The sequence below is a fragment of the Anas acuta genome, chromosome Z (genome assembly GCF_963932015.1).
Source record: "Anas acuta chromosome Z, bAnaAcu1.1, whole genome shotgun sequence".
Lineage (NCBI taxonomy): Eukaryota > Metazoa > Chordata > Aves > Anseriformes > Anatidae > Anas > Anas acuta.
Window position 1 is genome coordinate 62,350,934 of NC_089017.1, and position 286,362 is coordinate 62,637,295.

The following is a 286,362-nucleotide window of genomic DNA, read 5'->3' on the forward strand; positions in this document are numbered from 1 at the left end:
AGGGGAGCGTAGGGGAGGAGAGTGTAGGGGAGTGTAGGAAAGGAGAGTGTAGTGGAGTGTAGGGAAGGGGAGTGTAGGGGAACTGAGTGAAGGGGAGGGCAGGGGAGCAGAGTGTAGGGGAACTGAGTGAAGGGGAAGGTAGGGGAGGTGTGTGTAGGGGACTGTAGGGGAGCATAGTGTAGGGGAGTGTAGGGTAGCGTGTGGTAGCGTAGGGTAGTGTAGGGGAGGGGATTGTAGGTGAGGAGAGTGTAGGGGAGCGTTTGGTGTCCGAGCCACAGCAAGAATCACAGATTCACAGAATTTCTAGGTTGGGAGAGACCTCAAGATCATCGAGTCCAACCTCTGACCTAACACTAACAGTCCCCACTAAACCATATCCCTAAGCTCTACATCTAAACGTCTTTTGAAGACTTCCAGGGATGGTGACTCCACCACCTCCCTGGGCAGCCCGTTCCAGTGCCTAACAACCCTTTCAGTAAAGAAATTCTTCCTAACATCTAACCTGTAACTCCCCTGGCGTAACTTTAGCCCATTCCCCCTCGTCCTGTCACCAGGGACATGGGAGAACAGGCCAACCCCCACCTCGCTACAGCCTCCTTTAATGTACTTATACAGAGCAATAAGGTCACCCCTGAGCCTCCTCTTCTCTAGGCTGAACAAGCCCAGCTCCTTCAGCCGCTCCTCATAGGACTTGCTCTCCAGGCCCCTCACCAGCTTCGTCGCCCTTCTTTGGACCCGCTCAAGCACCTCGATGTCCTTCTTGTAGTGAGGGGCCCAAAACTGAACACAGTACTCGAGGTGCGGCCTCACCAGAGCCGAGTACAGGGGGACGATCACCTCCCTAGCCCTGCTGGTCACACTGTTTCTGATACAAGCCAGGATGCCGTTGGCCTTCTTGGCCACCTGAGCACACTGCTGGCTCATATTCAGCCTACTGTCCACCATTACTCCCAGGTCCTTCTCTGCCTGGCAGCTCTCCAACCATTCCTCTCCCAGCCTGTAGTTCTGCTTGGGGTTATTGTGTCCCAGGTGCAGGACCCGGCACTTGGCCTTGTTGAACTTCATACAGTTGACCTCAGCCCATCAGTGCAGCCTATCCAGATCCTCCTGCAGAGCCTTCCTACCCTCGAGCAGATCGACACACGCACCTAGCTTGGTATCATCTGCAAACTTACTGAGGGTGCACTCAATGCCCTCGTCCAGATCATTGATGAAGATGTTAAAGAGGACCGGCCCCAGCACCGAGCCCTGGGGGACGCCACTAGTGACTGGCCTCCAACTGGACTTGACTCCATTTACCACAACTCTTTGGGCCCGGCTATCCAGCCAGTTTCTAACCCAACGAAGCGTGCGCCAGTCCAAGCCAAGAGCAGCCAGTTTCTTGAGGAGAATGCTGTGGGAGACGGTGTCAAAAGCCTTGCTGAAGTCAAGGTAGACCACATCCACAGCCTTTCCCTCATCCACCCAGCGCGTCACTTTGTCGTAGAAGGAGATCAGGTTCGTCAAGCAGGACCTGCCTTCCATAAACCCATGCTGGCTGGGCCTGATCGCCTGCTTGCCCTTCAAGTGTCGCATGATGACTCCCAAGAGGATCTGCTCCATGAGTTTCCCTGGTACTGAGGTCAAACTGACCGGCCTGTAGTTCCCTGGGTCTGCCCTCCGGCCCTTCTTGTAGATGGGCGTCACATTTGCTAGTCGCCAGTCAGCTGGGACCTCCCCCGATAGCCAGGACTGCTGATAAATGATGGATAGGGGCTTGGCCAGCTCCTCTGCCAGTTCTCTCAGTACCCTTGGGTGGATCCCATCCGGCCCCATCGATTTGTGGACATCCAAGTGCCGTAGCAGGTCACCAACCAGTTCTTCGTGGATGGTGAGGGCCACATCCTGCTCCCCGTCCCCTTCCACCAGTTCTGGGTACTGGGTATCCAGAGAGCAACCGGTTTTGCCGCTAAAGACTGAGGCAAAGAAGGCATTGAGCACCTCTGCCTTTTCCTCATCTCTTGTAACTAAGTTTCCCCCTGCATCCAGTAAAGGATGGAGATTCTCCCTAGTCCTCCTTTTTGTGTTGATGTATTTATAAAAGCGTTTTTTGTTATCTTTAACAGCAGTAGCCAGATTGAGCTCCAGATGAGCTTTGGCCTTCCTAATCTTGTCCCTGCACAGCCTCGCTACATCCTTATAGTCCTCCTTGGTGGCCTGCCCAATTTTCCAAAGATTATAAACCCTCTTTTTTCTCCTAAGCTCAAGCCACAATTCTCTGTTGAGCCAGGCTGGTCTTCTTCCCCGCCGGCTCATCTTTAGGCGCATGGGAATAGACCGCTCCTGCGCCATTAGGATTTGCCTCTTAAAGAGCGCCCAGCCTTTCTGGACCCCTCTGCCCTTCAGAACCGCCTCCCATGGGACTCCACCAACTAGTGTCCTGAGCAGCCCAAAGTCAGCCCTCCGAAAGTCCAATACAGTGGTTTTACTGGTTCCCTTCCTGGCCCCGCCAAGAATAGTGAACTCCACCATTTCGTGGTCACTCTGCCCAAGACTGTTCCCGACAATCACATCCTCCACCAGTCCTTCTCTGTTTGTGAAGAGAAGGTCTAGCAGGGCACCACCCCTGGTAGGTTCACTAATCAGCTGCGTCAGGAAGCTATCTTCCACGCTCTCCAGAAACCTCCTAGACTGCTTCCTCTGGGCTGTGTTGTGCTTCCAGGATATGTCAGGGAAGTTGAAGTCCCCCACGAGTACAAGCGCAGACGATTTTGCAGCTTCTGTCAGCTGCCTGTAGAACTCCTCATCCGTCTCCTCATCCTGGTTCGGCGGTCTATAGCAGACCCCAACCAGGACACTAGCCTTGTTGTCCCTGCCGATCCTAACCCAAAGGGACTCGATCTTGTCATTCCTAGCCTCGAGTTCTACAACATCGAAAGACTCTCTAATATAGAGAGCCACACCGCCACCCCTTCTGTGCTGCCTGTCCCTTCTGAAGAGCCTATAGCCAGGCATCGCAGCACTCCAGTCATGAGACTGGTCCCACCACGTTTCCGTGATGGCAACCAAGTCGTAGCCTGCCCGCTGCACGATGGCTTCCAGCTCCTCCTGCTTGTTACCCATGCTGCGTGCATTGGTGTAGATGCACTTCAGCTGGGCCTTTACCTTATCCTCCGGCCTTGCCATTGCTCCCCCTGGCACAGCCCCAACAGTCCTTGCTTCAGCCCCATCCCCCTTCTCACCTAGTTTAAAGCCCTATCAATGAGCCCCGCCAGCTCCTGGCCCAGGATCCTTTTTCCCCTAAAGGATAGGGACCCGTCTACGGCCATCAGACCAGGTGCTGAGTAAACTGCCCCATGGTCGAAAAACCCAAGATTTCTGCGTAGGCACCAGCCCCGGAGCCACGTGTATAACAGGTGGGCTTTCCTTGTCCTCTCTGTACCCCTCCCTGTCAACGTAGGGATGGACGAAAATACTACCTGCACTCCTGCTCCATCCACTAACCGTCCCAGCCCCCTAAAGTCTCTTTTGATAGCCTTCAGGCTTCTGTCATCAATGTCATCACTACCTGCCTGGACTATCACAAGAGGGTAATAGTCTGAGGGGCGTACCAGGTTGGGGAGCTTCCTGGCAACGTCCCTGACCCTGGCCCCAGGAAGGCAGCAGACTTCCCTATGGGTAGGGTCAGGCCGACAAATAGGGCCCTCTGTCCCCCTAAGGATAGAGTCTCCCACGACAATCACCCTTCTTTCTTTCTTGGTGGAGGCAGTCTTGATGCGTGGAGTCAACCTCCTCGCCCTAGGCATCCTCCTGGGAACACTTTCTATCTCTTCCTCAGTTGCTGGTCTCTCAATCTCCAGGGCCTCAAACCTGTTTTGTAAGGGCACCTGGGAAGGTGGGGCTGGAAGGGGAGGGCATCGCCTGCCATGTTGCGCAGGGACCTGTCTCCACTCCTCCTCAACTCCCAAATCCCCTCCCTCTGTCTGACGGCGACAGAAGAAGTCCGTGATTGCCACTTGGAGACTGCTGCTCACCTAGTAGCACAGCAGCTGGAACGCTTCTGGATCCTGCTGATGGATTGCCACGAATCAGGCAGTGACACAAGCTATGAGAACAAAGGAAGTGACTGGAAGTGATGCTTCTCCCTGTTCTCCATTGCAATTTGTGAAAGAAAGGAGAAGAGAGGAGAAGAAGAAAGGAGAAGACGGGAGGGACGGGGAGGGAACAAAGAGAATGGGAGGGAGGGGAGGGAAGGGTAAAAACGAGAAGGGGAGGGGAGGGAAGGGCAGGGAAGGGCACGGGAGGGCAGGGGAGCAGAGTGTAGTGGAGTGTAGGGTAGTGTATGGTAGTGTAGGGTAGTGTACGGGAGGGGATTGTAGGTGAGGAGAGTGTAGGGGAGCGTAGGGGAGGAGAGTGTAGGGGAGTGTAGGGAAGGGGAGTGTAGGGGAACTGAGTGAAGGGGAGGGCAGGGGAGCAGAGTGTAGGGGAACTGAGTGAAGGGGAAGGTAGGGGAGGTGTGTGTAGGGGACTGTAGGGGAGCATAGTGTAGGGGAGTGTAGGGTAGCGTGTGGTAGCGTAGGGTAGTGTAGGGGAGGGGATTGTAGGTGAGGAGAGTGTAGGGGAGCGTAGGGGAGGAGAGTATAGGGGAGTGTAGGAGAGGAGAGTGGAGTGGAGTGTAGGGAAAGGGAGTGTAGGGGAACTGAGTGAAGGGGAGGGTAGAGGAGCAGAGCGTAGGGGAGTGTAGGGGAGCAGAGTGTAGGGGAGGTGTGTGTAGGGGAGTGTAGGTGAGGAGAGTGTAGGGGAGCGTAGCAGGGGGAGTGTAGGGGAGTATAGGGGAGGAGAGAGCCAGGGAAGGAAGTGGAGGGGAGGAGAGGGAAGGGGAAGGAGGGAATATTGCCTTCTTTGTTACCTTTTTACTGTCTTCGTGTAGAGCCGTGACAGGCAAAATAAACTATGTTGGTGAAAAGGACGTCTTTGTCTAGTGTGATTCCCGCTCCCCCAGTTTAAATTAATCAAGAATAATCTGCTCCTGGTTGAGGTCTTCCCTTACTAGTGCAGTGCTAGGACCTACATGCTCAATGTGCTGAGGATGTGCAAGAGTCTTAGAAAACAGTCATCTTTTCCTCCCTCCTTGCTTCTTTATGAAATAAACATGATATCATCCAGCACCGGGCTGTTTTTCATGACGGAAATTCACTTCTACCCTGCACAACAAAGCTTATGATATATCCAGACCAGAGCTAAGCCGTCAGCTTGGGCAGCCACTGTCAGGCAATCGCTTCTGTGCAGTCACCCCTTGGGGAAGCCACTTGCACTGGTTGCTTTCCTCACAAGTTTACCAAGTTTGGGTAAAGCTCCAAAGCTCAGGCCTATGCAGACACAGCCCTGCTGCTCCTTTAACACACAAGAGGGGGCTATTGTTCACAACAGCTTTGCCAGGGCTTCTCTCCGTTTTTTGTTGGAAATCCATTCCTTGCTTTCAGATTGGCTTTTTCAATTCAGTGATTAGTGGGTACTGGAAGGTTCAAAAACAACACCTGACAATCTTGTCCATACGTAGGTAAGGAGAAATCTAAGGAAGGAACAGGTTGCAATACCTAAGGCTTATGCATGGCTCAAGCTTCCAGTTGAGCTGTGAAATCCACGCCTCAGGTCACTTGAGGTACCAGGAGTCCCTGTAGAACATACAGGGGTCTCCAGCAGTGAGGTTCCCTGAGCAGAGGGCTTCAAGAGCTCCACAGGGAATGAAAAGAAGACTTGTGATATCCATGAGGAATGTGGCTTGCTCTCGGCAATAGAGACAAATTCCTTTCTGATTAATGTTCCAGCCTGCTCCACTCCAGGGACAGACGCCTATGGCAACCTGGTCCCAGTACGTAGTACTAGGATGAGGTGGCAGGGACTGTCCCCATTCATTTTCTTTCTTCAGGGTGGCCATGCCTCCTCTCTGGCTGAAGGTGGGCTTCATGGCCCGTGTGAAGGGGAGAGGTCTGGGGAAGGACTGAAAAACTTGAGAAATACTCCGAGGATAAATCAAAAGTTGGTTGCACTGAAGTAGATAGGAAGTGCAAATGATAGCCTGGGTAGATTTGCTGCAAAGAATCTGAAGAATCTGGGTCTGCTTGCCAGAGCACTCATCCCAGTGGCTCATGATTTCTTTTGCACAGTTTTGGTTTGTTGTTCCCCAAGTCAGGACGGAATTTTGGGAATGCTCTTACACTTACCTCATGAAAGAAAGACATGTTCTTTGCTAGGTATGATTTTACCTGCTTCGATTGAGGGTGCTTAGGCTATGCTATACAACTCTTCTTCACAAGAATAGTCTTCTCTATACAACTCTGTGTAGTTGGTCTAATGAAATGAAAGGAACAGTGTCAATTTACAGGAACAGTGTCAATTCCAGCATTTGAAGCAGTGCTGTGGCTTCATAATTAATAGACAGCTTTTAGAAGAGCAGACAAAAATGATTCTATCTATCTTTATTTCCTGTGTAGACTTACTTATGTGGTTCTTTCCCATTCCTACTAATCCAGCTATTCACATACAGACCGGAGTTATGCACTAAAAAATGATGTCAGTCTGTCACTTTCTGTCATGATGTAATTATTGCTTACAAGCAGCAGTCAATTGAACAAAGCCTTTCACATGACTGGCTGTCTAACAACTATGCTGCTGTTGTATTTCCCAGGTGAACCACTTCAGAATTTCATAGAAGTGAAGAAGGATACCTATATGGTATGCTATCTGGCTACCCAGGTGTAGTCTGTTGGTTCCAAAACTGCCTGTCTTCACCTTGGGCAAAAGAACACAAGGTACTCAATATTGAAAAGATACCAGATAAGCATTAGTACCTTGAGTGTCGTAAGTACTCCAAGCCAGAAGGGAATTGCCACATTTCCTCTTGGCCAGCACAGCAGTGGTGTTTTTAATATCTTGGAAAACAAAACGATCAGGTATGCTGTGAATCAGCTGGCAATTTGCTTTGTGGCTTTTCTCATGAATTCTGCATGCTTCCTTTCTTTGGAGATACTTGACTTGTACATCCAGGTCTTTCTTCTTCAAGAAAGTAGAAGCATCTCAAAAAGCAAAAAGTTACCAAGGTGTTTGAAAACAGGAGTCCAAATCTAACAGATGTAGGGATTTATAACAGAGGAAGTGGAGACAAAGATCAGCCATGAAATAGATGTGAGAAAAACACAGGTAGCAGTGTCCCGTGCGGATAAAGGAAAAGAGATAACCAAATGTCTTTCTTGAAGTGGAATAAGAATGGGGAAAACAAGACTCATGGGAAAAGCAAGCATCTTAGCTGGGATTGACACTAAGTAAAAAGCTACTACGCAAAAGTCTGTAGCTGTTGTAAAGTTGCCATGCCATTTTGCAGAGCAGAACGCAAACACATCACCGTGCATTCTGGGCTTAGAGGAAGAAGCTCGTGAATTCTTGGTAGTTCTCATTCTGAAGTGAAGGGTCTGTAATGTGCATATTGAAGCAAAAGTCACACTTGTACAATCTGTATAGAATTCCCTGGAGCATTTAACAAAAACGCCTGACTGGTCAGGTAGGACTGGTTAGAAATGCTCGCAAGTTGGGTGACAGCTGATGACTAGGTTACAGTGCAGAGTAACCTTGGATTTCAGATGACAACATTGCGGTTGTGCCAGAAGATAAGCTGTAGATCACCTTACACGAGCATGACATTTATTTCACCCATTCTTGTAGAAAAAGGGAAGGATTAATTCATTAGGAGGAAAGAGGCACAAGAATACAGTATGCCTCTTTGATTTGTTCCGTACCTAGTTGACATCAAGAAATACAGACCTAGAAACCCCATGACAATCTTCTCTACATCTATGTCCAAAACCTAATTTGATGGAAATCTCAGAGCATGTGCTACTACAAGACTAACAATGAAGATCCTCTGCCCAGAAGAGTCTTTCAGAAAATGCTTCTCTCTACTCCAAATTGTCTCAGAGCAGAAGCCCCTGAAAGAAAAAAGAGCCTTGCTGCAGAAACACATAGCTTTCCCAGTGAAGATTGCTCAAGACTTAGTGCTGGAAGCCTGTTGTCGGAACTGAGCAACTGACTGCTTGAACAAGAATTGGTTTCCAGCAGCCTCTGCTCCACAGTGGCAACATCTGGCCAGAGGAAGACAGCAAGCCAAGAGGAGACTTGCCTTTGGATCTGTGCCAGCCTCAGTCAATCCTTCTGCACACAATTCAGCTGTCACCCCCATGGAAGACAAACACCTGCGAGGAAGTACAGAAACTGCTGGTATTGGAGGTGGTGGTATTGCAACCAGCTTTGGCTGCATTCTTCGACAAGTCCGGCTGTTCTACTGCATGGAAATGGGAGTGCCAATTCTGGCATGACAACTAACACACTGGGATGAAAGAGGACATCCAACAGGAGACTGCAAGACAAACTTTCTTTCAAAGGAGAAAAGAACAAGGACAACATCATATTTTTACAGAGTTGTTGTTGCATTGCTTCACTCTCTCCAGCACAGTAAAATGGTGACACTGATGGACAGTAAAAACAGTTCATTTTCTTCCTATGAAAGTTACTCTTCGGGTCTTCTTCCCAGACTCCACTCTTTTCCAGTGGGCTTGAAAGCAAGACCAAGGACATAAAGACAAGATTCACTTCAACAATCAGGTTTGCTTATGGACAGAAGAAGTAAGGTTAAGACACGGCTGAAGATGAGTGAGAAATTATCATAGAATCATAGAATATCCTGAGTTGGAAGGGACCCTTAAGGATCATCAAGTCCAACTCTTGACACCGCACAGGTCTACCCAAAAGTTCAGACCATGTGACTAAGCGCACAGTCCAATCTCTTCTTAAATTCAGTCAGGCTCGGTGCAGTGACCACTTCCCTGGGGAGCCTGTTCCAGTGTGCAACCACTCTCTCTGTGAAGAACTTCCTCCTGATGTCAAGCCTAAACTTCCCCTGCTTCAGCTTAACCCCGTTCCCGCGGGTCCTGTCGCTAGTGTTAATGGAGAAAAGGTCTCCTGCCTCTCGACACCCCCTTACGAGGAAGTTGTAGACTGCGATGAGGTCTCCCCTCAGCCTCCTCTTCTCCAGGCTGAACAGGCCCAGTGCCCTCAGCCGTTCTTCGTACGTCTTCCCCTCCAGGCTTTTCACCATCTTCGTAGCCCTCCTCTGGACACTCTCCAACAGTTTCATGTCCTTTTTATACTGTGGTGCCCAGAACTGCACACAGTACTCAAGGTGAGGCCGCACCAGCGCAGAGTAGAGCGGGACAATCACCTCCCTCGACCTACTAGCGATGCCGTGCTTGATGCACCCCAGGACACGGTTGGCCCTCCTGGCTGCCAGGGCACACTGCTGGCTCATATTGAACTTGCTGTCTACCACGACCCCCAGATCCCTCTCTTCTAGGCTGCTCTCCAGCATCTCATCGCCCAGTCTGTACGTGCAGCCAGGGTTTCCCCGTCCCAGGTGCAGGACCCGGCACTTGCTCTTATTGAACTTCATGCGGTTGGCGATCGCCCAGCTCTCCAACCTATCCAGATCCCTCTGCAAGGCCTTTCCACCCTCAACAGAGTCCACAACTCCTCCAAGTTTGGTGTCATCGGCAAACTTGCTCAAAATACCTTCTATTCCTACATCCAGATCGTTTATAAAAATATTGAAAAGTACCGGCCCTAAAATGGAGCCTTGAGGGACCCCACTAGTGACCGCCCGCCAGCCTGACGCAGCGCCATTCACCATAACCCTTTGGGCCCTGCCCGTTAGCCAATTGCTCACCCATCGTATGATGTTTTTATTTAGCTGTATGGTGGACATTTTGTCCAGTAGGATCCTATGGGAAACCGTGTCAAAAGCCTTGCTGAAGTCCAAAAAAATCACATCAGCTGGTTACCCTTGGTCCACCATACGGGTGATCTTATCATAAAAGGAAATCAGGTTAGTTAGGCAGGACCTGCCCTTCACAAACCCATGCTGGCTGGGACCAATGACTGCTTTGTCCCCCAGGTGCGCCTCAATACTTTCGAGAACCATCTTCTCCATGATTTTACCAGGCACTGACGTGAGACTGACAGGCCTGTAATTGCTAGGGTCTTCTTTTTGACCCTTCTTGAAAATCGGCACAACATTTGCCAGCTTCCAGTCTACCAGGACCTCTCCAGACTCCCAGGATCGTTGAAAAATAATTGAGAGAGGTTCCGCGATGATGTCCGCCAGCTCTTTCAGCACCCGGGGATGAATCCCATCCGGACCCATGGACTTGTAGGGATCCAGGTGGAGTAGCAAATCCCGCACCCGTTCAGGGTCGGTTGGGAGTTTGTCATCCCCACCGTCCCGGTCCTCCAGCTCAGGGCACCCTGGGTCCCAAAGCCCATCATCAGCATTGAAGACAGAGGCAAAGAAGGCGTTAAGCGTCTCTGCTTTGCCTATGTCATCGTCTGTGAGAAGACCTTCCCTATCAAGGAGCGGCCCTATGTATTCTTTAGTTCTTCTTTTTCCATTCACATATCTAAAAAAACCCTTTTTATTTTCTCTCACAGACACAGCCAGCTTCAACTCTAGGTGTGCTTTAGCCACACGAATTTTCTTCCTACAAACACGAACAGCATCCCTGTATTCTTTCCATGACACCCGGCCCTCCTTCCAGTCGCGAAACACTCTCTGTTTCCGCCTAATCTCCATAAGAATGTTCCTGGTCAGCCACGCCGGCCTCCTGCCGCGCCTGCCTGACTTGCGGTATTTAGGAATTGCCTGATCTTGTGCTTCTAGGAGGCATCGCTTAAAGAGTGACCAGCACTGGTGGACATCAAGGCCTTCAAGAGCAGCTTCCCAGGGGACCTTGCTGACTAGTTCCCCGAGCAGCCTGAAGTCCGCCTTCCCCATATCTAGGGATGAGGTTTTGGTGGCACTTTTCCTTCTGTCACCGTAAATTTTGAACTCAACCACTTCATGGTCGCTATGACCGAGGCGGCCACCAATCACCACATCTCCCACCAGACCCTCTCTGTTTTCCAGCAACAGGTCAAGGAGGGCGCCTTTCCTAGTTGGCTCCGTTAGCACCTGCACCAAGAAGTTATCATCTAGGTGCTTCATGAACCTCCTGGACTTGCTCGAGTCAGCCATGTGGCACTCCCAGTTAACGTCTGGCAAGTTGAAGTCCCCCATAAGGACAAGGGGAGTTAATCTCGAGGCCTCTCTTAGTTCTGTAAAGAATAATTTATCGGCGCTATCGTCCTGGCCAGGCGGTCTGTAATAGACTCCCACAACGAGATCCCTTTTCTTCGTTCGTCCCTTGATCCTTACCCAGAGGCTCTCAACTTTGCCATCGCCGACCTAGAGTTCCACACAGTCCAGCCCCTGCTTCACATACATCGCCACCCCACCACCTCGCCTACCCTGCCTGTCCCTCCTGAAGAGCCTGTAACCATCTATCGCAACACCCCAGTCACAGGACTCATCCCACCAGGTTTCGCTTATGCCGATGATGTCGTAGTTGCGGGACTGGGCCAGGACTTCTAGCTCATCCATTTTATTCCTCATACTGCGTGCATTCGTGTAGAAGCATTTCAGGTGCGTCTCCTTACACTCAGCACCTTGTGGATCTAACCGAAGGACCTCACTGGCACACAGCCCCTCTGATTCTAGCGTACTTAGGTCTTCACCGGCGTGCCTGGTTTTAGCCCCTTCCCCCTTCGACTCTAGTTTAAAGCCCTATCTATCAGCCCTGCCAACTCCTGACCAAAGATCCTTACCCCTCTCTGAGAGAGGCCCATCCCATTCGGTGCCATCAGGCCCGGTGTAGCATAGACCTTCCCGTGGTCAAAGAACCCAAAGTTCTGCTGGTCACACCAGTCTCGAAGCCACGAGTTTATGCGAACAGCACACCTTTCAGCTTCGATCCCCCCTATCGGAAGGACAGAGGCAAACACAACCTGCGCGCCTGAACCTCTAAGTTGTCGCCCCAAATCCCTGAAATCTCTTTTGATCGCCTCCGGACTTCTCTTTGCTACTTCATCGCTACCAGCCTGAAAGACCAGTAGCGGGTAGTAGTCAGTGGGCCGTACCAGGCGCTTGACTTTCTTGGCAACGTCCCTGACCCTGGCCCCAGGGAGGCAGCAGACTTCCCTACGGGTAGGGTCAGGCCGACAAATAGGGCCCTCTGTTCCCCTAAGGACAGAGTCCCCACAACAATCACCCTCCTGTCTTTCTTGGTGGAGGCAGTCCTGATGCGTGGAGTCGACCTCCTCGCCCTAGGCATCCTCCTGGGTACACTTTCTATCTCTTCCTCAGTTGCTGGTCTCTCAGTCTCCAGGGCCTCAAACCTGTTTTGTAAGGGCACCTGGGAAGGTGGGGCCGGAAGGGGAGGGCATCGCCTGCGATGTCGAGCAGGGACCAGTTTCCATTCCTCCTCAACTTCCAGATCCCCTCCCTCTGCCCGACGGCAACAGGGCAGGGGCTCCACCCCCATTTGGGGTATCTCACCCCGGTACCTCTCCTTGAGGCCCTGTAGGGAGTTGCTCCACCAGTCTATCTCCTGCTCACACTCCCTGATGGCCCTCAACCTCTCTACCTCCTCCTTGAGCTCCGCCACCATGCAGATCAGGTCATCCACCTGCTCACACCTCACACACGCAGCGTCTCTGCCTCCCGCCGATGGTAGGAACAGGCTCTGACACTCCATGCATCCGGTGACCTGAACCGCTGCATTCTTTAACGGGTACTCGGTCTGGGTGTGTAACGACCTCCTGCAGAGCCCTCCGTGCCTGGTGGAGACCATTATCACCTAGCTAACGGCTGTCGTTAACAGGTGTTCGTGTGGGCGGGGGTTGCTCTCCGCCCTGCCTGCTTGCACTGCCGCGCTAACTGACGCGCCACTCCCTTCTGACGCGCCACGCCCTGTTTGCCCGCCCTGTTCGCCGCGCTCCTGGTCGCTCGCGCTCCCTAGGGGCTGCTTTTGAACGGCCGGGGAGGGGGCGCTGCTGGCTCCGCCTTCGCCTCGTCAGCCTCCCTCACGAGGGCTGCCGGGTCCTGGCGGCTCCCTGAAGTCGGCTCGATGCCGGAAAGTTAGCCCTGCCCGGCCCGATCCCCCGCTCCGCTGCAGAACGCGTCTGCCCCGGAGCCGATCGCCTCGGCAAAATTACCAGAGAGGTGGGCTCATCAGAGAAAGGCTGTAGCAAAAACCAGTCTGTTGGGTTAGCTCTTACTCTACATTTTTAAGCACTTGTAACTCATCTTGGTGCCAGGAACTGCAGTTTACTTGTCAACTTCTTTTTTATAATTTGTGATAGTTACACATTTTCAGTCCAAAAATAAGATAAATTGAAAGCTGACTAGAGGGTAAAAATACATAAAAAACAGAGCTGTGTATAGAAATTAAAATAAAATAAAATAAAATAAAATAAAATAAAATAAAATAAAATAAAATAAAAAAGGATTCTGACCTACTTATTATGTATTTTTAATTTCCTTCCTAACTTACCAAGGAACAGACTGGATTTGAATAAGAGCTTTCTTTCTCCACCTCTCAGCCTTTCATGTCTTTGACAGACTTCCGCAGTCAGCCAGTTCTTGCTGTTTCCGTGATCTCTGCATAGAGTCTTGTACTCCCTTATCTTCGGGTGGGTAACCTACAATGGTGCTCGCTCAGACCTAGGAATCACCAGCCTTCATCTTGTTCCCTGTCTCACTACAGAGCTCACCCTGACATCCCTGTTGGAAGGAGAAGGCTTTCTTAGCGGAGAGGACTACTGTGCATGGCTGCCCTGTGTCTCCGTTGATCAGACTCACAGCAAAGTAAACCACATGAGGATGAAACGGATTTCCCTCTGGACGGATCAGAGTATGGATTGAAATAGGACCTGGAAGAACAAAGGGCGTTCTCAAGAGAGTCCTTTCCCATTCATTTGCTTAGTCACTGGGAAACTCTTCCAGAAAATTCAGGCAAACAATTTCCCTGCATAGAAACCTCATTTTGTCTGTCGAGCTAAGCATTTATCCCAGGATATTCAGGTTTTTTGACATGGTGTAAGCCTTCCTGCTCTAACTTCCCTCGGATTTTCTTTTCTTCTAAAGTTCATTTCTCTGGCAAAGCAATGCAATCCTTGAATTCAGACACCTGTGGAAAACTTCAGAAACTTCCTGGTCAAGAACTTTCTTCAGACAGCATCAATGATATCACAACAACGCAGACTTCTTTAACTCTTTCTTTAAAATACCCACCACAGACTCTGTATCATTTTCATGCAGACCAACCCCCATCTTGATCATCTACATTGAATTTGTTGCATATTAAACGTATTTCTTTTTTGTTGTTATTATTACAGCAGATGAAAAAAACGCTCACTCTAAATCTTGCTGGCTTTCCATCAGATCAGATTGACCGAGGCATGGAAAGACAAAGATTGATTCCTTGTCTTTATTTGTTTTCTGCAGAATTTTTCTGTCTCTTTTGCTTCAAGTTCAACTGGTTAGTACACTTGGCTGGTATTCATTTTTGTTGCTTAAGATAACTGTTTGTATATTTTTCAATAGAATGTTGCCATGATCTATGTTGTGAAGTCTAGACAACAGACCCCCACCCCGCCAAAGAAAAGAAAAAAAAAAAAAGAAAGAAAAAAAAAGAAAAGTAAAGATGCTTAGTCCTTTAAAAAAAATACTTATTCATTTGGCGGGATGGAGGAAGTTAAACATGGTTTCTATTCTATCCATGTAGACTATGCTCAGTAGAAGTTTCTGTAAAATTCTGCTGACAAATGGCAGAATCCATCTGGACTGCTCTAGGAAGTGGAACAGACCCACAGTGGACAGGAAAATGTACTATCAGAACAATTAGGAAATCAAATCTATTGTGATCTAAGTTACTGACAAGTGTCAAATGAATTCCCTCCGTTCCTATTTGGCATGGAAGAAATGGGCACAGAAATGACTCATTTACCCTAAGTATGTCTCTGTCACCTTCTCATCTCCAACATGATTCTCCTTTTCAGCTTGACCTCAGTGTAAACTGTGAGTCTCTGTTAAGCGTCATGCACCAAGTGTCAGAGGCGACTGTGCTCTGACCAAGACTCCCTGTGCTAGACAAGCTATGGAGAGCAGAAATCTTTTTGTAGTGGTCCTAGGAGAAGGCAGTTTATTTGGCTGCAGCTCTTCTTAGAACACTAAGGAAAATCTATTCCTCAAAGGCTGCATCTCTAGTAGATGCTGGGATGGAGCAAGAATGTAGTTTTGCAATAAATCTCCAGTCATCACATTTACTCCATGCAGCTGTAGTTTCAGAGAGGATTAGTGGTACTTGAATGAATGCTCTCTCTAAAGAAGCAGAAGTGAAAGATCTGTTTCAGGTGCAAAATCAATGTATTGCAACCCCGAAACGGGAGATCAAAAGCCAAACTAATCACCTGTTCTACAAAGAGATCTGAATGCAATTTTGCAGGCATTTTCTTCCAATGGTGCCAAATGAATCTAGTCCAATGCTCAGATACGCTGGAACCACGTGACGAATACGTAAGGCCTTTAGCCTTAGCTGCTTTGGTCTCCTGATCATCTCCAATTGGACTGTCTTGCTCGTTACTGTACCTCCAAGGGAACAGAACAGAGTTTGGATAAATTCACAATCTAGAAAGAGCTCCGGCAGAAACATAGGCATTCCTTGCTACCATCATCACAGAAGGTGCAGCAGCCACAGGGCCGCTTCATTCATTCACTCACTCACAGAGCACCAAGAACAAATCCTCATTTGTTACAACAAATACTCATTTGTTGCAAAAATAGATTATTGCTCCATCCCCACATCTGAGTAGATGCAGCCTTTGATGAAGAGACGTTCTTTAGTGTTCTAATAAGTCATTGCTTATTAACTGCTTTTCAAAAGAATACTAGGATGAGGTCTACAATTTACAGCACAGTGGTTGACCCAGACATCCTCAAGGGTCTGTCCCAAAAAGGATAATTTGTTGCATAATTCTCGAAAACCCCAGGAGGTGTCATCTTGAATTACCTTACGTAATCACCTTAGACTAATCACTTTATTACCTTAGTCTTTCCCCAAATGTTTTCGTGCTCAGTCTCAATTCCTCCTGCCTCATTTACACACATACAGCAACTAAGATTGATTCAAGTGCATCCTTCCCCTTGGGAGGCAAATAAAAGGTCTAGTGCCTAAAACATTCTTCTTGATTTGTTCTAGTTGCTTGCACAAAACTGTAAGATGTTGTTGCAAATACTGGTTTCCTAAATGGGTTAGATCTTCTCCTTTGTCCGGCATTTGGTAAGGCCTGCCATCCAATATCTCCAAAGGGGCTTAGTTTTACCAAGTTTACATAAATTATGTTACTTTGGTGAAAAGTGCGTGTTTTCACCACAATGATATCACAACAACTCAGACTTTGGTGAAAAGAAGTTGCGATTTCTTTATGCGTCTCTCACGTACATGGGAAACCAGTCTTCATGACAAAAGTTTTGGAATCGCTGCCCTGGAATCCATTATTATTGTTATTGTTATTGTTGTTATTATTGTAATTATTAAATAATTATTAAATGATGATTATTTATTAATTATATTAATATAATTATTAATTATTAAATATTATTATTAATAATAACAACAACAAAAACATCATCATCATTATAAAACATGTGGATGTGGCCTGGAGGAAGCTGCGGCCCATGGAGAGCCCCCACAGGAGCAGGCCCCGGGCCGAAGCTGCAGCCCATAGAGAGGAGCCCACGCAAGAGTACTGCATGGTAGTACTGCTGCACAAACCTGTGCACCCTCTAGGCACCAGCAGCATGGAGATGGGGACACCCTGCCCCAGGGTCTGACCGCAGCAGCTGCACACGCAGCCCACAGACACCCATGCACGCAGAACAGAACAGAAGAGACAGCCCTCATCTATGAAATAGTTCTGAACAATTTTATTCAGAAGCCCCGTCCTCGGGACCGAAGCTGCCATCTGTGGGGAGCTCCCTGGTACTGTCAGCCTCACGTTGCTCTAGGTCTTCTGTGATGCAGCTGAAGTAGAAACTCCTGCGGAGAGCCCGAAGTGCTCTCCTGAAGAGGCGGGGCAATCGCGAGCGAGCCACAGCGTGCGGGAGGGCAGCGGTGCCTGTGGGGGTCAGAGAGCTGTACGTGAGGGGCTGGGATGGAACTGGGCATGGTCCTGCCTGCCCCCGCCACCAAGGCTTTCCCTTGGGGAGGGGACAGTTGGACACGGAGGGACCCTGTGCGTGGAGTGCTGCCAGCCTCCGTGCCGTGGGCTGGGATGGCTCCATACTTTAGGACATACCTGGCCCTTCCTCTGGCACCGATTGGAAGTGTGAGGAACGCTGTGCACTGCTTCTATGCTCGGAGGAAACCTGCATGGGGAGAGAAAACCACAGCCCTGTGGGCCACTGTTTGGCCATGTTCCGGGCCCCGATGCCCCCGATGCCAGATGGATAAGTGATGAGGGGCCTCGAGGCCCACCGACAGGGGTCTGTGGCTTCCATGACTGTGGGACGAGGAAGGTGTACCTTGCTTACCTCTTGCAGAAGGCCCCCAGCCAGGGGAGAAGGTGCTGCTTCTTCTTCCTCACATGCTGATGGGGTGAGAGGTGCTGTCCTGGCCTCCAACACAGGGTCCGCAGCCAGGGGAGAGGCTGAAGCTTTTCCATCTTTGGGCATGCAGGCAGGGGGGAGCTCCTCGGGCCCAGGAACTGCGGCCATAGGAGCAGCTGAAGGCCTGGCATCTGCCTCACCAGATGGGGCAGGAGACGTGCTGGGCAGGACGTCGTCTGCTTCTGCCACAGCTTCTCTCCTGGGGCTCTCTTCCCACTCTTCCTGAATGTCCTGCAGAGTGGTCTTACGCGTTGTGGAGCAAAAGTAGGGAAGGCGCTGGCCCGCAGTTCTCACTGCCACCTCCTGCCTGCCCGATGCACTGGGTGCAGTGCTGTCAGCTGTGTCACCGTCGTCTGCTGCCCAGATCCTTCGCAACCTCGGAACCTTCACGCTGCTCGGCCAGGACTCGTTCCACCGGGACAACTGGCGGCCTTCCCTCTCCCCGCTCGGAATGATCTGCATTGCTGGCCGAAAGGAGGAGCACCCATAGATATCCCAGTTGATCTTGACCCAGTCTTTCAATGTCGACGGTCTTTTCTGGCTGCTTGTGGAAGGGCCGGGCATAGCAGCAGCCAGGGGAGAGGCTGAAGCTTTTCCATCTTTGGGCATGCAGGCAGGGGGGAGCTCCTCGGGCCCAGGAACTGCGGCCATAGGAGCAGCTGAAGGCCTGGCATCTGCCTCACCAGATGGGGCAGGAGACGTGCTGGGCAGGACGTCGTCTGCTTCTGCCACAGCTTCTCTCCTGGGGCTCTCTTCCCACTCTTCCTGAATGTCCTGCAAAGTGGTCTTACTCGTTGTGGAGCAAAAGTAGGGAAGGCGCTGGCCCGCAGTCCTCACTGCCACCTCCTGCCTGCCCGATGCACTGGGTGCAGTGCTGTCAGCTGTGTCACCATCGTCTGCTGCCCAGATCCTTCGCAACCTCGGAACCTTCACGCTGAAGCACGTTTCACTGCTTCTGGAGATAAGATAGTTCATTTAGGTTTCTTCGGCCAGGACTCGTTCCACTGGGACAACTGGCGGCCTTCCCTCTCCCCGCTCGGAATGATCTGCATTGCTGGCCGAAAGGAGGAGCACCCATAGATATCCCAGTTGATCTTGACCCGGTCTTTCAATGTCGACGGTCTTTTCTGGCTGCTTGTGGAAGGGCCGGGCATAGCAGCAGCCAGGGGAGAGGCTGAAGCTTTTCCATCTTTGGGCATGCAGGCAGGGGGGAGCTCCTCGGGCCCAGGAACTGCGGCCATAGGAGCAGCTGAAGGCCTGGCATCTGCCTCACCAGATGGGGCAGGAGACGTGCTGGGCAGGACGTCGTCTGCTTCTGCCACAGCTTCTCTCCTGGGGCTCTCTTCCCACTCTTCCTGAATGTCCTGCAGAGTGGTCTTACGCGTTGTGGAGCAAAAGTAGGGAAGGCGCTGGCCCGCAGTTCTCACTGCCACCTCCTGCCTGCCCGATGCACTGGGTGCAGTGCTGTCAGCTGTGTCACCGTCGTCTGCTGCCCAGATCCTTCGCAACCTCGGAACCTTCACGCTGCTCGGCCAGTACACACCAAGCCAGTAGGTGATGCTGGTAGGGCCTGTGGGAGATCAGAGTCAAGAGAGTCCCCACAGGAGCACGTCCCAGGCCGAAGCTGCAGCCCATGGAGAGGATCCCATGCAGGAGCAGGGGATCTGGGGAGAGCTGCCGCCCGTGGGAAGAGCTGCTGCTTATGTCAGATGGACCCCATGGTACCGAGCCACGTGGGAGCAGTTCTTGAAGAGCTGCTGCCTGTGAGAAGCCCGCTCAGGATCAGTTTGGGAAGGACAGCATCCTGTGGGAAGGACACCACATTGGAGCAGGGGAAGAGAGTGAATATGGAGTGGCAGATGACAAAGTGTTACAGACTGACCACAATTCTTATTCTGCATTCTCCTGAGCTACCTGAGGTGAGGAGAAGGTGGATGATATGGGAAGGTGTCTTTAGTTTGCTTTTAGTTTCTTACTGCTCTAGTCTGTTAGTAACAGACAATAAATTATATTAATCTTCCTACCCTGAGTCTGTTTTGCCTGTGATGGTGATTGGTGAGTGATCTCCCTGTCCTTATCTCAACTCTTGAACCCTTTTCCTTCATACTTTCTCCCCCTTTTTCTTAGTGAGCGATCTCTGTGGTAGAGTTTAGCTACACAAAGTATTGGAAAGATTCCTAGGGTTTTACAGATTGTGGACAAGTTATTTTAAAATACATTATCAGCAGCCATGAAACTTGATGAGAAGTAACTTCAGGTCTGTTATATTGGTAGATTCGGACTGATTGATTCTGGAAAATATTGCAAACATTTTCTGCTACTTACTTATTCTTTGACTGTCAATGACTCTATCAGAAATCAAAGAAAGTATCCGTTGGAACTGGTATTTGACTGAGATATTTTTCATACTATGAAATCTTATTAGAACCACTATATGTACATTTGACCATGGGAAAAAAAAAGTTTTTGTGCACATGCACTCACATGTATGTGAGTGTGTGTGTGTGTACAATTTCTGTTCTTTATATATGCATACAATTTCAATGTTTCAGGTATGTAGAAAGTCTGTATTTCACAAATCATTTAGACAGAAAGGAATCTCTGGAGGTTTGTGTCCCATCTTAGGCAGGGTCTGCTAGAGCAGGCTTTCCAGGATTGTGTTCCGTCCTGTTTTGAATATCTCCACAGCTGGAGAATCAACAATCTGTCTGGGCAACCCACTCCAGTGTTTAACTACCCTTACAGTAAAGAAGTGTTTTTTGGTGATAATTTCATGTGTTTTACTCATTGCCCACTGCCTCTTATCCTGTCAGTGGGCACTGTGGAGAGAGAAGAGTCTTGCTCAATCTTCTTTACAAAGGCAATATTCCACAACATATCAGCCAGCTCCCTCAGAGCTCATGGGTGCAATCTGTCAGACACTTTCTATATAAGTACATTTAATTTTTTTAAGTGCTTCTTAACGTGGTACCCCTCCACCTTGGGTAAGTCTTCCTTGTTCTAAAGTTTTACATGGCCTCAGGAGCCAAGGATATGTACAAATGGATTTAAAAATGCATGCATTAAAGAATTAACTGCTCTAGAACAGTTTTTTACTTTGTTACACCCACAGAAAGCTCTCTCATTTCACCATATTTGTAAAGGATGCCAATCAAGAATGAGAAGTTTGAACAACTTCAGTGTCTTTTTAACCTGAAGAAGAGAAGGCTCAGCATTCATTCAGTCATTATCAGACTTTTCAAGATCCCCTAGATTGCACCAGCTTTGCATATTTTCCTTTTTTTTTTTTTTTTTTTTTTCACTAGTACTTTAAGAAAGATTTCACAAACCTAAAATAGCCCGGGTACACAGAATATAAGCAAGGAAAACACATAATAAGGCATATTTCCCAAAATAAACCAAGGTAAAATAAACTGGTTATAAAATATATTTCAATTTATTTAATGCATTTAAAACTAAGTTGTGTTTCAACTTCTAATCACTGGAGCTTCAAAATTTTGGATTTCTTAATGTCATATGAAAAGAGGCCAAGTCTGTAAGGTAAACCCTGTCTCACATTAATATTAATGTGTTTGAAGGAAAATGAAGATTAATGCCAGTCTCATAAAAATAACCGATTCCTAACAATTAAACATACCTTTTGCATTTTTTTTTCTTTTTTCTCTTTCTGTTAATGCAGATCAATACTAAAATATTATTATTTTTTCTGCTTTTGATACAGTGATATAGAAGAAAGCAGAACAGAGAATCTGACAAGTACCAATTAGATTTACAGGTTTGAGTTGAGATAGGCCTGTCTACTCAAAATGAAATGTACAGATTGCATTTCAATGTTTCACTGCTTCTGGAGATAAGATAGTTCATTTAGGTTTCTTCTGTCCCATGCTAATATCCATTTTTCAGTTTCACTAGAGGCCAGTCCAGCCATAATACAGCATTTTGAAAATAGACTGTGTGGATTATTTTGAGTTGCTACTATCTGAAATGAGGTAAATCCAGAGATCTGAAGTATTAATATCAGTCCTTGAAGAAAGCCTTCTACAGCTTGTGGAAAAAAACAGAGTTGTTTAATGACTTGGAGATAGGTATTTCTTCCATTCGTTTCCACATCTCTTTCATTTAATTTTAATTTTGTCTCCTTTTAATTTTCATCAAGTGTTTTAGCTTCCATTTAGAGTAAATCACAGTTTAGAATATTAACACAATGATAGATTGGAAAGAGCTATATGTAGCTTTTTTTTTTTTTTTTGTCTTTATTTGGAGAAAGGGAAAAAGAAATTGAATAGAAATCACAGTGTCATATTGTTTATTTTCAAATTGCAGAAGAACTTTATATTGTAAAGTAGGAGGAAAAATTGAAAGCAGTACACATACATGTATTGTTCAACAGCCACACACAGACCTTATCTGAAAACTAAGATGAACTGAGGTGCGGAGTGTTTAATAAAGTTAATATTTCCTAAGTTTCAGTGCTAGTATAGCTATGCAAAACACTTTAAGCAATTTAAATTAAAATAATAATAATAGACAATCTCCCAGCAATATGATCAAAAGCTTTTTCATAAATTGTCCTTAAACTGTCCATGAATTCTATTCTTCATGTGAAACCACATGTTACTTGAATAGCTACTGTTGCACTCATAGGAGGTGGGGCTTTAGGGCTGTCTAGATACAATGAGTCCCTACAGTTCTTAAACCAAAACCCCTTGGGAAGAAAGATGTAACAGACTCTCTGAACTACAACAAAAAAAGTAAAGAGATAGCGTGTCGTTATGAAGCAAATAAACCACCACCATCACCACCAACACAACCAAACAGGGGCCACAAGAAAATTAGAAAGAGCTTGTTTCTTTTCCCTTGTTCCATGACTCAGGTAAGAAAGCAGTCAACTACGAAAACAAGATCATCGTAATGGCATATGCTATATGCTGTTGAACTTAATAATTTAAATATCTTTACCTTTACTCAGTTAAGAAGGTTCATTCCTAAAACTTTTTATTTAATAAAATTCCTACTTTGACAGTCATCTTGATATTTGGTCCACTGACCTAAAATTTGTTTCTGAACAGTTAGTTATTTTGCCAACTTGACCTTTTCTATTATGAAACATTTTGGATATTATTTCATTTATAGTAGTGGCTATAGCATAACGTGATGTTTCAATTGAATATGACAGATTTACTATGTCTCCTTCTGTCTAGGATACGTTTTATGGACACAATGCAAAAGTTAATTTAAAATGTATAATAAAAACAAAACTGAGCAACTTTGTCACTGAGATGTATTAAATTGCTTCAGACAGTTACTATTAAATACAAATAGAATGTTACGAACTCCCATATTATGTATTTTTTCCTGATAAATTTTAATGAGTTGAACAATCAAATTATTCAGAATAAGTATGCTGTTGAAATGGAGTGAGGAAGCTAGGGAATACTTGACATCTGTTCAACAGCTGTGTGCTCATGGGGGTCTCAGGATATGTTTTCCTGTGTCTATGTAGCTTTCATTGACAGAAGAAAGATTGACAAAGAGTAAAAAGTAGATATAATATGACTGGAATTATGGAAACATATTTACATATAGAATTCATTTCTTGAGCAGTACTTTTAATGGTGTCTCCAAAAAACTTAATTTACAAGACCAGGTTAAAATCAACAAGGTAATGTCCTATAACGGGAATCAGGTATTGGACTAAACTGAAATCTCAAATGGCTATAGTTTTAACATAAGTATGAGATGACATATAAATTGAGCAAGGCCTGCTCAAATGAAAAATGCAAGAAAATTAGTGGAAATTAGGGTAATATATTTTTTTAATGTTCAGAAGTGTATTTATCATAACTGCTGTCTTTTAAATTTCCATTGAATTTATTCAGAACAAAAAATTATTTATGCATCAAGATGCATATGTCCTAGTTTCAGTAAACTGAAGAATTTTGCAGTTTTGTATTCAAAATAACATCCTGATATTTTGACAATATGCTGTGACTTTTGAAAGGCACAATAAGATTTCAACATGGAGAAAAAGCTCCTGAAAATATTACTTCTCCCTAAGAAATATTTGTGAAGTGAAACACAGTCATATTTGTAAAGTTGTAACGACAAATCCTAGCCATTGGCTATATTTATGCTACATTATTCATTTGCAGGCTATAACAAGGGATACAGGTTGTCATTAGCAAGATCTCTTGCCTGCAGGACTTACATTAAAGTTTTGTATGGCAAGAAATTTCAATCAAGTCAATACAGAAAAGGTAACACCTGTGCAATGGATCTTGCATAGTATTTCATCATAACTTCACTTTTAACCTCAATTGCATTGCATGCAATTCAGGTTGAAATCTAAACTGAGTATCTGTTGACTTTAACACTTTTCTAAGTATTTGAAATCAGATCAGCAATAACAGAATAATTCATGAATACTAGTCCATTTTAATGTAGTAAAAAATTAAAAAACAAAAACAAACAAACAAAGAAAAAAACTTTAACCCAGAATACAATTCAGCTTCATTAAGCGTTAAACAAAAGAACTCTTGTAAGAGAATAACTGGAAAATACTATTTATATTACCAATAATAGAACAAGTTAAATTTTAGGAAGGTGGGAGTCAAAGGAAAGAAATGTGATAATGGGAAAACAGATAAAGAAATGAAGGGAGGCATGGGATGTGTCATTATACTTATGAGAGTATCTGTGATGATTCTCAGGGTTTTTGTCTTATTGTCAGCTTCTAGTTTTTCCTCCATCTAGAGCATTTCATTCATTTCTATGGACTACTTGCTTTATTTTGATTATGAAGTTTTTGCATTACTATATTGTTAATCCCTTATATTAAAATAATAGAAAAGAAAAAAAAAAAAAAATAAGAGGAGACTGGGAGATTGATTTTATCTATGCATCTCTGCCTGATATCAAATCTTGCTGATAACATGATAGATGACAACCTGAGCTCTTTTCACACTCAGTCAAATACAGTGGAAGAACTCATTTTAACAGGGACACAACCAAATCTGTTCTTGGTTCACAGGACTTCAGACTTCATCTCTATTGAAAATCATTTGAAGACACGTTAACAGAATCTAGAGTTTATAGAACTAGGGTTCTATAAAAGGCAAGAAAATGCAGTGAAATATACCAAGTCACTCACTGAAATCATGAGTATGAATACATGACTACATGAATCATGAATACATACCGAACAAAATGTACCCATTTAACAGTAGTCCTGTGATAATGCCTTTTCACTCCTCTGCCAGTTCAGAGTGGCAGTTCTGGAGTTCAGAGGCATTTCTAATCCTGTATCATAATAATGAAGTTAATCAGCACCTGTGGAATCCCTAAAGAAGCCCTGGACTTCTGATGTCTACATTTATATCAAATACATGCAGACTGATTAAAATGAAAACCAATAGATACTAGTAGAAAATAAGACTCGTATTACTTGAATGCATGACTTCATAATTCAACCATGTTTTCAATATATATACATATATTTCAATAACAAAAAGGACAAAACCATCAGGGTTCTTAGAAGTGCAGCTTTTAAATGTTTGACAGGTCAAACTCTTTTATTTTCCAGTAAGACATGTTAACAATACTTGCACGAAGGAAAAAATGAAATGAGGACAGAATTGCAATTCTAGCACACACACGCACACACAAAAACACAAAGAATTCATACAATATTGATGTCAATACTGAGAAAAGCCTTACTGTTCGTACTCCAGCTATATTGTTTTGTATGTTGAACTCTCATGAAATAATTACCTTAGCATAGCATAAAGATGGAGTAATAACTCTCCTGAGAGAAAATGATTTTCATTACCTACTGTTGGCAACCAAGGCATAATCTGAAAGTTTTTTAACATCACAGAACCCAGTATGTCTTCTGTTGATAGAGTTTTATACTTTGGAAGATGACCTAAAGTGATATTTTGCATCATTTTTTTTTTTTTAATTTTAGTTACACAGACATGAATAACATGTAATTCACAAATCCAGCAAAGCATTGTTTTTCCAAAACAATGAATATTTTAACAACTGTATTAAGGGATAAGTTATTCACACGAGTATTAATAAAGTATAGCTGAAACACCTAGACTGGTGCAAATAATTCAATTCAATAAAAAATGAGGCTACAACTGTAAAGTAACATGTTGTAAAATGCTAACACATTTACTAATGCTGTGTTAATCAAATGTTCTATTTTTATAGCTCTGACAGTGAATAATCACCACTAATGTTTTAATCATCTAAAATACTTGAAGTCTTTAAGCTGCTCTTCGTAATAGAAGTTCATTACCTTGTGCAGGAAAAATCTTTCACTACACTCGCTAAAGTGTACTGCCATTAAAAATGTGTTTAATACATTGATTTCAATTGCATGGTAGTTTTATATAAGATGCAGTATAGTTACATAGTGAAAGAGTTATTTTTTGTAAGTAACTCCAGTTCACAGAATTGGAAAGATGTTTATATGACAGATGCCTTTATTATTTTCCATTTGATGTTTTTTGTTTGTTTGTTTGTTTGTTTTTAATAACTATTACAATTCAGGTTTTATTCCCAAGATTATAATTATGGTGGTGTTTTGTTTTTTTTTTAATTTAAATTTTATTTATTTATTTATTTTCCAGTAATTTAATTTCTTTCTGGTCAAAAAGTATAATTGCAGCATAACTGTTCCGAAATTTCTGCTTGCACATTACAGAGCTGAATTGAATGTTTTGATCGCTTACAAAATTATTTATGGTAATGATAAGAAGCAAAAAATGAAAGAAAATCTAAAACTTTTTAAATGTAAGAAATTATATTCATACATCTATTCTCAAATAATAGAGGAGTAAGAACAACTACACTAAACAGCAGTGACTATCTTCAAACTGAATTGAAAAATATTTAACAGAACAATTAGATTGCTGTTCATCCATTGCTTCTGTTTTTAGATTGACAGAAAAGTTATACTGAATTAAGAAACTATCAACAAATGGAGGCTTCCTTTGATATTTAAAAGATCATCTTATCTAGACAGTCCATTGGCTAAAAAGTTTTATCAGAAGTGGCTCATCATAGAATTAAGATGCCAAAATCAGAGCCGCTTTATTTGTGTGGAAGACCAAATTGAGCTGAAGTTACCATTTATAACAGGGTCAAACAAAAGAAGTTGTAGTAGAAATCCAAAGCCAACTATAATATCCTTTGTCTGGAAAATTTATCAAGATGTTCCTGGAACTGCAGAGTGTTATATTATAGAAAAATAAATGTATTCTGCATCTTATCCAAAAGGCATCAAGATTTGATGCACTTTTATGTTGCACTTTTTAATTAGCAGAGAAAAGAGAGCATTTCATTTTACTCAAAACAAAACAAAATAAAACATTGTATTTGTTGGATTTTATTTTTATTTTTCTGCTGTACAAATACCTTCTGACAGAATGAAAGCTAACACTGGAATCTACATCCCTCTTTGCATTGTATTGAGTGATACAATATTTATTGGGAATAAAAAAGTCTTCAAAAAGTGTCACATCTGTTCAGCTGTCTAACTAATCTTTCACTGGCAGGTTGACTATCATCTGCTCTTGTAAGTATCAGCTCATGAGCCAGATGTTTCCACAGGATAAGTTTCAAAGTGAAATCATATTAATTATTTTTCCTGCTTATATTCATTTAAATTGTGCATCAGGTCACCATAGGTTTTCCAAAATTCCATTGAAGCAAGACCAACTCAACATAGAAGTATAGAAACATATCACATACACAGAAACAACTGATAAATGTGGAAATGGACCTAAGCTGACAGGTGAGAGAGAGTACGTGTTTTAGCATTTAGTGGGAGAAGAGAGGATTCAGAAGGAATAAGAAGGGAGAAACAAGCAGCATATTAAAGCAAACTTGAAGTGATTTTTACATTATTTCCTAGTATGTTTTCTTGAAGAGAATGTAATATAAGAAGATATTTAAATAAAAGTTGTCTTTCTTGACTGTTTTTTAAATTTCAGTTATTCATTACTACTACTATTTTTTCTTGACATACTATAAATCACTTTGTCTGTCCACTAATAGAACATACTATATAGACCTGTGTGAGAGCTAGTTTTAGCTAAATGGACACTGCTGCTGGAAACCTTTGCATTTGTGTTTAATGGCTTATCATTATTATTTATTTTATTTTTTTTAAAGATTTTACAAACACTCATTTCACCTGAAAACAGAAGCTTTTGAATCCTATAACATTTTTATACCGCATCATCTTTGATTTTTTTTTATTTTCATGGATACTTGACTCTTACTACAAACAAACTACTGTCTTTTAGAATCTTAAAAGACACTATTTGTATCTGTAGGTACCTAAATATCTTTGAAAAGCTTCTATCTAGAAAACTTAATTATAAGATTTCCCTTTAAATCTTTAATGGAAAATGTGTCCTCTTAACAATGTGTACAACTTTGCTTGTCTTGTTGGAGCTCTCCTCTTAGCTGCAGATCATAAATCATTGCAAAATTACTGACAGTTTTTATCATTAGCATACTGTACCATATTCAGGGATTTAATTATATCCAATGGCAATTCTGTAAAAAGATTTTGTCAGCATTTTCAGTAAATATTCATTTATTAAAGGTAGATGAAGACTTAATACGTCAGTAATTTCAATATTGTACCTGCTTGAACAGACACGAAAGATGAAAAATAGGATTTTATTTTACTTGTCCAGGATATATTTCCATTTTGCTTATTTATTTCCAGTAGGAATTCAGAACAATACAGCAAATTGTCTGCATTTTTTAAAGTTCCTATAAAAACAAAACAGAAAAAAAAAAAAAAAAAGCACAAAACATCACCACTGGCAGCAAAATAAAATAAAATAAAATCAGTATTGTTTGCTTATTTAACAACTAATTATAGCTATGATAAATGACTGTTGAATAATGAAGTGTTAAATATATTCAGTGCACATAAAGAAGTGCTCCAGGGTGGGAAGGAACGTTATCAAAAATAATTACCTGCTAGTGGTGTCTCCTGGGAGCAAGTGAAATGACATCATGAATTTTAGATTTTTTTTTGCCTTTAAGAGTGTTGTGAAAAATACAGAAGTCTTTACAGTAACAGGCATAATACATACCATATTTCTTGCATGTTTGTACATCAAGATTTTATTCGTTTTGGATTTCTCCCTGGTATTTATTAATAGTTGTTGTTGTAGTCATTCTGATGATTTTATATTGATATATACTGTAGGTGTTTCTAGTTTGGGAAATCATTATTTTAATTTAAACTGATTAACACTTTAGATATTTCTGTTGGTTCAATTTCTCTGATTGAGGCACGAGTTAGAAAAAAGTAAAAAATAAAAAGGGAATAAATGAGGTAGCAGAGATTTCTTTACTATTAAAATGTTGAATGAATCAAGACTCACAATTTGACTGGTGGAAACAGTACTGATGGTGGTGACTACTAATTATTAGGTGTTGATAGGTCAGGTAAAATGTTACTTTCAGCATTAGTTGTAATAAAACCAATCATATCTTGGACATTCTCCCTCTTCATTCTGCAGCACCAAAGTCAATGATAAGCATTCATACAGCTGGCTGTTGGCTCAATATAATATCCATTGGGGGCACTCTGACTGACATTGTTTTATACATAGATATCCTCCAAATTCAACTTAACAAGAAAGATATCTCAGCATATTTGGTAGAACCACCTTTTCTACCTTCCTCAATCAATTTTTCTTATGAAAAAGAACACAACTTGCCTCACAGTTATGTGGAGAACTTTTTTTTCTTTCTTCTGAGTATAGGAAAGCTTCTTTCTCTAAACCCTAATTAAATTCATGCAAAATACCAAGAGTCTTTGGCAAGGAAATTATGAGTCAGTATCTTTCGTAACTAATTTTTCGTAACTAATTTACCTTTAATATTCAGAAGAATTCATAGATTTCTCTTCTTGGCTTTTTTTTTTTCTTTTTTTTTTTTCCTCTCTGTCAGCCCAGCTTCCTCTAAGGAGTTCCCTAAGGATGTTTCCTATGCAAAACAAGCAAAGAAACAAACAAACAAACAAAAATTATATTGCCTTATTTGGAACTTACTCATATTCTGAAGATGCAGCCTCCAATACCAGAATTCTGACCCATCTCATTGTATTTTCAGTGCTGTGTTTTATTCTGAATTTATGTTGCAGCTTTCAAAAGCAGAATTCAGCAAAATTCACAACTTTTTATTATAAATGCTGAAATCTTTCATTTTCACCTATATTGGTCTTACAAGTGTTATTTTTCATTTCTTTTGCTCTTACATTCACTTGTGAGTCAAAACATTAATTGGCAACACTACTGTATTATTCAGCCACAGTGTTTCATATGCTAGTATAAGGAAAGCTAACACAACTTTTCAAAAAGAATGAATCCTTGATAAAGATTTTACAACTAGAGTTTTAAAGCCAGGTTTCCTACAGCTTTTTTTTTTTTTTTTTTTTTTTATGGTAGTAATCAGCCTCATAAGGAAGTCTATAAAACTTAGGCAACAAAATGAGAGCACAGATGAATCCAAACCATGATAAATCAACAGGGATCAAATTGCAATGCTTATTTTAGATGAACCAAACATGTCTGAGCTACTGAAAAATCAAATCAAGTGCTTGTGCATCTCAGGGGAAAAACTAACCACCAACCAACCAACCAAACAAACAAAAAAAACAACAGCACATCAAATGAAGCCCATAAAAGGTAACTAGACAGAGCAGCATCATGTTCTTCCGTCAGAATACCTTTTTGGCTTCATCAAAGAACACGCATTTCTTTCTTTCACAGAAAAGTATCATCTTAGAGGAGGATGACATGCTATATGAAGAAAAAATCAGTTAATAATAGGACTTCATGTTACACAAATTTGGCACAAGAAGTACACAAGAGTCTTCCTGACATGAGTTTGCCTCATAGGAAGAAATACACCAACAGACACTCTGACTTCAGTTCCTAATTCTGGCATCCTGTTTCAGATATACTCCTGTTTCAGCTTAATCAATTTCCTAAAGTAAGGTGCAAGGACTTGAGATCTTGTTTTGCTCAGAATGAGAGCACTATGTGAAAATAAGACTAAAGTATAATCATAGAACCATAAAATGACTTGGGTTGCAGTGACCTTATAGATCATCTAGTTCCAATCCCCTTGCCACGGTCATGGATGCCAGCAACTAGTTCAGGGCATCCACAACTTCTCTGGGAAACCTGCTTCAGAGCCTCACCACCCTCTGACTAAAGAATTTCCTTCTGATATTGTGGTGTAATTGCCTGAAGTAACTAGGAAAATAAAACTAACATTCACATTTTTAAGGAAACGGCACAGCATTGAAGAGGCTTTCAGGGTAGGGCATAACTGCATTACCTGAGCATTCCCTAGGCTCCCAACCTTAGATGCTATCGCGCTGGGGAAACTTGGTGTGCTAGCCCTAGGGAACACCACGGAGCGTAGAGTGGAGTGGAGACACCACAGCTAGGCTCTGTAATCAGGTGGGGCCTCGATTGTTCTTGTGCACAAAGCTGCACTTTTTGCCACCCTGAGCCAAAGACCTGTCATATTTTGACAAATGCTGTACCCTAGTGTACTTTTTGCTCATTATAATATCATTATAATACCAAAACACACCTCCATCCCAAAAGCTACCCGCCTCCAAGGTGCGACCACCCCTCACTGAGCATGCGCCCTGAATTTCTCGGAGCCTATTACTTTAAACGGAGACGGGAAAACTTTACACCAATCATAACTAAGATATGCTTGACTAGAGCCACTCAAGCTCCACCTAAAAGATAGAAAATAATATAAACTGGCCCGAGAGAGAGGAGATGTTAGGGAAGATACCACCGTCAGGGGAGATACCATCCCGAGGACATACAACATCCTTAGGACCTCCTGACTCCTGGGATCAGTCGACAGGCTGAGCCTCTCTTCCCCCCCATTGGGACGCCTTTGGGTGAGATCTGAATATTTGCTTATAAATCTCTATAGAGTCTTTGATCCTTTTGACGCGTTTATTTCTAGGCTGTGCACCTGTAACACCTGTAACACCTGTAACACCTGTAACATCTATAACATCTGTAACATCTATAACACCTGTAACATCCGTAACACCTACAACACCTATAACACCGGTAACATCTGTAACACCTATAACACCTGTGTATTTCATGCATACTAGCTTGCTTTTGCAGATAGTCACTATCACTGGCAATCCAAAAGAACCTGATTATCTGTTGCTCTAATAAACCATACTTGATTGCATTGTGATAGCTCTCATTAAGTGCAACTAGGGTGAGGGTGGTTATCCGTGATAGTTCAGTGTTCTGAATCCAACCAGACCCCCAGACGGTTAATGTGTTTTTGGTGAATGTCCGACTGGTTCAGTACTCTGAATCTGACCGGGCCCATAACGGTTAATCAGCTACACCCCTTTAACGCGACAGATATCTAATCTAAATCTCAATTTATATATATATAACTATTTCCCTATGTATTATCACTATTTGAGTGTGTAAAAAGTCACTCTCCATCTTTCTTTATGTGGGCCTACTTCTCAAACTTACCCTGGTGCCTTTGAATGGCTGTTTTCCTTCTGTTGTATCATCTGCACCACTCAGCTTGGTGCCATCTGAAAATGTGTTGAGGGTGCACTCCATCTCATTGTCTATGTCATTGATAAAGGTATTGAAAAGCACTGGTCCCAAGACAGACCCCTGAGGGACACTACTAGTCACCAGCCTCTACCTGGGCATTGAGCTTTTGACTGCAACACTCTGTGTGGCCATCCAGCCAATTCCGTATGCACCGAGTGGTCCACCCATCATATCCATATCTCTCCACTTTGGAGATAAGGATGTCATGTGCAACCATGTCAAAGGCCTAACAGAAGGCCAGGTAGATGACATTGGTTGGTCCTCTTTTGTCAACTGATGCCGTCACTCCATCACAGAAAACCAATAGAGAGTTTTGGCATGATTTGCCCTTGCTGTCTGTCTCAGATCACCTTCTTGGTTTGCCTGTGCCTTGATACTGTTTTCAAAAGGATCTGTTCCATGTTCTTTTCAGGCATAGAGGTGAGGCTCACTGGTCATCCTTTCTACCTTTTTTAAAAATGGAAATGGACACCCCTTTTTCAAGTCACCATAGATGTCACCTGACTGCCATGACATTTCAAATATGATGGAAAGAAGATTTGCAACTCCACCACCCAGTTCCGTCAGGACACTGGATTGCATGGCATTGGACCTCCTGGAATTGTACCTCTTCTCCATGTCTGTTGTTACCAGTTATCATTTCTCATCCATCAAAGGGTACACTCTCCTTGGTCTTCCTTTTCTGACCAATGTACCTATACAATCCCCTTCATGTTAGTCTTTTCATCTCTTGCCAAGTTCAGTTTAAGTTGAATCAAATTATATTTTCTACATTTCTTTCTAATTCCTCTATATTTACAAGTACTAATCTCAGCAGTGCTGTGTTGACAATAACAGCCAAAGATTATCCATGTGGCATTTATAGAAAATCAGTATTTCAAAAAGCAATATTTGTGCCCACAGCACAAGAAGGCTGTAGGACTGTTGGAGCCAGAGGGTCCAGAGGAGGGCCATGAAGATGATCAAGGGACTGGAGCACCTCTCCTATGAAGACAGGCTGAGGAAGTTAGGATTGTTCAGCCCGGAGAAAAGAAGGCTCTGGTGAGACCTTATTGTGGCTTCCAGTACCTAAAGGGACCTACAGAAAAGCTGAAGGACTCTTTTTCAGGGAGTGTAGTGACAGGACAAGGAGTAATGGCTTGTTCTACTCTAAGACAGGATAGATTTAGAATAGGTATTTGGAAGCAATTATTTACTCAGAGGGTGGTGAGGCAGTTGCACACCATAAACTGCAGGTTTCTGTGCTTTTCAATTCAATGTAGATGATCGTAGACCGTCGACATTGAAAGACCGGGTCAAGATCAACTGGGATATCTATGGGTGCTCCTCCTTTCGGCCAGCAATGCAGATCATTCCGAGCGGGGAGAGGGAAGGCCGCCAGTTGTCCCGGTGGAACGAGTCCTGGCCGAGCAGCGTGAAGGTTCCGAGGTTGCGAAGGATCTGGGCAGCAGACGACGGTGACACAGCTGACAGCACTGCACCCAGTGCATCGGGCAGGCAGGAGGTGGCAGTGAGAACTGCGGGCCAGCGCCTTCCCTACTTTTGCTCCACAACGAGTAAGAGCACTCTGCAGGACATTCAGGAAGAGTGGGAAGAGAGCCCCAGGAGAGAAGCTGTGGCAGAAGCAGACGACGTCCTGCCCAGCACGTCTCCTGCCCCATCTGGTGAGGCAGATGCCAGGCCTTCAGCTGCTCCTATGGCCGCAGTTCCTGGGCCCGAGGAGCTCCCCCCTGCCTGCATGCCCAAAGATAGAAAAGCTTCAGCCTCTCCCCTGGCTGCGGACCCTGTGTTGGAGGCCAGGACAGCACCTCTCACCCCATCAGCATGTGAGGAGGAAGAAGCAGCACCTTCTCCGCTGGCTGGGGGCCTTCTGCAAGAGGTAAGCAAGGTACACCTTCCTCGTCCCACAGTCATGGAAGCCACAGACCCCTGTCGGTGGGCCTCGAGGCCCCTCATCACTTATCCATCTGGCATCGGGGGCATCGGGGCCCGGAACATGGCCAAACAGTGGCCCACAGGGCTGTGGTTTTCTCTCCCCATGCAGGTTTCCTCCGAGCATAGAAGCAGTGCACAGCGTTCCTCACACTTCCAATCGGTGCCAGAGGAAGGGCCAGGTATGTCCTAAAGTATGGAGCCATCCCAGCCCACAGCACGGAGGCTGGCAGCACTCCACGCACAGGGTCCCTCCGTGTCCAACTGTCCCCTCCCCAAGGGAAAGCCTTGGTGGCGGGGGCAGGCAGGACCATGCCCAGTTCCATCCCAGCCCCTCACGTACAGCTCTCTGACCCCCACAGGCACCGCTGCCCTCCCGCACGCTGTGGCTCACTCGCGATTGCCCCGCCTCTTCAGGAGAGCACTTCGGGCTCTCCGCAGGAGTTTCTACTTCAGCTGCATCACAGAAGACCTAGAGCAACGTGAGGCTGACAGTACCAGGGAGCTCCCCGCAGATGGCAGCTTCGGTCCCGAGGACGGGGCTTCTGAATAAAATTGTTCAGAACTATTTCATAGATGAGGGCTGTCTCTTCTGTTCTGTTCTGCGTGCATGGGTGTCTGTGGGCTGCGTGTGCAGCTGCTGCGGTCAGACCCTGGGGCAGGGTGTCCCCATCTCCATGCTGCTGGTGCCTAGAGGGTGCACAGGTTTGTGCAGCAGTACTACCATGCAGTACTCTTGCGTGGGCTCCTCTCTATGGGCTGCAGCTTCGGCCCGGGGCCTGCTCCTGTGGGGGCTCTCCATGGGCCGCAGCTTCCTCCAGGCCACATCCACATGTTTTATAATGATGATGATGTTTTTGTTGTTGTTATTATTAATAATAATATTTAATAATTAATAATTATATTAATATAATTAATAAATAATCATCATTTAATAATTATTTAATAATTACAATAATAACAACAATAACAATAATAATGGATTCCAGGGCAGCGATTCCAAAACTTTTGTCATGAAGACTGGTTTCCCATGTACGTGAGAGACGCATAAAGAAATCGCAACTTCTTTTCACCAAAGTCTGAGTTGTTGTGATATCATTGTGGTGAAAACACGCACTTTTCACCAAAGTAACATAATTTATGTAAACTTGGTAAAACTAAGCCCCTTTGGAGATATTGGATGGCAGGCCTTACCAAATGCCGGACAAAGGAGATCTAACCCATTTAGGAAACCAGTATTTGCAACAACATCTTACAGTTTTGTGCAAGCAACTAGAACAAATCAAGAAGAATGTTTTAGGCACTAGACCTTTTATTTGCCTCCCAAGGGGAAGGATGCACTTGAATCAATCTTAGTTGCTGTATGTGTGTAAATGAGGCAGGAGGAATTGAGACTGAGCACGAAAACATTTGGGGAAAGACTAAGGTAATAAAGTGATTAGTCTAAGGTGATTACGTAAGGTAATTCAAGATGACACCTCCTGGGGTTTTCGAGAATTATGCAACAAATTATCCTTTTTGGGACAGACCCTTGAGGATGTCTGGGTCAACCACTGTGCTGTAAATTGTAGACCTCATCCTAGTATTCTTTTGAAAAGCAGTTAATAAGCAATGACTTATTAGAACACTAAAGAACGTCTCTTCATCAAAGGCTGCATCTACTCAGATGTGGGGATGGAGCAATAATCTATTTTTGCAACAAATGAGTATTTGTTGTAACAAATGAGGATTTGTTCTTGGTGCTCTGTGAGTGAGTGAATGAATGAAGTGGCCCTGTGGCTGCTGCACCTTCTGTGATGATGGTAGCAAGGAATGCCTATGTTTCTGCCGGAGCTCTTTCTAGATTGTGAATTTATCCAAACTCTGTTCTGTTCCCTTGGAGGTACAGTAACGAGCAAGACAGTCCAATTGGAGATGATCAGGAGACCAAAGCAGCTAAGGCTAAAGGCCTTACGTATTCGTCACGTGGTTCCAGCGTATCTGAGCATTGGACTAGATTCATTTGGCACCATTGGAAGAAAATGCCTGCAAAATTGCATTCAGATCTCTTTGTAGAACAGGTGATTAGTTTGGCTTTTGATCTCCCGTTTCGGGGTTGCAATACATTGATTTTGCACCTGAAACAGATCTTTCACTTCTGCTTCTTTAGAGAGAGCATTCATTCAAGTACCACTAATCCTCTCTGAAACTACAGCTGCATGGAGTAAATGTGATGACTGGAGATTTATTGCAAAACTACATTCTTGCTCCATCCCAGCATCTACTAGAGATGCAGCCTTTGAGGAATAGATTTTCCTTAGTGTTCTAAGAAGAGCTGCAGCCAAATAAACTGCCTTCTCCTAGGACCACTACAAAAAGATTTCTGCTCTCCATAGCTTGTCTAGCACAGGGAGTCTTGGTCAGAGCACAGTCGCCTCTGACACTTGGTGCATGACGCTTAACAGAGACTCACAGTTTACACTGAGGTCAAGCTGAAAAGGAGAATCATGTTGGAGATGAGAAGGTGACAGAGACATACTTAGGGTAAATGAGTCATTTCTGTGCCCATTTCTTCCATGCCAAATAGGAACGGAGGGAATTCATTTGACACTTGTCAGTAACTTAGATCACAATAGATTTGATTTCCTAATTGTTCTGATAGTACATTTTCCTGTCCACTGTGGGTCTGTTCCACTTCCTAGAGCAGTCCAGATGGATTCTGCCATTTGTCAGCAGAATTTTACAGAAACTTCTACTGAGCATAGTCTACATGGATAGAATAGAAACCATGTTTAACTTCCTCCATCCCGCCAAATGAATAAGTATTTTTTTTAAAGGACTAAGCATCTTTACTTTTCTTTTTTTTTCTTTCTTTTTTTTTTTTTCTTTTCTTTGGCGGGGTGGGGGTCTGTTGTCTAGACTTCACAACATAGATCATGGCAACATTCTATTGAAAAATATACAAACAGTTATCTTAAGCAACAAAAATGAATACCAGCCAAGTGTACTAACCAGTTGAACTTGAAGCAAAAGAGACAGAAAAATTCTGCAGAAAACAAATAAAGACAAGGAATCAATCTTTGTCTTTCCATGCCTCGGTCAATCTGATCTGATGGAAAGCCAGCAAGATTTAGAGTGAGCGTTTTTTTCATCTGCTGTAATAATAACAACAAAAAAGAAATACGTTTAATATGCAACAAATTCAATGTAGATGATCAAGATGGGGGTTGGTCTGCATGAAAATGATACAGAGTCTGTGGTGGGTATTTTAAAGAAAGAGTTAAAGAAGTCTGCGTTGTTGTGATATCATTGATGCTGTCTGAAGAAAGTTCTTGACCAGGAAGTTTCTGAAGTTTTCCACAGGTGTCTGAATTCAAGGATTGCATTGCTTTGCCAGAGAAATGATCTTTAGAAGAAAAGAAAATCCGAGGGAAGTTAGAGCAGGAAGGCTTACACCATGTCAAAAAACCTGAATATCCTGGGATAAATGCTTAGCTCGACAGACAAAATGAGGTTTCTATGCAGGGAAATTGTTTGCCTGAATTTTCTGGAAGAGTTTCCCAGTGACTAAGCAAATGAATGGGAAAGGACTCTCTTGAGAACGCCCTTTGTTCTTCCAGGTCCTATTTCAATCCATACTCTGATCCGTCCAGAGGGAAATCCGTTTCATCCTCATGTGGTTTACTTTGCTGTGAGTCTGATCAACGGAGACACAGGGCAGCCATGCACAGTAGCCCTCTCCGGTAAGAAAGCCTTCTCCTTCCAACAGGGATGTCAGGGTGAGCTCTGTAGTGAGACAGGGAACAAGATGAAGGCTGGTGATTCCTAGGTCTGAGCGAGCACCATTGCAGGTTACCCACCCGAAGATAAGGGAGTACAAGACTCTATGCAGAGATCACGGAAACAGCAAGAACTAGCTGACTGCGGAAGTCTGTCAAAGACAGGAAAGGCTGAGAGAGAGGATTAGCAGCGAGGAGGACTTCTGCCCTTCAACAGAGGACCACCAGAGTGTGCCGGACGACCACCCAGGGACTCCAGCACGCGTACGAACAGAGACGGGAACCTAAGCGACTGATCCTTAGGAGCCCTGATAACTATGCAGGAGACTTACGGGGTCAATTAAATGAGGATGGCTTCGTCCCCCTAACAGAAGCACAGCGCCAGCAGCCGCAGGTGGGCGAGTTATGCGGAGCTATAGCCCCGTGCGCCCGGCGTCTGTGCGCAGCGCCGAGTAAACACGGCTGCCTTATAACCATTCCGAGGCTACAGAGCCTGACCTCCGCAAGTCAAAGCGTCCTTTTTCCTGAAGTGCATTTTGCACATGTGCCCTGTTTGTAGCCGTTTTAGCCCCGCCAGCTAATCTCGGGGCTAACCGCAGGCAGACACCGCCTGATACCCCCCCCACCACCACCACCACACAAGGCGGCGGCGCAGCAGCAGCCCCGAGCGCGGCGCTGGGGCCGTGCCTGACTCGGAAGCGCTCCCGGAGGGCGGCGCTGGGTTAGCAGCAGCTCTTCCGGAGCGGCCTCGCTCTTCCCCCTCCGGGCCCGTTCGCCACGACGCCTCCGGCTCCGTGCCCCGGCTCCGGCTCCGGCTCCGTGCCCCCCCGGCTCCGTGCCCGCCCGCTCCGTGCCCGTCGCCATGCCGCCGCGGGGCTGCGCGGCCGCGGGGCCGCTGCTGCTGCTGGTGCTGCTGGTGCTGCGGGCCTGCGCCGCAAGGGCCTCGGAGATCACCTTCGAGCTGCCCGACAACGCCAAGCAGTGCTTCTACGAGGAGATCGCGCAGGGCACCAAGTGCACGCTGGAGTTCCAGGTAGCGGGGTGAGGGGTGAGGGGGAGGGGAGGGGAGGGGAGGGGGTCCCGCGGGGCTGCTGGCTGCGGGAGCCTCAGGGCTGGGCGCTGCCAGGAGCGGGGCTGTGTGAGCCTGCCCTCCGTGTGCCACATCTCCCCTAAATGTTTCGGTGTCCTCTGGCACGGGAAGAGCAGAGAGGTGGCTGGGGCTCGGGGGGGGCATCCGCAGAGGGCCTTAAAGCTCTCCCAGGGGTTCACCGTGAATATGTGAACTGTCCCCTCGCAGGGTGTGTGGGAGGACTGGGAGCGAGCTGCTCGCACTGATATGGATAAACAACATGCCCCTGCCGAATGTGAAAGTGTGCTTTAAAGATGAGCCATCATTTTACTGCAGAAATTATTTTTTTTTTCATTCTAAGCAGATAGTCATTTCCGTATGAAAATCCCCAGTAGGTGCAGGCATCCACAGGGAGACATCCAAAGCTTTCTCGATTTTGTCATCACGTTTGTGGAAAAGCAACACTTGCCAGCTGAAATTTTTTTTAAAGCTTTGTCTGCGGATCGGCTAATTTTTGGTTCTCTTGTTATTTCAGCTTTACCACTAACACTGTGGTTTTAATAACTTGATGCATAGAAAAACTGATGTGGATATAAACAATAGTATCTGCAGTGCACATATCTGAAGCGCAGATGCTCAAATGGTTACATAATAGATGCTAAAGTGTATCAATGAAAATAAAATTTCTCTTTTTTTTTTTTTAAGGTTTCTGTACAAGCACAAAAGGGACATACATACCTTAAGATACAAGTCTTGTAGTCTTTCAGCATGCTTTATCTTAAAAGGAAAAGGTTTGGAGCTTAAAACTACAAGTCTGAGCATCCTGAGAAAAATAAATTATAAGCACCTAACTTAGCAATAGGTCTTATCATAGAGGTAGCATATATCTTGTCAGAAGAAAAGTGGGGAAAAAAGTGAGTCAGCCATGAAGTTCAGAGATGCTCGTAGGCGTCATCTGAATATTGTGATGTTGGAAAGTGCTGCTGCTGACTGCACGAGACTGATGCAGCAGATCCCTCTATGGCATTGCTTTGTTGACAAGCTCACAAGCTCATAGAAAGACTAGCCAGGCTGTAATACCTGTTTTACTGGTCATATGTCATTCCTACCCTGTAAAGCAGCTTGACCTCATAGGGTAGTTATGCTCTTTTGGCCGTACAGAAAGGAGCTGCCTTATCTCATTTTAACAATCTCAACTTGCAGAATTGATTCTTCAGAGGGCTTGTGTGTACATATTAAATGGCTGTTTTGTTGCAGTACCCTCTTTGCTGCTCTGACAAGTTTTATCTCCGGTAGCCTTTGCTCTAGTACAATTAGCTGTAACAAAGTAACTCAAATTTCTGTCATAACACTCCTTGAAAATGTAGTTGGTGTCATATATCCAGAACTGGAAATATTTTGAATTTTCCATGTGCCCTCTATAAGAGAATGATTTTTGTGAACTGGCTTTGAATGATTTTCAAATTAATGCATTATATTTTAAAAGATACTTCTCAAAGCAAAAAAAAATTACAGTAAGTGTCTGTTTTGTTAAAAGGACAATTTCTTGTTTTTTGTTTTGAGGTGATCACTGGAGGCCACTACGATGTTGACTGCCGGTTGGAAGATCCTGATGGCATTGTGTTATACAAAGAGATGAAGAAGCAATATGATAGCTTCACGTTTACTGCATCCAGAAATGGAACGTACAAATTCTGCTTCAGCAATGAATTCTCTACTTTCACACACAAAACTGTGTACTTTGATTTCCAGGTTGGAGAAGATCCACCACTGTTTCCTAGCGAGAACAGAGTGACTGCACTTACCCAGGTAAAATGCTGTTGTGTTTGACAGCAACTGTTAGCTTGAAAGAATGATTTTGTTGTGTTTTGTGTGTTTTTTTTCAGCTGCATTAGATGTCTACATAACTTTTGAACATCACTGGAATGGAAATGTTAAAAAAAATGAGTTATTAAAAACAATCTTTTTACAGGAGATATATCTTATTCAACATAAAGAAGAGCTGAAAATTAAATTCCAAGTGCTTAAGAGAAAATTAGAGTAACTTAAGCTTTAGGCCATTATCTTTTTTTTTTTTTTAAGGGAATTTACGTTGAATATCATCGTCCTGTGTCCTATGAAGTATGCATTTCACAAACTAGAATATCAGGGGATTAGGGTTTTCAAAACTTCCAATTTTTGGGGGAAGCTTTGAGAATTATTTTCATACTTAAACTGATACTTTCATGGAAGAAAGACTTAAGCTGGTCTGTTGCATAATTCTTATTTTTAAAAATACAGAAGAAAACTCCATCACCATCAACAAATAAATAAAAGCTATGTTTAGCTGGCTCATAGATATTTGTAATTTATGTAACATTCAGAAGTGTCAAAGTACAATTTTTAAATTAAAAAAATATGAAGTATAATTTTTACTTGAGATTTATGGGATTTACTTTCCAAATACTCCCTTTTTCTTCAGCATTTTGCAGCTTTACACCACCTCTTCCTAAGCTAAACCCACACAGACTTTCCTTGGAACTCTTGCTCCATGAATTCTCACTAATGTTCTTGCACTATATCCATCACCAAACTTTTTAAACAGCCATTAAAGAATGCTGGCGGTGGTCACTATTTTCCTAGTCTGGACTCAAAGGTATAAATACCACTTCCCAAATGCCAATCTTACTTAATTTACCTTGCATTAAGTCTGCAGTTGCTAAGATTCGTAGTGAGTACATGACTTCCTGTGAGTTGAAGTAGAACTCTTACCTTCCTGTCATTCTTCTGCTCTGCCTTATTTTATTTTCTGATTCTTGATGCTGTATTTGATCACGTTCTTTCCATTAGTCTTCATTGCGTTCATTCGATGCATCCAATTTTCCTTTTGCTGCCTTGGTGTCAGTCAGCAAGGGAAGCATCAACAAGGCAAGAAGTGGTTGCTGGATGCAACCTCTCTGCAGCCCCTGCTTACGCTGTGGGAGAAGATATAAAATAAAATAGTTATCATTGTGTTGTAGCATACACAATGCAAGTAATGTATTCAGAGAAGGGAAAGCTAACTTTCAGTGTACCTTTAGTAAGAAGGCTGTTGGTGCAGTTTTCTTGAGGCTTGTAGCATGACCAAATTTGGGCAGCCTTTCACAGGGACAATAGAGGTAAATGCCTGAAATCAGAGGAGCTTGGTGTTTGAATTTAAGATCCCTTATTCAGATCTGGAGGGTTCTACAATTTATCAGTGAGATCAGTGGCAGACCTTAATTTGGGAAACCTCTTTCTGAATTTTGTTGAGAAGAGTATCTTAGACTTGTTCAGACACTCATCTTGAAACATAACCTACTTGAAAAGATGCAAGTAACAGCTGTAAGTGACTGCAAGTTACTACAGATGTAAATAACTGCAAGTGGCCTTACTTGGGTGTTAAACGGTTCCTTTCAATATAGGTTGTGCTGTTTGATCTTCAGGAAATACTGTTTTTAAGACATAAAAACAGACTAACTGATCAGAACCTAAATATTTTGAAGATCCATTGATTAATTTCTTGATGATCTAAGCCCGGTGAGGAGTACTGACTTAGAGAAGATAAGTTGAAATGGAAGACGTTTATGTGAAAAATGATCTAGGGCGTGGAAAACTGGCAACAGTTGGGCAACTCTTTCTGAAGAAATTGCTACTATGTTATGGACAATTCAGCAACACTAAAATACGACAGAATTGTGTCCTTTCTCTGATTACTTTTTGCATACATGAGTACCAGAAGGATCTCTTGCCAAGAGAACATACTGAGTTTGGTAATGTAGATTCTGAGATGTTGTAGAACTTAAGTGAGAACTGTACAGTGAAGAACATCTTGGGAAACACAATATGTATTAAATACTGATGTATCTTAATGATAAAAGAAATTGAGGCTACAATAGTTCTTCTAATGTTCACTTTTAAACTCACATGAATTTAGTGTTTGTTTTGTGGGTCTAAGAATGCATTGTTTTTGTTAGATCTAGTTTTACATGCTTCTGTATTTAAGAGTCTGTTACATTCCTGTTTGTAGAAATGGATCAATGTAAATTTAAATGTTACTGTTTTTATGGTATTTCAGCCTAACAATGAAGTGAGCCAATCATTCGTCTGTAAGGTTACACAAATCTTAATTTTAAGTACTAAAGCACAAAACAGAAAAAAATATTAGAAACGTTCTTAATTCAGAAATATGTATTTGTTTGCTTTTCTAGATGGAGTCTGCCTGTGTTTCGATTCATGAAGCTTTGAAGTCTGTCATTGATTATCAGACGCACTTTCGATTGAGAGAAGCTCAAGGCCGCAGCAGAGCAGAGGATTTAAATACAAGAGTAGCCTACTGGTCAATAGGGGAAGCAATCATTCTTCTTGTTGTTAGTATTGGGCAGGTATTTCTCCTCAAAAGCTTCTTCTCAGACAAAAGAACCACAACAACCCGTGTTGGATCATAACTGGCAGCGATAATGCTTCAGGTCATTGTGTGCTATTCATCTGTAGAGTTACTGTTCTCCAATTAATTGTTAGGTACAAATGATCTAAGTATGTGTAACATTCAAATCTGTCTACCACTCATCCATTTAAATCACAAAAGATCCAAAAAGTTATGGAAGGGACACATGATTTGAAATTAAAAAAAAAATTAAAAAAAAAAAAAGGAAAACACTTTGGAACTTAAATACTTTCTGATTTCTGTATTAAACATCTTGCATTGACTAGCCTCTTCTATAGATATTAATTCACACTGAGTTTGATGTTTTTTTTTTTCTACCAGTAAGATTACCTACTTGCGATATAAGAGTTTAAAAGAACCAAACAATCAAGTGTCAGATGTGCAAAAGCAATGCATATGAAAATGTGATTTGACTATAATTTCCAGGCTGAATGTATTTGCTTATAAACAAGCAAATGTGATGAACTGTAGTGTGCTGTTTTGATTTGCTGTTTAAAAAAAAATATCATTTCCTTATTTGTAAATCGGTTGCAAGCTTGACAGTTTATCCTGGCTCATTTTCCATCAGCCTGGGAAGTCTCCTCCTTCAAAACTTGCTAAATTTTATAGTTGAATGCATTTGCTTAAGCACACATTCTTCTATAGTGAAATAAAATGAGCTTCTTATACAATGTTTGTTTTACTGAACAGATTATAAACTGAGACAACTCAGGAAATACATTTTCTGTCTTCAAAAATCCAAATCTCCAAGTTTATGTTAAAAACATGCAATAAAATAGGGAGTCCTCTAACTTTGTCAGTAAAGCCGTACAGTCTCTGTACTTATTTATGTTGCTGCTGCTTTTTGGATTTAAGACCAGAGGTAGCTTGTTTTTTTAGGCAGCGCAGTACCAGCACTGGACAAGGTTATATTACATTTGAGGCACATACAAGGCTTTTTACTAAATTGATTTCCTGTTAAGAGGCCAATTTTAATATTGATACTGCATTGCACGTGTGCTGTAAATTTTATTTCCCTGTGTGTGGTGCACTAATACATTATGGCCTTGTGCATCTAATTGCCACTCTTTTTTGCTAGTGGTGAGGAAATGAATTAAATATTTGAGGTTATCTTTTTGGTAGTTAATAGTTAAATTGTTTCCACTGCTCATGTATTTAGCAGCTTATGTACTGTAATGTCTTGTTTTATTTGGATGTGGAAGATAGTAAATGTATGTATGTACAAGTAGCTTAAATTGAGCTGGTCAACTCCTTCAGGTGGCTCTGGAGGAATAAGTAAACTGACCAATTCTTAAGTGCACAAATTAAACAAAAGTAAAAAAAATAAAATAAAAATTGTCATCGTATTACTGACTAATTCAAAATATGCTTAAGCAAGCAGAGCAAGAACTCTAAATCCTCATTAGTAGCCTGTGTTATCTCTAGCAAAAAGTTGAAGTCACGTGTACGGCTGACCACTGAGTATTCTGAAGAACTGATGAAAGATGACTTCATTATAAAATGTTTTGATGTTTGCAAAAAAAATGAGCAAGCATGCTCCTAGTCTCTATTCTGAAATAAACTTCTTCAGAAAGTGAATTAAAAAATGAACAGTGGCTCAAAAACAAGTAAAAAGCTCACAGAGGTATTAAAAAGCTTAATGTAAAATTCAGGATTGTGTGTAATGTCTTTCTATCTTGTACCAAACTTTAAACACTGCATTCCCATTTTGTGATGCACGCTTCCCAGAAACAGTTAGATTCACAAAGGTCGGAAAGCAAAAAGCTAGTTCTTTCTTCTTACAAAACTAGTCTCTGCCTGAAATAGGTACAATATTGTTGGTTATACCTATATGCTTCATTTTTGTGTTTCAGCAGCTGATACTTAGTTTCTGTACTGTTTTGCACACAATAATTAAGTAAGTTGTGCACTTTGGGTGCAAGTGTCAGAAGAAAACACGATTTTAATTTTGAAAGTACCCACTATACTCTTCTGAATTTTAAATGTCACTTGTTTAGCTTTAATCAGAACAAGTGCGTTTGCTTTAAAGATTGAAACGTGGTTTTTTTTTCCAACTGAGTTGTTCTGTGTGCTCTCAAAATTGGTAACAATGGGATAAAGCAGATACTGGATGGCCATCGTGTACATGTCTCTATTCTTTCATACCGTTGGAATGTGTGACATGGGACTGTTTGGCTCAGAATTATTCCCACTGCAGAGGCTTAGTGAACTTGACTTTTGCATTGAAGTTAGGTATACAAACCAATCCTCTGATATCTTGCTGCATAATATGCAGCAATAGCTTAAAAATGCCTTTATTTTTGTGTTATTAAAAACATGGCACAAGTACACGTTTAAACATAGCTGTACATAGTTTTTAAAATGTGACTGAATAGGATATAATAAACACGCTAACATGCAGTGGGTGAATAAATGCTTTGTGACTTTTTGTTAAAGCTATGTCTTTTTATATATGGAAAGCATAGTTTGATTAATGGTGTGATACTCAAGTAAATCACCATGCATTAAAGGGGATACAACTGTGTTTTTAGCTGAAACCCAGGGCTTTTAGTAGTTTTTTTTCCTGGATGTTTGTGTTTACGCAACTTATTTTCATGTTCAGGAATGTCAGTTCTTGTTTTAGTTTGGAAAAAAAAATAGTTTGAATAAGACAAGAAGCAGACCCTGTGAATACTGTATGGGTAAATAAAAATTAATATATGAATATGGCCTGGTTGTTTTGTTTGCATTTGGGAAGGGGGAGCATTACGATTTGAAAAGCTTTGAATAGTGATCTGTTCATAGAAGCATCGGATATCTGAGTTGCAAGGGACTCAGCAGGATCACCAAGTCAAACTCCTGGGTCCCAGAGAACCACCAAAAAAGAAAAAAAATCAGATTGTGGCTGAGAGCGTTGTCCTACCACTCCGGCAGCTGTGTGCCATGACCACTGCCCTGGGGAGCCTGTCTCAGTGCCCGACCTCCCTCTGGGTGCAGACCCTTTCCCTAACCCCCAGCCTGACCCTCCCCTGTCCCAGCTCCATGCCGTTCCCTCGGATCCTGTCACTGTCCCCAGAGAGCAGAGCTCAGCGCCTGCCCCTCTGCTCACCTTGTAAGGAAGCTGCCAGTCATGTTTGGGGGTGTCTTACACTGACCAAACACTGGGAGGTCAGACCTTAAAACTGAAGCAAGAAGTGAATCTTACGGTCAAAGCTTTTTTTCAGATATCTTGGTTTTCTTCATAAAAAGAACAGTAACCGAAACAGCCTGAAAGCTGTTTGTGTTGCTAATGAGGATGATGATTTGCATATCTTTGAATAGAAAAACTATAGCCACAAGAGAATAAAAAAAAAAAAAAAAAAAAAAAAAAAAAAAAAAAAACTTTAGGGATTAAAAATAATAAAATTCAGAAGCATTGTCTGAACTATACAGACACAGAATGGTGTCTACATGTGTGATGATTTATTGTGGGGTCATAAGGCTGCGATGCTCGCTGCATATTTCCTGAAGGCTGGGTGGCTGAGGTGGTGAAATGAAAGCATGGAAACAGCGGAGCTCACAGAGGAAAAACATTTGTGCTTGAATGTATCACAGGCAGTCCGCAGCAGCCTCCCATGACCTTTGAGTACTATTAAAACAATTACTCAAGTGCATGGAATTTCTGGTACTATACGGTATACGTAGAAACTGCTAAGCAAAAGGAATCAGAAAGCAAGGAAGGCTGGAACAGATTTTTGAAAGGACATGCTGCTTGAAGTCCTGCTCAGCGGCATCCTTTGGAGGGTGCTGATGGACTTGTCTGTACTCAAACCCAGCTTTGAAGCAAAACATTTCTCTCTGCAGAGATTTTAATCTCTGGACCAGATGTAAGCAGGCATAGACCACACAGGTGTTTTTGCTGGGGTGGGTGCATGTCAGGAAGTGACACACACTGCATGCAGCCGATCCTTGGCTGGATTTCCCTGGGTCTGCAGCAGGTCTGCAGTGATGGATGGAAATCTCCAGCAAGGGGTCTGCCAACACCCCAGCTTTCACCCTCCCCAGCCCTCTGATTGGACCTGGTGCTCCTGAAGGAAGGGAGTTCAACTCGCAACCATCTCTGTGGTCACCATTATTTTCAGATTGGCATAGGAACATAGCATTTGAAAATGGCTTAATTTAATATGCAGGTCTGAGAGCACTTGATACAGGACGTGATCTGCTAGGAAATGGGCTGTCCTGTGAAGGACAGCAGCATAGACTGAATGGTTTGTTTCCTTTTTCTCTTTTGCTCTTGCATTCTCCATGGACAACAGTGGTCAAAGAGCCTGTTTTTATCTATCATCTGGAAAAAGTACATGTGACTGCTTCTGTTTTAGGCTTTTATTTGTAAGCTTGTATCCATGGAAAGGGGTGACAGGAGGAAGTACAGAAATATTAAAATACATCTTTTTCTTCTGACATTTCTTCTCGCTGGAAAAGTTCATTCTTTTATGTAAAATTGTTGTTTACTTGTAAGAGTGTGAATAATCAAAAACAGCTTTTGGGAAACGTATGTTTTACATTTTTTGCTGTAGCCCACAAGGTAGGGCTTCACTGAGACAAGACTGATCACAATATTCCTTTCTTGTAATTCATAACTTTCACAGCTCTTTTCCACTTCTTGTCCCAAAAAAAACACTAGCACCATGCCAAAAATCAGATGGCCCAAACAGTTGAAACATGCACAATAAATATTGGCATACATGTTGCATGAAAAAGTTGTAACATTGCTTTTTTGTCCTCTACAGAGCAGCTCTCTTCTGTGCTTAAAAAGATCCAGTATATTCCTGGCCAGCATTGAGGTAATGACCTAATGCCAGTTTGACTCTGATTTGCTTATTTGGAAGGTTGTAATGTTATATGTGGAATACGAGGGAATAGGAAATCACTGCTATTCTTCGAGGAAGCACAGTGCATTGCTGTGCTGTGCCTATGAAAATGCAGCTCCCAAGGAATGGATCATGATTATGTAAAACTTCATTTCCAAAGGATTTATAGCATTTGGGCTGCGCATGTGAACAGAGCAGGTCCCAACAACCACGCCTTGACCCCCAGTGCAGCCTTGACGCTGTCACCAAGTGCTGTAGGCATGAGTCACACAACATTGCTGCTGCCCCTCACAGCAGAATCTCTTCCAGTCCTGCCAAGAAAAAGCAGACTGCTGCCACTGTATGCATGCATCAGTTTGTCTGCATGTCTGTATGTACACGTGAGCTTTCAGATGGTGCAAGAGGAGCTCACCTGTCTTTCATGATTGTTGTAGCTGGTAAGTTGGATGCTGGGTTTTTCTTGTGTTGAACCTGTGCAGCTAGTGTGCATCCCTCTTCAAAAAGAGCATTCAACATTAGGACCAAAAAAGTGATAAGCAGGCCCTGGGTATTATGTGGAAGAGCAGTAAATTACCAGAGAAGAAAGGAAGAAGTAAAAGTTTTAAGCTTCTTGAATGTAGTGATTAAAAATAAATAAATAAATAAATGCTGTAGAAAACAGCCTTTTGAATTTCAGTTTATAAATCACTCAACAGAGTTAGAGTTACAGTTCTGTTCTTCATTAGTACACACTTTTCTTGATGTTAAGCTTCCAAGTAAATATTTAAGATGTATAAACTATCAGCTGATCTCTTAATAAAGTAACCCATTGCATCATTATTAAATTTTGTTATTGACTTGCATTTTTGACAGGAGGATATTTTGTCATCAACATGATGGTCCTAAGGACAATGACTGCACATGGGTTGCTTTAACAGATAATAAATATTATTAAATTTTTGGTATGATAAAAAGAAATGACAAAACTTTAAGGCACTCAAGCCCTTCTTCAGATTTGCAGGTCTAAACACCCAGAAGCTTGCATAATTTTTTTTTCAACTATATCAGTCTGATAACATCTACTAGCAAACCACATTCAGCTGCTTTGGAGTTAGCATAAGTTTATCAGGACAAAGCAGCCCTGTCTTCCAGGGGAACTGTCAACTGACAGACCACTCTGGACCAAATAAATTTAACTAAAAATTTGCAAAATAATCAGAATCACAGAATTTCTCGGTTGGAAGAGACCTCAAGATCATCGAGTCCAACCTCTGACCTAACGCTAACAGTCCCCACTAAACCATATCCCTAAGCTCTACATCTAAACGTCTTTTAAAGGCTTCCAGGGGTGGTGACTCCACCACTTCCCTGTGCAGCCTGTTCCAGTGTCTAACAACCCTTTTGGTAAAGAAGTTCTTCCTAACATCCAACCTAAAACTCCCCTGGTGCAACTTAAGCCCATTCCCCCTCGTTCTGTCACCAGGCACGTGGGAGAACAGACCAACCCCCACCTCTCTACAGCCTCCTTTAAGGTATCTGTAGAGAGCGATAAGGTCGCCCCTGAGCCTCCTTTTCTCCAGGCTGAACAAGCCCAGCTCCCTCAGCTGCTCCTCGTAGGACTTGTTCTCCAGGCCCCTCACCGGCTTCGTCACCCTTCTCTGGACCCGCTCAAGCACCTCGATGTCCTTCTTGTAGCGAGGGGCCCAAAACTGAACACAGTACTTGAGGGGTGGCCTCACCAGAGCCGAGTACAGGGGGACGATCACCTCCCTAGCCCTGCTGGTCACGCTGTTTCTGATACAAGCCAGGATGCCGTTGGCCTTCTTGGCCACCTGAGCACACTGCTGGCTCATATTCAGCCAACTGTCCACCATCACTCCCAGGTCCTTCTCTGTCAGGCAGCTCTCCAACCACTCATCTCCCAGCCTGTAGCTCTGCTTGGGGTTATTGCGCCCCAGGTGCAGGGCCCGGCACTTGGCCTTGTTGAACTTCATGCAGTTGACCTCAGCCCATCAGTGCAGCCTACCCAGATCCTCCTGCAGAGCTTTCCTACCCTCGAGCAGATCGACACACGCACCTAGCTTGGTGTCATCTGCAAACTTACTGAGGGTGCACTCAATGCCGTCATCCAGGTCATTGATGAAGATGTTAAAGAGGACCGGCCCCAGCACCGAGCCCTGGGGGACGCCACTAGTGACTGGCCTCCAACTGGATTTGACTCCATTTACCACGACTCCTTGGGCCCGGCTATCCAGCCAGTTTCTAACCCAACGAAGCGTGCGCCAGTCCAAGTCAAGAGCAGCCAGTTTCTTGAGGAGAATGCTGTGGGAGACGGTGTCAAAAGCCTTGCTGAAGTCAAGGTAGACCACATCCACAGCCTTTCCCTCACTGACCCAGCGTGTCACTTTGTCATAGAAGGAGATCAGGTTCGTCAAGCAGGACCTGCCTTTCATAAACCCATGCTGACTGGGCCTGATCCCCTGCTTGCCCTGCAAGTGCTGAAACATTAGGGGTCTTAGCTGAAACATCTAGGGCTCTTAGTTGCATTTATGCATTGTAAATGACCATTATACAATATATTATTAACTGTCATAAATTATTTTGTTGTTGCTTTCTGAGTAAAAAGCTTTTCTGAAAAGTCTGAAGTATATTTCTCTGATTTCTTACACACTGCTTGAATTCTGGCAGATTTACAGAGAGCATTCTTAATGCAAGCATGCTGCCTTAAGCAATTCACTTTTCCCTGATTTCGTTTCTCTCATACGCCATTGCACATCTCTGTTGTTGCAGGTGTAGATGAATTTAAAAAAGTCTTGGCCAGAGACAAGTTCTTTCCTCTGTAATGCACTTTTCTCATCATGGAACACATGGATAATGCCACTTTGTAGCAGGTAGGCTTCCTACAGATCCCATTTCAACCAGCAAGAATCTTTTCACTCCTTAAGGTCTGATTCCAACTTCCCACATGTGTTTCTTCAACTCATTTGGGGAACAGATTTTGAACTTTAATTAAAAGATGTGTTTATCCACGTCTGTGCATTTCATTAACCATGTGTTCAACAGTTTGCAGGATTTGGTATATTTTTACCACATCCATTAAAAGAGCCTTAATGGACTGCACAGCAGGTGCCAAACACCCCCAGGCTCCTCTTTTCTGGTCCCTTTGTGCTGACCACTGCCTCGGGGTTTACTTTTTTGCCCAGCAAAAGAGTAAGGCACACCAAAGATCTTTTTTCAGCAGCTTGTGAGAGTTTGCTTATGGGTGAAAAACTGCCAGAGCTCTTTGGACAGCAATCCTACCACTGGGTGCTGCTTGTGCTCCTTGACCAAGGCTAGTCACAGTATCTGTATGACTGCTGGCATGTGCTATGACAGGGCTCTGATCAGCTGCTGCTTTTTGAAGTTTTACAGCAGCATTTCCAGTGTCACCATCTAGATCTATTCTTCTGGTAAGGATAATGTGATTTTTGGTTGCTCCTCCAGTTTCTTTGCTGACTCTGTAAATGTCTTTATACCCTGTCATTCCCAAAAAGAGGATGGAGACTCTAGTTTCCTCTCATTTATTTGAGTTGTGACTGTCTAAGTAACACTGTCACATTCAGTTCTTTCTGGCTCCTTGCCACCGTCAGTGTGGTAGTCATCACTGGATAGGAATGTGCTGAGTCACATGATGCTTCCCGTGATGTTTGCTCTTCTTTTTAGGAGACCTCGTTGTGACTTTCACTTTTCCATCACAGACTCTCTCCCCACTTGGACTTCTCATCATGTTTTTCTTTTTCACATACCTTGTCTCACTACTTGTGGATTGTCTGAAAGACTATCTTCACTTGCATAGCAGTCACCAAATTTTGATGACCTTTTCTTGGGGTCAGTTGCTCTCCCTAGGCTTGTGCTCTCTTCAACTTCATTCTCCATGGGGCAAGTTTTGTACTTCCTTTTTCCAGCAGCCTTCTCACATTTCATTCTGCCAGGCCCCCAGGAGGGGTTTTTTACCTGTTGCTTGATTGACTCCTTGAGCTATATCTTTCATGAAAGCAGTAGCAGCTCCTGTAGGGCGTCCTCCACTCTGCAGATCTGGCCTTTCAATAAAGGATTTTATCCTGTACTCTGTATCAGGAGATTGCCATGAATCATGAGCATTAGACTGAATGCTCTTCCTGAAGGAGGATTCATAGCCAACTCCAACCTTCTTTTGATTATATAAATCAGAACTCTTCCAGTACCTACTTTCCTCATTGTCTCTTTTATAAAAATGATCACTGTCTCTGTTTCTTGATCTCCTTTTTACATAGTCTTTGCTACATGATCGTGATCATTTCCTTCTCTGGATGTAGTGTTCTTGTGACTTAGAGAGCCTCTCTGGCTTTATGGAGAGATCACAGAATCACAGAATGGTTGAGGTTAGAAGGGACTTACCCTTGGTGGAAGACGATTAGGTCAGGAAATACTGAAGCAAACTGGACGTATGTTCAAGGGCCCTGATGGGATGCATCCATGAGTGCTGAGGAAGTTGGCAGATGTCATTGCAAGGTCACACTTGATCAAACATGTCAACTGGGAGAAGTGTCTGGAGAATGGAGGAAAGCAGATGCCACTCCTTTCTTCAATAAGGGCAACAAGTAAGATCCAGGGAACTGCAGGCCAGTTAGCCTTATGTCAATCCAGGGACACAAAGAAGAAAATCATCAGGAATAGTTAGTATAGATTCACCAAGGGGAAGTCATGCCTGACCAACCCAATAAGCTTCTATGATGATCGGCGTGATGGATGAGAGGAGAGCAGTGGGTATTGTTTACCTGCTCTTCAGTAAGTCCTTTGACACTGTCCCTCATAAGATACTCCTAGAGGCACTGTTGAAATATGGGCTGGATGGGCAGACAATGAGGTGGATTATAAACCATCTGAATGGCCATCATCACAGTGATCAGTGACATGATGTTTAGTAGGAGGCCATTATTGAGTCACATACCTCATGGGTCAATGCTGGGCCCAAACCTGTTTCACATGTTCATTATCATCTGGATGATGGGGAAGAGTGCCCCCTTAGCCTCCTCAGCAAGTTTACATATGACATAAAACTGGGAGAAGTGGTTGATATAATACAAAGCCATGCTGCTGTCCAGAGTGACCTGGACATGCTGCAGAAATGGACTGACAGGAACTTCATGAAGTCCAAAAAAGAAAAGTACAAAGACATATATCTGGGGAGGGAAAGCCTCAGGCACCAATATATGCCAGGAGCTACCCAGCTGGGAAGCACTTTTGCAGAACAGAACTTGGGGATTGTGGTGGAAACCAAGATGAACATGAGCCAAAAATGTGCCTGTGCCCTAAGATGTTTTGCTGCTTCAGGCAAGGTACTGCCAGCAGCTGGATGGAGATGATCAAATTATGCTACATGTGAGTTTTCAAGAGATTTTCTAAATGGCTTTGAAGATACAAGGTTAAGAACAAAGCACTAGGCCATGTGGCATAAGACTTTTCATAGTACACTACCTTCCTGCATGTTATTCTTTCTCAGCTGCACCAAGTCTACATAGAATCATAGAATCATAGAATATCCTGAGTTGGAAGGGACCCTTAAGGATCATCAAGTCCAACTCTTGACACCGCACAGGTCTACCCAAAAGTTCAGACCATGTGACTAAGTGCACAGTCCAATCTCTTCTTAAATTCAGTCAGGCTCGGTGCAGTGACCACTTCCCTGGGGAGCCTGTTCCAGTGTGCAACCACTCTCTCTGTGAAGAACCCCCTCCTGATGTCAAGCCTAAACTTCCCCTGCCTCAGCTTAACCCCGTTCCCGCGGGTCCTGTCGCTGGTGTTAATGGAGAACAGAGTACAGATTGAGTTGAGTACAGATGCAACTCAACTTCAGTCAGCTCCCAGCACATAAGACTTCATTGCTCCTCTGCTGCTGTTAATTACTGTTGTGCTCTACTCAGCATTGGTGAGTCTGCACTGGGTGTACTGTGTCCAGATTTGGGCCCCACAGCACAAAAGGGATCTAGATGTACCGGAAAGAGTCCAACAAAGGGCTACAAAGATGATGAAGGCACTGGAGCATCTCTCCTGTGAAGAAAGGCTGAGAGAGCCAGGACTGTTCAGCTTGGGAAAAAAAGAAGGCTCAGGGGGATCTATCAATGTATGTAAATACCTGAAGAGAGGGTGCAGAGGGGATGGAGCCAGGCTCTTTCCAGTGGTGCCCAGTGCCAGGGCAAGAGGTAATGGGCACAAACTGGAACATGGGAGATTCTCTATGAACATCAGGAAACAATTCTGTGCTGTGTGCGTAATGGAGCACATGGCTGAAATTTGAAGGGGCCTCTGGAGGTCATCTTGTCCACTCATCCTGCTCAAGCAGGGACACCCAGAGCAGTCTGCCCAGAGAGATTGTAGAGTCTCCTGCCTTTAAGGTCTACAAAAGCATCTTGGACATGATCCTGGGCAGCCATTCTGTGATTAAAGTGCAGAATAATTTTCAAATACTCCTTTTCATACTTTGCTTTACTACTTGAGATGTTGCAAACTATCAGCTTTCCTTGCAGAACAGAGAAATAAACTGTGCTCCTGAGAGAACCTCTCTGGAGCTGAGGTGCAAGGTTGTTCAGGTGACATAAGAGGCACAACAAAGAGTCTTCAATTTTCTTCTAAGAAAGGTGAGTGGCATTATTTTGCTGAAAGTTAAATGATATTTTGACCACTTCTGCTGTAAAGGTATTCTGTTGAAGCTCAGTAAGGTGAGCTGTGCAAAAATATTTTTGACATGTTATTCTGCAGCAGGAATAAAAGGAACAAAGCACTTTTAGAAGCTAAATATAGAGAGAGCTTATTTATATTACAATCTCAAAATTCACTAATATGAGTGTTATAAATCTGATCTGTATATGTTAATGTAATCTAAGGCAATGTTCTCTATTCTTCTTGATGGTTATCTGTATATCTTTACTGATCTAATTTTTTATGATGCAACCTTAATTCAGAAGGGATATTTTCATGGCTCAGTTCTGTGTACTTCTCCAGGTCCTTATCTCTACACTTGCAGCATTTCTGAAGCAGCTCACCAACTTCTGAAATGGCTGGGTTTGCTTTGGGGTGGTCACAGTCATTGAAAAGTTAAGAGTTGGGATTATTATTTGCGGTAATCTTAAATACTAACTCATAGAAAGAGAACAAGAGACTGGCTATTGTGTTTTCTAAGTGTTGTCAGGAATTCAAGGAAGTCAATACTTGATGAGAAACTGATGTATACAAGTTACACATTCAGTACTTTTCAAAAGCAGAGCTGTGGCATATGTAGTGGATTCTAGGAACCCTTAGATGGTGCCAGCATTATGTTCAACCTAGAAATAAGGAGGTGAATTCAACAGTTTACTTCTGTGATATGTAGTAAAGCTAGTAACAATATTGATGCTTTTATTTATTTACTCTCCCTTCCATAAAATAGAAAATGTGCTGTTGGAATAGAAAATATTGTTTCAAGACCTTTTTGTAAGAGGGGGTTTTGTAGTTTGGGTTTTAAAGTATATTGAAATGAACTTAGCTACATTTGTTATAGATTATGGGAGAAAAAACATGTTTCTAGGTTTAACTTGTAAGCATGGAAACTAAATTATTCTGGTGTTGTCTTATAGCATACTAAGTTAGTATTGTTTTGTGTACATCAAAAAAAAAAAAAAGTATTTCTGAGTAAAGGCATTTTGTTGTTAGTGCTATTAAATGGGTAAACAGTAGGTTGGAAATACCTATGAAAAAATATCAGTAGCCCAGTGGTAGATAGTGAACAGCCTAGACATACTGTAGAAAATCTAAATAGTCTTAAAATTACTTTAAATCTTAGATAAGTTCCCTTGAAATTGGAAAACAAACAAACAAACAAATAAACAAACAAAAAACAAAAACATGAGAGTTATAATGAGAACTTAAGACCAAATGAAGGCAAAAGGTCTGACAGCTTCTGTATATGACACCTCAGAAATGGGTGTTCAAACTGTACTGCACTGAGCACTCACTTCTCACATTTTATTTAACAGAGGTAAATCAGAAAACATCTCTTTGTTGAACAGAAATTCTTCAGTTTTTCGGGTGTTTCAGTCAGTCAACAAATTGTGTCATTTTGTCAGTTTTGAAGAGCCCCTAAGTTCATACTGATCTTCTGAGTGACACCAGAATACAGTATCAGTTTTACATACATGTATATGCAATTTCTTCATTTGAGCATACGTGTGAACGTAAGTGATATATATTCACTTTGACAGCATCAATGGCTAAAATGGAATCATAGAATAGCCAAAAACATAGTTAAAGGAGAGATTCTATTAGTTCAGAAAATAACATTTATCTCCCATTAAATCAAATTGTGGGTTTAAAATTTAAAAAGAAAATTAGAATAAAGGGATTTTATTCCTTAGAGCTCAGATCATTTTAGAAATAGTTGGTTGTTGGGAGAATCATTAACATGAAAAGTTTTCTTTGCCTTTTATGTGAGCACATTGTACAAATCATGAAAATAGATGAAAACTTGATAACTGAACAAAATATATCTGAAATATGATTTACATATATTTGCACTTGTACTTTATAAAGAAGAAATTCGTGGGAAAAGCAAGTTGGGCATACATTAGAACTGGAATGAGTAAACAAGAATGTCAGCTTCTCTTTCAGAAAAGATATTTCTTATTCAAATAAACACTTGGCACCTTAGCTTTTGTTTAAGGTGCAAAAGTGGAATGAAGTATGCTAGTCTAGGCACCTGGCTTATTGTATCAATTATTTTCTCTTAGTGTACCTATTTATAAAACCTATTCTGTTCATTACATTATTTTTTTCCTGATTAGAGCATTAACAGTAGTGATTTAATAATTAGAGACCTCTTAAAAATAAATATATATATATAAACAAGTTTTATCATAATTATATTGTTGCTTTTCTGAAATTGTGCTCGTTGGAGAATGACTTTTGGTTAAGAAAGATAGGGAGCAACACACTAAAATGTGGAGAAGGAAAAGGGAGGGAAAGGGAAGGGACAAATTCATTCAGAAGGGACCTTCAAAGACCATCAGGCCCAACTCTCTGACTGCTTCAGGGCTACCCAAAAGTTAAAGCATGTTAATGAGGGAATTATCCAAATGTCCTTTGAACACTGGCAGGCTTGGGGTACCAACCACCCATCTAGGAAGCCTGTTCCAGTGTCTGACCACCCTTGAGGTACAGAAATGTTTCCTCATGCCCCATCTGAATCTCCCCTGGTGCATCTGTGTGCTGCTCTCCTGTGTCCTCCCATCACTCACCAAGAAGCAAAGACCAGCACCTCCCTCACCGCCTCCCCTCCTCAGGAAATTGCAGAGAGAAGCAAAGTCACCTCTTGGCCTCCTTTTCTCCAGACTAGATGAGCCTAGTGTCCTCAGCCTCTCCTCACACACCATGCCCTCCAGCCTTTTGCCAGCTTTGTTGCCCACCTCTGGATGCTCTGAAGGGCCTCAACACCCTTTTTACATTTTCGAGCCCTGCACTGCATACAGTATTTGGACCATCTGGCTGTGCTGTGTTTAACACACCCCTCAGTGGGGTTTGCCCTCCAGGCTGCCAGGGCACGCTGCAGGCTCGCAGGCTCACACTGAGCCTGCTGCCACCAGCACCCCCAGGCCGCTTTCTGCAGGGCTGCTCCCCAGCCACTTGCCTCCCAGTCTGTGCCTGTGCCCAGCATTGCTCCGTCCCAGGGCAGCACCCAGCATTTTCCCTTGTTGAACTGCAGGTTGTTAATCACCCAGCACTCCACTGCTCCAGTCCGTCTGCTTCTCTCTGCAAGACCTCCCTTCCCTTCAGATGACAAAGAAAAGTAACATTGATGTTTCAGAAGAACAGGAGATATAAATTATTAGTGGACAAAATGATTACATCTTTCTTCTCTCTGCTCGGGGGAAAATAATGTACTGCAAAAGTAAGAAAACTTTGACTCACTCTTCCTTCTCAATGGGTAGAGAATGTCAGTTGCTAATAGCAAGGTTTGCTAAAGTAAGGCTTAAGGTGACCTCTAATTCACATGTATAGTCATTAAAAACAATATAAAAACAGTAATAAATGTTTGTGGTAATTGAGATTGCAGCTGTCTGCATCTATTATTTAAATAATACACTCTTCAATACAGACCTACTACATGAGTGTAATAAAATCAGACAACTCTAGTTGTATTAGGTTCATGTGCTGTCACACACACAAAGCTAGGTAGATAGACACCATATTTGTTGCTTTCTACAAAAGCAAAGTTTACTTCTCATTCTGAGCAATACACAGTTGTGTAGTTATGTTTGGTGCGTGTCTGTGTTCCCAAAGGTTACAAAAGCACCCTGTAGCCTCTCAGCTATTGCTTTCCTAGCTGTATATACTGTTTCCTTCTGCTGTCTTCCCATTTTCTTTCAGCGCTATGTTTCCCTTTAAGAGATATACATGCTTACTCCTTTAGGAGCTGTAAGGTTCCTCCACTTCTCCTTACTGCCCTGCCTCTCTTTCTAACTCTCCAAAATACCTTCTGCCTTCCCACTGTTGAAAATGCTATTTTTATACACTCAGATTCTGTATATTTTCTTCCTGTCTGCTGCCTGTATATGGCCACAGTACTGTTTTCTAACACTTAAAAACTGATTCACAGAAATTTGTTGCTTATACTGTCGCACTATTGGCACTCAGCTAAGTCAGGATCTATAATGCTATTGCCTGTCCAGAGTTAGTTAATAATTCATAGCAGCAATTCCAAAATCAATTGAGGAGAAATAGTGACATGAGGAAATATGGAATTAATTAGATTAATTTTATTATAAAGAGCATGATGTAACTAATTATTTGTTGTTGACTATGTAATACAGACTGACTGCACAATTAAATATTTATGCCCGCATGAAGAATTTTCTGAGAACTCAAAACTCTGTAACCTAGTTGTTGGTAGAGTCAGCAGTTGCTAAAAATCCTGCTCAGTACAAGTGAAAATAGTTATACCTGTAGTAACACATCTCTGTTCTTGCTTCCATCTAATGTACATTTTAATTTTGAGTAAACCAGACGAAATCTATGTTTTTTTCTAGCGTTTTGATAGCGTGCAGTAATGAAATGCCATTTCCAATATAATTGCTATTAGTATCAGGATTTCATCACATGCCTTCTGTGGGAACAGAAATGTTGTTTTTGGAAAGTTACTTTGTGTAGTGGAAAGGAATGTAGCATTGAGACATGTTTGCAGTGATAAGAAAGCTTGGCAGACTACCTTGTAAAATGCAGACAATCAGAATCCTTAGAGCAATTAGGCGGAAATCACCGTGTAAGAAACATTACCACCTCAAAGAGTATAAAAGTCAAAAGAAATGTGTTTTATAACAGGCCGGCAACTGAAAGCCATGTATTGTCTGTGAAGCACCGGGTAGATTGTGACCCTGGATTACCCAGTCAATGAGGAAACAGGGGGAGGGTCCTGGTCCTCGAGGAAAAAAAAAAAATTGTATAAACTGTGTTACGGAACTAGTAGGTGCGCTCTCCTGCTTGTGGGGCGCCCGCTATTGCAATCGCGAATAAATTACTACTTCACTGAGATCCTCGCTTGTGCCTAAATTATTGGCAACGGAGTGTTTCTCACAATTTGGGGTCTCATCTGGGATCCTACCTACCAAGGAGCCCCACCGCCGCAGCAGCAGGAAGGTATGCCCCGAGACTGAGGCAGGATCCGTGAAGTAGTGGGGAAGGGAAGAAGGTAGGCACTCCGGGTTTTAAGAATTGATCCAGTAACTCTGTGCACAGACCAAGGTAAGAAATATTAAGTATTGCCTCGGGGGACTCTGTGTGATGTGTGATTGAGACGTGCTTTTGTACGAAGCGGGTGTGGAGTCCTGATCGCGGTTCCGCAGCTCCGCGAGGGGCGCGGCTGGAGACGGACGAAGCGTGAGATAAGGGAGAAAAGGGATGAGTCTCGGGAAATTTGGTGTATGGTAAGCCCTTGCACAGGGAAGTGTTTGGCAGTACAACCCCGTTTTCCACAAACGGAACGTTAGTGTGTGGTACCCTGCAGGAGGGAAATTTCTGTAGCAGCACACTGACAAGGGCTAGGAAAAATGAGAAACATGGGTTCCAGGGGACAGGAAGATATCCCTGGGGGAGTGCCTGCCGACAGTTCTTCCTGAAGAATGATAAGAGATTGGAAAAATAATCTCAAAATTAGAGGAGATGGTTAAAAAAAAAAAAAAAAAAAAGATTAAGTATTGTGTATCAGTCTGCACAAAAGAACCAATTAAGGAAACAGCAGTACTTTGGCCAAAATACGGGTCTGATGAAAATTCAGGCTTTAACTTTATATGTAAACAATGAGATTTCTTTTTTTGGAGAAGGAGCCAAGTTTTGCTCCCTATAATATTGCACTGGTGGCAGCAGCAGTTGCTCCAGGAAGGGAGACAGGGACTGCAATTAACACTGTCCTTAAAGAAGGAGCATACTCTAGGCTCTGGGAAGAATTAGAACAAGGTAGAAGAGATATTGAGAATTGTGCCTTCCCTGATACTAACAGTATTAACACTAATTGTGTATCCTCTTAGGTGAACTATCCCCCCTCTTTACCAGAAGAGACGTTAGGAGTTTTAAGAAGGAGATGAAGTCTTTATTTGAGGACTGTAACAGCCTAGCTGAACAATTAGACCAGTTCCTAGAACCTAACTTGGGGGGGGGGGGGGGGGATTATGTCTATAAGTATGTTGTTTGCAGGGGAAGAAATAGGAAAGATTAGGAGGAAAGCTGCTATACAAAAATGGGAAAGAGCCCATCCTCCAGGACCAGGGGTAATACCAGCAGGGCACAAATACCCACTTGGTGATCCTGGCTGGAATAGTAACAGTGTGCAACAGAGAAATCATACGAGAGACTTGGGGTCAGAATGTGAAAGTACTTGGGAATGAATCCCAAGGACCCGGTATCCCAAGGGCTCTTGAAAGTTCATTTTGTGATTAAAGCATGGCAAGATCCACAGAAAATGCTCCAGAAGGTGGGGGGATGTAGTGAGCCTTCACTGGGGGGCCCTCCTACAGGAGGTCGTGAAGCTGTATGTCAGGAGGGGAGATGCGAAGGAAAAGCAGAGAGTGGAACTAATGGTATTGCAGCAAGTAGTGGGGCAGAGGGTTGGAGAAAGAGGAGGAAAATCTTCAGGGGGAGTCAGGGCCAGGATGGAAAGGAGAGGAAGAGAGATGAAGGAATGGCAGGCAAGGAAGACTGCCTGTGTTGTGGCCTGAGTCCTAGCAGGGACTGGCTTTGATTCGATGTTTTAAGTGTGGCCAGGCTGGCCACTTCGAATAGAAATATCCTGAGTGGAAGAAGAAGGAACGAAGGAAAATGGGATTAAATATGGTATTACTGATATGTCGTTTCAGTATCCTGGAGGGAGAAAGGTATGGAATTACGTTGGCCAATGAGTGAGCCTTTGGTGAAAGGACAGGCTGGAGAAAGATACAAAGAAGTGTTAAAAAGGGTTACTGAAGGTGTTAAAGGTGTGGTATGTAGTGTTTGACAGAGCTGTTTGAGGTTGAATGAGCAAGGAAAGAGGATGTAGGCATTATCTAAGTAACAGTCTAGAAGTTTTGGTATATTTGCTGTGGTGTTTGGTCAGTTGCCCAAGTATCAGGAAGGGAGGGGATGGCGGGGCAGGACAGCCTGCTCCACCAGGAGCCTGTCCACAGGCCGCAGGGGAACTTCAGCTCCAGCGCCTGGAGCGCCTCCTCCCCCTCCTTCTGTGCTGACCTTGGTGTCTGCGGGGAGGTTTCTCGCTCCTGGCTCTCTCAGCTGCTGTTGAGCAGCAGGTTTGTGTTTGTTTGTTTTCATGGATGTGCTCTCACAGAGGCATGGACTATGTTGCTCATGGGTGGGCTCTGAGCACCGGTGGGCCCCTTTGCAAAGTATGAGGGTTAAATTAACTAATGAAACCCTAAAAAGGGATGAGCCTAAGTTATTGGCTACTGAATGTTTCTCACACTTCTCACTTAACAGAATATTGCTGAGGTAGGCTACTGAACATTTCTCACACTTCTCACTTAACAGAATATTTTTGAGGTACCTTACCTGTTCTGCCTAAGGCACTTCTGCGATAATTGCTTAATTCCTGTTTGATTTAAAATCAAGTAAACAAACAAAACCCATCAGTGACTTAAATTCTCAAGCACAATGTTTTTTTTTTCATTAATCTCAATATATGAGTATTCGATCTGTCTACACTGTGGAATAATTAGGCTGTAGGAGAACTCTGGAGGTCAACTTCAAAAGTAGATCAGGTGCACAGGCCCTTTATAGATAAAGTTTTGAGCATCTTTATAGATGAAGATTTTTCTTCTAATATGGCTGATGTCTGAAGAGTCAGTGAATGACATGTGAGCACTGCTGATGTCCTCTGTAGTAACTGAAAGGTAACTGTCATTTTATATATATATATATATATATATATATATACACACATTTTCTGTACTTTTAAATTGAACTTCTAGATTTTTCTCTTGGTGTTTATGAGGGGTAGAAGGCAATTATTATCTTATAAATTAACAAGAATTAAGCCATATTGCCTCAAAATTTGAATACAGTATAGGTGATAGTGTATTGTTAGTGAATTCTAAACTACAACAAATGCAGGGGAGATGCAGGCCATTTGTCTACAGATTTTGTCCAGCTTCAGTCAGGATTTTATTTTAGTGTGCATGTTTCAGGTTTATTTAGCAAGGTTTTGGTAGCATGGGAGCTGCAGGGCTGGTCTCTGTTAGAAGATATGAGGAGCTGCCCCATGTTAGATAAGAGTCAGTTCCAGGTGGCTCTGAAAGGGCCCTGCCACTGGCCAAAGCTGGTCTCACCAGCTAAGGTGTTTGCACCTCTGTGAAAATATACCTAAGAAAGAGTGAAAAACAATGTGTGGTGGCACAGGACTTGAGAAAACGTGAGAGAAACAGCCTTGCAGACCCCATGTTCAGTGAGGAAGGAGGGCAGAAGGTGCTCCGGGCATGGAGCACAAGTTCCCCTGCAGCCTGTGGAGAGGCCCCTGGTGGAGCAGGCTGTCCCCCTGCAGCCCATGATCAGATCTTTATGCTGCAGCCCATGAAGGAGCCCCTGGTGGAGCAGGTGGATGTGGCCTGGAAGAAGCTGAGGACCAAGCAGAGCCCCCACTGGAGCAGGCTCCTGGCAGAATCTAGTTTAGAGGCACAATTAGAGATGAAATACTGCTAATAATTTCTGCAAGTAAGTTGAAGTCTGTGCAGTTTAACAAACTTTAAACTGTTGTCTAAGTTTAACAAATTGCTGCTGATATGTTTTATGTGCTCATCAGAAATATTTGTTCATGAGATAACAAAGTTCTGGGTAATTTCTTACAGCTGAATTGATACTGCCTACTTGTGAGAAAAATGTTGGCTTGCATGGGAGAGGAATTCTATAATCAAAGGATTAAAATTTTCAGGAAACTTTAATGTCCAATGATAGGCCAAAAAAAAAATAACAAATTTTATCTCAACATATAAACTCTAACTGCTTATCTCTTTTCTGGATTCATTCATCAGTAGTTTGTGTGTAGTCATCCAGCAGACAAGAAGAAGATCACCGTAATACCTTTAATGGTACAGGATATATACATTAATTATGGTCTAGTCACATTTGTAATTACCAAGTTCTTCTTTCTTGACTTTCTTAAAAATTGAAACAATATTTGTTAGCTTCCAGTCAACAGGGACCCCTGCAGATTCCCCAAACCATAGAAAAATAATTGAGAGAGGTCTCATAATGACATCAGCCAGCTCTCTGAGTACCCTTGGATGAATCCCATTGGGCCCCATGCATCCAGCTGGAGTAGTAAATCCCATACACGTTCAGAGATGGTTCGGAGGTTATCATTCCCACAGTCATGGCCCTCCAGCTTGGAGTTTGAGAATTAAGGTGTTAAAATAAGCATTTGTCTTTCTAGAAGTGAGGGTTATGTGATGCTTTACAAATACGAAAGACAGGGTCCTCATGCTGCAGTACTTAAAAATCATTTTCCCTTTGTGATTGCACAGATTTCTTCAGATATATGTGTAAATTGAATTTCGTCACATTATTGCCCTGTTGCTTGTTGTCAAAAAGTACTTGCATAGTTCTGACAGCCATAACCTTACCAGAAAACCTAGGTGCTACAACAGATCTCTGCAGAACTGTATTTGAAACTTTTCTCCACTGAAGTAGTTAATCATTAACTCATGCCCCCACCCACCACTCCTATCTATTAATAATTAATCAGGCTTTACAAATTAAGTCATTCTTTCAGGCTTAAGAATTCTTTTAAAAGGCTTTAAGGGACTTAGTGAGAAGCCCTTTGGAAATCTAATAGACTACCTTAGCTTGATCTTCATTGCTTACTGATCCCTTTCAAATAGAAAAAAATAGAAGTAGGAAAAAAAAAGTTTGCAGTACATTTTATAAAATGTGTAACATGAGGCAATCTAAATGATGGTTCATGCAGAAAAATTTGTTTTGTATAGTATGTAATCCAAAAACCATTGTTCAGACAGCTGGGTTCTCCCTGCTATGTTAATTATTTGTAATAAAAGACTTTATGTCTTTAACTAAGGCCTTAACATCCAGATGAATTCATTATGTAGGCTATGTAATAATAACTCTACATCCTAAATACACGGTTAATGAGCAGTAGGGACTTTTTATTCTGTGGAGGTAATCCATAAATATGTTTTGGTAATGTGATAAACACTTTAAATATATATACACTGGATTTGTATCTAAAATAATTCAAATATATACGTGACAACATAAGTAAACTTATGAATTATTTATTTTTCAGCGTCTTTAATCATATATGCATCGTGATCTACCCAATATGATGCTGGTGATTATTCCCTCAGCTCAAATTACCCTTTTTCAAGCTGTTGAGAAGCTATCACTGAATAGACATTTCAGGAGGTAAACTTTTCATTTACATTCTTGAAGATCACTTTTTTGAAAAATTAAAGGGGGAAAAAACAATTTCCACACAGAAACATCTTTAGTGTACGCATAGGGATGTGACATTTTCACTCACAGCCTGATCACTTTGTACTTTGGTTCTCAAAAGTTTTTCCAGATCAAATCAATTTAGTACATTTGAATTTTAGTAGCAACATTTTAACTGCAGTCTTGTTTGTAATCCTTGTTTAGCTTTCTTTTCCATTGTATCAAATATTTGTTCTCTGTCCTACATAAAATCTAGGATAAAATGTCTGGACAAACTCTTCATTTTTACAATCAAAAAGATTTAAGTGATAATTAAATTGAATAGATACAAACAGTACAGAATGCTTTGCACATTGCTTATCATGACAAAAAATATTAACCTGGAACTTAGATAAAACTGTATTTACGTGTAGTGTTAGATAAGAGATGTAAGAAAAAAGATATAAAGGGAAATGATCCTTATTTCCCTTGAAGCAGTTATACATCCATGGAACTACAAAAAAATATTTTAAGGAGTGCTTCCTCTGAAATTAGATTGCAGCACTAGTTTTTATCTTGTAGATTTTTTTGCCTATCAAACTACTGAGAGTACCATATATTGTGTTTTTACCTTGCTGGGCAAGGTAAAAACTCTCACTCCTCCTCCTTAGAAGAAGGGGAGAAGAAAGTATGCTACAAAAGGAAAAAGACTCACAGGTTGAGACAAGGGTTGAAATACAGCAAAAAGGAAGAGGGGAGGAAAAAAAGAAAAAAAAAAAAGGAAAAAAAAAAAAGAGCAAAGGTTGTGCGAAGCACACTGAGAGAGAAAAGAAATTACTCTCTACTTCCCATCAACAAGTGATGTTCAGCCAAGAAGGGCATCCATATGCACAGTGGATGTTTGGAAGGACAGACTTCAAAATGAGAGCCCCCCCTTCTCCTTCTCCTTCTCCTTCTCCTTCTCCTTCTCCTTCCCCTTCCCCAGCTTTTATTGCTGAGTGTGACACCATCTGGTATAGAATATCCCTTTGGTTGGTTTAGGTCAGCTGCCCTGGCCATGTCCCCTTCCCACCTCTTGCCCACCCCAAGCCCACTGGATCTTAGTTTGGAGGGAGTCTTGGTGCTGTGCCAGCACTACTCAGCAATAGACAAAACTTCGGTGTGATACTAATGCTGTTCTAGCTACAAGTGCAGAGCACAGCACTGTATGAGCAGCTGCTGGGAAAGGTAACTCCATCCCAGCCAGACCCAGTACACCACAGTTTTTTTTGGAACAAAGTTTTTTTTTTTTTTTTTTTTTAAATATAAAACTACATCTACTGAAGCTTCTATGTTAGAATGATTGGGAAAAAAAAAAAAAAACATATAAATATATTTTCAATTACAAGACTATAGTGATCTACATACAGATTGTTTAGTGCTAGTGGAGTGACACAGCATGATATGCTGTATTTTGACTCTACCTTGCCTTCTGAACCATGGGGTTCATTTATACCTCTAGAGCCTCAGATACATTTCTATGACCTTGGTATCTCTGAAACAGAAAAAAAAGCTTTAATTGTGATGATCTTTCTAATAAAAGGTGTGATTGTGATCACACCTAACTGAAATGAGACTAACTTCCTTTTCTTAACCAAAAGAAAGAGTTTGTCAGGGCATCTGACAAAGTGTTTCACAGTTATCACTGTAGGATTGTTTTCTTAATTTAACTGTGAAGTTAAATACAGACTGTATGATGAAGTCTGTATTACCCAAGAACCACTCTGAAACCCAACATACGTACTAAACACTGCTGGCACAGAGCCATGGAACATAATACTGAAGACAGCAACAAGAGAAAAGAATACAAATAGCTTGAATTGGCAGTGATGAACAGAGGGTATTACAGTCAGAAACCAGCAGCTGTTAAGCGTAAGTGATGGGGGGACATGTGTGGCGCGTGGGCAGTCCCCTCCTGCTGCAGCAGCTCCTGGGTTGATAGAGCAGGAGACTTTTTTTTTTTTTTCATGGTAATACATGGTTGCCAGGTTAAAGGTTGAGGTAGCTGTTGACGGAGAGCCAGGCGTGCCAGACTTAATTGAAGAAAAGCAGGACAAATAAGAACGAGCAGGATGGATTCCCTCTTGCTTTGAGCCAGCGCAGTGGAGGTGAGCTGCCTTGCAGCCAGCCGCAGCTCAAGCAGCCATGAATTAAATCAGAGGAATAGGAGAGTGACCAAGTATCACTGACTAATTTAACAGATTAATGTGCTACGACGGCATTCGCTAAAGAGATACTTGTCTGCGCTGAAGTGCCCCTTTAGCTACTTGGGTGGGCTAGAAGGTCAAGCCAGCATCAATACAAGTTCCCCTGAACTGAATTCCGGGTATTCCTGAGCTGAATACGAAACGACAGGACGCTCCCTGCCCGCCCTGAGCCGTGCAAGTAACCCACAAGGATCAAAACAAAACAAAAACAAAAACAAAAAAAAAAGCGAGTACAACAGCGACAGAAGTAAGTTTAAGGAAACCTTCCTTGCTCCGGGGCCGCTGTCCCTGCGGCTGTCCCTCGGGGCTCGCCGGGTTTCCGCCGCTCGGGTCCCGCCCGCCCGGAAGGCGCCGCAGGTGAGGCCACCGGGGCGGGACGGGCCGGGCCGGGCCGGGCCGGGCAGGGTGCGGAGCCCCGGGGCCGGTGCCGCAGCGGGCAGGTGCCGGGGCTGTTCCCCCGCCGCGCCGAGCGCCGGCCATGTCGCGGAGCGCCTCGTCCCCGCCGCCCGCCGGCTCCTCGCCGCCGCCGCTGCCCCTGCAGCCGCCCCGCGGCCCCGCCGAGCTGAAGCCGGTGCGGCGCTTCGTGCCCGACTCCTGGAAGAATTTCTTCAAGGGCCGGCGCGGCCGGGAGGCCGGCTGGGGCAGCACGGCGTCCGACATCAGGTACGTGTCGGATGGGGTGGAGTGCTCGCCGCCCGCATCGCCCGGCGCCAGGCGGGCAGAGCCCCGGTCGGTGCCCGGCTCCTACAGGGAGCCCTATGGAGGGTCGGGGGGCAGCTGCCCGTCGAGGAAGGAGGCTGAAGCCATGCTGCGCGGGGACTCGCTGGGGTCGCTGGAGCAGCGTGCGCCCACGGGCATGACCTACAGCGAGCGGCTGGAAGCCTACCATCAGCGGTACGCCTACATGAAGTCCTGGGCTGGCCTGCTCAGGATCCTCGGCGTGGTGGAGCTGCTGCTGGGCGCCGCCGTCTTCGCCTGCGTGACGGCCTACGTGCACAAGGACAACGAGTGGTACAACATGTTCGGATACTCGCAGCCCTACAGCTACGGGGCCAGCGGCACCTACGGAGGCTACTACTACAGCGGACCCAAAACTCCCTTCATCCTGGTGGTAGCTGGCGTGGCGTGGATAGCCACCATCGTGCTGCTGGTGCTCGGCATGTCGATGTACTACCGGACCATCCTCCTCGATTCCAACTGGTGGCCGCTAACAGAGTTTGGCATTAATGTGGCCATGTTCTTTCTGTACATGTCGGCGGGCATAGTGTATGTCAACGACATCAACCGAGGTGGTCTCTGCTATTACCAGTTTTTTAAGACGCCAATAAACGCCTCTTTCTGCCGCATAGAAGGGGGTCAGACAGCAGCAATCATCTTCTTGTTCGTCACGGTGGTCATCTATCTGATTAGCGCATTGGTTTGTCTGAAGCTGTGGAGGCACGAAGGAGCCAGGAGGCACCGGGAGTTAATGGAACGAGAGGTAGGTCCTGAGCAGCCGCCTTCTCTCTGGTGGGCATGGCATGGTGGGCACCGCTCCAAGATCTTTTCCTGTGTCAAGGACTGGTCATATCAGGTGTGCAGCAAGCACAAAGCCTTTGAGGGTGGGCTTTCACAAATCTCAGAGCACTGAATAAAAGGTGCATTGAAGATGCCTGGCCCAAAATCTTTTTTGTTATTGACTTTGGTAGGGAAAGAGCTCTGTTCGCTTTGGAATACTGGGTTCTCTTCCTGCAGCAGGTGATGAACTGCTTCCTGGTATGTGTTTTCCAAACAAAGGAAGAAATGAACAATGTGCCTGTTCAGCTCTTTAGTAGGGTTGGGCTTAAAGCCACCTAGCATTTCTTTGAAGAATGTGCTTTCAGCATGTGAAGTGCTAGCCTGAGCCACAATAAGAATATGAAATATGCATTTGGACTTACAAGCAAAATTCTAAGCTACTTCTTTTTGTCTTTTTAGCTTTGCATATAGTAGTACTAGGCAATAATGATAATATAGAGCTGCCTAGATCTAGGTGTCTCAGATTTCAATTAATTTCATCTTTTGAATTAAACCATCTTGCATTTGCAGCTGGCTTTGCCCCTACTAGAAACTTTCAGTGCTCACCTAGTTAATGATAAACTGTAATAGTGGAGACCTAGCACTATCAGCTAGAACATTCAAAGTCATCTGCATAAAAACCTCTTTCATGTGAATGCCCCAACAAAAATTTTTTTTAAATCAATAGAACTTAATGTACCTTTAAATCTTGCAGTGAAACCTGTGAAAGCCTAATTTACTAGGGGTCATTATTTAAATGACTTTAGTAAGAGATACCATGTTGTTTCATCAGCTTACTGATTGCAGTTTGTTGATTTGTAGCAGTTTCATTTTATGTTGTCTTTTTTTTTTTTTTTTGCCAACATTTTGCATGAAACCGAGGCTCCCCTTTTGAAAAGTGAATTGCAGATGTATGATAAAACTTTATTTTTAACAAATTTGTAAATATGTCCTTCAAGAATGAGGTGGTTGTTGGCAGTAAATAGAAGGTTGCTCAGACATTCTTCCCTCTTATCATCAATGTTCTTTTATTCTAGTTATTTAAGATTTTTATTTTTTTAAGACAATACTTCTAAAGCCAATTATACAGGTCAGGTGAGAGGTTAGTCTGAAGAGTGCTCTGCAAAATAGCTGCTGGTTGAGTTACTGGTTGGCGCACTGTTGTGTTTGCTAGGCAATGAACTAGACTGCAGAATGTCAGCAAGTTAATATAGGCTGAAATGTGAAATAATCAAGGTGATTGGGAATTGGATGGAGTATTTCCTCTACACTGCTGCATACAGCTGTGCTACAGAATATACTGTGGGTTTTGGTGATTGTGTTCATTCCAACATTCTTAAATAGTCTTTAGAGAAATTGATCTGAAAGTATTCCTTATGCTAAATTTATTCATACTTGAATATAAATACATAACAATCTGTACAGCATGACTCTGGGGGTGGGAGAGGAAGTTTAAGTGTCTGTGTTTTTTGTTTTTTTTTTTTTTATCTTATTATTGCTTAAAATAAAACATTAAAGGTCGTGGTTTTTTTTTGTTTGTTTGTCATTTGTTTGTTTGTTTTATAGATGAAAACACAGTCGTCTTTACCAGAAAAGAAGGTAGGAAGCAAATTTATTTTTCTCTTTCTTTAGTAGCATTTCAAAGTGTGTATTCTTTTTCTTTTGACTCTTCATTTTGGCTGACCTACCAACTCGGGGAGGAGGCTAGGAAAAGATTAGGTTTAATTCTTCAATGTAGTTGGGATGGTGTTCTACCTAGAAGATTTGGAAGAAGCTTGTGAAGAAGTTATCACTCATTAGTCTAGGTTATAAAATTTACTGTAGACAGCAAATCCAATGTCTGTTTCTGTATGTGACCTTACCCTCTTTCATGAAGTGACAAGTTCTATAGCACTTATCATAGAGTTTTGCAGACTTACCTGTAACAGCAGAGTGTCTGATGCATTGCATGTTTTAGGGATTTTTTTCCCTCCTGGTTGCTTACTTAGATCAGAGAGTAGTCGGTGGAAGCACAGTAGTAGGTGCTCTGTAACTTCAGTTTGCTTCTGTGACTCTAAGACTTCTTCAAGTCCCCTTTGCAAGCTTTGAAATATCAGCAAAAAAGAGGATTTTAGTGCTTCTGCTGCAGAAAGAAGCAGGTGCATGTAGTACAGAGTTTGAATGGGATCTTAATACAAAAGATGTTGATGATTCCCAGAGAATTTCTGGTGTTTCTTTCAGTCCTAAATGTCTTCCAGTAGATACTCTGAATTTCCCACCACTGTCTTCTCTGTTGCTTACTTCAATACTGAATCAGGAGCCTTTTTTTTTTTTTAATGTCTTTTGCGACAACTCCATAAGCTATTATTTCTGGATTAAGGGATAAACTGTAGAATATTATGCAAGGGGAAGAGGAAAGTCCAGTTACTATATGAGAAACATTACTGTAACTCTTTCATAATTTTCTCATTATAGTAAAGGTTGTAAAGAATGTACTGCTGTTCAGTTCTCTCATTAATGTCTTCATATTAATTGAATACTTCACATTAATTGGTTACTTTATGGAGTTTGTTATATTGCATTTGAAGGACAGTTGACTTTCTATTTGGAACTAACTTTTTTTTTCCTTTTAAAACTTAGTATGACAGTGATGATGGACCAAGAGAAGAGGCCAATTACAGCCAGCTTAAATCAGTGGAAAGGAAACAGGAACTACTTAATGGTCATATACCTGCAGGACACATTCCTAAACCTATAGTGATGCCAGACTATTTAGCGTAAGTGTCTTAACTTTGATAAAAGAACATAATGGAGAATACTCAAATGATGTTTTTCACTCAATATTTCTCATATATACGTTCATGTTTTCTGTGTCATACTGTGTGTACTGTGGGAACTCATAATTCTTTATCAATGCTGTAGACACAGCAATGTAAACAAGGAATCTGGACTTTTAGAAACAAACAACTCCCCAAACACAACCAAAATGTTAGAACACAGTTATAATCTAATGTGTAGAATAATTACCACCACATAGGGTGGGAAATTACCACATATGTGGGAAATTACTTGACTTTTTAGCCACTGAAATTTGACTAATCTTCTACTTACTCTAGTGCTAAATTGATAATATACTCCCTTTTAAAGAGCAGGCCTTTACATGGTCAAGTATGAGACCATAAATCGATTTATATACTATTTGTCATAGCTTTCAATGCTTTGCATACATGAAAATTTCAGCAGGTTACAAAATTAGCAGTCAATACAGGAATACTATATTGATGTCAAGGGTCTGTGTGTTTTTTGAAGTCATATGTCTAATACTAGTTCTTGAAAATCCTTTTTCTGAAGGAAATACCCAGCAATTCAAACAAATGAAATGCGAGACCGGTACAAAGCAGTATTCAATGATCAGTTTGCCGAGTATAAAGAACTGTCTGCGGAAGTTAATGCTGTACTAAAAAAGTTTGATGAGCTGGATGCATTGATGAGACAGCTTCCTCATCATCCTGGAAGTATATATGTAAGTACCTGTGAAATGGGCTTATGGAAAGCACAGGTAATATTAAGTAGATTCTGACTGACTTTCTTTGGGCACAACGTCTAGTAACACTGGCAATGGCTCAGTAGGAGAGACAGTTTTCCCCAAATATGTTCTTTCCTGTTTGGTCATCAGTCAAGGCAGCTAAGTTGCAATTAGATTGTATTGGTGTTTGTTTATTTGTTTGTTTGTTTTTCCAAAGTATTTTCATGAGATCAGCTTTTAAGTTGGAGTAAATTAATCAATTTATTTTCACTATTTCCCAAGTTCAGAATGTACAACTAAAATAAATCAATAAATTCGATCAACTGAGAGATTGACTTCTGACAAGCATCTTGTAGAATTTACATGAAGATTAGGAGTGTACTCAATGTGTTTAAAAATATGTGGTCTCTCTTCTTAGGAACAGGAAAGGATATCAAAAGTTCTGCAAGAATACAAGAAAAAGAAAAATGTGAGTGATTTCAGCTTTATGTTGCTCATGAATCTAAAGAATAGCAAAGAGAATGTAAATATCAGCATTTCTGATACTAGGTACAGTTTGCTAGTTCAGGGTAACCGTAGCAATTACAGGGCTTTGTATATTTTGTCTTTTAAAACTGTAGCATACTACCCACTTCATTCATGTCAACAACCTGTTTTGAGACTAATGATTTTACTAGTCAGATGTGGAAGAAAACACTTTTGAGTGTTTCAGTCTTCTAAGAGTACATCTCATCTATTAATATTCCAGAGTCCTTTCAGAGGACTGCTTAGTCTTTGGGATCTAGTTTATATACATTCACTAGCTGGCACAGACTACAGATACGTTAACAGAAAAGATAGTCTTAGCCTTCAAAAGAAGTTTTGTGTTTTCTTTGTGGCATGAAATTAAAGTGGACTTCCAAAAATAATGTCCATTGTGATCCAAAAAGTTTCACTTTGTCATTTTTAAATGCCAGCAGTATTCTATTAAAAAAGTCACACATTAAAAGTACCCTTTTTTCTCATAAAACTCAAATTTTGTGTCCACGCTAAGTTTCATTGCTCTTTTGGGAAAGGGGCTTATTAGACATACCAGAACACATGCATAAAATTATGTAGTAGAATGTCACTTATATGTAGAGATTTCTGTTTAAAAGCTGCTTTGTTTACTGCGTAGCTACAGCTCATTAAAGCAGAACTTCTTCCTGTAGCCCTTCACAAAGGAACGGGAAACAGGAAGGAAATAAGAAAAGAAAGAATATGATTTTGGAGAATAATTGTATAATGTCCTTAATCAAGAATATCACTGGTAATAGACTACTTTTGGATGAAACTGAAAACATGAATATTAATATAAGGGTTTGTGTATTTTTGGCAGGATCCTGCATTTCTGGAGAAAAAGGAGCGTTGTGAATACCTCAAGAATAAGCTTTCTCACATAAAACAACGAATTCAGGACTATGATAAAGTTATGAATTGGAATGTACAAATATAGTAGTGCCTTGACCTCGGGGATACTACTTTCTGGTTTTTAAATCAATATGCATATTTTAAAATATTTATTTACTTTCAGAACTGTACACTTTCTACGGGGATAACTGCCTAATCATTTTGTCACTTATTTAGATATTGTATGTTATGGTCAGGTTTTGTATGCAGATCAGTTATAAATCCATGTAGAGAAGCTGTCAGATATGTTTAGAATACCAGTGTTAACATTCTGCTGTCATCAGCCAGTACACAGCCTGGCCTCTTAAAGGTGCATACTTTATTTGAAAATACTGTATCTGCAGAGTCCACTAGAAAAAACAGTTCTAAATACTGTATCAAAAGTGTGTATATAAATGCTGTAACAATTTCAGATTTTATGTATAGATGACGTCTTAATGGTATCAGAAAGAGTTGAGCTGTTCCTTGTGGCTGCGGTTTGGCAGAGTAATTCATGACACAGAAGTGCTCTATAGACTTATTTTCTACTTGGAAAGTAGGAAATCAGTTTTATAAGACTACTGTATTTTCAAATTCTCTGCTGTATGTCAGAAGTTATCTGGAATTTCACCTAATAAGAGATGCAGAATAAGTTCCTGTTTAAGCAATAATTGTATGCTGGGTTGTGTTTTGTTTCTTATGCGCCTCTGTCAAGATGACACAGAAAATATGTGGCCTTAAGGGAAGAGAGGTACAGGGTTGGAATCATGTTTAGTGGTCCACTAGCATTGCTAGTGTTCTCTACATATATTTTAGGGTTCATCTTAGTAGGCTTCCATGGGCTTAAAGAAAAGGAAAACACTAATTTTATTTGTCTGCAAGATACAGGACTTTTTGTTTTGGACGAGTTTTAAGATTACCTTGGTGCAAGTGTTTGAGAACTCATTATTCAGAGAACGAAATTGTTTCCCATTTGAAGTATAAATTACTAGCATCTTTTATAAGGGCATGTAGGATGTTTTGTGTATTTTCTAAAGCATACATTTTCATATTGTGTCTTGAAGATACAGGTTTGTATATGCAAATCTTCCCACGAGCTATTGAATTCTCTTCTTTGTATGCTTTTTCACATCTTTGTTTACTTTTTTACTTAGTGAAATTGTTAGAAGCATTGGTAGTTTCTTTGTACAGTTTTCTATACCTGCAATTTGACTTTTCTTAAATACATTTTAATTAAAAAAAAAAAAAAAAAGGCAGTGTAACCATGTTATTCTATTGTTCATAAAGGCATTTGGTTGGAAAGGAGGTGCTCTGCTTAAGGTTATTTTAATACTTGCTTTATTGATTGTGTTTTCTTCAAAAGAAATGGTTTCAACTTTGGCATTAATGCAATGGGAAGGTGTAGGAAAGCCTTCTCCAGTTTTGAACAGTGATGGTAGTGCCAGTGTAGCCACAATTTTAAGTGTTGGAAGTGCATTGCTATACCTCTCTCTGAGTGTTAATTCCCTTTTGAGTTTTGAGCCCTTATCATTTATGATGCGATTGTGATGGCTGCAAACTCACATTCATATTTATGAAGTTGACATTCCAGTTTTATCAGCCACTTAAATTCCATGAGTTTTAGTGGATGAAGTAAATAACACAAGATACTATGGGAACAGAGAGAGTTAGAAAACTTGGCACCTCTTTATTTGAAAAAACTTCGGTCTGATCCACCTGAACAGTCTTTCAGTATTTCTGTCAACCTGAAGTCAGACAGCAGTAAGTGTTATACTTTTTTCTCCTACTTGTCTCAATTGTCTCTCCTACAGCTATCTCTCCTTTTCAATGAAGAGGAAACCTTTCTACCTTATAACAGAGCTAGGCCAAGTGTTTTATACCTATTGTGCTTTACATATGTTAAAAAATTAACTTTTGTTTATAAGCTCCCTGTCCAAGACTGCAATCTAAATGCCCTTTCACTGTACACTCAGACTTCTTGTTGTTCTCAGTGGAAATTCTGAGCTCTGTGTCAGTACCAGAAGATGACTAATTGAAGTTTAAGGATCAACTGATGTTTATAAAATGCTAAAAAAGAAGCTGACTTTGTTTTCTGGGGAATCATAGAATGGTTTGGGTTGGAAGAGACCTTTAAAATCATCTAGTCCACCATCACGGGTTGTGAAAAGCCCCACCCAACCTGGTGGAAGGGGCATCAACAACTTCCCAGGGCAACCTGCTCCTGTATCTAATCTCCCTCATAGTAAAGAATTTCTTCCTATGTCTAATCTAAATCTAACCTTTTTTTTTTTTTTTTTCAATTTAAAACAATTACCTTTTGTCCTGTCACTACAGTTAAAATGTCTAGCTCCATCTTTCTGATAAACTCCCTGTGTATATTGAAGTATTGTAATTGTAGAATGTCTCAGGTTGGAAGGGACCTTAAAAGACCATCTCCAATCCCCCTGCCGTAGGCAGGGACACCTCCCACCAGACCAGGTTGCCCAAAGCCCCATCCAACCTGGTCTTGAATACCTCCAGGAATGGGGCATCCACAACCTCTCTGAGCAGCCTTTGCCAGTGCCTCACCATGCTCTGAGTGAAGAATTTCCTCCTAACCTCTGATCTAAATCTCCCCTCTTTTAGTGTGAAACCATTCCCCCTTGTCCTATAGTTATCTGCACAACCAGAAGTTGTTCTCCATCTTTTTTTATAAGCCCCCTTTAAGTACTGAAATATTGCAATCTAACAAATCTGTATCTTACCAGTCTAAATGCAAGAGTGTTGTGGAGGAGGGACCATATCAAGGCCTTACAGAAGATTGCATGCTTAGTTGGCCTTTCTCACATAGGAACACTGAGGTGCATCTTCAGCCTCCCGTTGAAAGTGGTCTCAGTTTTGGTCTCTGGGAAACTGGCTTCTGGACCCTCAGACAGTGTTTCTGCATACCCTTTCCAGAAACATCATGCTTCTCTTCCTGCTGATTTCCCAACAAATAGGTAGGGAAAAGGGCGCGCAGTGCTAGAAAAAGGGAAAAAGCTCAGCAGAGACAGTTGAGTGTGGCTCTTTCCACCGTTCCTAGCAAGGTGCCACAGGAGAAGGCGTTTACCTTCACACCTTATGAAATCCGGCAGGGCAACACTACGACCTTTGTGTAAATCGCTTGCTCAATCCTGAGTCTGTCACAAGGCCAAAGGTTGCTAAGCAGGCAGTTTCGGTGTATGTAATTGGTGAGCTGGTTTTGATCTAACCTATCAAAGGACGACTGAAAAGAAACTTGGCTACAGTGCTCTGACTGCCAAAATAGAAACAAAGACATTCTAATCTCTTGGAGAAATCAAGATTAGTGAAATAACTAATGGCTGGGAGTTGAAGCCAAACAAATACAAGATAGAAACGTGGAGTAAATTTACTGAAAATTAATTACAATCATTGAAAGTGATCTCTTGATACCCTTAAAGAACAGAAGGTAAACTAGGTAAACTGTATTTACTAGATGATTATCACCTAGATCTGGCCTACGGCCATACCACCCTGGCAACGCCCGATCTCGTCTGATCTCGGAAGCTAAGCAGGGTCGGGCCCGGTTAGTACTTGGATGGGAGACCTCCTGGGAATACCGGGTGCTGTATTTTTATGGAGCAGATCCTCTTGGGAGTCATCATGCGGCACTTGAAGGGCAAGCAGGCGATCAGGCCCAGCCAGCATGGGTTTATGGAAGGCAGGTCCTGCTTGACGAACCTGATCTCCTTCTACGACAAAGTGACGCGCTGGGTGGACGAGGGAAAGGCTGTGGATGTGGTCTACCTTGACTTCAGCAAGGCTTTTGACACCGTCTCCCACAGCATTCTCCTCAAGAAACTGGCTGCTCTTGGCTTGGACTGGCGCACGCTTCGTTGGGTTAGAAACTGGCTGGATAGCCGGGCCCAAAGAGTTGTGGTGAATGGAGCCAAGTCCAGTTGGAGGCCAGTCACTAGTGGCGTCCCCCAGGGCTCGGTGCTGGGGCCGGTCCTCTTTAACATCTTCATCAATGATCTGGATGACGGCATTGAGTGCACCCTCAGTAAGTTTGCAGATGACACCAAGCTAGGTGCGTGTGTCGATCTGCTCGAGGGTAGGAAGGCTCTGCAGGAGGATCTGGATAGGCTGCACCGATGGGCTGAGGTCAACTGTATGAAGTTCAACAAGGCCAAGTGCCGGGTCCTGCACCTGGGGCGCAATAACCCCAAGCAGAACTACAGGCTGGGAGAGGAATGGTTGGAGAGCTGCCAGGCAGAGAAGGACCTGGGAGTGATGGTGGACAGTCGGCTGAATATGAGCCAGCAGTGTGCTCTGGTGGCCAAGAAGGCCAACGGCATCCTGGCTTGTATCAGAAACACTGTGACCAGCAGGGCTAGGGAGGTGATCGTCCCCCTGTACTCGGCTCTGGTGAGGCCGCACCTCGAGTACTGTGTTCAGTTTTGGGCCCCTCGCTACAAGAAGGACATCGAGGTGCTTGAGCGGGTCCAAAGAAGGGCGACGAAGCTGGTGAGGGGCCTGGAGAGCAAGTCCTACGAGGAGCGGCTGAAGGAGCTGGGCTTGTTCAGCCTAGAGAAGAGGAGGCTCAGGGGTGACCTTATTGCTCTGTATAAGTACATTAAAGGAGGCTGTAGCGAGGTGGGGGTTGGCCTGTTCTCCCATGTGCCTGGTGACAGGACGAGGGGGAATGGGCTTAAGTTACGCCAGGGGAGTTTTAGGTTAGATGTTAGGAAGAATTTCTTTACTGAAAGGGTTGTGAGGCATTGGAACGGGCTGCCCAGGGAGGTGGTGGAGTCACCATCCCTGGAAGTCTTCAAAAGACGTTTAGATGTAGAGCTTAGGGATATGGTTTAGTGGGGACTGTTAGTTTTAGGTCAGAGGTTGGACTCGATGATCTTGAGGTCTCTTCCAACCTAGAAAATTCTGTGATTCTGTGATCTCTCTATGCAGTCTCTTTACTCCTGACTTTGTTAATCTACATGGCTAAATGTACATGTAAAGTGTCTGCTATGTGACCTTACTAGTGTGACTGGGTTTTTTGCAGAAGGTGGTTATCATTTATTTGAATCTTAACGCGTAATATTGCTATACATAGCAAACATTCAGCATGCATTTTCACATAGGGTCTATCTCAGACAATGAGCTCATGTAGGAAGACCTTCTATGCTTCAGTCTTCGTCTGAGAAAATGCTCACCTGTCTCTGCAGATCCACAAAGGCAAATGTCCTGCAGTTTCCAGGAACATAAGAGTTTTCTAACTGGACTTAAGTTTGAAATGGGCAGTATTTATAAACTCTTTGCTAATTTGTACCTTTAGCACTGTCTAACGAGTATAAACAAGAGTTTGCATCACATAGAAGGGCCAATTGGCTTTAATGACAACATAGCAACTAAAGATACTGGTGCTAATGAAAAACCAAATGGGTATGGATTTGAATTTTTAGTTAGTTCATTTCAAAATTGTTATGGGATTTGAAACATTTGGACTATCATAATCTGAAAGATGCATTTATAGAAGTCTTGCATCTGAAAGATGCATTCCTGTCCAGAATTAAAATTCTTTGCCTTGATAATAAAAAGTATCCTTGTTCTGAAAAAAGCATAATTTCTCCCTTTTTCTGCTAGAATTGTTAGCTTGCACCTGTCTTTTCATGTTGACAATTTATAAATTGGACATTTTCCTTCTTAAGAAAGGATGGTGTGTGACCTAGTGGGAGTAGATCAAGGTACAACTACATACTAGCTTATATTAGCTTATTAAAATGAAGTTTTTTGTTTGTTTGTTTGTTTGTTTAATTGTAAGTAGTTTTCATTGTTTTCCTTTTAAACATCATAGATTTTTCCCAGGTTTGCTTTAATTGAAAGTCAATTTCTTTCTCATCTGTTTCCTGTGTATTTATAAATTGCTCCTGATAAATGCTGCAGTCTGAAAGATACTGAAATGGTAAGTTTTGCTAAGTTCCCTGCTCCTGTTTAAGGAAATACTACTTTTGTTTAAATGTCATCTTCCTCGTTTCTTGTCTTACTTGGATGCAGAGTGACACCCCTTAGAAACGGATGCTTGGTGACTTTCCTGTAATTCAAGAGGTCAAACCCAGTTTTGGCACGTTTCCACTGTATCCAGTAAAGTTGTGATTGCTCTGCAGAGATGTTGGCTAAAACAATGTGTGCTTCATTATGATGCTTATGAAATTCTTGGTAACTTAAGTCTACCTATTTGTATTACCTACCTACAGTACATTGGATAAAAGTAATAAATAAGTGTGCTGTAACAATATAGTTTTTCACTGATGACAATGTATGGAGTAAAACCTTGCTATTGATCAATTGATTCTGCAAACCTGAAAGGGTTTGAATTTGTAGAAATAGCTGCTCAGCTATATTAATAAGTAAACTAGTATTTGTAGAGGATTTGAATGCTGAATACTTGAGTTAGGGGTGGAACAAGAAACAAAGAAAACCTGGAAAAAACAAGTTAGTCTCATTTAGGGTTTTCACATCTGTTTCATTTAGGATTATATATATATATATATATTTAATAATGTATTTATTACTGATATGACATGCTTCTTTAACAACCACACTTGAATTTCAAACTATACTTGAAAACATCTATTAGCTGGTATACAGGTCAGTACACTGGCTGTGAAGTAGTCATGCTTCTTTCAGAAAATCAATACTGATGTTAAGAATAATCATGTTAAGTGCTCATTCACGTAAGGACTGTTGCTTGGCTTTGCTGCTGCTGTTTATTACTTGGATTCCAGTTTTTGCAGTTCAGGTAATCCTGAAATTAGAGTAGGAGAAACATTTTTTTCAGGTTGGAGGTCCCAAAAAATAGTGCATAGTACCATTTCTGATATCATGCACAGAGCCTTACAAAAGGCTTCACTGCTGTATATTGGCTGCTTGTTCATCTGCAGATAGGTCTCCAGTTCCCACTTTCTCAAAGATGTGCTAACTAGTGCATGTTTTGTGCAGTACTTTTGTTTGTTTGGTTGGTTGTTTTTTTGAGTAGCTTGGTGGTTTTGTAAACTACACTTAAACAATTTAGTCTATAAATTCTTACAATTTGTCAGATAGAACTGTTTTGTTTTTACATAATTCCCTCTTCCTCCAAATCCCCTTACATTGTTCTATTCTTCTTGGGGGAAAAATATATATATATATATATATATATATATATATATATATATAAGATTAAAGCTACTTGGAGTCTTTACTGCCTAGAAACATTTTTAAAAACTGTACAGTAGCTCTATTTTTCCTCTACCTCCTCTGTGAGGAGATGAAGTTTTGCACCTACAGGTAGGACTGAATAAATCTTTTACTGTGTGCTGCCTCTAAGATGGATTGATGCTGCTCATAATTATTTTAGGTACAAGCAAAACATAATCATGAAACATCAAACTGCCTGAAACTATTTACTTTTGTATTTTTTATGTCAATCTGAAAAGATTTCCATCTGTTTTTATACATAAAACAGCACACTTTTACATAATTACTATTTCTTTTCACTTGTCTTGTGGTAAATCAAACACTTGCAAGCTTTTAAAACTGCAGGGAATTTTCATTCCAGCAAATAATTTCAGACATATTCAGAATCCACACTGCAAGATTTAAGTATAGGTTTAGGCCTTGTGAAATTACTGGAACATGTAAAATGCCTGTGATATATTGGTTTGTCCTAAAATGTTTGTCCTAAAAAATTACATATGCTCTCCTATTCCTACAATGCATGTACTCTTGGGTGCCACTGGCTTTCTTCCTCTATGCCTATAATTCAGTAGTTAAGGTTATTTTTTTTTCTACCGCTGTGTATCATTCTGTTTCAGAGATGCATAAAAATTATATGTAGGCAAGTGTAAATAAAATGTATGTAATTTTTCTTTTTCACAACAGATTTCAGATGTTTAATGTTTCATAATTTGTATCCTATTTTTCTATTAGTGAGTTTGTTCTGATAGCAAATCTGTCACCTTGTTCACTTCTGATCTTGTATGTGTGCTTTTTCCCTGCTGCTTCATCTCCACAAAGGCCAATCCATCCTACAGCAGCACAGCAGCCGTGTCTTCTCAAGCAATATGATATTAATTCATACAGATGAAAACACATTTATTTAAACACGTCATTCTCTAACTAGTGCTATTGTAAGGTAGGGATTATGTTGTGCTTCATTGGTCATCAACTGATGTGATACTACTTCAGACTTTTTTTGCCACATTGTTAAATGCAATTTTAAAACCTTTACCACAGCAGTTGTAAAAGGTAGTTAGTTAACACTTGTAAAGAAAACAGTGCTTTTTCAGTGTGAAAAGTACAACCAAACTGTCTTCTGTCTGCCTATGAAGATAATCACTATTACAAGGGCTTCACATTTCTTCTTTGGAGAGTATGTTAAAAGTCCCTCTCGGACCTATCTATGAGACAAGTACACAGTTTACTGGACGTTAAAACTGTGACAGTTTGTTTCTTGGTAGTTTGTGTCTTGACAGAGTTTTGTGCAAACAACTGAATATCAAGGCTGTAAAATTAAATAGTCTGTTGTCCTGTCTTGAAAAGCAAGTGAAAATAAAAAGCTCTAGGAAGTTTTCATCTCTAATTCCTACATTACACCATCTTCTAGTGTACCACTGTGGTATTTATAGACAAAAAATAAACTTCCAAAGTCGCATTGGTATGTATGGTTAGAACTCATCCAGTTCAGTATCATGACCAGTATGTTAATCAATATCTAAAAGCACTTCTGCTGTAATCTGTGATGTCAACAGCTGTTGGATATGAACTAAAGAGGTTTTCTTCTATCATTCAGTCTCTTCTTTAACCATTATCCCGGCCTTCGGAATTAATTGTATGCTTGCAAAAGAGACAAACAGTAAATGTAAAAGAAACTTGAATGATCATAGGATCATAGAATAGGTGAGTTGAAAAGGACCTGCAAAGATCATTGAGTCCAACTCCTGGGTGCCTAAATGACCACCCAATAAATAAATAAACAAATCTTATTAAAGATATGGGATACTATATCAAAATATGTTTCTGCTCTCCCTGAGAAAATGCCTGCCAGAACCATTCAGAGGAACACTAGATGGCTGAAGGTCAAGTAACGTAATTACTGCCCAACCCTCCATCCACCCAGTTCACAACCCGATACTCCCAAAGCCACTTGATTTGTTCACCTTGCTCATCCTCACTGTCATCTGGCTGAGTATCAACTTGATACTAGTTTCCAATGGATCACATAGTATAAGAGCAATTGTGTGCAACTGTACATTCACTTCTCAGTACTTTGGACTGTTTCTACCACATTTGGTAGAAGAGTAACACCCAAAAATCCAGTTTTAATTTCATAAAAATGTGTATTTCCACTTGTGTTCCAACACAAATGCTTCGTTGTGAAATTACCTGCTACTGAATGACTAACACATAAGAAACTCCACACAGAATACTACAGTCCTTGAAAAAAACTTTTACTTTTCTGCTTCCAGTGAGATGGGTGGTCTGAAGAAGGTCTCTAAGCAGCAGCAGATCATCACTAAACTGCCACCATTTGCTTAACAAAGAGAAGCTTAAATATACAGTGGGCTGTATTTCTTACAAGCAGAAGAGAACTGGCATTTTGGGCTTGAGAGAAATCAGCTGGTACTCACATTTTTAAAACCAGACAGGGATAGGAACTGGGGTTATAAATAGTAAGTAGTGAAAAGCTACATCATGTGCAATTAACACAGGAGCAAAAAGCACACCCATGCTGTGGAACCTCAACATCCCAGCGTGCTTTTGGAATGCAACTGGGAGTGGGCTGTTGTACTGGTGTTACATGGCAAGGTTTTGGTAGCAGGGGGGCTGCAGAGGTGGCCCCTGTGAAGCTGCCCCATGTTAGATTAGGGCCAGTTTCAGCTAGCTCAAAAGGGACCCGCTGCTGACCGGCGCCAAGCCAGTAAGTGATGTTTGTGCCTCTTGGTGAAGAGATTTAAGGAAGAGAAAGAACTTTCCTGTAACAGCAGCTGGGAGGGAGGGGTGAGAGCCAGCCCTGCAGCCCCCACGGGCAGTGCAGCAGGAGGGCAGGAGGTGCTGCAGGCAGGCAGGCAGCAGCAGTTCCCCTGCGGGCTGTGCAGGGAGAGGCCCCTGGTGGAGCAGGCTGTCCCCCTGCAGCCCATGGGTCCCCCATGGAGCAGATCTCCACGCTGCAGCCCCCCCATGGGTGGAGGAGCCCCCGGTGGAGCAGGTGGATGTGGCCTGGAGGAGGCTGCGGCCCATGGAGAGCCCCCGCAGGAGCAGGCCCCGGGCCGGAGCTGCAGCTCGTGGAGAGGAGCCCACGTGGAGCAGGGGCAGAGAGGGACCGAGAAGGAGTGGTGGAGATGAAGTGCTACAGACTGACCACAACCCCCAGTCCAGTCCCCCTGTTCCCCTGCGCTGCACGGGGGGAGGAGCTGGAAGAGCTCAGATGGGGGGAAGGAAGGTGGTTTTGGTTTCTTTCCTTTGGTTCTCACTTGTCTAGCCTGGTAGTAGTAGTAGTTAGGCCGGAAATCTTCCTGTCTCCCTATGCTGAGTCTGCTTTGCCCATCACGATCCTTGTTGAGCGATCTCCCTGTCCTTGTCTCAACCCTTGAGCCCTTTGCATCGTATTTTCTCTCCCTTTCTCTTTGAGGAGGGGGAGGGAGAGAGTGGCCGTGATGGAGCTCGGCTGCCCACCCACCGAAAAGCACTGCAGCTGCAAAGTACTGGAAAAGTTTCAGAAGCAACAAGGTGTTTAACAAGGAAATGTAGAGTTTGCTTTTTCAGGCTTCCTAAATAATTGGGCTTATTTCATATTCCCAACTCGGAGGAGGAGAATTGTTGATTTCACCTTCTTTTTTCTTCCTTGGAAATCAAAGGTGAACAGCTCTAAAAGTAAGGGGAACGTATCAGAAGCAAGCTTTTTTTTGCTTGTAATCCTTTCTTAAGGAAAAGATTTATCACACTCCTTGCACAGATGTAGGGGGGCAGAGAATAATTTTGGAACTACTCCAATTAAAGTCAGCTTGGGGAGAGTGGTACTTCTCTACTTGTTTCTGAGACATTCGCATTAGCAACAGAGAGTGTTGTGTTGCCGCTGCCAGGGGCCTACGGTGATGACTTCAGAAACAGAATTGAATGATGTCACTGCGACACCTTGGTAACAGCTGCCTCTGAGCAAGTTTAGCGAGGAGGGACAGAGAAGTGTGCTGGATGAAACCACGTGAGGACTTGTGGATCCCACGTTGAGGTGCATCGAGAGGGCCCACCCTTCTGTAAGTGTTTGGATGCTTCATTTTAGTCTTCTGTAGTTTGTGTCAAGTCCTTTCACAAGCATGAAGTTTGGTACTTTGGCTCAGTGATATAGCTGCACAGAGTGACAGGTGCAACATGTGGCTGAGGGCCTCTGCACGTTCTCTCTTTCCCACACACGATCAAGAAAGAAGGGTAGACAAATAAGAGTGTGCTGTGGTCCTGCCATAGACCTCAAGTACTACAGCATAAACAAGAGACTTAAAAGTAGCCCATCACATGAAACTTCAGGACAGCAATGCACTTCATCAGCTGGTCTGGCCTGTTGAGTGGAGTGTCTCAGGATGGAGTGTATGAAGATGCACTCCATCTGCTTTCAGATTAGCACTTGCAGTGAGCAAGCTGCCTGGCCTTAACATTTTGCATTTCATTTTTCACCCGACTTTTGCTGGTTCTTCTTGGTCTAGAAACAAAAAACAAAACAAAACAAAACAAAACAAAAAAACAAACAAAAAAAGTGAACTCAGATCAAAATAGAAGGATTTCCTTTTCATTAATTCCATGTTCTTAACTTGACAGATTTGGTTATTGACGTAGAAGGGACATATCTGGCCTGACTGCAACACCCATGCTTGCAGTGTGGGACAGTTCTCATAAAGGTGATTCAGGGTAGTTTCTGGAAACGAAGACATCAGATGGCAAAGGTAATCTCCAAATCTCTTTTTTTTTTTATTATTTTTTTTTGTGCTAATGCAGGAAAGGCAAGTAAGAGTAAAAGTAAGAGTCCAGATAGTGTAAGAAGCAGCAGCTGTGAAGGAAACTTCCTTCTGGCTGATATGGCTCCATATCTAGTTGTGGAGGTCATAGTGCAGGTGGAAGCATGTTCTCGTCCAAATACTTAGCTCTCTGTTTTCACAACAGGTCTAGCAGCAGAATGTCTTTGAAACAGCTGTGCCTATGACCAAGTTCATGCATCGTGGTAGACAAGGTAAAAGCTCTGGACAAGCAAAGGGGAGGGATGGATGGGCATGCAATACGATCACTTCAATCTTATCTCTCTAAGAAACCTTACTGAGAAAACAAAACAGAACAGAACAAAACAGAACAGAACAAATGAAACAAACAGCTAGCTTGCTGGAGACATTGTCTGGGAAACAGTGAAAACACTTGCAGACAAAAACGTATCCAAGGACTAACACTTTGAGCTTAATTCTAAACCAACATCCTCAACTCAAACTCTTGTTTATGTTCATTACAGACTGGTAGAATAACATGTCACATTTGATGACTTTGCAGCATAGATGTCAGGAATGCAGCTTGGGATCACCTGCTTCTACTTAGAGTTCAGTCTGAAGGGATGAGCAAGTAATTGTTCCTGGGCTGATGGAAATCTGTTCTAAAGTCTGTTTTCTAACACTCTTCTAGATGCTTCTCTGTCCATCGCTCTGACCTGCCAACTCTGGTGCAAGTGTGCAGTTGTGGCAAGAGGGATTTCCTAGTCCTGATTTGACCTGGTGGACACCAACTTTCCTAGTCAATTGCCGATGTTGCTGAGGAGGCAGCAGTATCAAAGCCCTTGTTGATGAAGATAGAACAAGTTTGGGGAGGCTTTGGCATTTCTGCACAATGCTGCTTCCTGATTGTGACCCAAGACGCAGATTCTGAACTAGGCAAAGTAAGCTAGAGTAAGCTAGACTGCATGTCCCGGTCATTTTCTTTTCTTTATTTATTTTTCATTCGTCGCTTGTAAGAAAATCTAAATCTTTCAACCATTTGTTTGAAAACACAGTTTTATGGAAATGATTGTGGGTGTGCTCCTTAACCTTGTTTGGAACCTGTTTAACCTCGCTTCAGTTAGAGGAGACCTGTGCTCAAATTTATGCTTACCATGATCAAGTGGCATCCTTTTTCCTTTTGGTATTCTTGACTTTGGCGCTTGCAAGTGAGGTTGAAAAGAGTTCTCAGGATGATTCTTCTTTTCCTTTGCAGTATCCCAAACTCCAGATTACATCTGATCTTCATCTCTGATCTGAAAAGCTTCGCAGGCCAAAAGAGAATTGAGATGAGGAGTGAAATACAGAATGCTGGTGAGTCTTTCCAGTTCCCACCCGTAAGTTTTGTGAGAGAAGCAGGTGCGTTGCTGTAGTGGTAGGAAGTCAATAAGATAACGATCATGCCCTTGAAGGCGAGTAATGGTATAAAGATGAAGAATGCAAGGCCCTGCTTAAAGACAGTCTTTAGGCTGCTTCTGGATCAGCAGTTTGTTTGGTTCTTGCACAGCCTCATCTCCACTTGCTTAGAAGCTGTGAAGATGGGAAGAACACTTGGTGTTTTTCATCCACTCTCAACCTCATCTCCATTTCCTCCGAAGCTGTGAATATTGGAAGTACACTTGGTTCTTCCAATGATGTGAAGAGCCAAGTGTCTTGGGTCTTCCATCAACTCAGAGATAGCAAGAGAATAAGGTATTTGCTTGATAGGACAGTACTTAATTTAGGTATTTATTAAGTGAAGAAGAACACTGAAACCAGCCAAAGCCGTATCAGACATGGTAAGGCCATGCTTCTGTTAGGAAGTAATTCAGAGTGCTTCCATGGTGTACTGTGGACAGATTAACTCTGGTCCTCTGGACTAAGCACCCCCAAGGGACAATTCTCTGAAAAATCTCTCGGAATGATCTGTCCTTATCTCTTACACTGTAGTCTCCATTAGGAAAGGATAAATATTCATTGCCCATGTGGAAAGGAGCTCCTCATGTAGTTGTTTCTAACCAAAATCTCCTTCTTGTGTTCTGTTGACAGAAACCACTTGGCGAGCCAAGCCAAATCACCGAAAATGGAAGTAGTGGAACTACTTCCAAACCGTGCTGCTGCTTCTAAACCAAACTGCAGTGTAGGTGGGGACAGAGCAAGGGGACACAACCCAGCCAGGGCGAAATTGAAAGTCACCTGTCTGAGCCGCGGAAGGAAGTCAGCGTTTCCCAGTTTGAGACTGTTCCCTGACTGGTACCACAGCAGCTGGAACGCTTCCGATTGCTGCTGATGGATTCCCATGGATCAGCCAGTGACACAAGCTGCCAGAGCGACTGAAGCGATCTGGAGTTACGCTTCTCCCCCTTCTGCGTTCAGATCCGTGAAAGGAAGGAGAAGAGGGGAGAAGAAGAGGGGAGAAGAGAAGAGAGGGGGAAAGAAAAGGACAAGAAGGGAGGGAAGGGGAGGGAAGGGGAGGGAAGGGGAAGGAATGGGAGGGAAGGGGAGGGAAGGGGAGGGAAGGGAATGGGAGGGGAGGGCAGGGCAGGGCAGGGGCATGTAGGGCATTGTAGGGGAGAGTAGGCTAGTGTAGGATAGTGTTGGGATAGTGTAGGATAGTGAGGGGAGTGTAGGGGAGTGTAGGGGAGGATAGTGTAGGGAGGGGAGTGCAGGGGAGGGGAGTGCAGGGGAGATGAGCATAGAGGAGGGGAGTGCAGGGGAGTGTAGTGTAGGGGGGTTTGGGGGAGTGTAGTGTAGGGGAATGTAGGGGAGGGGAGTTTAGGGGAGTGTAGGGGAGGGGAGTCTAGGGAAGGGGAGTGTAGGGGAGTGTAGGGGAGGGGAGTTTAGCGGAGGATAGTGTAGGGAGGGGAGTGTAGAGGAGGGAAGTGTAGAGGAGCATAGGGGAGTGGAGTGGAGTGTAGGGGAGTTTAGAGGAGGGGAGAGGAGTTTAGGGGAGTTTAGGGGAGGGGAGTTTAGGGGAGTTTAGGAGAGTTTAGGGGAGTTTAGGGGAGTTTAGGGGAGGGGAGTTTAGGGAAGGGGAGGGGAGTTTAGGGGAGGGGAGTATAGGGGAGGGGAGTTTAATAGGGTAGGGGAGTTTAATAGGGGAGGGGAGGGGAGGGGGTGGGTATTGGTGGGAGGTGAGGAATGGGCCAGGGAGGGAATGGGAGGGGAGGGGAGTGCTACCCTAAATAAAATGGCCAAATAAGTGACATTTTGGATCTGGAGCCAAATATGTATGTTGCCATTCATTCCACAACGCGATTCATCACTGCAATCTGCGTTTTGCACAGTGCCATTAAGGGTTTGGCATGCACAGAGGTGACTGAGTATTTTCAGAACTAACTTTCTTTCCTAACTGATTTGAGACTTTTGCTGGTGTTATAAATGGCTCGGTCTTCCAAATAGGGCAAGAATCAAAGTTTACAATGTATGAAAGGAACGCATTTCCCTTCAAGCTCTCTATTGACACAAATTGCTAAAACCTTCCTCACACTGGAATGCAAAAGATCAGGTGATTGGTTAACGTAGGGTTGGCAGCTGAGCAGGGGAAACATCTTCAAAACTTCCAAATATTTCCCCTATGCACAACTCCACCTCCTTCTTCTCTGCTCTCTGGTTGTGAAAGTTTCTGTCACCTGCTCAGGAAGCAGAAGCAGTCAAATGGGATTTCGAGGGATCCAGCTACAGCATCAGTGCCAGTTAGAGGAAGCAATCAATTCCCAGGTAGTCCAGGGTTTGAAGAGAGTTTAAGCAGCTTTCCAAGGAACATGTCCAAGTGCAAACCAACCAATTGATCTGACTCTCCAGTGAAAGAAAAGGAAGTGCAGAGCAGCAAATGCTTGAGAGAGGGAAACCTTTTTGAAGCACAGCCGTTTTGGGCCGAGACCTGTTAATGTGCTAGGCAGTCCCAGGAAGCGTCAAACTGTGAGCCGTGCTCTCCAGCACTGGCGTACTGCACTTTCTGGAGGTTCTTTATTCTGTAATCAGAATTCCAACAATCTCCTCAACAGCATACAGATCCAAAACCCACAGACCCAGATCAAACAGCCTCCCATCTGGTTGTATCATTGTCAGGCATGCATTCTTTTCTAGTAACTGGTCCTTTCTTCCTTAGTTCAGATCAAACACAAATAACAAAATTCAGATGACTCCTAAACTCTCCAGACAGCTCTGGTGTTGCTGTAGGATGGAATACAATTGTTTTCCTTACAACCCACCAGTTCTTTCCATGTCTGTTCTGGACCTTGGGATCTCTTTTGGGAGCTACATTACGCAGAGAACTACAATAAGGCTGAGATCACCGCTGCTTCAATGTAATGCAAAGGTGAAGGCCTTTATGACAGCCAGTTTGGAAATGAATGCAGCCCCATCTTGTCAGCATCAGAGCAGAGCCAGCTCCAGATGGCTCCAAAAAGGACCTGCTGCTGGCCAGAGCCGAGGCAGGGAGTGCCGCTGGGTGGGCTTCGGGGGAGCACATTTAAGGAAGGGGGGAAAATACTGCTGTGCAACAGCAGCTGGGAGAGAGGATTGTGAAAGCGTGAGAGAAGCAGCCCTGCAGCTCCCAAGAGAAGGGCCGCAGGAGGGCAGGAGGTGCTGCAGGCAGGCAGGCAGCAGCAGTTCCCCTGCGGGCTGTGCAGGGAGAGGCCCCTGGTGGAGCAGGCTGTCCCCCTGCAGCCCATGGGTCCCCCATGGAGCAGATCTCCACGCTGCAGCCCCCCCATGGGTGGAGGAGCCCCCGGTGGAGCAGGTGGATGTGGCCTGGAGGAGGCTGCGGCCCATGGAGAGCCCCCGCAGGAGCAGGCCCCGGGCCGGAGCTGCAGCCCGTGGAGAGGAGCCCACGTGGAGCAGGGGGTCTGGGGGGAGCTGCCCCCACCCGTGGGGGACCCGTGCTGGAGCAGTTTGCTCCTGGGGGATGGATGGATGGACCCCGTGGGACGGAGCCGTGTGGGAGCAGTGCTTGAGGAGCTGCTGCCTGTGGGCAGCCCCCGCAGGCTCAATTTGGGAAGGACGGCATCCCTGGGAGGGACCCCATGGGGGGCAGGGGCTGCTGACTGCAGCCTCCATTCCCTGTTCGCCAGCACTGGTTGGGGGGAGGTGGATGGTGAGAAGGGAGTGGGTGGTGGGAATGCCTTTGTACTTTACTTTTAGTTTGTCACTGCGCTAGCTTGCTAGGAATAGCTAATAAACTTCATTAATGTCCCCACACTAAGTGTGTTTTGCCCGTGATGACGACTGTCGAGTGATCTCCCGGAACGGCGGCTGCGAGGTGCGGCCGGCGGCCGGCGGGGCTTGGCGGCGGCACCGCGGCGGAGGGGAGCGGGGAGGCGCTTCCGTGCGCGGCCGGAGGGCGGCGGCGGGCGCAGCGTGAGGAGCGGCGGGGCCCGCACCCGTCCCCGGGGCAGCCTCGGGTCCCCTCCCGGCGCCGCAGCCCCCTCGTCCCGCCCCGCCGAGGAGCCTCAGCCGTGCCCGCGGGGGTGTCAGGGCAGCGCCGCCGCCATGGATGAGGAGCCCGAAAGGACCAAGCGCTGGGAAGGAGGCTACGAGAGAACATGGTGGGTGCGGGAGCTGCCTCCCTTCCCCTGCCCTGCCCTGCCCTGCTCAGCCCCGGGGAGCGCGGGGGGGGCCCCCTGGTGCTGAGGCAGCGGCTGTTTCTGTGCAGGGAGATCCTGAAGGAGGACGAGTCGGGATCGCTGAAGGCGACCATCGAGGACATCCTGTTCAAGGCGAAGAGGAAAAGGTACAGCGCATTTGGCCTTGCACCTTCAGCTGGTGTGACAGTGCTGGAAAAGGAGAAGAAATAGTTTCGGATGTGTGGTAGCTGGAAGGTCAGGGCTTACTCTGGTGGAACACTGTAAAGCTTGGCGATTGCCCTCCTGTGGAAGAGGGCTGAGAGGGATGGGGACACTCAGCCTGGAGGAGAGAAGGATCTAGGGAGACCCCACTGCAGCCTTTCGGTGCCTAATGCTTGTAAAAATAAAAACAATAAAAAAGTACCTAATGCTTTCAGTACCTAAGGCTTGTAAAAAAAAGCTGGAGGAGGAATCATTACTGGGGTAGATAATGATAGGATAAGGGGGTACGGTCTTAAACTAAAAGAAGGTAGTTTCAGACTAGACATTAGGAGGAAATGCTTCACGCAGAGGGTGGTGAGGCACTGGCACAGGTTGCCTAGAGAGGCTGCGGGCGCCCCGTCCCTGGAGATGTTCAAGACGAGGCTGGATGAGTCCCCGAGCAGCCTGAACTAGTGGGTGTCATCCCTGCATATGGCAGGGGAGTTGGAACTGGGTGGTCCTAAAGGGCCCTTCCAACCTGGGCATTCTGTGATTGCAGTGTTTGGACTGATGAGAGAAAATCCTTTTTAATATACAAAACATGTTTCAAGCTGTTTGTTGGTATGATGGCGTCAGATTTTTGCTTAAGCTTCTCAGAAAAGCTGTTAGATAAAGTCTGAGTTTGTTTTGTTCCTGGTTGCATTAAAATATTCAACGCCAAGTAAAGCATTCAAAATTAAAGCTCATGGTAAGAACTGTATTTTTATTTTTATTTTTTTGAGAGGCATGAAATCCATTTATAATTAACGGTTGACTTTATAATTTCATATTTTTTTTTCAATGGAAATAAGTGTCCGTGGTTTATGGTTGCTTTATATTTGCCCAAACTCCAGTATTAGATTTGTTTCAGAGTTTGTTTTAGGCACTGCACTATCCATTCACTTGCAGCTTATGTAACTTTCTGTGTGTTTTAATAGACTCCACGAACACCATGGACAAGTTCGACTGGGAATGGTATGTTGACATCTTACCCTTGACTGTCCTGAGTCCAGAATTGCCTAAGTAGAGGTGGTATGCCTAACCAGAAGTAACTTTTTCTGACTTAATGTGCTTGAGACCAAAGCTTGCATTCTACATCATCCAGTCTTTTCTAAACGCTTTTTGTGTGCTCAGTGGCAGCGGAGGATGTAAAGCATCAGTACTTTTAGTGGTTGAGGTCTGGTGTGTTTGCTGCTGTATCAGGGTGTGAGGGTGTGCTCTGTGGCTGCAGTCAGGTTGCGTATGTTTGCTATATTGAGCTTTCTCCATGTGAAAAACCTGTGTAATTTTAAGGAGTTGTAGATGACATTATTGCATGATGCGTCTGAAGTCTTAGATAAAGAGATTAAATGGGTGCAAACTATGCTTATTTTGTCGCTTATTTTCAGAGATAGAGAGTGGTGGGTGTTTTTCAAGATGGACTTTTGTTTCATTTCAAAGGACAAATGGAAAAATGCATGAATTTTTTCAGTTGTTGTTTAGGGCATAGTCCTAAAAAATAGTGGTTCAGCTCCGTGTTCTAAATTTTCCCTGTTTGAAGAAGGAAGTTGTTGCTTTTCTGAGTAAATAAAATAATGAGCAGTACATTTAAATATCTGTTCTGTGAGCAGTAAAACTTGATCCTTCTGTTAAAATGTGAACCTGATGTAGAATTAACGTTTTATGTCAATAATGCAGATGCGTCACCTTTATGTGGTTGTTGATGGATCAAGGACTATGGAGGACCAGGATTTAAAACCGAACAGACTCACCTGCACTTTGAAGGTATTTCCATACAGAAAATTTTTCTCTTTATTAATCTACTGTTTCTATGTAAATCAATTTCATTTTGAGTTTAAACGAAAGGCAGTCTCTTGCAATTGTTTTGTTTTTTTTTTTTGACACATCCTCATCTCTTCTCTCATCCCTACTGTTTATTTCCCTTGTCTCTGTTGCTAACCTATAATTTTCCTTGGGCAGTTTGGCTTTGGTTTTTTTTGAATAGCAAAAGCTGTATGGCATTAGTGTGCCTTGCAGGAGTACTTCTGTACAGCAGAAACAGCAAAACGCTTCTGCAGTGTGGAAGCTAAGATAAAATGTTGTGTGTAATAGCGGATGGAAGATCAAACATGCTTTCATTATACAATTAGATTTTTTTTTCTTACCATAGTGTTTTCATAAATTCTGATTTGGATTGCTAGTTCAGACTGTAGAGGGCTTGAACTGTGTTCGCGCAGTGTTATTAGAGAAAGTCGTAATACAAACCACTAAACTCTGAGTTTTGTAGATTTTGTACAGATTTATGCTTTTTAGTATATCTTAAACCTCTGTTTGAATAAACACTGATCTAGAGCTTCAGCATATAAAGCAAATTTGCTTTACAAAGTAAAGGATAGGAATAAAAAATTACGAAGGAGAAGGATGGAAATGCTTGGGCAAAAGGAGGACAGTGGAAGGGATGGGCTTATTCCTCTTTAAAAAAATAAGAATACTGAATGTTTTGCAGGTACAAATTACTTAGTATATGTGAAGCAAAACTGTATTAACTGTATAACTTTACTGTATGTAAAGAAAAACAGTCTTGGTTTTTCTTTATAGTTACTGGAATATTTTGTTGAAGAGTACTTTGACCAAAATCCTATTAGTCAGGTGAGTACAACCATGCAAGAAACAGGTAACAGAAATCTGTTTTTAAAAAGCTACTTTTAGTTTTAATATTTTCTAGTAAACTTTTCAGTTGCTAGGTTACTTTCCACTCTTTTATCATCAGTCTAATGAAATTCTTGGTTTTGCGAGAACTAGTGGAAATAAGAATCTATCTATTCTTTCCCTACATTCCTAAACATAAATCTAACACAGAAGTCTCAATTATATTACTTCAGATATTTAGAATTAAAAAAAAAAGGAAAGAAAATAAAAGAAAAAAAAGTGCCTTATTGCAAAAGTAAATTGAAGCTACAGGAAAATGTGTTAACTGATCCATAGTGTTGTGGTGTTGCTGTTACATGTTCAGGAAAGCCTGTGTAGTTAAATAATTGTTGATCTATAAAGAAGTACGAAGCAAAACATGGCAGAGATGTAAATTAATGTATTTTTAAACTCATTAAGAAAAGTTCTGTCTTTTTGTTTTACTCTCCAGATGGGCTTAATTGTAACCAAGAGTAAAAGAGCTGAAAAAATGACAGAACTTTCAGGTAGGGAGGTGGTATCTTTTGTAAAAACTTCAGAGCTGTTGTCAGTTAAGTTAATTTCGCAACCCGTTGATTAATTTTGTATTTGTTGACATCTGTGCATTCCTTGAGATTTGACAGGATGTTATGAAGCAAGGTTTCTTGAGTTCCTGCCTTCTGTCACTAGCAAGCTATGTGTTTTCAGAAATGTAGTTTTAAATCTTGTCTCTTTATCAACCTGTAAAACTAGAACAACTTTATTGAAGAGTCGGAGAATTCCGTAATTCTTCAAGTTACTTTGAGGTTAACAGAGTAAAATGAGTTCTGCCTCTATTGAAACACTTCGTGAGGCAGTTTTCACTGTGATTCTTTGTTCATGTGAAATGCTTAGCAATACATAATGATTTTCTTCCTCTTTTGCTTCTTAAAGTTTTTAACAATGGAATATTTCTGGAGTAAATGTCTTTTTGTTGACAGATTGTTTTCCACGTTCTGACCATGAAGTTCAATTCTAAGGATGGACTTAGAAGTCATAGTTTGAAAACTGTTTCTGTACAAGTATATTATAAACTCTTAAAATATATTCATTAGTCATAAGATACAAAGTTTAAATACTTAAATTCCTTTAACACATTACTTTGAACTGTTTTATTTACTCACAGGTAACTCAAAAAAGCACATAACTGCTCTGAAGAAAGCAGTGGATATGAACTGCCATGGAGAGCCATCTCTTTATAATTCCCTAAATTTGGCCATGCAGACTTTAAAGTTAGTTTGTAAACTCTTTTTGTTTTTGTTTTCCATAGTCATTATAATGCTGGTTGTGAATTTTTGAGAGGACAATTTTTTGCTGTTGTGTTTTTCTGGTTTGTTCTTGTTTGTTGGTATTTGTTCTTTAGGAGTAGTTTCTTGCATTGGCCTGGTGTGAGTCTTTAAAAGGTAGCTTTACATCCTCTTAGAATACTAACTGTTAACTTGTAGGATGATAGCATATTTAACTTTCTAACACAATTTCTGTTCAGAGATGTGCTTCTTACAGGAAGCAATAATATTTTAGAAATAAGTTTTTGATGTTAGATTGTGTATAAATATAGTGATGATAGACCCTGCAGTGAATTTTTACTAGAGAGCTAAGGCATGAGACAGCAGAGTTTGTGATTAATAATGGTAAGAGACCAGTAAAATAAATAAGTTTGAATCTGATAGAAGTTTTTGACAGACTTCAGAAAGATAGACTTTTAAGTAGGTTAGATTTACAAACTTTATTTGCTGTGTGAGATCACTGAGATCAGAAAACATTTGCAGAACAGTGTTTATCAAGTAAGTTATAGCTAGAAACATTCCCAGAATAAAACTGGCAGTCAATGTCACAGAAATGATCTGAAGGACTAGTTGAAAGAGAGTTTTCAATTAAGAAGTAAGAAGAAAGACAGGAGTTAATAGGTTTACATCGATAAACTGATCAGATATTTTTAAGAAGTTAGCAACACTGTAGTAAGTCTTCCAAGTTTGGAGGTTAATTTTACCTGTGAGAGTGTAAGTATAACTTAAACATTAGCACAAACAATTAGGTAACAATTAGACTTAATCAAATCTTGTATCTTAGAGAAAGCTTTGGGTTTTAGAAAGTGAAATTCTGGTGCTCAAAAGGAGCTTACCAAAGTTTTTCTTAGTTTATAGGCAACTTCCTATCATGTCTTCTTCTGACTTTAGTACATTGAAGTCCTTGCAAACTTTAGCATATGTATAGCTTGGTGTACAGAAGTCAGTTAACCATATACTTTCTTTAGGCACATGCCAGGACATACAAGCAGAGAGGTTTTGATAGTCTTCAGCAGTCTGACAACATGTGATCCAACCAACATCTATGATCTAATTAAGGTACAGAAGTGAAGTTTGACTACTACTATGAACCTCCAAGCTGTTAGACTAAAAACAGATGGTTGCAGTGTCATCATCAATAAGTTTTTGTTTAAAACTTCAAACCTTTACTGGTCAGCATACAAATTTGATTATTCTTTCTTTTTCCACATGAAGTGTTTAAAAGCAGTTAAGATCAGAGTGTCTATCATTGGTCTAAGTGCTGAAGTTCGAGTTTGTACGGTACTTGCCCGGGAAACTGGTGGTATGTATCTGAACTTTTATAGTTATAAAAAAAGTTTAAAATCAAAATCAAGTAATTAGTTGGTAATTTTCTTCAATGCATGTTGGCATTAAAGAATGAGTGTTCTGTCATGCTAGCAGAAAATACAAAAGCTTCTCAAGTCTGTGAAGTACAGTATTCAGTGAAATAATACAAGCTGCTAGATGTATCTGTAGAGAGAAGAAATGTGTCTTAAAGCAGGCTTCTACCTATAAAACTGTATGATGTGGAACTTAGTGCAGCATGTTAATACCAGTTACTAAAAAAGTAACTCTTACAATATAATTACTACAGCGTAATGTTGGAGAAAATAATAAGGGCCCTGTAAGTAAACATTCTGGTGTATTAGTTTTAAAGCTTCTGTTCAGAAGGATTTCCAAGATTATATTTCATATTTTTTTAAGAAAAAAATTTTTTTTGAGTTGTCTTTTTACGTAAGTTGTTGTTTTCTGTTATTTGTAGAATATGTTTGCATTACTTACCTGGTCATAATATGAGAGTAACGCATTTCTTTCCTCATGACAGGAACATACCATGTTATTTTAGATGAATGTCATTATAAGGAACTGCTAATGCATCATGTTAGTCCTCCACCTGCCAGTTCAAGTTCTGAGTGCTCCCTTATTCGAATGGGTAAGATATGGTTTTGTTGCAGTCCTGATGCAAGATCTGTAAATCTGTCTTTTTCTGCCTTTCTGTCTTCTGTTTTAAAGCAAAACAAATGATTTTGCTCAATTTTTTGCACTTTTTTCAATTTAATTTTTACTTTACTAAGTAGATTTCTATTTATTTAATATTGTTCCTACAAAATAATAAGCATTTAAACAAATTAGAACAAATAAGACAAATTACACAACTGCAGTTGGAAGCAGTAAGATGAAATAACACTGCCTGTATAGTAACTGGTGTGAATGTAAAGTTTTTGTTTTTGTTTTAAAAAAAAGATGATATACTGTATTTTGTTCTCCCTCTGTATTTACCCCTGCACAAGGCATCCATTACAGAAGGTTAATGGTTGCACAAGTCAACCTTTAATTGTCTACAAGACCCTTCTATTTGGACCCGTACATAGTTTGTTAGGACCACTGTTGTAGTGGTCTTTCATTCATTTCATTCAACAAATGGATTAGGTACCTTTTCTTCTGATGTGTTTCCCAATAAAATTAAGCCTGGAGTTAAACTAGAATAGCAACACTAGTACCAGTGGTTAGAGCATTAATTTCTCATCCATGCACTTTCATAGATAAGAATATATTTATACATAGATTTAAATACTGAAGCAATTTACTCATTGGAGATAAAACATAAACAGAAGTAGTGAAAATAATCTGGCTATTTGAGATGATCTGTAAAAAAAAAAAAAAAAAAAAAAAAAAAAATTGGCATAGAAAGACCAGTGTCTTCTACAGCCTCCATGAAGTGCTATAGTCTCGTATGTCATCATAATTACACTTGGAAGAAGAGTATGTTCTTGGCGTATGCTTATTATTTTTGCCTTAATAAGAAATCACTGTTCAAGCAAGCATTCTTGTAGTGCCCTTTCTGCTTTCCTACTGTTGCACATTATTATCTTTTTTAATTGGTACTTGGAAATTGGTACTGGCTCCAATGGGTTTCAGTTAATATAAAGTTAATGAAAAGCTGTTTTGTTTTTTACAGCTGGGGAAAATAAAGGATTTGTTGGTGAATGTATGTATAAACTGTTAGGAAAATTTGCCCCCTGTTTAGAGTGCCTTGCTTCCTGTAACAATGAACAAAAAAAAATAGATTCACTAAGTGTTTAGGATAATCTTTGAAAGTCTGCATTACCATAAGAAAATGAAATATTATTATGTTTAAAATCAGACTTTTTTCTCCAGGTTTTCCTCAGCACACTATTGCTTCCCTGTCTGATCAAGATGCAAAGCCATCCTTCAGCATGGCGTAAGTAGACTTGATTATAATTCAATGAACTGATTAGAATTCTAGGTTAGAATTCGTCATACTTGAATATACTTAGCCATATTTAGCAAATCTGATTTTCAGTGAAAATACTGCAAAATAACATGAAAAAGGACTAGGAAGTAATGTGTTGTGACTTTTCAGTAGAAATCTTGCTTTTATTTGCAATCCACTATGTGGTCATAGTTATCTCTTTAAAATATGCTTTATAAAAATTGTATTTAGAATTTTTTAAGATAGTAAATAGGGTTTTTTTTTGGTACATCTATGCATACTACCAATTTTAAATGCATTTCTTAATTCAAATATTTATATCCTTGTAAAGATACAATGATGATAAATAAGAGTATTATCTGTAATAAAGTTTTTTTATTTATTTATCAAGGTGACATAAAAGGAAAATTTAAAACAGAGGCCTTGTTTGCTTGGTGTGCCAGTGCTCTTAATGAAAGGAATCATAGTCTTCAAGGATAATATAAGAATCTGAATTTTCAGAAGGAAACAGTCTGCTCTTTGAAAGAATAGGTAGTAATGTACATCTTACAGTCAGTACAGAATGTTGGGAGGCGAGTAGGAATATTGATACGGATGTCTTGAGTACCTTTTTTCTAAAGTTTTATTGACTCTTTTACATGGGAAAATTTTGGTCTTTGTTCTGTTTCCTTAAGAAAATGTGATTACTGATATTTTACCCATATTAGTAGTTTTCTGATGCTTCCATATGCTTGGAAGTGTTGTATAGAAGCTACTGTAACTGCTAAAACTTTGTTTTGAGAACTGTACATTTTCTTACATTTTTGATTGTCTTTCTTTGTTCCAGGCAATTGGAAAACAACAGTGAGCCAGGTCTGACGCTGGGTGGGTACTTCTGTCCCCAGTGCAGAGCAAAATACTCTGAACTTCCTGTGGAATGCAAAATCTGTGGTGAGTAACAAGAGAAGGTGAGCAGATGCGTTATGTGTTAGTGATTAAGAGTTATGGGGTGGAGAAATGAAACTACACTTAGCAATTAAAGGACAGTTCTACCTTAAGAAGCCTTCATTCGTGTCCTGGAATTTCAGCTTCATACAAGGGTCTTTCCTGTACATACAAGGGACTACACCTATAATAACAAAACTTTATCCTACAGGTAACAGTAAATAATCTCCTGTTGTTCATGTGCCTGTTTCTGAATTCCAGAGTGTGTGCAAAAATGTTACTGACAAGAGCCTAGATGGAGCATAAATGTATCTTGTTATGTTAAATTGCATAGAATATATGTTTACAATGGTTATATCAATTGTTGCTGTTGTCGCTTTCTGGGATCAAGGTGAGGATAGAAGAGAAAGGCAAGAACACCAGAAACACTTGCTAATGAGCATACGTTGTAGTAATACAGCAAAACATAGTAAGTTGTAGGTGTTTTACTACCCTTACATCAGTGACTAATAGATGTTTTGTTACTTGCCTGGATTGACCAAGTAACTGACAAGCTGTCATTCACATTTGTGAAAGAGATTGTTGTATGAAGGATGTTGAAAGAGGTTTATACACACCAAGATTTACTTGCAAGGTCTGTAACTGATGGCTTGCAGTCACCTTAATAGTAGGAGTTGTTTTCAGGGAAAATAAACATAAAGGAGTTGGCAGATGGAGTGAGGGGATGATGGAGGGAGTGACTGCATTGTTTAATCAGGATCAAAGAAAGCTCTTCAGCCTTCCAAAGCTTCGCAGATTGCAAACGGTGGTGCTTGTCCCTGCTCAATGAGGGCGGGAGGATGGATTAACATCTTTTGTAGGATTAGTATTGTGTGAGCAACAGCGATCCACCTGTTAACTTCCACAGTCATATGACTAAAACGTGGTAAGTCTTATCAAGATACTGTATTAGGCAACAGGATGAAATAGTTTGGAATCATCTTGTTCTAGTTTGATTTCCAAATGTTGTTATCAACATTAGTTTCATTTCAGCAAGTGTAACTCAGAAATTCTTTATATCAGGAAGATATTCTCCACAACTGCAACAGACAGCAAGAAAACAGAACAAGAGTCTGAAAGTTTATTTCAAGTGTGAGTGGGTGACAAAGAATTTTGGGCTAGCTGATGCTCCAGCATAAACCTGTGTTAGCTTAAATATGCCTACGGCATGCTTTGCCAGTGTTTTAGCAGGCTGCAGTATTACCTTGTAGTGTGGCACCATATTGACTGGTGATTTAACACAGCAGTATCATCACTACCAATGATGAATGCTGCAACTAGATTTAATTGGAAGACCCTTCTATGACTGTGTTCTGTTTTTAAGATGAAGATGAGAAACTTGTTAAGTTTTCAACTCTGTGTTGTAAACATACTTCTGAAGATTGACTTAAACCTTCTAGTCAGAAATCTCAACAAAACAGAATCATTACTTGTAAGATTTCTCATATAATAATAACAATGTCTTTTTATTTGCAGGTCTTACATTAGTGTCTGCACCTCATCTGGCTCGATCTTACCATCACTTGTTCCCTTTGGATGCCTTTCAGGAAATGCCACTGGAAGAATATCAGGGAGAAAGGTATGCAAGTAATATTTGTGATAGTGATAATATAAACTATAATAGTGGTAATGATAATATAAGAATATCTAACAGTAGCTTTCATACTGTGGGAGACACTTTTGAATGTTCTGTGATTTTTGGTCACCTCTGGCAAAAAGTGCTTCTAGTTACCGTTAGTAGTTATTCTGTGTATCCAGTTGAATGGCTGAAATAGTTCCTATTAATGGTTATTGTGTATGATTAAGATGTTAACACCACTATATATAATCTTATTACTTTTTTCAGTTAAAAAACACGATTTTTCTTCTAGGTATTGTCAAGGCTGCCATGGAGAAATCAAAGATCAAAATGTAAGTATGTTGAACTGCATTGCAACTTGCATTGAGATATAGAAGACAAGTAGAGATAATCCTATTGACTTTTTCTGAAGGCCAGAAAAATACTTGGGGAAGTTTTTCTCATGTCATAGTTCTCTTATAGTCAGACAATTGTTGCTGTACTGTAGTGCTGTAATTTTCTTCTAATTCAACTTGTTTCTCTATCTTTTCCTCACAGGTTTATATATGTAAAGTATGCCAGAATGCATTTTGTGTGGAGTGTGATGTGTTTGTTCACGATTCTCTGCACTGCTGTCCTGGCTGTATTCATGAGCACCCTGCTCCCATATCTGTATGATGTCATCTCTTTTTTAGAGATTGTCATGTCAGTTTCATTCTTGTGTAAACCCATTTTGTTTATTCAGCCTTGGATTTCAGTGAGGTGCCTCAGAACCAGAAGGCCCTGGATGATTTCAGAAGGTTGGATACTGGGTTGGGAGCAAATTTTAATTTTTACTTACTGTATTAATGATTTTATAACTGTTAATATATTCCTGAATTATCTGTAACTGATTTATTTTTCAAGTTTTGAGTTTTTTTTAGTGTTACTGTTGATAACATGTACATTTGTAAATGTGAAAGTAGTAAAACTGGTTTTAACCTATTAACATGATGATTTGTGTTTGATTTGTTCAAAAAAAAGCTCTGAAAATATATTTTATCTATTTTATCTATCTATTATCTTTTCAGTGGGTGGTGAATTATTCTGTTACGTTATATGGGGCAAAATATTTTTGTAAAAAAGTAACAAAGATAATCTTTTTTTGCAATTAGTTGGAGGGCAATTCAAAGAGAATTAATTTCAACAATGGTGACTGTTCACCTCAGCCTTCAGTAATGTTACTCAATTCAGCTGTTACTCAATTTCAGCTGCTACAAATATGTTGAAAGTGCATGTTAGATTATAATGGTAAGGTCAAAAGTAATTGAATTCTGTTACTGCTGTATATGTAGTTGTATGTTATAAGTTCCACTTGCTTGTAGGTGTGCAAGCTTATTGAAAGGCCATTGCAGAGCTGTAAGAGCTGAATTCAAGCAAACTGTGCTTAGGTAGTCGAAGAACTGAATGTAGTGATCTATTTTGATTCTGAGTCTAGAATGAAGTAGCGGAACTGTAAGTCAACTGCTCCCCAGAGCAACAAAGAATGGAAACTGAGAGGAATGTAAGATCACAGAATCACAGAATTGAAGGGGTTGGAAGGGACCTCGAAAGATAATCAGGTCCAACTCCCTTGCCAAAGCAGGTTCCTTAGAGCAGGCTGCCCAGGTAGGCGTCCAGACGGGCCTTAAATATCTCCAGATTAGGAGACTTCACAACTTCCCTGGGCAGCCTGTTCCAATGCTCTGTCACCCTCACCTTGAAGGAGTTCTTTCACATGTTGGTGCAGAATTTCCTGTGCTCTACCTTGTGACCATTACTCCTTGTCCTGTACTTGTTCTTGTGCGAGTCTGTGCATTTTAATTTAAAAATTCATAAAATTTGAAGTAGAATCACTTTTTCATATTTAGTTTTGCAGCATTTCTTTGCTGTGGGATTTGAAAGCATTGTTTAGTACACATTTTCCTAAGGGAGTACATGTACTGGTAAAGGTGTGGAATTATTATGGATTTGTACAGTGGCAATCTTGCCTTTGCTACTTCAGTTTTATATCAACAGCAAATGTAGTCAACTCCTTTGCTTGCCCTTGTCTGAATCATTCATGCTGCAATCCACAGTGCAGATCACATTGCTGGGCCCTGTAGTCCCACCATTGACCTTCCTTATTTGCTAGAACTGACCATTTGTTTCCCATATTTGCTACCTGTTTTTATCCAGTTACTTTTTCTCCATTGTTATGGCTCAGTTCCCTTAAAAAACTGGAAATCCAGGTGGATGTTATCAATCTGATTGCCCATCTGTAATGTACTTGTTGATCCCTTCAAAGAACTAAGGATTTGCTTTTTACGAGCCATGTTGACTCTTCCAAGGAGTTCGTATATATCCAGGCAGTCATTCTAGCATTTTTGTTGCTTCTGCTGATCTGCCTGTAGCAGATATTAGGCTTAAGGACCTGATGTCTTTTTCCCTCTCCCTGAAAGATGTGAACTGTTTTCTAAAGATTGTCATAATATTTTCCCTGGGAATCTCTCTGAATTCCTCTGCAGTGAACATTAATGCAAATACTGCAAAGGATGGCACTTCAAGGTCTCTGCCATTGCATGGTCTCTTTGAACAGTTCTTTAATATCTTTTATAGTGGATTCTAACACCTCTCTTCACTGGCTTTTTTTTTTCTGCTATCTGGAAGAAGGCTTAGATTCCTTTATCTTCTTACTATTAACCGTTTCTTTATTATTGTTATTATCCCTGATTTTAATTTTTTTCATATTTCATCTGCTACACCCTTTGAGCCTTCTGTCTTATTTGCTCAAAAACTACAGTTTTTTGAATGATATTTTCTGATAATCTGATTTATTTTACTGTCAGTCATACTGATTTCCTGTGACTTTTCATAAATCTTTTCTAATAAATATCACAGATTTGTGTTGCAATTCCATTGTAATATCTTACAGGAAACTCTCAAATGACTGCAAGATATTTTTTTATTATTTGGTTGCCAGTTTAGTTGTATGGTGTCATTTTTTTTAAGCGATCATTTTCAATTTTCTTATCTTTACATAGGTCTTGTTTTTGAAGTCTAACACAGCCTTATCAGATTCCTTGTTCCTGTGGGGATGTTGCACAGAAATAAATCACAATCATTCCTACAGTAATACTTCGTAAGGAGATTTTTTGCTCCTCCCAGCACAATTTTCAATACCAATTCAACTTCCATTAGTAAACTTGCTAGCCACCATCTAAAGAAAGTCACCTGTGCTTTGCATCTCAGTGTGGTGGCGTCAGTGCAGTACACTTCGTGGATAACTGGAGTCACTGGATACAATTCTATTTTTTGCCCATGTTGCTTCTTTCATTTCTTTGTGCCTTAAGACAAATTCCTGCTGTGAAATAAAAGTTGACATAAACTTTTGCTTTTGTTTTTTAAATACTACTGTGATGTTTAAACATATAATCAGCTACATGTTTTTGGTTGTATCAGGCATTGTGCCTCTGCAAAAAGACTTTTTTTTTTTAATTAAAATTTAATGTTCAAAAGTTGAAATGAGGTAAAAGTTTCCAAATAAAATAAATGGGTGTCAAATAGCAACATTTTTCTTCCAAATGGAAACAAATGGAGAAATGTATTATACTAACTACTGTGTCTTTTGAAAACACTGCTTGGAATCTAATCAACATAACAGCCTACACAGTTTTGTGCTAATTGTGAGAAACACCTCAAGTAATTTTCTTCAGACAGACTCTTCTGTGAAGCTATTTTATTCGCGATTGCATTGGCAGGCGTCCTGTCAATCAGAAGTGCATCCCAGCAAACAAGTCATAACCTTTTATTCCCTATTACCTGATGCCTGATCACCTTCCCTGTTTCCTCATTGGCTGAGTACTACAGGTTCACAAGCTACTCGACGCTCCTCTATACCATATATGTACAATTTTTCTTTTTTTTTCAACCCTTTAATTTCTCCTTTCTTATGTTTTGAGAACTTCTGATCTTTTTTTTTTTACTGTTCTCACACTGCACGTCCTGTTTTTTTCAAGCTTCTACCTTATTTGGGAACAGTGAGGCCTTCTATTGTCCGCTTACCTACTTAGCATTTCTCCTTATTATGACTACACAGCTACCTTGGAATACAGAAGAACAATTCTCTACTGCAAAAACACAACTTTGTTTCTCAAAATTCCCCCTTCTTCTTTTCTTACTCCTATTGTTGTTTTTGCACCTCTTCACACACCGCTTGTGTGTTTTCCAACTTGAGTTTTTCCAACATTAAGGTGCAATATTCTTCTTCAGATGTCACGGGATGATAGATATACAATGCCATTATTATTACAATACCAACAAATAGTTATCTGAGCCAATTCTATTCAGGTAATCCCAAAATTAGTTTCTCCCAAATGTTTCCAAATCCCCAGGAAGTATCATTGTGAGCTACTCTATGTAGGATCTTGTTTGTTCATTTGTTTGTTTGTTTGTTTGTTTTTCCCAAAATATTTTTGAGATCAGTCAAATTCATCCCATTTGATCTACATATATACAGCAACTAGTATAAATTACAGTGCATGCTCCTCCTTATGAGATTATTAATAAATCTAATACTATTTGATTCTAGAGTACTATTTTTGCGAACTTAGCAAACTTATTTTCTAGTTCTTCAATATATTTACAATAGCTTTTTCTAATTCACTCACCCTTAACCAAGATAAAAAACACCTTGCAAAATTGTAAAATGCTAGAGAATTTTACTAAAGGATTATCTGGAGTCCACTTAATTCTGCGTGTGGTCTCAGGGGGTCTTTGGCTTTGTGGGTCTTCAATAATAGTTACATCTGGAATTATTGCCTCCAGGGCGCAAGCTCCCTTCCATCCTACGGGCAACACCTTCCTGGCTTTATTGCCACATAGCCAGTATCACTCCTTGCAATTCAGGACAGACCATCCGGTTACAGGATTCTCGTGTTGTATCTGATGTGCAGTATGTATATTAGCATTCCCGTGGCTACCATATTCAGTACAGTATGGATTATTCCCTACTTCATGGATATTTCCACACCCAGGGTCAGTACTATTGCCCCCTGAGTTTCTATCATTGTTTAAAAGGCACTTTTGATAACACAGTATTGTAGCCAGGATTATGTGTAGGGAGCTCAACTTCAAAATATATTCCTTCCTGGGACTATGTTTGATCTGTCATTTTTAGAAATCTAGAGAATCCAGACACAGTTGCTGCTGGAAACAGCAATCAGGGACAAGGCCTCTTCAGTCTTTCTAGGGTGCAAATCCAACAATTATTTTGAGATAGAACTCTGCATTCATTGGAAATGCTGATTCTTCCCTCCATTGTATCACTAATCCATTGAGAAAAGGTATTACTAAAATAAACTTAAAATACATAATTTCTTTCTATATATACACCCCTATAATAATTAAGAAAAACAATAAAAATCACAAACTAATGAGGATTCTTCCGGTGGGATTAAATAGCCCCCTTTCTCCCACTTCCAGAGAGTGTTTCCTGGAAACACTCCAACCCCTTTTACTTATTAATTCATTAAGAATTCTTCTAAGGAGAAGTTAAAGGTTTACAACAGATAGCTTTAACAGTTTTAACCTTAAAAGTCTTTGTTAATGCAGTCTCTCTGGTATCAGGGTTAACTGATGCTTTTACCCAGGTATGAATCCATCATTTCTCACCCATTCTTGCTGTCGTCTTGGTAGTCAGGAGCACTTGGAACAGTCCGTCCCACTCAGGTTGCAGTTTCAGTTCTCTCCATGTTTGCATCATATCCCAATCTCCTTCTTGGAATGGATGGATCAGGGCTTCCAAGAGTGAGGTTTGAGCTAACAGTCCACGGGTCCTGAGAGATGATGAAGAGGACAACAGCCCAAGCATAAAGTTCTTAAAAAAAAAGTATCTTTTGTCTCAAACTGAGGTAATTCATTCCCTTTGTCCATGTACAGCAATCCAAATAATATTTCATACGGTAAAACTCCCATTTCTTTTCTTGGTGCAGTTTGAATGTGGAGAAGTGCCAAAGGTAAGCACTTAGTTTGGGGAAGCTGAGTTTCCAGAACTTGGTCAATTGCTTCCTTACTGTCTGATCCTCTCCGCCCTTCCAGAAGAGGAAGGAGTGTGAAATTTCCACTTAGTTCCTAGAGTCCACATTAGCCCTTGCACTATTTCTGACATAAAGTGATTTCCTTGATCAGAGTCAGTATTTTCAACAATTCCATACCTGGGAGTTATTTGTTCTAAAATTACTTTAGTTACTATGTTTGCAGTAGCAGATACTGAAGGGAAAGCTTCCACTCATCCTGGCAAAAGATCGACCAAGACTAATAAGTATTTAAATCTACCTACTCTAAGGAGTTCTGTAAAATATACCTGTACATTTTGGAAGCATTGAATTCCTGGTTCTCGCCCCCTTTGATCTGGCTGCAGACAATTTTCCTGTTCACATTTTGACATATAACACGACTGCTGAGTACTTGTTCAGCCAGAGTATATATATATTCCTACACATATTTTCATAGCACCACATCACATGTTGCTTGAACTCCCCAATTACCCTCTGTAAAACAGTTAACATTTGTAAAACAGTTAATATTTGCCTCATTAGCACTTTATTCAGCATTTCTCTCCCATCAGGGAGTATCTGTTTTCCTTTGGACTCTTTGACTCCTAATTCCTTAAAAACCTCTTTCTCTTAAAACTTTTACTTCCTTTTAATTTTGTGTAGGGGTAGCTCAACAGTTCCCTGAATCTTCTCTGGATTTATTCTTTGTTCCCCCTCAGACACCAGGTGCCATAAATACTTGACTTCTCCTTCTATGTACTGTAATTTATTTTCCAATACTTTCAAGCCCTGTTTTGCCAGAAAGTCAAATAGCCTGTTAGTGGCTTCCTTCTCAACTGTTTTCTTCTGTCCTGACAATAAAAGATCATCCACATATTGTAACAGTAACACCTCTTTTGGAGGTTGGAATTACTCCAAAAATTTGTTCTAGAACTTGCCCAAATAAATTGATGGCCCAGTAAACCCCTGAGGTAAAACTGTCCATCCGTATTGCTGCTTCCACCCCATTTCAGGGTCTTTCTAATCAAAAGCAAATATATCTTTGCTCTCAGGGTCTGAGAGCATCCCATTAATAATACCGTTATTCCAGCCTAACAATTTATTATTTGAATGCCCAATTTCATTATCAAATCCTTTCCCAACAAGTTAGTCCCTGCCTCAGGTGCATGCAATAATTGCCCAGTGATTACTCTATCCCTAGTCTCAGCTTGGTGTTCCCAAAAAGTGGCACTGTTATCCCAGTCCCTTCTACCCCCATCACGTTTAGGGTTTTATTAGTTAATTTGAGCCTTGATACTTTACAGGCCAGTAATGACCTAGCTGTCTCAATGTATCGGGTTCACCTGGCAAGGTTCTGGGAGCAGGGGGGGCTGCAGGGGTAGCCCCTGTGAGAAGAATCCAGCAGCTGCCTTGCCTTAGATAAGGGACAGTTTCAGCCAGCTCCAAAGGGGCCCACTGCTGCTCAGAGCCAACCCATGAGCAATGCAGTTTACATCTCTGAGAGCACACCCGAGAAAAGGAAAAAAACAAAACAAAACAAAACAAAACAAAAACTGCTGCACAACAGCAGCTGGGAGAGTGAGGAGTGAGAAACCTCCCTGCAGACACCAAAGTCAGTGCAGAGGAGGGGGAGTGCAGTGCAGAGGTGCTCCAGGTGCCGGAGCCAAAGCACCCCCCGCGGCCCACAGAGAGGCCCCTGGTGGGAAAGGCAGACCCCCACAGCTCACGGTGTAGCGCAGCAGAGCAGATTTCCACACTACAGCGCATTTAGGAACAGCCCAGGAATGTCCCCGTGACAGAGCAGGGGGGAGAGTGACTGTGAAGGGGCAGTGGAAATGAAGCACCACGGACTGAGTGCAGCCCCCACGGACTGACTGCAGCTGCCGCTGCCTCCGGTGCAATGTTAGGATTATAAGGAGCATAACTTGTTTCCTCCTCCAAAAAAAGGAACTTTATTGTTTACATATAAATTTCAAGCCCGAATTTACATCAGACCCGTATTTTGGCCAAAATACTGAACTTCCTTTTATTAGCTTTTTAGGCCGGACAGTTACACAATATCAAATCACTTTTAATTATATATGTATTTTAAACCATTTTCCCTATTTTTTATCTTGTTTTTCCAAATCCTTATCATTCTCTCCAAAGGGCTATATTTAGGTACAATCCCGGGGTCTCCAACACCACTCTGCTGACTCTTGGAACCCTTAATCCCCATCTCTTCCTGACGTGCTGCTGTGGACTTTACCACCCACAGGGTACCACACACCTTCACCTAGGATTAGGACAGAGGTGGGGTGTACTGCCAAGCACCTCACTTCACCGTGCTCGTTGTACCGTACACCTAAGGGCCCACCCCCCCCCAAAACTCTCTTTCACTCCTCTCCTCTCTCTTTTGCTTCATCCCTCTTCAGCCAAGGGGACTTTGTTCATCCCCTCACAGGACCACTGAGCTTCGCAGATCAGGACTTCACATTTGCTTTGCACTAAAAGTGCGCCTCGTTCACACTCACATTCATTCACACCAGTCTCCCCGAACCCAACCCAAAGCAAGATGCGGTAGTTTCCCTTACCTCGGTCCGTGCATGGCTTCCCAGTCCAGGTTATCAGCAGTAATCCCAGTGCCTGTTCCCAATCTGGGCTGGACTATATGTGGGCTGTGTCTGTGTTTTGTTTTGTTTTGTTTTTTAGCATGCTTTGGAAAATTGCAAATACATGCCAGTTGCATACAAAATATTATGTATATGCTTTCAGATACAAAACAAATTAAGTTGTAATAACTTTCTGTTATGTTTTGCTTCTGATTTTTTTTTTTTTTTTTTTTTTTCCCAAATACTATGTCTGTTTCAAGGCCACATAGTTTTGTTGATATGCATGTGAATTCCTGGGGGAAGATTTCTTACACAATGAGTTGCACAACAGTACTGATAAACAATCACACAGCTGACATCTCAGAAGTAAATTTGCTATTTGTAGTACTAGTCTTTGACAGCCTTCTGCTAATCCAAAAATGGCTAATATTGCCTCTCAAAAATGTCCAAATGATTTGATATGTATGTTTCAGATGGAAGTGCTCTATTAATTTTGAAGGCAATAAAGACATATTTTAGATCTCTGAAAGCATAATAGTTTAAAACATTATGGTATTGAGATGGTGGAGGAAACATTAAAAGCTATAGTTACCAGGTTATAAATGAAAGTATTTATTCATTCTTTGCATTAACCAGCAAGTAAATCTTCATTTTACTGAAAGTGACTGTGGCTGTTTCTGTTGGGAAGCAATAGACCCTCAGGCACTGGAAAAAGTACTCCCTATCTTGTCTGAAATTCTTCCAAAAAGGAGCTCTCTGGTGTCACCTCCTGGTGAACGGCTGGAGGAGCCAGTGAGCATCTCTGGGTTTCACTGTACTTTTGTTGAATGTGCAAAGAATAAAATGGTACTGCTTCATTTGAGATAACAGATTACCATGCTGTTTATTTTATTTAAAAAGAAGGTGTGGGGAGCTGGGGTCAGTCTCTTCTCACAGGTAACTAGTGATGGGACTAGAGGGAGTGGCATCAAGTTGTGCCAGGGCAGGTTCAGGTTGGAAATTAGGAGAAATTTCTTCTCAGAGCCATCAAGCACTGCAACAGGTCGCCCAGGGAGGTGGTGGAGTCACTGTCACTGGGGGTGTTTAAAGTCTTTTCCAACCTTATGATCCTATGATTCTAAGTCAGTAGGGAGTCCACGCAGTTCTGTCCATCAGAACTTCGCTCCCTGTTTTGCTGGTTTGAATATATGCCCTTTTTGGTGCTCACAAACCTCTGTGAGGAAGAGAGAACAATTGGCAACTCAGTCTGTATCATGTAATAGTTGCTGTGACAGATAAATGAACAGACCATGGCTTCTGTTTCAGCTGCCTTGCTCCAGGAAGATTACTTTTCTGTCTAGGGCCCCTAGATAACCTTCTGTTATGATTTCCCAGCTCTATTATAATATTGCATACAGTACAACCAACATTTAGCAAACATCTGGTCAAACAGGGCTTTACAATCTACCTAATAACTGTAGGGAAAAGATAAAAATTTCAGCCCCACTAAATATTGAAAAACTACATTATATTTTACTTTATTTTATTACTTAATAATTACTAATATTTATAATAATTACTTAATAATTAATTAATAATTAATAATTACTTAATTATTTATTACTATATTTTACTTTTTTTTTTTTTTTTTTTTTTTAAAAAAAAGCAAACTGTCCTGGTTTCAGTTAGAACAGAATTAATTTTCTTCCTAGTAGCTGGTAGAATGCTGTGTTTTGGCTTAGGATGAGAAGAGTGCTGATAACACCCCGATGTTTTAATTGTTGCAGAGCAGTGCTTATACTAAGCCAAGGACATCTCAGCTTCTTGCTCTGTCCTGCCAACAGGCAGGCTGGGGGTGCAGCAAGAGCTGGGAGGGGACAGACCCAGGACAGGTGACCCAAACTAGCCAAAGGGGTATTCCATACCATCTGACGTCATGCTAAACAATATATAGGGGTGGCTAGCCGGGGGGAGGGGGCCGGACTGCTTGGGGTTAGGCTGGGCATCGGTCTGCGGGTGGTGAGCAATTGCATTGTGCATCACTTGTTTGTACATATTATTAGTGGTAGAACTATTGTCATCATTGTATTATTATTATTATTATTATTATTATTATTATTATTATTATTATTATTATTATTATTATTATTATTATTATTATTATTTTCCTGTCTTATTAACCTGTCTTTATCTCAACTCACGGGCTTCACTTTCCATTTCTCTCCCCTGTCCCAGAGAGGGAGGGGGGTGGGTGAGCGAACAGCTGCGTGGTGTTTACCTGCCGGCTGGGTTAAACCACGACACAAACAAACAAACAAAACAGAAATGAACTTACTGTGAAAGTTGTTTGCATTTTAAGGCCAGAGTGATCCCTTGCAATTCTAGCTATAAAATAAAACATAGGCCATCTGATTTAAAAAAGTGGTAAATTTAAACGGGAGAACGAAGCTGCTGCTGCCATTCATGTTTAGTAGCTTTGGTTGGGAGAGAAGTAAAGTGCACAGGTGTAGCTAGGACAACCTTTATTTACCCTTGTTCACTATACAATGTATCTTTAGTGTTGCAACACTTTGTCATTCCTGAAGGGAAAGGGGTGAAGTCTGCAGCCAAACTGATTATTCAGCACTGTCTACACCTGCAGCAGATGCTTCTCATTAATTCTGTATTTGGATCATGACAGCTGTTTGGAAATAAGTGACTTTAAAGGAGAGAACTTCGAACATGAAATAACATTTACGAGCAAGAGCGCATTGCTTCAAGATAAATTAATCTTATGTTTGTATATGTTACAACAGTGACAACTTACTTGTTATTCTCTCTTACCGCTTTTTCTACATTCAGACCCAAGTATTTCTTGCTCACCGGTGTATTCAGACTGCTCAGACACTGGACTTTAATACTTTGTGTAAAACTTCTTTTGAAATGTCTCAATTTCCTGTCTTCCACAAAACATGTAAAATATTAAAAAAACAGTAACAGCGCAAAACCAAAAAAAAAAAAAAAAGCAATAACTGACTTAAACTAGTTTCATAATTTGGTTGGTAGTTTTATTAGCTTACCTCTCACCACTGAGATGCACTAGTCGCTAAACAGTGCATTACCAAAATATTTATTGAATTTCATACTTGATAGCAGTCTTAAAACTAGTGTCTCATCTATGAGACTGAAAAAAATGATTCATTTCACAAGCAAATGCTAAGTCTGTCCTATAATTTTGCTCTATTTTTGACATATATTTTAGTATATCAGTAAACCTCAGTGATTTGCTTTCCAGAGTTCTGTCTTGTAAGTAGCCTGACTATAAGGCAAAACTGAAAAGCCATGCAAGTGGTTGTATAAGCTGGTATTTTATTTGCTTTGCTCCGTAACAGTGATAATCACACACCCATCAACACACTGATATATTTTTTCTGAGGCATTAATATGACAGGTAAAATACCTTCTATTTTATCACTGTCCTTAGCCTGAGGCATTAAAACGCTTAATGATGTGAGTTCAAAGTTCTACATTTTTCATCTTAATAGCAACAATTCTGTTTTATTTTAGATGTACAAGTCCTCAGCTTCACTGTATCTTTATTCATGTTCAAGATGGGTTTGAAGCATCTTTAAATCCTTGGTTGAGTTCTGCTTCGTTTTGCAGCAAAGGTTGCACAACCTGTGGAAGTTTCCGAAAGGTTGAGAAGTGCTCTTCTCTCTCTCAGTAAATCACAATGTTACAGGAACTGGTCAGAGAAACTTCTTTAGAACTCTGAATTTAAGAAAGCCCAATTAAAGAAAGCTGGACATTAGTCTTGTATGTTAACACATCAGATGAAAGCCAGTACATCAACAGTCAGAGCTTCTGTCCACTTGTTTCTCAATTGTCTGGCCTTGTGACAGTTAGGATGCACGGCTGGCTCCTTGATGCAGAAGACTGTAAAATGTTTGATGCTGTGAAGGTGCATAACCCCATCTAGGAGTTGAAAATATCTTGGCAACTGCTTTTGCACTTTCACCAATTGTTCAAGACTAAAAACATTTGAAAGTGTTTTTTTCATTGCTGTATGAATTATGCACCTGTATTTCAAATAAATACGTTGTAAAATTTTTACCACAATGAAATATGTGAAAGGATTAAGGAAGACAGAATCAACTAAATTGAAAAACCTGACCTGCTTTACAAATATATTGTAACTAAGTGATGCCTTCTACAGAAAAATGTATAATATGCTTAAAGACTGTTTAAAATAAGTATTATTTCTATTCAGTTGTTCTGCTTGGAATTAAATGAATTACATGAATCATTTGCCTTTAAATATAATCAAAAAACTATTTGTAGCAGCACTGCACTAAAAATAATATTGGATGCTAGATTTCACTAGTATTAAAAACTGATTAAGGCCACTTGTAACTTCATGCCAGAAACTATCACAGGACTAGCTATAGAGGTGGACGGCAACTGTCCCTCTCAGCAACAACCAGTCGATAACCTGGTTTATACCATTTGCATGACAGTGAGCAATCTTAATCTAGTTTTGCTAGGCAATGAAGGAAAAACTTCCCTTTGAATACTATGATTTCAATTTCTCTCTCTCTTTTTACTCAATTATTTATGGGAAAAATGATTTTCTGAGAAAAATGATTTTTCAGGGATTTGGACATCGTAGGGAAAGGAGTCAAATATATAGCAAAGTTCCAAGTTTGAATTACACTACTTTTCCCACAATTGATACCGCTGGCTTTAACTAAGTCACAATCTAGTTTTATGTGTATAGACTCTGTACTACAGGAGTGAAGACTGTCAGTCTAAGACCACCAAAGTCTTAGTCCACAATTTCAATTATCTTTGCAGAGCCTGCTACTACAACTTTTGGCTTCAATGTGGTACCACAAGAAACCCAGAAAAAGGCCACATTCCAAAATGTTACTGTCCTATTTGAACAATTCATCCAACAGGAAGACTTCTATGGAAGTCTAAAAATAAACAAACAACATGCCTAAATTAAGTTTGAAAAGTAGAACTTTATTAACAAGCACGTGAAAAAAAAAAACACAAAAACAAGCCTTTCTGAATTCAGCTGCCATACTCAGACCCGTAAAATAAGGTATCTTTAAATATGGCAGTCTATCTTTTTCAGGTCATTGCCACCAGTAGCCACTGTAACATAAATTGTTGCCATAAACTGAAAATACTGTAATTGCTAGTTCATGTGTTGTCAGTCAGGTAAAAAGTCAAAAGAATACAAGAGAAACTAAAATAAAGGATAAATTAAATCTACCAAGTGTTTTTTTTTTCAATTCATATTAGACTTAAAATTGTGTTTCAAGAACGTAAAAAAAAAAAAAAAAGCCAAAACACTTCATTGCTGCAATGCTTTCTAAATGCATTTGCCTGGATGTCTTTATGACAACGCACATACAGCTACTAGCTTCAAGTAATTTGTCTACTTGTTACCAGGGGCAGCTCACTGTCAAGAAACCATTCAGATTAATTGTCTTGATAACATTCTGATCTTCTCCATCAACCAACGCACAAAGTGATACCACACCTCTGTCAGAAACATTTGTACCTGGCTTTAAAAAAAATAAACAAGCAAGAATTAGTAAAAGACTTAAAAAAAAAAAAAAAACAAAAAACCAACAAGCAAACAAGTACTCATTAGCACTGAAATGCAATGCTTGTCACAGAAAATAAGAAAAACAAGTTCCCATAAGAACACAGTTTTTTCTATGAAGAAGTGGAGAGTTCTAAACAAATGATTCCAAATAAAAGCAAGGCACTGAAGTATTGAAAAGGGAATAGTTCAGCAACGTAAACTTGAAATGCCGATCTTGTCCAGAAAACAAATTAGAGCTACATATCCCGCTATATCATGTGTATAAAGAAGCAGTTGCTTTTGAAAATGCATACAATAACTGTGAAAATTGTATTTTAGTTAACAACCTTTTACCTTCAAAATAACCCTCAAGCAGATAGAGTAACTCTTAAAAGTTGTGTTAATTAAAAAATTAAAGAAAAAAATATTTAGAGTTTTAATCATGACATAAATGGCAAGAAAGGTATGAGTGATGAGAGGTAGTTAAAACCTCTCATCACAGCAATAAAATACTTTCCTTCACTCTAGCTAAGAAAATAATATTCCACTGCTGCTAGGCAAAGAAGGAATTAATTATGGCAGAGAAGATCTCTGTAGAGAGCCATGGCAGCAGGTGGAAGTCCTGAAGCATTAAGTTTTTGCATGGAATTCAAAACTTTCCAAGAGCTAGACAAATTTGTCAGGCAACTGTGTATCTCAATTTAGCATAAAATTACAACACTTACAACTGTTCAAATCAGTGATGGATATTTAGTTATTTTGTATAGGATTCTCTCTCCAGGGCTGCTTCCATTCGACTCTGTTTTAAACCCTACAGGACACAATGTCGTTAGAGCTTTAACTTTCTTGTAAAAACAAGATATTGTCACAAAATAAAGATATTTACAGACTTTTTTTTTTTTTAATTCCTTAACAAATCAAGAGATCAGACATCGAGCATTAAACAGGACAGAAATTAAACTACCTGTCCCCATTACAAATAGTATTTTTATGGAATGATTAAGATCTCTATTTCTTGACCAATGAAAATCATATTAAAAAAAATCACTTATATAATCTGAAGCAAGATATACTAAAGTTAGTCCTTCAAGGAGGACCTAGAACTAAAACAACATCAACCATACAAACATCCAGCCTCATGTGACCCCTACTCAAGGACATGAATATGCATATAATCCAAAATACTTTTAAATCTAACTATTATAATTTACAGCAGCAGCAACACACACAAACAAAAGCAGGATTACAAAGACACTTCCAGACAGAAATTGCACATACCAGGTAATAGCCAGTGTGATAACCACTCATGTACCAGGCTATCAACATGCTTCCCAATGCTTCATCATCCTCAGGAGAATCTGGCCCCATAGGTGGTGGAGGAGGAATCAGCTAAGAAAACACCAAGGAAATGTAAGTTGTTTGTTTCAGTGGAGTACAGGCCATGTTAGATAGCAACCAATTCTAAATGACCAAAATATAAAACTGAAAACAAGGAACATATCCTCAATGCACTCCCTGGAAAGGAGTCAAGCAAAACAATCTTTTCTAAAAACATTTGGTTTCCAAAGCCTGGAGGAGCAGGGTTCCTGTAGTTTGACTGTTCAAACAAACTTTCATTAGAACAAGAAAATACTTATTGGTATCAGTGAATGCTGTTAGTCAAATGTAAGGTAATAAGTGGAGACCAGGCCCCCTGTGCTAGATCTCTGCAATATTTGCAATTGAATGGGTTGTCAAATATTTAGAAAATACGGAGTCTAACTCAGAAATATGTCCTAAAACCAAGTGTTGTGGTTTAACCCGGCTGGCAGCTACACACCACACAGCCGTTCGCTCACACTCCCCCCTCCCTCTCTGCGACTAGGGACAGAAATGGGAAAGTGAAGCCTGTGAGTTGAGATAAAGACAGCTTATTAAGACAGAAAAAAATAACATAAATGATGATAATAGTACTAAGAATAATAATGTGTACAAAACGAGTGATGCACAATGCAATTGCTCACCACCCGCAGATCGATGCCCAGCCTAACCCCGAGCAGTCCGGCCCTCCTCCCCCCTGCTAGCCACCCCTATATATTGTTCAGCATGACCCCATATGGTTTGGAATACCCCTTTGGCTAGTTTGGGTCACCTGTCCTGGGTCTGTCCCCTCCCAGCTCTTGCTGCACCCCCAGCCTGCCTGTTGGCAGGACAGAGCAAGAAGCTGAGACGTCCTTGGCTTAGGATAAGCACTGCTCTGCAACAATTAAAACATCAGGGTGTTATCAGCACTTTTCTCATCCTAAGCCAAAACATAGCATTCTACCAGCTATTGGAAGAAAATTAACTCTGTCCTAACTGAAACCAGGACACCAGGTGATCAGCACACTCGGAAAACCTGTGATCACCAATACTCATCTCTGACACTTTTTACTCTTACTTACCGGTGGTCCTGCTGGAAAGGGTGGAGGCCAGCAAGATAAGAATGGCGGAGGTGTTCTGAGTTTTGATCCAGACTATATTGAAGTAATTGAACAACGAAAGTTAAGAAAAAAAATTAAGACATTAGATTTTATTAAACACAAGAATCTGAAGCAATGCACAAACCTTAAGCTAAAGACAGCCCATCCAAGCAATTTAGTGAAACTGAATTAAGAACATGGGACAGCTATTTCTGGGGAGCATTCCATGACTAGAACAGTAGAACTTGTATTAAATATGCCCTGAGGTAACCACTGCTGAAACAAGGTTCTATTTAACACAAGCTTTCAAAAAAGTCTTTTTAAACAGAAGTCTACACAGAAGGCATCTGAATTTTTACATGAAGAATATATGATACTTCCCACAAACATACAGATAATTTCTCTGTTCCATTGTGGCTGGGGACACATGCTGACTAGATTCGCTGAACTCAGTGTGCCACTTTCATTACACTCATGAATGTACTTGCTTAATATGAGCTCAAATACAAAGCTATAACATGGAAGATAAAAAAAGAAAACATTATAGAGATATCTTGCACAAACAGCAGTATTTAGAAAGCACAATGCAGTATTTAGCTACCTTATCATTTTAACTTCTGCACAACTGTCAGTTCTAGGTTAAAGGTTGGGCTAGATGATCTCAGAGGTCTTTTCCAACCTGAACAAATCTATGATTCTATGAACACAAAAACTGAAGGGCAACCCCAGCTAAATCAATAGAGAAGCTACAGCTGAGGGCTTATGTGACACCTGGACATCACTCTGCTTGCCTTCAGTGCCATGTGAAATGAAATGCATCAATTGTCTTGCGAGGCGTAATATAAACAGCTTCTACCACAGTTCTACCACAAACAGCATGATCATGGTCCAACGAACAACATCCTCTTCTAAGCTACAAGGCAGCTGCAAAGCAAGTGCTAGCTAAGGAGAAAGCCTTCTTCACTAGCCAGCAGCTCTGCAAAAGTTCCACACTGTGGCCAAGTTGTTAAAAAATTACATACATATGGGTTGTAACCAGCACATCTATTCTCAAAATAGTATTTTGTTTCTAGACAATGACAAAGGTTGTCAGGCACTGGGACACGCTCCCCAGGGCAGTGGTCACAGCACTGATCCTGTCAGACTGCAAGAAGTGTTTGGACAACACTTTCAGATACGTGGTCTGATTTTTGGGTGGTGCCATGTTGAGGCAGGAGATGGACTCAGTGATCATTGAGGGTCCCTTCCAATTCGGGTTATTCTACGATTCCGTGACTATATGACAAATATTATACTATTGTCTCAGAATTTAGCGAGCAGGCTTAACAGTGGTATAGGAATTACTGCAGATAAGACTAAGCTTACCCTTCCCAGGCTGGGGGCTGCTGGTGGTATGGGAAAACGGAAGTTCTGGGGAGAGAATCTTGCCTTTGTGCAGTTGTTTTTGTTTTGAGGTGACTGGAAAGATTTTTCACTTTCATCTGTTGAATATGGAGTCTCGTTTTCATTCTGGAAAACCAAAACATTTTTATAAGATGCACTAAACATGGGTTTGCAAAACGCAATTTCAGCGTGAAAAAGTGTGGACAGCCCTCTTTCTTCCCTTCCCAATCCTACTGAGGAGATACCTCATAATCCTACCTGCTCATCACGCTAGCTAGGTTTACTTTTACTCATAAATTTCTCGTCTCCCACGCTGACTTCCAGAAGTAAGGGGATGCTTTTGCCGCCTGCATCAGTTTGTGTTCCTTCACAACGCAATTGGGTTTCCAGTCTCACATAACCCGTCTGGTCACAGCAGCGGTGCCAGAAATGCTGGAAAGCACCCCTTGCCTCCCCAGAATCCCCCATCTTACTGTTTCGTCGTTGGCTGGAAGGAGTAGATCGGACAGGTTCTGCTCCTCCTTGTTCCCGTATCCGTCGTATGTAACGACACACGTGCCCCTCTTCTGGTTTATGGAGACGATCGTTGCCAGGTACACGTTGCCGTCCTCGGACCAAACCGCGTTACAGCTGTCACCAACCTTCCACTGCAGCAGGAGGGAGAGAGGCAGGTGAGCAAGTACAGCAGCGACTGGCGAGGAAGAAGCCTTTTTCCGCCCCACTTTTTGTCCCAACCACTGTACCGGGTGGCGGTAGGCGAGCTCTGCGGCGCTCTCGCCGCCCTCCCCCCGCGGAGCGCTACTTTTGAGGTAAAAGCAGCCCGTTTTGGGGCCCCGCGTCACCTGCACCGCGCTGCTCTTCTTTCTGTTCCTGTTCTTCTTGTTGTTCTTCCTCTTCATCCCCGGCCGCTGCTCCTGCCTGTCGGCGGGCTCGGCGCACTCCCCATTCCTCAGGGCGTTCTTGGGGCACAGGCAGGGCGCGGCCGTGAGCACCGGCCCCGAGCCGCGCCCCGGGAGAGGGGGGGGTGAAGAGGGGGTCCCCCCGCGCCGCCCCTCACCTTGAAGGAGGCCACCGCCTTGTCGTACGCCTTGATGAGGGCCGTGTCGTCCCACACGTCCGAGTCGTCGCTCTGCGGAGGCCACGCAGCGCCTTACAGCCGCCGCCATCGCCTCACCCCCCCCCCGCACCGCCCCGCTCCCTCAGCCCCCCCCAGCCGCCGCCCACCTGCCCGGTGCCGCGCCGGAACAGCACGCGCTCCGACATGGCCGCCCCGCCGCACCGGCACGGCGCGCACTGCGCACGCGCCGCGGGGAGCTCCCGGGAGCGGCGAGGCCACGCCCCCACCCCCCCCGAGGCCACGCCCCCCCGGCCCGTCCCCGCCCCCGCTGCTGACCCGGGCCAGGCGGGTGCCATGCAAGGTTTCATTTTATTGTAAAAATAGTTAAATAGGGGAGAACGCGCGGCTACAGGCGTGTTGCACCGCGAGCCCAACGCAGCTTCTGGGAAAGGCGAGAAAGAAAACCTGGTCTAAGTGCAGGCGTACAGACTCGTCCCCGGAACCGTTCCGTGGAAGCGACAGACACGGCGCAAGCCGGAGCACGGCGAGCGCCCGGTACTACCAGTGCTACACATGCAGAGCAGTCGGCTTGGAAACAGCATTCCAGACAACTACACCTACGCTAACCAGAGGACAAACTAACGCTAGCTGAACAAGGCTGCAAAATTAACACTGAAATCATTTAATGGCTGGCCATTTTCACAAATGATCCTCTAGGCCTTTCTGCTGCAGCGGTGCACTCCTGTCTGCTCTGCAGGGATGCTTCATTTTGCTTCTGCCTGCAGAGACTTCCTTTCGTTAGCCGCCTTCTGTTTCTGCTGCATGATTTCAGAGTCCCTGTGAAGAAAAAAAACATTGCATTTCAGATAACAGCTTGCTGCTTCTCTAAACAGTCTCCTCCGGCTTTTCCACAGCCCTTTACATAAACCCCGTTTTGATAACAGGCAAATACCAGAATAAAACATCTCAGCCATTATCACACTGGTCCTTTCATCCAGGTACGCCATGATTTAGAAAAGCTGCTTGATTAATGGATTGTATCTAATTCTGAGTTTTAGAAATATAGGGTGCAATGAAACAAACATCTTCAAGAAAGTGTTATACCGCTGTTAGCATCATGCAAAAAGTTGCTAAAAAGAAATAAAAGCCTTTCCAGGTCTTGGAAGAAAAAAAAATGTTCAACAGCAGACGCAGCAAAACCTACATCAAGGGTTTACACTTTGGCACTTGAGTTGAGCAAAATACTTAAATCTGCTTGTTTAAGGTAAGACACTGGATTTTTCTGATTCCTCCCATTTTGCCCAACCACTTGGGCACCAAATCTAGCACCACAGTGCTAGATTTCTCACCTCTGTTTTCTCTGAGAAGCAGACAAGCTATCTTCTTTCCTTTTCCCTTTGTGGATTTCCTGAGTCTTCTTCAGGTTCTTTTGGCGGGCAAGTTCACGTTGGTTCCCACCTAGAAGATACCGTACAGTTTGTATAGGTCCTACCACTTTCCACATGCATTTTGTGTGTGTAGGAGTTGATTACAAAGGTGGTAACGTTTGGCTCTGCCTGTTGGCAGTGGCAGTATCTTCTGTCATGGTCTCCCTGCCGGGTGCACAGTGAGAGGCAAGACAGCCTATTACTTCTCACGCTTACATTCCTACAGGTCATGCTCAAAGGATCACCAAAATCCATCTCAACATTCCTTGCAAAATGTGCCATTTTTCCAGGTGCACAATGCAGTTTCCTCCAAAAGACTGAAGGCAGACCATCCCATCAATGACCTGGGCAAAACAATGACAGCTACTCTTCCAAAGAGGAGCCATCCTCCAGGAGCCTTGAACATGACTCCAGCATCCAACAGAGCGTACAAATTAACTTTACACTGGAATTACATCATTAAAATTAAGGCAGTCTGAGAGAGCTTATAAAACTTCCTCAAACTCTGCCCAAAGCCTTCTTAAGAAATCAGAAAGCACATACATATTTGGAATCCAGACGTGTCTATCTGCTTTCAGTCTGTCATGCTGTCGTGCAAAATCACTGATGTTTGATCACATCCCATGGTCAAGCAGCCGAACCTTTTAAACCTTGCTCATACTTACTAAATAGCAGCTGGGAGCCTTGCACCCATGTGTAGAAGAACGCACTTCCGCTGATGCCACTTAGAGGATGACCAGTATGGGTAAGACAATGTCAGATCTGAGAACTTTGACCTTATATTCTATTAAAGTCCCCCAAACCACTTAACGTGGGATTAAGAATGCACACATACCCCAGAAACTCAATTAGGGCTATGAATTGCTAAGAGTTGCCTTCCTCTAGCACTATGAAAGCAGAGAAGACCACTTAGTATACAAGCAGCTGTATGGATGTTTAATTCTTTTTTGCTGCAAAGCAGCTGACCTGTACTCAGTACTAAGGCAGCCAAAGAGCTCCAGCCCAAGGTTTAGTTTACAGATCATGCAACACAGAGCACCCCGTGAAAGAAAAGGGGTTCACAAAGCTGAATACCTACTCAGAACTACAGGTCCTCATCAAGACTCCTTGCTCCCTCCTCACCACCAGCATTAATGAGATCCTGTCCCTGAAGTTCTGCCATGTAGAACTGTTAGTAGTAGAGTTGATTAGAACTTGATGACTCATGAGCAGATGATACTTTCCAGGCTATAAATGGCTGTTGGATTTTGTAGGGCTCAAGGAGGAGGTACAAGTATCATGCAAGCAGGTTAGCAGCTATCAGACAGGTCTTCTGTGGTGCTTAAACTAAGTGTAGTCTTTTACCATGACAAAAAAGGAGGTGAGAAGCCAAAACACACTGCTATAGACAAAATTTATATAGCAGTCATCCTCCACCCTTAACCTTATACCTTTCTTTCCTCTCCAGGGTGTCCACAGAACACATGTAAGACTGAAAGCTCAAGAAGCAAGTTGAATGGCATCAATGAAAACCTTGGCTGCTATTTCTGCAAAGCAAAGGACAGCAGAGGGAAAGGAACAGCAGTATAGTATACACACAGAGCATACAAACCCAAACTATTATTTGAAAAGAAGTATTCCTTTATCATCTCTATTTCCAAGAAAATATTGCAAAAGGACTGTTTGGCCCCAGCACTTTACCTGAGATGCTGAGTGAGAATCCCTAGCTCCACAGGAGATGGTCCTGTTTGCTACATTCCATAATATAAAACTAAATCTTCCATTAAATGTGGTCCTAACAAGATGCCAATTCCACTTTCTGTAATGTGAAATTCAGGCATTAACAGCTATTTAAAGGCCAGTACATACTTCCTGCTTATACCTGTGCTCTGGCACCCCAGTCCGGGCCTGCCTCTGCAAGACATACAGCCTTGGTTCTGCCTGTCACTCCTCTCCCATCTCCAAGATCCATCTGTCCTTGAAGAGAAAGACAAGCAGAAGGCCTCTGTACAGTATTGAAACAAGCAGCAATTGTCTTTACTGGAAGGAGGTCAAAGAGAATGGCTGTAAGGGTTGACTACTAAGGTCACGATCCCTGGACTACTTTCTGAGTAGCAAAGGATCTAATCACAGTCAGAACTTCCAGCTGAATAGAACTGTCTGCAACCACATTCCCAAAATAGAACACTAAAGTAAAGAGTGGAAGACAAGTGCCAAAAAAAAGTTCTCCAATTCATCTAGCAATGAACATCTTCACAAATCTATTTCGGTTCCAGGTATTTGCACTGCTTCAATCTCACGGTGCAACAATTACCGTGAATTTATGAATTCAGAGGCACAATTGCTAATAAACAATCTAATCTTATTCTGTTTTACCACGTGACTACTTGAAGTCAGAAGGAGACCCACGTGACCAATACCAAAGCCCTGAACTGTAAACATATCCCACAGCAAAGGCCAAACAGCAGAGTGGCATACCACAACTGCTACACCTCTAGCATTTCAGTACTGTATAAAAGTAGGTCACAGAACAAAATGCAACCGCTCTGTTATAATTAGTTGTGGGACACTGTACCTCTCCTCAAAACTTAAGCCGTAGTTATCCTAGTATCACAAGAACAGGAAAAAAAAACAAACATCAAAAGCCATCAACCTGCTTCTTCAAATTCAAGGTCTGATCTGCACATAGACCCTTTATGATGTAGTCCTTTGTGCTTCCAGCAGTACAGTGTATAATATAGTGGATGTGAGGGTGTGTTTTCTGTTTTTTTATGAAGTCCAAACTTAAAAACACCTCCTTAATTAACCACGGGCAGTTTCAGTGCTGCCAAGCGTCCTGCGCAGCAGACAGAAGAGCCGCAGCACCTACCAGGTTAAGTGGGGCTATTCTAGGCTCCGCTATTTTAGAGCAGATCTGTCCACGTTAGTTTTGAACAGCACGCTAGCGCCAAAAAAAAAAAAAACAAACAAAAAACAAACAAACGACGTGCTATTAACTATTTGCAACCACGCAGAAACCCTTTTTTTTTTTTTTTTTTTTTTTTTACAGCCTGGCCAACAGCCAGGCCCGAATCCCACCGTTCCTTCCCTGCTCCCTCCTCCCCCCCTCACGGCCGCTCCGTGAGGGCCGCCCCCGGCTCCCCGAGGCCACCCCGGGCCCCGCACAACCCCCGGGCCGCCCGCGGCTCCCCGCTCCGCCTTTCCCCGGGGTGTATCCCGAATCCCCACTCCGTGACGGGCCCCCTCCTCACTCACGGGTCATGGCGGAACGCTGTGGCCGCGCACCGCCGCCCCCCAACCTCCCTCACCGGCTGCTAGAAGCTTCTAACGGCCCGCCCGCCGCGCGCTCCCCTTATAAAGCCTCGCCCGCCGCTACGTCACGCGCTGCGCGCGGGGAGGGGGCGTGGCTCACGGTGGCGGCGGCAGCGCGCGCCGATGACGCACGCGGCGGCGGCGCCGGTGGAGGAGCGGCAGCAGCAGCAGGAGGCGGCGGCGGCCATGCCGTGAGCGCGCGGGGCTCGCGCCGCCCGCGGGCCGTTAACGCCGCCTCAGCGCCGCCGCCGCCATGTTCCGCCGGTCCCGGCTGAGCGTGCGGCCCAACGTGCGGCCCGCCGGCAGGGAGACACAGGGAGCGCCCGCAGCCGCTGGGGCTGAGCCGCAGCCGCCGCCGCCGCCTCCAGCCGGGAGCCGTGACGAGGGGTGAGTGCCGAGTGGGGTGGGCGGCGTTGTGGTGGTGTCCCCTCGCGGCTTTCTCGGTGTTTTAGGGCCTTTTTGTGGGTTGTCCTTCGGAGCGGCCTCGCCGCTGCCTCTAGCTGGCTGTACGTGCGCGAGTACCGGCGGTGTTTTTTTTTTTTTTTTCCTTAAAATGTCCTTCGTGGCGTTGCACGCGGCCGCAGAATCGCAAAATAATTTCTAGGTTGGAAGAGAGCTCGGGATCACCGAGTCCAACCTCTGACCTGACACCAACAGGCCTCCACTAAACCATATCGCTAAGTTCAGCATCTTTACGGTATCTTTAACGAGTAACTCGGGTGTCAGCGTGCCTGCGGTCGACCCGTGCTGCCTTCAGTCCAGCTCCTTTCTTGCCTGCCGAAAGCTGTTCCACAGCACGCCGTGAGTCACAGAATCACAGAATCACAGAATTTCTAGGTTGGAAGAGACCTCAAGATCATCGAGTCCAACCTCTGACCTAATGCTAACAGTCCCCACTAAACCATATCCCTAAGCTCTGCAAGGGTGAGGGTGGTCTTCTTCCAACACTCACTTATAAAAATGTGTCAGCTACAGAGAAAAGATCAGCGTGTCGCTGGTTAGGCAGAGCTTACTCCTGAAATGACGGCGCGGTTCATCAGTTATGCGGCAGAGATGCTGACTCAGCAGATTTACCCTTTTTTTTCTTTATTGTAGCTTAATGGGTGTGTTAGCATGATGTAATTTGCAAAACTAGACGCTAACGCTGTTCTGAAGTGGAGAATATTCTGTGAAATCATGACTTGAAAAAGTAGACTTTTACCATGTAAGTAGCAGGCTCTTGGCTAACAGTGAACGCCACCGCAAATATCGGTGCAAGCAAATCCAAAAATCCAGATCCTGTTGTTTTAAAGAAAAACTATAGCAGCTACATTAACCTTCCACTGCCTGTAGTGGAGGTTATTTCAGATGTAGTGTAAGACCTCCAGTTTGTTAACCCAGTGAGATGCGTAGGGTGGGGAAGAGGCCTAGGAAAGAGCTTTTTCAGGAATGTGCAGGTTTGGGAAGTGATGTGCTTACAGGAAGACTCTTATGGACCACTCCTACGGTGGCTTCTGGAGTGCAGGTGAAGGTAGAAAGCAGCATCTGCCTGTAAGTGCAGGGAGACTCAGTGGAACTGAACGCATAGTCCTGGCAGCAGGTAGTAGAGGCACAGGTGAGAGTTTCTCCCTTTTGCCCCCATATGCTCACCCCTGAATTCCACAGAATTCATAAAGTTTCAGCATGGTTTTGAAGGCCTGTACGAACCAAACAGGAGAGAGTAGGTGTCCTGGTTTCAGTTAGGACAGAGTTAATTTTCTTCCTAGTAGCTGGTAGGGTGCTACGTTTTGGCTTAGGATGAAAAGAGTGCTGCTAACATGCTGGTGTTTTAATTGTTGCAGAGCAGTGCTTACACCAAGCCAAGCATGTTTCAACTTCTCACTCTGTCCTGCCAGCGGGCAGGCTGGGGGTGCAGCAAGAGCTGGGAGGGGACAGACCCAGGACAGGTGACCCAAACTGTCTAAAGGGGTATTCCAAACCATATGGGGTCATGCTGAACAATATATAGGGGTGGCTAGCTGGGGTGGGGGGCCGGTTGCTCGGGGTTAGGCTGGGCATTGGTCAGCAGGTGGTGAGCAATTGCATTGTGCATCACTTGTTCTGTACGTGTTATTATTCTTAGTACTATTGTCATCATTAATGCTATTTTTTTTCTTTCTTAATAAACTGTCTTTATCTCAACTCACAGGCTTCACTTTCCTGTTTCTGTCCCTAGTCGCAGAGAGGGAGAGGGGAGAGTGAGCGAATGGCTGTGTGGTGTTTAGCTTCTGGCTGGGTTAAACCACAACGGTAGGCCAAGGGATTTATTGCAGTGTAAGCAGTAGTAGCTTCTTGGAGAGCTGTCTCGTTGCATTTTAAAAACTGGCCGCCAGGGTGTTTCAGAAGATTCAAGAAGAGTGGATATAAGGAAAGGCAATTTGATTTCTTGAGTGCAGTAATTGGTAGAATACAGCACAACGTGGTTTTATGTAGTCTGCAGAAAAAGGGAAACGAAAATTCCCTGAGCGTAAGGTTACTGCTTTTCATTTTTTCAAAATGGTGTCTGCTAATGTTGATTAACTTTAGGAGGCTGCACACTCATTTCCCTGCAGTGGGATGGAAAGAGAATCAGAAAGGTAAAAAGAAAACTCGTGGGTTGAGACACAGACAGTTCAACAGGTAAAACAGACACTTTTCATGCAAGCAAAGCAAACTAAGGAATCCATTTGCTGCTTCGTATTAGCCTGCAGGTGTTCAGCCACTCCCAGATGAGCAGGGCCCATCATGTGGAATGGTTCCTTGGGCAGACAAAGGCCATCGCTCCACATATACCCCTTCTTCCTTTTTTCCCCCTTTTATTGCTGACCATGACTTCACATGGCATGGGACATCCTCTTGGTCAGTTTGGCCAGCTGTCCTGGCTGTTACCCCTCCCCAGCTCCTGGTTCCCCCCCAAGCCTCCTCGCTGGCTCTTTGTAAGCACTGCTCTGCCACAGCTGAGACATTGGTGTATTATCAATGATATTTTCACCACAAATCCCACGGACAGTACCAAATGAGTCTGTATGAAGAAAGCTGTCTCTATGCCAGCCAACACCAGTACAGCTAAATTTAACTGTCCAAAATCTAGTGTGGTACTCTAGGAAGAACTTGTAAGCTACAGGTAGTGCTGAGAAGATAAGCAAAGAATTACTTTCCTCTGTCTCTTGCTGTACCAAAAACAGAGAATATTGAACGGAGGTTGTAAGGATCTCATTCAAAACACAGATAGGTAGCATATAGTGAAGTTGCTCAACGCCTTGTTAAAGGATGTTGTATGCACTGAGAATGTGTATGAACTCATGGCATGGGACAAATTGATACAGAAAAGTCTGCTGAGGCTGTTAAATAAGACATCATCTGTAGCCCATGCCTGTTCCACAGAGTATCTAGAGAGGTTTTGGAAAAATTGTGCTGTATATTTTTGCTTTCCTTCTATTCCTTCTACTTGCTTTTCTTCCTGTTCTTTCAAAGGCATTTGCTTGAGTATTTTTGGAGATGGATAAGTAAACCATAGGTGGGGTCATCCTTTTGTACAGAAACAAGGCATAGTTCCAAAGTGAAATTAAAAAGGTCTTCATGACTCATTTGTAATTCTGCTGTAGTTTTACTGTCAGCAACAGCCAGGGAGTCAAATACTAGAGCTGTTTTCAAGATTTTGGAAGATGATCATGGCTTTTGCTATTTTGTGAATTATTTCTGTGTAAAGGATGGAAACAATACTTAAATTAAGAAAGCTTACCAGGAAAGCTGGAAGTTGTTGTCCCCAAAAGCCCAGTTGTGAGGTGTTCGTTGGAACAACAGCCAGTTTCACAGCGGAGGACTTTTTTTTTTTTTTTTTTTTTTTTTAAAAAAATCACAGTTTAGATTTTATCTACTTACAAGTGTATAAGAGGATGGCTCAGGTTGGTTGTGATGAAAAATCGTAAAAGTACTTGTGGCATATACCGTTATTAAAATGTTCTTAATGTGTAACATGGTATGTAGGGTATTCTTTACAAAGCTTTATTGAGTTTATCGTACTATGATGTTTGGTATTCTTACTTGAAAGTCAAGAGCTTTCCAAAAAGAGGGCAAAAAAGGATTGCATGAGTTTAGCATTACTGGTCAACCAACTTGTAGAGAGCTAGTACTTAATATTAGAGAATAATACACCAGTTTTTGTATCTGGTTAGGTTGAATGCCAGGTGTAAGTTGGTTCAATTGTGACTTGCTGTATATATCTTTAATTTTCCGTACTACTATATTCATACTGAGTGAAGCATGTGTCTTGATAGTAAGAGTTCTGAATTTGTCACTGAGAAGTATTTCAGAATGTTTCCTCTTAAATTTTCCAGTGATGACAAGGCTGATAGCTCAAATGATGCTGGAGAAACTAGTAAAGCTACAGAGACGCCTACACAGAGAAGAAAACGTATTTCCACTACGCCAAATCTTGTCAAACCCAGAGCTGGGCCTTCATCTGTTCAGTGTTCTGCATCAAAACCGCAGAGGCGAGCATTGCAGGCTCCCGATGGCAGTGCTTCAGTTCAGAAGGATTCTTCGGCATCAGAAAAGAGTAGTACTGAAGGCTCTTTGAAGTCTCCCATACTGCCTGAAAAGAAAACGCCTGTGCCACAAGTGCCACAGTTTTCACCCCTAAAAAAGTCTGTAAATAAAGAACAAACTGCCAGTGTAGCTGCTCAAAAGAATGATGATACCTTGCTGAAGAACCTACCCTCTCCACTCAAGGAGAGACCAACACAGGAAACGTCAGTGACAAAGGAGGAAAAGTTACCTACAAAACCTGCTCCCGCAAAAGAGAAACGAATCTGTTCTGATCGTGAAAGGATCCTCAAAGCTCGGAAGCTGAGGGAAATGCTTAGAGAAGAGCTGAAGAAAGAGCGCATGGTAGGTCTGCCTTGAGCAGTGCTGGTTTGTGAAGCACAGAGAAAGATTTGATTCATCTAACATTGTCACTGCTGCATTGCTGTAGTGTTTTCTGACAATGATCATCACCTGCTTACTGCTAATGGTTTGTGATGTTTCATAATTATGTATGGGGTTAGTTTGTTTGTAAGCAGTAACAGCACTTCCCTCATACAGATTTCATGGGAAAAAGGTATCTTTCCTTTTAGTTAGACTTGCAACACTTTTTGACCTGAGACATGCTTTGTAGTAGTCACCTTTCCAATCTTCACAGCTGATAATACCTTGGGGTGGTATGTAAGAAGCTTGGGATGCGGGGCTTCTTGCATTATTTTAGACTTGTTTATTTACTGAGTTCTGTGACTTTATCTCTGAGTGCTGAATTTCTTTGAGAGGACAAATCACTAAGAGGTCTATGGTGACAGACATTTGTCCTCTCCAACAAATGTACAGTCTTAAAATAAACTTTTCAGTTGAGTGTAAAAAAATAAATAAATAAATAAAAGCACCACGAACAGCAACACCAAAACACCACCCCAACAGCAACAGCAAAAACCAACAATTTTCATCTGAATGGTACTTAATAAACAAAGAAAAATATTAATTTGTGTAATATAAAGTATTTCCAGGCTGAATTTCTATTTTGCTTTTATACAGAAACAGTTAAAACACAGGCCTCCAATTATCGAAGGGCGTTCTCCACCAGATCGCTCTAAAATGACCATGAGAGACTTGATATACTATCTGCCAGAAAACAACCCTATGAAGTAAGTATGACTTTTTCCTGCTCCTTAGGTTAAGTAATCTTTTTTTTTCCTCTCATTTTAATGATTGTGAAAAGGAGGATTCTTAAATCAATTAGCACAGATGCAATATTTTTGCAATGGCAATAAAAACTTCCATACGTCTTTTCACATCTGTTCAGTCCTTGTACAGAAATGAGAAAGGAGGTTAGTGTACCAGTTGAAAGATAAAAAGACAAACCTTTCCCCACTGCCGATTTATCTGTACAAATGCAGAATTATAGTAAGTTGCCTTTTGTTAGCTAGCTTCTGTTAAATTTCATTTTAGGGACTTTGAGTCACTACCAAATCTAGTGGACTTGAGGAAAACAAAGCATTTCTGCTTTCTGGCTGCTGAATTATAGAATATGTTGCAAGTCCCTGGAGGTGCCTCTGTCCCATCTGGATGGATGTGGCTGTTGCTGTTCCTGAACAACAATCGCAAACATACGTACTGTTATCCAAGTCCTGTTCTTCCTTTCTGGTTGATCAGAAGTTAGCTAGTGAAATGAAAACACACACAGACTCTCTAGGTTTATGAGCACACCTGTGCTCGTGGATCCCTTGAATGCAATACAGCTTCAAAGCCTTGTATCATGTTGGAAACATCCCCTCATCTTCCAGGCCGTACATGCATTTCTGACATCCTGGCTTGTTCAGACTGATGTTTGTTGGCACAACAGATGTATGTGCCTTCACGCTCATTCTACAAGTACAACTGCAATCGTGAATCTCTTGGATAAGTGTGAGCTCTGCCTTCCTAAAGTCTGTGTCTGGACCCTGGGCCTTTATCAAGTTACTTGCTGGGTTAAGCAAGCTGTGTGCATGTACACATCAACATGCATGCAGGGTTAAATGGTTAATAAAAACACAACCTGGCCTCTGTAGTTGCTGGCACTTAGTCTCTGTGCACACTACCACCAGCTGCTGACAGCTCAACCTACAGGCATTAAGATCTGTGGTGTCTCCAGTAGCTGGTGTGCAAACCTCACCTGCCTGCGAGCCTGTCTGCCTGCTGGCACCTAGACCCACCAGCCCAGTGAAATTTAGCCTTTTCTCCGATTGAGTTTTAGTCCCTGTTTCACTCACAGAAAGTGAGATTATACATGGAGGGGGAAAAAATAATTCTGAAGGGTTTGAATTGGAAGGGATGTTTGAAGATGACCGAGTCCCAGTCCTCCTGCCAAGGGCAGGGACACCTTCCACTAGATCAGGCTGTCAGAAATCCCATCCAGCCTGACCTTGTACAGTTCCAGGGATAGGACATCCACAGCTTTTCCAGGCAACCTGTTCCAGTGTTCCACTACCCTCTGAGTGAAGAATATCTTCCAAATATCTAATGCAAACTTACCCTCTTTTGGTTTAAAACCACTACACTTCCTTACAAAGAGCTCCTCCCCAGCTTTCCTTTTGGCACCTTTTAGGTACTGGAAGGCTGCTGTAAGGTCTCCCTGGAGCCTTCTCTTCCCCAGTCTGAACAATCCCAACTCACTCAGCCTGTTGTTACAGGAGAGGTGCTCCAGCCCTTTGATCATCCTCATGGCCCTCCTCTCGACTTGTTCTAATACTTCCATGTCCTTTCTGTGCTGGAGGCCCCAGAGCTGAATGCAGCACCCCAGGTGGGGTTTCACAAGAACAGAGCAGAGGGAAAGAATCACCTCCCTCCACCTGTTGGTCATGCTTTTGATGCAGCCCAGGGTACAACTGGCTTTCTGGGCTGCAAGTGCACACTGCTGGCTCGTGTTCAGTTTTTTATCCACCAACACCCCCCCACAGTTGTGCTGTCAGTTCACTTATCACTGAGTTTGTATGTTCATATAAGTTCATATAATCCCACAACGTCTTTCTGAATACAACAATAGGTTTTGGAGAGTCCCCTCAAGCCCTTTCAAATATCTCATAAGATTCTTAATGATTACAAAATGTAAGTTGACCTTTAAAGCTATGCCTGAGTAGTTCCTTTCATCAATCAGTAGTAGACAAGTTTGAGGTTCATTATTGTCTACTGTTGTCTGCTCATTAATGTTTGTGAGCCTGTCTTTTATTTAACACTTACCTTGATTTTTACTTTTTTTAACTTTTACACTGAGTAGTCCTTAACCAGATAAGGCAACATATGCTCTTACTTTTCATACATTCCTATAATGAATATATTGTGCCTTGCAACCTAGCTGTTACGTGCTCTCTTAGCTTAATTCAGTTAATTCTTACAGCAGCATGTGCCTTGATGTTGCTGACTCTAGCAGTTTGGGATGGTGTGTAGATGGTGCAAGGAGAAGGAGCAAGATGTTAGATTTGGTAACCTGATTAAAAGTTAGGGAAAAGAATGACCACTTGACCTCCAAAGTACAGTGGTTACTAGAAGGATCAGTTTCACAAAAGTAGTGTCATTGATTTTTCATACTCACAGAACTTGCTGGTCAATGCAAAGTGGAGTTGTTAGTGTGTACTGCATTGTTTTACCATCAGCTTTAGGTATTTCTGTCTCAGTGACTGATGGACCACTGTTCATCTTCAGTCTCTTGTGATAAGGCAATCTGAACTTCTAATTAAAAAGCGAAGAACCAATGTTTGCAAAGTTCGCAAAGTAATAAGACTTGAAAATAAGAACGTTTTATGTTTCTTTGTCCATTTATTCAGTGAAAGTGGGTTTAGGGGAATGAAACTGAGGTGTACTTGTACAATCTTTAATCTCTAACTTTTTAAAAAATTCTAGGTCTTCATTGGTAGAAGAAAAGAAAACAGAAAAAAATTCTACACAGTGTCAAATGAAAGAGTAAGTCTTGGTGACAGAGGTATTTAGAGTAAAAAAAAAATTCTGATATTTGGTATGAACATGTGTAAATGTAGTAATGTTAGCAATGTAGGTCTTTGTTTACGGTAACGTAGCCCTTATTTAAAATAAACTGTAATTTGGGAGGGGAGGGTAGTGAAAGCATTTTGCTTTTCATTTTTATGGTTTTGGTCTTGTTCACTGTACAACAGAATGAAAAGCAGATTCCAGAGTCTGTATTGACTAACTTGTGTATAGGTTACATTGCTGAGTGGTTAAGTCATTGAAGATCTGGCATACAGAGCAGCAAATTAGAATGCTGACAAAAGTAATCTTTTTGCTTGGTCTCTTAAAATTGTAGACAGGAAGAGAAAAGTACTCAGGATCATGAAGAGGAAGATGAGGAGGAAGAGGCAGAGAATGGGGAGGACAGTCAAGATGGTCCACTTCTAGTTCCTCGTGTGAAAGTAGCAGAAGATGGTTCAATTATTCTGGATGAAGAAAGGTAAATCTCTGCCTGACTCATGGACAATATGTGCTAGATTGCTACTTCATTTGTAAAGAGAACAGTTATTTTGGATAGGGAGAAACATGAATGTATTAATATGATGAAAGTTGAGCTATCCTGATTAAGAAAATAGTGCAAATATGTGTCAAAATATGAGCAAGAATTATCTTATTATGTGTCTCAGTAGTGGCTAAATTTCTCTGAGAAACGTGGTTTTGGAGAAGGATACAAAGGAGGGTACCATGCTTTGTTACAGGAAATAAAATTTGTCAGTATTTGTCACACTTCCAGATGTGTCCTATCTAGTTCACTTCTTTGATTCTCACAGTTTCAATAATCTGCTCATTGTTGTTTAGATGTCAATATGATTTGCTCTAGCTTTATCTCTTCCATGTTGCTGCTCTGTTCAGCTGTCAGTGCTTTCAGTAAGTTTGCTTAGAATATGACTTTTAAAAGTATTAGGCTACCAAATTACTGGGTTCTCAAAATGCATTATTACCATGAGATTTAGGCCATGATGTAAAAGAATTTAGAGAGGCCATTGTGTGGTTTTGCAAAATAAATTCTTGGATATTAAAAAGACAGTCTTTTTTTGGCAGGTATTTTAATTTTATCTGTTTGTACTAAATCTTATAAAAATGGAAAAAAACAAGTTTATAAATGCCAACTATATGTCTTGCTAGTGATATTGTCATATAAGTCTCTTTCTGTGTTTGCTTTTCCAGTTTAACTGTAGAAGTTCTAAGAACTAAAGGTCCTTGTGTTGTAGAAGAAAATGATCCTATCTTTGAGCGTGGCTCTACAACTACGTATTCCAGCTTCAGGAAAAGTTTTTACACCAAACCATGGTCAAATAAAGGTGAGAATACTTCTGGTTTCATGTTTTAAGTGTGCAGAAAAAAATATCTGTTTCTACCAATACTTTATATTTGATGCATTTTATTCCCAATGAAGTTGATGGATCTGCTTAAGTGTGACATGGTCTCAACCCTGGAATTCTTTGCAGCAAGCAGAGCTTTGATGTTTGCTATGAAAATAGGCAAATTAAAAAAAAAAATAAAAAATCCAGTGCCTTTTGTAGGGTACCCATGACTGCTTCTGTCACAGATGTTTAGATGCTGTTGAAATGGTAGCGTGCTTTATCAGATGTGTAAGTTTGCATTAACTTGCCATCACTGTCGGTAATCTGAAAGTTATCTATCTATTTTTTTTAAGTTTGAAATTTGTTTTTAAGTGTGTGTGTGTTTGTATGCATAACTATTTTATTTATTTGTTTCCTCCCAGAAACAGACATGTTCTTTTTAGCTATCAGCATGGTAGGAACAGACTTTTCCTTGATTGGACGATTGTTTCCTCACAGAGCCAGATCAGAAATTAAGGTAAAGATTAAGGCGCTTAAATCAACTGATTAAAAATATGTTTTCCCCTTTTTTTGTTTATCTTTCTCTGTTACTATGCTTCCTATCGGTATTGGTAATTTTAATGCTAATTGGCTCTGTAGCAGTGGTTTTAATAAATGTTTCCAGGAGGTGGAAACATAAAAGTAATCTAGTAAATCTAACATGTCTAGGCAGTTTGTCTTGATTTTATTTTAATTGAAAAATGCTGATAAACATATTGGATGTTTGATGAAGCTCTTTTGTGTTACCTCTTTCTTGGTATGCAGCTGGGAAAACCTTCTGTATTTCAGACTATGCTTATACTGGAAGCAAGGACAAAGATGTCGAAAAGAATCAGAAACTACGGCTGATATGTATTAATGAAAGAAAATAAACTTTAGCTTTTATATGAAAAACTGAATAGCAAACTGTGTTGGTTTTACCCGGGTGGGCGGCCGAGCTCCACCACAACTGCTCTCTCGCTCCCCCTCCTCAAAGAGGAACGGGGAGAAAATACGATGAAAAGGGTTCAAAGGTTGAGATAAGGACAAGGAGATCACACAGTAATTATCATGACAGGCAAAACAGACTCAGCATAGGGAGATAGTAATAGGTAATAAATCTTACTAACAAGATAGAGAAGTGAGAAACAAATGAAAGAAACCAGCACCTTATCCCCCATCCACCATCCTCCACCTCCTCCCCCTGAGTGGCGCAGGGGAATGGGGGAACAGGGGTTATGGTCAGTCTGTAACACTTCTTTGACGCTCCTTTTTGGTCACGCTCATCCCCTGTGCTGTGGGGTCCCTCACACAGGATGCAGTCCTTGATGAACTGATCCGGTGTGGGCTTCCCACAGGCAGCAGCTCTTCCAGATCTGCTCCAGATATGGGTCCGTACCATGGGGTCCATCCCTCAGGAGCAAACTGCTCCAACCTGGCTCCCCCACGGGCAGCAGCTCCTGCCAGGTCACCTGCTCCTGCATGGTCTCCTCTCCACGGGCTACAGGTGTGGCCCGGAATCTGCTCCGGCAGGGGTCTTCCACAGGCGGCAGCCTCCGTCGGTGCAGGGCCACCTGCTCCACCGTGGTCTCCTCCACGGGCTGCAGCGTGGAACCCTGCTCCACCGTGGTACTCCATGGGCTGCAGGGGGACATCCTGCTTCACCATGGTCCTCACCACAGGCCGCAGGGGACTTCTGCTCTGGCACCTGGAGCACTTATCTCCCTCCTTCTTCACTGACCTAGGCCTGCAAGGTTGTTTCTCACTCTTCTCACTCTCCCAGCTGCTGTGTGTCACAGCATTTTTTTCCTGACTTAAATTTGCTCTCACAGAGGTGCAAAACAACATCGCTTATTGGCTCAGCTCTGGTCAGCAGTGGGGCCCTTCCCAAACATGGGGCAGCTTCTAGATCCTTCTCACAGAAGCCACCCCTATGGCCCCCTGCTATCAAAAGCTTGCCACATAAACCCACTACACAAACTTACGTTCTGTCAGCGTGCTTGCAAGTTTTTACAACTTTAGTTTGTAGAAAATTTTGTTGCATTAAATAAGGCTTACTTTGATCTTCTGTATTTTACAGTATCTTGTTGCATTTCTTGCTTACTGAAAAGGACTTTTTTTTTTTAGAACAAGTTCAAACGTGAGGAAAAAGCAAATGGATGGAGGATAGACAAAGCTTTCAGTAAGTAAAGGAAGTGTACCCCACCCTACAGCGAGTCATTTATGTGCTAGTCATCTTTCTTCATTATCATTTTTGTGTTTTGCCTTGCTTGAATTAATTATGACCAAGGTTCTTGGTCATAGGTGAGTTTAGAAGCTGGGGCATATTAATTTTTTTTGAGAAATAAGGTTGACAGTTATGGTTATGTTTATTTTTTTTATTTTTCTGAAACATGAGATTAATATACCCTTTTCCATATGCATTCAGTTCATTATTGTAATTCATGATAATTTTTAGCACAGTTACTAATTGTGAATTGCTTTGAGAATTTTTAAATGTTTTGTATGTTATCTGAATGAGATATATAAATCTTGAATCAGCATGTTAATATATGTTAATATATTTTGTGATACTATGGTGAGTACTGTGACCTTTTTACTGTCTGTTTTTTAAAACCAAGTTGCTGTAATCTTTTTTTTTTTTTTTTTTTTTACCTCTAGTGCCTGGTCAGGTGATGCAGAAATTATTTTCAAAAGATTCTTTGTTTAAACATATATAACATCTATATTTTAGGCCATAACATGTACTACTGAGCATTTCACAAAGTAAAAACTTGGAAAAATTCTCACCTTTAATTTTTTTTATTTCTTTCCTTTAATCTGTTAGAAGAAAAGCGGCCCTTTGATTTTGAATTGTTTGCCCAGCTACTTGAAAAAGTCTTGGCAGATGAGGAAAAGAGGAAGCAAAAGACAGTTAGAAACCAGAAGCCAAAGGAAAAGAAACCACCAAGGCCTCGTAAGAAGCCAAAAGGTATTTCAAAAGAGTGCTTGAGTGCTCTTAAGAGCAGTGGTCAGTGATATGTTGCTAGCATAAGTAAAATCATGTAGCGAATCTCTTCCTTTCCTGTTCTAGACAGGAGAGAGAGAATTCTCTAGAGGGAGAGAATCCTGGCTTCATGGTGTATTTATTTTTCAGATGTAGTTCATTAATGTCCAGGGTGGTAATCATAGAATCGTTTAGGCTGGAAAGGACCTTCTAGATCCAACCTTCAGCATGACCTACCAAGTTGCATCTCTAAACCGGGACACTAAATGCCACGTTCACACCTCTTAAATACCTCCAGGGATAGAGGCACTACCACTTCCTTAGGCAGCCCATTCCAATACTTGACCACTTTCTCAATGGAAAATTTGAAAATTTGAAATTCTGAAATTTGCTTTCAGAATCCTTGGGGCAAAACCATATTTTGGCATGTTCTGTTACTTTTTAATTACATTTTTCTTACATTTTAAACCGATTTTAAAGATTCCGTTTTCCCTATACTTAGTTTAAGTCACAAGTCTGAATGATTCTTTTTTTCTTCCCTTCAGGGAGTCTTGTAGAAATTGTTTTATTTCCCGGTCTGTTCAAAATTAATGACAAAGATTCAATTTTATTACTATTGATCACAATATAGTATCTTATTATTTCTGTAACTGTGAAAGATTCTTTCACAAATGTGCTTAAATGAAAAAAGGCATGTACTGACAGTAGTTTACAACTTCAGTGCTGATTCTGAGTTTTTTTTTTGAATATTTTGTCCATAAAAACACATTTGTTTGTAAATAGTATTGTGGAACAAACAAAAACAACAACCCTTTTAAGGAGTATGCTAGCTAGGAAGCAGCATTTCAATTAAATTCTTAAAATTGATGCAGCTGTTTTTCCATAGCCTCGATTTCAGATTTGATTAAGTAAAATGTTCCACTGAGAAGGTCTTAAAGTTGTTTGTAAAAATTATGTTGATAAACTTTAATGGTAGCTTAAAGGTATTTTGTGGAAAGCTATATGTGAATGCTTTTCTACTTCTACTGCATTTTAACTTTCTTACTTAACAGGGGAACAAGTTAGTATACTACTAGTAAAAACGACGGGGAAAGGTGTTTGGTGGTTGTCTGATGTTCTGCATGAACTGAAGATGATGATAAAATGTTCTAGAAAAGGCAGGAAGAATTTTGGAAATGCCTTAAAGCCAGAACAGAGCTTATGAATTAGTAGCTAGATAATAATTAAAGTTTCTTATGGAAAACAGGAATTATTAATTACAGTACATCTGTTGATCAAAATTACATTTTCCTGACATATTCTCTGTAACCATTATTACCTCTTTATACGGAGATACAAAAATTCTGCTTAGGAATAACAATATCTGTTTTTACTGGACTCAAAAATGAATACGTAACCTGGTCAAAAATATAGGAACAAGAATATTTGTGAAGTGTATTCTTTATTGCCTTTATACTTGTGGAAGTGTTGTCCCCTGTACAGAATGTGTTTTGTGTTTAGTGTTGAAGTAAATCTATGCTGAAGTGTTTCTGTTTTCTGGTAATATATTGACACTGAAGTATGAATTCACAAAATGTTACTAGTGAGAATAGCTTTAAAATGTATGACTCCTAATATTCTACTGATGTATTAACTGGGAACCACATTGTCTCAGTAGCAAAAGCTGCCAGCACAGAAACTCTTGATGATCAAGATGATCTTCAGGAGGCCAGAATTTCTGATGCAGAAACAGAAGCAGATGCTGTGACGGCTGAGAAGGAAAATGAAGAGTCCTTGGGCATTTCGGAACAGGCTGAAGAACAGGTTGCATTAGAGCCAGCATTTGCGAAGAAGAGAAAAAAAAGGAAGAGAAAGGATGATCCTGAAGAGGAAGCGGACAGTTTTCCAGAACAGCTGGCTGTCCCTTCAGAAATTGAAGAGGAAAGGAAATCCTCTAAAAAAAGTAAGAGGCAAAAGCACTTTAAATCTAGACACCAAATCTAGACTAAATATATTTTAGGTAACAACATTTTTCTTAAATCATAATAACTGGTAGTCATGCTCTGTTGGGATTTTTTTTCTTGTCTTAAATTAACACTTGCTTCACAGTAGCTAGGATACAAGAACTAAAATTCTTAAGCTGCTGCCAAGAATGTCAACATTTATTTAATTCTTTTTTATTAGCAGGAAAAAAAATGGTATGCGATACAAATACTGATGATCGTATTACCTGCAGAGAAGAATTGGACACTGTTATTGAAGAAAAACAAGATGGTCCTCCCACTAAAGAGGAGGAAAGATCGCAGTCCTGTTTACCAGTGGATGACATAACAGAGAGGGAAAGTGATCCCAGTTTATGCAGGTAATGTTTGTAGTGGAAAGCTTAGGAAAAATAAAAAGTGATTTGAAGTTTTTAGTTGTAATGTAGTTTTATTTTTTTTGTAATAATTTTTAAAATTTGTTCTTACTGTCACATTAAGTAGCAGAGAATGGGCAGTTTTTTAGATTCTAAGGACAGTGCTGGGTAAGCAGCTTTTAGTTTTTTAGTTTTTAGTTTACACGGTCAATATATTCTCTACCCTGATGCACTGTCCTTGGAAAATAAATTTACATTAATACCAAAGTTCTATCTAAAACTCCTTTCATCATAAAGTGATAAGGAATGGATGTTCATGAAGCCTGTTGGATTATCCTCACCTCTAATAATTTCTCTCAAAACGCTGCTTGGTAATGTTGTTAGGTATTATTACTGCACACCTGGAATTTTTTCTATTTTTAATATATATTTTTGTTGTTGTTGTGGAAAAGGAAGGCTGCTTGGATTTTAGTGTTGAACTTGGGCAGAGGCAGACTTTTGTTTTCAATCTTGGGTATTCTTTTACTAGAAAAAAAACAACAACTTGTTTTGTTAAACTTTGATATGAAAGCAGTAAATTGAGAAAGTCATTATGAAGCTGTTAGTACTACTTGATCATTTGATATGCTCTGTAACTACTCTGTATAGTCACACTGTAATTGTTTTGTTATTTTATACAGTTTCCCAGAAACTTTTATGTGCTTTAATTCCTCATTGGAAGTACATGAAAGAACAGTATTTGTCCTTGAGCCCAGCATAGTTACAGAAGATGAGGGAAAAAATCGTCTGCATACAGTGTTTATATCAGTAAATCTGTTTGTAAAACTATCTAGTCTAGAATACTCAGGTGAGATTTTAACATCTTGCATTGAAAAAGTACAAAAGTTGTTTTAAAGCTCACGTCATGGGAATATCACTAGAATTTTTCAGATTCTCTGAAAAATGTAATTATTAAATATCAAAATTGCATACTGCTGTAAATATAAATTTTTATGTGGAATTTGATCTGTCTGTAAACAAAACTAGCTTTTTATCAGAGTACACTAATATTGTGTTTTTTATTGTGCTTTTATTGATTTCAGTTTTCAAGATAGCAATGATGTTATACTTGAAACAGAATCTGCTCAGCTGGGAACTGTAAATATCCCAGATGATATATCACAGGAAATCCAGCTTTCAAATTTGCCAGTTTCAAGGATTAGAAATGAAGAAAGACAATCTGAAGAAACTAGAGAAACAATGGTATTTTTATTTTTGTGAAATTCTAACTTCTTAAAATCTTTGTCTTTCTTGTTAAGTGTTTATATAATTCAAAGTTGCTTTTTGGTTGTGTTTTTTTTTGTCATGCTTTTACCATCAGGAGTCAAAAAGGCAAAAAGCTTGGGAACAACACCAAAATCTAAATATTTTCAGTGTTGTTAGCTTTAATGGGCTGTTATACTAAACTCGTTCAGATAGTATACTGCTCATGCCTGCCTTACCTTGCAGACAATTAAAAAAGCTGAACGCTTTGTTTATTCAAAACTGAAGTAGTACAACATCAAAAGTAAAGATGTACTGCTTTAGAGCAAGTTTCCATTGCTTGCTAGTGGAACACTGGCAGCTGAGCAGGATGATCATTGCATTGTTTGCACTGCCTCAGAATGGAAACCTGTCTAAACTTTCATCTGCTGGTACTGGCTGGTTTGAGGTATTCCAGAAAAGGTAAGAAACTGGACCAAAATTAAGTGGTCTTTCTTCAGGTATGCTGTAATCAGTTCCATCAGTTTAGAGACTTCCTGAGATTGCATCTGACTTTTTTTCATAGCCTTTAGTGGGGCTTCTATTCATGATTTATTTGGCAGCTTTTTTTTTGCATTTTCCTTTACATTTGTTGTCAACTGCATGGTACAGCTGAGACTTCCTTACTTTAATTATTAACTTAGTAAAAAAAAAAAAAAAAAAAAGCATACTCTTCAGATTGCTTTAAGCTTCATGCATGTAGCTCAATATATTGCACCCTTTGTTATGATATAATTTATTATATCGTAATATGCATTTGCATCCATTATTATGTTCCTGTTCATCATCTTCAAGCTATTCTTGTTTTATAAAACCATTTTTTTCCATTGTTCAGCATTATTTTTTTTCAGGCTGGAGAGTCTTAACCTTACACGTCTCCTTACGTAGAGACTATTCTGTTCCTCTGATAATCATTCTACCCTTGTGCAGTCACGTTGGTTTTGTAACTTAATATACTGTTTGAAGACTTGTATTTGAGCAAATTAATTAATTTTTCTTTGTCTTTCTAGGACAAAGAACAATCTTATGACTAAACTTTACAGTGAGAGATTAGGAAATTTGAAGTATTAATGTTTACCTAAGGGCAAATCATTTCTGCTTTGGCCTTTTAGATTCTGTTTCCTAAAGCAATGTCTTTGTCATAGTGGAAAACTAACTGCTTACAATCTTCACAAACAGTAAATACCCATGGTTGGGAATGTTAGAACAATGCAATCTCCTGATACTAGTTGGAATGATATTTATAAAAATCAGTGAACTGAACAGGGCAATTCTTTATATACATGTCTATCATATGGTACATAGTAGCCAATGTAGCTAAGCTCAGCTCTCTGTCCAATTACTTATGCTGTTTGGCATGAGAAAAGGTAAAAGTAAATGATTTTGAAAATCTTGATTGTAAGTTCTAACTGGCTCGGCCTGCTGTCGTTGATTTTCTTTACAAGTAATGTGAATAGAGATCTAAAATTAGAAATAACCAACTAGTAATGTGTGAAATGTAATTCTATCAATATGATTAAACAAATGAATACAGTAGAGAAATAGTGTTTGCATGCAGTAGATTTTTATCTTAATTCTGTAGATAGGTTCTGTAAAAACTTTACTGTAATTGGGATTAGTTTGCTCTTGTCACATCCCCCCCTTCCCCTCCGCCCCCAGGTTATGGTCCATATTCTTTGGGAAACTGGTTTAATACTAGACCTGGAAACTTACTACTAACCGATATTGCCTAAGGAGTCTGTTATCAGCTTCATTCAGTTAAAAGATGAAGTTACTTTGTGAGCGTTTCTTCTTGTTGTTAACTTACAGCAAAGAGTTCTTCATGTTTATCAATTTCCACATCATTTATTTTTCTTCTTACTTAGAACGAAGACACACATGACTTACATAGACGAGAGGAAGAGCAGAGTGCATCAGAAAGTGATTCTCTGCCTGAAATAATGTAAGTGGAATTAGATTAACTTGTGGGGGTACTTGTGCTAAACCTATATTGACTTCATTTGGGTGTAATTGTTTCACCGGAGTAGGTTCAACAACGTAGTAGATTGTGATGATATTTTTTCATATTCAAGGAAGTTTTTTTGATAGAAATTCTGATTGCTGAGGAGCAAATGATGCTTTGACTAAAACATGATGTTTGGACATGAGAGAGGATTAACTGAGTTTAGAAAAAAGCTAGTCCCTCTACACTGAATAACAGCAAGAAACTTCTCTGAAGAAATGTTGTGATTTTATGGGTGAGCCTTTGTTGGGAAAGTTGATCTTAAAAAAGGACTTCACTGTATTCTCTGAAAATGGCATATGACCATCAGAGCTTATTAGCTGCACACAGCCCGTGTGCTATATTGAAACCTTCCTGACTGGAAATTTTTGCTCTTTGGAATTTGAGAGAGTAAGCTGAGACATACCTTTCCAGAAGGTACTCCAGCTCTGTCTCAGCTGCACTCCTTTATGAGGTTAATCTTTGTGACTATTTCCTATACTTATATATGTAACTGAGCAGTGATGTTTAAACAACTCTGTGCTCAAAGTTTCCATTCTATATGTCAGAGATGTAATAATCAATGGTATAATTCTTTAAAGTTGATTTTTGAGATGGTCTACTAGTTTATGCTAAGGTAGAAACTCTTTTAAATATGAAAATTTCATGCTTCTGCTGTTAGCTTACTGATGGGCAACTCACTTGTAAAGGCGATCAAAGTTTCATTTACCCTGTCCTGGGAAGAGGATAAGAAAAAGTAGTAGTTTCCAATCTAAAGATTATCACTCATCTGTAGGGCTCTGGGAAGTAGCGTCTGAATCCTGAGATTCTGTATTGCAATAGTTAATAGGATACAGAGATTGATACATGTGCCCCATTCTTCAACAATGTGTGGTACTGAGCAGTAGGACAGAGTTTGTCGATAGCAGTTCATAGTTCTTGAGCAGGGTAGCTTTGAAAGGGGATAGAGGGACAGAAAAAGGGATTAGCAAATTTTGTATGTCAAATAGATCTACTGTACTTTGGAGCAGACTTGTTGTCTCTGTTGAATTCAGTAAGCCTGTTCACACTGGTGTCAACTGTGAATCCCTAAAAGAAGTATTCCTATTTATTGAGAATCAAGAAATGCTTCCTTCAAGTATTTTTAAGTAGATTGCACTGAAGGCCATCAAAGGTATTAAGGTTTATTTGAGATTCTGTGCTTAAAGTAGTAACGTATATTATATTTTTCTGCTATTACAGTTTTCTTCAGTTGATTGGTACTACCAATGCAGTTTGTGCTGCTCTTAAAGTACGTCTTGGACCATGTAGTGTTTTAGTAATAGTAATATAAACTACCCCTTTTTATGTCTTAAGTAAAACTGAAAAGCCAGCAGAGAGAGGACACTTGCAAAGACCTAAACCCAATTTCACAAGATCCTCAGGAAAGAAAGAAGCAGCAAACCAAGAGAAAATGGAGGCCGAGACTTCCTCTCCAAAACTTGTGAATACAGCTGAAAAGGTCAGAAAGAGAAATGTTCCTTAATATGCTATGCACTTGTTGCTGTATCCATTTTGATCAGTGCTGATCCTGTAGACAAACTGCAGTGTAGTACATAAAATTCTGAGAACTACCTCTGAGGTATCTATCTGTGCATTTGACCAAGATTTCTTGCTTTTTTTTTTTTGTTTTGGGACCGCGTTAATTTTCTTCATAATAGCTTGTGTAGTGTTCTATTTTTGGATTTGTAATGAAAATAGTGCTGATGGATGTTTTAGTTATTGCTGAGCACTGCTTATACAGAGTCAAGGGCTTTTCTGTTTATTGAACTGTCTGCTATAAAGTAGGCTAGAGGTGCATGAGAAGCTGGGAGGGACATAACCAAGACAGATGACCCCAGCTGACCAAATAGACATCCCATATTGCAGGACATTGTGCTCAGCATCAAAGCACTGGGAGGTGTTTGCCAGGGCTGCTGCTGTGGAGGGACTGCCTGTGCATTAGTCGCCTGGTGCTGGACAGTTGAATTTTGCATCCCTCATTTTTTCTTGGTTTTGATTTTCTTTTGTTTACTTTTTTGATGCATGAAGCTGTATGTCAACCTGTGAGTTTCTTAACTTCTACCCTTGCGATTTTCTTCCCCTCCATCCCTCTTGGGGGAATGTGAGTGGCTGTGTTAAACCACACCTCCTCTTGCCTTAATTACAGTGCTCTGAGCAAGACAGTAGAAGAAACAGAGATGAAGTCACAGAATTGGAGAATATGGATTTGGATACGAAATCTGAGTAAGTATTGAGACTACTTTTCCAGTTTCATTAGTATTAACTCTGTCTATAATTGTTACTTCATTCTGCATAGTGCTGTTATAAAAAGACAACAGTGAAGTCAAAAACTTAATATGAATCTTAAAATCAACTTTGGCATTTTCTTGGATGATTCCAGTAATGGTACTACAGTAGAAGATACATGCTGCTTTTCTGGGAAATTGCAGAAAGTATTGCTTTATAAAGTACCAATGTTATTTGGAATTTGGGTGGAAAAAAAGGTGATAACAATGGCTTGGCTATCCTCCCACCTCATCTACCAGTTCATGGCTCCATTTCTGACACTTGCTGGAGCAGGAGTGGCATGTAGTCTGTTTGGGTTCCTCACTTGTGTGATAACTTCATCTCTTTCAATAACTAGATAAATGAAGTTTTCACACCCTTAAGACTGAATATAGTTTGGTATTAATGTGAAGGAACTTGCATAATTATATGCAAATCCTTCTAAGAACAACTCAATGTAATATTGAGTTGTAAAGAAAAGTAAAGAAAGTTGCACAACTCATTGAATATAAGGCTTGAATATTTGAATATAAGAATAAATTTCATTGTTTTGAATCCTTTGTGCAGAGAGCCTGAGAAAACTGTAATTGGAATGACAAGAGTTAGAGGATGTCGACAGAGATTTAAACCTAATGTTACAAGAGCATCTGGAAGGAAAGAGCCTGAGAACAGTTCAGGAAATGATAAAATGTCTCATCCAGAGTCTGAGGAGGGAACTAAAAAGGTACTTTGTGGAGTAAGATAACTGGAAATAATATGTTAGCTAGAAACCTGTTGGGCAACATTCTTTTTTTATTATTTTTAACTTATTTTTTTCTTTTTCTGAATATGACCAGGAATCAGCACTTATTTAACCAGTAGTGACTACGATTACTGTGTAGGGACCTCAGCTTAGCTGGGAGATTGTCCCATAAATAGTATATGCCAGTAATCTCTCATGTCCTACGGCAAACACAGCTTTGTTTGTCTGAACTAGATTTTACTGCACCTTTCTGACTGTGTGAAATGTAGTGTGTAAGAGTCCGTATCTGTCATGAGAAACCCATTTTGCATCCTGTTAAGGATGATTACCTGATGTATTATTAAGTGCAGCATTACCTAATGGAAAATAATTAATGTTTTCATGTTCTATTTCTATTCAGAATATTGACCAAAGTAATAGGTCTGATACTACCAGTGGAGAAGCTGCAGAAAAAGATGATAAAATTGTGGAGACAGTGTCTCAGTAAGTATGTGAAAAATGAAACAAACAAACAAACAAACCAGCAACATGTTACTTTCCAACAACTTGCTGTACTTCTCATGTCTGGTAATATTACATAGTATGGTAGTTATAGAAGTTTCTTGAGAAATTTCTGCAATGAGATAGAAATTGAGGGAATCTTTTTTTCTTTATGCATGAAATCAATTAACCATTTTTGTGTATAAAGCAGTGCTTTTAAGTGAAACATCAATCATGATGAATGCAAAAAAAACAGGAAAGCTAGTCCTTTAAAAACTATAACAAGCTTTCTTTAATAGCTTTAATAATGAAGTATCACCATTTCAGTGGCAGAAACTGAGTATTTAAACAACACTAATCAGTGCTTATTCTTAAAGTGTCGTTCTTAAATCACAGAATCATGTAGAGACCTCTGAGATCACCTAGTCCAACCTATGAGCTAACACTAACCAGTCCTCCACTAAATCATATCACTAAGCTCTACATCTAAATGTCTTTTAAAGACCTCTGGAGATGGTGACTCAACCACTTCCCTGGGCAGCCTGTTCCAATGCCTAACAACCCTTTCAGTAAAGAAGTTCTTCTAATATCCAACCTAAATATCCCCTGGTGCAACTTCAGGCCTTTCCCCCTCATCCTGTCACCAGGCAAGTGAGAGAATAAACCAACCCCCACCTCACTACAGCCTCCTTTAAGGTTCCTGCAGAGAGTGATAAGGTTGCCCCTGAGCCTCCTCTTCTCTAGACTGAACAATCCCAGCTCCCTCAGCCGTTCCTGGTGAGATTTATTCTCCAGACCCCTCACCAGCTTCCTTGCCCTTCTTTGGACACAGTCCAGCATCTAAAGTGTTAGGTGTCTTTCACAAGGGGGGAAAAAGTCTAGTGTGGACAACTTTATGTGAAGGTAAATTAAGAAGTATTTCCTTTATTTCTGTTCAGTGGAGAAATGACAGCTGTAGTGTAAGAGGAGAAATGTGTTTTATAAGAGATTGAAAAATACTAAAAGCTTTTTTTACTACTTCGTAAAGGGGAAGATAGCAGTGTAGAGGACAGGTAAACTGGGTTTAATCAGGTAGAAAAATAATTCATCGGTTGCTTCTTTCATCATGAATCTTGCTATATAACTTGGCTCTCAGGGTGTAAATGCATAGAAGCACCTGGTAGTTGTAGGTGCATCTGATATAAATAACTCAAAGAATATATTATGTCAGTAAGATTATGGAATGTTTATGATTTAAACATGTCATACCCTTCATTAAACTAGGTGCATTTGCCCCTAAACCAGATACTAAAGAATATGAGAAGAGCCATTATGGGTCAGGAAACTGTCTAGCGTGGTATTCTGTCTTCAATGGGGAAAGACAAAGAACAATGCAAGCATAAATTCTTACTTCTCAAGTACTTTTTCAGTCTAAGACAGACACTTCCAACTTCATTGTTTCATGAACTTAGGAATGCATAGCTCCACTTCTAAGAAAGTGTGTCTTAATAAATGCTTGAAAAAGGAAAATATCATTTCTTTGGAACTCTTACAATTTTAAATGTATTAGATACTTACAGATCTTATATATTTTTCCAGGTCTAATGAAATAACCAGTTCACAAGAAGACAGCAAACTGAGTGTTCTGAAACCAACACCTCTAAAGAGAGGCCGAATGCAGAGACCAAAACCAAATCTAGGCAGAACTGTTGCACGAAAAGATGACCGATCACATGAAAAAGATGCTGAAGAGGAGAAAGCTGAAAATGGAGAAGTAGAAAAGGGTGTGATACACCATAGAGATGAAGACAGTGGTTCGTGCCTCAAAAGTGTAAGTTTCTTGAACAGCTGCATATACTGCATAGGTTTTTGCGGGGGCCCAAATAGGAGCTTTTAGTAATAAATATCTAGGTGCTTAAGTTGTAAGCCTGGCATTTGTGTAACAAATTCAGGATAAACTGAATTGTCATAGAATTTTCTAACTCCTGCATTTAGATTCTGTTTTGCATGGAGAGAGAGATTATATCTCGCATTGTTGTGTTATGGGTGATACAGCTGTGAAAAGAGAAGTGTGGTATAGAAAGCATGGTCTTGGAAAAGAGACCATTTCAGGTGGAAAGTATACAGAAAAATAACATTTTTAATTTTTAAAGTATAAAGTGGTTTCAGTTGAATGCACGGGAAGTGAGGGATCTTTTAGAGCATTTTTGTAAGAGCTACTGAAAAATAACCTTTTGTCCTCCTGCCCTTCTAAAGCAGAGGTTGGCCAAATCTTTTTCCTTAATTGAGTGAAACTTTTATTCCCCATAGGATGTGATGGTTCACGAAGACCTACAGCCATGCATCATGATGTTAGAAAGGGATGTTTCAGTAGATTCTGAGGTGAACTCATTACGTACAAGGCAGTGCTCCCAAGAAAAGTCCTCAGAAGCTGGAGGCTGTGAAAGTGAAAAGGGATCTTCAGATGACATGAAAGTTGTTTCAGATTTCAATGCAGGGTAAGGTTATTTTTTAAATGGAGTAAAGGGATTGTTCAAAGCCATCAATATCTCTAGGCATTCCATGCTTTTACATTCAACTCTAGAATCAAATACCTTGTCACAGATATAAAACTTGCTTTTAATCAGGATTACACTATACTTAAACAAATAAAACAAAATCCAAGAAGTCATGGTGATTCCAGTTTTCAAATAAATATCTAAACGTTACTGAATTCCTGTGCTTTTCTTCTCCGTGTTGGTTCTACCAGTACATCCCCGTATCCTTACGTAAATCCCCAAGTGTAGGGGTTGGCTTCCTATTAAGCTGTCCGTAGAAAATAATAAATAAATAAATCTATTGTGTAGTTCTGGACATGATGAGACAAAGAAAGGAATTTTTAAAATATTTACGTTCCTCTTAGAGTGTGACTGGAAGTTGCGGTTGTTCTGAAACCGAACATCGAAATCCTGTATCTTATAAATAGGTCAGCAAAGATACGTTCTTTTTTCACAATGTCGATAACTTTGCTGTTGCTTTGAGAAAGTTACTGTGTTTTATTTGGCTACTGCAGTGGACAAAACTACATACGAGTATGTAACATATGATTTGGAGAACTAGTGCTGTCCCATGCCTTTGACTGTTGTTCTTTTTGCTTTCACAGGGAGTCTGGTCCTGAGAAGCAAGAGGAAAAAAATGTTGCTTCATCAGCACGGCTACTGAGGAGTCGATTCCAGAGACCAAAGCCAAATTTAAGAACAATAACTAGTAGAAAGGAAGTATTGGATGTAAATAAAGATGTATCACAGAAGCATAATAGCGAAGAAGAAAGTTTGATGCAGTGTGATGGTGAATGTGGTAGCCTGCCTGACACAGATGTAAGGCTTTTCTTTTTCCCCCTTTTAGTTGGATTTCAGCTTTTGAGTTTATGGAACTGAAAGAAACATCTGATGATTTAAAAACAAAACAACACTTTTTTTACTTCCAGAAAGCTGGAAAATGTGAAGTCCTGCAATCATTGGAATCCTTAGGAAAGGAAAAATCATTTGGCCCTCTGGATGCTTCTGAGAGGCAAAGTTGTAAGTCCCCACAGACACTTTCAAGATCAGAGGATGGTGAATTTAAGTCTTACCTACCTGTAGAAAAAGATGGGACCTCAACTACTACTGTTGGGTAAGGGCGTAGCTAGTCAGTTTCATTCTTCATTTAAAACACAGGCATTTTAAAAGGAAATCATTGTGTTGATGGATTTCTAATTGGCAAATAAAGTCTAATAAAAATACTGAATGAGGTGTCAGCTCTCATAGTAGCAACACTAGTTATATTAAAACTCCGGTTATTGTTATTCTAAGCATTAAATTAATGAGCATTAATTTTAGGATCATAGAATGGTTTGGGTTGGAATGGACCTTTCAGGATTGTCTTGTTCTAACTGCCCTGCCATTGGCAGAGTCATCGTCCACTAAATCAGGTTGCTCAAAGCCTCATCCAGTGTGGTATTTGAACACTTTTATGGATGGAGCATCCGCAGCTTCTCTGGACAAACCTGTTCCTGTATCTAACCACCATCATAGTAAAGAATTTCTTTTTAATATCTAATCTAAAGCTCCTCTCTTTTAGTTTAAAACTGTTAATACATGTTCTATCATTATAGACCTTGGTAAAGTCTTTCTCTGTTACAAGCCCCACTTTAAATGTTGAAAGATCTCCCAAGAATCTTTTACAGGCTGAACAACCCTAGAAACAACCCTAGAACTGTTTTTCTCCATAGGAGAGGTGCTGCAGCCCTTTGATTCATCTTTGTGGCCTTTCGTAAAGGAAGGACTGATTCCAACAGGTCCATATCTTTTGCTTTGGGTCCTAGAGCTGGGTTCAGTGCTCCAGGTGGGGTCTCACTAGAGCTGTGCAGAGGGGGAGAATCATCTTCCTCCACTTGCTGGCCATGCCTCTTAATGCAGTCCAGGACACGGTTGGTTTTCTGGGCTGCAAGTGCACACTGCTGGCTCATATCGAATTTCTTATCCCCAAGTTCTTCTCCATGGGGCTGTTCTCAATCAATTCAGCCCTAACTCTGTACAGATAGTGAGGATTGCCCTGACACAGGTGCAGAACCTTGGACTTGGCTTTGTTGAACTCCATGAGGTCTGCATGGGCCCACTTCAGCATGTCCAGGTCCCTGTGGATGTCATCCCTATCCTTCTAGAGGATCAACTGCACCACTCACCTGGTGTTGTCTGCAGACTTGCTGAGCATACGCTCACTCCCACTGTCTGTGTCATTAACGAAGATATTAAGTGTTATTGCTCCCAGTATGATCTTTTAAGGGACAGTGCTTGTTACTGGTTTCCATTTGGACATTAAGCTGTTGATGGCAGCTCTTTGGATACGTGCATCCAGCCAATCCATCTAATAGTCCATGCATCAAATCTTTATCTTTTGTGTTTAGAGGCAAGGGTATTGGGGACTGTATCAAAGGCATTACAGATATCAAGGTAGATGACATCAGTTGCTTTTCCTTTATTGTCCAGTGCAGTCACTCCATTGTAGAAGGCCACTAGGTAAGTGAGGCATAATTTGCCTTTTGTGAAGCCATGTTGACTGTCTTATCACTTCCCTGTATTCCACATGTCGTAACATAGCTTCCAGGAGGATCTGCTCAGTGATCCTACCAGGCGTAAAGGTGAGGCTGACTGGTTGGTAGTTCCCAGTGTCTTCTTTCATACCTTTTTTTTATTATTTTTATTTTTTAAATGGATGTGATGTTTCCCTTTTTCCAGTCAATGGGGACTTAGTGCCATGACTTTTCAAATGTGATGAGGAGTGGCTTAGCCAGTTCATCTGGCATTTCCCTCAGGACCCTGGGATACATCTCATCTTATGTCCCATGGACATCCACCTTCCTCAGGTGATCTTGAACCAGATCTGTGATGGGTGGGACTTCATTCCCCCAGACACTGGCTTGAGTTTCAGGGACTTGGGAGATGTGAAATGAGCAGTTGTCACTGAAAACTGAGATAAAGTGGAGCACCTCAGCCTTTTCCATGTCAGATTGATTCCCAGGTTCATCTAAAGGGGTATGATTTCTATTGTGTTTCTTTTCTGACTGATGTCCCTATAAAAACCCCTTCTTACTGTTGTTCTCATCCCTTGCCAAGTTTAGCTCTAGCTGAGCTTCAGCTTACCTGATCTGATTCCTACATTCCTGGGCAGTATCCTAGTATTCTTTTCAGTGTGTTTGTCCCTACTTTCACTGTCTGCATTTCCTTCTTCCTAGGCAGTATCCCAGTATTCTTACCATTCATGGTATTCATACCACAAGGTATGAAACCAACAGGATTTCAGTGATGGTGATCAGACTGTAGCTTTCCAGATGGACAGTATCTATCAGCTCCTGTTTGTCTCCCATGCTGTGTACATCGGTATAGAGACACTTCAGATGAGTTGTCAACAGTCAACTTCCTGGTAAAATCTTTTTTTAGGCATTCATCCCTTCTCGTGTAGGTGCACTCTTTTACCTTATTGCTTGTGAGTATAGAGGAATTACAAGGCATTAACTCTTAATTCTGTTGTGGAAGAAATTAGGAGATGAATAGTTTGAAATTTTTGCTGAAACAAAGGTTTGTGTGCATAACTTACACTCAACAGAACTTTACGTTTATGTGATGTCTTTTAAAAACTAAGCTATGTTTTGCATGTTAATTTAATAAACCTGTGTTTTTAATGACATGCTTTTGTATTAAGTTTCGGATTTTTTTTTTATTATTTCTATATGACTTATTGATAGAAAAAATACAGCTCAAGAAGAAAGTAAACAAACACTTCTTCAACCTGCCCAGTTTGTGAGGGCCCGATTCCAGAGGTACAGGCCAAAATTGGGAAGAGCTGGTGGAAAGAAGGAATTACAGATATCAGAAGATAATGAAGGGGAGAACAAGTCTGAAGCAGATGAGTTGGAACTGCAAAAAGATGAGTCTGCCAGTCCTGTGTCTGCCGTGGTATGTCTGCGAAGAATAATTACTTTGCTTTCAAAAATGTGGCTCCAAGTTGCATGTTCTATCTTATGAAGTTGTATTAAAACATTTAAGTTGCATTCTCTGAGGTAGAGAGAACATATGATAAGAAAGAAATTCCCCAAACCACCATATGCTGAGGTTTTGTAGGTACATGATCAGTGAAGTCTACAACTTGTAGTATTGTCTTCTGAAAACTGAGATCTTACTTTGCTTAGACTACATGATAAAAAAAGGTTTATGCACATTTAGGTAAATAGAATAAAAGTTTGTTCTATATAAAAATAGTTTTTTTTGCTCATTTCATCTTTTCTGTTTAGATTATTAAAATTTGTGTTGAGGAATCCAGAAAGCATCAAGAGAAGGCAGAGTGTAGGTATTTTTCTGTAAGAGTGAGTTAAGGTTTTATTAATTTTGTAAACTTCAGCTTCACCGTTATAGTGCCTGACACTTCTCTACTTTACACAGGTAAATAGTCATATTTACATACACTGTGTGTCTCACAGACACTTTACAAGGCACTGTTAAAGGTACTGAAATCCTTGAAAGCCAATATATAGTATCAACTCTCTGTATTCATTTTGTGGGTTGCACATGAATCATGTCATGGCTGTCTCTTTGTAGATTCTACTTAAATCTCAAACGTAGCTAAGCTTTATAAGAGTGACTCATTTTTTTTGGAGCGGTTGTAGCTCTTTTTATTCTTGAACCCATGCAGAGCTAGCTTGGAATGCTTGTGTGCTGTATTCCCAGATCAGAGCATGAGCACACTTCCCCTGTTCCGGTGCACAGTAGTATATCACTCCCAGCTGAGAGAGTTGCTTGTGGTTTGGCTTGGTCTATTCTAGACCTTTGTGGCCTGTGAACCATGCATGTATATCTGCTTTGTCCTGCACAAATGCGCAGATTCATAGCTGGTCTGATGCTTTTCTATATTAATGAACCTGTCTCAGACCTGGAGAGATGATGGATGTGTTTGAGCGGTTTCTTCGTGGAACCAGTGTGGCAAATACAGAATTAAAACTAATGAACCCTTCAGAAACTGAGGTTATGTTGTGGTGTGTTGGATGTGTCTGTATCGTATGTGAGAGCATCTACATTTCAAAGGTTTTTCCATTTGCAAAAGTATTTTTTTTCCCCTCATGCCTTGTATAATAGAGTTGATTGAATGCTAAATAGAAGAGTGCTACCCACTTGCTTGAGTGCTGTTGATAGTGTTTACGAGCCTAACTGTAGGTAGCCCAGGACTGAAAAGAGCTATGTTCCCACTTGCCTAGAAATTGCATTACGTACTCAGGAAGATTACTCTCTTATAAACATAGCATGATTTCTTTTTTTTTTGATTCAAACTGGGAAATTAATGCAGAGATGTACATGTAGTTTGTATTTTTATAAATGCACTTCTGTTTTAAAACCTTGTTTGATTCTCCTTTTTTCTTTGTGCTACATTGCATAATGTTTTTATTTTTACTGCAAATCGAAGGGTGAAAATGAAGCTGTATTGCATCAAGCAAATGTATTGAGCAATGAGGAACAGACAGCAAAGGAAGCGCCTCAGGTGCCGTGTATTTCTGAAAACATACTGCATGAACAAAGCAGGTGAGATTAGAGTTTAGCAAAAATCACATGTGAAAAGTTTTTATTTGTTGCATAATAAGACACTTTTGCAAGAGTCAATTCTTTTGTTCATTTTGAGCTGACTTTCTGTGATGCTTAGGTTTCAATGCCTACAGGCAGCTTTGTCCCATGTTTTCGGAGTACTATTTTTAATTAAGGTGAACTACTTGTCATTGGTTATCTGGCAAGTACTTGATCTTGTGGCTCTTTTGATGAAGCTTTTCTTTTACTGGGTTTGTATTCCATGTACAGTGGTCATACACATAACAGATAAATTTTGCAAAATACTATATTTGTCTTTTATTGATCCCAATGTGCTGTCCTATTTTACTGTCATTCTTGATAAATTATGGGTTTAAGCATGTGTTAGCATGTAGAATCTTTGTTGGTACGCTTAGCAACACAAATTTCTTGGTATTGAAAATGTATTGATAAGTCTTATTACTCCTTCTTACATGTTAACCAGAACCAAAAATGAGAAATTTGCTTGACAAAATATTTTCTTGATTTTAAGTAGGATACTATGTATTAGAATTTCTAATACTTTTGTGTTGATTCAAAACTTAATGAATGCAAAAATGCTATCTTCCTTCCCCAACCAAAGTCAAGCGATGCTATTTATTTTCTAAAAAATTTGTTTAAATACACTAGTGCTGAACAATCCACTTCCCAAGAAGGCAAGCTGGGTGCTCTGAAATCAGCACAGCTCATAAGGAATCGATTTCAGAGGGCCAGACCAAACCTAGGAAGAACATACCGTGAAAGAGAATCTCCAGTGGCACACAGTCTTGCTGCTCCAATTGAGGAAGAAGCAAATAAAGGAAAAAATCTTCCTGTAGCAGAAGACTCTGAGGAAACTCTTTCCTTAAAAGTGAGAATTCTGTCCAGATATTTCTTACTATACTTTCTGATGCTTGTCTTTGCACCAGCTGTTTTTGAGGCATCTGAATAAGCTGTTTTAAACCTATAAATTAATTTTGGACCGGTAAGAATTACATTCTTGTTTCATACTTGTGCTGTTACAAGAGTTTTTTTTTTAAATTATGTATTAATGCCACATAATACGTGGGCTACTGTTACCAAATTTAAAGACCTGTCCTGCTTGTCCTTTAAACTTTTTGAAAATTCAGTCATGTACATTGTAAATGTTTACCTGTAGCACATGCTCCTTTTGCTAGGTTTCTTCTGATCCCCTTGGTGGTAGCTTATGAAAGACTATTTTTTCTAGTATATGTTTTATTAAATATCTCCTTTAAATGAACAAGGAGCAGTGATGTATGCCATAAACTGTTTGCTTAAAAACTTTCAAAGTTTTGTTTCAAATTGTCTGGATCATAACTTGCAATGCTTTATTTTACAGTTGATCTATTTTGTATTAATATATATATATATTTCCAATTTTAAGGATGACGTGGAAAGACTGTTGTTTGTGGGTAATTTGGCCAAGGATGACAGTCTAGACATGAATCCAAAAACTCTGTGGTCAGAAACACTCTATTCCCCTAAAAAATCACCGAATTGCCACAGCAAGGGAGATCAACATCTAATTACACATCCTATAGGGAACATTCAAGATTCCACCAAAAGGTAAAAATCCCTGTTGACAAAATAAAATATTCTTTAAAAAGCTGGTGTGTTTTTCCACTCGTTTCCATTCAACACTTGAATTTCTGAAGCGCAGGCTCTGAGCTGTTAGTTCTTAGATGCTATAAGCTGTGAAGGTCACTAGGTGGCATTCTTACGTGATTTAAGAGTTTTTAGCAGATTTGTTCTCGAGGCCATTTTCCTTATAAGAAGGCATTTCACAAGTGGGAGTTTGAGCAAGTAGAGTTTCTGTCTCAGTTTCTCGATTCGACTAATACCCTCTTAGGTGCAGTGCAGTACACATGTGGATCCTTGAAGACTGCAGCGCAACTTGCCCTTACTTATAAATGAGAACATTGATGGGCTTGTTGTCTTAGATGTATTCTTAGTCTCTTCAATTATTTTTTTTCAGGCAGAAAAATTCATGCAATTATGCGCAGTGACATGATCCTTTAGAAGGGATGCTTTTTATGTATGTGGCATAGAAGGCAGATAGTGCCATTCACAAACATTCATTTAACAATTGAGTTACATCTTTTGCTCACTATTTACTGATATGGAGCAACCTTGCATGAGTTCATTTTTCTATTCTCTGAAATCATATCCCACAGTCTTTATGCAAGTGCTCACAAGACAAGGGATTTGTTTGTCTTTTTTGCTTCTGTGATGGGGGGGAATTTTGCAGAATCACAGAATGGCTGAGGTTGGCAGGAACCTCTGGAGGCAGTGTGGTCCAACCTCCCAGCTCAAACAGGGCCACATGGAGCAGGTGGCCCAGGACCATGTCCAGATGGCTTTTAAAGATCCAAATCCAAAAGGAGGGAGACTCTACAGCATCTCCAGGCAGTCTGTGCCAGTGCTCAGGCACCCTCACAATACGGAAGTGTTCCCTGATGTTCAGAGGGAAACTCCTGCATTTCAGTTTGTCCCGTTTGTCTCTTGTTCTATGACTAGACACCACTGAAAGGAGACTGATTCTTGTCATCTTTGTGGCTGTTTGCTGGGCTCTTTCCAGTAAGTCCATGTCTCTCTTGCACTGCAAAGCCCAGAACTGGACCCAGCACTCCAGCTGTGGCATCAACAGTGCTGAGTGAGGGAAGGATCACCTCCCTCCAGCTGATGGCAATATGTCACCTAATGCAGCCAAAGATGCCATGGGCCTTTGCAGGAAGGGCACATTACTGGCTCATGCTCAACTTAGTGATCACCAGAACCCCCAGGTCCTTCCCTGCCAAGCTATTTTCCAGCTGGGTGGGACCCCAGCCTGTACTGGCTGTTGTTCCTCCCTAGGTGGAGCTTTCCTTTACTGACCTTCATGTGAATTCTGTCAGCCCACTTCTGCAGTGTGTTAAGTTCTGTCTGGATGGCAGCATGACCCTTTGGTATATCAGGCACTCCTCCCAGTTTTGTGTCATCTGCAGTTTTGCTGAGGGTAGGCTCTTCTGCATCATTCAGAGATGATAAGCTGGGCTGGACCCTCTGTTGACCCCTGAGATCCAGTGTTAGTTACTGGCCTCCAATGAAACTGTGCCACTGATCACTGCTTGCAGGGCCCAGCCATTCAGCCAGTTTTCAGGGCATCTCCTCATCTGCTCATCCAGCCCATAATTTACCAGCCTTTTTATGAGGATGTTAGGGAAGAAGTATTGGAAGCCTTGTTGAAGTCATGGTAGACAATATCGTCTGCTTATCATAGAAGGCTGTCAGGTTGGTCAAGCATGACTTACCTGCTCTGAATCCGTGCTAAATTCTCCAAGTCAGCTTGTTGTCATTCATATACCCATAAATGTTTTCCAGAATTAGTTGTTACATCACTTTGCCAGGAACTGAGGTGAGGCAGACCAGCTGGTAGTTCCCTGGATCTAAAAAGGATCCCCTTTTCTACCTTGCTTAAAAGTATGTTTAAAAGCTCAAGGTGTCTGTCTTACTGATTTGAATGTGCTTGATGAGATGTGAGAATTTTATCCTATTTAAAAGCAGTAGTACCTTGAGCACTGGAATTCATGCAGATAGCGTTCCTATAGTTGGTTGATGTGGGGAGTCTATGGTAGTATAGCTGAAACTTTACGTAACATCTTAATGATGTTTCCTTTCTGAAAGGTTTTTCTAAAAATAAACAGAAAGGTCCACTACTGCAGAAAAGCAAGTTATATCATTTTTTCATTGTTTTTATTCCCTTAGTCAAATCAAAATAAGTAAATAAAAATGCAGAATACTTAAATTCATTTCTGGCTGTATGTTCTAAATATTTGATAATGAGACAATATCATAGAATCTGTTTATAATGCATGAGAACTAACAGTTGAAAAATATTTTTGTAGGTCTAGTGTTAATTTAAGTTCTGGAGAAGAAAGTAAACAGTGTGATACAAAACCTTTGCATGAAGAAAGGGAACCACTCACGAACCCACAGCCAAACCTAATGAGAGTTCACAGAAAAAGAGGTCATCCTGAAGAAAGTAGAAGAGATGAGAACAATGTCAAGATAAGAAATTCAGAAGAGTATTTATTGTTAGAAAAAACAGATGTATCAATGGTAAGTACTGATCATGAGAGTTTTGAACCAGTTTATACCTCAGCTCTTGTATTCTTAGAACTCCTAGATGACAGGAATCTGGTATATGTCTATGAAAGGTTAAAGGAGATACTTTCGGTTTTGTAATTCACCATTGGAAATGATGCTGAATTAATGGACTTAAAATCTAAAAGCTGTGGAACTATTGTCTTAAGTTTTGCAGTTTATATGCAGAAGTTTGCCTTATCATAAATAGTTGCTAATGCTGTTGTGAATAAATTTAATGTTTGTTATTCTTTGAGCAATATATTTTAAGGCAGCTTTCTAATATCAAATGCTACCTAAAATCCATCGTTTTATAGTAACATGGATCAACTTTTTAAGTTGATACATAGGTGAACAACATATTCAGACTTTGTTCTACTTGAATTCTCTCTAGTCCTGAGCTAGCCCAGATTGTTTCCTTTTCTGTTACAAGTTGCAGTAAGTGAATCAAGTTTATCTGGTGATCCTTGTTTTTGAGACAGATCGCTAAAATCACTCATTTATTTTAGCCAAGTACCCATAATTGATGGAACTATGCTTACTAATGTGTTTTAAATAACACGCATTTTGAGCAGAATTGTATACTGTTCTCAAGTGACAGTTGAATTCCATCCCAAGTAGCTGTTTTTGTGAGAATAGATTCGTGTAGAAACTTTGTGAAAGGAAACACTGTAAGTGAGCAAAGTTCTGGGTTTCCTGGAACTACAGTTCCTACAGAGGACAAAGAAAGAGCCTTGATGTAATTCTGCTTAATAGAATATTGCTTAGGTTTGAGGGTATATTTCTGTGTGTTATTGAATAACACTTAAACTGTTCTGCAGTAGTTTTTTCTTCCCAGTTGGTTCCCAGGGCAGACAAAATAACTTTTCCTTTCCTCATGTTGTTCTCTAAAATAAATAAGTAGTTTCAGAAAACATAAAGTAATTCATCTTTCCAGTTGAAGTTTTGCTGCTTGTGATAAGATGAGCATGGACTTGGTATGTTATTTAGTACCAGTGGGAAATTCAGGCGTCGTAGATAACACCCTCTAATGACAATTCTACTTTAAGCAATGAAGAAAAAAAAGACATCCTAAACTATCAGGTTACAGCTGAGCATAGGTTCAAGAACTTCAAACTTTGTTTATTAAATTTTCTGTTACCAAAACCAGTTTAAAGATATGTGGCAATTAATATGATAGCAATTGTCTCTTCTGTTCAGCAGAACTCTAGTAACATAGTGGAAGCAGCATCCTTCCCAGAGGCTACAGGAAAACATGATTTTATAGACTCTCTTGAAGAAGCATCCTGTAAAAGAATCAGGCAGAATAGTAGATTCCAGTCTCCAGAGGTGTCATCAGAGAGTGAGAACCAAGTAGAAAAAGATGACTTTCAACCTTCTACATCTCAGCAAAAAAAATCAGATGATCTTACAAGGTAAAACAGCTAATTTCAGCTTGTAATCTAAACTGATTTTTTTTTTTTTGGCTTTAGACCTTGATTAGTAGCCATAGTTTTGAAGTGTGTGAGAGAGAGAAAATGAGGAGGCGAGGAAGATAGATTGGGGGAAGAGGGAGAGGACACGTGCAGGATATCAGTACTTTTGTTTTCCATCTGAATCATGTCAGATGCCTTTTCACCCTGTCTGCACACTCATTAAATGAACATAGCCAGCACTCCCACCAACCTACTACTCCAGAGTCTACCTTGATCTCAACAGAAATTCCTGATTTTAAAAGAGGATGACCCATCCTGGGGAAAAAGGGACCATGGGGTTTGCTGAAGGAAAAACCACTGGAAGTTCTGTTTGCTAGTATTTTGTTTTCTTTCCCCACCAGCTGACCATAGAAGTTGTTCTGGGGAGGGGGGGAATTTGGAATTACTTTTGGTTCCTAAAGTGGTCACATCCATCATTTTGAGGATGGAAACAGTAACTAGCTGATTCAAAGGATTACTGTCTAAGAATTAAGAACAGATAATTAGTTATCATCTAACAGTTTTACTTTCTAGGCATTAGATAACTAAAATTTCAGTTTAGGTTTCCTAGTGCAGTATTAGCAACAGAGAACTAGAAATATTCCCATGATTTAAAAAGCACACAACTTCCAAGTCCCTGAAAATGAAAATTTATTTATCTATTTCTAATGAAAGAATTGTGTAGCTTGTAAGCTTCATTATGCAACTTTTCAGCACTCTGAAACTGCTTAATAAACAAAATCCATACTTTATGCATACATGAAGCTTTGAATTTCAGATGAAGTGGTATCTGAATGCCAATATATGTTAGGAAGTAACTAGATTGGGCTGTTGATTTCAGTGATCCTTTTCTATTAATTTAGTTTGTTTTTATTTAAGGTGCTTTTTGGGGGGAGGAGAGCAGGAGGGGAGAAGTCTTAGACTTCATTATTTTTTAAACATGCTCTTGTTCTGTGCTCTAGAAGGCAGTCTAGGAGGTCATCGAAACAGACAGCACTACCAAAGCATGGCTGGGAGCGACGAACTGCTTCATCTCTTGCTTCTGAATGTGATGCTGATTGTTGTGAGAAGGGGAATCAAAGACAAGAAGTTAAGCAGAGTGTTACTAGAGGCAAAAGTACGAAAGCTGCTCATAGGAAGAAACCTGGAAAGGAGCACAGGAGTTCGAAGATAACCTTAGTGACATTACGGGCTTCTCAAGAGGAGGAAGAGGAGGAGACAGATGACTTTGAGCCTGATGATGAGGATGAATGTTTTGCACCAGAGGAAGTAAACAAAGCTCCAGTGTTTGTTCCTGTTGGTCTTCGATCTCCTGAACCTGTTCCCGTTCAGATAGAGGAAACCATGGAGGAGGTATGATGTAGCTGTGTTCTGTGTATGTACATTTGTATTGTTTGTTCAAACAGAAGCCTTTATTCTAATACCTGCTACTACTTGGTGGTGGTTTTATCCCAATTTAGTTTACTTCATTAAGAATAGTTTTGACAGTGGCAGGGATGTTTGGTTGACACAGGTATATGGTTTTAAGTGAATTACAAATTAGTGTAATTTTATTATTTTTGCCTATCTCATATTTTCTTGCCTATTTCCAAATCTGTTTATCCGACCAGTTCCGTTCATCCTTCAGGTCATCATCACTGCTTCTTTTCTTTCATTCCAATTCTCGCTTTTCCTTCCTACTACTAATCTTCCTCTCTTCTGTTGAAATCCTGCTTTTTTGCATCCTGAATTAATCACGTTATTTCTTGCCCAGGGTGAAACAGCAAGAGAATTTAAAGCTCAGTCAAAACACTATGGGAAGCTCTAGAATAATAATGGAGAACAAAGGTGTTTCAGGGAAAGTTTTACTGAATCAAAGGTTTCCATTTCAATGACGTGGAATATATTAGGTTTGAGAATAGTCATCAGGTTACCTGGTTTAACACACAGATGTCTTGAATACTAGTACAGGATATGGTTAGATACCTGAAGACTCAGCTGTTTCCAGATTTAAATAGTTCAGTGGAAAATAGTAAAAGTGGAAGCTTTGCAAACTATGTAGATTAAGCAGTGATTTTCATAAGAATTTCTCTGCCAGTACCGTAACCTCTTGGCCAAATTTCAAGTTCTTGTTTCTGAAACTGTGAAATGTGTGAGGTTCTCAGTATAAGTATAGTGCTAGAGAAGAGAAAAAAATACAGGTAAAATGATATGTATGTGTGTACAGGTATATTCCCCAATCTTACATTAGAAAATATTACATAGAAAAAAGGTAGAACTGTTTTTTTTTCCCTGAACACTTAAAACCTGAAGAAGTAAGAAAACCAATAAAACCCATTTGATTTTTGAGAGGTATCTCACTAGGTGTTCAATATCAGCTAAGTCTATACGTTATATAAAAGAACAAAGGCATTTGATAGATTTTCTTTTGGGGCTGATGAACTGAAATGTTTATCAAATTATTTTTACAGCTGGATATATCTGTGAATATCCCAGATGTGCAGGTGGCTACAGATGTAGAAACTCTCTCTCAGATAACTGTCCAGCCAGTGATCCAGAGGGAGGAAAAAGCAAACACCTCACCAACTGTAAGAACGTCTCGTTTGATTTCATTGTAGATGCAAAGCTATGTGGCTACCATCATAGAATCATGTCATAGAATCATAGAATGGCTCGGGTTGGAAGGGACCTCAAAGATAATCTATTTCCAACCTGCTGGCTGTAGGCAGGGATGCCACCCACTGGATCAGGTTCCCCAGGGCCTCATCCAACCTAGTCTTGAACACCTTCAGGGACAGGGCATCTACAGCCTCCCTGGGCAACCTGTTCCAGTGCCTCACCACACTCTGTGTGAAGAATTTCCTCCTAGACTCTAATCTAAATCTCCCTTCTTTTAATTTAAAAACATTTCCCCTTGTCCTCTCATTATCTGCCTCCATCTTTTTAAGTTCCCTTCACATACTGAAAAGTTGGAATGAGGTCACCCTGGAGCCTTCTCTTCTGTAGGCTGAACAGCCTCAACTCTCTCAATCTTCCATCATCGGAGAGGAGCTCCAGCCCCTGGGTCATCTTTGTGGTCCTACTCTGGACCCGCTTTAACAGGTCCACATCCTTCTTGTGCTGGGGGCCCCAGACCTGGATGCTGTACTCTAAGCGGGGCCTCACAAGGGCAGAGTAGCGGGGGACAATCACCTCCCTTGACCTGCTGATAATGGAAAACTGTAAAATATTATCAGTATTTAAAATACAATTTTAAAGCCAGAGTAACCTTTGGGCAGAGAATTAACGATTATATTAGATTAAAATTGCAGACTCATTTTATATCTCTTCTCTTTTATATCTATTATCTTTATATCTTTATTTATATCTTTGATGTGTTTTTTCTTTTTTATTTAAGGAAGCAACCATAAATGAAAATCCAGAAGTGGACAAAGGTAGATATGAAATGAATTTGTTCATGTCTTCCCCATTAACTTGCTACTAATAAGCAGTTATTATTGCAGGAAGTTCATTTATTGTAGGAAAAATGCTCATGAAATGCTGCATGCTTGGATATTTTGGAGGAGACTTAAACAATTTGCTTTCTTACTGTTCTTTATCAAGTAGATGAACCAAGCACTGCGAACTTCTGTTCCTCAGGGTCAGAACGTGCATTTTTTGTGTCCCATGTATGCTTTCCATGCTGCAGTTAGCTGTACGTGGGAGAAGAGGAAACTTTAGAAATGCGTACTTACAACTTAACCTGGTGTGTGACCAAGTGATAAAAAATTAGGTAGATTCATAGCTTTGCCATCATTATGGTCTCTGACTTTAATATTCTAGACTGTTAAGCTAGTATAGTGAAAGAGTAACCACAGCCTACCAGAAGAAAATACTCTTTCCATGTGAGATATGTTGCTCTTACAGATCTATTGTTTTTTAGAATAGCTTTCACTTTGAAATTTAAATACATTGTCAGTCTTTCTGAAGAGAAATTAAAATTTAATGGTTACCATCGTAGTTGAATAAGGGAAAGTCTGCTATGCTCCTTTGATTTACTTCAGTACAATTGTTTTGGAGGATGGAAATGGTTTGTTTTATACGACCAGTTAGTTATAGCTGAAGGGATGTATTCTGGGTAGAGATTAGGAAACAGAGATTTAAACTGAGATATGGATTAATGCTACAGGTTATTTTACAGGCTATATTACAGGTTATATTTTTACAGCTTATATTACAGGATTTATGCAATTAAACTGGTTCCTCTTTATTTTCCATTTGTGGTGGGTGGGTTGACCAGGGTTGGCTGTGAAATGCACACCAAGCCACTTTGTCAATCCTCTTCCTCAACAGAACAGTGGGAGAAAATGGAAAAGCGTATGGGTTGAGATATAGACAGGGAGATCACTTACCAGAACAGACTCAACTTAGGAAAAAATAATTTATTTTATTACCGTCAAAAGTGGAGGTGGGTGGTTAGAAGTAGAGAAAAAGACTAAAACACATCATCCTGCCACACCCCGCCATCCTACCCTTTCCCAGGTTCAGCATCAGTCCTTCACTCCTGACTTGCCACTCCCTACCCTACTTGGGAGGAGGTGACAGGGGTTGTGGTCAGTTCTTAACACTTTGCCCCTGCTACACCTTCCTCCTCACACATTTCCTCTGGTATGGGGCCCTTCCCATTGGTTACAGTCCTTCAGGAACACCTACTAATACAGGATCCAGGATAAGCCTGTTCTACCATGTCCTCCATGGGCTATAATTCCTTCAGGGAATATCCTTCAGGGAATATTGAATTTAGTGGGAATTGCCATCTGTCAGTGAGTATCTTGATCCGTGAATGGCAACAATTTAAAAATGCATTCTGCAATGTATTGATGATAGTGTCAAATGTTTTTTTTGAATACAGGTAAGTATAATATAAATATACTTGTGACTTTTAACCTGTGTGTGAACAACTTTGCAGGAATTAATGATGGAAGCACTGAAGCTGCCATGACTTTACTTGCAATGGGTGATCCAATGTTCCAGTTAAAAACAAGCACTGAAGGTATGATCTGATTTGAGACAAAGCCTTCCTTGTGCTTTCTGGGTCCATGCTTCTTCCCCATGCTGCTGCATAGCAAGAGTTCAGGAGTCTTTTATGCATTTTGTTCCGTTGAATTGTAACACATGTAGTGAGACTAAGCAATGCAGCTTGGCTGGAAAAAGCAAGGCACCTTACTGGATACTACAAACTGCATCACTGTGCTAGAAAGATGTTTCGAGAGCTGTTTAAAGAAGGACATGCTTGAATTAATCTATGTTGGTCACATAAATTGAACAAAAGAGAGGATCCAAGCTTAAATGAGCATAGGTATCAGAGATCTTTCCAGGCCTTTAAATTGGAACGTAGCTTCCCAAGTAGCTGTAACCTGAAATTACGTTTTCAGTCTAGTTTTTGGTAGACTTTTATATAGAATTTATTGTCAGCTTTCATTGGTTGAATATTAATTTCTGTCTTTTAAGTTATGCTCTTCTGTTTTATTGTTCTAACCAGAATGGACACAGACGTTACCAACTCAAGATGAATTGAACTTGTCCAGTAACCTTGTGACCCACGATTACGCTGAGCAAAATAGGACTCCTGATCAGTACTTAGTTTCTTCAGCCTCTTACACCAAGAATTTGGTCCTTTGTGACGATGGAAGCAACATTAATGTAGAGGATCAAAGCACTGATGCAGGAACAGGTGTTGAAGAGTATTGTGAGAAAAATGCTACCAGGTTCAATTAGTACCTTAATTAATATTTTTATTTTTATTTTTTGATTAAATTACTTTAGGAAGAGATCCTATAGCACTGCTTATGTTTGTGATGCAATATGGGAAATCTCTCTTGCATTTCTCTTATGATTTTTGAGATGTTGATATGTGATTTGGAGACTGTAGAACTTGTTTTTAGCTTCTGAAATTATGCTTATGTTGAGGAGGGAAGAATGTGAGAACTTCATTGGTATGGATTGCTGCTAATTACCAAGCCCATTTTCCCAAAGTACTTTTTGGCTAATCAGCCCAAGGCAAATTGCTTACGTGTCAGTGCTGGTCTGTATTCTACATTTAGAGCAAATGAATGTCAAAGAACTATTTGATCTTATATCATCATGTCTTCTAGTTTTGTTAAAATATTTGCAAACATTGAAATAGCTTGATGGAACAGCTTTTCAGAAAAATCTGGTAGTGAACATGTTTCTTTAATTGGAGGACTGTAACTTGTTGACTGCTTGAACACACTATCAGATTATATAATTCTGAAAAAAATATAATCAGAGATTTTGATTTCAAATTAGGTGGTTCTTTTACTATATTATTAGCCAGAACTTAATTTCATACGATCAGTGTTATATATCTGATGTTCTCACATTTTTTCCATATTTCATCAATTTCTGTAGATAGAGAACATACAAGTTTGTAGTAAACTTGTGTGCTCCAATTCCCAGTGTAGCTGATCTTTATTTTTTCGTTGTTCTGCCAAATAGCCTTTGTGCCTTCACTGACAGTTATAGTCTGTATTTCATCTGTTCATTTTCTCATCTACTACACCTCTCCTATCTCTTCTCTGTGCAATGATCTTTGCTGAAAACACTGATTTTATCACATAGTTCTTGATTTTTGACAGCTAGCAATGTTGATGGCATTTCTTTTTACTTGTAGTAATAGCCCTCTGCCGATGGTAAATCAGAGACTGAGAAGAGACAGACTCCTAAAGCCTCAGTCAAACCTTGGAGTATTGAGGTCTAATGAAAACATACTTCAGGAGCCACTTAATACAAATGTAGTTGTGGAACAGCTGGACCAAGTTCAAAGTGGTAAGCCCATTTCTTATCCTAGGGTTTTGAAATAGTTTCTTCTAATGGATTCATGTCTGTAAAACAAAACTAGGCTGAAGGTATTTTTCACTTCTGCTCACATTCACAGATTGTGGATCACTGCTTTAACAACAGACTATCTGTTTATGGTATGGTTTTATACAACACCAAATAAAATGAAATCTCAGTAGCAATTACTGATCTGGCAATGACAGAAATACTGTACAGTACATTGTACTTTTTTTTTCTGTTGTTACTGTCTTTCCCTTCCACTAAGGGCAGAAGGGGAGATATACAGAATGGTTTCTATATTCTTCAAGCAATTACAGAAAAACGGTGGTCTGTAGGGTGTTCAAATTTTTAATTATATTCATACCACTGGCAAAAAAAAAAACACAAAATACTAAGGCAAGTTGATACATGTGTATATATATCATTTACATTAATTTTAAACTGTGTATACAGACCAGCAAAATTTTTACTATGGTTTTTGCATAACTTGTGTGTGTATACACTTTATGTACACACTAAAAGAATAGATTTTATAGTGGAATTATATGCACACGTCAGTATTTTTAATAGACAAAAGCTTATCTGTAAAAATAATGTACAAGAAACTACACAATTTTTCTGTGTATGTATATATATACACATGAATAAGTGTAAATATGCATATATACAAGTGCATGTATAAATATTTATAAAATAATATTTATATAACTTAGAGTCTACAGAGCTGAGAAGTACTGCAGAAATGCAAGGGGTGGAACTAGAACTGCTCAGACCAACTGCAAGTGATTCTTCAATTCTTGATAATTTTGCAACTAGTATGGAACTTGTCAAACAAGTGAACAAAACAGAGAGGTAGGAAGAAATCATCAGTTAGTATTTGATTTCATTTCTAGAGTCTTATAAAATAAGCAGTTTTGTAATACATCTGTGATGGACATTATATGCTTACAGATAATGCACAGAAGCTTAGTTTGGCATTTTACTTCTAAGGCTGTTCTATATTGTCTTGCAACTTCTGGAGGTAAAACATTAATTTGTGTTCGCTGTTTCAGTATTTGGTAATTACTTTGCTAATTAATTCTCTCCCAGAAAACTGTGTCTGAAAGGAAATGTTAAGTAGCTGATCAATTTGGAAATGTTAATAAGCTTGTAAGACTACATGCTTGCTCATGCCTTTAGTAGTAAAGTTTCAATTAGTGGTGTTGGGCTTTTTGCTGAAGTACTTTATGTAGAGTTATTTAAAGATTATGCATTTTCCGTACTAGAAGTATGTAATTTTCAAACAGGTGCTCTGTTTCTCTGTATGTAAGCTTCGCATTAAATGCATAATTATGCAGAATTCAGCCTTGGCTTCAAACTAACTAGGTATGTATCTTACAGAACAGAGAAGGAGATGACAGATGATTGTAGGACTTCAGGGAATTTATCACCAATATATAAGAAATCTCACCTTGGACTAGAGGATTATCTGAATCAAAGTTCTGTGGATGGGCTTACCATGCAAAATCCTTGTCCTGCTGAGCACAGCGTCTGTACAATCAACTTTGCTCAGGTAAATAATTTAATTACAGTCTGGAAGTGCACCTTTTCTCAAACTCTAGAAGAAGAGGTTTCCAGTGCAAATGTCTTCACCCATTTTACAGACCTGGTAGGTCAGCTGGTGAATGAAACCCCTCTTTATTTTTTTTCACGGGGATAATCAATCATTCAGGCAAACCCCATCTTTGCAAGCCTCAGTTTTTAGGGTTTCAGCAATAAGTGATAAATTTTAGAAAAATTTTGAGGATTTTTGAAAATGAGTTTTGATGGAAGAAGTTACCTAAGACTCCTGTATTCATTCAGTCTGGCCTCTTGCTGTTACTTTTTTTTTTTAAATTAAAACTATGTTCTGCTGGACTCACTACATTTTCATTGTCCCCTTCATTTGCTTTGCTTAAAACAAGCTTTGTTTAAGTTGACCCTCATCCTTCGTTCTACTCTTTTCCATTTATTTTAAAACAACTTTTACATTTTCTATTTGACCATAGTAATGTATGTATTCCACATCCATTGCTTTGCAGTGGTTTGTGTATCCCAATTCTAGCATATTTGTGCTAGAGAAGTATCATATTTCTTCATGAGAGAGATTCATTGTCAGTTCACTCAAGGTTTCTAGTGTTGCTCGATACCCGTGTTCATGTACTTAAAGTGGAATAGCTGATGGGTAGTAGCTTGTTTCCACAGTGCAACCTGTAGATGTATCAAGACCCATCTAAGGTTAGACCAGGGTACAAAGACTTAGCTTATATTGGACTGGCAGAGAGTGTGAGAGGAGGCAGCTTGTAGTAGAGTATTCCTGTTCTTAGCAAAGGTGCATGCTATAAAAGACAAAGTGTAGGTATGTTGCAGAGCTTAGTGAATGTCTTTGGCACGCAGTGTTTTTATAGTGGTTGGGGGAATTCATGTTCTTAGTGCCACTGAGCAATTTGTTGTGTGAGTCATCAGTGACAGTTGTGCTGTAGGAAGTATAAATTTATTTCAACAAACTATCAATACAGTGAGCTGCATATATATTATATATTGCCCAAATGTTTCTTGTCCTTGACAGGTTAGTATCCTTCACCCTAGATTAGCTAGAAACAAAAACCTGACAAAATGTAATTATGATGATATCATTAGATTTTCTGGCTCTTCATTTGACATGTTTTGTTTGTTTCTTCTTTTCTAGAGTTATTTCTCAGACTTACCAACCTGTTTTATTTCAAATATTTTATTTCTAGAATGAAACGTGTGCTCAGGATTGTCAACAGCCATGTGTAAGCAGCACAGAAGAGACTTCAGGTAGCATGTGCTCATATTTTAAGTCAGCAAAATTCCACACTTGTGTATGTTGCAGTTATACAAAGATGAATCAACAAAATGAAAATGTTTTTTTATTGACATAGTTAAACAATCTATTTCATAAGCAAAAATAAGAATGCACGGCATAGTGCCATTCCCCACCCTATCATTATGTTTCATGAACACAAACTAGACTTAGGAACTTTTGGAATGGCACCCTAAGTTTAAATAACAATGGAAGGGGAATTTCTTGCTCTTTCCTCCCTGCAAGGAGATCCTACTGCTTACCACTGCTGGGTTTAGCACTTATTAAAGCATGTTATGAGCCTCTGATTGACTCACCTGCCAAATGTGAAGGTGGTGGAGGGAGAGAACTTGTGTAGTTTTCCACCGGTTTAGTGAACTGTAGTTAGTTCATGGAATTGTCAAGTGGATGCCTGTGTCACAGTTGTGTGGGTGGGTAGACTGGACTGTGCAAGTCCAAGCAAGTGAAAAAGGAGAGGGGAAGAAAATGGAAGAAAACAGAATTCCCTCTTTACCTGGCAATCAGCTGCTAAATGATTAAAAGTGGTGAAAAGTACCAAGGTAATGGTTGCATGTTGTTAAAACAAATTGAAATGGAGCTGGTTTAGAACCAATAGATGGCTAAGGTATGAGAAAATTAGTGTCAGAAGCCCAGAATAATTTTTTCACATGCAGATTGCAGTCTTCCTGCCAAAATCCTGAGCATGTGCAAAAACTCTAGGGTTAATATTTCTTTTTAGGTGTCTGTCATTATGCTTACAAGGGTCTTGGAACAGAGCCTTGTAAATCATCTTTAATTAGAAAAAGAACCAAAGTTAATTAAGATCAGAATAACAGCTTTAAATAATCAAAAATGAGAGTTGTGTTCAGTAACAGAGTAGCACTGTTGATTTCCATTTTTGAAAAACCTTTAAAAATGTTATCTCCTTAAATTCATTCTAATGGCAGTTGGCAGTTGTCTGTTACTTCCAACTTTTTGGCTAAATTATTTATATTTGTCATTTGTTCAGTTTCTGACAATAATTCTCAGGCCCTCTTCAGTCAGTGGGGAAAAGAAAAATCTCGAGTTTATTGAAAAAATCCAACCTACTCCTGCCACTTCAAAAAATAACTCTTACCTGACAGTAGCATTTAGAGACAGAGAGCCATTTGTCCATTACACAAGTTTAAATGAACAGCAAGTTGTTTATTAATACTAGAACATTCATTTTAAAAGCTCCATCTCCAATAGCTATGCTTAATATTCTTCATTATGAATAGTATTAAGAATATTAAGAATTTCACTGGAATGAATGAGCTCCAGGGAGTGATGATGAGTATCTTGTTTCAGAAGAAGGCAAGCATATTGTCTGAAGGATATTCCCATTGTCTTTTTCCTTGGAGAAACAAGCACCTAAAAGCTAATTAGTCAAGGGGGGGGGGGGTGTGGAGGGGAGGGCATGAAGAAGAGAAGAATATGGTTTGAAACTTGAACAATAGATTTCTTTATTTTTTTTTTCCACTGGAAATTATAGTAGTGAGTGATGATTGTCAATGTCCAGATGAAGAACAGACATTCATTTTAACATTGGTAGAAATCCCAGCTGACTCAAAAGAATTTGATGCATCTGCTTTGCTGGAACAAACTTCTGAACCATTACTACCAGCGCCAATAATTATCGGCTCAGAAAATGCAAGTGAAACAAGTGTGACTGAAGTGGAGAGGTAAACACTTAACTTTTGAGCATCTTAGTGGAACACTTTTTGTGAATCTTGATTATCCTTTGAATGTGCATTACACAGTGAAACATCTCAAAAGAAGAAATAAATGCAAGAAGAAATCATTTTAGTAGGCTGGGCAGAGTCTTAAAAGTACTTAAATCAGAGTGGAGAAAGCTCTCATCAGAGGTTTAAAGTTACTGTTTTAGTTAGTTGGGTTTTTGGTGTCTATGTTAACTTTAATTCTGATTTATTCTTTAGTGTCAATTTTTAACAATAAAAGTTATTTATTCAGCTGAAATTTATTCTATCATGGATACTTGGAAAGAAAAGTAATTGAAAATGATAAATCTAAGCATGTTTGCATTTTTACAGTACTTTAACAATTTTCTAAAACAAAACAAAACAAAAACTTTAAACTTCTTTTATCAATTCCTCTTCCAAATTTCTAGTCTAGATGGCCCTTTGGAGAATATGATAAATGGCAGACAAATTGAGATATTGTTCTCTTGAGTTTGTGCCATGATTTTAAAGGCAGAAGAACCTAAAGTCAAATAAATGAATTCATTTAGTAGAGTATTAGCTAGTTGGCAGTATTTTGAGACAAAGGGTTTGTCTGTATCTTACAGCAGGAGTGTTCTTCAATGTGACATTACTGAATTCTTTTAAGGTTATGGCTTAATTAAATCAAAGAAAAATGTCAAAGGCAAAAAGATTCTGAAGAATAGGAAGTGTTGTTATGTTGTAAAATGTACTACTGTATTAATGTAAGTTCCCAGGTCAAAACTACAGGTGTGATGCAGTTCTCTACCAGTATGGAGAACTTTAAGGAAAATGTTATTCTATTTAAAGATCTATCCATTCAATAACTAAGAGTGAATTGGTGTGGAACTACTGAAGATAGAGAGAACTCCTGACAGGCAGAGTTAGGGTACATCTGTCTCACTGTTCTCTTACTGCTTTACTTTATTTCCTAGTCTCTGCTGCTTCCTGAGATTTCTTACTCTCTTTTGAGATCATACCAGGGGGAGCAGGGAGAGGGTGGGAATTAGATTCAGCAGCACGTGCAAATAGTATTGCATTATGGGATTATTTAGGGCAGTTAATCAGTTGACATATTTTTGCATTTTATGGAAATATCAAATTGAATTCAAACAGAACATCTTCTAAAGTAATTAGATATGACTGTAACGAGCAAATTTCAGTTCTCTAACTTGCCTTAAGGTAGTGCAGCAAAATAGCTCTTGATGGTAAACAGTACATGTGAAACCAATACTGGCTTTAAGTAACAAAGAATATCAGCAATGATCCATGGGTAATTTCCATACCGAAGTATTATACAAGGTAAATTTTGGCTTTTTTTTACAGTCACAATAATTATTTTTTATCTAAACAGCACTGGATCCTTGACAACTGCAGCTAATGAATTTGATGCATCTTTGAACAACAATATGGAAACCAAACAACTACAGAATGCATTAGCAGAGCCTGTTCTAAATTTGGTGCGGACAGCTCAAAAAAGGTCAGCAGCTGAGCTTGCAGAGAATGACTTTCCTCCTGCCAAGAAAACTCTGTCTACTGTAGTGGAGAGTAACTTCGAAAGCCCTTGTAAGGTGAGAAGGTAATTTGGTTAGTGTGTCTGTATGCATAGTGTAAACGCTTAACACAACTGTAGAGCGTTTTAGCTATGTTTAATGTTTAACAGTACACTTCTAAGCAAGTGATGCTATTACCTGTGCAATTTCAAGGCAAAATCAGTATCCATAAATTGCTTTTTATGTTGAACCCAACAGCACTTTTTAGACTGTTAATTCTAGTATTATTTTTCTGAAGAATCTGTTGGCTCTCAAATATTTTTATTAAGCTTCCTGGTAGGTAGGGTGGTAACATGTTTCATTGTTCAGTTCATTCACCACAGCCTTTTTGACAATTACATTGGAGGAGGGTAAACTTTGGATGTGTATTGGATGACTGGCAGACATTATGATTCCTAGTGGTATCTATTACAGAAAGAACTTATTAGATATATTCCTAATGTTTTTTAACTTAGTGGGCACTAGTCTAAAAGAACCTGCAAATTAAAACAGGACAGCCTGTATTCAGCTTTCCCCTTTCCTTTTAGAATACGACCAAGCTTGTGGGAGTGACTTCCACCAATTTCTGTGAGTAGGCTAGGATTTGGTAGTGCGTCCCTGTGAGGGAATGTGTGATAATTTCCCATATGACTCAGAAAGCTTTTCTAGGAAGGACTGGATAAAAATTTACCTTGTTCTTTGACCTCTTGTCTTGACCTTTTTGACTTGAGTCATTTTTCATGAGAACACCTTGAAAAGCCTGCTCAGGAAATGAGATAAATGGTGAATGATGCTCTACTGAAGATGTATTCTCTATCACTCCTGTTCTTAGAAGTGTACACGCACGATGTGCCTTTGTCAACGTTCATTGTCTCTTGAATGGTGAAAGTTTTTTTTTTGTTTTTTTTTTTTTAACAGGGTTATTCAACTAAATCCACAAGTTCTCCAAAAAGAGCTTCTGGTAGGTAAATTTAAACTTGTAAAAACAAAGTATAACAAATGTAAATACATAATACATTAAAATTTAATGCTTGCTGTCATTGTGCTAAATGGTGCTGAAAGCAGCTATCTAACATAACAGTTGAATGAAATTTTCACTGTAATAACCTAATACCACAATTTCATATTTTTGCTATAAACTAATTGTGGTGGTTATTAATGGTAAGGAATGGTTCTAAAAGCATTGCCGTAGTTAGTCTACTCATGAATTACAGGAGATTTTTGGACCACACCTATTATCTTCTGCTTAGCAAATATTTCCACTCACTGAGTGCTAATAACTAAAGGTATTAACTGGTGTCTTACCATGCTATGCCAAAATAAATTTTTAAAATTTTATTTTTTGTTAGTCTTTAAAAAAAATAAATTCACAGTTTAATCTGTCTCTGAAGAATCAACAGAAGGAAAGCAGAATTCCTGATGATATAGTCTTTGAGCCCATGAAGGATTTGGAGAACTACTTCTTTGTCCTGAAATAAACTTGAAAGAGAAATTGTGGAAATCTGAACATCTAGATTGCTAAACTAAGTTCAATTGTTGTAATGGGTGTGGGCAGTAAAACTACACTTCCTCAAATTTTTCCCAGCTTTTCCATATAGCATCTGTAAGATTTTACAGACCTTACAAGTAGACTGTGAACTCTTAATTCATAATGGTGTTTTTAAAAAAGAGAACAGTAACAAAAACAACAAAAAATCAGCCCTTCTCTTGTGATGCAAGCCATTGTAACATTATCCCCATCTTTTGGGCTGTAGTATTATCACAGAATCATAGAATGGCTTGGGTTGGAAGAGACCTTAAAGATATCTAACTCCAACCCCCCAGCCATAGGCAGGGATGCCACCACTAGATCAGGTTGGTCAAGGCCCCATTCAGCCTGGCCTTGAACACCTCCAGGGATGGGGCATTCACAGCTTCTCTGGGCAACCTCTTCCAGTGCCTCACTCCCTCTGAGTGAAGAGTTTTCTCTGAATTTCTAATCTAAATCTCTCTAATCTCTTTTAGTTCGAGACCATTTCACCTTGTTCTATCATTATCTACCTGAGTAAAGATTTCTTCCCCATCCTTTTTATAAGCCCCTTCAGGTACTGGAAGGCCACATGGAGGTCTCACCATGGCCTTCACTTCTCCAGACTGAACATCCCCAGCTCTCTCAGCCTTTCTTCATAGGAGAGGTGCTCCACCTGCTCTCTGATCATCTTTCGTAGCTCTCTTCTGTACTCGCTCGAACAGGTTATCATTGAAGGAACTAAATGAAGTTTTTGAATAACACTGAATAACTCAACTCTTTTACAGGGAATCCTTTTCAAAAAACAGAAGCTTCAGCAAAGAAAAAGTTACTTACTTCTGTGTTGGTGCCCGAGTCTTTGTCACTCAGACCACTGGGTGAGAGAAGTCAGCATGAAACTTTGGAGAATTTAGGTAAAGCATCGTTGGAGAATTCAGAATCTGATCAGGAAAAAGAGATGATGTCTAGCTTAACCTGCAGCAAAAAAGCAGAAACAAGCGAGCAAGGAAAACTAGGAGATGTGCATGAACCTGCACAGTTGGAAACTTCTGGAAGTCTAACAGAATCTTCAAAAACTCCATTACTCAGGTATTTATGGAATAATATTTTGACCAGCCTTTTCTGTTAAAAAGACATTGTTTCCATATTGAGTTTCTGGTATACTTTTTAATAAGGGCAGTACAATTTGTGACCATCCTGGGTAAGAATTATAGTATCTATCCTCTTCAGCAAATTAAATAGGATCAAACTGTCTCCTTTGAAATTTGATGTATTTTAGTCATTAAGTGAGCAGATACACTAAGGGACACTACTGATGTATGTTGTATCTATGTAGACATTTACAGATGTCTTTTGCGAGGGAGACATCTGTTGGCTCTGATACTGATTTAGGATAATTGTCGTTTTCCTTAGCTCAGTCTATGCTTAGATATATGTACCTATCCATTTGTTTTGATTTTTGTCCTTCTGCCAATAAAATTTATTATTGGTATAGTACTCATACACTGGATTTCTAGGCCTAACTTAAGATGCACCATTTCCCCAAAGGAGTTTCAAGCCTGACAGCTGAGAAGAAATTGTTCTCATCGGTCTGTCAGTGTGTGGATTATGTTTATTTTTTAATACACCCTTCCACACTGTTTTAAGTGTTTGAATTCCTGCTGTCTGTTGCACTTGTGCTCACTGGTCTCAGCTGTGGTGCTCCACTGGTCTGTACTGATCCTGTTGTTTATTCTTTTGTTACATTTGTGCGTAACAAAATTGTTTATTTGTACCTTGGATATCCACAGCAGCTGGGTAATGATGCATTAAAATTAAGAATCCTTGCCTTAGAGTTTACTCCCTAATCTGTAAACTCTTTGCAACATAAGAAGTAACTTTGATACTCTGTACCTCCATCGTCACTGTAATTTCTTCCCTGTTTTTCTACGTAAGTTTGATTACTAGGTGTGATGAGTCTGAAACCCAGCAGCAGGGAGTCTTCTTTCTGTGGTCTAAAATAGTCTGCTGTAGCCCCATTGTCGGGAATCAGGTTTCTTTTTTTTCAGTGAATAGACGAATGGTGCTCTTTTTCTTTATTCATGCCTAAGTCTCTGTTTCTCTTGGAACCTCTTTCTGAAGATTCAGTAGTTTTTTACAGGCTTTAGCTTAGTGACAAATCGTAGGTTCCTGTTGTAAGGGTTGGAGGTCCTAGTTTCTGTAGTGCTTTGTAAAACTCCTCATATGAGAAATTACTCAGTAATAAAAACAGCCTGTCTTGGAATAACTTCTTGTTTCTTAGAATTTTCATGTGCATCTGAGGTGTTTGTTTGCTCTGTAATGAGTTGGACCCCTGCTATACTATTTATATATTGCTTAAATGGAGCAATCTGTGACATTCTGACTGTATTTGTTTTGAATAGGGGTGGACGAAAACCATTTGGATTTTTATCTTTAATTTGTAAAAAAAGTAGTTCTGATTCTGCAGAAGATACCAAGGGGAGTAGAGGGAAGATCCAAAAACCAAAGATTGTGACCCTGAAGCGAAATCAGAAAAAAACCTCTCCATCCAGTAAGGAATCTTGTTCCCTTCCCTCTACAAGCACATCATCATCTGTGGAGTATGACGGCATAACTGCTGATGCTGTAGTTACGGTATGTTTGCTTCTGAATGTCCTTTCATTTTTGAGATGTGAAGAACAATGAATTAGTTGTTTCAGAAGTGAGTAGGTGGGCATACAGAGTTCAAGTTTGGAGAGAGATCTGCCTCACTGAATAAATAGATCCTAACGTGTGCATGTCAAGGAAACTTAAAAAGGAACTAAGTTTTTTTTTTTTTCTGTGCACATACATCTATGAATGTTTTGGTTTCTCTGACAGTTGTAGCCCAATGTTCTATAATGTTACATTTGCAGAAGTTGCAGAAGGTTTGTACATTTCTTCAAAATTTGGGTGAAGCTCTAAGGGCTTCTGCTGATAATTGTTTATGTGTGTATGTATGATATTTTAATGTGATGAAGTTTTGACTTTGAATTATCTTGTGGACTCATAGAATCATTAAGATTGGAAAAGACCTCCAAGATCATCTGGTCCAACCATCATCCTGCTACCAATGTAAACCACTTCCCTAAGCACCACGTCCAACCTTTCCTTGAAAACCCCTAGGGATGGTGACTCCACCACTGTCCTGGGCAACCTGTTCCAATGCCTGACGGCTCATTCTGAGAAGAAATGTCTCCTCATTTTCAACCTGAACCTCCCCTGGCACAACTCAAGGCCATTCCCTCTAGTCCTAACACTAGTTACCTGTGAGAAGAGGCCGACCCCCAGCTCCCCACATCTTCCTTTCAGGTAGTTGCAGAGAGCAATAAGGTCTCCCCTGAGCCTCCTGTTCTCCAGACTAAACATCCCCAGTTCCCTCAGCTGCTCCCCACAGGATTTGTCTTCCAGGTCCTTCACCATCTTTGTAGCCCTCCTCTGGACACACCCCAGGACCTCGATGTCCTTCTTGTAGTGATAGGCCCAAAACTGAACACAGGACTCAAGGTGTGGCCTCACCAGAGCAGAGTACAGGAGGACAATCACCTCCCTGATGCTTCTGGCTACACTGTCCCTGGTACAAGCCAGGATGCTGTTGACCTTTTAGGCCACCTGGGAACACTGCTGGCTCATGTTCAGGTGAGCATCAGTCAGCACCCCCAGATCCTTTTCCTCTGCACAGCTTTCCATCCACTCCATCTAAGGCTGTAGCATAGCACGGGACTGTGGCCGAAGTGCAGGATCCGGCACTTAGCCACGTTGAACCTCATCCCCCTGGCCTCTGCCCATCGACCCATCCTCTCCAGGTCCCTCTGTAGGGCCTTCCTACCCTCTGGCAGATCCACACTTCCCCCCAGCTTGCTGTTGTCTGCAAACAATTCCCGCATCCAGATCATCAATAAAAATATTAAAGAGGACAGGCCTCAACACTGCCCCCTGGGGAACAAATTGCAGAAATAGTTCTCTGTTTTAACTGAAAGCCATAGCAAATATGTGAAGTCAAACAAAAGGAATGACTGTTGTCCAGTACGTGGTCTATCTCAAAATATTAATCAGCTTTTCCTGCATAAATATTCCTGGTGTTAATTAGCAGAAGATGAGAAGAGAGTCTACTTGTTTTCCTTTTTCTAGTAATTCCTGTTTTTTATTGAAACTTCCTGTCTGAATAGGAAGCACAAGCATATATATCTACATTTGCTTATACACATGTACATATATATGTGTGTATGTATATATGTGTTTGTGTACATACAAGTATGTAAACAGATTAAGACTGTTAACAGTACCCTTTTCTTTTTCTATTAGGTTCCAAGTAATGAGCCACCTCAGAAGCCCCCCCTTTCTGCTAAAGATCCAAAGAAGGAAGAAGAGCCCACCAGAATCTCTGAGTATTTTTTCAGTGACATCTTTATGGAAGTAGATGACTCAGAATAGCAAATTGGCTTTATAAAAATTGTGGGACCTAAGTACAACAGCAATAAATTATTTTTAAAAGTCTGTGCTTGTTCTAATGCTTGCTGTGCCAATCTTACCATCAGCCAAGCTATTGTTAATAAACTTCCCTAAAGATGGAATCAATTTCTTCCAAAGTGACCTGGATACTTTTAAAATGTTGATGCAACCTACACCACTACATTGATGCCATTGGATGGACCAGTGGCTTAATTTTCCCTTGTTTAGATGTTGATAAATGGGTGCATGGCTGTCTTCCAGAAAAGTGTGATGCAAAAAATGCTTATTCTTGTGACAAGGATCCCTTTGGATTATAATGCTAAAGCTTGTGGTACTGGTTATACAAGTTCTTTACTTCTTTTTGTGAAGTATGCTATATTAGTATATTAGAAGGAGGAATGAACCTTTTATATATAGTGTAATCTCTGTAGATCAGGATACAAATACTGAAAGTAGCATAGGAAGTACATGGATATGCTCATCACTGCAGCTATTTTTATTAGCATCTCCAAACTACGTATTTTTATATTTAAGAAGTCTTGCATAAATTAAAAGACCTTAGCCTGAAAAGCCAAATGGTTTTGTCTCCGTTAAAATTTATATAGGAAAACACTGAAAAACATGCTTCATTTACCGAGTGATGCTATACAATGTTAATTTTTGCAACTGTCCTACTAGAGTGAGAAAAGGTTAGTGTTTCCCAATGCACATACTAATTTCCTTCCAAATTTGAAAACAAGGGGTTGGATACCGTTTCTTTTCCTTGTTTTTACATATAGGTGTATATATCTGTACCACTGTCCTTTGTTTCACCTGTGTAAATTAGCACAAACAGAACTAAATTTAAACCATGACTGTACATGTACAGTGAGGTTGCTTTAAGGATTTGCTGCTTGGAAGCAGTTGAATTTGAATGGCTTTCCCCATGTTCCTGGATTACTTGTACTCACTGGCATAGCTTGAGATTTTAGTGTAATTGTTTACTTGCTTAGGAGGAAGATTGTCTTGATGAAATAAGAAAGTTCTTTTGAGTCTCATAAAGCCAGGTGGTCAATGAAAGGTGAAATATTCATTCTCAAACTTCATTACACAATGAGTATGTAGATCTAGGTAGTCTAGCTTTGTCCTGATACTTAATAACAGCAAGTACTTCTGCAAAAGAAATGATCATAAAAGAGAAACTTTGAAACTGTATTAGCCTGTTTTCAGTTTTGGACTGGTTTAATCATAGGCTGGCAAGTATTTTCACATAAGTATCTACTTAATTTTGAAATACTTCTTGAAGTTTGAAAATGTTTGCCTTTCAGAACTTACTGGCAAGGCTTATGAAAGAGCCTTTAAAACTTTGTCAGTAAGGGACAATGCACAAAAAAAATTACTGCTACTGCAAATTGCTATACTAGGAGTTTTCTGTCAACCAGATGGCACTAGGAACAACATCTAGTTGACACGATAAGGAGGCTGATGTTCCCAGTAGAAAGTAACTTACTGGAAAGCATACTGTCAAAAGAAAAAGAAAAAACAAATAGACAAATCTATCACCACCACCACCAGAGCTTCTCCTCAGACAGTATCCTGCTCTGCCTAATCCATTTAACTTGAGTAGTTTATCTCAGTATTGTCTTACTGTAAATATTATGAAATAGGGTAATGTATACATTAAGCTCAAAGTATTGTATATCTTGTAGATATTTCATTTAAGCAAGTTCTTAGTTCCTAATAAATGTGGCATGTTTCAATCACTTGCACTGGCATAGCCTAAACACAGATTTGTGCAGAGTTGGCTATGAAATAATTGCCCTAATTACTTCCTAAGGTGATATCCATTCTATATTTTGTTGCATATATTTTAGCTTGCATTTATATTATAAGATAAAAATAATAATTTCATCACCAATATTTAAGGTGCCTTATCTACCTTGTTAATTGGGGTACATTTTTTTTTTCCCTGCAGTAAACCACATGCACTTTGTTAGAGGATTTTTTTAAAGAACAAGTGTAATATGAATTGTGATGAGACAACTTTGTGTTCTGTTTTATGCAAGTTTTGTAATGGTGGGGGATGTAAGAAAGGAATTGTGAAATCTCGATGCCGATTAGTTGTAGCATTTTTACAGAAATGTGGCACAAGAAATGTGGCTTTGCTTGAAGATGTGTCCGACACAGGTATTATTGCATATAAGCTTTCTGTTTCAAAGAAAGTTGTCATACTGTATATGTAAATTATGTTAATAAATTATTTTATATTACCTGTGTCTGTTGGAATATTTATTGCCATTTCTAAAGGCTTGTATGTATTTCAGAGTGTGGGTTCAACTTCTGCCTCGCACTGTGAGGCACATTTGCATGGGGAAAGCAGATTGAAGACACTTCGTCTCATGTTGTCGTTGGCTTTCTGTCTGGGGTGCTGCTTTATTTCACTTTTCTTTACACAAAATGACTTCGGCCTCCGCTGGGCTCTCTCCTCTCACCCCCCTCAGCTCTGCCGGCGGCAGCAGCCCCTCCTCGCCCTCCCTTCCTCTCTCTCTCCCGCACACCAAAGGACGGAGCCAGCCTCAGCTCCCAGCCGTGCCCGCCGCCTGCCCGCTGAGGGGCCCGGCCGAGCGGGGCGGGCGGCTGTGGGGCCGCGTTCTGCGCATTGGCTGCGGCGGGGGGAGTGGCGGCGGCGGCAGGCCCGGGACGGCCCGGCACGGCACGGCTGGGGCTGGGCTGTGCTCCGCTCCGCGCCGCTCCGCCGCCATGCTGCTGGGCCCGCGGCGCCTGCTGCGCCCATGGCGGCTGCTGCGCCGCGCCGCCGCCCGCCCCTACCGCGGCGAGGCGGTGGCGGCCGTGGGCTCGCGGCCCGACGCGGGCTCCGCGCTCTACCAGGTAGGCCGGGCCCGGCACCGCTCAGCGGCCCCGGCGCCGGGGAAGCGCCCTGCGGGAGGAGGAGGAGGAGGAGGAGGAGGAGGAGGAGGAGGAGGAGGAGGAGGAGGAGGAGGAGGAGGAGGAGGGCAGCGAGGGTCCCTCAGCCACGGGTCTCGATGCCCGCAGGCGGGTGCTGCTGCTGCTGCCGCCGCCCCTTGGGGTTTTGTTTTGGTGGAAGTGCCAAATCCCGTTTTATCTCGCTGAGGCTGAGTTTAAAATAATAATAATAAAAAAAAAGCATGGGTCCGTGCCGCCTGCCGCCTCGCGGTGGGTTTGGTCTCGACTTTTCTCCTTACTCCGAGCGCCTGTTTGTTATTGCAGCGGTGAGGAAGGAGCTGATCGATACCGGGCTGGTGAGGCGGACACAGGGAGCTTGCAGGCAGCTGGAGGAGGTCTCTGGTGGTTTCAGGGCTGGAAACTTTCTGCTGTTTGCCAACCAGCTCCTGAGCTGGAGGCAGGGGGAATATTGCAAAGTCAAGTGTGTGCCTCCAGAAAGCTGGATGCCAGTGGAAAGCACCATCCCTGGAGGAGGAGGAGAAACAGGTGGAATGACAGCCTCCTTTATGGAGATAACAGCACCCGTGTCTGGCGGAAATTGTTTTGTTTTAGTGGGGCGTTATTGGCATCTTCACATGGAGGATAAAAGTTGTGTTTACAGTTAGGCTGAAAATCACGTAGTTTTAGGTGTGGATCAAAACTGATAGGAAGACACACAGCTGTTTTAAAATTTGATCCAGGCAAAATAACTAACAGCAAGTGAAGCAACAGCGCGTGCTCTCACAGAAATACTTCCTCTCGTTCTGTGTTTGGTTTTGCAGAAACTAAATTTTGGGACAGAACTTGGTAGGTGACAGAAACTTCCGTGAAGCTTTGGTGTGTATATGTACAAAGCTTGTACATGTGAAGTGAGTGTGTGTATGTTTGCGCACGTGTGTGTAGATTCACACCTACAAAAAAAAAAGTAATAATGTGTTTACTCAGCTAAGCTGTTAATGGATTTTCATTTGTGTGTGTACCTCCAGAGCTCAAAAAAATGCAAGGCCAGGTAATTTTTTCTAGGATACATTTTTACTTTTTTTTTTTTTTTATTAGTGTTCACAAGTTTTGGCAGCAATTTCCAATGGGACATTTTGACAGGAAAAGTTTGCGTGGCTATGCTAGACAAGCCCACTTACTTGGACACATCTGGTACGTCATTCAAGCAGTACGGTTCCTAATAGTGTTAGTATTTGGTAGAAATAATTACCATTTGTAGACTAGTGTAAATGTACGTGGTGCTTTACAAACACAAAGAGCTGGGGTCCGTGCTGTGAGGTACTTAACCATCTGAAACAAATGTAATACACGGAGTAGCAGTGCAAACACAAGAAGGCATAACAATACGTGATGAAGGTCTTGCCTCCTGCAGCTAATGTTTGCTTTTCTGGCTGTGAATTCAGCTAGACAGGCTGGCCTTCATAATGTAAACTGTCAAACCAGACAGGTAAAAATGTAATTTAAAAATGAGTTAGTCTAAGTTCTAGAAAATAGAGGAGAGTCTATGTAAAGATTCTAAAGATTAGCTCTGACTGCTCCTTACCTTGTGTAGCAGTAATTCAGCTCATACAATAACTGTAGGATTAGTCTGTAACTTTGGCTTCTAGATTTTGCTTTAAAATTCCCGGGAGCCCTTATATTAAGAGCAGACTGACTGGTGCAGGGGCTGGTTTCCAGAAAGAACTTGTTGCCTTTTTGACATAAGTTAATAAAGAGCTTATTAGAAGAAATAATAGATTTGTTTCTGAAGGGAGCTGTTTCTTAAAAAACCCTTAGAAAGATTTGAAAACATCTTTACTTTGCCTTTGTAACATACAATGATGTTGTGTTGTGGTTAAGGACATGAAGGATAAGGTTAGAAATCAACTGAATTTAACTTAAATACTGGAATGCAATGGTTTCCATAGATGGTGTAAAAAAATCTTTTCACAGTTTTTCATGTAGGAGAATAGCTAAAGCAGCTGCCAGGAGCTGTTAATTCAGAATCGGATAAGGGAGCCTGCAACTGGGGTTGCTACAACCTTTCTAATTTCCTCTGCCATTTTTAGCTGCATTTTTTCCTATGTTAAAGGTGATCTTTAAATCTCAGTACTGTCAAAAAAGGTGAGTGTGTTTAGAGGAAATAGGCTGACTGAAGAAGGAGAAACAGGGAAAATTTTGTGTGCAGTGCTGGGAAGTGAGTTGGCTAGACAAACTGAACACTCAGGCATACAGTAACACTGGATCTTGTAACAACTGCAGATTTAGAAGAACAGAGTTACAATGTCTGTTTTACGGACTTTTACAGGGGAGTTGTAGGAGTTGTAAGCGCTCTTCTGAAGGTCTGAAATCAGGTTCTGCTTTCCTCATTGGTGAGTGGTTGTGTGTGTGGCTGCAGTTGCTGTCCGTAGTGTCTCTGGGAGTGCCGGAGTCCCCTTAACGAGACGCAGCTTGCTTTGTACTTGTTTCTCTGGGATGCTGTGAACAATGGTAAAACTGTCAGTAAGTCATTCCCCTGTGATTTCACAGCTTAGGAAGGGGGGGAAAAAAAACAAAACAAAAACAAAAAACAGTTGAAGAGGTAGGTGCTAGGTCTGTGTGGAGGGTGGGCCACGAAGAAAGACTGAAGCACCAAAGGAGGAGCAGCATGCTGGAGCAGACAATGCAGCCTTACATCTGAGGGAGGGGACACAAAGTTTGGTGACTTCCCCGTCCCTGGGGCTTCAGGGCAGCTCCGAAGGCAGGTAGGTAGCGTTCTGCAGTCATCTTCCTGGGAAGCACCGGGTGCAGGCTGAGCCCTGCTGCCCGCAGCACTCAGTGGGGATGTGCAGTCCTTCCCCAGGCACAGGGGCTGACCTGCTGCCGACCCTGTGTACCAGGGGGGGAAGTGGCCAAGACCTGCTTTCTTCTGACACATTTTTACCTTTCAGTAGGATATTTTCTATCTCTTCATAGCAGTTGTTAAGGAGGAGAAATGTTTTCTTTTTAAAGTCCTTCTGTACACCTAAAGTGGTTTGAATCCAAAGGGCCTATACCTGTTTTCATTCTCTTTGCCCTTCACCACATGGTGTCTTTCTGTGATTAAGACAGAGCTAAACAAAGCTATTTAAACCACAACACTTGCTGCTTCCAGGGGAAACCCCAGTTCTGAGTGTTCAAGTCTGAATATGAAGTTTCCAGATTGATTTTTTCTGCAGACTTTAATATCTTCTACATGGCAATTAGACAAGACAGTATGATTTCTTTGTGCAACAATTAATGTATCTCTTTGCTTTGTTGTGGTTATACTTTTCAAAGCAGTTATGTAGTTTTTAGTGTGTCTGAAAAGCCAAGTTAAGGTTGACTAACATGTTCTAATTCTGAAGAAATGATAAAAACAGCTGTAATGATCACAGAGTATTGGATATTTCTGCAGTGGTGAGCTCAGTACTGGTTTGCTCATATAAAAAGCTGCAAAAGTCTGTTTTTATAAGATGAATATTGCCTCGAAGACCAGTCTCCTTGGTTTTGCAAAGCTTTGTTTTCTCTTTACATTCTACTTAAACAATAAGAATATAGAAATTGCTTACCAATTTCTGTTCAGTCTAGGTCATTCATCTTCCGTAGAAGAGACATAACAGCAATTAATTTGAGTGTCCATGATATTTTGTTTTACAAAATTAGATTTGTAAAAGGCAAACAAACCTGTAACAAAACATTAACAAAACCTGAAAAATAACATTTCAACTCTGTAATGACTAATTCTGGTAATGGTTCATTAAATTTAGAACTGACCTTTTACAATTCGAACACACTCAGAGTTTTTGTGAAGGTTGTTTTGGGATGCCTGAGGAAAGCCGACACACAGGTAGAAATTTTGTTACTTTACAAACAGTGCAGAACAAGAATTTAATAAGGTAGATTGAAATTTTGAAGAGACATAAATCTTGTGCACTAATTTCTGTGTTTCTTTGTTCAAACATAGCACTGTCACTCTTGGTTAAACTTGAAACATTTTTCCCCTACTTAGGAAAACTATGAACGAATGAAAGCACTGGTAAAGGAACTCCAGGAACAAGCAGAAAAAATCAAATTAGGTGAGTATGGTAGTCCAGATTTTAGAATACTTTTTTAAACTAGTCCTAAAATAGATGTTTTTCTTTAAGTTATTACTATTTTTCCCATTAATCAGTTCATTCAGACACAACATTAGGTGGATTGTGGTAGTCATACTGAAGTTTAGGTCATCTGTCTGCATCTAGGTGCTATCTTTCATCAGCTGAAAACTTTAAAGGGTTTATGTCCAAGTTAGCTTGGTTCGAAATATTGGTGTTTTTTTTCAAAGTAATTTGGTTTAAGTAAGAAAAAGAGTCTTTAACATTGGCATTTATTTGTTTATCACAGTATTTAGAGTGTTAATACATTTTTTTGCCAACAGAATATCACAGGAATATCCTAATGCAGCAAGTCCATAAATTACTGGAAAAGGACAATAAGTTAAAGTAAGGTTGATATAACAAAACAGAAGACTAATTTCCTTGCTAAAGAGGCAAAAAGTAAGCAAAATATATGGTGAAAACTGGATATTTAGAGCTGTTTCATTTTTAATCAGTCTTTTTAATCAATGGAAAATATGTTTCTTTAATGAATTTAATGGCAATATTTTAAAAATAGAAAGGACTATTAAAAATGTTTTTTGCTCATGTACTTTCCTCTTCACATGCTTCTTTGCTTCATCCTCGGCTGCCTGCTTTTATAAAAGCTTGGTTTGGCAAATGTACTGCTGTTCAGGTTGTGTGTTAGTTTCTTCACTTTCAAGGGGGTTTACAAAGACCTCTGTTGTTGTTTTGCTGGCAAAAAAAAAAAAAAAATAATTAAATCTGTACTGATTTGGAAGTTTGAAACCTGTGTTTCGGGTTTCATCTTTACTGATATAGGACTACCTAAATTAATTACAATTGACTGAGAAATACAAAATGAAGTGGTTTATCAAAGCTAAACTGTGCTGCCTGAGATCAAGCATGTAGCTTTAATTCTCACTTTGTGTGTGTCATGATAGTGTGCTGTTTCCTATCTAATGCAACTTCTTGTACAACTTTGGAACAGAGCACATTTAAGAGTATGAGTTTAATGTCCTTCCTTGTTTGCTATGTAATGAAGCTCAAGGACTTCATAAGGATGTGCTGAATCCTGTAGACTCCCTGTGTCTTTTATGGGTGTAGGGACTGTTTAGTAGTACCCTGTGTAGCTCATGAACTAGTGATAATGGCCTTCTTCACTGCTGCACCTTTTCTTGTTCTTGCTCGTTATATGATAACAGGACAAGAACACAGTCCTCTTCTGCATCTCAGTGAGGGAGCTCTGTCACAAAGTTTATATGTATTTTGAGAGTGTGATCAAGTGAGATTTCTTTGCCTGTCATACAGGTATACAAGAATCAGAATTGTTCAGGATGGAAAAGACCTCTCAGATCATCTCGTCCAACCAAGAAGAATTGGATACTTAGACTGAATACTTTTGAGGGATCAGTGCAACATCTTTTTGTTTCTAAGAGCAGTCATTCAGAGAATGAGCTCTTGCCAGAAGTCTTTGTAATGCATATTTCATTATTTGTTGCTCTGGTGGGTAGGTCTGTTGTAATCCTCTATCACATTCTCCTGTGTAATACCAGTGTGTGTAACAGGAAGGTCCCTGCCACCAAAGAATGTATGGGCTGTAAAAAATTACAGCAGGTGGATTTCGGATGACAAGCAAAATGATTTTACAACTGAGATACTTCTAGGCTTTGTGACTGGCAGGAATCATAACCAGTCCACAGTCACAGTGAAGTCTTTATAGACATTGCTGCAGAGGAGAAATTGAACAGGAGATTTCACGTTAAACACCTCCAAGCTTTTTTCAGTGAATTTCTGCTTCAGAAATTTCTGCTTCAGAAAGGAGTCTAGTGTAGGGTGGAGTGAACCTCTTGATCCTGAAAGAGAAATGTTCGACAGAATGGCTATAGGGCTTGGAGGGCAAGCATTTAGGATTAGCATGTGAAGAGGGGGTATGCACAGAGATGACGAAAATCACAGGATAGAAAATGATTCTTGCAGCAACACTCTAAGTGTAAATGAGAAAGGCAAGATGGTTTCAGCTAAGGTCAGAGAAAATGTTGTAGTAATCATGATGTGGGATGTTGGGAACTTGGATGAGAGTATTAGCTCTGTGGGTGGATATGAAAGGCTGTATCTTAAGAGACCTGTGCAGAAAGAATGTGCAAGATTTAGACTTAGGCTGGATATACAGACCTAATGAACAGACTGAATCAGAAATAATCTGTGGGCTTTCTGGCCTGCCTTATAGGTAGGAAATGATATTCATAGTGGTCAAAGAAAGAGGTAAGAGGGATGGCTTGACAGGTAGGCTTAAAAGCTCTGTTTCAGCAATGCTTAGCTAACAAAGAAATCTAGAAGTCTCAGGAGAAATGCTAGCAAAATAACACCTGCTTTATTTTGGACAAGGGGAGACAATTTTAGAGTGACGAGGTGGATCAGTGATCTGTCTACATAAAGAGACGCTGTTTGGATAAGCTATTGTTATAAAGAGGCTGAGGTGTGTCAACAAATCTTAAGTATTGAATGACACAAAGCTCTAGAGAGCAAAAGATATGATTTAGGTTGGCCTCCAGTAACGGGCTGAAATGAAGCAAAGATAAATATAACCTTGATATTAAATGCTGTGTTTCTGAACTCTGATGCTCACAGCTTTGGAGTAATCTAAGGAAATGAATCCTGGTAGTGTTGGGTCTTTCAAGACTGGATTCAGCATAGCTGTTTTGAACTAGTTTGGGAAAAAGTGTATTTTGTAGTTCTTATTGCTGTGCTTTTCCTCTGTGTATTCAAGTTTCCAGCCCTTCTGTTGATAGCCAAGCAGAGGGTGAAAGTTTCAGGCAACTGTGTTTATTAGTATCTTTACATGAAGACTAGCCATAAAAAACGAAGGGGAAAAATAGAGTAGATTCCAAAAGACAAGCATTTGTATCAATACCTTAAGTCTGTTTGAAGTGAAAATCATTATTTATTGAATGCATTATTGAAGTCCATATTTGAAAAGCTGGGAACTTTTTAGTGCTTCCATTCTAAATTTTAATATAACTGTTAATTTGCCTGTCTGTGTTCAGTGTAAACCTTAAGAATGACTGTTGTATCACAGGGGGTGGAGAAAAAGCTCGTAAGCTTCACACATCAAGAGGAAAGCTGTTACCCAGAGAGAGAATTGACAGGCTTATTGATCCAGGGTAAGTACTTTCTCTGCTTAAAAACACATCGAATTCTCTTTCTCAGGTCAATATTCTAAGAGACTTGTTTTATCATTAGTTTCCATGAGCACTGGCAGTTATCACCATTTGAAGTTTTACAAATGTGTTCTTTGAAATACTCATCTTTTTAAAAAGTGAGATTTTAAAAAAATAAAACTAGGTCTTATAATTGAGATTCGGTGACATTTGAGTACTAGGCCAATTCCTGTTTAAAAATCTTGTTATGGTCTTTGTCGTTATTCAGGTCTCCATTCTTGGAGTTCTCCCAGTTTGCAGGCTACCAGTTGTATGGTAATGAAGAGGTACCAGCAGGAGGAATTATCACAGGCATTGGACGAATATCTGGGTGAGAGATAGCAGTCAGCTACATTATTGATGATATGAAAAGCAATAAGGTACAATACTGCTTAATTTCCAGTGTTAAGCTATTAGTTTTTAAGTGTTTTGTTTCAGAGACTCAAAATATCAGCAAATTCAGTGTCTTAATTCATTCAGTTTTTGTTAAAAGGAGGTGATTTTTTAAATAACTGTATTGCGTATTGAAGTTGGACACACAGATTTTCTGGTGTATGATGAAGAAAAGAGATTTGTGCATCAGTAAGGCAATTTTCAAGAGACAGAACAGTATTCTAGGTTAAGAATTAGTTTTGCTTACTAAACGTACCACTAAAACTATTGTTGGAAATAAGTATGAATCTATAGCTAATTATTTAGGGAGCTAAGGGGCTGTGAAGCAGAACGTCATAGTGCTGCAACTGCTGCTGTACTATGTATTTGAGGGAATGCAGGTAAAGAGGGTTGCTTTCTTGAGCATCCCAAGGGTTTCAAGTGTCTTGAGTGTGTTGCAGTTCTTAATCAACAAATGATTTGTTTACTAGGACTATATTTCTCTCCCATGAACTTGTTTTGCTTTCAGGGTGGAATGCTTGATTGTTGCCAATGATGCAACCGTCAAAGGTGGTACTTATTATCCCATCACAGTTAAGAAACACTTACGTGCTCAAGAAATTGCAATGCAAAATCATCTCCCTTGCATATATTTGGGTGAGTCCCATTGAGGAAATAGCAAATGACCTTTGTCAATGGTATTACATGATCTCTAGATAAAACACTGCTTCTTTCAAAACACATTGTTGAGGCTGACAGGTCCCCAGATTCAACTAACCAGGTAAATATTTCAATTGCAAATGCATTTTCATCAATATAATGTTACTTCTACAGATTAGTTGCAAATCTTACTGGAGTGCACTTTTAGCTTTGTAGCACTATTTTCTGCATTGATGTAGGTCTTGGTTTACAAGATACAGATGTAACTACACCACTGTATGTATCACTTCATTATTTTTCCTTTCCCTGACATCCATCATGCATGAGTAATCCATCCTATGGTCTTGTCCAAATGTCTTCACTTTATTACAGGTAACACTTAGTCTGGTTTTGTATGACTACAAGGACTCTCTAACCACGCTCTCTGACTGTCAGACTCAAATCCTGGTCTAATAACTTCTAAACCCATTAACTAATTTTAAGCCAAGTTTGACAGATTTCAGAGAGTGTGTATGCCTGTGGATTTTGTATAAATCAGCATTAGAGCAGAGGAGAAAGACCATTACATCGTCCCCATTTAAAAAATAAAAATGGTAATTCTTAGCCAGCAGCAACATGTACAATCCCTGCTGGTTGGTCAAACATGCGGTGAATATCAAGAGAAAGTTTAGAAGAAATGTGAACTTGAAAGTATTGGTGGGGTGGATTTGGGGACAATGTGGGTGGAGACTGTGGGATTGTCATACTGCAATGGAAGGTGTCTTGGAGAACCTATACCTTTGATAAGTATAGTCCTTGCAAACAATACTGCCTGTCATCAAACCCAGTGAATTCCTTGACCTTTTTAATTTCTATACCTGGGCTTGTGTTAATTAGACGGTTAGGAAAACACGAGAGGGAGTGTTTTCCTGACCATCTAATTTTCATGCAGTTTGGTCTTCCTTTTCCCTCAGTGGTCACTGCGCTAATTCTCTGATGTTGACACCTGATGCCATTTGTCACTGAGAGTCAGTCACTGTTTTGGGCATTCTCTTTTGTGTTCAGGGATGACCCATTGCACAACATTTGACAGTAGTGACCAGTTGTATGTTTCTGTAGTTGCTAGAGTTGATGCTATGTTAAGGAGAGTGGTTCTACGAGGGCAGGGTACAGAAACAAAACCCTTCTTAATGGTAAAGCTGAATATAGGGGATTACCAGCTACCATCATGCAACATGAGAATGTATGTGTGGATTGTTACTCGTAGGTAAAACTTACCAGAGTTCTAAGGGATGCTTGTGCAAATGCCCAGTGCGTTTCTTTCTCACCTTCTCTCTTTGGAGTCTTTTGGAGTCTTTTGATTTATTCTCATGTTCTTGGAGTGAAAAGGTAGCTGAAGTTGATGACCTATAAGCTAGAGGGTACATCATGAGGCAGGCATGAATATAAAATAAGGTTCTTGAAGACTGTAAGCATAAAATGTCTTCAGTATGTCTGGATAATCAAGTGTGAAAGTACATGTGCTATATATCTTGAACACAGTTTCTTCATTTTTTTGGAACTTGTGACAGAATTGCAATAGAAAAATTGTCTTAAAAGTTGTGCACTGAAAGTGATCTTAGTTCAAATGTTTTGCAGTAAGATGAGGTTAGAAGTATCTGCAGGAAGAATGGTTGTATCTCTAAAGCCATCTGAATTTATTTTTCATTAAAATATTTGGTGTGGATGTTAGTTGTGTATGTGGAATGTACTAATTCTGCATTTTCAGGAAGGGTGTCCTAATATACATAGATACCAGGTAGCAGTAGTGATAGTAAGGGCTGGATATTTTCAATAACATGCAGATATTTTACCAACAATTTATGTATATAACACTGTTCAAAGGCATATGTTAATATATTTTCATTTACTGTAGTTGATTCTGGAGGAGCAAATTTGCCTCGGCAAGCAGAAGTATTTCCAGATCGAGATCATTTTGGTCGTATTTTCTATAATCAAGCAGTCATGTCTTCACAAGGAATTCCTCAGGTAATTTGGTTTTACTTGAGAATGAAATGTATTAATTAGTTTTTATTCCTGCTGCTTTTGTGTGATTTCAAGATGCATAGTCATGCTTTGCTTTAGTTAGCACTGCATTCTGCTGACCTGTTGGCCCAGTCTGGGGATTAGAGGCACTGTAAACACAATAACTGTCCACAAAAAGTCATTATAGTTTTGAAGAAGCTGTCTTCTTTCTTGGCCTTGATGTTAATGACATGACCTACCTGCTCCTGTCTTGGAGTGGGGAGAAAGAGGACTTGACAGTGTGGTAAATAGGGCCACGTCAGGAAGCAGTAGGAAGTCTTGGAGCAGTTGATTATTCTGCATCAATGCTGTAAGGGTGAGGACCCCTTTGATGATGGCTAGTAAATTAGACATACTTTTTGCTAAGAGGGGTATATGTATATTTATATATCCATTTTATACACTGATAACTGTATGATAAATCTGCCCTGGCAACAAGGTCATTTTCTCATGTATTAATGATGCATTGAATTACTGTTGGTCACAATTTGTGGATTTAGAAATGTTTTTGTGTTATGGATATTCTGGGAGTGTGTTGGGGGCAATTTTTTGATGCAGGTGGCCAGCTAGGAGAGGAGTACTACTGAATCTGCTACTCATGAAGTGTGCAGAACTGTCTGAGCATGTAAATGTTGATGGCTGCCTTGGCTGCAGTGAAAATGGATGGCAGGATATAAAATCTGGATGGAGGTGAAGAAGGCAAGTAGCAGGATAAAGACACTGGGCTTCAGTAGAGCAGTCTTTGGCTAGTTAAGGGAGCTGTCATCTGGCACCTGTGAGAGGCCACTAAGGAGGGCAGATGATCTTTGAAGATAACCTGCTCCAAACACAGGAACCTTCTATTCTGATCTGTAGCAGTGCAAACCAGGTCCTTTCTACAGTTGTACAGCTGTCATTTATCTGCCTCTTACTCCCCATTGCAGGCTGAAGAATTCCAGATTTCTTAGCTGTTCCTCATAGGGAAAGCTGTTCCTTACCTTTGATCATCCTTGTTTATCTTCTTTAAACCTTTTTCTAGGCCCAGTTACATCTTTTCTGAGGTGAAAGGGACAGATTTTCCTGTATTATTTAGTATGGCAACTGATTATGGATTTATATAATAGTACGTGTACAATGATATTCCCAATTCTATTTTATGTCCCTTTCCCAGTATTTCTTTACATTTTTGCTTTTTTTTCCCCACTACTACTGAGCAGTGGTCCAGTGTTTTCTCTGAATTACTGTAACTACATGAGTCTGCTCCTATGTGTTGTTGTCTGTTCAATGCCTACCATCTGGATGAAAGAAGGTGAAGGAAGTCTTCTTAGAAATAGCTGTTGGAATCTCAAGCAGAGTGAATATTCTAGCTCACTTGCTCTTTCATCTGAGCACGGTGAGGGGCGTATTTTACCACCATATTGTTTTGGCATATTTGGCTGTTGAACTCACCATTAATGTAGGGTGGAAATCATGTTTTATTTTCTTCATTCTTATCTACCCCTGTTGTTGAAAGGCATGGCTGAGCTAGAAACATACTTTTTTTTTTTTTCATTATTCTCTGCAAGAAGCTATACTTGGTTGAATCTCATAGTCTAGGAGTAAGTGGAAGCTAATACTTCCTTTCACTGTGAAGCAGAAGTGCTGGTCAAGGATCTAGTGGTGCCTCTGACTACTCCTTACCTGACAGATGTTGGCTTTGCCTAATTTCTGAGAAAAATACATTTGTTGCCTTGATACACTTTGGGCGCATTTTGGAGACAACTCAGGCTTCAAATCTTCATTCATCTTTTCTCTAACAAAGAATTCTGAAATTCATTGCCTCTGAGGCAGAAGATCCCCAAAATTCACTAAATCTGTTTTGCAATCAGACATAATTTAATTTCGGTAGTACTTTTCTTTCTGACAGCAATAGTTAAGCAAGTGTAGTGTTTAGTAAGGTTACTTGAGGAAAAGCACTATTTAATTGGAAAAAAATATTTAAGAGAAGAGTTAAGAATTCTTAAGGAGCTCATGCACTTGCATAACTAACAAATTGGTCATTCACTGGAGTCATTGATATGTCTACGTTGTACTTTTAGATGTATGTATATGAATAAAATTGGTCCCACCATTTTTGTGGAACAGGAAGCCAGTGTGTTGTCAAAAGAGGCACTCACATGGCTGATGTACTGAATTCTTTTAAGAGAAGTTTTGGTGAACTTTTTTTTTTTTTTTTTAAACTGGAGACTCTGATCATTATCTAGTATGGGATTAGTGATTTTTAGATGTTAAGTTGAAGATGGGTATGTAAACCCCGTTTGTAAGGCTGAAATTACTGAGGTTATGCAGCACCTTGCTAGAAAGTCCTATCCCTAGCAGTTTTTCTGGTACATGTTGAAATGTTCAGGTATTTGCAAAATTCCTCATCAAGCTGAATTTGTTGTTGTTTTGATTACCATGTAGTATTAAATTAGAGTAGCACTGTACCCCTGTACAATCAAAAAGAAGCATGGGAAGAATTTGTCTTCTAATAATACACTTATATAGTTGTTTGGCATGACACTGATAAAAGTAATTTTCTTGATATGACACTGATGAAAATTTAATTTTATTAAAATATTTATGGAAAATTGGAGAAAAAAATCATTGAAACTATTCCTTCATATAAAGTATCTAATAAGAGTATTTTATTTGAGGGATGTTTTTATCCTTTGTTTCATTTCAAAAAAGCACAGTAAACATTTGTAATCTGCTACTGATTCTGTGCTAACAGATACAGGGAACTAGAATAGTCTTCCCTGTCTGAGAGGATGTTGCATTAGGGAATGTTATTAGGAAATAGTGCTGCCTCTGATTCCCATTCAGGTTAATTATTCTGACAAGCAAGTTTGGATGTTGTTAGTTTTCTATCTGCTCTTACTTTTTGTGGCCTGGCCGAGCATCTGTTTCATCAGCTCATAAGCTCTTCTCAATTTTAACCTTAAAATGATTGCTTTTTTTTTTTTTTTAACCAGTTACCTATGCTGCTTTTAATTTCCCCCTCCGTTTTTAGCTGTGACTAATTTATTATACTCCTACTGCAGCTTTAAATTGCATTGATGTGTATATAGCCGTGAATCAGAAAGATGTGATTAACTTCCCATTAGCCACTTCTTAGGCTTTCTCATACTCATAAGCTGCATGGATACAATAGGGGAGCTGAGCAGTAGGTATAAAATAACTGTGTGCATTCAGAACTGTTGATCTATATTGCTCTTTTAAGTAGTTTTCAATGCAGTAATTCAAAGAATGAAGTCAGGAAGTAGCATGTTGGTTGGAAAGTTTGAGGTTGTGTTTTTTTACAGGTTGATTTTCCTATATAGCTTTGGAAGAAGTAACACCTGAATGATAGTTTAAATGCAGCCACCTTTTTCAGCATGAGCGGAGAAAAAAATAAGAGAAAAAACAGAAAACCTAGGGAATAAAGAAAATTAACTTTTCCCCCAAGTTTCTCCCATTTCCAGAGGCTTACATGATGTTTGTATTTACCTGGAGATATTTATTCTATGCACAATTGCAGATCAATCACATGACTGAATATAGTTTAAGAAACTGAAAACTGTTAACTGAAGAAGCTGTTTGATTTGGGGTTAGAGATTAACATAATTTCATCTACTTCTTCTTTAGGTACAGATAATGCACTAGAACTTGGATGTTCTATTTCTGTGTGTGCTGTTTCCTTTTAACAGCAACCTTTAAATTACCATTTAACACAGAACACTACTTGATGTCATTTCAGAAATATATCAAAACAAAGTTCTCACAAAACAATGTTATTTTGTGCTTCAGATTTTTTTTTTTTTGTGGTCATGGAAGGAAGCATTCATTTAAAGAATTATTTTCTTTCTGTCTTCCTTTTCATTTTGAGCATTTAATTTTTTTTCATTACGAACTGTTTTGAAAATGTCTTTAGCTTTCTTGGAGGATCTCTGCTGAAGGAGAAGCTAAGAGAGGAACTTCACTTTTAAGATCATTTGCTGCTGCAGTTATTCATAATTACTGAAATCCAGTCAATTTTGTAAAAGTGTCACCCAAATATTAGTGGTAGAAAATGTGCATTGCTTAGATGTTTGTCTCAAAATTAGCATAAGAATGAAATAATTATTCATGCTCAAGATGACAATGAGTTATACAACACACCTTGAAGGGGCAGAGCTAATGTGTTGGCTGTTAGTTGATCCATTGAAGAACTGAAGTTATGTACTAGTAGATGTAAGAAATGTTCTTTGAAGGCTGCTAACAGTGGTGAAATTGTACCGATAAGCAACAACTGATACCCTCAGTTGTAAATACCAGGAGCAAACTCTAGCTTTCAACCTGCAACAGTTCACTGGTAAAGACATATTCCACTATAGAATGTTAGTTCCTTCAAATATTTCACATACGTGGCATATGGCATTTCATATATGAAATTTCATGCAGGGGGGCCTGAAGAAGATGGGTTGAAAACTAAAGATGTTCCCTTGTTTTTGGAAGAAAAGCTAAAACTTAAATAATATTTTTGCCCTGCCAGTCCAAAGTAATCTTGTAGTACTGTCCCAGAAATTATTCAAATCAATACAATATATAGTTATGCAAGTGCAATTCATTTTAAAAGGTTTGACAATTATTTACTTGTGTTTTTTGTTTTCCCAATAGATAGCAGTAGTAATGGGATCCTGTACAGCAGGAGGAGCATACGTACCTGCAATGGCTGATGAAAGCATTATTGTCGGCAAACAGGGAACAATATTCTTGGGAGGGCCACCGCTGGTAAGCACAGAGAGGTTTTTAGTAACATAGCCAAAAAATTTTGCACTGCTGACAATTGTGCTACTTGAACTATTCAGATCGATTTTGGTGAGATGTTTCCAGATCGTCTGTAGGTAATTTTGCATTTTTAAATATATCTGAATGTTTATATCCTTGATTAAAACTTTTCTAGTTAAAACTTTTCAATGTGTATATATATATATATAACTTAGACTTTGTTAAAGTGTTTTTATAGCACCACTTTGAGATTTCTATGCACATTTTAAACGGTAGGAATGCCTTCTATATTCAGTTAAATAGTCTCTCGGTTTGACCTGAAATAATAAAATAAATAAATAAATAAATAAATAAATAATGACAACTGTGTGTTATATCTCAGAGTCTAGATCAGAGAACTAGATGGACTAAGCAGATGGACTAATCGGCTATATTTTATGTCATTTTATAGACAAAAGAGATGCACTAATTACGTAGTTTGTCATCATTTCTCTACCTTATTAGTAATGAAATTATTTCTAACGAAGCATGCCTGAAGAACTCTGGTGAATTAAAAGTTGCTTTTATTGTGGAACACACACTTGAATCTGTGGCTGTGCAAAATACTGCAGCATAAGGTGACTTGAAAATTATGATAGCTTGGCTACAACAGGAAAGGGAGTGTTTAAGGTTTGTGTTTTTTTAAAAACAGCGTATGTTACAGCATAGGCTTGATTTTATACTGAAAAAATCCTGTTTTTTTCCTGACAAGTATTGTTTTACTCAACATAAGCTTTATGAGGAAAAAATAATCTTGTGTAATAAGTGTTACATTAGTGCTAGAGATAAGGTAAGGCTGCTGGTAAGGCAGCACTCAGCATAACCAGTCTAGGTGAAACCTGACTAGATAAACTTGCTTCTTTGAAATAGTCAAGTTCTCATTGAACAAACTGGTCTGAGGCAGCGTGTTGTCTCTGTTTTAGTTATATTGTCTTGGAAACTATTAAGGGTGTTTCCTTTGACAGAGCCAATAGCAAATCAAATGTCTAGGAAAAAGTTCTTCCACCCTGAGCAAAGGAGAAATCACTTTTGAAGAGCAGTGTTAATGAGGATCCTGCTCCACTCTATTCTGTAGTAACAGAGAAAGGGGAATCTGCTGGAATTCACTTCTTTCCACCGCTTATGATACTGTGAAAAATTTAGCAGATCCTACGAACTATGGGAAAACAAACACGAACATCTTTTGTTGTTGAGCAGTTTCTAAATCATGGTTGGGTTAATTTCCTTAAAGAAGTTAAGTTGCTTGAAGAAGTTACCCTGTGATGCCATTCAGTATTTACTTGTATAGTATTGCTTTAATTTCCATAATATATTTTTGCATTTTATTCTTTTTCTTGTGTTTTTGTTTGCTTGCCTTTCTTTTTTTTTTTTTGGCTTTGTCTAGATCCTAAAAGTGTATTTATTGTTCTATACACTTTTTTCTTTCCAAGTTCTATGTATAGATGGAAGTAAAATTCTTGTGCATCTTAAAAGAAACTAAACAACCAGTTATTCAAACACACTTTGCTATGGCTGTTAAATAGTAATTATTGTTCTAGAACATCTTAAATTCAGATTGTAACTGACAATGAAAGTGTGTGTGTGGGGATACCTATTAGTACGAGCATACTTTGTTGCCTACCTTAATAAAATAATGTATTTAACTTGAAGTATTTTATTATTATAATGGAGACTTTCCAAGTTAACAAGAACAACAAAGTAATCAGCAAAAGCAAATGCAGTAAATAATAGCAACTATGCCATTTATTACTAATTAACTTATTGCTCATTTGCTGATAGAATTTATTTGGCATTAATTGTTGTTTCGAATGTGTTACATATGTCTCTGTTCCTTTTTATCTTGCGTTAGTCTTTTTCAGCATGCAGTTTTTAGGTAAACAAAGACGAATTCCCCCTCAAAATGAAGTAATGTTCTGTAAATTTATCACAGTAATTTAGATATTAGGAATGTCTTTGTGAAAGGAGGCATACATATGAATGAAGATATTAGTTGAGAATATTGGTATTAGTTGCATGAGTAACACTGGGTGATTCATATGTCTTTTTTATTGAAATAAAGAAATTACTAGGATGAAAGAAATGAGCTTTTACATCTGACTGTTAATAGCTTGCTTATCATGTTACAAATAACTGCCACTGGCTGCAGGAACACCTGAGTTGTCTAGGCACGAAGTCTTTTTAGGCCCAGCACTGTTCATTAGCTTAGACAGTGGCACGTTAAGTGGCATTACAGCCTCTGGGGCTTGCTCAAGTTCAGAGTAATTTGTTGCAGAAGCTCTGTTGGTAAATCTGAAGACCTGAGCAAACCTTCCTTTTCTGACAGCACTTCCACAGGGGAAAGCACCGGGGAGCATGGTGCACCTTGAGTGATTCTGCCTGGAGCTCTGTTAAAGCTGGAAAGGTTCATCAGACCCAGAGGGGACCCCTTGGGTACACCAAGCTGTGTGTCCTGGGGGAGTGTTGTGGTTTAACCTGGCAGGCAGCTGAGCCCCACACAGCTGCTTGATCTCCCCGGGTGGGATGGGGGAGAGAATTGGAAAGGTAAAAGTGCAAGAACTCCTGGGTTGAGATAAAGCCAGTTCAATAGATAAAGCAGAAGCTGCACGTACAAGTAAAGCAAAACAAGGAATTAGCTTGCCACTTCCCATCATCAGGGAAATGTTCAGCCAGTTCCAAGAAAGTGGGGCACATCAGGTGCGGCAATTTTTTGGGAAGATAAACACCATCACTGTGAATGTCCTGGAGCAGCAGCCACCACTCACAGCCACTCCCCCCAGCTTTATTGCTGAGCGTGATGCCACATGGTACAGGACATCCCTGTTGCCCATGTGGGCCAACTGTCCTGGCTGTGTCCCCTCCCAGCTCCTGGTGCACTCCCAGCCTCCTTGCTGGTGGGTGCCTTTGCTGAAAGAAGCTGAAAGGTCCTTGGCTCTGTGTGAGCACTGCTCTGCAACCCCTGAAACGGTGATGTGTTAGCAGCATTATTGTCATCCCAAATCCAAAACACAGCACCATACCTGCTACTAGGAAGAAAATTAACTCTATCCCAGCCAAACAAGCAATTTCTTTCAAGCTTCAGCATTAAGCAAATACAAAATGAGAGAGCTAATACCCAGTACTAGCCAGCAAGCTGAAAAATAGGAAAACAGATGCTCTCATTCTAAGGGGATAGTACTCTTTTAACATTGTACAGGAATTTAAGTCATTCATCTTTATCACTGAGATGTAGAAACCGTGTAGGAGACTTTTGCCCAGTTAGGCGGCTGAAAAAGGCTGGCCTGAGTAAAGTGTCAAAGTGAAGATTTACCAAGGCAAGGCAGTGACTGTGTAGATATTGTGAAGTCAGAAGGGAAGAAAACTTTTCACCACTTCCAGAGGAAGATTTCACAACTATCCTGCAATTTAATTTGTTCCTTAGCAACCTGCAGATGTAATGATCTTTATCTTTGTGTGTATAGATCAAACTTTAATATCACAACCTGTCAGCTTTCCTGTTTGGTAGAGCTTTTCATATTCTCACTAACAATTTTTTGCTTGCCTTTCTGTAAGTATCAAAATTACTTCAGACTCCCGTAGAAATATCCACTCCATCTTGTAGTAGATATTGTAGCCATTATTGTGTATGCTGTATTCCCCAAAAACATTGTTCCTGTATGAAAAGAATTGGATTGGAGTTTTCTGCTCACCTGCCTAAAACAAAACATCCTAAGGAAAAAGCTTGATGATAGATATAATTAGTCTTGGGATGTGTACACTTAAAAAAAATAAAAATAAAAAAATAATTGCATGTATTGTCCAAAGTCTGAAGTGCAAGTTTCCTCAGTGTTCTTTTCTCGAAGGTGAGCAGTAAGGACTTCACAAGCAGATAGATCTCAATAACAAGAGGAGCAGTGCCACCAGAGTAGTAATGTGACAGAGCCATTCCTCTGTACTTGACCAGGTTGAGGAATCAATATCCTTGCCCTTGGCAATACTGATTCATAGCTCAGGGTGCCATGTTGATTGATAGGCTTCTCCCATCTCATCCAAAACTTACGATCCTTCCTCTGCCAGGGAAAGTGCGCTACTTTCTGTGTTCTGAAGTAAAGGGAAGCCTGGTGAAAAGGGAAAAAGTGCAAAATTCCTGTAGGTTTATGTGCTAGGAGTTCTTCTGCACATCAGCTCATCTGTTTGGGGAAATGTGTATTTCTGTTCTAGAAACATGGTATGATTATAGTATTTACTTAAAGTATTTTAAAAGACAGATAAGTGGCTTCTAAGTTACTCAAGATACTGAAACTTTATATTTTTACTTGAATAGTAATCATTCAAAATGAGTGATTATTCACAAGCTTGCACTTTAGTCCAGTGAATCTACATGTCTTTGGAACTGTAATATTCATTAGTTGTAATTTAGTTGCATTCAAAGTGCCTGAGGAATTCAACCTTTTGTCTGAAGTGTTTGGAATTCTAGTTATAGTAATGAAATGAATTGGATGATTTTGTTTTTAAATTTTACCCAGAAGTACGTGAATATGTTTGCTATAGACCTTTCCTGTACCTCTTATTAACCTCTTTTTAATCTCTTGTTCGTGGGCTTGCAGTCTTGATTGGAAGTTCAGAGTATTATAAATTAAATAAATGAAATTAGGAACTGAGATGCAAAGAAAAACCTCATGGTGTAGAAAATGAAGGATATGTATCTATAAACATGCCATCTGAATTAAAGGATAGGCCTCTTAATGACACACAAAAAGAGGCAAAATAATTCAGTTTATTTCAATTCAAAGGGCTTTCTTTTACTTTTTTTTTTTTTTAATTATCACTTTATGTGAAGAAAGTTGATCTTTTTTCTTTTTACTACATACTACCACTTTTTGAAAGAGGTGTTTAATTGCTAATGACACTCCAGATTTAGAAGAAAGTTGTATTAACTACTTTTGAATGGAATTTGTCTTTATTTAGTGGCAAATTGTCCCTTTTTTAGGTATAGAAGACTAATACTTACTTGGCCAAGACTCACACTTTTCTTCAAGGGCCTTAGGTTAGGATGGATTTAGGATGTCCAAAGTCCACCTGGAGTTGAATCTGGCAAAGGGCATGAAGGACAGAAAGAAGGGCCTCTATAGGTATTGCAGCAGTTAAAGAAAGTCAAGAGAAAATGAGAGCCTGCTGCTGAACAGCATAGGGAAGCTGGTGACAACAGATGTGGAAAAGGCTAAGATACTCAATGCTGTTTTTGCCTTAGTCTTTATTGGTTCGATTAGTGTTCAGGAATTCCAGGATCCTCAGGCCAGGGTGAATAGTGTAGGAGGGTCAAGGTAAGGACCATGTAAATAGTTTAGACATAGACAGGTCTAGGGGGTCTGTTGAGATGCACCCATGAGTACTAAGGAATATGGCCAATGTTGTTGCATGGTCACACTTTGAAAGTTGTGGTGATCAGGGTAGGTTTCTGAGATTGGAAAGTGGCAAAGCAGGCAAGAAGGAGGATCCAGATAACTACTGGCTAGTCAGCATTGCCACAATACCTAGGAAGGTGAAGGAGCAAATAATCCTGGAAGCTGTTTCCAAAAATATAATGGACAAGAAGATGACCGGGAGTAGTCTGGTTGGATTTTCAGTGAGGAAATCAAGCGTGACCAACCTGGTTTCCCTCTATGCTAAGATGACTGGTTCAGTGGCTGAGGAGAGAGTAGTAGATGTTGTTTATGTTGACTTTGAGGCTTTTGACAGTGTCTCCTGAAAAAAAAAAAAAAAGTAAATCCAGTGAAGGGATCGAGGGATCGGAGCATCTGTAATACGGAGAGAAGGTGAGCTGAGATGTTTCATTCTCATTAAGAGAAGGCTCAAAGGGAATCTCTCCATGTGTATGAGTACCTGGTCAGGAGGAGTAAATGTGTTGAAGCCAGACTTCTCATTGGAGTTCAGTGACAGGTCAAGAGGCAAACTAAAATATGGGAAATTATTATTAAAAAAGCAAACAAACAAAACAAAACAAATAAAACACATTTTTACTGTGAGGATTGTGTGATCATGCACCAAACCAAGTTGTCCAGACAGGTTTTGGGGTCTTCATCGCTAGAGATACTCAAAACCCAACAGTCCATGGTCATGAATCTCGGAAACTGATATCTGGTTTGGAGTGATAGTTTTCTCTTCCCTAATGTCTTTTGCTACCTCTGTACTCTCCGTGGGTGGTGAATAATGGTTTCACTAGCTTGCAAGGAATCCTTTTCAAAGGAGTATGGCAGAGCTTGTGGGAAAGGTATTTCAGTGGAATTGCGTCAAAAAGGTTTTTTTTACCATGCAGAAAATGATACTGCTTTATTTTAAGAAGGAATTCAGTCACTCTTAAATTATCCTGTCAGGTCTATAATTTGATAGGATTTAGATCATACATTCCAGTTATTTTTATGGAGACATCATAGTTAATCCAAACAGTTTTATGCCATTGATGCACTCTTCTTAGAAAATGATTGTTATTAAATTATTGTGTTTGTAATGGAAGATCTAGGAAATACAAACTAATAATGATTGTTTTATGATTAGTGCTTAAATAAGTAACTTAAAATTTACAGAAGAGAAGTTTGTGTAGAGAAAACAAACTAAGCAGAATCAAAATGCACAGTGTCAGCTGGGTATTGTTTTTTTTGTTGTTGTTGTTTGAAACAATGCAGGATGTGTAAACATTTCAAATTGCATTTGTTAACTGCTAAAAAATCATTTTGTGAAAATGCATGTTCATAAACCTAAGGGGTATGTAAATATGACCACACTAATAATAGACACAACAACAGATACTGCAGTAAATGGAAAATCTTTCTCAATAAAAACTACAAATAAATACTAGATAATAAAGATACAAAGTCAGTAAAATTAAGTAATTTTGGCAGGATTCTGAGTTGTCATGTTTGAAGTGCTCTGAGGGAGAGTAACTGAGAAAATATTATTAGTGAAGAAACATTTTGCAAAGTACAGTTTTATTGCTATAACAGTCTATATAAATATTGATGCTAGACAAGTGTCAATTCTAATGCTCGTTTTCTTTTTCCTGTTGTAGGTTAAAGCAGCAACAGGTGAAGAAGTATCAGCAGAGGATCTTGGAGGGGCAGATCTTCACTGCAGGTTTAAAGAAATATTTTCCTGGAGTTAATTTTTTCCATCCTTTAAGCTTTATTAGAGTTGTTTATTTATTGATTGATTTTGTTATTATTTAGATTATAAAAGTTAAATATTTGCTTTGTCGTTATCTGATACTGGTGGATAATTTTGTTGTTAGAGTAGCGTAGTTAGTCTGTGTTACTCCAAGTAGCATCTTGTTTCTTTCACTTACTGCTTTAAAATACTTAAGTGTGTATCTAACATACTGCAACATCATTCACAACATGGACAACTTTGCTATATTGTTTTATGCTGAGTGCTATTAGAATAACAAATTTTGAGAAAGCTAATGTATTTTTGCAGATTTTATGTCAATTGGAACTTACTACAAACAAAATCAAAATAGCCTGTGTTTTTCGTAAGAGAATACTTACCAAAACAAAGACCTCAATGCTTTTCCTAAAATGAATAGTAAAAAAAAAAAACAACTAGGTGGTGCTTTTAAAAAGTTAGGTATTGCTGTACAATAAATGCTTAATTTTTACTTCAGTTTATTGAAATGACTGAAGAATTGTCTTCAAGGGCAGTTCATAGTATTTTTTTAATTTTTTTTTTCTTTATAACTTCAAATTAACTTTCATTTCCATTTGAACAATGCTTGCCATTTTTTATATTGTCATTTAGATTTTTGGTTTACCAGAGTTACCATTTTGTATCCTGTCTGATACCATTTAAAAGAAAAGTTCAGACATGGGTTTTACTTTGAATTCAATTTTACAAGATAACATGCAGAGCTGTATTTTAGCGTCTATATTTTAAATAAACAGTCTTGAAGGTTTTTAAAAACTTTAATTTTCATTCTTGGATTTTCTAAAAAATCTTTATATTCCTATTATCATTTAAATACAGAAAATCAGGTGTAACAGATCATTATGCTTTGGATGACAGTCATGCACTTCATCTAGCAAGGAAAGCTGTAAGAAGTTTAAATCTCCAGAAGAAAATAGATGTAAGTATATAGAACATTCTCGGAAACACTTCATTTTTTAAAGGATGAATGCTCTTCTGACCCTGATTCATACAACATATTTTTTTTTGTCTCTGACTTTGAACACTTTGTAAGTAGAATTTATGATTCTTGTCTTTAATGTTTTGTCTAATGCTTCAGTTCTGCAATTAATTACATTCCTACTGCATCATTCCCAGTGAAACCACTGCGATTGCATGCAAGAGTGAAACATGCACTGTAACTAGAACAGCACTTCAGAATCACAGATTTGCACTTTAAGATGAACTCATTCTTGCCAGGTGCTGCATTTAATTTTAAGCTTACATGGTCATTCCCATGGACTTGAAATTTGGTAATTGCTAAAGCATTTGTTTGAACATGAACTTTTTGAGATTATTAACAAAAGATGTAAAACATGATATAAAGCTGCTTTATTTCTTTTTGGTACCTTAGGTTTTGTAATGTATTGTTACTGATCTAAAAAATTCTTTTAAGAAAAAAAGGCAACTATGATATAGTGGAGAAATTATCTTAACCTATGCTGGGGGAAATGTGAAAGGGTGAATTGGAGATAAAATCTCTGCAGCTGAAGGAAGCCAAGATACTGTATTTAGTGGAATGGCAGAAATCCTTGTTTTTTCAGAATACCACCTGTCTAATAGGGCATAGGGGAATAAAAAGGAAAGGGGAAGACATGCTTAATTTTTGATGACATGGAAGAAGTTGTTAATGTGGAGCACATGTGGAGGCATACACAGGAATAAAAACAAAGGCCCTCACCTTTGTTTCAGTAAGTGAGAAGAAATTATCATTCTTCTATTTAAGAAACTTGATCTTTATGCAGAAGGAAGTCAAGCTACTACAGACATTTTGTGGCTGTGACTGGCGAAGCGAAGACTGTTGAATGCAGTCTAAACTCTAACTGGTGTTTTTTTTCTAAAACATAACGTAGAATAATAATGACTTTGTTGTGAAAATTGTTTTGTTAACTTGCTACAGGTGACTGTAGAACCATCAGAAGAGCCTTTATTTCCTGCTGATGAAATATATGGAATAGTTGGTGACCAGCTAAAAAGAAACTTTGATGTCAAAGAGGTATAAAGAGAAATAGAATATATATATGTACTATGTTTTCTTGCAGGAAGTCACTCTTTATATTAACATAGTTTGTCTGCAGACATTTGGTTTAGGGCATATACTGAATATTTAAATATTATACATTTTTTAATGTATTTCTGGATGTTGTTATCTAACAGATCCATTGCAATGACAACGACATGTTGAAAACATAATGCATTTTATTTTTACTTCTAAGAAGGGTAATTAAAGATAAGAGATTGATAGAATGTTGAAAAAAATTCCAAGAAATAGTGAACTTTTGGCTAAAGATTCTATAGATTTGCCAAGTGATATGACAGCTTTCTTCTTCTATTAGTCTAGAGAAAATAAAGACCAAATATTTAAAGATCGATGGAGTATAAGCATCCTAAACAATTCAGTGATCTTCCAACCATGTGAGGAGACTATTGTACTCTACTGCAAATCTCTTGTAATTATTTGCTTCCATACATGCAGAGTAACCACACTCTGATTTTTTGCACAGGTACCATATACAGAGCTTTTCCTACTACAAACCAAGTATTTATTTTAGAAAAAATCTTATTGTATACCTTCCTTAAAATATTTTATCAGAAATTACTATGATTTATTTTGCAGTAAGAGGAAAAAAAAAACTTTTATTGAGTCTTACTTGAACTATACCCTGGAACACTGGAGTATAAATAAATCCCCAGCTTGGATTTATGCTCTTTTAAAGTTGAAATAAATATCTTCTGGCAAACATGTTGCTAGCAACAGATTTATGTTTATTTAAAATGCTCCTTTGCATCCCAGAGAAACCTCAGGACAAATCTTCATTATTTTTATATGTCAAAAACTTAAGCAGAGATGAAAATGCAGTTATCTCTAAGAAAGTGACTCATGGCTGTATATATTTTTCTCTTTATAAATGTGAGCCTATTGATTAATGTTTAATATAACCAGAGGTACCAGTTCTTCTTTGAAATGGAACTAATCAGAAAAAAACTTTCTTTCTGTTTATTTCAACTGCTTAGTTACAATAGTCTTAGCCTTGAAATTCCATTTTTTTTTTTATAAGCATGTAGAGAAGTTACACCTTAAAAAGTAAGTAGGTTTTGCCTGCCATCCAGACTACTTACATGGCGGACTGCTTGATATTTTCTGACTGGAAAGCATTCATTTTAAGTAAATTTAAGTCAAGATGCTAACACGTTCTTTCTTTCTAAAAATAAATAAATAAATAAAAAATAATTATAAACTATGAAGGATTAGGTGTTTCATTCTATTTTTCTATTTTTTTCTTAAGGTTATTGCTAGAATTGTAGATGGAAGTAAATTTGATGAATTCAAAGCCTTGTATGGGGATACTTTAATCACAGGTATTTAAAAATACAATTACTCTATGTATACTTATATTCATTTTATTTGGATTACCCGATGGTATTTTTAATAGTGTTTTTTTCCTTAAAAGAATAGCGCTTCCTGTTATTAAGAGAAAGTGTTACCTTTCTGTGCTACAGTAAAATAAATATACATCATAATTATCATAATTTGTAATTTTACCTGTCCTCTTCAGGATTTGCAAGAATATTTGGTTACCCAGTAGGAATTATTGGAAACAACGGAGTTCTTTTTTCAGAGTCAGCAAAAAAGGTAAATAAAGAGCTTCTTAACCACTGAGAAACAAACCTTAAGTTGAAGAATTTGCTCTTGAAATGTGGATCTTTTTTTAAATAATGAAAGTGGACTGTCCACAAATTTATCATGTAAATAAGAAATAGCTTAATAAACTAAAAATAATTGACCTTATTTTAGTGTTTGTTCTTTAGGTTTTTCTGATATGAAGTAAATAGGTCAATAGTAAAATAAAGACAGCATTTGAATTTGATTAACTATAACACAGTTGAAATATTCTATCTTGAAACTTACGGCTCTTAGAAGAAAAATGCATACTGATTACTTCAAAAAGCCTGTTGATTGTAAGTCATGAACTCCAAGCTGATGTACTACAATAAATCACATCATTGTTTTGATAGTAACTGGAAAATTTCAAACCTGGATTCCGATATTCAGCTCATTGACTTGCCAAAGATTTTATTTTCATACTTTGCTGTGGCAGCTCTTAGTCTAATGAGTAAACCATACAGGGTCTCAAACTCTGTGAAACACAGTACCTATTTTGTGAATCAAAGGGCATCTTTGAGGTTTGGGCATTGGGGATGGTAAAAAGATACTGTGTATGACAGAGTGTTTATTTACCTTGTTCTGTGTTTAGTTATTTTTTTCAAGAACTGCTATGAGTTGAATTTTTTGTAATAGCAGTTACATATGGTAGTTTTGTGCTAGTAGGCTCCTCAAACTAATGGTTAGGAAATCAGTATGAAAAATCTATAGGAAAAAAAGAGACCTTTATGAAGGAGTTGAAGAAAGGAAGTAATTCTACTTGATTTATTGCTGTCATAAAATAATACACAAAATTGAGTTTTATGTACTGGAGAATACTTTGAACTTGGAGCACTGCAGTAAGTGACATTGTTTTCAGGTAGTGTTTTCTTAATCACAGGTATTTCCAATTTGAAAATAATTCTTTCTGTATTTCTAATACTTCCAGTATTTTTCTGATGATTTTTTTCCTACCAATGAAAAAATGAAAGGAATCTCCCTTGGTTTGTTGACTTTTGCTGATGTGTTGGTACTCTATGAGGAGATAATCAAGTTTCACTTGTTTAGCTGTATTCATGACATTGCATCTGTAAGCTTCCTAATCTAACAATATATTTTTTTCATTTTTATAGTGAGTTGGAAACTTAAAGAAAAAAAAATATGGCAAAAGTACTTGTGATCTTTGTCCAAAGATCACTGTTTTTTTGAGTGCTTCTCTGAAAAAGCTAGCTAAAGATTGTTTCATTATTTTATTTTTTTGGGTGTGTCCTTTTTCTAAATGTTGCTGGTTTTGTATTGTGAAGAGGTTAGTTTTTTTCTCAGTTGCAGTGATTTTTTTTTTCCTTTTTTTTTTTGTTTTTTCAATTATACCAACAACGTGTAAATAAGTGGAGAATCTGTATTGTTTTAGATTATGCTTAGTTGAAAATGAAGCTTGGATTCTGCTATTCTTATCTTTGTTAGAAAAACTGTCTTTCCCAGAAAATGCAGAGGGAGGATTTTGTCCTGAGAAAAGGGGAAAGAATGTTGTAGCAATTGACAGGGCCAGGAGCAAATAATGTATGTGAGCCTTGCTCAGTTTCAAAGAATAATTTTCTTTTATAAGGGAAATGGGGAGATATTTTTTCTGATCAGTTGTCCAAGTTCCATGACAGTATTGCAAAGCTGTCAGATGCCACATTGTGAAGATGTCTACAGTTTAACTGCATATTGGCCAAGTCAAAACAGTTGAACTTCTCAGTACAAACAGTAATACTTACGGGTATTATTTTTTCTTTCAACTTGGTATTTTTGGCATTTTCTTACTTCTGCTAGAGTTGAATTATCTTTTGCAGCTTACTTTGGATGGAGAAGTTGGCCATCACTTTATGATACAGATACTCCAATGGACTTCAGTGGAAGGAGACTGTCACATACTTCAAAATGCTGGTGGTAGCAATGGCTTCACTGATCTAATACTTAAAGGCTTACCCTTTCTTCTTTTTTTTTCCTCCCCACAGGGTACACATTTCATCCAGTTGTGTTGCCAGAGAAATATTCCCATTGTGTTTTTGCAGAATATTACAGGTAAGCGCAGTATTATGAAGTTTAACTATGCTGTAGGCTTTGCTGTTAACTGTTAAGGCTATAAGTTTTAGAAAGAATCTTGTGTGCTTTATTTTATCTACATCTCCAGCCTCTTCTGGAATCAGTCTGGCTGCAGCTTGTGAAGGCTTGAGTTATTGATGATTCGTTCTTGTCATCTTACTTTTTTTTTTTTTTTTTGGATGTGCTCTATATTGCATATTAGAAAGTACAGCACAGTGTGATAGTATAAAGTTACTAACCCTTTTTTTCATCATGTAACTCATTAGGTTTCATGGTTGGTAGGGAATATGAAGCTGGAGGGATAGCAAAAGATGGTGCCAAGATGGTAACTGCTGTAGCTTGTGCCAATGTACCTAAGATAACAGTCATTATTGGTGGTTCTTATGGTGCTGGAAACTATGGGATGTGTGGAAGAGCATACAGGTAAGTGTTACTTCAAATTACAACAGGACATAGCACTAAGTTAAGATACTCTAACCTTAAAGTACCAATCTGAAAAGCTATTTTAATTCTTGCAGAAGTTGTACTCCTAGGAAAACAAAAGAATTCTCATAGAATGTGGTCTTAAGTAAAAAACAACCATACAAACCTGTAGAGACAGTTAAGCTCATGATTAACTTTAATTTATGTGACAGAAGAGATTTTCTAATGTGTAAACCTGCTGACGTGCTTTTCTCCCGTTATTGTTTCTGGGTCAGAAAATCAACAGTCCTAAACAATCGCTACGTGGTATGGGCTGGTCCTTTATTCTGCATTCATGTGAAGAGAACTGGCTTGAATAAAAAAATCTTCATTCGCTTTGAGAAGTCTGGATTTTATGAGCAGTGTTTGCAAAACTTCTAAGGATTTATTTTTGTGACCTGTTGGACATGACTCATAAATATTTTTTTAATTATTTTTCAAGGTCTCTGATACTACTGAAGTTGTTAGTGATATTTTAAAGAGAAATGTTCCTGGGGGGGCTGTGAGTTGAAGAGACACAAGAACGAGGGAAATTAATTTTTAAGGTGCTTGAATATAGGAAATGAGCAGAATATTTGTATTTTCAAACATAATGCTGCAAGCATCGAAAATGTTAATTTGCATTCTTTGAAAACCAATGAATTGTAAGACTGTCATGTATAAAATGCATCTGAGTGAGAATTAGTTCTTTACCATGAAATTATGCAGTCTAATTTTAATACTTAATGCATGTTTTTCAGTCCAAGATTTCTTTATATGTGGCCAAATGCTCGCATATCGGTGATGGGAGGGGAGCAAGCTGCAACTGTTCTAGCTACAATAGCAAAGGACCAAAAGGCAAGGGAGGGAAAACAGGTACATCTTTCTTCTTTCATTTGCAGTACCATTATTATAATTTACTTCTTTACTGGAGCTCTCACATTGTAAGCCAGGGAAGGATGTTACAGAGTAAGACACCAGTGAGCTATGGTTCTCCTAATACCACCCAGCACATTGACAAAAATGAAATATTTGTGAAATATTACATCTTCTAAATGTGAAAGTCATTCATGACATTTCTTGTGTTTGTTTAGAAGGAGAAGTATTTCTTATATTATCATCTTTTCATATTTTTTTTGCACATGATTATTTGTTCTGCCCAAGATGAGCAGCAAGGGACTCCCACTCCCCCACACCCACTTGGGAGTATGAGGAGGAATATGTGAGAACAAAGTGTCTTTCCATTTACTTTTGAAGTAGGCAGTTTTATAGAAAACTGATCTTCAAATTATTCAGTGACTGAGACTTATAAGGTTTATAATAGGAGAAGCCCTTAGAGGTTTGGAAAAGTTTTTGACTCATTTAATCATTTTAACTAATAGTTAGTGGTATTTTGTTTAATAATATTTTTCTAGTTTCTCTCTACACAGTTTTCTGCTGTGTTTTTTAAATTACATGTTCTGTGTTTATGCTGGTGCATTGGTCCCGTAAGAAGTGATTTTACTGTGATGTCTTAAAATTGCTTGTATTTATCATGAGTAGTTGTTCAGAATAGTGAATCAGTATGTTCTTGTTATCTCTGAAGTTCTTTTTTCTGCTCTTTATTTTGACTTTCCATGGATAGAACATATAGATCCTTATCTCTCTCTGTCTCAACTTTCCAAATCGCTAATATTGTCGGAATGAGGCGCAGAAAGTAAAAAATACTATTTTATTATTAAAAACTAATTGTAGTTAATGTCAGTAAAGTGTATTAGAGACTTGACAGTTTTCTGAGTTACAGTAGTGACCACTGTGGATCAGAGAAACATAGTACTAGAATAGAACAGACTGTTTTTTTTAAAAAAAAGTATTTCCGAAGGCAAGTCAGAACGGGGCTTATTCAGTTAAGTAGCATCATTAATTTTTTGGTTGCTAGTCCACAATTATTCTTATACTTGGTTAAGTCTATTAATAAAATCTCAGTTTATTACCTGCAGAAAAATTAGATGATTAAGTATAGCAATAGGACTTTCTGTTTCCCTATAACTTTCTACTCTTTTTCCCACCCACCCATTTTGAAAAGTAAAATTTTAATTTCACTAATTAAATTTATAAGTAAAATAATTTAGCAAATTGCTAAATTGATCATTATAGGTAAAAAGATTGAAAAAATCTGGAGAGATAATTTAGGCTATTTCTGCTTGTTTGATGCTGCTTGTCAGCATCAAAAAGTTTTACTGTCATTGCGGAAGAAAATAATAAATATTTTTTTTTATCTGTGTTTGTGTATTTGTTTTGTTACAGTTATCAGAGGCAGATGAAGCAGCTTTGAAGGAGCCAATCATTAGGAGGTTTGAGGAGGAAGGAAACCCTTATTATTCCAGTGCAAGGTAACATAAAAATGACTTTTCCAAAACTTGATTGTAATCACAGGATATAGCAATGACACCTAAATCCTGGTGTTGTAGAAGAGCAGAACAGAGCACTCCAGAACAAAACGTTTTGTTTGATGTGCAGGAATACAGCACCACAAACTTCAAACCAATGTTTTGTGTGTCTTGCCTCTAAGACTTTGTAGTGCAAACTATTTCAGAAGAAGGCATGCACTTCCAGGAATTACTGTGCTGGTTCTGTAAGTAGTGGTACAGTAGGGAGATACTCCTTAACTGGTCTTCTGAAACATGGAATTTATATTCTGTGTATTTCGTTCTGGATAAGTCTTAGATCATTCTCTCCACTGCAGTGTCTGGTCACCTTTCTAAAGCCTATTGAAATGTACTGAAACATACATGGATTCTACATCTAGAAGAGGCCAGTGGTAAAGGAGAAGTTTCAGGAATACCTGAAGCAATTTGTAAATCTTGGGTCATGTAGATGTCTACTGAATGATAGGAATTCGGGTAGGGCATTAGCTAATGCATGAAGTGTATTCATATATGAATATGCTGACAAGTCATCCAAAACTACCACAGTAGTCCTCTGTAGCATTTGGTTCTCAGTTTTACAGAATATTGTCAATGCCCAGGAAGTAGTTAGGCTGATGAAGCAAGGTGGCATCCTAGAGCATGGCCTGTGGAAACTAGTTTGTAGTCTTGGCCTCGGATTGTTAATCTGGGTTAGTTTCATCCTGTTTGTAATAGTAATTCTGTGAACTTTTCTGCTTGTCGTATCCTAAAGCTAATTCTTCATAGTCTCGCAGCTGCTAGTCATAGGATTAGCATAAAATAATGAGACTTTACTGTGCCTTTGTAGCCAGTTTGCACCTTTGGTGTCTGCTGTGTATATTTTTTGTGTGGCTGAATTAGAATTATTGATGGTCTTGTTGCCTGCAAGGCAGGAATTTGGGAAATAATGTGAGTACAATGTGTTTGGAATATGATAAATTTTTATGGGGTCATCATGTGCAGAAATTATATGAACAGGTGGGTGCAAAGAATTCTGTAAAGGTCTTACAGAAGCCAGTAAGTCTAGGAGCTGGGGGCTTTTTTTATCTGACTTGATACATGTTAAACCTCATGCCTACCAAGTCTCATACATGAGCAACATTGTAGCATCAGTGACCTCCTATATAAATTGTTAGTTCCTCATGATCTGAAGAAAGGTATAAAATTAATGGTTGCTTAACTCTCTTTCCTGTTGGGATACTGGAATGAACGTAACTGTAATAATCATACCTACAGAATCCATATTCATTTTAGTATTCTGACTAGGTGAATGCCTTCATCAAACAGAAGCTCTTGCTTTTTTGCCCTGTTTGGTGCTGTGATGGGCTCAGTATTCTCAATAGAGTATTCAGCATGACAATTTAGGCAGATTGCACTGGTGCAGACTTATATCACATAGGTCAGGGATTTAGGGAGAGGTTTTGTCTTGTCACTCCTTGGTTTCTGTTTTTGGCAAAGGTCTACATGGCAATGTTGCAGAGAGTTGTCATGGATGTTCTCAGCTTCATGAGGTTTTGTGCATATGTGCAATCCCCACAGCTACTAAATTAGTTTATGGTTTTTACTGTGTTTTTTACATATAGTCAATGAAGATACTTATGTGAAATCCCTATTTTATAATTGATGTGGATTTTCTGTTGGCATGCTGTTTTTTTTTGTTTGTTTGTTTTTTCCCCAACCTTTTAAATCAATTTAAATTTCATAGGATTTCCCCCAAACTGAAATGGTGTCAGTTGTTGAAAAATCTTGTGCTATCTCTGTTAGTCCCCCTTAAATCAAGTTTAGGACCTCTGTCGCAAAACTTTGTGTTCCTCCCTGTGGCAAGAAGGAAAAATCAAAACACATGCTGTCATCCTTTGTAACTGGATTTTAAGGAGAATTTTCCACTGAAATAATAACATTAAAAAATGAGTCAAACTGTCTGTATTTAAAATGAATCCCTACCATGAAGGAGGAAATGAATAGTCTGTTTTTTTTTTTTTTTTTTTTTTTTTAATATTTGCTCTTTTTAATATGCTCACTGAAAACACAGTCACAGTCTCTTTGTACTCATGATTGAAAATAATTGGATTTATTTAACACTCAATATATTCAGTATATCAGTGATACAGAAACTTCTCCCCTCCCAAAAAACAACAGACCATTGCTACAATTTGCAGGAGTAAATTGCTAATCTGCAACAAAGTAGTTTCATACATAAGATTAAGGTTAGGATTAAAAAAAAGTCAGGTTCTAAATTTTTAATAACATTTGGTGATTTTTAGGTATGAAACTTGAATATTTAATACCAGCTTTCTGCTCCCTATTGACCAGCTTTTTGACCCAGTTTGTTTCCAGAATGTCTTGCCATTTTGTAAAGCCATGTTGCAAATACATAGGCACTTCAGTAAATAACCTAACTTTGCCAGGGGTTAGGAAGTACACTTAAGTGAAGGATGTGGCTCCCAATATTAAAAACAAACAAACAAACAAAAAACACAGGGTTTTTAATACTTCTTATTGTACCTATAGCTTGCACAGATATGAGGTGGCTAGCTGAGACCTAGCTTGGGTCTGGATTATATCTGGTTGAGTTCATGAGATGCTGCACTCAAGCTAATAAGCCCAGCTGGGATATGAAGTCAAATGTCAGGGCTGACATCCCTCAGAGATTCATCTGTCTGCAAGCAGTGAAAGCAAAATGTCCCTTGTCACTGAGTGCTTGTGAGAGCAGTGTGTGACTAACTCAGGTCAAGACAGTCCAGGTTGATTTCTCTCTCTGTGTCCATGCATTGGACAGAGTAGTATAGTTGGCATTGTATAGGAGCTCTTAATTGCTCTCTTCTGTGTGGTAGAGGTACTTGGGTATATTGGTAGATGTTCCTAAGTTTTCTGCCTTCATTTCATGACTGTCAGTGTTATCTTGCATATGCCTTGTTCCTTCATTTATCAGTAATCCTGAAGCAAGATCTCGGACCAATCGCTCAGAAGTTCTTATTGTTGTGGGGTAGGCTGCCTACCCCACAGAAGGTAGGCAGAAACACTGACATGAAGCAGGTTTACACTGCCTGTGGCAAGTAATGTACACAAGGAAGGGATTTGGAACCACAGAGCCAATCTGCTTGTCAGCTAACATCAGCAGTTGCTCATTGGCAAGCATTTGTTATATGTCAGGGAGAAGTAATATCTTCCTTTTGCTCTAAAGGATACTTCCTTTCTGATCCCAAGCGTAGTTAAAAACAAACAAACAACAACAACAAAACACAAACAGTTGACTGTCGGCCACATAAGGGCATCTGTTTGAAACTGGGTCCAGACAGCCTTGTTTTTGTCAAATGCTAGCTATGCCCCTCCACCAAAAAGACAAACCAAATGATTGCTGGAGAAAACTCCAACAAATAGCTTTGCGTTGCTGAGAGGAAAAGAATGATAGATGGAGATAAAGCCTGCTTTCTTTATGACTGCTTGAATGCAGTCAGTTTGGAAGCTCCCTCATGCTGTCCTAAGTTATGGGGACTTTGTCTCACCTCTAACATCCACTGAGATTGATGTGGCTCTTCCAGTTGACTTCATTAGGCTTTGACTAAAGCTTTGTGCAGAAGCAAGAGGGAAGGAAAACATCCAATGATCTTGAAAAAAGGCAAATTTCCTTATTTACTCTTCTTTTTTATTTTTGCTTATAAATTGCAACTTGTTACATGTACAGAATGTCAATACTGTTCCCCACAGTTGTATTTTCTAATCAAAATTTAATCAATTATTTGATTAGAACCTTTCATACTGAGCAGACTTAATTAACAAAAGTCATTAGGCAGCACCCATTTTAATGAGCTATATTAATCCGCTTACAGGTTTCTAAAAGGAGTTTCGGCAGTTTGCATCATAACAAATTACATGAGCATTTTCCTTTTGGGAGCTGTTCATTTCTTGTACTCAGAGCATTTCTGTTATGAATGTTTTATGAGTGTTGATGTGACTCATGTTCTAGCAATGGGGTTTTAATAGATAGTTTAATTATTAATGCTACATCCCAGTAGAAAATGTAGTTTTCTTTAAACAAAGAGAAGCAGAAACCAGGGGTGGCCATATGAGAGTGGCTTCACTTTTATGCAGCATGAAATCTGTGTGGTTGTGAATATAACTTCACTGTGTTGTTACAAAAAGCAAATCTGCCATTAAAATGTGCTTCATGTTTGGAAGTGTTTGTTGCAGTGTTGGTCACTAGGAAGTTGCAGCTTGGGAAGTACCCCATTAAGTCAGTGATTCTTTTTAATTCAGATCATTCCTGCCCTCCTCAACCCTCAGCAGATTTATTAAACACTTGTAAGAAGCTTGAATTACTTAATTTAGTTTTATTGGTTTTCATAATTAAAAAGTTCACTGTGAGTGTTCATTAAAAAATTGAACTGGAGAACAAACGAAGCTGTGACATACAAAAAGAAAATACTTGCTTAAAAATAGAAGTCAGTATATTTGTCATTGTTATTACAATCAAATTTTTTAGTCTTAAAAAAAACAGCAGAGTAGTGCTGACCGATTTGACCTCAAAAACTACTTTGTTGGTTATCACTATTAACACAGACCTTCTCCCTTCCCCCAGATTAAGCTGACTAAATTAATCAAAATTTAATATCTAAACACAAGAAAAGTTAAGGAAAAGAGCTTAGGAAAGTTAAGGAAAAGAGTTTGGTAATGCATACTTCATGATGTTGAATGTGGAGGGAATGTTTTGTCTTTGCCATTCTATCATGTTAGATTACGTAAATAGGTATAATCACTATGCTTGGGGAAAAACAAATTCAACCAACGCTTAAATAAATCTCAGTTGAACAAAGTTACATCCTGTCCCTTTCTTGTTTTGAACAAAAAACCTTCCAGTTATTTTCACTGTATGGTTAAGCAGTCCTTACTCTGAGTCTCTTTTCAATGAAGTATTGTTAAAATATGCCAAAATATTTTAACAATTTTTAACTTACTGTTAAAAGCTACAGCTATAAAAGCAATTACTCATGGGAAGCAGACTGCAAGAGGTTATACCACGCACTTTATCCAAAATATGATAGACAATTATTGTCTTTCTTTTGCAGCACAATTTGCTAGTACAACCTCTGTGCAGGTGTGGCTCTTAGAATATTATAGTTCAAGGCTGGAGCTGTCCAGCCCACTTGAAAGGAGATATTTGCAAGAAAATCCTACACTGAGAACAAATTAGATAGAGCTACTGTTACCTTATATTTGTTATTTGGCTCTATAGCACTTTTTTTCCTCACCTTTGGAAGAAGTACTGTCTTTTTCAGACTTCTTTCTGGGTTGGTTGTGACTCCGGTCAGCCTGGTCAGTGAGCCTCATTCTGGTGTGAAATTTCTTAAACAAACTTTTGTTTTCAGTCACAACAAAGGAATAAGGTAATTTTGCCCAATTAACAGGAATGTATTCCCTATTTCAAACCTCTTTCTCCTTTTGTACTTCAGCTGTGCTCTTGTGCCCTATTTAGGGTAGTGGTCTCCTGTACATGGGCAGCTACACCATGATAAATTTGTATTTGTAGTAGAACCTTCTTTATGAGTCTGGTATCTTTTTTATTCTGATAGCTGGAGAACATACACCTAAGCTGGGACTGAACCCTTGTGCCTCATATTGTTACAGGTGTCCTTTATTACAGTTCCACTTTGTGCATCCTAGGAAAGATATATGTAGTTTTTGCAAAAATAAAAACTTACATCATCAGTCATTTAATATTTTTCTCTGATTTGATTAATTTAGTTTCACAGTAAATGGCAAAATTAAATGGCAAAATATATCAAAGACAGAAAACCGTCAGAACTGTCTGTTGCTGCCTTAAGATCATCAGCATGTATTTATGCACATTTTGCAGTCTTGTTTCTTTTGGGGGCAGGCTTTTAGTATTAAGAGAAATGTGCAAAATACATTGGTTCCTGTGTAATTACTTTTTTTTTTTTTTAATTAATCTTCAAACAATAAGAAAGGGCTTGAAGCTGGAAACTTCAGTTAGAAAGGAATGGCTATCTGCGCATTCTCTTAGTGAAAAGACAGTGTTAGCTCTCTATTCATGACTCTTTCTTGTAGTTTTAAAACACATTAGTAGAGCAGTCTTTCCGAAGACAAGGAATAAAAAGTAGACATGACAGCACTGCAGTAAGTTCTGGAAAGGTGCAAACAAAGTCTCTCTAGGGAAAGATGGGATGGAGGAGGAACATTGCTGTCTTAACTGAAGGTATTGTACCTCTGTTTTGCATACCCTGGCTAAAACGTTTGCTTCTTTAAGGAAGACTTGAGTTGCAATGAGCAGTGCGGTCTCTTGTTTAACTCTATCACCGAGGAGGTAGTGGATGTACAATATTTACAGTTTTGTGGCCTGATGAGGGTTTTGACATGGTTTTCATTTTGGGTAAGATGAAGATGTGGAGAACTGATGCCACGAGAACTTTGATTTTTGGATAATGTCGAAGAGTTTGTTTACAAGTGTTTAGGAGTTTGGGGACTGCAAATTTGGTATTTGCTTGGAGGTTTTGACACAGTGCATATTCATAATTTAATTGCCTTCAGGGCGGTAAAAAGGAGGGTATTAGCTTAGAGTTGTTTAGAAATGGACTTCAGAAAAAATAAATACAACAGATATTGGAATTACCTGAAATTAAACTAGCTCTTTTAATGACAAAAATATAAACATATGAAGCATACTGTCTGGCAGCTTGACTAATCTGAGTAATGTACATAATGATGAGACATAGTCCTTAGCATTTTTAGTAGAAGAAGGTAGCTTCTGGTGAAAAAGTCATTTTCTACATTATGTAAAATTTATACTTTGTTTTAGAAAACAATTTTTTCAAAATAATACACACTAGTCTACTGCATTGATGGTCAGGTGAATTAACTCTATGGTTTCATGTGTAATTTAGCTCTTTAGTCCTTGCAATTTAGTATAACTATTTTCAGTTTTGCCTACTTGAAACTACCAGTTGTATATGTTAATATAATTTAATTATTGTTGTTTGTCTTTTTTCTAGATTGTGGGATGATGGAATTATTGATCCAGCTGATACTAGACTGGTTTTGGGCCTCAGTCTCAGCGCAGCACTAAATGCACCTTCTAAGAAGACAGAATTTGGGGTTTTCAGGATGTAATCTAAATGTATGCTAATCAGAATTACCTCTGTATATTATAACTGGGACCGGAGAGTGAACTTACTACAACGTTGAGGTGTTTTAAACCAGTTTAAAAAATAAAGCTTTATACAGTACTATTATTGATGGAAAAGTCCTATTTATTTATTTTGACTGAGTAATCATCACCATCCTTCAGTATTTTGGTACTGATTTGAGACCAGTCATAGTGTCATAGTGCTTATATAACACTGCATTGCCCTGTTCATGAATAAACTGTAACTTCTGTCATTAAGTTAAAAGCTTTGATAAGAAAACATAGATATTGTCTCTTATCTAAATAAATCTACAAAATAAACTGCATAATTGATGCTTATTAGTACCTTCATTTCTTTTAATTCTTTTCTGTATGTCTCCTACAAAAGCAAAATATTACTGAAATTCAACAACAACAAAAACAGCACATTGCTGGTAAATAAACTCTGCAAAAAAAAGTGCAATAATGGCAACCAGGGAGTTCAACACAGCATGAAATTATAGATTTCACACAGTTGTTGGCATTTTGGCCTTTCTCTGGCTTTCATTCAGAAAACATTAGTCTTCTGTATGATTCTCTGAAGTCAAAACAAGAGAATCTGAAGGATGCCTAGCTTTTTCTGGAAGAGCTGGAGAGAGTAGACTACATCTGTGTGAGCTGCAGGTTTCTGAGGGCACTTCTGAAGATGGGTTGGCTGCTGAGGTGTTTCAACATCTTGCTCCAGTGGCATGATGCTTCTGGCAGTTTTAGTCTCACAAGGACATGGCATCCTCTCCAAATGGGTCAATGGTTGACCCAGAGCACTTGCCTGAATCCCACCAATTTTGGGGTTGTTAAGATGCTAGAAGTGCATTGTTAAATCTTCCAATTTATTTACTGTAGTTTGTTGCAATGTAATATTTTTAAAGAATTCGTTTGTTCTTTATAGAAGTAGCGCACCTTGCAGAAACTAAGTGTTTGTCATGAATTGTGCCTGGAATATGGATGCAAAGACTATGCTAGCTGGAACTCTGAAGGTAGTTTTATCTAGCTTGGTCCCTCAGGCACCTAGATTCCAAACAATTGCTAAATGGCAGAAATACTTTTGACTGACAAATTACAAAATAGTTTAAATACATGGATGGAAGTCTTCTCCTGTGCTGGCCTGGGGGGAGAAGACAGTTAACTGGGCAATAATCATCCTGGACAACATGTCAGCTGTAGTCTTCCCAGATTTGTAGGGCTGAGAAGTAAACTCTTGGATCAAAGGATCTTTAGTGTAGTAGAACCAGAGCCCAGCCTGTGTTGAGCTCTGCGGTCTCTGATGTGCATCCACACTACATTAAAAGACCATTTTTCTCTCTGTTTTTACTGAGAATAAATTTATATAAAACTTAGTGTGTTCACACCACTGAAAAGACTACTTCTGTAGTTTTGCCCATGTACTCGCTGTTATGCCCGCACCCAAGTTTTTATTATGTTAAGCATGTAGTTAGTGTAGTTAGCAGAAAGTAACAGCATAAAATACTACCATAAAATGGCAACAAGGTACAGAGCAAGGTACAGAGTTGTTTTTGTGGCACTGGTTCTTGTTCTCATCTCACCACAAGAGTTTGTAAAAATTGTGTTGGGCATAGCCCCAGGCTATCTTCATCCTGAAAATATGTCGACATTATTTATGGTTGCTGAACTTTTGCAATGCCTTATTTTCAAATACTTATATATAAAATGTAGCCAGGGAGAGCAAAGGATTCAGACACTGAAACTATTGCTATTAAAAACTTCCAACAAAAAAGAAACACTTTATTTTCTTCAACTCCAGTGGAGTCAGCAACAGAAGCATCCTTTGTCTCTCTGCTTTAAACTATGGGGTCCGTTTCCCCAGCCTGTTACCCACAAAGCTATAAGGATTATTGTCATTTTCTTAGCAGTAAGTGATCGATCACTTAGGAATAATATTTTTACTTTGGATATATTTTTTCAGCAAGACTGGTAATGAAATCATTCAAAGTTGGAGACAGTAACTGATAATCCTTAGATGCAGATAAAGGAATTAGATGCATTTAGGAGGATTCATGCCTCTGACAACACCTATCGTTTGTTATGACTGAAAGGATAGATATTTACATTTATCAAAATTTCTTCCTCTAAATATGTGTACAAGCCGAGTCAAAACATGTCTCTGAATAAATAAGACAGTACTGCATTAGTAATACCTGTCTTTGGAAACTTGTTAAATGAAATTCATCATCAGAGGCTTGTTAGCTTCCCATCAGCATGTTCCAGTTAGGGGAGGGTACAGAGTGGAACCTTCACTGAAGACAAGTGATTCAAGGAATCGGTAGTGATTTAACAATTAACAATTCCCCACTGCCTAGGAAACTGGATCTTGAAAAATCTTTTTTTCAGGTCAACATGCTGTCCCTCGCAGGTAGGCACTAACTACAGGATGCATGTTGTGCAGAATGGCACTCTAATGGCACAGACTGGCTTTTGGCACTCAGAAATTTGCTGAAAAACCTGTTCTTTGCAGACCCACCAGGAGTCATGAGTTGGACTACTGTGTTCCTACCATAGTTGATGCTGTTGGTAGGTACATTTATGCCTGGGCATTGTTCCATTTGGTAGTCATTCTCTCTTCCCATTGCCACTGCTTGTTGGTAGGACTTCTTGTGGATACTTCCTGAAGGCAAATGTTAAACACACTATTAATAAGGTAAGTGTCACTGCAAGGACATAAGATTCCTGACATCAAGTATGCCTTAAGAACTGTGGATGACTATATCCAGGCTTGTCCTACCCATCGTGGCTGTGTGTCACCTCTTCACTCTAGTATATGAACAACTCATAACTGTTAATCTGTGTACTTGTTAGAAAGGATGATACGTAGGATGACACTTACTTTTCATGTGGGAGTTGAGGAACAAAGGAAATAAGTGCATAATGTCATGCACACAAGCTGCAGTGGACCAGGACCCCAAACTTGGTGCTCTAGGCTTCCAGGTGACGTTTCTGCTCCCATCTGGTCTGTCCTTGGGGACTGCTTTTTTGGGCTGTCTGCCTCCCTCCTGCCAATGAGCAGTAGCAATGTAAGAGATTATCTAGTTCCAGCTCTCTTTGACAACTGTAAATGACATGGTCCATTTAAGAGAAGTCAATGTTTGGGTATGCTGAGTTTAATATAGCTGATATTCTGATGTTGAGTGTGTTTTCAAATGCCCTCACAGAAGGAATTGGAAAGCTGTGAATGAGGTCAGCTAGACCCTTTATATCCTTGCTGCAAGCAGCGAAGGGTGCTTTTTAAATTACCTGGGATGAGATGGTGAATCGAGGATGGATCACAAGAACATCCTCCTCTACCAACTGCCACTTGAACATAACATTTTCCTTTTTCTTCTCATGGCACTGAGAACGTGCTGGGAACCACTGGAAGCTACAATGTGATAACCAACCAAAGTGACTGGCAGTTTGTGCAACAAATGTTGAGGGCAGATAGTCTGGTACAGCAGCAGCATGAGGATTGCAGGACAGTTTCCAAGACTGAAATGAGCACAGCCTCTCTGATGGATTTGTCGACAGAAACTGAGAGTCAATACAATTTATGAGAAGCCATTGGGTGTCTCTTTCCACCCTTCTTTCCCACTTTTTTTTTTTTTTTTTTCCCAGCCATTTTGGTGCTGGTTTGATGTGAAGTATGTAGTCTCAGCGTTTCTGCTGGCATTTGTGTATCTGCTGTTCTTGTGAGACCAACTCTTGTTTAGATGGCATTTTGTGAACCTGTTACTCATCAAGATGAATTGGTATCTCCAACTGAAACAGATGTTGTCTTTCAAGTATATCTCTGGACTATATTAAATGTGGCAGAACTCTAATTTGTCTTAGACTTTTCTTGCAGTTCAGCTGAAGAAATCTCTTGATTCAGAAAAAAAGTGTATGTTGTATTAACTCTTTTTTTTATTATTATTATTTTTTTTTAACTGAGGTTTATAAATTAAGGCAATTCAACAAAGCACATGTAAAAGCCCGGTGTTTTTCAGCAAAGCCTTAAAGTATCCACTTAAAGCCAGATGTCCACTTTCACAGCTCTGATTCAGTAGAACACTTTGAACAAATGTTTCATGCTAATCTCTATGGTCTAGTAGTCATAAAATCCATCCAACAGTGTGTCTACGTCAGGCCAAAACTAGAACACATAAGTGTATCAAAACTGCTCAAAGGATTATTTAGAATAGAATGTCAAAACATTATTTTGACAACGGTGTCAACAGAAACCTCTTTTATTTTCCTGTACTAAGAATTACACTCAGTTAATTAGTCACAACGGAAGGGTGTGATTTAAAAAGCATATATAGTGTAAAACTTCAAAAATTATGCATTTGATATGTAGATGTTAAAACACATTGACTATGTCCCATCTGTACGTCATCCCTATTACCTTTAGTAACTGTGTTAACTTTGAAAAGCTTGAATAAATATGTAGCTGAAACAGAGCTGTTCATCCATGAGGTCTGACTGGATTTCATGTAGATTATCTGGAAACGAGTTCTGTAGTGCCACACACTGCCCTGTGGGAGTTAGATTTAAGTTAGTTAGTCTTACAACTGGCTACAGACGCTGTTGCCAAAAAGTACCTGCCTTTTTTGTACTTGTAAACAGAGATTTTGCTTTTTTGTACCATTACCCAATTCTGCTCACCGACTTGGTAGCTTCTGACTCGCATTTAACATTCAGCTCTCCTGCATCCTCCAATATTTTCCCCCCAGTGATGGAGACATAGTCTTCAAGAACAGCTGGACTATGGAGCAGGTTACAGTGATGTTCATAAAGACAGCAACAGGTAGGTGCAGAAATGTACAGCTCTGTAGGTGTCTATAGCCAGGCAGATACATTGGCTTTTGAAAATAGAAATTTGTAATTACCTCCACATTCAGTCATAATTTCACCACGGGAACTAAGAATCAGGACTTCAGCTTTTCACATGGAAGTACCAGTCGGAAAGAAAGCACTGATGTCTTCTGAGCATTTCTGTGATGTTTTCAGCACTGCGTGAGTAATCCTTGTACTATGAAATACAGCTTGAATTTTTCGTCAGGCTTCACAGACGCTGCTTTCAAAGCTGAATAGGCCGTATATCTGCCTGTCCGTATGAAGTGTGGCGTTCTTCTTGTCTGTGTTATTTCTCTGCTCTGAGAAACTTTGCTTTGACAGGCCCATCATTTCCAGCAGTTCACAAGGTTGCATTTCTGCACCAGCCTGGGATGTGGGATTTGTTATGAGCAGTTGACCATCAGCCTAACAGCTGACATCTTAGCCTTTCCCGCAGCAAAGTGAGGCTGGAGGATTTATGCAAACAGAGAATCTCTACTCTGAAGAGCAATTACAAACGGGACCTTTGCTGGATGTGATGATCAATAGGAGTGTGTGGGAGGTGGTAACAGCAAGAGGCGAACACGCAGCTGTGGAGACAAGCAACATGATAGCTGTAGAGATCAGAGCCTTTTTATTACCTCAGACAGAACAGTGCTCTTGAAAACTGTTTAAGCCACAACTCATTTTGGCCCCTTTAAATGTTGTTTCCTGCATGGAAAAATATGTTCCTGGGCCTGTTTCACTTCTTCTCTTTGAAGAACCTTCTCTTTACCCATGTCATTTTGACTTTCAGGGAATCCCTACCTCCCTGACAGCCTGCCCACCAATAGCATTTTGCCAGGGAGGCTTGCCGAAGTCCCCCCTCTCCAGACAATCCTTTTTGCAGCTGGGAGACCCAGCTCAGCTCCAGCTACTACAGGCCAGATGGCACCCGCATCCCCATGCCTCTGCCATGCTGTGAGCAGGGCCTCCCCTCTGGCAGGCCCACAGCCATCTCCCTGCCCACAGCCACCATATTTTTTGGTGCTGACTGGCTCCTGACAGGGGCAGCATCCATACTGCTTTGCTCCCCATGGCTTTCCTCCAGCCTCGGCCTATGGTAGTGAGGGGTCCTCTTGCCCTCCTCTCACCTGCTCCCCAAGCACAACACCACTTTTCTCAGCCAGGGAAGCTGCTCTTATCTTCCTCCTGTCCTGGCCACAACTGGCCAAGGCTTGAGCACCTTGGCTCAACATGAAGCCACCCAGCCTGTGGAGGTGAGCATCAGTGGAGAGGCATGATGGCAGTGAGTGCAGTAGCCTCATGATGGTGTCAGTTCTCATTTTGGTGACTGTGCTTTCTTCTCCCCAAGAGGCGGGTACCACATTTCATGCACAGGGCGGGTGGTGTTCACTGAGCTCAGCAAGGTGGTGTGCAGCCTCAAGCCCCTTCTCAGGGTTGTGCTCAAAGTGCTGCTTATTACTTTTGTCCTGGGCCAGTTGTCCATCGTGCTCTACAGCCCCTCTACAGCCCCAAGCCTCCCTAACCTACCCAGTCCCACTTGTCACCCCCTCGCAGCACATCCTCCTCTCCTCCACCCCCATCTCCCGCAGGGTGATCCTCCAGTCCCTGCTCTTCCTCTCCTCTCGTCCGACCTTCCCTTAGCCCCACGGCTACAGACCCTCCCTCTTCCTGATCTCTTTGCCTTGCAGCCCCGACCTCCCCGACGAAGAAAACCCGATGAGCGTGCGACAAACACACAGACACACACGACGGTTGTGTGACACGCACACAGACACACGACGGGCGTGTGACACGCACTCCCCCCGTGGCTCGGGGTGCCCGGCCGCCGCTCAGGAGCCGAGGGACGGCTCCGTCTCGGTGCTCCCGGGGCGGGGCGGCGGCGGGGGGCGCTGACGCATGACGGGGAGGGCGCGGGCGCTATAAAGGGGAGGCGGCGGCGGCGGCTCGGCGGGGCGGGCGGCAGCACCATGGAGAGCTGCCGGGCGCTGGCGCTCTGCGCCGTGGCGGCCGCGCTGCTGCTGGGCGCCCGCGGGCAGGGGCAGCCCCCGCTGCGCCGCGCCCGCGACCTGGGGCCCCCCGGCGGCGGCGGCGGCGGAGGAGGAGGAGGAGGAGGAGGAGAAGGAGGCGGCGGAGCGTCCCGCGAGAAGGAGCTGGTGGGGAAGGGGGAGAAGGGGTCCGGGGTGGAGGGCGCTGTCCGGGCGGGAGAGGGCTTATGGGGTGCCGGGGTGTCCCTGCAGATCGAGGCGCTGCAGGAGGTGCTGGAGAAGCTGAAGAGCAAGCGGGTGCCGCACTACGAGAAGAAGTTCGGGCAGGTGCCGATGGTGAGTGCGCCGGCGGGAGGCGGCGGGACGGGGCGGCCGCCGGGGTGCTCCCGCTGACGGCCCCGCCGCTGCCCACAGTGCGACGCCGGGGAGCAGTGCGCCGTGAGGAAGGGGGCCCGCATCGGGAAGCTCTGCGACTGCCCCCGGGGGACCTGGTGCAACTCCTTCCTCCTCAAGTGCCTGTGAGCGGAGCGGCCCCGGGCTCGCCGCCGGGCGCGCAGGCACCGCCGCCTCCCGGCTCGGCTCCTCGTCGGCCCGGGGGGGGGCCCGCGTAACGCCGTCCGTGACATCCGATATCCGTGGAGCTGTTCTCTTCCCTGTCCCCCTCCCCGCCCCACGTCCCCCATCTGATTTCTGTCCGTCCAGGAAAAAAAAAAAAAAAAACAGCCTGCTCCTGCCGGGAGCCGAGCCGAACCCGGGAGAGGGACCGGCGCTCCTCTCCTTCCCGAGACATCCATCGGAGGGGCAGGGGCCGGGGCCGGGGCCAGGTGTGCCCCGGGTGGGCGTGAGAAGGAGCTGGTGGCGGCGGGGGGAGCACCCTGAGCCCTGTCCCCTCGCCCCGCGGCCGGGACAGCCCGCCCCGTCGGGCACGAGGCACTCACAGGGGTAGCCCGGCGTGGGAGCCGGCGGCGCTCAGGGCTCCGGCTGCGGGGCTGGGGGGGAAGCCATCGCTTTACCGAAGCCGCCGCGGAGAGAAAGCCGTGTGGATCTGTGGTGAACCAGCAGGGGATATCCCAGTCACCCGAATCAAATTTCTCACGTTTCTACAACGAACTGATGTACGTAAACGTGTCTGTCCTCCACAGGTGCACTGTGTGCTCCAGCGAACTCATGACGTGTTTTAATCCTCTGTTCGTCTCTCTTAATAAAGTCACTGTTCTGATGACGGCGTTTGGGATAAAGTCTTGATTTCCCGCACGGGAACACCAAGCGCCCCGAGCCGGGGAGCTGGGGGTCACTGCGTCCCCTGGCCAGGCTCCCCACGATGGGCTCGGGAGAGAGCTTCGTGCTTCTGGCTCATCCCGGCCCGGCCTCAGGCTGAAGGAGGGGAAAAGCGAAGTGCGGCGGGGTCGGGGGGGGGGGACGACCGCAGGGCCGAGGGATGCCCTGCATGGGCAGGGCATAACCGTCCCGGGGTGGGGCTGTGCACCGAAATGGGGCAGGAGACAGTACCCGAGCAGTGGGAGCGCCGTGTGCAGGGGTGCCACGAAGAGAAAAGGGGTAGGAGGTGAGCAGCGGTGGGATTTTCCAGGCTGCGACCCACGCAGCCATGGGAAGGTACCGGTCTGCATGGGAGAGGTGCAAAGGTGGTGCTTGCAGGGCTGGAGGCATGTGCGAGCTGGTGGCCATGCTCCTGACAGCTTTCCGGTGTAGCCCTGAGACACTGCAGAGACATTTAATCTTCATTTCTTGTGGAAGAATTACATATTTATTTCATACCACCTGTGTTTTTTGTTTGCTTATTTTCCCCTACAATAGGAAGGATTTACATGCTGACCTACATGCTATCAGCCATGAGTTTGTCTCCTCCATGGTTCCCCCCAGCACACATCAGAGGTGTCCATGGCTACGGGGAACTGAAAGTGCTGATCAGGGTCCCACCACAGGTACCACGGCTGTCAGCAAACCCATTCCACTGCAGACTATCTAAATGTGTAACATTTTCTACTGAAAGTGTAGTTACACAAATTTGGACTGAGACATGAATTATTGGACTGAAAGACATCAAGAAAGATTCAGCTTGTGTGTTAAGTTTATAATTTTTTTGTTCTTGTTTTGCTTGGTCTTAATGCTCAAAATTATAAGTATGGTTTAAATAAAGACCAAAATTAAAAAATCTAATACCTAACAAAGAAACTGAGACTTCTGGTTCATTTGGGTGATGCTGTCATTATGAGAATGCTCTCTGCAGTGTCATGTGCTATAGCCTGAGGGGCTCTTACCACTTTGATTACACTTACAAACACTTACATTACATTACAGTTATTTTTATTGTACAGAATTAAAAGAGCATATAAGCAGGAAAACCTGTGATGTAACAGTTTGCATAGAGCTGTCACTTGAATGTCCTTCACACTTCTAACATTGATGACATCAGGTGACACAATTTTTTTGCAAAGGATTTCTTTATTTCTCCATTCCTTTTCAAGAGTTCAGACATGAGAAGTTGTGGCATTTTAGGGACAGTGGAGTGCCAATACCTCTAGGCATCTCCACTGTGTTTTGTCATGTCCTCAAGGCACCCATGGGCCTCAAGGGCTGCTCCAGCCACTCCAAGGCCTCCCCCTCCACCCCCCCTGACCTGACCCCTGCCTCCTGCCCCCAGACCTGTATCCCGTTTCAGCCCAGCCCAGAGCCATCATCCCTTGCCCCAGTGGTGCCACCCGGTGCTGGTCTCCAGCTTTCTACAGCCCTGTTCTGCTTAGCCATGGGCCCCATAGTCTGATACCTCTGCCTGGCCTCAGACCCTAGAATGAATCATAGTACCACAGAATAACTTTGGTTGACGGGGACCTTGAAGACCATCTAATTACAAACCCCCTGCCATGAGTGGGGACATCTTCCATTATATCAAGTTGTCAAACTCCCACCCACTACCCGGCTTTGAACACCTCCAGGGATGGGGCAGACACAGCTTCTCTGGGCAACCTGTTCCAGTGCCTCACCACTCTCTGAGTAAAGAATTTCCTTCTAATATCTAATTTAACACACCCCCCTCTTTTAGTTTAAAACCTTTCCCCCTTATCCTGTCATTATCTACCTGAGCAAAAAGCTGCTCTCCATCCTTTTTATAAGCCCCCTGTAAATATTCAAAAGGTGCAATGAGGTCTCCCTAGAGCTTTCTCTTCTGTAGGCTGAACAGCCCCAGCTCTTTCAGCCTTTCTTTGTTGGAGAAGTACTCAAGACTTCTGATCATCTTTGTGGCCCTCCTCTGGACATCCTTCCAGTGCTGAGGGCTTCAGACCTGGACACAGCACTCAAAGTGGGGCCTCGGAAGGCCAGAGTAGTGGGGGAAAATCACCTCCCTCAGCCTATTGGCCACTCCTCTTTTGTTGCAGCCCAGGATACAGTCGGTCTTCTGGGCTGCAGGTATGCACTGCTGGCTCATGTCAAGCTTTTTGTCCACCAGAACCCCCAACTCCTTCCCTGCAGGGCTGCTCTTAATGAGTTCTTCTACCACTCTGTGCTTATGCCCAAGATTGCCCTAACCCAGGTGCTGCAGTTTGCTCTTCGACTTGTTGAACCTCATTAGGTTCACTTGGGCCTGATTCTCAAGCTTGTATAAGTCCCTTTGGATGGTAGCTCTTCCTTCTTTGGTATCAATTGCACCACTCAGTTTGGTGTCATCTGCAAGTTTGCTGAGGGTGCACTCAATCCCAATGTCAATGTATATAAAGATATTAAACAGCACTGGTTCCAAAACAGACCCCTGAGAGACACTGTTCATCACAGACCTCCACTTGGACACCAACTGTCTGTGTGTGACCTTCAAGCCAACTCCTTATCCACAGAATGGTTCACCCATCAAATCCATCTCTCTCCAACTTGAATCAGTATGTCATGTGGGACCATGTCAAAGACCTTACAGAAGTAAAGATGTTTAATCTAATGTTTAATCTAAACCTACCTTCTTTCTGTTTAAAACCGTTACCACTTGTCCTGTCACCGCACTCCCCGACAAAGAGTCCCTGTCCAGCTTTCCTGTAGACCCCTATTTAGGTACTGGAAGGCTACTATAATATCTACTTGGAGTCTTTTCTCTAGACTGAACAACCCCAGCTCTCAGCCTGTCTTCACAGGAGAGGTACTCCAGCCCTCTGATCATTCTTGTGGCTCTCCCCTGGACTTGTTCTAACAGGTCCATGTCCTTCTTGTGCTGGGGGCCCTAGAGCTGAATGCAGCACTCCAGGTGGGGTATCACATGAGAATAGCAGAGGAGGAGAATCGCTTCCCTCAACCTGCTGGACACACTGCTTTTGATGTAGCCCAGGATACAGTTGGCTTTCTGGGCTGCAGGCTCACATTGCTGGCTCATGTTGAGTTTCTTATCAGCCGACATTGCCAAGTCCTTCTCATCAGCATTGCTCTCAATCCATTCTCTGCCCACCCTGTATTTGTGCTTGGGATAGCCCTGGCCCAGAAGCAGAATCTTTCACTTGGACTTGTTGAACTTCATGAGGTTCACAGGCCCACTGCTAGGCCTGTCCAGGTCCCTCTAAACTGGACAGTAAACAGAGCCAGAGGACCTGCATAGTTAAACAGGGAATTTCTGGGCAAACTCAAGTGGAAGAGGAGAGTATACAAATCATGGAAGGAGGGGCTGGCCACTTGGGAGGAGTATAAGGCTGTTGTCAGAGGATGTAGGGAGGCAAATAGGAAAGCTAAGGTCTCCTTAGAATTAAACCTTGAGAGAGGGGTCAAGGACAACTGAAAGGGCTTCTTCAAATACATTGCAGATAAAACTAACACTAGAGGTAATGTAAGCACAGTAATGAACGAGGTAGATGCCCTGGTGACAGAAGATAAAGAGACGGCAGAGTGACTGAATGCCTTCTTTGTCTCTGATTATAATGCTGGAGGCCCTCCTAAGGATCCCTGTACCCCTGAGGCCCCAGAGGAGGTTGGAATAAAGTAGGAATTTGCCTCAGTTGATGAGGACTGGGTTAAGGGCCAATTAAGCAAGCTGGCCATCCATAAATCCATGGGTCCATGGGTGCTGAAAGAGCTTGTGGAAGTCATTGCTAGGCCACTCGCCATCATCTTTGGTAAGTCATGGGCATCGGAAAAGGTGTTGGAGGACTGGAGGAAAGCAAATATCACTCTGGTCTTCAAAAAGGGCAAGAAGGAGGACCTGGATAACTGTAGACTGGTCAGCCTCACCTCCATCCCTGGAAAGGTGATGGAACAACTTATCCTTGGTGTTGTCTCTAGTCATATCAAGGATAAGAGGGTCATTAGGGGCAATCAACATAGAAAGTCTGTGCTGCCAGTCAGCAAAACCTGGACAGGATGGAGAGCTGGGCAGGAAAAAAACAGATGAGGTTTAACAAGAACAAGGGTAGAGTCCTGCACCCAGGAAGGAAAAACAGCATTTATCAGTACAGTACCTGCTGGAGAGGAGCTCTGAGGAGAAGGACCTGGGGGTCCTGGTGGACAACAGGTTGGCTATGAGCCAGCAGTGTGCCCTGGTGGCCAAGAAGGCCAATGGGATCCTGATGTGCATTAAAAGGATCATGGCCAGCAGGTCAAGGGAGGTGATCCTCCCCCTCTACTCTGCCCTGGTCAGGCCTAACCTGGAGTACTGAGTCCGGTTCTGGGCTCCCCAATACAAAAAAAGACAGGGATCTCCTGGATAGAGTCCAGGAGACTCTTTGTGGCCCAGCAGAGGGCCACAAAGATGATGTAGGCCCTGGAGCATCTTCCCTACGAGGAAGGGCTGAGAGACCTGGCTCTGTTCAGCCTGGATAAAAGAAGAGTGAGGGGGAATCTAATCAATATTTATAAATACATGACGTGTGGGAGACAACAGGATATGGCCAACCTCTTTTTATTGATATGAGGGGACAGGACAAGGGGCAATGGCCAAAAAATGGAGCACAGGAAGTTCTGCGGAACCAACATGCGGAAGAACTTCATGGTGAGGGTGACGGAGCACTGGAACAGGCTGCCCAGGGAAGTTGTGGAGTCTCCTTCTCTGGAGGTATTCAAGGCCTGTCTGGATACCTACCTGGGCCACCTGCTCTTGGAAACCTGCTTTGGCAGGGGCGTTGGACCCAGTGATCTCTTGAGGTCCCTTCCAACCCCTAGAATTCTGTGATTCTGTGTAATTTGCTTTGATTGTCTGCATCCAAGTCTTCTCCTGGAGGCTTCCACATATTTCACAAACTTGGCATCCTTGGTGGGGGCAGAAAAAGCTGTTTTTTGTTACCAAGTATCAGGAAAAATATGTGCCATTGGGTGTCAGTGTATGGGGAAGAAGATGGATCTTGTAGAGCACTGAGAGAAAACTTTGCCATCAGCTACTGAGAGAAAAATTCAGCTTTATCATAGAGTTATAGAATCATTTAGACTAGAAAAGGCCACATAGCTTGGTGGCACTGTGGCACTGTGACACAGGGCAGCATGAATTCCCCCAGGGAAAAAGTCAACTCCCTCCCTCCCTCCCTCCCTCCCTCCCTCCCTCCCTCCCTCCCTCCCTCCCTCCCTCCCTCCCTCCCTCCCTCCCTCCCTCCCTCCCTTCCTTCCTTCCTTCCTTCCTTCCTTCCTTCCTTCCTTCCTTCCTTCCTTCCTTCCTTCCTTCCTTCCTTCCTTCCTTCCTTCCTTCCTTCCTTCCTTCCTTCCTTCCTTCCTTCCTTCCTTCCTTCCTTCCTTCCTCCACTTTTTCTTATGGTTCCTCATTTTTTCAGTTACCAGAGTAAATATGTATGTACCTATAACTGGTATGAAGCGTACCTGTGGATGTAGCTGATGTACACTACACTATTGTAGCATATCTGTGGAATTTTGTAGGCTTTCCCCCTGTTTCTGACTTGTACATTCACATGGAAGCACATGATGTTGCATCTGTTCACCTAGTCCTTGTAAAGTTTCAGTTTAACAGAAACTCGGAGGCTTTCTGTTTTTGAGCAGGGTAATTGAGTAGGTAACCATTAGGGTTAATTAGGGTTACCCTAATTGATTAGCAAAACCATTGTGTTGTGGAAAACAAAACAAAAAATTACAGATGAGGTTGCAATGATATGATAGAATAAAATACACGGTAGGCAGCTGTCCCTCATCTAAAAGATTACATTAGTTTAATTGTGAGGAATGGGAAGCTGAATTATTTAGATTTTCTTCGTTGTGTGTTTTATTTTCTTTTGTTTTTGTTTGTTAGTTTAAAGGAAGTTGAAGCACACAGCTGTACTTTGCATCCCTAGAGGACCTGCGGCCTCTCACAATGCCAGCATGTCCGTGTGAAAAAGACCTCTGCACGGTGCTGCACTGCCCTCTGCTGGTAGCCGAGGCTCTGCACTGCCCTCTGCTGGTAGCCGAGGCTGCAGCACAACGGCATCAGGGAGCTGAGCATCTTCATCCCTGGGATTGCATCACACCTGTGGGAGTCCCCTTTTGAGCTCAGACTTGGGCCTTTAGTCTCCCGAACCCGTCTCTGGCCCCGTCTCCTTGCAGCAGCTCAGATCTGTGCTGTGGGTATCTCAGCTCCTGCAGTGATCTCTCCTGCATCTAGATGTTGTAGCTTGTCTCCAGTCCTGTCGCCAGCCCCATCTCCTCTGACTGCACTTCCGAGACAGAGTCTGGACCTCTTTCATTCTCTTCTTTGTCTGGGAATGCTGACGGGCCCTGTCCCTGACACTCAGCTGTGCACTGCTGCTGAGGGCACTGCCTGTGTTGGGGTTCACCGGCTCCTGGCTCCCCTTTCCCTGGAGAGCAGAGAGCCCTTGATGCAATGTTTCTTATGGGCATAGGGCTCACACAAAAATGAAAAAGTAGTGTTGGAGTTGTGGGAGATGTAAGGCTGCTTAGCCATAGACACACTTCTCTTCACTCCACTGAGAAACATACTGCCCCCATGCTGTGGTGAGTAGTGCCTTGAGGACTCTGCTCTGACACAGCTGGCATGGGTGGACATTTGTTAAGAAGCCAAAAGGTGAGGTCATGCAAGCCCTTGGGAACTCAGTGCTTCTTACACAGATTCCTGCACAGAGCCCTTACCAAGGAAATAGTCTCTCAGCCCCAGAGAATGCTGATTCATGTCCTTTTTCTTGTGGTCAACGTGCAGCAGGGGTGTCAGACCTGCATGAAGCCCTTCTATGTGGTCTGGCTGTAGTGGTGGCTGTAACCTGATATGACAGGTAACCATAATGCTGAACATACCTGATTAAGTACTACCTTTTTATTCCTGCCTAGAAGAAGGCAAATACTGTTGAGCAGATGGTAAATGATGGGATCGATGGTTGGATATCCCACCTGTTTTACGTGGGCAGGATGTCTTCTTCATGATAGGAAATACTGGGAGTAGCAATGGGACCACCAGTGCTGTGAACACCTGTGCCATTTGTCCTAGCAGTCCTTCCCCTCTTATGGTCCACTGTAGTTGACTAGCAAGGCTCTATGGGATTCCCAAAAAAAGCATAGACTGACCCCAAAAAACAGCTAGTGGACCCATGAACCACAACTTTTTGAGTCCCTGCACAGAGACAGTAGCCAGTGTTGGGGACTTCCCTTTGCCTGTGGTTGTGGGAGGCCTTACTGCAACCTTTAAGACCACAATGGGGTGCAGGCTGGTGCTATATGTACTTCCAATACAGTCTGTAAGGTTGGTGATATTATAGAACTTCTTAAAAACACCACCTGGTTGTCTGAGGAGGGAAACGTAAGAAGTGAGCTGTGACCTGAGGGCATTCCCATATGGGCTGGTAGCAGCCAGAGAAATATAAACAAGATAGAAAGAGGCACCTGTGTTCAACAACAAGAACAAAGTGGAAAAAGCTATGAGAACCTTGACTGGCAACCAACTCGCCTTACATCCTGTTAATAAATTTCCTCATCTTATAAATGTGTATGAATACCTGAAGGCAGGATGCAAAGACTAATGTCCTAGGCTCTCTTCAGTGGTGCCCAGCTACAGGACAACAGGCAATGGGCACAAATTGGAACATGAGATGTTTTCCTTCAACATCAGGAAGCACTTCTTTACTGTGCAGTTTATGGAGTTTATGGAGCACCAGCCCAGGTTGTGCAAAGTCTCAGGAATTCCCCCTCCTTGGAAATCTTCAAAAGCTATCTGCACATGGTCCTAGGCAACCTGCTGTAGGTGGTCCTGCCTGAGCAGATGAATTGGACCATATGACCTCCAGAGGTCCCTATCAGCCTTAACTATTCTGTGATTCTATGATTCCTCTGTATTTACATTAAATTTATACATCAGTGTATCATATTGTACATGGCTAGTAGTGGCCTGCCAGTGGACATTTCACAGAATTTCTAGGTTGGAAGAGACCTCCAGATCATTGAGTCCAACCTCTGACCTAACACTAACAGTCCCCACTAAACCATATCCCTAAGCTCTTCATCTAAATGTCTTTTAAAGACTTCCATGGATGGTGTCTCCACCACCTCCCTGGGCAGCCTGTTCCTGTGTCTAACAACCCTTTCAGTAAAGAAATTCTTCCTAACATCTAACCTAAAACTCCCCTGGCGCAACTTAAGCCCATTCCCCCTCGTCCTGTCACCAGGCACGTGGGAGAACAGGCCAACCCCCACCTCACTACAGCCTCCTTTAAGGTATCTGTAGAGAGCAATAAGGTCGCCCCTGAGCCTCCTTTTCTCCAGGCTGAACAGGCCCAGCTCCTTCAGCCACTCCTTGTAGGACTTGTTCTCCAGGCCCCTCACCAGCTTCGTCGCCCTTCTCTGGACTCGCTCAAGCACCTCCATGTCCTTCTTGTAGCGAGGGGCCCAAAACTGAACACAGTACTCGAGGTGCGGCCTCACCAGAGCCGAGTACAGGGGGACAATCACCTCCCTAGCCCTGCTGGTCACACTGTTTCTGATACAAGCCAGGATGCCGTTGGCCTTCTTGGCCACCTGAGCACACTGCTGGCTCATATTCAGCCAACTGTCCACCATCACTCCCAGGTCCTTCTCTGCCAGGCAGCTCTCCAACCACTCATCTCCCAGCCTGTAGCTCTGCTTGGGGTTATTGCGCCCCAGGTGCAGGACCCGGCACTTGGCCTTGTTGAACTTCATGCAGTTGACCTCAGCCCATCGGTGCAGCCTATCCAGATCCTCCTACAGAGCTTTCCTACCCTCGAGCAGATCGACACACGCACCTAGCTTGGTGTCATCTGCAAACATACTGAGGGTGCACTCAATGCCCTCGTCCAGATCATTGATGAAGGTATTAAAGAGGACCGGCCCCAGCACCGAGCCCTGGGGGACGCCACTAGTGACTGGCCTCCAGCTGGACTTGACTCCATTTACCACAACTCCTTGGGCCCGGCTATCCAGCCAGTTTCTAACCCAATGAAGTGTGCGCCAGTCCAAGTCAAGAGCAGCCAGTTTCTTGAGGAGAATGCTATGGGAGATGGTGTCAAAAACCTTGCTAAAGTCAAGGTAGACCACATCCACAGCCTTTCCCTCATCCACCAAGTGCATCACTTTGTCATAGAAGGAGATCAGGTTCGTCAGGCAGGATCTGCCTTCCATAAACCCATGCTGACTGGGCCTGATCGCCTGCTTGCCCTGCAAGTGCCACATGATGACTCTCAAGAGGATCTGCTCCATGAGCTTCCCTGGTACTGAGGTCAAACTGACAGGCCTGTAGTTTCCCAGGTCTGCCCTCCGACCCTTCTTGTAGATGGGCGTCACATTTGCTAACCGCCAGTCACCTGGGACCTCCATGATAGCCAAGACTGCTGATAAATGATGGATAGTGGCTTGGCCAGCTCCTCTGCCAGTTCTCTCAGTACCCTTGGGTGGATCCCATCCGGCCCCATTGATTTGTGCACATCCAAGTGCCGTAGCAGGTCACCAACCAGTTCTTCATGAATAGTGAGGGCCACATCCTGCTCCCCATCCCCTTCCACCAGCTCAGGGTACTGGGTATCCAGAGAACAACCGGTATTGCCGCTAAAGACTGAGGCAAAGAAGGCATTGAGCACCTCCACCTTTTCCTCATCTCTTGTAACTAAGTTTCCCCCTGCATCCAGTAAAGGATGGAGATTCTCCCTAGTCCTCCTTTTTCTGTTGATGTATTTATAAAAAATAATAAATAAATTAATATATATAACATATATTATATATAATAATATAACATAATATATATAATATAAATATATAATATATATAATATAAATATAATATATATAATATATATAATATATAATATTATATATATATATTGTATAAAATATCTATTATATATAATAGATATAATAAATATTTATTATATAAATATTTTATTTATAAAAAATTTGCTGCTACATTGCTGCTTCTCTTAAAAGACATTTAAAATGCTCCTCTGCATTTGGGGTATTTGCTTTGGGGTATTTTTGAATTTCCTGTCTGAAGAGAAGCCACGTTACAGGCTATCTTGAAAACTTGGACTTGCACAGCTTACACAAGGTAGCAGGAAAGTCCCTGAAAAGAAACAAGGTAACTGTGGCAGAGGGGGTTGCACTGTGGCAGGCATACTTGGTGGACCTTCCACAGCCTTACAGATACAATGATGGTGTTTAGTGTAACTTAACAGTGACAGATATATTGTTCAAACAAACCTGAGCCACTGATTCAAGAGAAAAAACAGGTTCTGAAATATTTGAGGCTTTTAAAGCTGTTTCTACCAGGAAGCACTAGCCTCAAATCACAGACTGACGAGCCAAAAAATATTTAAGCCAGCCTTCAAGCAAACTGTTAAAGTAGTGTAATGTTGACATTTTTTGTTGTTAATAATGCATCAGAAGCCTCCATCACAGGGTGTTTTAACAGGGTACTTGAAAGCAATAGGTGGGGATATTTTACCATACACAACACTTTTAACTACATTTAGGTATTGTTGACATTTATGAAGAACTACTGCCACAGTTTCCACAGAATGATTGGAACCCAATTTGTGGTTGTGAACCCTTCAAATTCTGTGTGGATTTGGAAAAACCTGCATGGGGGTGTGTTTATAACTGAAGAATCTGCCTCTGCTCAAGAGGAGAACATATGGGCTCGACACATTAGAGTGTCCAGAACAAAAGAAAGATCTGAGGAAGGTTTAAACCCACCCATGTATGTGGATTACCATAGAACCTGGAATGGCAATAATTTTTTTGGTTTTCAAGACATCCCTGCGATGTATGAAACAGCTGCTGGAAGTACATTCTGTAGCTGGTGTCAAAAAAACCCCTTAGGGTTATCCAAGAGGTCATGGAGCCATTTTCATGGAAACACTTGATACAGCCATGAAAAAAGCTCCCAACAGCTGCTAACACCCCACCCATAACCACCCAAGAAGTAGGATCCTACTGGATATTCACCACCTTGCATGATGGATTTGAATATTTCACTTTTCAGCCACATACATAAGCCATTGGTTAGAGGGTGTCAAACATCTCCTTTTCCTCTTGTGATGGCCATGTGGGGTGACAAGTGTTATTGTGCTAGGTTTAAGGAACAAAAAGTGGTATGCAGGCATGAAGGCAGAGGTCAGCATAGCAGATTGAAAGGTATAAATGAAATGATAAACCTCAATATTCTCACAGAATATGTGATAGGTCATCATCATAACCTCATTGACCTGCAGGCCCCTCTCAAAATTTTTGCATCCTGCTGGCAATAGTATCTCAGTTTTTGTGGTTTCTTTGTTTTTGTTTGTTTGCTTTTTGTTTTGTTTTGTTTTACCAAGTTAAAAAAAAAAAAAATCATCTAATTAGCTTCACAGAATGGGAAAAAAAAAAAAAAGTATTTTTTTCCTCAGGCATCATGCAGTCTGCCCCACAGCATTCCCATGGTGGAAGAGGGCCCATGTGACTTTGATTTTCACCAGTTTTGAAAAAAAAAATAGAGGCAGATAACCTTTGCAGCTCTTGATTCCCAAAGCTTGAAAGGAGGGTGCTTGATTTTGTGGGTAAAACAAATGTAAAGAGTCAATGTAAATATAAAGAGTAAAAACAAGCAGGTTGGGTACTTCCATACACATAAATTTACCATGTTGGGTGACTGATTTCACACCCATTTCTTTTCTTTCAGAAGCTGACTAACAACAAGGTAATTATGATAGTGCATAATGTACTATGAAAGTGCAGTGCCAAAACTCTGTCAATAACCAGCTGTCCTGGTTTCAGCTAGGATAGAATTAATTTTCCTCCTAGTAGCTAGTAGGGTGCTATGCTTTGGATTTAGGATGAGAAGAATGTTGATAACAGACCGATGTTCTAATTGCTGCAGAGCAGTGTTTACACCAAACCAAAGACTTTTCAGCTTCTTGCTTTGTCCTGCCAGTGGGCAGGCTAGGGGTGCAACAGGAGCTGGGAGAGGACAGACCCAGGACAGCTGACCCAAACTGGCCAAAGGGGTTTTCCATATCATCTGACATCATGCTAAACAATATATAGGGGTGGCTGGCCATGGTGGCGTGGCTGGCTGCTCGGGGTTAGGCTGGGCATCGGTCAGTGGGTGGTGAGTAATTGCATTGTGCATCACTTGTTTTGTACACTTATTATTATTATTATTATTATTATTATTATTATTATTATTATTATTATTATTATTATTATTATTATTATTATTATTATTATTATTATCAATTTTATTTTTTTTTTTCCTACCCTAATAAACTTTCTCTATCTCAATCCACAGGCTTCATTTTCCTGATTCTTTCCTCCATAGTCCCAGGTAGTATGGGAGGGGGGAGGGTGAGCGAACATCTGTGTGGTGCTTAGCTGCTGGCCAGGTTAAACCACAACAGTCCACTTGGTGCCTAACATGCGGCTAGAAGGGTTGAGATACTGACAGATCTGACCAGAGTATGTTAAACCAAAACTGGTATAAGTATTAGACCTGCTTAATAGTTGCTAGTCACAATGTTGATTGCTTTGATTTTAGGTCTGCAGTGCCTGATTTCCAGATTGAGTTATATTGCACCTTATTTACTGTATGTGATCCCTGTCATGCTGTTCATCCTTTCCAGGGGCTAGTTTAAGATTATTATTTTACTGTGTGGTGTAACACTAGCTTATGATATGATAAAATTTCTGGTCATAAGACTAACCTGGTATTTGTACTCAGCACTGCTATCAACTCTATACTTTGGAAACCATATCTCAGAAACTATTACCTTATTTCTTCAGGGAGCCAATCTATGAAGGGGACGGGGAGATATTTTTTCCTACTTGTTCACTCTCCCTTTCTCCTTCAGCCCCCACTTCTCCTCTGGGCTAGCTACAATGGTTCTTCAAGATTTTGAATATCCTTGGGGTGTTCAGAACAGCATGTTGTTATTGTTATGTCTCCTGAATGTGCTTCAGATTTCATTTAAGGTTAAACAACTACTTAGGAATGCCATCCAGAGATCTATCTTGAGGCAGGATAGTTATGAGTGGCAGGGAATGTGGGAGGATATGGGCAGGTATCTAGAGTAGTGGGCACCTCCAGTGCTTTGGAAATTCACCCCTGAACAACTGCAAAATCCTAAAAAACTGGTAGAATGCTTGAAAAAGGGGTGTAATCACCCTGGCAATTCCAGAAAGACAGAAATCGTTGCAATGTGCTGGGGTCTAGTCTATGCCTATCAAGTTGCAATTGATGCCACTATAAGCTTAGTGACAGACCCTGCGGCAACTCCAAGTCCTGTGACAGGCCCAATGGCCACTGTAACCCCTTCAGCCACTCCAACCCCTATGATGGACCCTGCAGCCACTCCAGCACCTGGGGCCACTGCAGCCCCTGCAGCCACTCCAACCCTTACTGCCACTTGAGCCCCTGTGGCCACTCCACAGGGGTTGGATCACTCCCCTGTGATGGGCCCAGTGATCATCCCAGCTCCTATGACAGGCCCAGGGGTTGTTCCAGCCCTTGTGGTAGGCCCAGCCTTTGTTCTAACCCCTGTGGCAGGCCCTGCATTTGTTTCAACCCCTGTGGCGGGCCCTGTGGCTGGGTCAGGGAAATGAACTATAGCAGTGCAAATTGCCCCTGTAACCAAGGTGAAAAAATAATTTAGAGAGTCAGATCATTTAAAACACAAAGAAACTCCTGCTAAGACTAAGTATGGAGAAGACAAGGCTGGGCTGTCAGAGGAACAGGAGATGAAGATGAAGATGTTGCAAAACCAGCAGTAACTACTCAAACTTATACCTGTGTTAGCAGTGTTAGATGTGTGAAAAGATTTTGGTCATTGTATAGGGGAGCAGCTTGTCACCTGGCTGCTCGGGTGCTGGGACACCAGAGGCAATAATTTGGAATTAGAGGGCGGGAAAGCCAAGTGTCTGGGATCCCTTGCTAGAGATGCAGGCATTGACTAAGTACTTGGAGATGGAGCACCAAGCTACAGCCTCTGGAGGTGTCTCCTGTCAGCTGTGAAGAAAGGGTATCCCTTCAAGGAAGAACTTGTATGTCTACCAGACAAGTGGACCACTATGGAGAAGGGAATGCGGTACCTGAAGGAATTAGCCATATGGGAGGTGATTTATAGGGACCTAGACAATGAACAAATATCTACAGATCCAGAGGAAGTCAAGTATACACAACCCACATGGCAGAAGTTTGTACGGAGTGTACCATCATCATATAACAGCCCTTTGGCAGTAATGGCTTGGAAAGACCACAAGGAACCCACAGTGAATGAAGTGGCTAAACAACTTCCCTAGTACAAAGGAAGTCTTTCCTTTTCCCTACAGGCCTGCGTCTCGGCTGTGGAGAAACTTTCTGAAGAGTTTCACCAACTAAAAGAGAATACTTTGGAGAAACTTTCTGAAGAGGTCCATCAACTTAAAGAGAATTTATTTTCCTCCCCACCTGTACAAACCAGTGTCTCATCTATCAGGGGTAAGCATCTTTCCGTGCAAGGAAGACGACATAGTGGGTACACCCCCTGTGCCATCCTGTGTTTTTACCTATGTGACCATGGAGAGGACACAAGAAAATGGGATGAAAAACCTACCTCGACCCTAGAGGCACGGGTACATGAGTTGCAAAGAAAAACAATCAGAAAAAAGGGGTTCTCTGAGAAGCTTGCTGCTCCAACTTCCAGCGGGTAGTCCTTCAGACACAGAAATGAAGATTCTGACCAGGATTAGAGGAGTCCTGCCTGCAGACAGGGGTAGGAAAGGGACAATCGAGTTTATTGGACTGTGTGGATTCGATGGCCTGGCACGTCAGATGCACAGAAGTATAAGGCTTTAGTAGACAACAGTGCACAGTATACTGTAATGCCTTCAAGCTATAAAGAATCACAGAATCACAGAATCACAGAATTTCTAGGTTGGAAGAGACCTCAAGATCATCGAGTTCAACCTTTGACCTAACACTAACAGTCCCCACTAAACCATATCACTAAGCTCTACATCTAAACGTCTTTTAAAGACTTCCAGGGATGGTGACTCCACCACTTCCCTGGGCAGCCTGTTCCAATGTCTAACAACCCTTTCAGTAAAGAAGTTCTTCCTAACATCCAACCTAAAACTCCCCTGGTGCAACTTAAGCCCATCCCCCCTTATCCTGTCACCAGGCAAGTGGGAGAATAGACCAATCCCCACCTCGCTACAGCCTCCTTTGAGGTACCTGTACAGAGCAATAAGGTCACCCCTGAGCTTCCTTTTCTCCAGGCTAAAGGGCCAGAACCCATCTGTATTTATGGGGTGGTGGGGGGATCCCAGCAGTTAACTATATTGGAGGCTGAAGTGAGTCTAAATGGGCAAATGAGTGGCAAAAGCACCGTACTGTTACTGGCCTGGATGCTCCATGCATCCTTGGCATAGACTGTCTCAGAACAGGATATTTCAAGGACCCAAAAGGGTTCCAGTAGGCTTTTGGCATAGCTGCGTTAGAGACAGAGGACCTTAAACAGTCGTCTACCGTGCCTGGTCTCTCGGAGGACCCTTCTGTTGTGGGTTTGCTGAGGGTCGAAGAACAGCAGGGGCCAATCGCTACCACAACTGTGTACCAGTGGCAATATTGCACCAACCGAGACTCCCTGATTCCCATCCATAAGCTAATTCATCAACTGGAGAATCAAGGAGTGATGAGCAAGACTCATGCACCTTCTAATTGTCCCATATGGCCAGTGCAAAAGTCTAATGGTGAGTGGAGACTAACAGTGGATTATCATGGCCTGAAAAAAGTCATGCCATTGCTGAGTGCTGCAGTGCTGGAAATGCTAGAACACCAGTACGAACTGGAATCAAAGGTAGCCAAGTGGTACACCACAACGATATTGCTAATGCATTTTTTCTCCATTCCTCTAGCAGCAGAGTGCAGACCACAGTTTGCATTTACTTGGTGGGGTGTCCAATACATCTGGAATCAACTGCCCCAGGGGTGGAAACACAGCCCTACCATTTGCCATGAACTGATCCAGTCTGTGCTGGAACTGGGGGAAGCTCCTAAACACCTGCAGTACATCGATGACATCATTGTGTGGGGTGACACAGCAGAAGTTTTTGAGAAAGGTAAGAAAATAGTCCAAATCCTTCTGAAGACTGGTTTTGCCACAAAACAAAATAAAGTCAAAGGACCTGCACAAGAGATCCAGTTTTTAGGAATAAAATAGCAAGCTGGATGTTATCAAATCCCAATGGATGTGATCAACAAAATAACAGCTACGTCTCCATCAACTAGCAAAAAAGAAACACAAACTTTCCTAGGTGTCGTGGGGTTTTGGAGAATGCACATTCCAAATTACAGTCTGATTTTAAACCCACTCTACCAAGTAACCTGTAAGAACAATGATTTCAAATGGGGCCCTAAGCAATGACAAGCCTTTTAACAAATTAAGCAGGAAATAGTTCATGCAGTAGTCCTTGGGCCAGTCTGAACAGGAACGAATGTGATCTACACCGCAGCCAGGGAGAATGGCCCCACCTGGAGCCTCTGGCAGGAAAAGCCTGGGGAAACTTGAGGTCAACCCCTGGGGTTTTGGAGTTGGGGATACAGAGGATCTGAGGCCCGCTACACTGCAACTGAAAAAGAGATATTGGCAGCATATGAAGGAGTTCAATCTGTTTTGGAAGTGGTAAGTACTGAAGCATAGCTATTCATGGCACCCTGACTGCTGGTACTAGGCTAGGTGTTCAAAGGAAAGGTCCCCTCTACGCATCATGCAACTGATGCTACATGGAGTAAGTAGGTTGCACTAGATTACTTAGCAGGCTTGAATAGCAAACCCCAGTCACCCAGGAATCTTGGAAGTAATTATAGATTGGCCAAAAGGCAAATATTTTGGGATATCACTGGAGGAGGAGGTGACCCATGCTGAAGAAGCCCCACTGTATAACAAACTGCCAGAAAATGAGAAGAAATATGCCCTATTCACTGATGGGTCCTGTCATGTTGTGAGAAAGCATTGGAGATGGAAGGTTGCTATATGGAGTCATACATGATGAGTTGCAGGAGCTGCTGAGGGAGAAGGTGAATTGAGTCAGTTTGCAGAACTGAGAGCCATCCAACTGGCTTTAGATATTGCTGAATGAGAAAAGTGGCCAGTTCTCTCTCTATAGTGTTTCATGGATGGTACCAAATGCCCTGTGGTGGTGGTTACAGCTATGGAAGCAGAACAACTGGCAGTGCAGGGGCAAACTCATCTGGGCTGCTGCATTGTGGCAAGATATTGCTGCCTGGGTAGAGAACCTGGTTATAAAGGTATGCCATGTATTTGCTCATGTGCCCAAGAATCAGGCTACTAAACAATATCAAAACAACCAGCAGGTGGATCAGGCTGCTAAGATTGAAGTGGCTCAGGTGGACATGGACTGGCAACATAAGGGTGAATTATTTATAGCTCGATGGGCCCATGACACCTCAGGCCATCAAGGTAGAGAAGAAACACATAGGTGGGCTTGTGATTGATTGGTGGTCTTGATCATAGACACTATAGTCCAGGTTATTCATGATTGTGAAACGTGTTGCAATCAAGCAAGCCAAACAATTGAAGCCTCTTTGGTATGGAGGATGATGGCTGAAATATAAATATGGAGGGGCCTGGCAGACTGATTACATCACACTCCATCAAACCCACAATGACAAGTGCCACGTACTTACAATGTTGGAAGCAACCACCAGACGGCTGGAAACATCTCCTGTGCCCCATGCCACTGCCTGGAACACTATCCTGGGCCTTGAAAAGCAAGTCCTATGGCAACATGGCACCCCAGAAAGAATTGAGTCAGACAATGGGACTCATATCTGGAATAACCTTATAGACACTTGGGCCAAAGAATATGGTATTGAGTGGGTATATCACATCCCCTATCATGCACCAGCCTGGGACATTGAAAAATTGAGATACGCATTTGGCAAAGGCCACCTGGTTAGTCCATACTAGGGGATCTGCCAACCGAGCTGGACCTGCACAATCAAACCTGTTATGTACTGTAGAAGGGGATAAAGTTCCGGTAGTGCATGTAAGAAACATGTTTGGTAAGACAGTCTGGGCTACTCCTGTCTCAGGAAAAGGCAAAACCCATTTGTGGGATTGCTTTTGCTCAGGGACCTGGATGCACTTGGTGGATAATGCAAAAGAATGGGAAGGCTGAATAAAATACAAATGACGTGTCCCCTTCAGACTCTCATTCTTCTTCATTTTTCTTTTCTGCTTCTCCTTCATCCCAAGGGTCAGCAGAGCAACAGGCAAAGGAAAAATGTAGTTTGAGACATGTGTCCCAGTTTCCTGCACACGTCCTATGCCGTAGATCAAAGAATAATAGAATCATAGAGTATCTGGAGTTGGAAGGGAGCCACAACGATCGTTGAGTCCAACTCTACACCACACCACCCAAAAATCAGTCCCAATGCCTGACAACATTTTCCAAATGCTTCTTGAGCTCCAGATGACTTGGCACTGTGACCAACAGGGGATCCTGTTCCAGTGCCCGATCACCCTCTTGGTGAAGAATCTTTCCCTAACACCCAGCCTGACTGTCCACTGTCACAGCTCTGTGCTATTCCCTCAGGTTGAATTGCTATGACCAGAGAGAAGAGATCAGTGCCTGCCCCTCTGCTCCCCACTGGGAGGAAACTGGAGGTTGCCATGTGGCCTCCCCTCGGTCAGGCTCCCTTCCTCTAGGCTGAACAAACCAAGTGATTTCAACCGCTCCTCATACATCTTGCCCTCTACACCCTTCATCATCTGCATAGCCATCCTTTGGACATTCTCTAATAGTTTTATGTCCTTCTTATATTGTGGTGCCCAAAACCACACATGGTACTCAAGGTGAGTTTGCACCAGCACTGATTAGAGTGGCACAATCCCTTCCGATAACTGGCCAGTATGTTTTTTCTTAGTCATTAAAGGAAATTAAGGTCATTAATCAGGACTCTCCCCTCATGAACCTGTGTTGGCTATGATCAATGACCACATTATTCTTCATGTGTTTTTCAGTGAGTCCCAGAATCATCATTTACATAATTTGACCAGGCACAGAATTTAAATTGAGAGGCCTGTAATTACCAGGGTCTTCTTTCTTGATCTTCTTGAAAATTGGAACAATTTTTGCCAGTTTTCAGTTGACCTGGACCTCTCCAGATCCTCAGGACCATTGAAAAATAGTTGATAGGTCTAGCAATGGCACCAGCCAGCTCTCTGGGATGAATCCCATCAGACCCTACAGACTTGCATGCAACCACATGGAGCAGCAAGTCACACACATGTTCAGGCTTGGTTGGGAGTTTATTGTTACTGCAGTCATGATCCTCCAACTCAGGGCACTTGGGGACCCAGAACCCAGATTCACTTAGTTCCTCTAAGTTTGTCTTGACTTATAGGCAAAATTAATATTTTAGTACCTTTGAAGAATATTTTTCCTTGAACTGTTGTCACATCTCTTGATCTCTAAATTAAGTAAGTAACCCATACTTCAAGAATGCCTGAAGTAGACAAGTTCACCTGTGATCTAGCAAAATATTGTCATTCTTTATCAAAGAGCCTCACTCTAGAAGTCACACTAGATGGGCTAATTTTCCCCCTCCCAGAGCTGGATTTCTTACATAACTATATTCAGTGATCTAAACAAAATATATTTGCCCTGTCTGGATTGCAGAAGTACTTAGAGTTATGTAATGTTTTAGATTACATGCACAGTGTTTTCAAGCAGTATTTTCAGGTACACTCTTCTGTGTTGCATTGGCTATTAATTTATCTGTTCTTTCCAGAAAGATCAGAAGAGCAGTTATTCATTTTTCTTTTTTAGCTGGTTTCTTTCCTTCAGCATAGTCTGAGTTTAGGAATGTTTGCAACAAGATTTTAGAATCTTGCCACTTCTTTCCTTTTTTTTTTTTTTTTTTTTTTCCTCTATGTAACATCTGTAAAGAACAAGAAAAACCCACCCCATAGAGTCAATTGAGACATGCAATAACTAAATATTAAAAGGCCTGGTTCAGTATCTTTCATGTCCTCTGCAGGTCCCATCAGGTGGTCGGGGTGGTTTTGCCAGCTGAGTTTCAAGACAAGCCTGAGAAATGTCTCTTCTTTGGCTGAGCTCAAACTGCCAGCTGACTGTCTGTGGAGCAGGTTGCAGCCCTCAGTGTGCTGCAGAACAAGAGTGCTAAGCCCCAGCTCTGGAGCAGGCAGGTGACAGTGTGCTCACCTGGAGGATGACTGAAATCTTTTCACATATCTTGTAGCTCAGGCTAGAACAGGCATCAGGTAGTTATTGATGCTCTTATCTTTGTCTTCCTGTTTGTCTGATGGCCCAGTCACTTCAGAGTAAAGGATCGTTGAGTCCAACTCCTGTCTCTATATTACATATACACTGTGTATATTTAAACATATTTGTATTTATTGGTATATATAAATACCCATATCCAAACATGCACACACTGCAAATATCATAAATAGATATTTTCACATTTAGTGTTTCCCGTCCAAAAGGCAGCAGGACACCAATCAGTGGGTGTGCGCAGGGCACGTGGCTTGAACAGCACGCAGCCAATCAGCCACAAAATGTCAGCCATCATGAAATGGTGGCCTTCACAAAATGGCAGCTCCCAGTGTGTTGCAGGGAGGTACATGGCCAAGCCACGTCCTCTGCTGGTCCCTCCAGGTGGTCAGGGTGGTTTCTGCCAGGTTTGTTTCAAGACTAGTCTGAAGAACATCTCTTCTTAGGCTAAGTCAATGTGGCCATCTGTGCTGTCCATGGAGCATGTTGCTGCCCTTGGCGTGCTGCAGAATGAGAGTGCTAAGCCCTCAGAGGATGCTTTGCTTCCAAGTGTCCTCTCTCCCTTGTGGCTGGCAGCGGGGAGGTCAGTGCTGGGAGCTCGAGGTAGTGCCTTTGGCAGCTCTGCTCTTCAGAGCCATCTGGGCTTCTGTTCCCCAGCAAAAGGAGCTTTGTTCCTTTCTCCCAGAAGTGTTGCAGGAGTTATGCATTGCAAGTGAGGACTTTCTCCTGCAAATGCAATGAAATCTTGGCAGCAGCAGCTGAACTTGTTTCTCAGAGTATATGCAGTCCTTGCTGCTGTCAGCACCGTGGAGAAGAGCATTTGCAGGGCAAGGCAAGATCTGGCACAGGCTGTCATGGCACGCGGCATTTTGGAGCTATATTCCGTGCTGACTCTTAGCCACAGTTTCACCTGATTGCCCCTTGCATTTTCTGCTTTATTGCTTAGTACAATACTGCACATGAGGAAGGGTAGGAAAGTGCTCTCCTGATTGTTTTAAAAAGTGATGCTTGTTTTCATTTCCAGAAGGTGGTGCCACAGAGAGGAGTGTGCTAGGAAGAGAAATAATGCTATGTACAAAGCAGGCGATGTACAATGCCCTTGCTCACCACGCACTGACTAATGCCCAGCCTGTCCCTAAGCAGCGGTCCCTCTCCTACTCCAGCCCGCTACCCCATCTAATTGTTCAGCATGACAGCACATGATATGGGACATCCCTTTGGGTCAGCTGTCCTGACTGAATTCCTTCTCAGCTTCTTGTGTGCTCCCAGCCTCCCCGTTGGGGTCCTATGAGAAGCTGAAAAGTCCTTGGCTTAGTGTAAGCACTGCTTTGTAACAGCTAAAATGTCAGCATGCTATCAGCATTATCGTGCTATCAGCATTAGCATGCTATCAGTATTATTAACATTAGCATTATATTAGTATTAGCATGCTATCAGCATTATTCTTATGCTAAATCCAAAACACAGCACCATACCAGCTACTAGGAGGACAATGAACCCTATCCTAGGTGAAACCGGGACAATACCAACCCCTTATTCCATACCATTTATGCTCAGGTCCCACACTTTCAAGTACTTTCCAATTAATCACCACTTTTCATATACGTATATGAAACGCCCACCGAGTTTGTTTAGTCTGTGAATGACTTTAGGCTTCATCTGTCTCAACAATCTTTCAGCGCAGAAGAGATGGTGTGAGGTGTCGGATCACCATATGCTGAAGCTTGTTCTGATTCCATCACACAGCTGTGCTTGTCCAGTTTTATCAAAATTCATTCATCATTGTCTGGGTGACTGTTATTGTAATACCATGAACATGACATATAGCAATTATAGTAGTGATGGCCTACGGTATTATAGAGTAATTAACATCATGGAATTCAAATCATGGGCTACTCTCATGCAACATTAAATCCATTTGAGGAATACATCAGACTTCCCCATCCTTCCACACTGCCCACCAAGTACACCCAGGTCCTTGAGTAAACACAGTCCCATGGATGGGCTTGCCTTTGCCTGAGCCAGGAATAGCCAAGACTGCCTGACCCTGAATGCTTTCTATGTGCACTAGGTGGACTTTATTGCCTTCTGCATTATGTAGCAGGTTTGATTGGGGATATCTGGCTTGCTTGGCAGAACCCCTAGTGTTGACTAAGCAGGTGGCCTTTGCCAAATGTGTATCCCATTTTTTGACTGTCCCAGCTCCCTCTACCTTCAGTGCGCTCTTTAACAGACCATTATATGCTCGATTTTCCTGGAGGCTGGTGCATGATAGGAGATGTGAAATATCCACTCAATACTGCACTCTTTGGTCCAGGTGTCTATGAGGTTTTTTCAGAAATAAATCCATTGTCTGACTCAATTCTTCATGGGGTGACATGTCACCATAGGGCTTGTTTTTCAAGTGTTCCAGGCAGTGGCATGGGGCACAGGGTGTATTTCTATCCATCTGGTGGCTGCTTCCACCATTGTATGCACATTGTGCTTGCCGTTGCAGGTTTGAGAGAGTGTGACATAATCTATGTGCCAGAATTCCCCATAGTTAGATTTCATCCATTGTCCTCCTTACCTGAGAGGCTTTAAACATTTGGCTTGCTTGATTGCAGCACGTGTTTCACAATCCTGAATAACCTGTCCAGCACTTTTCATGGTCTGGAACACTGCTCAATCACAAGCCCAACTATATGTTTCGTCTCTTCCTTGATGGCCTGAGGTGTCATGGGCCCATGGATCTATAAATAATTCACCCTTCTGTTGCCAGTCCAGATTGACCACAGCCTCTTCAATCTTAGCAGCCTGATCCACCTTCTGGTTGTTTGGTGTTCTTCAGTTGCCCAATACCTGAGTATGTGAACATCTATGTGACATACTTTCACAAAATGCAGAAAGAAGCTTTTCTTTCTTCTTTCTTTCTTTCTTTCTTTCTTTCTTTCTTTCTTTCTTTCTTTCTTTCTTTCTTTCTTTCTTTCTTTCTTTCTTTCTTTCTTTCTTTCTTTCTTTCTTTCTTTCTTTCTTTCTTTCTCTCTCTCTCTCTCTCTCTCTCTCTCTCTCTCTCTCTCTCTCTTCCTTCCTTCCTTCCTTCCTTCCTTCCTTCCTTCTTTCCTTCCTTCCTTCCTTCCCTCCTTCCTTCCTTTCCTCCTTTCCTCTTTCCTTCTTTTCATTTCCTTCCTTCTTTTCATTTCCTTCCTTCCTTCCTTCCTGCCTTCCTGCTTTCCATCTGTCATTTTCTCTCTTTCTTTCTTTCTTTAATTCTTCCTCTGTGTGATGCTGCACACCGTGTTGCAACTGGCTATATGTGCAAATCCAAGCTTAGTGCCTGCTTTTCCAGACCACTTGATCCTTAGAATACACATTCCCCACTTACTCAGAGCTGCTTGGGCTCTAGTGTAAGCACAGACTTAAACAGGTTCCACAAAACCACTCTGTCACCACCATGTCCACATTGGAATGCTGTCATGAAGATATGTGCAATTACAGAGGACTACATGATGTTTTGTCTCCTCCCAAGGGTGCAGATATCAAGGAAGCAGATAACATGACAGCAAGAATCTCATCACCAATGTGCAGGAACTGACCTCACCAAAAGAATTACAGTTCAGGGCAGCTGTGACTGCTGTTCCTATAGCTGGTGAGCTGATCTTGATGCTCCTTATCATGCTGTCCTTGTGGATGCCCAGGAGTGAAAATAAGAGACTGCAAGACCAACTGCAGCAAATGCTCTCCCGTTTGCACTATAGTTTCCATGGAAATCATGCGAAAAAAGGGTAGGTGGCAAAATTGGACTTGGAATGCATGGTGCTTGTAACTGGTCATGAGAACTGCTGTATGACCTGTGATACAATGAGACATTCAGACCTCAGCAATGATAAGATTCTTTTGCTAGTCCACTGGGGAATGTAGAGCAGACATGGGAAGCTGGAATTTGTATGACCAATTATTTTTTAATCTGAGCTAAGCTTACTCTCTGGACTCTCGAAGGCCTTTGGGTTCTGCTGGACAGGAGCACTTTATCTTGAAACAAAAACTCACAGACCATCTGAGAAACACAGGAACTCTGCAAACAGAATCTTGGATATTTCTTCTGAAGTATTCCAAAAGTTGTCTCATTTGCACAGAGTAAAACACACTCAAATGTATTGTTTGCTTTAACGTTATGAAAGCAAAAATTAGAAGTTGTAAACACTGTCACCAGGGTTACCTGAACTGCAGGGAGCTGAGAATTGAATTATAATAAACTGTATGCAAGCTCCTATGTTTCCTTACTTATTGTAAATATTTTTTAAATATATATATTTTGTCTGAAAAAAATAAATTTTTGGGTCCTGAGGGAAGAGAGAGCTGTCATGGGTGCAGGTGTACCCTGCTTAAGGGACTCCTCAAGCAGGTGGCTGGGCTGCAGTGAGAAATCAACAGCCTGAGGAGCTCCTGAGAGTCTCTGAAGGTGACAGATAGGAAGTGTCAACCTGCCCCTGCTGATACCCAGAAGCCCCCTCCTAAGCCCCTGCAAGGGGTAGTAGCTGACCCAGCTGATCATGTGCAGGACAGAGGGCTTGACCACTCACAAGAGAAATGGGGTTGGACCCTCGTCTCAGCTCGAAGCAGAAAGAGACGTTTGCCCCCGACACCCATGGTTCCACCAACCCCCACGGTGTCCCTGGGTAATAGATTTGAGACTCTCAGGCAGGAAAAGGATGAGGTTGATGGTCTGGACAGTAGTTTGAACCCGGGAAGCAACCCTGCGAAGTGTGTCAGGACTGGGGGAAATACTGAGCATAGAGATCTGGGCTGGGCAGAGCTCTGCATCACAATTAGTGCCACAAAAAAAGGATGGACAGTCTTAGGAAGCAGAAATTCCTTGCTGAGGGCCACTGAGGCTCCCATTTGTCGCCCAGATAACCTATCCAGAGAGGTGTGTGATGTCTTCCTGGGGCACATGTCAGAAATGTTAGGAAGGCTCTGCCACAGCTCATTAAACCAGAGGATTACTATCCTCTTGTTGTCATTCAGGTTGGATCCTGGGAAGTGCAACTAGAAAAATGAGGAATATTTAAAAGGACTTTGCATCCCTGGGAAGGTTGTTGAAGAGATCAGGAGTGCAGGTAGTGGTGTTCTCCTCTGTCCTCCCTCTGGGTGACCAGGACCCAGAGAGAAGGAGAAGAACAGGACAGGTGAATGACTGGCTGACCAAGGATTTGGGTATTTTGATCTTGGGCAGCCCTTTGAAATGCCGGGTATGTGGGCTGCTGACTGACTTCAACTCAAAAAGTTGGGCATAAGTGTGCTGGGGAGCAAGCTCTCTGGGCTGATTACCAGGGCTTTAAGCTATGTTTGATGGGGGAAAGGGAGGGGAGCTAAAATTGACAGCGAAGGGCTGGGGGAAGTTGTCACTGCTGTCACTGTTGAAGATAGTAGGGAAAAACCTCTGAGCTGTCTCATAGGATTTTTGGAGGGCTCCTCAGAGAAGGTAATGATCTTGATACCTCATGGGTAAACAACCCAGCAGGCATGAGCAGTCCAAACGGTTCCTACAATTCGTTGAAGACAATTTTCTGACACAGGTAGTGGAGGAGCCAACGAGGCAGGGGGTGTTCCTGGACCTTGTCCTTACCAACATGGATGGGCTTGTTAGGGATGTGAAGGTTGGGGGCAGCTTGGGATGCAGCAACCATGAGATGGTGGAGTTCAAGATGGAACTTGGTGGAAGAAGCAAGGCTAAAAGAAGGATTGCTACCCTGGACTTTCGGAAAGCCAACTTCATCCTCTTCCAGGACCTGCTTGGGAGTATCTAATGGGCTAGGTTGCTAGAAGGCAAGGGTGCATGTGAGAGCTGGGCTACATTTAAACAGCACTTCTTCCAAGCTCAGGATAGGTGCATCCCTAAGAGTAGGAAATCAGGGAAGGGGGGCAGGAAACATGTGTGGATGAGTAAGAAGCTCATCAATAAGATCAAAAGGAAGAGGAAGGTTTATGTAACATGGAAAAGGGGCCTGTCGTCTTGGGAGGAGTATAGAAGTGTTGTCAGGGCCTGCAGGGATGCAACAAGGAAGGCTAAAGCCCACCTAGAAATGAGGCTTGCAAAAGAGATAAAAGATAATAAGAAGTTTTTTTGTTTGTTTGTTTGTTTTTTAAGTATGTAAACAGTAAAAGGAAGACTAGGGATAATGTGGGTCCCTTGCTGAATGAGGGGGGTGTCCTGGTAACGGGAGATGCCGAGAAGGCAGAGATACTGAATGCTTTCTTTGCTTCAAGGACTCCCCCTTGGGACTCCTCGACCCTGGAGGGAGGAGAAAGTGGCTGGGAAATGGAGGGTTCCCCCTGGATGACAAGAGAGTGGTTCGGGAGCATCTGAGTGGGCTCAGTGCACACAAATCCATGGGTCCCCATCGGATGCATCCATGTGTGCTAAGGGAGTTGGCAGAGGTGATTGCCGAATGTCTCTGTCTCTCTATCATCTTTGAAAGGTCCTGGAGAACAGGAGATGTGCCTGAAGATTGGATGATAGCCAATGTCACTCCGGTCTTCAAGAAGGGCAAGAAGGAGGATCTGGGAAATTACAGGCCAGTCAGTCTCACCTCTGTCCCTGGAAAGGTGTTGGAACAGCTTGTTCTGGATGACATCTCCAAGCAATTGGAAGAGAAGAAGGTTATGAGGAGTAGTCAGCATGGATTCACCAAGGGGAAGTCATGTTTGACCAACCTTGTTGCCTTCTATGATGGCATCACCAGCTGGGTAGATGAGGGGAGAGCAGTGGATGTCATCTACTTTGGTTTTAGTAAGGCTTTTGACACTGTCTCCCATGACATCCTGATAGCAAAGCTGAGAAAGTGAGGGATAGAGGAGTGGACAGTAAGGTGGGTCGAGAACTGGCTGACTGGCCAAGCTCAGAGGGCGGTGATCGGCGGTGCAGAGTCCATCTGGAGACCTGAGACTAGTGCTCTTCCCCAGGGGTCAGTGCTGGGTCTGGTCTTGTTCAACATCTTCATCAATGAACATGATGAGGGAATAGTGTCTGCCCTCAGCAAGTACGCTGATGACACAAAGATGGGAGGAGTGGCTGACATGCCAGAAGTGAGACCTGGACTGGCTGGAAAGATGGGTAGGAAGAAACCAAATGAGGTTTAATAAGAGCAAGTATAGAGTCCTGCACTTGGGAAGAAACAACTGCATGTATCAATACAGGTTGGGGTAGACCTGCTGAAGAGGAGCTCCTCTGAGGAGAAGGGCCTGGGGGTCCTGGTGGATGACAGGTTGACCGTGAGCCAGCAGTGTGCCCTCATGGCCAAGAAGGCCAATGGGATCCTGACATGCATTCAAAGGAGCATGGCCAGTAGGTAAAGGGAGGTGATCGACCCCATCTACTCTGCCCTGGTCAGGCCTCACCTGGGGTAGCGTGTTCAGTTCAGGGCTCCCCAGTACAAAAAGTACACTCTTCTTCACAAGCTTTATTGCATACCTCAGAAGGTAATAACATTAGATATTTTATCTAATCCACATCGATGCTTTTGCAGATATACACGTATTCAGCTTCTGTGTCTGCAAAAATGCAAATATGCATATAGGATTCCAGGTAAGCAAATAAATGCATACAGGTATATAAAGTAGGGTGTGTATGTAGAAAAACATGGTGCACATTTACTCGTGTTTACATTAGTGTGTGGATATGCATTCATTTGTCCGTACATGCACACACACTGCATGTATCGTAGATAGATATTTTCACTTTTAGCGCTTCTTGGCTGAAAGGCAGCGGGCCACCAATCAGCGGGCGAGCGCAGGGCACGTGGCTTGAACAGCACGCAGCCAATCACAGAGGCACGGTGAGAAGAGCGCTGCCTCCCCACCACAAACTGTCGTCCCCCAGTGTATTGCACGGGGAGGGATTTCTTGATTCCATGGACCACTGCATAAGCTAGATACATGGGCTGGTTTGGGCTGCCAGTCACAAGAGCAGGCGTAAGTGGGAGTTTTTTGTTTGTGTGAGACTGTGCATCCCCGGCTGTTGTCAGCACTGTGGAGAAGAGCAGCAGCCTTGCAAGGCAAGATCTGAACAGGCTGTCATGGCACGCTTCTTTTTGGAGCTGTGGGAATAGAAATGTTGTTTTTGCAGAGTTACATTGTTTAGAAGGAGGGAATGTGGTACTGAGATATGCTTACAGTGAAAAGAAAGTTTAGCAGGCGACCTAGTAAAATGCAGACAACCAGACTCCTTAGGACAATTAGGTGAAAATCACGGTGTCAAGTCAGATAAGTGAAGAAACATTACTACTTCAAGCAGTAAAAATGTCAAAAGAAATTTGAAATTTAGCAGGCCGGCAACTGAAGGCCATGCATTGTTTGTGAAGCATCAGATAGATTGTGAACCTGGATGACCCACTCAGTGGGGAAACAGGGGAGGGTCCTGCCATCAAGAGGTATCTAAACTGTGTTTTGGAACTAGTAGGCGTGCTCTCTTCTGCTTGTGGGGTGCCCGCCATTGCAATCGCAAATAAATTACTACTTCACTGAGATCCTCGCCTGAGCCTAAGTTATTGGCTACGGAGTGTTTCTCACAATTTGGGGGCTCGTCCGGGAGCCAGTCACCTACTGGGGAGCCCCACCGCCGCAGCAGCAGGAAGGCATGCCCCGCTGATTTCAGCGGTCCTGTGCATTGACGGTGGCGGTTCTGCAGAAAGCTGACAGAGGGCCCGAGACTGGTTAAAGAGGCAGGATCCGTGAAGTAGTGGGGAAAGGAAGAAGGTAGGCACTCCGGGTTTTTAAGAATCGATCCGGTAACTCTATGCACAGACCAAGGTAAGAAATATTAAGTATTGCCTTGGGGATCGGGTATCTGGTGTATGGTAAGCCCTTGCACGGGGAAGTGCTGGCACTACACCAGGGGAATCTGGTGTGCGGTAATCCTTGCACGGGGAAGTGCTTGGAAGTACACCAGGGAATCTGGTAAACTCAGGTGTGCGGTAACGCTGGCACAGGGAAGTGCTTGGTGGTACACCCCCATCTTTCAGTACGTTGGTGTGTGGTACACTGTAGAAGGGAAAATTCTGTAGCACATACTGGCGAGGGTTAGGAAAGATGGGAAGTACGAGTTCCAGGGAATCTGGTAAACTCATAGGTGTGCGGTAACGCTTGCACGGGGAAGTGCTTGGCAGTACACCCCCATTTTTCAGTACGTTGGTGTGTGGTACACTGCAGAAGGGAAATTTCTGTAGCACATACTGGCGAGGGTTAGGAAAAATGGGAAAATAGGAGTTCCAGGGGACAGGGAGATATCCCTGGGGGAGTGCCTACTAATAGTTCTTCCTGAAGAATTATTAGAAATTGGAAACATAATCCCAAAATTAGAGGGATTGTAAAAGAAAAATAATTTTAAAAAGGTTAAATATTGTGTATCAGTCTGGACAAAAGAACCAATTAAGGAAACAGCAGTATTTTGGCCAAAATACGGGTCTGATGAAAATTCAGGCTTTAAATTTATGTGTAAACAAGAAGATTCCTTTTTTAGAGAAGGAGCCAAGTTATGCTCCCTATAATCTTAATATTGAACTGGTGGCAGCAGCAGTCACTCCAGGAAGGGAGACAGGGACTGTAATTAACACTGTCCCTAAAGAAGGATCGTACTCTAGGCTCTGGCAAGAATTAGAACAAGGTAGAAGAGATATTGAGAATTTTGCCTTCCCTGATACTAACAGTACTAATACTAACCGTGTATCCTCTTAGGTGAACTACCACCCCCCCCCTCCTTACCAGCAGAGAGGTTACGATTTTTAAGAAGGAGAGGAAGTCTTTATTCGAGGACCCCAACAGCCTAGTTGAACAATTAGACCAGTTCCTACAACCTGATTTATACTCTTGGGGAAGGGAATTATGTCTATAAGTATGTTGTTTACAGGGAAAGAAATGGGAATGATCAGGAGGAGAGCTGCTATACAAGAATGGGAAAGAGCTCATCCTCCAGGACCAGGGGTAATACCGGCAGGGCAGAAATACCCACTTGCCAATCCTGGCTGGAATAATAATAGTGTGCAACACAGAAATTATATGAGAGACTTGGGGTCAGAATGAGAAAGTACTTGGGGATGAGACCTGAGGATCCAGTATCCCAAGGGCTCATGAAAGTTCATTGTGTGATTAAAGCCTGGCAAAATACGCAGAAAATGCTTCAGAAGGTGGGGGGATGTAGTGAACAGTCACTGGGGGACCCTCCTGTGGGAGGCCCTGGAGGTGTGTGTCCAGAGAGGAGATAAGAAGGGAAAAAAAAAAAAAAAAAGAGAGAGTGAAACTAATGGTATTGACAGTGCAGCGGGTAGTGAGGCAGAGGGTCGGCGAAAGAGGAAGAAAATCTTCAGGGGGAGTCAGGGCCAGGATGGAAAGGAGAGGAAGAGAGATGAAGGAATGGCAGGCAAAGAAGGCTGCCTGTGTCGTGGCCCGAGTCCTAGCAGGGACAGGCTTTGATAAGATGTTTTAAGTGTGGCCAGGCTGGCCACTTCGAATAGGAATATCCAGAGTGGAAGAAGGAGGAAAGAAGGAAAATGGGATGAAATATTCTATATTGATATGTTGTTTCAGTATCTTGGAGGGAAAAGGTATGGAATTAAGTTGGACCCTGACTGAGCCTTTGGTGCTGGTATTAGAAAAGTACGGGCTGGAGAAAGATAAAGGAAGTGTTAAAAGGGTTGCTGAAGGTGTTAAAGGTGTGGCATGTAATATTTAACAGAGCTGTTTGAAGTTGAATAAGCAGGGAAGGGGGATGTAGGCATTATCTAAGTAACAGTCTAGAAGTTTTGGTATATTTGCATATTTGCTGTGGTGTTCGGTCAGTTTCCCAAACATCTGGGAGGGGGGAACAGCCTGCTCCACCACGGGCCTCTCCAGCGGCCGCAGGGGGGCTTCGGCTCCGGCACCTGGAGCGCCTCCTCCCCCTCCTTCTGCACTGACTTTGGTGTCTGCAGAGGCGGGGGGGGGGGTTCTCGCTCTCCCAACTGCTGTTGAGCAGCAGGTTTTTGTTTGTTTCTTTGTTTGTTTGTTTTCGTGGATGTGCTCTCACAGAGGCACGGACTGTATTGCTCATGGCTTGGCTCTGGGCAGCAGTGGGTCCCTTTGGGGCCAGATGAAATTGTCCCTTACCTGCCACGGGGAGGTTTCTGGGTTTTTCTCACGGGGGCTGCCACTGCAGTTTCCTACCCCCCCCACTCACAGCCCCCGAACCTTGCCATCAAACCCAATACACTGGGGAACAGCTAGGTCATTACTGACTTGTAAAGTATCAGGTATTACATTAACTAATGAAACCCTAAAAAGTGATGGGGGTAGAAGGGGCTGGAATAACAGCGCCACTGTTGGGGGATACCAAGCTGAAACTAGGGGATAAAATGATCACTGGGTAATTATTGTATGTACCTAAGGCAGGGACTAACTTGTTGGGAAGGGATTTGATTATTAAATTGGGCATTCAAATAGTAAATTATTAGACTGGAATAACAGTGTTATTAATGGAATGCTCTCTGGCCCTGAGACCAAACATACATGTGTATTCACCTCTGACTGGAAAGACCCTGAAATGGGGGTGGAAGCAACAATATAGGTGGACAATTTTACCTCAGGGGTTTACAGGGCCACCTATCTATTTGGGTAAGTTCAAAAAAAAAAAATAAATAAAAATAAAAAAAATTTTGGAGCAATTACAACCTCCAAGGAGGTATTAATGTTAGCAAATATGTGGATTGTTTTCTATTGTCAGGACAGGAAAAAAGAGTTGTGAAGAAAGCTACTAACAAGCTATTCAACTTTCTGGGAAAGCAGGGCTTGGGAGTATTGAAAAATAAATTACAATATGGAGAAAGAGAAGTCAGGTATTTAAGGCATCTAATGTCTGAAGGAAAACAGAATAAATGCAGAGAGGATTCAGGGAATTGTTGAAAATTAAGAAAGAACTAAAAAGATTTAAAAGAAAGATTTTTTTAAGGAATCAGGAGCCATGAAGTCTGAAGGATAATCGATATTCCCTGATGGGAGAGAAATGCTGAATAAAGTGATAATGAGGCAAATATTAACTGTTTTACATCAGAAGAGTCATTGGGAGGTGCAAGCAATATGTGATAAGAAAGTATGTCTGTGTAGGAATACACACTTTAGGGAAGCACATATGTAGAGGATGTACCATATGTCAAAAGGTAAATAAAAAGGTCTTCTGTAATCCATCTAGAAGAGGACGGGAGCCAGGGGTTTGACCTTTCCAAAGTATACAGGTAAACTTTACTGAGTTACTTGTTTGTCCTAACTGACCATGTGACTGGATGGGTGTAAGCTTTACTGCAAGGGTTAAAGCAGGCCTTAGAGATTGAGTGGGATTTTCACAGCCCCTGGCACCCCTCCTCTTCTGGGAAGGTGGAGCGAATGAACCAGACATTAAAGAAGCAATTAACTAAATTAGTGTTAGAAACCCAACTTCCTTGGGTAAAATACTTACTCCTACAGGTTTAAACAGCACCAAGAGAGGATATAGGAATTTCAGCATATGAGATGCTGTTCAGATTGCCCTATCTGGGCAGAAGGGATGAGATACCACAATTCAAAACAAGAGAGTTTTCTTAAGAACTGTATTCTGGGGTTGTCCTCTTCTTTGTCATTTCTCAGGACCTGTGGGTTGTTGGCTCAAACCCCACCTTTGGAATTCCCCATTCACCACCATCACCCAGGAAACCGGGTCCTGATTCGGACCTGGAAAGAGTCAACTCTGGCCTGAATGGGAAGGACAATTACTAACCACTGAAACAGCCGTAAGAACTGTGGAAAAAGGTTGGACTCACTACACTCGAGTGAAGGCATCCGTCAACGCTAGTACCTGGGAAGCTGTTCCTACAAAAGACTTGTTGGAAGTTGAAATTGAAGAGAAAAATCTCATAGTGGACTCTGAGCAGGATAAGAGCTTACAATTGTAAACTAACCTTTTATTTTCACAGGTAACTAACGACTGTGACTTGTGATTGAGAGAAAGAACAGACCTATAGTGAATTGCAATGCTCCCAAGGGGGGGTTGTTATAGTAGTAGTGTACATCTTATTTTTTGTATCGATAATTATTTGGAAACCTAAGGTTTAAAAATAATGACAGGGAAAAATTGATTACTAATTTTGTTTTTAGTGATTCTAGGCCTCAGAGAAGGCCTTGGTCAATTGGCAACTTGCAAAAGGCATGACCAGATAATAGCAAAAACGGGATACCCCATCAAAATATGGGTGACTGTGACAGAGGGTTATGTGCCACATTCTGTCATGTTTGATGTTTGTGAGGTGTTAGCTTGTGGAGATTTAAATGCCCAACAACAATTGAGCAGAGAGAACAAATAACTGAGAGAGACCCAACAGCCAGATTGAGAATACTGTATGGAAACAATCCTCTATTGCCATCAGAAAGGGAGAAACTCAAGGAGAAAACAGGAGAGAAAACAGGAGGCCCTCTGAAATGTGTCAGTTCAAACAAGGTATGGGGATGTGAATGCCTGGATAGAATGGGTCAAATATACCGTCCAGAGTCTCAACTGTAGCTACTGCTATGCTTGTGCCTCAGGATGACCGATTGCCCAGATAGTGCCCTTCCCATGGGGGTGGACCAAAGACTCCCAAGGGATGCGATATATGATTGCATTGTACCAGGAAAAGACTGCCTGGGGAAACGAGGCCTGTAAGTCTCTCTTTGCTGTTTCTTGCATGATAACAATATCGCGGTTCCCCCTGCATTCTCTACAGCTATAGGTAACCATACAGCTTGCCTCTCACGGCAGGGTGTGAGTGCTACCTGGCATCTGGGAGAATTTGCCTTGTGCTAGAAAGGACTTGATGAGAAACTGCTCAAGACTAGAGATCCCCAGGGCAGATCTCTGGTGGTACGGTGGAGGGAAGATCTTACGGTCCACCCTACCATCTAATTGGGAAGGCACTTGTGCACTTGTTCAATTAGCTATACCCTTCACCCTGGCATTTGAAAGAGAAACATCACAAATACCCAGAAGAAGTAAAAGAGGCTTAGGAATATCATTTGATGATAGAGTATACATAGATTCTATTGGGGTACCTAGAGGAGTTCAAGATGAACATAAAGCCAAAAATCAAATTGCTGCAGGGTTTGAGTCACTGTTCTGGTGGGTAACAATCAATAAAAATGTGGATTGGATTAATTATTTCTATTATAATCAGCAGAGTTATCAATCAAATGTTATCAATTATAACAAGGATGCGATGAGAGGAATCGCTGAACAACTAGATGCCATCAGCAAAATGGCTTGGGAAAACAGGATAGCATTAGATATGATGCTCGCAGAGGAAGGAGGTGTGTTTGTGTGTGTAATGCTGAGCAACCATTATTGCACTTATACCCAACAATAGTGTCCCAGATGGCTCGGTAACAAGAGCATTGCAAGGGCTTACCACCCTTGCCAGTGAATTGGGAGAAAAAGTAGGCATATTTAAAACATTGATCATAGTTGTAGGAGTTTTGACAGCCATTGGTTACTGCATTATCCTCTGTGTAAGAGGACTAGTACAGTGGTTAACTGAAACCGCACTATTGAAACAAATGACCATGGAGCTACCACCTTACTCAGATAAGGAGATAATGAGGAGATGGAAAGCAAAGAAAGCAAAGAAGAAGAAGAAATCTATCAAATTACACCTTAGAAAAAGGTTTTGCAAAAATCAACAGTTTATAAAAAAAAAGAAAAGGGGGGAATTGTGGGAATAGAAATGTTGTTTTTGCAGAGTTACATTGTTTAGAAGGAGGGAATGTGGTACTGAGATACGCTTACAGTGAAAAGAAAGTTTAGCAGGCGACCTAGTAAAATGCAGACAACCAGACTCCTTAGGACAATTAGGTGAAAATCACGGTGTCAAGTCAAGTCAGATAAGTGAAGAAACATTACCACTTCAAGCAGTAAAAATGTCAAAAGAAATTTGAAATTTAGCAGGCCGGAAACTGAAGGCCATGCATTGTTTGTGAAGCATCAGATAGATTGTGAACCTGGATGACCCACTCAGTGGGGAAACAGGGGAGGGTCCTGCCATCAAAAGGTATCTAAACTGTGTTTTGGAACTAGTAGGCGTGCTCTCTCCTGCTAGTGGGGCGCCCGCTATTGCAATCGCGAATAAATTACTACTTCACTGAGATCCTTGCCTGAGCCTAAGTTATTCGATATGGAGCGTTTCTCACAGAGCCATAGAAAGTGGTGGGTCTTAGGCACAGATTCAGCCCTTTGCCTCTTGCTTTTTCAACGTTACTGCTTAAAACGATTCTGCAAGGGTGCAGTGTTGTTTCTGTGTTTTTAGAACTGCAAATATGCATATACGATTCCAGGTAAATAAATAAATGTATACAGGTATATAAAATAGGGCGTCTGTGTAGAAAGCCATTGGGTGTATTTTCTCCTATTTGCATTTTTTGTGGATATACATATATTTGTCTGTACACACAGACACTGAAAGTATCGTAGATAGGCATTTTCACATTTAGCGCTTCCCAGCCTCAATCAGGGAGCCACCAATCAGCGAGCGCGCAAAGTGCACGTGGTCAAACAGCATTCAGCCAATTAGAGGAGCATTGTGAGATGAGCGCTCCCTCCTCGCCACAAAATGTCGGCCATCAGGAAATGGTGGCCATCACAAAATGTCGGCCCCCAGTGTGTTGCACGTGGAGGGCCTTCCTGTTTCCATGGACCACTGTATAAACTAAACGCATTGGCCGGTTTCAGCTGCGGGACACAGGCTGTAGTTGCACGCATCTTTTTTGGAGCCGCCTACTGTGCTGAGTCTGACCCAGAGATTCAGCCGTTTGCCCCTTGCTTTTTCTGCTATATTGCTTAAAACGATTCTGCAAGGGTGCAGGGTTGTTTCTGTGTTTCTAGAAATGCAAATATGCATATAGGATTCCAGGTAAGCAAATAAATGTATACAGGTATATAAAGTAGGGTGTGTATGTAGAAAAACATGGTGCACATTTACTCGTGTTTACATTTCTGTGTGGGTATACTTACACGTGTCCGTACACGCACACACTGCACGTATTGTAGATAGACATTTTCACTTTTAGCGCTTCTTGGCTGAAAGGCAGCGGGCCACCAATCAGCGGGCGAGAGCAGGGCACGTGGCTTGAACAGCACGCGCCAATCAGAGAGGCACGGTGAGTAGAGCACTCCCTCCCCACCACAAAATGTCGGCCCCCAATGTGTTGCACGTGGAGGGACTTCCTGTTTCCATGGACCACTGCATAAACTAAACGCATTGGCCGGTTTCAGCTGCGGGACACAGGCTGTCATTGCACGCATCTTTTTTGGAGCCGCCTACAGTGCTGAGTCTGACCCAGAGATTCAGCCGTTTGCCCCTTGCTTTTTCTGCTATATTGCTTAAAACGATTCTGCAAGGGTGCAGGGTTGTTTCTGTGTTTCTAGAAATGCAAATATGCATATAGGATTCCAGGTAAGCAAATAAATGCATGCAGGTATATAAAGTAGGGTGTGTATGTAGAAAAACATGGTGCACATTTACTCGTGTTTACATTAGTGTGTGGATATGCATTCATTTGTCCGTACATGCACACACACTGCATGTATCGTAGATAGATATTTTCACTTTTAGCGCTTCTTGGCTGAAAGGCAGCGGGCCACCAATCAGCGGGCGAGCGCAGGGCACGTGGCTTGAACAGCACGCAGCCAATCAGAGAGGCACGGTGAGAAGAGCGCTGCCTCCCCACCACAAACTGTCGTCCCCCAGTGTATTGCACGGGGAGGGATTTCTTGATTCCATGGACCACTGCATAAGCTAGATACATGGGCCGGTTTGGGCTGCCAGTCACAAGAGCAGGCGTAAGTGGGAGTTTTTTGTTTGTGTGAGACTGTGCGTCCCCGGCTGTTGTCAGCACTGTGGAGAAGAGCAGCAGCCTTGCAAGGCAAGATCTGAACAGGCTGTCATGGCACGCTTCTTTTCGGAGCCATAGAAAGTGGTGGGTCTTAGGCACAGATTCAGCCCTTTGCCTCTTGCTTTTTCAACGTTACTGCTTAAAACGATTCTGCAAGGGTGCAGTGTTGTTTCTGTGTTTTTAGAACTGCAAATATGCATATACGATTCCAGGTAAATAAATAAATGTATACAGGTATATAAAATAGGGCGTCTGTGTAGAAAGCCATTGGGTGTATTTTCTCCTATTTGCATTTTTTGTGGATATACATATATTTGTCTGTACACACAGACACTGAAAGTATCGTAGATAGGCATTTTCACATTTAGCGCTTCCCAGCCTCAATCAGGGAGCCACCAATCAGCGAGCGCGCAAAGTGCACGTGGTCAAACAGCATTCAGCCAATTAGAGGAGCATTGTGAGATGAGCGCTCCCTCCTCGCCACAAAATGTCGGCCATCAGGAAATGGTGGCCATCACAAAATGTCGGCCCCCAGTGTGTTGCACGTGGAGGGCCTTCCTGTTTCCATGGACCACTGTATAAACTAAACGCATTGGCCGGTTTCAGCTGCGGGACACAGGCTGTAGTTGCACGCATCTTTTTTGGAGCCGCCTACTGTGCTGAGTCTGACCCAGAGATTCAGCCGTTTGCCCCTTGCTTTTTCTGCTATATTGCTTAAAACGATTCTGCAAGGGTGCAGGGTTGTTTCTGTGTTTCTAGAAATGCAAATATGCATATAGGATTCCAGGTAAGCAAATAAATGTATACAGGTATATAAAGTAGGGTGTGTATGTAGAAAAACATGGTGCACATTTACTCGTGTTTACATTTCTGTGTGGGTATACTTACACGTGTCCGTACACGCACACACTGCACGTATTGTAGATAGACATTTTCACTTTTAGCGCTTCTTGGCTGAAAGGCAGCGGGCCACCAATCAGCGGGCGAGAGCAGGGCACGTGGCTTGAACAGCACGCGCCAATCAGAGAGGCACGGTGAGTAGAGCACTCCCTCCCCACCACAAAATGTCGGCCCCCAATGTGTTGCACGTGGAGGGACTTCCTGTTTCCATGGACCACTGCATAAACTAAACGCATTGGCCGGTTTCAGCTGCGGGACACAGGCTGTCATTGCACGCATCTTTTTTGGAGCCGCCTACAGTGCTGAGTCTGACCCAGAGATTCAGCCGTTTGCCCCTTGCTTTTTCTGCTATATTGCTTAAAACGATTCTGCAAGGGTGCAGGGTTGTTTCTGTGTTTCTAGAAATGCAAATATGCATATAGGATTCCAGGTAAGCAAATAAATGCATGCAGGTATATAAAGTAGGGTGTGTATGTAGAAAAACATGGTGCACATTTACTCGTGTTTACATTAGTGTGTGGATATGCATTCATTTGTCCGTACATGCACACACACTGCATGTATCGTAGATAGATATTTTCACTTTTAGCGCTTCTTGGCTGAAAGGCAGCGGGCCACCAATCAGCGGGCGAGCGCAGGGCACGTGGCTTGAACAGCACGCAGCCAATCAGAGAGGCACGGTGAGAAGAGCGCTGCCTCCCCACCACAAACTGTCGTCCCCCAGTGTATTGCACGGGGAGGGATTTCTTGATTCCATGGACCACTGCATAAGCTAGATACATGGGCCGGTTTGGGCTGCCAGTCACAAGAGCAGGCGTAAGTGGGAGTTTTTTGTTTGTGTGAGACTGTGCGTCCCCGGCTGTTGTCAGCACTGTGGAGAAGAGCAGCAGCCTTGCAAGGCAAGATCTGAACAGGCTGTCATGGCACGCTTCTTTTCGGAGCCATAGAAAGTGGTGGGTCTTAGGCACAGATTCAGCCCTTTGCCTCTTGCTTTTTCAACGTTACTGCTTAAAACGATTCTGCAAGGGTGCAGTGTTGTTTCTGTGTTTTTAGAACTGCAAATATGCATATACGATTCCAGGTAAATAAATAAATGTATACAGGTATATAAAATAGGGCGTCTGTGTAGAAAGCCATTGGGTGTATTTTCTCCTATTTGCATTTTTTGTGGATATACATATATTTGTCTGTACACACAGACACTGAAAGTATCGTAGATAGGCATTTTCACATTTAGCGCTTCCCAGCCTCAATCAGGGAGCCACCAATCAGCGAGCGCGCGAAGTGCACGTGGTCAAACAGCATTCAGCCAATTAGAGGAGCATTGTGAGATGAGCGCTCCCTCCTCGCCACAAAATGTCGGCCATCAGGAAATGGTGGCCATCACAAAATGTCGGCCCCCAGTGTGTTGCACGTGGAGGGCCTTCCTGTTTCCATGGACCACTGCATAAACTAAACGCATTGGCCGGTTTCAGCTGCGGGACACAGGCTGTAGTTGCACGCATCTTTTTTGGAGCCGCCTACTGTGCTGAGTCTGACCCAGAGATTCAGCCGTTTGCCCCTTGCTTTTTCTGCTATATTGCTTAAAACGATTCTGCAAGGGTGCAGGGTTGTTTCTGTGTTTCTAGAAATGCAAATATGCATATAGGATTCCAGGTAAGCAAATAAATGTATACAGGTATATAAAGTAGGGTGTGTATGTAGAAAAACATGGTGCACATTTACTCGTGTTTACATTTCTGTGTGGGTATACTTACACGTGTCCGTACACGCACACACTGCACGTATTGTAGATAGACATTTTCACTTTTAGCGCTTCTTGGCTGAAAGGCAGCAGGCCACCAATCAGCGGGCGAGAGCAGGGCACGTGGCTTGAACAGCACGCGCCAATCAGAGAGGCACGGTGAGTAGAGCACTCCCTCCCCACCACAAAATGTCGGCCCCCAATGTGTTGCACGTGGAGGGACTTCCTGTTTCCATGGACCACTGCATAAACTAAACGCATTGGCCGGTTTCAGCTGCGGGACACAGGCTGTCATTGCACGCATCTTTTTTGGAGCCGCCTACAGTGCTGAGTCTGACCCAGAGATTCAGCCGTTTGCCCCTTGCTTTTTCTGCTATATTGCTTAAAACGATTCTGCAAGGGTGCAGGGTTGTTTCTGTGTTTCTAGAAATGCAAATATGCATATAGGATTCCAGGTAAGCAAATAAATGCATGCAGGTATATAAAGTAGGGTGTGTATGTAGAAAAACATGGTGCACATTTACTCGTGTTTACATTAGTGTGTGGATATGCATTCATTTGTCCGTACATGCACACACACTGCATGTATCGTAGATAGATATTTTCACTTTTAGCGCTTCTTGGCTGAAAGGCAGCGGGCCACCAATCAGCGGGCGAGCGCAGGGCACGTGGCTTGAACAGCACGCAGCCAATCAGAGAGGCACGGTGAGAAGAGCGCTGCCTCCCCACCACAAACTGTCGTCCCCCAGTGTATTGCACGGGGAGGGATTTCTTGATTCCATGGACCACTGCATAAGCTAGATACATGGGCCGGTTTGGGCTGCCAGTCACAAGAGCAGGCGTAAGTGGGAGTTTTTTGTTTGTGTGAGACTGTGCGTCCCCGGCTGTTGTCAGCACTGTGGAGAAGAGCAGCAGCCTTGCAAGGCAAGATCTGAACAGGCTGTCATGGCACGCTTCTTTTCGGAGCCATAGAAAGTGGTGGGTCTTAGGCACAGATTCAGCCCTTTGCCTCTTGCTTTTTCAACGTTACTGCTTAAAACGATTCTGCAAGGGTGCAGTGTTGTTTCTGTGTTTTTAGAACTGCAAATATGCATATACGATTCCAGGTAAATAAATAAATGTATACAGGTATATAAAATAGGGTGTCTGTGTAGAAAGCCATTGGGTGTATTTTCTCCTATTTGCATTTTTTGTGGATATACATATATTTGTCTGTACACACAGACACTGAAAGTATCGTAGATAGGCATTTTCACATTTAGCGCTTCCCAGCCTCAATCAGGGAGCCACCAATCAGCGAGCGCGCGAAGTGCACGTGGTCAAACAGCATTCAGCCAATTAGAGGAGCATTGTGAGATGAGCGCTCCCTCCTCGCCACAAAATGTCGGCCATCAGGAAATGGTGGCCATCACAAAATGTCGGCCCCCAGTGTGTTGCACGTGGAGGGCCTTCCTGTTTCCATGGACCACTGCATAACCTAAACGCATTGGCCGGTTTCAGCTGCGGGACACAGGCTGTAGTTGCACGCATCTTTTTTGGAGCCGCCTACTGTGCTGAGTCTGACCCAGAGATTCAGCCGTTTGCCCCTTGCTTTTTCTGCTATATTGCTTAAAACGATTCTGCAAGGGTGCAGGGTTGTTTCTGTGTTTCTAGAAATGCAAATATGCATATAGGATTCCAGGTAAGCAAATAAATGTATACAGGTATATAAAGTAGGGTGTGTATGTAGAAAAACATGGTGCACATTTACTCGTGTTTACATTTCTGTGTGGGTATACTTACACGTGTCCGTACACGCACACACTGCATGTATTGTAGATAGACATTTTCACTTTTAGCGCTTCTTGGCTGAAAGGCAGCAGGCCACCAATCAGCGGGCGAGAGCAGGGCACGTGGCTTGAACAGCACGCGCCAATCAGAGAGGCACGGTGAGTAGAGCACTCCCTCCCCACCACAAAATGTCGGCCCCCAATGTGTTGCACGTGGAGGGACTTCCTGTTTCCATGGACCACTGCATAAACTAAACGCATTGGCCGGTTTCAGCTGCGGGACACAGGCTGTCATTGCACGCATCTTTTTTGGAGCCGCCTACAGTGCTGAGTCTGACCCAGAGATTCAGCCGTTTGCCCCTTGCTTTTTCTGCTATATTGCTTAAAACGATTCTGCAAGGGTGCAGGGTTGTTTCTGTGTTTCTAGAAATGCAAATATGCATATAGGATTCCAGGTAAGCAAATAAATGCATGCAGGTATATAAAGTAGGGTGTGTATGTAGAAAAACATGGTGCACATTTACTCGTGTTTACATTAGTGTGTGGATATGCATTCATTTGTCCGTACATGCACACACACTGCATGTATCGTAGATAGATATTTTCACTTTTAGCGCTTCTTGGCTGAAAGGCAGCGGGCCACCAATCAGCGGGCGAGCGCAGGGCACGTGGCTTGAACAGCACGCAGCCAATCAGAGAGGCACGGTGAGAAGAGCGCTGCCTCCCCACCACAAACTGTCGTCCCCCAGTGTATTGCACGGGGAGGGATTTCTTGATTCCATGGACCACTGCATAAGCTAGATACATGGGCCGGTTTGGGCTGCCAGTCACAAGAGCAGGCGTAAGTGGGAGTTTTTTGTTTGTGTGAGACTGTGCGTCCCCGGCTGTTGTCAGCACTGTGGAGAAGAGCAGCAGCCTTGCAAGGCAAGATCTGAAGAGGCTGTCATGGCACGCTTCTTTTCGGAGCCATAGAAAGTGGTGGGTCTTAGGCACAGATTCAGCCCTTTGCCTCTTGCTTTTTCAACGTTACTGCTTAAAACGATTCTGCAAGGGTGCAGTGTTGTTTCTGTGTTTTTAGAACTGCAAATATGCATATACGATTCCAGGTAAATAAATAAATGTATACAGGTATATAAAATAGGGCGTCTGTGTAGAAAGCCATTGGGTGTATTTTCTCCTATTTGCATTTTTTGTGGATATACATATATTTGTCTGTACACACAGACACTGAAAGTATCGTAGATAGGCATTTTCACATTTAGCGCTTCCCAGCCTCAATCAGGGAGCCACCAATCAGCGAGCGCGCAAAGTGCACGTGGTCAAACAGCATTCAGCCAATTAGAGGAGCATTGTGAGATGAGCGCTCCCTCCTCGCCACAAAATGTCGGCCATCAGGAAATGGTGGCCATCACAAAATGTCGGCCCCCAGTGTGTTGCACGTGGAGGGCCTTCCTGTTTCCATGGACCACTGTATAAACTAAACGCATTGGCCGGTTTCAGCTGCGGGACACAGGCTGTAGTTGCACGCATCTTTTTTGGAGCCGCCTACTGTGCTGAGTCTGACCCAGAGATTCAGCCGTTTGCCCCTTGCTTTTTCTGCTATATTGCTTAAAACGATTCTGCAAGGGTGCAGGGTTGTTTCTGTGTTTCTAGAAATGCAAATATGCATATAGGATTCCAGGTAAGCAAATAAATGCATGCAGGTATATAAAGTAGGGTGTGTATGTAGAAAAACATGGTGCACATTTACTCGTGTTTACATTAGTGTGTGGATATGCATTCATTTGTCCGTACATGCACACACACTGCATGTATCGTAGATAGATATTTTCACTTTTAGCGCTTCTTGGCTGAAAGGCAGCGGGCCACCAATCAGCGGGCGAGCGCAGGGCACGTGGCTTGAACAGCACGCAGCCAATCAGAGAGGCACGGTGAGAAGAGCGCTGCCTCCCCACCACAAACTGTCGTCCCCCAGTGTATTGCACGGGGAGGGATTTCTTGATTCCATGGACCACTGCATAAGCTAGATACATGGGCCGGTTTGGGCTGCCAGTCACAAGAGCAGGCGTAAGTGGGAGTTTTTTGTTTGTGTGAGACTGTGCGTCCCCGGCTGTTGTCAGCACTGTGGAGAAGAGCAGCAGCCTTGCAAGGCAAGATCTGAACAGGCTGTCATGGCACGCTTCTTTTCGGAGCCATAGAAAGTGGTGGGTCTTAGGCACAGATTCAGCCCTTTGCCTCTTGCTTTTTCAACGTTACTGCTTAAAACAATTCTGCAAGGGTGCAGTGTTGTTTCTGTGTTTTTAGAACTGCAAATATGCATATACGATTCCAGGTAAATAAATAAATGTATACAGGTATATAAAATAGGGCGTCTGTGTAGAAAGCCATTGGGTGTATTTTCTCCTATTTGCATTTTTTGTGGATATACATATATTTGTCTGTACACACAGACACTGAAAGTATCGTAGATAGGCATTTTCACATTTAGCGCTTCCCAGCCTCAATCAGGGAGCCACCAATCAGCGAGCGCGCGAAGTGCACGTGGTCAAACAGCATTCAGCCAATTAGAGGAGCATTGTGAGATGAGCGCTCCCTCCTCGCCACAAAATGTCGGCCATCAGGAAATGGTGGCCATCACAAAATGTCGGCCCCCAGTGTGTTGCACGTGGAGGGCCTTCCTGTTTCCATGGACCACTGCATAACCTAAACGCATTGGCCGGTTTCAGCTGCGGGACACAGGCTGTAGTTGCACGCATCTTTTTTGGAGCCGCCTACTGTGCTGAGTCTGACCCAGAGATTCAGCCGTTTGCCCCTTGCTTTTTCTGCTATATTGCTTAAAACGATTCTGCAAGGGTGCAGGGTTGTTTCTGTGTTTCTAGAAATGCAAATATGCATATAGGATTCCAGGTAAGCAAATAAATGTATACAGGTATATAAAGTAGGGTGTGTATGTAGAAAAACATGGTGCACATTTACTCGTGTTTACATTTCTGTGTGGGTATACTTACACGTGTCCGTACACGCACACACTGCACGTATTGTAGATAGACATTTTCACTTTTAGCGCTTCTTGGCTGAAAGGCAGCAGGCCACCAATCAGCGGGCGAGAGCAGGGCACGTGGCTTGAACAGCACGCGCCAATCAGAGAGGCACGGTGAGTAGAGCACTCCCTCCCCACCACAAAATGTCGGCCCCCAATGTGTTGCACGTGGAGGGACTTCCTGTTTCCATGGACCACTGCATAAACTAAACGCATTGGCCGGTTTCAGCTGCGGGACACAGGCTGTCATTGCACGCATCTTTTTTGGAGCCGCCTACAGTGCTGAGTCTGACCCAGAGATTCAGCCGTTTGCCCCTTGCTTTTTCTGCTATATTGCTTAAAACGATTCTGCAAGGGTGCAGGGTTGTTTCTGTGTTTCTAGAAATGCAAATATGCATATAGGATTCCAGGTAAGCAAATAAATGCATGCAGGTATATAAAGTAGGGTGTGTATGTAGAAAAACATGGTGCACATTTACTCGTGTTTACATTAGTGTGTGGATATGCATTCATTTGTCCGTACATGCACACACACTGCATGTATCGTAGATAGATATTTTCACTTTTAGCGCTTCTTGGCTGAAAGGCAGCGGGCCACCAATCAGCGGGCGAGCGCAGGGCACGTGGCTTGAACAGCACGCAGCCAATCACAGAGGCACGGTGAGAAGAGCGCTGCCTCCCCACCACAAACTGTCGTCCCCCAGTGTATTGCACGGGGAGGGATTTCTTGATTCCATGGACCACTGCATAAGCTAGATACATGGGCCGGTTTGGGCTGCCAGTCACAAGAGCAGGCGTAAGTGGGAGTTTTTTGTTTGTGTGAGACTGTGCGTCCCCGGCTGTTGTCAGCACTGTGGAGAAGAGCAGCAGCCTTGCAAGGCAAGATCTGAAGAGGCTGTCATGGCACGCTTCTTTTCGGAGCCATAGAAAGTGGTGGGTCTTAGGCACAGATTCAGCCCTTTGCCTCTTGCTTTTTCAACGTTACTGCTTAAAACGATTCTGCAAGGGTGCAGTGTTGTTTCTGTGTTTTTAGAACTGCAAATATGCATATACGATTCCAGGTAAATAAATAAATGTATACAGGTATATAAAATAGGGCGTCTGTGTAGAAAGCCATTGGGTGTATTTTCTCCTATTTGCATTTTTTGTGGATATACATATATTTGTCTGTACACACAGACACTGAAAGTATCGTAGATAGGCATTTTCACATTTAGCGCTTCCCAGCCTCAATCAGGGAGCCACCAATCAGCGAGCGCGCGAAGTGCACGTGGTCAAACAGCATTCAGCCAATTAGAGGAGCATTGTGAGATGAGCGCTCCCTCCTCGCCACAAAATGTCGGCCATCAGGAAATGGTGGCCATCACAAAATGTCGGCCCCCAGTGTGTTGCACGTGGAGGGCCTTCCTGTTTCCATGGACCACTGTATAAACTAAACGCATTGGCCGGTTTCAGCTGCGGGACACAGGCTGTAGTTGCACGCATCTTTTTTGGAGCCGCCTACTGTGCTGAGTCTGACCCAGAGATTCAGCCGTTTGCCCCTTGCTTTTTCTGCTATATTGCTTAAAACGATTCTGCAAGGGTGCAGGGTTGTTTCTGTGTTTCTAGAAATGCAAATATGCATATAGGATTCCAGGTAAGCAAATAAATGCATGCAGGTATATAAAGTAGGGTGTGTATGTAGAAAAACATGGTGCACATTTACTCGTGTTTACATTAGTGTGTGGATATGCATTCATTTGTCCGTACATGCACACACACTGCATGTATCGTAGATAGATATTTTCACTTTTAGCGCTTCTTGGCTGAAAGGCAGCGGGCCACCAATCAGCGGGCGAGCGCAGGGCACGTGGCTTGAACAGCACGCAGCCAATCACAGAGGCACGGTGAGAAGAGCGCTGCCTCCCCACCACAAACTGTCGTCCCCCAGTGTATTGCACGGGGAGGGATTTCTTGATTCCATGGACCACTGCATAAGCTAGATACATGGGCCGGTTTGGGCTGCCAGTCACAAGAGCAGGCGTAAGTGGGAGTTTTTTGTTTGTGTGAGACTGTGCGTCCCCGGCTGTTGTCAGCACTGTGGAGAAGAGCAGCAGCCTTGCAAGGCAAGATCTGAAGAGGCTGTCATGGCACGCTTCTTTTCGGAGCCATAGAAAGTGGTGGGTCTTAGGCACAGATTCAGCCCTTTGCCTCTTGCTTTTTCAACGTTACTGCTTAAAACGATTCTGCAAGGGTGCAGTGTTGTTTCTGTGTTTTTAGAACTGCAAATATGCATATACGATTCCAGGTAAATAAATAAATGTATACAGGTATATAAAATAGGGCGTCTGTGTAGAAAGCCATTGGGTGTATTTTCTCCTATTTGCATTTTTTGTGGATATACATATATTTGTCTGTACACACAGACACTGAAAGTATCGTAGATAGGCATTTTCACATTTAGCGCTTCCCAGCCTCAATCAGGGAGCCACCAATCAGCGAGCGCGCGAAGTGCACGTGGTCAAACAGCATTCAGCCAATTAGAGGAGCATTGTGAGATGAGCGCTCCCTCCTCGCCACAAAATGTCGGCCATCAGGAAATGGTGGCCATCACAAAATGTCGGCCCCCAGTGTGTTGCATGTGGAGGGCCTTCCTGTTTCCATGGACCACTGCATAAACTAAACGCATTGGCCGGTTTCAGCTGTGGGACACAGGCTGTAGTTGCACGCATCTTTTTTGGAGCCGCCTACTGTGCTGAGTCTGACCCAGAGATTCAGCCGTTTGCCCCTTGCTTTTTCTGCTATATTGCTTAAAACGATTCTGCAAGGGTGCAGGGTTGTTTCTGTGTTTCTAGAAATGCAAATATGCATATAGGATTCCAGGTAAGCAAATAAATGTATACAGGTATATAAAGTAGGGTGTGTATGTAGAAAAACACGGTGCACATTTACTCGTGTTTACATTTCTGTGTGGGTATACTTACACGTGTCCGTACACGCACACACTGCACGTATTGTAGATAGACATTTTCACTTTTAGCGCTTCTTGGCTGAAAGGCAGCGGGCCACCAATCAGCGGGCGAGAGCAGGGCACGTGGCTTGAACAGCACGCGCCAATCAGAGAGGCACGGTGAGTAGAGCACTCCCTCCCCACCACAAAATGTCGGCCCCCAATGTGTTGCACGTGGAGGGACTTCCTGTTTCCATGGACCACTGCATAAACTAAACGCAATGGCCGGTTTCAGCTGCGGGACACAGGCTGTCATTGCACGCATCTTTTTTGGAGCCGCCTACAGTGCTGAGTCTGACCCAGAGATTCAGCCGTTTGCCCCTTGCTTTTTCTGCTATATTGCTTAAAACGATTCTGCAAGGGTGCAGGGTTGTTTCTGTGTTTCTAGAAATGCAAATATGCATATAGGATTCCAGGTAAGCAAATAAATGCATGCAGGTATATAAAGTAGGGTGTGTATTTAGAAAAATATGGTGCACATTTACTCGTGTTTACATTAGTGTGTGGATATGCATTCATTTGTCCGTACATGCACACACACTGCATGTATCGTAGATAGATATTTTCACTTTTAGCGCTTCTTGGCTGAAAGGCAGCGGGCCACCAATCAGCGGGCGAGCGCAGGGCACGTGGCTTGAACAGCACGCAGCCAATCACAGAGGCACGGTGAGAAGAGCGCTGCCTCCCCACCACAAACTGTCGTCCCCCAGTGTATTGCACGGGGAGGGATTTCTTGATTCCATGGACCACTACATAAGCTAGATACATGGGCCGGTTTGGGCTGCCAGTCACAAGAGCAGGCGTAAGTGGGAGTTTTTTGTTTGTGTGAGACTGTGCGTCCCCGGCTGTTGTCAGCACTGTGGAGAAGAGCAGCAGCCTTGCAAGGCAAGATCTGAAGAGGCTGTCATGGCACGCTTCTTTTCGGAGCCATAGAAAGTGGTGGGTCTTAGGCACAGATTCAGCCCTTTGCCTCTTGCTTTTTCAACGTTACTGCTTAAAACGATTCTGCAAGGGTGCAGTGTTGTTTCTGTGTTTTTAGAACTGCAAATATGCATATACGATTCCAGGTAAATAAATAAATGTATACAGGTATATAAAATAGGGCGTCTGTGTAGAAAGCCATTGGGTGTATTTTCTCCTATTTGCATTTTTTGTGGATATACATATATTTGTCTGTACACACAGACACTGAAAGTATCGTAGATAGGCATTTTCACATTTAGCGCTTCCCAGCCTCAATCAGGGAGCCACCAATCAGCGAGCGCGCGAAGTGCACGTGGTCAAACAGCATTCAGCCAATTAGAGGAGCATTGTGAGATGAGCGCTCCCTCCTTGCCACAAAATGTCGGCCATCAGGAAATGGTAGCCATCACAAAATGTCGGCCCCCAGTGTGTTGCACGTGGAGGGCCTTCCTGTTTCCATGGACCACTGCATAAACTAAACGCATTGGCCGGTTTCAGCTGTGGGACACAGGCTGTAGTTGCACGCATCTTTTTTGGAGCCGCCTACTGTGCTGAGTCTGACCCAGAGATTCAGCCGTTTGCCCCTTGCTTTTTCTGCTATATTGCTTAAAACGATTCTGCAAGGGTGCAGGGTTGTTTCTGTGTTTCTAGAAATGCAAATATGCATATAGGATTCCAGGTAAGCAAATAAATGTATACAGGTATATAAAGTAGGGTGTGTATGTAGAAAAACACGGTGCACATTTACTCGTGTTTACATTTCTGTGTGGGTATACTTACACGTGTCCGTACACGCACACACTGCACGTATTGTAGATAGACATTTTCACTTTTAGCGCTTCTTGGCTGAAAGGCAGCGGGCCACCAATCAGCGGGCGAGAGCAGGGCACGTGGCTTGAACAGCACGCGCCAATCAGAGAGGCACGGTGAGTAGAGCACTCCCTCCCCACCACAAAATGTCGGCCCCCAATGTGTTGCACGTGGAGGGACTTCCTGTTTCCATGGACAACTGCATAAACTAAACGCAATGGCCGGTTTCAGCTGCGGGACACAGGCTGTCATTGCACGCATCTTTTTTGGAGCCGCCTACAGTGCTGAGTCTGACCCAGAGATTCAGCCGTTTGCCCCTTGCTTTTTCTGCTATATTGCTTAAAACGATTCTGCAAGGGTGCAGGGTTGTTTCTGTGTTTCTAGAAATGCAAATATGCATATAGGATTCCAGGTAAGCAAATAAATGCATGCAGGTATATAAAGTAGGGTGTGTATTTAGAAAAATATGGTGCACATTTACTCGTGTTTACATTAGTGTGTGGATATGCATTCATTTGTCCGTACATGCACACACACTGCATGTATCGTAGATAGATATTTTCACTTTTAGCGCTTCTTGGCTGAAAGGCAGCGGGCCACCAATCAGCGGGCGAGCGCAGGGCACGTGGCTTGAACAGCACGCAGCCAATCACAGAGGCACGGTGAGAAGAGCGCTGCCTCCCCACCACAAACTGTCGTCCCCCAGTGTATTGCACGGGGAGGGATTTCTTGATTCCATGGACCACTGCATAAGCTAGATACATGGGCCGGTTTGGGCTGCCAGTCACAAGAGCAGGCGTAAGTGGGAGTTTTTTGTTTGTGTGAGACTGTGCGTCCCCGGCTGTTGTCAGCACTGTGGAGAAGAGCAGCAGCCTTGCAAGGCAAGATCTGAAGAGGCTGTCATGGCACGCTTCTTTTCGGAGCCATAGAAAGTGGTGGGTCTTAGGCACAGATTCAGCCCTTTGCCTCTTGCTTTTTCAACGTTACTGCTTAAAACGATTCTGCAAGGGTGCAGTGTTGTTTCTGTGTTTTTAGAACTGCAAATATGCATATACGATTCCAGGTAAATAAATAAATGTATACAGGTATATAAAATAGGGCGTCTGTGTAGAAAGCCATTGGGTGTATTTTCTCCTATTTGCATTTTTTGTGGATATACATATATTTGTCTGTACACACAGACACTGAAAGTATCGTAGATAGGCATTTTCACATTTAGCGCTTCCCAGCCTCAATCAGGGAGCCACCAATCAGCGAGCGCGCGAAGTGCACGTGGTCAAACAGCATTCAGCCAATTAGAGGAGCATTGTGAGATGAGCGCTCCCTCCTTGCCACAAAATGTCGGCCATCAGGAAATGGTAGCCATCACAAAATGTCGGCCCCCAGTGTGTTGCACGTGGAGGGCCTTCCTGTTTCCATGGACCACTGCATAACCTAAACGCATTGGCCGGTTTCAGCTGCGGGACACAGGCTGTAGTTGCACGCATCTTTTTTGGAGCCGCCTACTGTGCTGAGTCTGACCCAGAGATTCAGCCGTTTGCCCCTTGCTTTTTCTGCTATATTGCTTAAAACGATTCTGCAAGGGTGCAGGGTTGTTTCTGTGTTTCTAGAAATGCAAATATGCATATAGGATTCCAGGTAAGCAAATAAATGTATACAGGTATATAAAGTAGGGTGTGTATGTAGAAAAACATGGTGCACATTTACTCGTGTTTACATTTCTGTGTGGGTATACTTACACGTGTCCGTACACGCACACACTGCACGTATTGTAGATAGACATTTTCACTTTTAGCGCTTCTTGGCTGAAAGGCAGCGGGCCACCAATCAGCGGGCGAGAGCAGGGCACGTGGCTTGAACAGCACGCGCCAATCAGAGAGGCACGGTGAGTAGAGCACTCCCTCCCCACCACAAAATGTCGGCCCCCAATGTGTTGCACGTGGAGGGACTTCCTGTTTCCATGGACCACTGCATAAACTAAACGCATTGGCCGGTTTCAGCTGCGGGACACAGGCTGTCATTGCACGCATCTTTTTTGGAGCCGCCTACAGTGCTGAGTCTGACCCAGAGATTCAGCCGTTTGCCCCTTGCTTTTTCTGCTATATTGCTTAAAACGATTCTGCAAGGGTGCAGGGTTGTTTCTGTGTTTCTAGAAATGCAAATATGCATATAGGATTCCAGGTAAGCAAATAAATGCATGCAGGTATATAAAGTAGGGTGTGTATTTAGAAAAATATGGTGCACATTTACTCGTGTTTACATTAGTGTGTGGATATGCATTCATTTGTCCGTACATGCACACACACTGCATGTATCGTAGATAGATATTTTCACTTTTAGCGCTTCTTGGCTGAAAGGCAGCGGGCCACCAATCAGCGGGCGAGCGCAGGGCACGTGGCTTGAACAGCACGCAGCCAATCAGAGAGGCACGGTGAGAAGAGCGCTGCCTCCCCACCACAAACTGTCGTCCCCCAGTGTATTGCACGGGGAGGGATTTCTTGATTCCATGGACCACTGCATAAGCTAGATACATGGGCCGGTTTGGGCTGCCAGTCACAAGAGCAGGCGTAAGTGGGAGTTTTTTGTTTGTGTGAGACTGTGCGTCCCCGGCTGTTGTCAGCACTGTGGAGAAGAGCAGCAGCCTTGCAAGGCAAGATCTGAACAGGCTGTCATGGCACGCTTCTTTTCGGAGCCATAGAAAGTGGTGGGTCTTAGGCACAGATTCAGCCCTTTGCCTCTTGCTTTTTCAACGTTACTGCTTAAAACGATTCTGCAAGGGTGCAGTGTTGTTTCTGTGTTTTTAGAACTGCAAATATGCATATACGATTCCAGGTAAATAAATAAATGTATACAGGTATATAAAATAGGGCGTCTGTGTCGAAAGCCATTGGGTGTATTTTCTCCTATTTGCATTTTTTGTGGATATACATATATTTGTCTGTACACACAGACACTGAAAGTATCGTAGATAGGCATTTTCACATTTAGCGCTTCCCAGCCTCAATCAGGGAGCCACCAATCAGCGAGCGCGCGAAGTGCACGTGGTCAAACAGCATTCAGCCAATTAGAGGAGCATTGTGAGATGAGCGCTCCCTCCTCGCCACAAAATGTCGGCCATCAGGAAATGGTGGCCATCACAAAATGTCGGCCCCCAGTGTGTTGCACGTGGAGGGCCTTCCTGTTTCCATGGACCACTGCATAAACTAAACGCATTGGCCGGTTTCAGCTGTGGGACACAGGCTGTAGTTGCATGCATCTTTTTTGGAGCCGCCTACTGTGCTGAGTCTGACCCAGAGATTCAGCCGTTTGCCCCTTGCTTTTTCTGCTATATTGCTTAAAACGATTCTGCAAGGGTGCAGGGTTGTTTCTGTGTTTCTAGAAATGCAAATATGCATATAGGATTCCAGGTAAGCAAATAAATGTATACAGGTATATAAAGTAGGGTGTGTATGTAGAAAAACATTGTGCACATTTACTCGTGTTTACATTTCTGTGTGGGTATACTTACACGTGTCCGTACACGCACACACTGCACGTATTGTAGATAGACATTTTCACTTTTAGCGCTTCTTGGCTGAAAGGCAGCGGGCCACCAATCAGCGGGCGAGAGCAGGGCACGTGGCTTGAACAGCACGCGCCAATCAGAGAGGCACGGTGAGTAGAGCACTCCCTCCCCACCACAAAATGTCGGCCCCCAATGTGTTGCACGTGGAGGGACTTCCTGTTTCCATGGACAACTGCATAAACTAAACGCAATGGCCGGTTTCAGCTGCGGGACACAGGCTGTCATTGCACGCATCTTTTTTGGAGCCGCCTACAGTGCTGAGTCTGACCCAGAGATTCAGCCGTTTGCCCCTTGCTTTTTCTGCTATATTGCTTAAAACGATTCTGCAAGGGTGCAGGGTTGTTTCTGTGTTTCTAGAAATGCAAATATGCATATAGGATTCCAGGTAAGCAAATAAATGCATGCAGGTATATAAAGTAGGGTGTGTATTTAGAAAAATATGGTGCACATTTACTCGTGTTTACATTAGTGTGTGGATATGCATTCATTTGTCCGTACATGCACACACACTGCATGTATCGTAGATAGATATTTTCACTTTTAGCGCTTCTTGGCTGAAAGGCAGCGGGCCACCAATCAGCGGGCGAGCGCAGGGCACGTGGCTTGAACAGCACGCAGCCAATCACAGAGGCACGGTGAGAAGAGCGCTGCCTCCCCACCACAAACTGTCGTCCCCCAGTGTATTGCACGGGGAGGGATTTCTTGATTCCATGGACCACTGCATAAGCTAGATACATGGGCCGGTTTGGGCTGCCAGTCACAAGAGCAGGCGTAAGTGGGAGTTTTTTGTTTGTGTGAGACTGTGCGTCCCCAGCTGTTGTCAGCACTGTGGAGAAGAGCAGCAGCCTTGCAAGGCAAGATCTGAAGAGGCTGTCATGGCACGCTTCTTTTCGGAGCCATAGAAAGTGGTGGGTCTTAGGCACAGATTCAGCCCTTTGCCTCTTGCTTTTTCAACGTTACTGCTTAAAACGATTCTGCAAGGGTGCAGTGTTGTTTCTGTGTTTTTAGAACTGCAAATATGCATATACGATTCCAGGTAAATAAATAAATGTATACAGGTATATAAAATAGGGCGTCTGTGTAGAAAGCCATTGGGTGTATTTTCTCCTATTTGCATTTTTTGTGGATATACATATATTTGTCTGTACACACAGACACTGAAAGTATCGTAGATAGGCATTTTCACATTTAGCGCTTCCCAGCCTCAATCAGGGAGCCACCAATCAGCGAGCGCGCGAAGTGCACGTGGTCAAACAGCATTCAGCCAATTAGAGGAGCATTGTGAGATGAGCGCTCCCTCCTCGCCACAAAATGTCGGCCATCAGGAAATGGTGGCCATCACAAAATGTCGGCCCCCAGTGTGTTGCACGTGGAGGGCCTTCCTGTTTCCATGGACCACTGTATAAACTAAACGCATTGGCCGGTTTCAGCTGTGGGACACAGGCTGTAGTTGCACGCATCTTTTTTGGAGCCGCCTACTGTGCTGAGTCTGACCCAGAGATTCAGCCGTTTGCCCCTTGCTTTTTCTGCTATATTGCTTAAAACGATTCTGCAAGGGTGCAGGGTTGTTTCTGTGTTTCTAGAAATGCAAATATGCATATAGGATTCCAGGTAAGCAAATAAATGTATACAGGTATATAAAGTAGGGTGTGTATGTAGAAAAACATGGTGCACATTTACTCGTGTTTACATTTCTGTGTGGGTATACTTACACGTGTCCGTACACGCACACACTGCACGTATTGTAGATAGATATTTTCACTTTTAGCGCTTCTTGGCTGAAAGGCAGCGGGCCACCAATCAGCGGGCGAGAGCAGGGCACGTGGCTTGAACAGCACGCGCCAATCAGAGAGGCACGGTGAGTAGAGCACTCCCTCCCCACCACAAAATGTCGGCCCCCAATGTGTTGCACGTGGAGGGACTTCCTGTTTCCATGGACCACTGCATAAACTAAACGCATTGGCCGGTTTCAGCTGCGGGACACAGGCTGTCATTGCACGCATCTTTTTTGGAGCCGCCTACAGTGCTGAGTCTGACCCAGAGATTCAGCCGTTTGCCCCTTGCTTTTTCTGCTATATTGCTTAAAACGATTCTGCAAGGGTGCAGGGTTGTTTCTGTGTTTCTAGAAATGCAAATATGCATATAGGATTCCAGGTAAGCAAATAAATGCATGCAGGTATATAAAGTAGGGTGTGTATTTAGAAAAATATGGTGCACATTTACTCGTGTTTACATTAGTGTGTGGATATGCATTCATTTGTCCGTACATGCACACACACTGCATGTATCGTAGATAGATATTTTCACTTTTAGCGCTTCTTGGCTGAAAGGCAGCGGGCCACCAATCAGCGGGCGAGCGCAGGGCACGTGGCTTGAACAGCACGCAGCCAATCACAGAGGCACGGTGAGAAGAGCGCTGCCTCCCCACCACAAACTGTCGTCCCCCAGTGTATTGCACGGGGAGGGATTTCTTGATTCCATGGACCACTGCATAAGCTAGATACATGGGCCGGTTTGGGCTGCCAGTCACAAGAGCAGGCGTAAGTGGGAGTTTTTTGTTTGTGTGAGACTGTGCGTCCCCGGCTGTTGTCAGCACTGTGGAGAAGAGCAGCAGCCTTGCAAGGCAAGATCTGAAGAGGCTGTCATGGCACGCTTCTTTTCGGAGCCATAGAAAGTGGTGGGTCTTAGGCACAGATTCAGCCCTTTGCCTCTTGCTTTTTCAACGTTACTGCTTAAAACGATTCTGCAAGGGTGCAGTGTTGTTTCTGTGTTTTTAGAACTGCAAATATGCATATACGATTCCAGGTAAATAAATAAATGTATACAGGTATATAAAATAGGGCGTCTGTGTAGAAAGCCATTGGGTGTATTTTCTCCTATTTGCATTTTTTGTGGATATACATATATTTGTCTGTACACACAGACACTGAAAGTATCGTAGATAGGCATTTTCACATTTAGCGCTTCCCAGCCTCAATCAGGGAGCCACCAATCAGCGAGCGCGCGAAGTGCACGTGGTCAAACAGCATTCAGCCAATTAGAGGAGCATTGTGAGATGAGCGCTCCCTCCTCGCCACAAAATGTCGGCCATCAGGAAATGGTGGCCATCACAAAATGTCGGCCCCCAGTGTGTTGCACGTGGAGGGCCTTCCTGTTTCCATGGACCACTGTATAAACTAAACGCATTGGCCGGTTTCAGCTGTGGGACACAGGCTGTAGTTGCACGCATCTTTTTTGGAGCCGCCTACTGTGCTGAGTCTGACCCAGAGATTCAGCCGTTTGCCCCTTGCTTTTTCTGCTATATTGCTTAAAACGATTCTGCAAGGGTGCAGGGTTGTTTCTGTGTTTCTAGAAATGCAAATATGCATATAGGATTCCAGGTAAGCAAATAAATGTATACAGGTATATAAAGTAGGGTGTGTATGTAGAAAAACACGGTGCACATTTACTCGTGTTTACATTTCTGTGTGGGTATACTTACACGTGTCCGTACACGCACACACTGCACGTATTGTAGATAGACATTTTCACTTTTAGCGCTTCTTGGCTGAAAGGCAGCGGGCCACCAATCAGCGGGCGAGAGCAGGGCACGTGGCTTGAACAGCACGCGCCAATCAGAGAGGCACGGTGAGTAGAGCACTCCCTCCCCACCACAAAATGTCGGCCCCCAATGTGTTGCACGGGGAGGGACTTCCTGTTTCCATGGACAACTGCATAAACTAAACGCAATGGCCGGTTTCAGCTGCGGGACACAGGCTGTCATTGCACGCATCTTTTTTGGAGCCGCCTACTGTGCTGAGTCTGACCCAGAGATTCAGCCGTTTGCCCCTTGCTTTTTCTGCTATATTGCTTAAAACGATTCTGCAAGGGTGCAGGGTTGTTTCTGTGTTTCTAGAAATGCAAATATGCATATAGGATTCCAGGTAAGCAAATAAATGCATGCAGGTATATAAAGTAGGGTGTGTATTTAGAAAAATATGGTGCACATTTACTCGTGTTTACATTAGTGTGTGGATATGCATTCATTTGTCCGTACATGCACACACACTGCATGTATCGTAGATAGATATTTTCACTTTTAGCGCTTCTTGGCTGAAAGGCAGCGGGCCACCAATCAGCGGGCGAGCGCAGGGCACGTGGCTTGAACAGCACGCAGCCAATCAGAGAGGCACGGTGAGAAGAGCGCTGCCTCCCCACCACAAACTGTCGTCCCCCAGTGTATTGCACGGGGAGGGATTTCTTGATTCCATGGACCACTGCATAAGCTAGATACATGGGCCGGTTTGGGCTGCCAGTCACAAGAGCAGGCGTAAGTGGGAGTTTTTTGTTTGTGTGAGACTGTGCGTCCC

At 41.7% G+C, this 286,362-nt stretch overlaps 8 protein-coding genes, 4 long non-coding RNA genes, 1 other non-coding gene and 1 pseudogene across 23 annotated transcripts in view; 10 read left to right on the forward strand and 4 right to left on the reverse strand.

Moving 5' to 3' along the window:
* Positions 1–36,997: 36,997 nt before the first annotated feature.
* Positions 36,998–38,643, reverse strand: LOC137847905 (uncharacterized). The gene is made up of 2 exons (XR_011091118.1): positions 38,261–38,643; positions 36,998–37,935 (listed from the first exon to the last, which is right to left on the reverse strand). It is a non-coding gene; the product is annotated as an uncharacterized lncRNA (long non-coding RNA).
* Position 38,644: 1 nt separating this feature from the next.
* On the forward strand, positions 38,645–46,145 carry TMED7 (transmembrane p24 trafficking protein 7). Its single transcript, XM_068666564.1, has 3 exons — positions 38,645–38,961; positions 40,561–40,806; positions 43,206–46,145. The coding sequence occupies exons 1-3, from the start codon at positions 38,791–38,793 to the stop codon at positions 43,440–43,442; spliced, it is 654 nt and encodes a 217-aa protein (XP_068522665.1). The 5' UTR covers positions 38,645–38,790; the 3' UTR covers positions 43,443–46,145.
* Positions 46,146–67,804: 21,659 nt separating this feature from the next.
* On the forward strand, positions 67,805–75,201 carry LOC137848016 (MARVEL domain-containing protein 2-like). Of its 2 annotated transcripts, XM_068666783.1 has the most exons (6): positions 67,805–68,928; positions 70,551–70,583; positions 71,604–71,740; positions 72,315–72,486; positions 72,908–72,958; positions 73,847–75,201. In XM_068666783.1, the coding sequence occupies exons 1-6, from the start codon at positions 67,927–67,929 to the stop codon at positions 73,961–73,963; spliced, it is 1,512 nt and encodes a 503-aa protein (XP_068522884.1). In that variant the 5' UTR covers positions 67,805–67,926; the 3' UTR covers positions 73,964–75,201. The 2 variants fall into 2 exon arrangements, with proteins under 2 accessions (XP_068522884.1, XP_068522886.1); XM_068666785.1 differs by lacking the exon at positions 70,551–70,583.
* Positions 75,202–77,391: 2,190 nt separating this feature from the next.
* On the forward strand, positions 77,392–77,510 carry LOC137848703 (5S ribosomal RNA). The gene has a single exon (XR_011091480.1). It is a non-coding gene; the product is annotated as a 5S ribosomal RNA (ribosomal RNA).
* Positions 77,511–91,167: 13,657 nt separating this feature from the next.
* GTF2H2 (general transcription factor IIH subunit 2) lies at positions 91,168–102,443 on the forward strand. 2 transcript variants are annotated; one of them, XM_068666693.1, is made up of 15 exons: positions 91,190–91,444; positions 91,552–91,629; positions 92,641–92,677; positions 93,380–93,466; positions 94,280–94,330; positions 94,821–94,875; positions 95,514–95,619; positions 96,642–96,732; positions 96,889–96,976; positions 97,520–97,627; positions 98,854–98,917; positions 99,756–99,859; positions 101,369–101,471; positions 101,764–101,803; positions 102,009–102,279. In XM_068666693.1, exons 1-15 carry the CDS (start codon positions 91,389–91,391, stop codon positions 102,126–102,128), a joined length of 1,188 nt encoding a protein of 395 aa, XP_068522794.1. In that variant the 5' UTR covers positions 91,190–91,388; the 3' UTR covers positions 102,129–102,279. The 2 variants fall into 2 exon arrangements, with proteins under 2 accessions (XP_068522795.1, XP_068522794.1); XM_068666694.1 differs by lacking the exon at positions 101,764–101,803 and having other exon boundaries at positions 91,168–91,444; positions 102,009–102,443.
* LOC137847957 (uncharacterized) lies at positions 101,702–111,587 on the reverse strand. Its single transcript, XR_011091128.1, has 2 exons — positions 110,077–111,587; positions 101,702–107,284 (listed from the first exon to the last, which is right to left on the reverse strand). It is a non-coding gene; the product is annotated as an uncharacterized lncRNA (long non-coding RNA).
* A 467-nt stretch (positions 111,588–112,054) lies between these two features.
* LOC137848440 (uncharacterized) lies at positions 112,055–115,410 on the forward strand. Its single transcript, XR_011091353.1, has 2 exons — positions 112,055–112,092; positions 113,620–115,410. It is a non-coding gene; the product is annotated as an uncharacterized lncRNA (long non-coding RNA).
* Positions 115,057–120,838, reverse strand: SMN1 (survival of motor neuron 1, telomeric). Of its 2 annotated transcripts, none has more exons than XM_068667543.1 (9): positions 120,700–120,838; positions 120,533–120,604; positions 120,318–120,434; positions 119,949–120,122; positions 119,458–119,601; positions 118,075–118,146; positions 116,930–117,040; positions 116,377–116,462; positions 115,057–115,624 (listed from the first exon to the last, which is right to left on the reverse strand). In XM_068667543.1, exons 1-8 carry the CDS (start codon positions 120,736–120,738, stop codon positions 116,406–116,408), a joined length of 786 nt encoding a protein of 261 aa, XP_068523644.1. In that variant the 5' UTR covers positions 120,739–120,838; the 3' UTR covers positions 115,057–115,624; positions 116,377–116,405. The 2 variants fall into 2 exon arrangements, with proteins under 2 accessions (XP_068523644.1, XP_068523643.1); XM_068667542.1 differs by having other exon boundaries at positions 115,057–115,628; positions 120,700–120,837.
* A 44-nt stretch (positions 120,839–120,882) lies between these two features.
* On the reverse strand, positions 120,883–125,329 carry SERF1A (small EDRK-rich factor 1A). Its single transcript, XM_068667544.1, has 3 exons — positions 125,194–125,329; positions 121,882–121,990; positions 120,883–121,369 (listed from the first exon to the last, which is right to left on the reverse strand). The coding sequence occupies exons 1-3, from the start codon at positions 125,198–125,200 to the stop codon at positions 121,297–121,299; spliced, it is 189 nt and encodes a 62-aa protein (XP_068523645.1). The 5' UTR covers positions 125,201–125,329; the 3' UTR covers positions 120,883–121,296.
* A 70-nt stretch (positions 125,330–125,399) lies between these two features.
* BDP1 (B double prime 1, subunit of RNA polymerase III transcription initiation factor IIIB) lies at positions 125,400–182,052 on the forward strand. Of its 7 annotated transcripts, none has more exons than XM_068667536.1 (42): positions 125,400–125,637; positions 129,585–130,137; positions 130,813–130,922; positions 133,654–133,713; positions 134,072–134,215; positions 134,944–135,077; positions 135,503–135,597; positions 137,226–137,280; positions 137,926–138,069; positions 139,739–140,026; positions 140,248–140,425; positions 141,502–141,661; positions 143,566–143,642; positions 145,038–145,182; positions 145,870–145,946; positions 146,556–146,712; positions 147,131–147,213; positions 148,789–149,020; positions 149,500–149,687; positions 150,332–150,545; positions 150,656–150,840; positions 153,452–153,662; positions 155,161–155,276; positions 155,946–156,165; positions 156,700–156,881; positions 159,200–159,413; positions 160,638–160,852; positions 161,857–162,244; positions 163,342–163,458; positions 164,268–164,304; positions 165,819–165,902; positions 166,392–166,617; positions 167,544–167,698; positions 168,424–168,562; positions 169,091–169,262; positions 170,470–170,530; positions 172,069–172,258; positions 173,649–173,865; positions 174,745–174,787; positions 176,122–176,422; positions 177,736–177,967; positions 179,657–182,052. In XM_068667536.1, the coding sequence occupies exons 1-42, from the start codon at positions 125,504–125,506 to the stop codon at positions 179,783–179,785; spliced, it is 7,062 nt and encodes a 2,353-aa protein (XP_068523637.1). In that variant the 5' UTR covers positions 125,400–125,503; the 3' UTR covers positions 179,786–182,052. The 7 variants fall into 7 exon arrangements, with proteins under 7 accessions (XP_068523637.1, XP_068523636.1, XP_068523638.1 ...); XM_068667535.1 differs by having other exon boundaries at positions 140,251–140,425; positions 161,854–162,244; XM_068667537.1 differs by having other exon boundaries at positions 139,742–140,026; positions 140,251–140,425; positions 161,854–162,244.
* A 405-nt stretch (positions 182,053–182,457) lies between these two features.
* On the forward strand, positions 182,458–221,148 carry MCCC2 (methylcrotonyl-CoA carboxylase subunit 2). 2 transcript variants are annotated; one of them, XM_068667539.1, is made up of 17 exons: positions 182,458–182,671; positions 186,735–186,801; positions 189,899–189,983; positions 190,249–190,350; positions 190,921–191,048; positions 192,946–193,058; positions 197,730–197,843; positions 204,922–204,986; positions 205,872–205,971; positions 206,971–207,066; positions 208,358–208,430; positions 208,628–208,704; positions 210,714–210,780; positions 211,068–211,224; positions 212,004–212,118; positions 213,529–213,614; positions 220,676–221,148. In XM_068667539.1, the coding sequence occupies exons 1-17, from the start codon at positions 182,543–182,545 to the stop codon at positions 220,791–220,793; spliced, it is 1,692 nt and encodes a 563-aa protein (XP_068523640.1). In that variant the 5' UTR covers positions 182,458–182,542; the 3' UTR covers positions 220,794–221,148. The 2 variants fall into 2 exon arrangements, with proteins under 2 accessions (XP_068523640.1, XP_068523642.1); XM_068667541.1 differs by lacking the exon at positions 182,458–182,671 and adding an exon at positions 183,803–183,898.
* A 6,463-nt stretch (positions 221,149–227,611) lies between these two features.
* CARTPT (CART prepropeptide) lies at positions 227,612–228,367 on the forward strand. The gene is made up of 3 exons (XM_068667301.1): positions 227,612–227,813; positions 227,898–227,981; positions 228,060–228,367. Exons 1-3 carry the CDS (start codon positions 227,628–227,630, stop codon positions 228,165–228,167), a joined length of 378 nt encoding a protein of 125 aa, XP_068523402.1. The 5' UTR covers positions 227,612–227,627; the 3' UTR covers positions 228,168–228,367.
* Positions 228,368–252,594: 24,227 nt separating this feature from the next.
* On the forward strand, positions 252,595–253,586 carry LOC137848578 (BMP and activin membrane-bound inhibitor homolog pseudogene; annotated as a pseudogene).
* Positions 253,587–263,550: 9,964 nt separating this feature from the next.
* LOC137848298 (uncharacterized) overlaps positions 263,551–286,362 on the forward strand; it is a 46,168-nt gene continuing 23,356 nt past the window's right edge. The window contains exon 1 of the long non-coding RNA XR_011091261.1: positions 263,551–264,113. This is a non-coding gene — a long non-coding RNA (uncharacterized lncRNA). The remainder of the gene's footprint in view (positions 264,114–286,362) is intronic.

What these genes read in the sequence shown, in the direction of transcription:
- TMED7 (XM_068666564.1), top strand. Translation starts at nt 38,791, where the DNA reads ATGCCGCCGCGGGGCTGCGCGGCCGCGGGGCCGCTGCTGCTGCTGGTG. An exon ending in AGTGCACGCTGGAGTTCCAG is followed by an intron (nt 38,962 to 40,560) that starts GTAGCGGGGTGA and finishes TTTTGTTTTGAG; the next exon opens with GTGATCACTGGAGGCCACTA. An exon ending in GAGTGACTGCACTTACCCAG is followed by an intron (nt 40,807 to 43,205) that starts GTAAAATGCTGT and finishes TTGCTTTTCTAG; the next exon opens with ATGGAGTCTGCCTGTGTTTC.
- LOC137848016 (XM_068666783.1), top strand. Translation starts at nt 67,927, where the DNA reads ATGTCGCGGAGCGCCTCGTCCCCGCCGCCCGCCGGCTCCTCGCCGCCG. An exon ending in CGTCTTTACCAGAAAAGAAG is followed by an intron (nt 70,584 to 71,603) that starts GTAGGAAGCAAA and finishes TTTAAAACTTAG; the next exon opens with TATGACAGTGATGATGGACC. An exon ending in GTGATGCCAGACTATTTAGC is followed by an intron (nt 71,741 to 72,314) that starts GTAAGTGTCTTA and finishes CTTTTTCTGAAG; the next exon opens with GAAATACCCAGCAATTCAAA.
- GTF2H2 (XM_068666694.1), top strand. Translation starts at nt 91,389, where the DNA reads ATGGATGAGGAGCCCGAAAGGACCAAGCGCTGGGAAGGAGGCTACGAG. An exon ending in ACATCTATGATCTAATTAAG is followed by an intron (nt 96,733 to 96,888) that starts GTACAGAAGTGA and finishes TTCCACATGAAG; the next exon opens with TGTTTAAAAGCAGTTAAGAT. An exon ending in GTGCTCCCTTATTCGAATGG is followed by an intron (nt 97,628 to 98,853) that starts GTAAGATATGGT and finishes TTTTTTCTCCAG; the next exon opens with GTTTTCCTCAGCACACTATT.
- SMN1 (XM_068667543.1), bottom strand. Translation starts at nt 120,738, where the DNA reads ATGTCGGAGCGCGTGCTGTTCCGGCGCGGCACCGGGCAG. An exon ending in AGGCGGTGGCCTCCTTCAAG is followed by an intron (nt 120,435 to 120,532) that starts GTGAGGGGCGGC and finishes CTGTGCCCCAAG; the next exon opens with AACGCCCTGAGGAATGGGGA. An exon ending in CAGCCCCCAGCCTGGGAAGG is followed by an intron (nt 118,147 to 119,457) that starts GTAAGCTTAGTC and finishes ACTTCAATATAG; the next exon opens with TCTGGATCAAAACTCAGAAC.
- SERF1A (XM_068667544.1), bottom strand. An exon ending in GCTTCTCAGAGAAAACAGAG is followed by an intron (nt 121,370 to 121,881) that starts GTGAGAAATCTA and finishes TTTTCTTCACAG; the next exon opens with GGACTCTGAAATCATGCAGC.
- BDP1 (XM_068667532.1), top strand. Translation starts at nt 125,504, where the DNA reads ATGTTCCGCCGGTCCCGGCTGAGCGTGCGGCCCAACGTGCGGCCCGCC. An exon ending in AGTGATCCCAGTTTATGCAG is followed by an intron (nt 140,426 to 141,501) that starts GTAATGTTTGTA and finishes TATTGATTTCAG; the next exon opens with TTTTCAAGATAGCAATGATG. An exon ending in ATTGTGGAGACAGTGTCTCA is followed by an intron (nt 147,214 to 148,788) that starts GTAAGTATGTGA and finishes ATATTTTTCCAG; the next exon opens with GTCTAATGAAATAACCAGTT.
- MCCC2 (XM_068667539.1), top strand. Translation starts at nt 182,543, where the DNA reads ATGCTGCTGGGCCCGCGGCGCCTGCTGCGCCCATGGCGGCTGCTGCGC. An exon ending in GTTTTTGCAGAATATTACAG is followed by an intron (nt 210,781 to 211,067) that starts GTAAGCGCAGTA and finishes GTAACTCATTAG; the next exon opens with GTTTCATGGTTGGTAGGGAA. An exon ending in CCTTATTATTCCAGTGCAAG is followed by an intron (nt 213,615 to 220,675) that starts GTAACATAAAAA and finishes TCTTTTTTCTAG; the next exon opens with ATTGTGGGATGATGGAATTA.
- CARTPT (XM_068667301.1), top strand. Translation starts at nt 227,628, where the DNA reads ATGGAGAGCTGCCGGGCGCTGGCGCTCTGCGCCGTGGCGGCCGCGCTG. An exon ending in CGTCCCGCGAGAAGGAGCTG is followed by an intron (nt 227,814 to 227,897) that starts GTGGGGAAGGGG and finishes GTGTCCCTGCAG; the next exon opens with ATCGAGGCGCTGCAGGAGGT. An exon ending in AGTTCGGGCAGGTGCCGATG is followed by an intron (nt 227,982 to 228,059) that starts GTGAGTGCGCCG and finishes CGCTGCCCACAG; the next exon opens with TGCGACGCCGGGGAGCAGTG.